We start from the raw sequence: 266,347 nt of genomic DNA, 5'->3' as shown, positions 1-266,347 counted from the left end.
GTCAATTGGCAAATTTCACTTTCTTCCTTTGATCATTTTAGTTCTTTCTTTTGTTGCTAGAGCACTCTTCATACTTCTAAAATGCTGCAGTGGGAAAAATATGTGGCGTTCCCATTTATTTCATTAGATAACGAGCCAAATATAGATGGAGTGGTTACATATGCTGCATGGGTTTTTTTATGTCCCAGTTCAGGTAGTCCCTGACTTACAATAGCTGATTTAGTGACCGTTCAAAGTTACAGAGGCAATGAAAAATGTGACTTATGGCTGTTTTCCACACTTATGGCTGTTGCAGCATCCCCATGGCCACATGATCAAAATTCAGACGCTTGGCCACTGACTCATATTTGTGACGGTTGCAGTGTCCTGGGGCAGTGGTGGGTTTCAAAATTTTTTGGAACCTACTCTGTGGGTGTGGCCTGCTTTGTGGGAGTGGCTTGAAGGCCTGTGACAGGGCAGGAGTGGCTTGCCGGCCATGTGACCAGGTGGGAGTGGCTTGGCAGCCATGTGACAGGGTGGGAGTGACTTGCTGGCCATGTGACCCAGTGGGAGTGGGATGTTAGAAGATCCCAAATGAATTTAGAAAGGCTGGGTCCCAAACCGAGCTGGCTTAACTGGGATAGGGGGAATAGGGGGTAGAGCTTCACCAAGGACCTCCTCTCCTTTCTCCTCCTGAGATCGCTGCCTTTCCCCCAAAAAGCAGAGGGCATCAGTATTTAGAGGGAGCGTCTCCCAACTTCCCCCCTTTGTGTGTGTGTCTCTCTCTCTCTCTCTCTCTCTCTCTCTCTCTTCCTCCACCCGTTTCTCTCCCCCCTTTCCTTCCTCCTCCTTTTCCTCTGCACGGTTCCCCCCCGTTTTTCACGCTGAGCCATTGGGGGAGAGAGAGACGGATTGAGGGGCGCAAAGAGATGGGGGCGTCCCATTTTGAGAAGCCTCCCTTCGCAAAAGATCGCTGAGAGGAGGAAAGGGAGAATTCCCCACCCCACTCAGCGCTGTTTTCGATGGGAGGCTTTTCCCCCCTCTCAGAGCTGTTTCCCTTCGCAAAAGATCTCTGAGAGGAGGAAAGGGAGGATTCCCCACCCCACTCAGCGCTGTTTTCGATGGATAGGCGTGTGGCTTGGTTTAGCAATGGAGCGGCTTCTGGACGGGCGGGGGGGCGAGCGAGTGAGTGACAGGGGCGGGGCAGGAACATACTTCTGGGTTCATTGACCAACCGGCTTGCCCGAACCGGTGCGGACCAGCAGAAACCCACCACTGGTCCTGGGGTCATGTGATCACCTTTTGCAACTTTCTGACAAGCTAAGTCAATGGGGAAGCTGAGATTCACTTAGCAACCATGTTACTAACATAATAGTGATCTGCTTAACAGCTGTGGCAAGAAAGTTCGTAAAATGGTACGAAATGTAACAACTGTCTCGCTTAGCAACATACATTTTGGTCATAAGTCAAGGTGCAAAGTCTTGCACCTAGATGGGGAAGCACGTCTTCTGAAGGAGCAGGTCTAGAATTTGGAGTCCTTGTTGATTCATGCTGATAAGTGGAAGTCATAACCGGGAAGGTGGTGTTGGTGAGTATTTTCCACAATACTGATCGATACACCCATTGCAGCTTTACAAGAACAGATAGTAAGTGGGAATGACCTTGGGGCACAACAGGAAGAGCCACAGACTGGACAATTTTCATGTAAAAGATTTCTCATCCCGCGAAGGGATGGAATGGGAAATGTTTCAAAAGGGACCCTCCCTACTTTTCTGGATAGTAAAAAAGAGAGAAGGAAGAAGGGTTTCAAGCTCTTAATGTAATCTTACCATAAAACCAGAGTAGTGCTCATGGTTGTGCTCCTCAAGGATAATCAGGAGGACTCGACCAAGTAATATGTTCTCCTTCCCACCCATACGGATTATTGCAATCCATTCCACAGGAGGTTTCTTTTGAAGACCATGGCAGAAACTACAATTAGTTTCCAAAGCAGTAATCCGCTAGCTGGTGGGCACATGTCACGAATGCACATTAATCCCTATGCTATAGGGCCCTGCATTGGCTTCTAGACGCAGTCAAAGTGCAAGTTTTGATTGATAAAGCCCTATGTGGCTTTGAGCCCAGAAGTCTCTAGGAGTCTATTTTGCAACTCGAATTGACCCACTGGATTTGTTTGTTCCAGGAGAAGCTGCTGTCATTAGTTCACTTCCATGAAGTGGGAAAAGCCAAGGTACAGAATACAGCTGCTTTTCTGTGATAGCACCTGCTTTTTGGAGCAGCATCTTAGCTGAGTTCAGTCTGGCCCCCCTCACAGTGTCATTTTGCAAGGTGTTGAAAATGAAGCTCTTCCAATGAACCTTGTGGTGTAAGCAGCAGTCATTTTGGGGTTGGGGCAGGGGTGAAATTCAGCAGGTTCTGACAGGTTCTGGAGAATCGGTAGCTGAAATTTTGAGTAATTTGGAGAACCAGCAAATACCACCTTGTCTGGCCCCTGAGTGGGTGGGAATGGAGATTTTGCAGTATCCTTCCCCCAGGAGTGGGTGGGAATGGGGATTTTGCAGTATCCTTCCCCCAGGAGTGGGGAAGGAATGGGGATTTTGCAGTATCCTTCCCCCAGGAGTGGGGAGGGAATGGGGATTTTGCAGTATCCTTCCCCCAGGAGTGGGGAAGGAATGGGGATTTTGCAGTATCCTTCCCCCAGGAGTGGGGAAGGAATGGGGATTTTGCAGTATCCTTCCCCCAGGAGTGGGGAAGGAATGGGGATTTTGCAGTATCCTTCCCCCAGGAGTGGGGAGGGAATGGGGATTTTGCAGTATTCTTCCCCTGTCACACCCACCAAGCCACACCCACAGAACCGGTAGTAAAAAAAATTGAATTTCACCTCTGGGTTGGGGTTAGGGATAGATTTGCTGGTTTTACCTTTGATTTGGTTATGTTAATGAAATTGTGTTGTGCTTTAATTTATGTGCCTTTATTAACAGTTGGTGTCAGGAGTGAAAGATCAGGTCCACAAGTGGAGGTACAATTAAATTGATTTACTGCTAATCATATGTATGCACAAGAATCTTCTCAACTAATGGTTAACCCCTGCTTGGGGTTAGATAAAAGATCAATAGAATTCAAGGTAGGTTGAACTTAGTTCCATTGTGACTTATAGGGATTCGAGGCTGATCCCTCTTTTAACTCCACCTCCAGAGTCTTCCGTTTCTTTTACAACTGCAAGTTGAATGGATAAATGAATGAAGAACATTATGCCACTGTTGCCTCTGGGAGCAATAGCAAATATAATGATGAAAGAGATAAATGTCAAATATTATTCTCTTATGCTATGATTTAATTTTAAGCAGCCCAACCAGAAAATTACCAAGATACTTTTCACTGTTCTAAAGTCAAGTTCCTTTTCCTTCTCAATATGCAAAACCACAAAATGCAAGCATCCACTGACAGAAATTCTGCAATTGACTTCCAGTTGAGTTAATTCATTACCCCTCATTTGTTTATTCTGGATCTTACTGAAAATCATTATTTGCCATTTGCTGTTGCATTTCAAATGAGGGTTTGAATGAAGCCATGCGGATTTATTCTGAAATAGTCCTCAGAACCCACAACCGATATTCAATGTATGGTGCTGATCTACTAATTTATCTTTACTCATATAAATTCAAGCATTTTGACCTTCATGGTAAAAACATGCTGCAGTCAGCATCGTAGAGGGAATAAAGATGCTGCAGTGAACTGAAATGCATTACCAGCTCCCTGGAGAAAAGGCCTTTACATCCATCTCAACCACAGGAAGCAGGTTAAATAAGTAGGAAGGTGTCATGAATAATTTACAGCTGGGGAATTCTGGGAGTTGAAGTTCACACATCTACAAACTGCCAAAGTTGAAAAGCACTGATTTAAGCCACACTGCCTTAATTTGAACGCCCTCCCTTCAAATCTATGCTTTTTCCTGGGGGGGCGGGGGGGGCGGGCATATACTGTATGTGGATGCAGAACAAAGAAACTGAGTTACTCCAGATAGCCATAAGGCCAAGAAACAACAGTCAGAACAACAAAGCTAGCTTGGTCCTGGGAAGTACTGGAAAAACTTCAGTAAAACTCCAGCATGGTTTATACAATACTAAAACCATAAAGTGGATTGCTACATGATTCTAGTGTTTGTGACTAGAAAATCATGGCCAATGGTTCAGCATGTGATTCCAGCTACCTGTAATTTGTTTAGTAAATCATGCTAAAACGATATTATAGTTTAGTATGAACCAGCTCATAATAGCTCTCTAGATCAGGGGTGTCAAACTCAAGGCCCAGGGCCCAGATCCAGCCTGTGGAGTGCTTAAATCTGGCCCTCAGGGTCACCCTGGAAGCAGAGAAGGACTGGCCTGTGGTGCCTCTGTCAGCAAAAACGGAGCTCACAAAGGCAACGGGCAGCCCTCCTGAGCTCAGTTTTTGCTGGCAGTAGGTTGCAGGAGGCCGTCACAGTGAAAACAGAGTTCGGGAGCCCGTTTTTGCTGGCAGACTGCTTGGGTGCCCGCGACACAAGTGACGTTGAGCTGGTTACACCCTCCCTGGCCACACATTCCTCCCCCCCTCCGAGGCCAAACACAACCCTGATGAGGCCTGCAATGAAACTGAGTTTGACACCCCTGTTCTAGATAGTTCTTTCCTAAGGATCAAGAAAGCAGAATCTCTTGGTACTACCAACGAAAACAAATTCAAAATGCCATCAGTTGACTTGAGTAATTCATCTTGGAGCTGGTACTAGTAGCTCACTAGTTTTGCATTGAATTTTTTCTGTGGGCATAGCTACTGTATGTTGTATCTACGTCCAGACATGGGATTCTGTTGCTCCAACTTTGGGGGTTTTATTGGTATGTCATTATTATTTATTAGCGTATGGTGTTTTTACGTTAGTTAGGAGACTACAATGCAATTGCACCGCAGTAGTTTGGCTGCCAAGGTATGTGCTCCACTGTAGGAAATGCTCAGGCGGTTCCCATGGTGCACTACAAGAGAGTGAACTGGCTTTGGACCAGAAAGAAAGACAAGTGGCTCTTCCCGCAGTGGCATCCAAGGCCCCCTACCTTCTCGGAGCTGCCTCGTAAATGGGCACTGCAACTGGGAAGGTTCAAAGGGCAAGAATCTGACTTTCTGCACAGAGCACCACTGAAGTGGTATCTATTTTATCTACTCACACAGAGCAAGCTTTCAATCTGTGGGGTGGACAGAGCTGAGATGAGTGACAGGAGCTCACCCTGACATGCAGTACCAGAACTTGAACTGCTGAAGGAGAAACCATCTCCAGTGGCATTAAGCCACTGAGCCATCAGTGCTAGTATGTGATGAAGTATTTTTTTTGTATTCTGTCTTGGAATCACAAAAGCTTCAACTGCTCTTTTCAGAGTTTAGGTTGGGCCAAACTATTAATAAGCTGCTATTTGCTCACTGCTTTGTTTGCGCCTTTTCCTAGTGTCATCGTATAAACTGGACCAAACTAAGAAACCAATGCCAAATTAGTTTAAAATTTTATTGGTATAGTTATAAGGACAGAATCTTGCAAGTCTGAATGTGGTCTCCCCCCCCATCCCTTTATTTATGTGAACTAAGAGGGTCCTGACTGAGACCTAAATTACTTCCTTCTTGCTCCTCTGATTATTGTCTTGGTAGAACACTTCCTCCTGCCTTTCAAGGCCACTCCCTATTTCCTCTACACCTGGAATTGAGTTTTTTGAATTACCATAGAGTACAAATGATCCTCCCCACCCCTAGTTTCAGCAGCTAGGTGTCATCCTCCAAGAGACTTCCCTGTAGGATTTAGGTTGTCATGGTGATGGGGGCATCACCACCTGCACTTCCCTGCCATGGAGACAGAGCTGGAATAGAACACTCTGTTTAGCTGGCATTGGACATTCTGCACCCAGCATGTGACCTAACTGGGCAGGGGGGCAGCATAACTGAGAAAAGGGAAACGTTTCTATTTTCCAAAGACGAGACAGCAATATAACATTGTACATTTGCAAGATTTTATTTCATATGATGATGTTCGATGATTAACTATAATGATGATTCACATTCTTCAATGGGAAAGAAAGACTTCGGAAGCCTTATTAGGTTTAACAACTTAAAAAATGACAGAATGTGAAAAGAGGCTGGGGAAGGAAAAGAAAAGTAAAGCAATGGGCATGCTTCGTGGTACTGTAATGGCCAGTGGTAGAGATGGACTGCCCAAGAAAATTCAGATAATATACCTCCCTCAAGAGAGGATTCTGTGCTGTTCTTCAAGGCCCTGTTATTTCTGAAAAGGAGAAAGTCTATGGGTAACTACAACTCTACTAGTTACAGCAGCAGCTGTGGAGTCAAGGGTTCTTGTGGTCTGTATCACAGTTGGTATTCAGCAGGTTCTGACCAGTTCTGGAGAACCGGTAGCAGAAAGATTGAGTAGTTTGGAGAACCGGTAAATACCACCTCTGACTGGCCCCGCCCCCATCTATTCTCTGCCTCCCGAGTCCCAGCTGATCAGGAGGAAAAGGGGATTTTGCAGTATCCTTCCCCTGGAGTGGGGAGGGAAGGGAGATTTTGCACTATCCTTCCCTTGGAGTGGGGAGGGAATTTTACAGTATCCTTTCCCTGTAAAGGGAAGGAATTTTACAGTATCCTTTCCCTGGAGTGGGGAAGGAATTTTACAGTATCCTTTCCCTGGAGTGGGGAGGGAAGGGAGATTTTGCACTATCCTTCCCTTGGAGTGGGGAGGGAATTTTACAGTATCCTTTCCCTGTAAAGGGAAGGAATTTTACAGTATCCTTTCCCTGGAGTGGGGAGGGAAGGGAGATTTTGCACTATCCTTCCCCTGGAGTGGGGAGGGAATTTTTACAATATCCTTTCCCTGGAGTGGGGAGGGAATGGAGATTTTACAGTATCCTTCCCCCGCCATGCCCACCAAGCCATGTCACGCCCACCAAGCCATGCCCACAGAACCTGTAGTAAAACATTTTGAATCACACCCCTGGTCTGATTCACAGTCCTGATGACCTTTGAGAAATTGGGACTGCGGTGAGGCTGAAGGCAGCCCAGAAGCCTTTTTCTGAAAGCAGTGAAAGATGGATGGATGCCATCATCAGCTAGGGTTAGAAGTCAGTGGACGATGTTGGCTCCCTACAATGCAGCAAGAACTGAATGCAAGCATTCTTCAGTATAAGTGCAGGAAGTTACAGGAAAGAACTATCAGAATAACTATATCTGTATTGAAATTTCAGAAGAAAACAGCGAATGTCCTTGATTTTGTAGGTTTTTATGTGTTAAATATGCATCTGTATCTGAGTACAATCTGGGTTAATCAACAGTCATGGAACCATAGGGTTTGTGGGTATGAGGTGAGTTGTGAACTCTTTCCTTCAGGCAGCACAGTGTCACAAAAAGTATGATGAAGGCAGTGGTGGGATCCTACCGGTTTAACAACCAATTCGGTGATCACACATTCTGCCACGCGACTCAGCTGAGAAGATATAGGTGAGTTAAGCACAGGGGCAGGCAGGCGGGCCCACTTCATCATCGGAGTGAACCGGTTCACTCCCAGCTGATAGTTGGAGCTACCGGTTCATCCCAACTGGTCCGAACTGGTAGAATCCCACTCCTGGATAATGGTCATATGCAACCTTCACATTGCGCTGCTTTACCAGCGCTGTCATTTGTGATAAAGGCATCTCAATAGGCTTGCCTTCCTCCGTGGCTACCTATTAATTTCATCAAAGAAATTAATCGAAAATAGAAAGACAAAAGTTTCATAATATTCTCTTTCACTCTATTGCTTTGAATTAGACCTTTGACCGTGGGTGATAAGGCTGCTTTGACTTTCACCACATTTGGTAAAATTGTTCATGTAAATTGCATTCACACAACTCAGTTGCACTCATGGAATTGACTCACATGTAAGATGACAGTTAGAACTGATCTAAATAATGAAAATGATTATGTTCTCTGTTTACAGATGCCCAGAAGAGTTGCATTTGTCAAAATTAGCCTTCATGGGTATATATGCAGCCGAATTCTGCCACCTTGTGGAAAGCTGCTGCCATAAAATTATTTAAATTTGATTTTATTACTGCTGGAATAATTGCAATATCCTCTCTTCCCTGCTTAGACATATGCATTTCCAGATATTACACTGCTTTTATATGCCATCCACATTACAACAAACATATTGTGTCAACTCTAACAACCAAAAATTCAAATCTCTATAATCACTATCTTTTTCATCATTACCTCTATCATCCATCCATCCAACCAACCAACCATCCAGCCGTCCATCCACCCATTCTAATGTGCTGCCAGTCATACATGTTAAAGCCATGTTGAATGGCTCTGACATGACAATGTCAGCCTTGTGACAAATATCAAATTACTTGTCTGGTGAATATAAAAAAATGAAACTGCTCGCAGAATTAATATACACTTATGATAATACTGTTCTTAAGCTCACTGAACACTTAGAGATAATACAAGTTATGAACCCTGCAACTAAATGGTTTAAAGGTCAAGAGGTTCTTCCTCCCCAAAGAAAGATCACATCAGCTGTGACTCTGTTTCCTCTTCCTAGCCTTTATTTATAAAATCTACTAAATGATGTGAGGAAAGTTGGGCTGCATTTAGCGGGACTAAGAACGCTTCCTCCGGAAGGCTCCCAAGGACCAATCAGAAGGCATTCTGCAGTGACTGCCTTTCCTCCATTCACAGATTTCCTGTGGAAAGAAACAGGATGGACCAAGGGGTGAGGCTTATAATTCTGTATGGAACAAATGGCTTTTGGTCTTCAAGCTTGCTCCCTCCTCGCAACAAAATATGAGGTAACTAAAAATCAAACTTTATAAGGGTTCTTTATGCAGGTGAGATTTTAAGGTTAGCATTTTGGTAAATACCTGAGTAGCATTGACAGGGGCATTGGTGGGATTCTTTTTTTTTTACTACCGGTTTATTACCCCTGTGGGCATGGCTTGGTGGGCGTGGCTTGGCTTGGTGGGCTTGGCTTGGCTTGGTGGGCGTGGCAGGCAAAGGATACTATAAAATCTCCATTCTCTCCCCACTCCAGGGGAAGGATACTGAAAAATCCCCATTCCCTCCCGATCAGCTGGGACTCGGGAGGCAGAGAATAGATGGGGGTGGGGCCAGTCAGAGGTGGTATTTACCAGTTCTCTGAACAACTCAAAATTTCCACTACCGGTTCTCCAGAACTGGTCAGATCCTGCTGAATACCACCTCTGGACAGGAGGCTCTGAGCAGTATATGAAAAAGTTACCAAAGATCCTGTCAGCCTTTCAAGGAAGCAGGTTAGGAAAAAGAGACCATAAGAAGAAATACAAGAGCTGTACATATTGATGTAAGCTACACAGGCAGGATTCATTTAATGACCACATTTGGGATTGCCAACATGATCATTATGTGAAGCAGTTGCTACGTGAAATGTCTTTTTTTCTCACACTTCGTTTCTCTGCTTATTTTTTATTACCTCTGCCTGGATTCTTTTCCAAGGCCATCTTGGTGCTCCTCTACAGATTCCCCCTTAATATTCTGTAAAAAAAATAAATGTCAAAATGTTTATACAAGTCTTGACTGGAAGTATTTCATGTCTTTTAAAAATACTTTAAAAAAAATATGATTATGTTCTATTTCAGAAGGTTAAGATAGCTACAGTGCAAAATAGAGAAACAACGTGGGAAAGAGAATAGCACAATGGATCCTATCTAACGAATATTGGATATACAGTATATATGCAGTAGTAGGGGTTCTTTTCATTGCCTTCTTGCTGAGATATTTCCACACAATTTAATATTTTACTGTCTCAGAGAAACACCGTCTTCAGAGTGTGCTAACAGGTTCCCTAAGCGCTCCCACTCCATTTGCTTTAAATCTTGCAAGATTATCCAACTTCAGTGATGATGGATGCTGTCATCTTTCCATTTGGTGACAAAATAAAAAAAAACATCTCTGTTCCCACACAAGATCTCCTCACTCTGGCTTAAGACTTCATTGTTCTGGGGTAAAAAAAAATGAGGTGGGACACAAGCTTGTTGAAATGACGTCCAAATTTGACAAAATTGCTCATGATTTCAGGTGAAGTTTTTTTTTAAAAAAAAATAGCAACTTAGTTGGGGATTTATTATGAATAACCTATCTTTTGCCAACCTGCAGGCTAGAATAAACCAGGCAGATTTTTGCTTGCTTCAAAAGAGAAATACGTATACAAATGAATATTGCAGTTATAAAAACCACACCAATATGAGCTGGTATTATGAATTAAATTTGACCCTTCATAATGAAATATTTTTAAAGCCACAATAATAACTTGGTTGTGTACATTGTTCAATGATATTTTGCAGGCAGCTTTCTGTTTAGAGTAGACTTAATACTCTTCTGCATATTTTAGTTGGAATCATTTGGGGTACATGCATACACATTTTCTTGCATGTACATATTGGGGCTTCACTAACATTATCTGTGCCTAGCAAATGAAAACAATGCAGCAGAAATGGTATTCTGGAAACTGTTAGGTACAAGGCAGTTGCTATGGCAAACAGATAAATGTATCTTGCGGGCAAAGTGCTTCAAATCTGAAATGTTTCATGCTTGAAACACACCTATGTCCAACTCATAACTGTTTTTCTAAGGCTGCATCAGTTTCTGATTCAGTCTTAATTTATTGGAGCCTGCAAGATGGCACTGCCTAATCAGCAAGATCCAGAATGTTCCAATTCTCCCAAACCATATCCTTGGATTCAAGGGAGTGTGAGTAAACCTTATTTGGGAAGAAGAAGGTAAAGCTATAGCCACTTAGGATAGGATTTGTGTAAGCATCCTCCTCTTGGTCCATCTTTAAATAGTAATGTGTATAGACTCAACATTGACATAACAATCTTGGGAGACAGAGCAAATGAGCTTTTTGGATGAGATAATCGACGGATCCTGTGTTCTCTATCCTGTCAAGTAAACCACGCTTAGTAGATAGCTTATAAAACAAAGTGGGATTTAAAGGATGGAGAAAAATTTCCAAGAACTAAAAGACATCTATTTTATCACAAAAGGGCAACGTTTTCCCTACAGTATTCACCTAAAGTGGTTAACTATTTATTATGAAAAATCATATCCCCTCTTTCAAATACTTTTTTCTCGTTATGTAATGTCAAATCAGCATTGGCTCTTACCAACCAAATAGACTTTCCCCGAGATGAATTATTGGCCCCAACCTGGCCCTAACAATAAAATAAGAAGTTGAGCCAAGAACAACCAAACTCTGAAACAATAGACACAGGTGATCAGAGATATTAAAGTAGACAGGGAAAGTTACAAGGAACAGAAAAATGGCTGAATAATTACTACTAGAGGGAGAATGCAAGAACTGTGTGTATGGTGGGTTTGGGATAGACTTAGGGAATTTTGGATTGGAGTTCAGTTTGATGATTTAAACAATATGGAATTGTGAGATCTTTCTTAGATCTTTCTAAGAGCTCGGGTGGGGCAGTGGTTAGAATCAAGGGTGGGTTGCTACTGGAATTACTGCTGGTTTGGCATGCAACTTTTTTTGCATGCGCCAAATGCACGCTCCATGCGCATGCACATTTACACCTAAAAAGGTCTGCACATGTGCAGAACGTTAGAAAAGGGGGGGGGGGAATTACACTTCTGCAATGGAGATTGTTTTGCGCATGCGCAGAACCAAAAATCAAGATGGCACCACCAACAATAGAACCAGTTTGGGTATGTGGGCAGCTGAGTTATTACCTACTCGGCGGAACTGGGCCAAACCAGTAGGAACCCACCTCTGGTTAGAATGCAGTATTGCAGGCTAATTCTGCTCACTGCCAGCAGTTCAAACCTGACCAGCTCAAAGTTGATTCAGCCTTCCATCCATCTGAGATTGGTAAAATGAGGATCAAGATTATTGGGGGTAATATGCTGGCACTGTAAACCGCTGTAAAGCACGATGAAGTGATATATAAATCTAAGTGCTATTTCTATTTCTAAAACAATACTCGATTTCACTGCCATCACCACCAAAACACACTGCTGTGATTTTGTCCGGAGTTTTATAAAAATCTAATATGGAAAAAGCCCTTGTTGTACACAGGAATTTCAGAGAAGGGGTCTGGTGATGATCTCAAAAAATGGTTAAACCAGATTAAAACAGTTACTGTATTTTTGGAGTCTAAGATGCATCTTTCCCCCCCCCCAAATGAGGGTGAAAATCTGGGTGCGTCTTATACACTGAATACAGCATTTTTGGCCTACTGCAACCCGCCCCCTTTGCAAAAATGGGTTTATGAGGCTTGCAAAGTGCTCCTGAGTGCTGGGGAGGGCGAAAATGAGAAAAAATGGCCTGTTTTTTCTACAAGCCTCCCAAAGCCTCTGCATGTCCTTTTTTTTTTTGCGAAAAATGGAATGTTTTTTGTTTGTTCCCCCCCCCCCCAGCATCTAGGACCACTCTACAATCCTCCTAAAGCTCTGCATGCCCCCCATTTTTTGTTTTTGCAAAAAATGAGGCATGCAGAGGGTTTAGAAGGCCTGCAGAATGCAAAAACCTTTTTTTAAAAAAATTACCTCTTCAAAATCATAGTGCGTCTTATACTCTGGTGCGTTTTATCGTCCGAAAAATACAGTAACCTTCCAAATGTAGAATGGCACTTCGACTTGCTTCAAGGAATGGACTGAGAACTAATAAAGAAACCAGATACTTTACTTCTTAGATACAAACAATCACTTAGCATGATTATCTCATTAATGTATGACCAATTATATCCACTTCAAAAACAAATGAAAATAAATTGTGTTACAAAGTCTCCATGAAATCAATCCTGGATCTTGGTCTATAAACATTTCTGCACCTGTTAATCCTTACAAACAAAAAAACCCCACTTCCTATTTCATGCAATATATTATCACACTGTGCATCAACAAGATGACCTAGATTTTAGCATGTGCATTTACTTAAAGCTTTTTTACTAAAAAAATAATTAAAAATTAAACAAGTACCGGAAAGTAATCCTTATCATATCCTTTAGGTTACTGCTGGAAACAGTATTCAGTAACATGAAATAGAAAGCTGTATGTCATCTGTAAACAGATTTCTGTGTATCACATAAGATATGTCAAATCATTCACGGAGAAATATAAATATTTAATAAAGACAGTCTATATCCAGAAGTTGAGCTTCTTACTATTTAATTGTAATTTTACTGATATAATGGAAAGTAAAGGACATATAAAGGTAAAGGTTCCCCTCGCACATATGTGCTAGTCGTTCCTGACTCTAGGGGGTGGAGCTCATCTCCGTTTCTAAACCGAAGAGCCAATGCTGCCAAAGAGATCTCCATGGTCATGTGGTCAGCATGACCAAACGCCGAAGGTGGTTCCTATTTTTCTACTTTCATTTTTTATGTGTTTTCAAACTGCTAGGTTGGCAGAAGCTGGGACAAGTAACAGGAGCTCACCCCGTTATGCGGCCCTAGGGATTCGAACCATCAAATTGCCGACCTTTCAATTGATAAGCTCAGCATCTTAGCCACTGAGCCACTGCGTCCCTCCAAAAGGACATATACCAATTAATAAAAATGGAACCTGAGGTGTATATTTGCCTTGTACAATTTTTTAATGTATTTCCCCAAGGAACATTTCATAAACCTGGCATCTGTCCAGAGCTTGCCAAGGCCGATCTAGCACAGATATTCTACCAATCTGAATTTTCAAGCTAATTGCATTACTTAAAATGAAAGGCCCACTGAGTGGAGCTGTGGTACAGTAATTAAAATATGACTTTTGCCTGTCACCTATCTGTCCTAACAGATACTTTGTGGACTCCTCCATTCGGGATTCCTTAGGTTTCTGAAAACGTTTCCACCATCCCTTTATATTATTCTTTATTGGGATATAGAATAGAATAGAATAGAATAGAATGGAATGGAATGGAATGGAATAGAATAGAATAGAATAGAATAGAATAGAATTCTTTATTGGCCGAGTGTGATTGGACACACAAGGAATTTGTCTTTGGTGCATATGCTCTCAGTGTAAATAAAAAGACAAGATACATTCATCAAGAATCATAAGGTACAACATTTAATGATCGTCATAGAGCACAAATAAGCAATCAAGAAACAATCAATATCAATATAAATCATAAGGATACAAGCAACAAATTGCTAAATGGTTGGATTATCCAGTCTTTTCTGCGATAAGAGAAGGCTGTTTGTTGCACAGCTGATCGTCGGAACGTTTTTTAGTATTTTTTTACTACCGGTTCAGGCGAAGCACACTGGTAGCAGGGGGGAGGAGTAGGAAGAAGAAATGTAGAGAGCAGATAAATGTAGAGGCACCTTATGACTTAAAGTTAAAGCCTGTTCAGTGGGGATGTACAATACTTCGAAGGCATGCTTCGGGTTAGTACAGCTTTGATCATCTCATCAATGCCCCAATCGAAATGGAGATGTTCTTAGAAGTAGAGAGACCTGACTCATATGATTCTGAAGCTCGTAGTCTTTTGACTTTCTGGAACCAAAGGTGCCCTTCCATTTTTGTGCATAAAGTAATCTTTTTTTTTTTAAACAAAGTTTTATTGGTTTTTTTTTAAAAAATAATAAGGAAAAGGGTATTGGAGTAGGTTACATAATTTTGACGGTTACAATGTGTGAAGGGTATCCCCGCCCCCCGTACTCATAGTATTCATTTAGACAAGTAATTCAACATTACATAGTGATAGTTTGTCAGTATATAAATTCATATAGAAATTTCAGTCAATTTATATAAAGCCGATTTCCTTATTCATTTTTGTGATCTGAGTTTTCTTGGTATTGCCCCCTCTCCCACCGGCGGCAGAGCGGAGTCCTCCCGTGTCCTGAATGTCGGGTGTAAGATCATCAGGTATATCTAGGAGTGCTTTATTTTTTTCCATAAAGGCCTGTGCCTCTATGGTTGTGGTGATTCTAACTCTAGTATCCTCCCAGAAAATTAACATACCTTCAGGCATCAACCATCTAAACCACACCCCTTTCTGGTAAAGTTTCTTCGCTAATTGCGAATAGTTCTTTCTTTTCTCTCTGACTTTCTTAGGGATCTGTTTCAGAATGGTTATTTCTCTATCTTGATATTTCAACACTTGCCCTCTTTGTGCACTCAGAATCTCATCTCTTGTGGTCTTTCTGAGAAATTTAACACGTACCTCCCTGGGAACATTGTGTGTTCTAGCATATGCTGAGTTTACTCTATAAACCAGTTCCAGTTCCCACCCCATCTGTTGTTTTTCTTTCTGTATATAATCAGCCAAAATGTTTGTCATGATGTCCCTTAAATCTTCATCATCTGCCTCCACTATATTTTGGAACCTGAGAAAAAAGGACATTCTTTCAAATTCTGTTTTCATTTGGTGGATTTCAATCTCCTGGTTCCCCTTCTGCACCCCTCGCACTTCCCCCCTCATCTCAGCCGTCCCTCCCTCCAAAAGATACAGTCTCTGTGTATTTTTGCTGGTCTGGTCTTGATTAGCTTTCAGCTGCTCTCTCATTTCCTTTAGTTCACTTTTTATGTCCTCCTGTCCCTTTAAAATTTGTTGGAACATCTGTTGAAAGTCCGTCTCAGCAGGTTTGGGCTGGATGAATGATGATAACGTTTGTTGACCGCTCGGACTTGAGACTGTAGATGTGGGGGCGGAGACAGCAAAGCCCGGCTTCCCTGGGGGTGGTCTTTTAGGTGGCATTGTATTGAGCAGTAAAAGTTCAAAGTCAATACAGAGAGGAAATTAAGGAGGGAAACCGCCGAGAGAGTTTAGAAGGCTAGGAGTCCAAGCAGAGAAGAAATATTCTAATTACTTCTGGCAGTAGGGTAAAAAAAAAGTCCTTTGTTCCAGGGAGATGCAATTCAACAGGAGATTTGTCTGAGTGTCACAGAGGACAAAGACAGGAAGCCTGAACTTCTATAGGTGGAGTCAATTTTCAATGTTTATAAAGACAACGGAAGTGTGCCATCTTGCCCTGCCAGCTTCGGGGTTTAGAGGCATAATAAAAAGTTTCCAAAGCTTCCAAAGTTTTCAGATTATCACCTCATTTATGAAGTTAAAATCCAAAATCCGCCTTTGTTATGGGCGTGAAATCATTAGTTGGCTCTTTCCCTTCCTCCTCCACTGGGGCCGAGAGCAAAAGGTTTTAAAGCCGCCTGTCCGAGGAGGGGGAATCCCCCTCCCTCCAGTCACGCCTCTCCAGCCAAGTTGAAAACGACTTTAAAAACAGCTGACAATTTTTTCTTTCCTTTTCTTAAGAACAAGCAAGGGAACGGGGGGGGGGGTTTCCGCCTCACCACACAGCAACCACGTCCTTCAAATCACGCATTCTTCCAGCTGCCTTCTCCCGAAGACGCCGCAGCGCCTCCCCATCATGCCTCCCGGTGCCTAGGGTGATGCGGGGGCCCCCCCGGCTGCCGCCGACTCAGGGGATCCCCCGCTACGCCACCCCTTCGGCAGGAGCCTCTACAGGGCGTCCTGTGCCCCCCAAGTGGTGGGGGGCCCACCAGAAGAGCGCGGGGTGAGCAGAGCCTGCCCGTCGGGTCCGCAGCCGGAACCGGAAGTGTGCATAAAGTAATCTTGTTGCCATCAACATATATAACATCAAAGTTCCAATTTTTCCCCCAAGTCTTTTTGAGCATTTTAAAAGTTCCTGGGCAGACTCTGTGGCTGCTTGATTAGAAAGTTTTAAGCATCATGTCTTCCCTTCCTTGCTTTGATGTTGAACCACAACAGCTTTTAGTTCACAACATGCTCCTTGACTGTCTGCTTCCATCTGACAATGGTAGGTGAGGTCTGACATGGAGAATACTGCAATTCCTTCTTGATTGTAGGTTATGGTTTTGAATTAGTGTAGGCCAAACTCAATTTCATTGGGGGTGACATGATAGTTGTGTTTGACCTTGAGGACAGAGTGAGTGTGGACATGGCCAGCTTGACGACACTCATGCCAGGGGTGCCTGTGGTGGCCCAAGCGATCTGCCAGCGAAAATAGTCTCCTGAGGTCTGTTTTCGGCTGTGATGGCTTCCTGCAGTCTTGCAACACTCTGCCAGAGAGAAATCAAGCTCTCTCGAGCTCCACTTTCTCTGGCAGAGGGTTGCAGGAAGCTGCTGCAGCCGAAAACGGACCTCAGGAGCCTATTTAAGCTGGCAGAGGCACCGCGGGCTGGTCCTTTGCTGTTTCCTGGGCAGCCCTGTGGGCCAGATCTAATCATCCCACGGGCCAGATCCAGCCCCCAGGTCTTGAGTTTGACATCCCTGGTGTAAGCCATGTGCTTGCTGTAATCTGAGATGAAAAAAACTGTGCGTGGGTTACCCGCAAGTCTCAGCAAGTGCTTTAGGAAGCGATCAAAAAAGCAATCTGCTGAAACGGCATCAGCCTTATGGAATCAATCAAGCTAAACTCTTGGCCTGGGGCAAAGGCCTCCATCTGAGCAACTAGACGACTGGCTGACACAGGATTTGAAATTTCTGGATGCTGCTAGTCAAGTTCGTGAGTTGTCTGTTGCTTGTGATGCCTTGGGAAGAAGACTCATTTGCAGAATTGAAGAATTCCCTGAAGGCACGGCAGGGAGGGGTCTGGCTGGGCAAGGTGATTCATTCACCCATCCATCATGGGCTGAAACCACTTTTCTGCATGATGTTTTGGTGTCATTTGATAGATATCCATATCAGCATTTAGCTGAGGACCTGCCACTGTTTCGTTTGGAGTATTAAAGGGTGGGTGGGTAGATGGGTGGGTGATAAAAACAAGATTATGGCACGTCTTTGCTGGTATTGATACATGCTTGATAACACTCAAACTTCCTGCTAAGCTGTCTCTTTATCTCTCAGTTTCCTGTTCATCAGACAGCAATTTAAAACTGTGTTCACAATAGAAGTAATAAAGAGAATATTTTTAGCAAAGCTGAGAGGTAGCATGATGAATTTCAGTTAGCAGTAATTAATCTCATTGTAATGTCAGGAACATGTGCAATCATAACCCATTTTCTAACATCACCTTAATTAGGAATGGTTGCCTGTACATTTTTGAACTCACAATTATCGCATGCTCAAAACATCAGTTTTAACATGAGTGATGGAATTCCTCGGCTGCCATATACAGCGATTGACCTGAGGGGAAGGGAGAGAGAAAAGCATAATGTATGAATATATCCAGACAGAATATTCACTCATAGGTTTGTCTGCAGGGCCGCCGAGAAGATTATTAAGGGCTGGAACAAGACTAATATGCCCCCCCCCAATGCAATATGCGTGCCCCCTGTGCATGCGCCCTGCCGCTCATGCATGTGTGCGTGACACTCCCACATGTGCCTCACCCCCTGCACATGCCACCCATGCATGCACGTGGGAGCCCCCCGAATGCATCCCCCACAGGGCACGAGCGGGGAGGTCACTGCTTTACCAAAAATCCATGAGATCACTGTTTCAACCTCTGTGTCAATATCTGCAGTTATTAAGTGAATCACATGGTCGTTAAGTAAATCCTCCTTTTCCCCTTCATGGCCCCCCTTTGAACTCCATGGGCCCCGGAACAATGTACCGGCTGCACCCCCCCTCTCCTCAGGCCTGTTTGTCTGTGAAGATGGTACAGGTAGTCCTGGACTTACAACAGTTCATTTAGTGACCGTTCAAAGTTACAATGGCACTGAAAAAAGTGGCTTATGACCATTTTCCACACTTATGACCATTGCAACATCCCTACTGCTGCGTGATTTACATTTGGATGTTTGACAGCTGGTTCAAATTGATGATCATGGGTCATGGGATCCCCTTTTGCGACCTTCTGGCAAGTGAAGTCAGTGGGGAAGCCAGATTCATTTAACAACCAAACAACAAACTTAACAACTGCAGTGATTCACTTAACCCTTCGGGGAGAGGGGGCGGTCTAGAAATCAAATCAAATAAAAATAAATAAATAACCAATGTGGCAAGAAAAGTCATACAATGGGGGCAAAACCCATGTAATCAATTTCTCACTTAGCAACATAATCTTTGGGCTCTTAAGTTGTGGTCATCAGTCGGGGACGACCTGCACTGGGCATTCTTGGGGAGAAGGCATTTGAAGGATGCTTGATGTCGTAGTCTTCTTTGTGAGTATCATCTCGGCATCAGTGCTTCTCTTAGAGTTGCCATCCTTATAGGTTACATGAAAATACCTTATAGTGCAGTATTCTCCTACAACATTTACTTTGCTCTGTGTTGGTTTCTAAGCACCAGTAGGAAGCATTTTAGAATTATAACTGGCCATTTAACAAGTCAGGGTTGTGGTGGGCTCAGGCAGAACCTAGAACAGTGATGGTTGAACCTTTTCAGCACCGAGTGCCCAAATCGGAATGTGCTCACTTGCTAGAGTGCCGGAAACCCAAAGACCAGCTGGCTGGTGCGCATGTGCATTTTGGGGGCGGTTTTTAGGCCATTTTTCCAGGCTATTTTCCAGGTCATTTTCAGGCTGGTTTTGGCCAGTTTTGAGCCAAAAACAGCCCAATAAAAGGCCTGAAAATGGTCCCCCTAAACAACCCCAAACAGTATGAAAATAGCCCAAAGATGACCCCAAAATGACCCCAAAACAGTGTGCTTTTTGGGCATTTTTGGGGCATTCTCAGGCCGTTTCCCAGTGCTCCGATGCCCACAAAAACCAGTTGGCCAACGCACATGTGAAACCAGAAGAGCAGCTAGCGAAGGTGTGCGTGCCCACAGAGAGGGCTCTGCGTGCCACCTCTGATACGTGTGCCATAGGTTAGCCACCACTGATCTAGAAGAACAGAGCAAGAGATTGAATCAAGTGCCCAGAAGACGCAGCACTTGTTCAAAATGGCAAGGACAGCCTTGCATTGTTGTGCTGCAGACTAGACCCCTTTTGTACAGCATGCAAAATCACAACACACATACAACAAAGGCAGAATGTGTGTCATGTGGTGTGACATTGCTTTCATCCATCAGTTCATTTTCCCCCCTTTGATAGATCCCCACCATTCCCAAATGCTTCTGATTTAGTTCAGAATAGATGCTAGAACAGTGGTTCTCAACCTGTGGGTCGGGACCCCTTTGGGGGGGTCGAAAGACCCTTTCACAGGGGTCGCCTAAGACCATCGGAAAAGACATATTTTCGGAAAAGACATATTTTCAAAAAAGTACGGAAAACATTAAATAATTTTATGGTTGGGGGTCACCACAACATGAGGAACTATATTAAAGGGTCGCGACATTAGGAAGGTTGAGACCCACTGTGCTAGAAGTATTATTTGCCCGGGAGAAGAAATCTGGCAAATCAAGAATTGGAATTGAATCAAGAGTCTAGTAGCGTTCAAAACTCAGCATGCTGTCTTTTATTGACTGATGTAACATTTTCCATGTGAAGGAGGATATCTTGAGGTTTTATAACAGAGATGATTTCAGCACAGTTATCCACGCAATGGTGGCTTCCAAATTAGGATACTGCTGGGTGTTGCCTCCAGAAATGTAACACCTAACTAGGTTGAATTATTAGGAACACGTACAATATTTCTAACCTATTGTTTTTTTTAAATGTATCCTACAGTTTTGCGGCAAAAGTTAATTTCCACTGTAAAGTGGAAGAGCGATACAGTTCCACAACACAGTCAAGAATTGTATTAAAAGCATGCTTTCCTCTGAGAGGCATTAACTTTGGCTGAGACAGAAAAGCACCCCAGTGGGGAAAAGAAATCAATAGATTTCTTGAAATGTTTTTATTAAGGGGCCCTTTTTGAGGTGTTTTCAACAAGAAGACGCTATTACCGTGTTTCCCCGAAAATAAGACAAGATCTTATTTTCTTTTGACCCCCAAAATAAGCGCTAGGCCTTATTTTCAGCGAGGCCTTATTATTTTTAAGGTGCAGGAAGTGGCAAGTGTGGTCACTTCATGACAGCTGCTATGTTGCAATATTTTCGGAGGGGGAGGATTATTTTAGTGCAGGCGCTCAAAACCCCGATTGGGCTTATTATCCAGGGAGGTCTTATTTTCAGGGAAAGCGGGTAGAGCCCTTCACAATACACATTTTTCCATCTTTTCCTCCTTAGGAGTAGCTAATACTTTTCTTAATAATAATTTTATTAAAGTTTACAAATACAAAAATAAAAAAACTACAAAAATGTAAAAAGTAATGGAAAAATGAAAGAACAGAAAGAGAAGAAATATAAAAGATGATTTCCCCTTCCCACCAGGCATGTATAAACAATCTGGATAATTTAATACCTTGTCTAGTACTTCAGTTCTCCGTGTCATCGTGGTGGCCACATGACCATGGAAATGTCTTTGGAGAACTCTGGCTTGATGGCCCTTGAAACAGAGATGAGCATCAGCTCCTAGAGTTGGCTACAACTAAGAGGAGCAAAATCCACAGGGAATCATTTCCTTTCCTAGTGTTTCATCTGAAAAAAAATACCCTCTTCTTCCCATATCAATAATCCTCATCCCTTATCACTAATTAAATTGCAAGAAACATAGCCTTTGATCCTAATTACCAAACGTTTTGTCAGGTGTGAAAGCCATCTTTTCTTTTTGGACTTCAGGCCTGCCACACTTTCTATTATTCATTTTCTACTGTGGAAAAATGGGAGGGGGGATTATATGGAGTTGGGTGATGTGTAGCCATAATAACATTCTTCTTAGAAACTCAAGGTCATCCTTTGTCTCTGCACCTGTCTGGAACTGGATGGGTGGACTCTGCCTCCGTAGCAGTGGAAGATAGGACCATGTGATGAACTTGTGGGTGTTGAGGCAGGATCTTGAACTTTCAACTGGGTGGGAAAACCTGGAAGCTTTCAGATTTGGGTTTTCCCATCTGTGCCAACATGGCTCTTTTAATAAATTGGAACTTTGAGGAATCCGTTGCCTCAGACTCTGATTTAATTTTGGATGCTATTTTGAACCCTGACAAGTTTGTTAACAGCTACCAGAGATATGGTATTAATAGATAAAAGTTAATCTTAATAAAAAATTCAATGTTGTAATCCAAACTTATCACTTTCTCTAAGAAATAAAGCAGAAGAAATATCTCCCCACTTATAAACAATCTTTATGGTCTCATCATACAATTCTGATCTAGAAGAAATCTCATTAACAGCTGCCGGAAACAGATTTTAATCTTTATCCAACAGATTCACTTTATAAATCTTATTTATTTTATTGTATTATTTATTTTATTTTAGATAATTTACATAGCTGCCTACTCACTCACAGAAACTCTAGGTGGCTTACAGATAACAAAAACACAATGTAGAAAAAAAATAAAAAAAATAAAAAGTAAAATAATAAAATAATAACTCCACAGCTTCCCTTGGCGACAACACTCAAATCAGCCATTTAATGGGATCCATCCCACTCTGGGTTCCCCAGGCCTGCTGATAAAATCATGCCTTCAGGGCCTTATGAAAGAGAGTGGGGGCCAGTCTAATTTCTGGGGGTTTAATGTTAATAACAGAATCTTGAAATCTGATAGTTTCCCTTTTATTTATTTTATTTATTACTTAGGTTTTTTAAAATCTCATCTTTACTACTTAAAGGTAAATCACAATGGACAACATACTGTATCCCTTCTTCCTCCCATTTTCCTGGCAACAACCCAGTGAGGTTGGTGCCACCACTCAGAGGTGGTATTCAGCCAGTTCTGACCGGTTCTACCGAACTGGTAGTGGAAAATTTGAGTGGTTTGGAGAACCAGCAAATACCACCTATGGCTGTCTCCATCCAGTGGTGGGTTTCTATTGTTTTTACTACCAGTTTGCTCATGTGGCATGCACGCTCACACATGATGCTTCTGCGCATACGCAGAAGCCTCTGGGAGGGTGGGCAGAGACTCCCGCCGTCACCACTACTAGTTAGCCCAATCCGGGCCGGACTGGGAGCAACCCACCTCTGGTGGGTTCAATGTTATTCTATTAATCAATTTATTCGCTGCCTCCCAAGTCCCAACTGATCGGCGTCCCAGCTGATAGGCTTGGTCTTCTTCTGTTGCCCTGCACAAGAGAACGGAGCTGGAAAGCAGGTTAGTGGGGTGGGGAGGGAATGGGGATTTTGCAGTATCCTCCCCTTGCCACGTTCACCAAGCCACACCCACCAAGCCATGCCACTCCCACAGAACTAACTGGTAGTAAAAAAAATTGAATCCCATCACTGGTTAGGCTGATATAGAGTGACTGGCCCAGAGTCACTCACAGCCTTTCACGCTTAAGAGAAGACTAGAATTCACTGTCTCCTGGTTTCTAAGCCAGCACCTTCCCCACTATACCAAAAGAATGGAGGTGGGCTAATGTTCACTTTCTTCCTCACTCCTGTCTACTTTTCAGAGCTGACGTTTTTGTAATGATGCCACATGCTTTTTTCCCAAAGGCTGTCTCTGTACTCCACTACCCAATCAGGCAGGTTCTGAGGTTAGGATTGCTTTATTAACACCTGTGTATCTCACTTGGCTGTAGAGTGATACACCTTCTGTTGTGTCCTCGGAGATACGACCGGGCGCTGCCTTCTGGACCAGGAAGAAGCCCTGATTGGTTCAGGCGTGCCCGCCGGCCGGCAGGAGAATGGCAGCCCTCCCATTGGTTCCCCGCCTGACAGCTTCAAGTATAAATAGCTGTCAGGCGGGTTTTGTTCTGTCCTGTTAGTATTACGCATGCAGTTGAGTGTTAATAAAGAGTTATTTGAACCCGCTGCCTCCTCAGTTACTAAGAGATCGTAAGAACATAAAACCTTCCACCCAGTTGCTGGTTTCTCCCTGCTGAGTTGCCAGTAGCATATCTGCCCTGCTGTGCATTAGCTGAGAGAGAGAGCCCTCAGATTCATCTCTATGAGTTGGTCAGTGAACAGTGGGAAAGCACTAAAGCTAGGTAGTCTGCAGAAATCCAAATTATCACTAGATGGCAGCAAAGAGGCACAGAAAGCTGTGGCCCTTTTGTCCCAAAGATGCTTTTTCAAGAGGCAACTTGACTTTCTGGTTTTTCTCTGAAGACATTTCGCTTCTCATCCAAGAAGCTTCTCCAGCTCTGAAGAAACTTCTTGGGTGAGAAGCAGAGGTGGTATTCTGCCCAAAAGGGCCGGTTTGTCTGAAAAGCATCTTTGGGACAACTATGATCTGGATGACTGAGAATCTCCGTGTGGCCCTTTTTGTTCCCATTTTGTTCCCGTTGATAATATCCTTAGCTAAAAATGTCAGCTAAAACTGAAGCCCAAAAGCTCTGAAGGACACCAGGTTAAGGAAGACTGCCTTTATCTATGTCTTATTAGCACTATGACTCAGTCGATTGGGTGATGAGATTTAATTCCCATTTTCAACAAGAATATTCTGTTCTATTTTCCTTTCGGCAGCTGAAAGCTTTGTGCTAAATTGACCTGAGGCTGAAACTTGTCATATAACAAGTTCTTCAAAGCATTTATTCTGCAGCTTAAAATAAAAAAGAGATCGTGTTTATAGAGGAAAATCGGAGACGGGAGAAATCTGTTTTCATGAAGACTTTTGCCAGAAAAGAAAAAGAAAAAGAAAAAAACGAAAGAGACAGGCTGAATATAAGAGACCATAGATGCCTTTTGATGTATTATAAAAAGTTTTGCAAATAAATTCAGTGTGTGGCTGAAACAGCTGCAACAATTTCCTACACTGAATGAATGGTAGAATAGTTCAAAGGGATTGTGAAATGTGCTTACTGATGCAGATGGTGAAACCATTATCTATTGCCAGTGGCTTTACCACTGGCTTCTGATCACAAGGCCAGAAAATGTCTGCCTATTGTTGCAGAAAAAAGTTGTATTATAATACTTGCCACTAGGCCAAAAAACAAAACAAAACAAAAGCAAAATAAAATCTCAATTTTAAAAGAATGCCGTAATGCATTTATTTGTTTGTTTGCTTGTCTAATGCCAGACATCAGAGGCAGCTTCTGTAATGTAAGAATCAGCGGTGATCCAAAAAGGAGGCTACTCGCTTGTACATAACATTAGCTCATCTATCTGCCTGTACAAAAAGGTTTATCAACTGAAGCTGATTAAAAGCATTTCTAAATAATGAGGCCACTGGTGTTCTTCCGTGCAATGATGGATCAACGAGTACCCAAAATTCTGGGAAAAGTGCACCCCTTCTAGAACAGAAGAGTACTGTCCAACACTCATATTGTCTGGATTTCCCCTCCCTCCATCCTTCTTCCATTCAATTGTGCACAATTCTTGGAAACTGCCTGGACAGGTCACTTCAGTTTTCTTGGGAAGGTTTTCAAAAGTGGTTTGCCATTACCTCCTTCCGAGGGCTGAATGAAAGTGACCAACCCAAGGTCACAGAGCTGGCTTCATGCCCAAGGCAGAACTAGAACTCATGGTCTCCCAATTTCTAGCCTGATGCCTTAACTAGTACACTGTATAGATCCTCTAGACCACACCTAGAATCCTGCATCCAGTTTTGTTCACCACACTATAAAAAAGATGTTGAGATTCTAGAAAAATTGCAGAGAAGAGCAACCGAGATTATTAGGAGACTGGAGGCTAAAACATACAATGAGTGGTTGCAGGAACTGGGCCTGGCTAGTCTGGTGAAGAGAAGGACCAGGGGAGACATGATAGCAATATTTGAGAGGAAGGGGTCAAGCTATTTTCCAAGGCACCTAAAGGCCGGACAAGAATAATGAATGGAAAAAGTTGTAAGAAGAAGTTGTAAGAGCTTCATCACTGGAAGCTTTCAAGAAGAGACTGGACTGCCATCTGTCAGAAATGGTGTAGGGTCTGCTTGGGCAGGGAGTTGGACTACATGACCTACAAGGTCCCTTCCATCTCTGTTAATCTGTCTATTCTCTGGATTAAAGTTCAGTTTACTGGCCCTTACTGAGAGCAGAATCACAGAGTTGGAAGGGATCTTGGGATCTGGAAACCACTCCTGTCTTTGACAGAAAGAGAGACAAAGCTGGTTGGCGTTAGTGACCCCATGCCAGTTTTTTAATGGTTGTCTATTTTTAGATAACACTTTTCTCCCTATCACTGCATTATATCAGCACCTGAAAGAAAGACAGAATAAAACATTTGGCTTCTTGTTCTGCATACACGTATTCGAAAACATTGCCTGAATTGCCTTGCCGTTTGTTTGCCTTTTAATGGCTATTGAGTGATATTGACTATTTAGCCAAAATTAAACACTACAGTGGGACTCGTTTTAATAAATGGAGATATACTGGCCAAGAAGATCTTCCCTGTGGGCACAACACATAGCTTTTATTGTGGCAATCCCCTTGGGAACAATTACTTTTCTTTGCCTTTTTTAAAAAAATGATTTTCATCATGAGATTGTGCCCTAATAGCAGCCTCCGTTCCATTTTAATCCATTTAGGTCCATTTGGTGAAAACCTCGTGTGTAATCATTTGAGTAGCTGTTAGAACTTGTTAATGTGGGGCTGGATGTTGCAAAGAAAGAAAGCTGCTACGTAGGAAGAGCCTGCAATTTTCAATACTATCTTTGGTCTTGGAAGAATCGCTAGGACCACGATGGTGGACCTATGGCACATGGGCATGCGCTCCCACCTCCCGCCAGCTAGCTGGTTTTTGAGTCTTTGCTGTGCATGTGCAGGGAACGGGTTGGATGTGGGAGATGCATGTGCATGCGCAGGGAGTGGGTCGCACACACGGGGGTTGTGCATGCATGCGTGGGGAGTGCCAAGGGGGGGGGGTTCCACCCTGAATTAATGAGGTGAAGATCTTGGCAGCTCTCCCCGCAGAGCCAGAGCACCTCCGCTACTGCCGCCGCCGCCATTCCAGCATGGCTTTTTTGGAGACTTCCAAACCGAGTCTTCTGCCAGTGGCCGCTCTGGGAATACGCTCTATGGCTGTGGGCCAGCTGCCGGCAGAGCGTACTCCCAGAGCGTACAACCATTGAGCATACGCCCAGAGTGGCCACTGCCAGAAGACTTGGTTTGGAAGTCGCCAAAAAAACCATGTTGGAATGGCGGCGGCAGCGGAGGTGCTCTGGCTCTGCGGGGAGAGCTGGGCCAGGGCATCATGAGGCTGGGAGGCATGCGAGCAGGAGCAGAACAGCCGCTTGCGCAACCCCGCTCTCCAGTCATGCAGAGTGCCATTCACTGGCATTTCGAAGGCACCAAGCCGCGAGAGCCGAACGGAGAACAGGTGCTCACATGGCTTGGCAATACCCCTAGGTCAGTGAATGGCACTGTGCTCAACTGGAAAGGGCGTTTGCCAGATGGCTGCTTGTGAGCGTGGTCGCTTCATGGCTGCTGTGCTGCACTGCTGCGATAGCGCAACACAGCTGTTCGCCCCTAAGACTAACAGCTCGCAAGAGAGCAGCTGCCTGGCAACCCCACTCTTTAGCTGAGCACAGAGCCGCTCACCAACCTAGGGTATCCCGAAGGCACCAAGCAACGCGATCACCTTCGCCCTTCCTGGTTCCCACGGCTTGGCACCTTCGCGATACCACTAGGTTGGTGAGCGGCGCTCTTCCTAGCTGGAGGTGAGGGGTTGTCCAGGGAGCTTATTTGCGGGGGAGGGCTTATATTTTTGCCCACCAGAAAAATGTGGCAAGGGCTTAGTTTCAAGACAGGTTGTATTTTCGGGGAAACATGGTAGTTATGACTGGAATATGTTGAAGGCTTGGTAGATTAGATAGGGCATTTGATTAGATAGGGCATTTGTGTTGGGATCACTCGTCACCAATATTCCACAGCAATGTCTTTGCTCTCTGCTTTTAGTAAATATTTATTCTTTTCCTAAGTGAAATAACTGAACCTTAACATAACACAACAACAACAACAACAACAGAAACAATGCATCATCTGTGAAGAAGCTTCTTGGATGAGAAGAGAAACATTTTAGAAGAAAAAAAAATCAAAAAAGTCCAGTTGCCTTTTGGAAAAAGCATCTTTGGGATAATTTTATTTGTTGCAATATTTCTCTGTTTCCCTAATCCACAAGACTCAATGGCTTTATGGTGCTGAGACAGGGATTCTAAAGCAACTCCCAACAATTCCTTAAATATGATGTTTTGCTTCAAATGCTCTGTATACTTTAAGTCTGTCAAGCTGTTAATGGATGGGGAGGAAAAAGCCAATATTGCCCTCTACTGGATGTAAAAAATGAAAAGAAAGAAAAGAAAAGGTTCAGCTCTCCTTCAAAATGCTTCTCGGCTGACATTCAATTACTGTGCCATAAACTCTAAGACAGGGGTGTCCAAACTTGGGAACTTTAAGACTTGTGGACTTCAACTCCCAGAATTCCCCAGCCAGCTGGCTGGGGAATTCTGGGAGTTGAAGTCCACAAGTCTTAAAGTTCCCAAGTTTGGACACCCCTGCTCTAAGATATAAGTTGCTAGTGATGAATTGGCCAAAGGTTCAAGTTTGCAAAGTTCAATCAATGAGATGATTGCTGGTCATTTTTCAGTGGTTGACTTCCATGCATTGTTATTTTAATCTGCCTGATCTCAAGTTCTTTGTGTAAGTCCTTGGTCCTTCTCATCTTCTCTAACCATTTAATTCCCTCCCATCTGGGCTGTGTCTTCCCCAGCGTCTTCCTTTGTTTCTTTATTTTACTTTATTTTAATTTTGAAAGTACCCAAATGGGCATCGAAAAAGAAAAGGAGATCAGGAAGGTAAATAAAATCCTCAGCTGAGATTTACCCCATTCCTTCTGCCGAACTCTGAGTGATGGAAGTTTCTCCCATTGGTGGATGATGCGTGGAAAGAAGGTAGAAGTAAAACGGAAGAAAACCCATCACTTCCTGTTACGCCACTTCTTAACTTCATTTGACAATGTCTCAGAATATATGCAATAAAGGCTGAATAGGGATTGGCAGTGAAGACAACAAACGCCCTAGAGCAGGGGTGGCAAACTCAAGGCCCGACCTGTGGGTTGTTTAGTTCAGGTCTACAGGTCTGCCCCGTAAACAGTAGAGGACTGGCCCGTGGTGCCTCTGGCAGAGGAAATGGAGCTTGGGAGGGCAGAGTGTGGCACTCCTGACCTCCGTTTTCGCTGGCAGAAGGTTGCCGGAGGCCATTGCAGTCAGAAATGAAGCTCGGGAGTCCATTTTCGCTGGCAGAGTGCTCGGGCCACCACAGACGCCCCCGACACGAGTTACATTGCGCTGGCCATGCCCACCTTGGACACGCTCACCTCCACCCCCGAGGTCAAACACAGCACTGATGCGGCCCTCAATGAAATTGATTTTGCCATCCCTGCGCTAGAGGGAATGTTTTGGGGACAGCTCAGGGATGACTGGATGGAGAAAGACTTGTGTTCTCATTAAGCTAAATACATTAGTCCCTAAATACATTAGAGACTGGGTGATGTGCCAGAAAAGCTCAACCAAAGTTCTTTTGCTCAATGATCTGTCCAGCTGGAACTGGAAATGTTTTCCATCTCTAGGAAGATAGCACCCACCCCTCTCCTAGAAAAATGAAATATTTTAGGAAATATTAAAAAATAAAAATATTTCCCCTAAAAGGGAGGCAGAAACTCAGGGCCTCCCCTTTGTCAATGGCCTGAGCCAGTCTATTCTACATAACAAAGATCTACCTCCTTCAGGCAGAGACCTAATAAGAATCCCAAAGCCCTTTCATTACATCATCACCCAGCAAAGCTCAACCAAGTCTGGGACACAGGGCAGCCTGGAGTTGCCCCTGCATGGCCCCATGGAAGTCTGACAACCAATCAGAATACAAGTTCAAATTCAAAAACCTAGAGAGGGCATAACACCAGGGCACTCTCAGCATCTCTTCTCTTCCCTCCCCTCCCCACAGGACCTCAAGCCATGTGGTCCTCCTGTCCACCATTAAAAACCATCTTTCCAAGCAGTCTCCGTGTTTCCAGTGTGTTTCTCCCCTCTTGGAACTGAACCCAGAAGGACATTTCTTCCAACACATCATACAAGAACAGCGCTTTTGGGAAAATGGGTTTAATTACTGTGTCATTTCCTGATGAACAGTCATTTTAAAAAGGGAAGCGGTTTAAACACAGCAACAACCTTCACAGAGAGGCAGGCCTTCACTGATAATTCTTCCATTTAAATAGGTGAGACTTTAACGTAATCATTCTAACATCAAAAAAGCACATTGGTCTCTTCTTCAGACTTCCTGTCCTGGGACGACTGGTGCCTTTTCTTAGAAAATCCCAATTCAGTTTAAGACAATAATATGCAGCTAACTTGGACTGACTCTTCTGATTCTTCTTTTGGTTTTTCTTTTTCTTTTGCATTTATGACTGTTATTTTCTGTTTATCTCTGCGTGGCATTTGAAATGGAATTTGTCATTATGATTTTCTCGTGAAAGTGGACTGCGTAAGTGCACTGTTTTCCCGGAATTCTTCTGGGTTTTACATGATTAGGTTTGCGTTTCTAGGCATGGGTAAAGAAAATACAGAAGGCCTTTCTCCTTCTCCTTTCACAGAAGTAATTGAAAGGAAGAGTCTTTGGGAGAATTTTTTTTTTTTAATCTGCTTGATTTCTCCATGCTCAAATAAGATAGAATAGTAATTGAGTAGCAATACAGCAGAGCTTCAGATTTTGACAATAGGCCTGTTTTCGGGCTGTGTATTTTGGCAATGGCATTGCCCTTGAATGTTGTTTTTTTCAAACATAGCAACAGAAATAACTTTGGGGCATTTCAACTTAGGTTTGGTACACTTAGAGTTTACCATATTAGTACAATTCTACTATGAGATGGAAAGGGACACTGTGGCTCAGTGGCTAAGACACTGAGCTTGTCGATGAGAAAGGTCGGCAGTTCAGTGTTTTGAATCCCTAGTGCCGCGTAACGGAATGAGCTCCCGTTACTTGTCCCAGCTTCTGCCAACCTAGCAGTTTGAAACCAGTAAAAAATGCAAGTAGAAAAATAGGAACCACCTTTGGTGGGAAGGAAAAAGCGTTCCATGCACCTTCGGCGTTTAGACACGCTGGCCACATGACCACAGAGAGGTCTTCAGACAGCGCTGGCTCTTTGGCTTTGAAATGGAGTTGAGCACCGCCCCCTAGAGTCAGGAACGACTAGCACATATACAATATATGTGAGGGGAAACCTTTACCTTTACTTTACTATGGAGATGGGCATTTGTTTGAAATATCAATAAGTAGGGTGAAATCAGGAATGCAAAATCAGGAATGCAAAAAACAAGTTAAAACAAGCAAATCATTTCAGTAAATTCACTTTGAAGATCTGAAAGTCTAAAATCATGTAGATCAGATACAAGAGCTAAAAAGGAGAAGACAGCAATGACAAACTGAGCCGTGTGATGCTATAAAAATGAAAAGGAAAATAGATCTCCTATTCTCTTTGACCTGTTTTTTTTAAATGAATGAATAGCAGTAATTAGCCTCTTTACATAACACAGGCCACGATCGTGTAGCATTTGTTAAATTCAGGTTTTTTTTAAGTTACCTTGGATAAAACTTCCCTATGATTATTGAAATTGGTTTAGATGAATTCTTAAGTACAGAAAATTAATTTCTAAATGCTTACCAACATGTTTCTATTTTTTCCCTACTTTCCAATATTTTTATTAAATTTCAAATTAAAATACAAATTAACATATTTTCTAGCTCTTCAGGTCCCACCTGAAGTGATGTTTCACTATAATCTCTACATGTTAACTTGAGACAAAATGCTATTCTAGCATTAGTAAGATTTGTCAATGTTTGCTTTTCGCTCCTTAAATATTGGAGTCCTAATATTGGAGACAAGTATGAATTCTGTTTAGTAGTCACTCAGTTAGCTGGATTCAGAGGGGCCCACCCGCCTGCCTTTCATTAAGCCATTATTCTGTTTATTATGGTAATTAAATAAAAATTGGCCTAGCAAACCATAATGTAGGTCCTGAGCAGTGCACCACAAAATTCAAAGGAACTTGAACATAATGTAACAATTCATGAAAAGCTGAATGGCTACCCACAGTCCTATGAAGAGCCAAAGTCTGACTGAAACAAAATTACCTTAAGCCTTTTCAAAATGATAGCAAGGAATGGGTCTGATACATGGAATAAAATGGTTTCCCCCCAGTGGTGGGTTTCGGAACCTGTTCCAAATGGTACGGTTGGAATGGGCCTGGCGTCGTCCACATGGACGCGCGCAGCACGCTCATGCGTCTTACTGCCTCTGCGAGCCGCTGCGGAGCATCGCGCTGGCGCTGTATGCACCACGCACGTGCGCAGAAGCGCTGAAGATTTAAAGGCCGGTAAGGAGCTCAGGCAGGCGGGTGGGCCCTCTGAAGCACCATACCGGAACGGTATGCCCGTACCAGGGCGTACCGCCTGCAACCCACCACTGTTTCCCCCTCTCATTTAAAGAGTGAAATATACCCGCCTTTCTTTAATACGATGGAAAATTCATTTTTGAATACAAAGAACCAGTGGTGGGATTCAACCGGTGTAACAACTGGTTCTCTGAGTGTGCGCTTTGCATTTGAAAACAGCTCAGAAACTTACCTTCTACTGCAGCTCCGATGAGTAAAACAGCTGAGGAGCGGCAATCCCAGAAGTGGGTTCCTACTGGTTCGGACCAGTTCAGCCGAGTAGGTAGTAACTCAGCCTGCCATGCCCCCGAACTGGTTCTATTGGCGGTGGCGCCATCTTGATTTTTGGTTCTGTGCATGTACAGAACAATCTTCATTGCAAAAAATGTAATTTCCCCCCCTTTTCTAACATTGTGCGCATGCGCAGACTTTTTAAGGTGCAAATGCGCACATGTGCATTTTGCGCACTGAACCAGCAGTAATGCCGGTAGCAACCCACTCCTGGGCAATCCGCTCTGCCCCGCCTATCAGCTGGGCTTCAAACAAAGGAAATATAGGTCAGTATAGTGCAAGGGCAAGCAGGCAGGCCCACCTGATCGTTGGAGCGAACCGGTTTGCTCTCAGCTGATCGTCGGAGCTACTGGTTTCCCTGAACCGGTCCGAACCGGCTAAATCCCACCCCTGTGAAGAACCCTCTGTAAAAATTACACACTTGCATTCTAAAAAAGTAATCTTCTCAGTCAATAATATTGGCTATTTAATATATATGCAGCAACAAAGCAGGTAAATTGTGTTTTCAAGCAAGAACTTTAGAGGATAAAACAGACAGTGTGACAAATAATCCTCAATTTTGTGTGTGTGCGTGTGTGAAAGAGAGGGAGGGAGAGTGTGTGTGTCTGTTTTGACCCAAAAGTGAAGCAAAGAGCTTCTTAGGTCACTGTCCTCCTGCATCAGGTAAATTTGAAGTGAAGTGTAAGTGGGACAGCAAACCTTGAAGCATCATGGTCCATTCCCTCAGCTCCAATTTACCACAGAAAGAGAGGATGAACTGAATCACAGAGTTGGCCCCTCCGTGATAAATGGGAAGGAGATCAGCAGCTAAAACACAACATCTGCTACTGTTGTACAGGATGTGACATTTGCAGTAGCCAAATTATTGTATCAATTTCCCAGCATTAAAATAGAGCTAAAAAAAAAGCAATAGAGATTCGAGGAGGTGGAGTGAATACACACTAGATATAAAAATACCACTATAGTAGGCTGGAGGCAGAAATGACTAATACAGCAACTGGTAGCTTAGAAACCAAACAGAAATGGCTCTGGGAGCCTGCAGCATTTGACAGAGAGTGGCTGCCTGGATTTCATATCAACAGGTGGAATTTTCCTCTCTACAGATAGTCCTCAACTTACGACCATAATTGACCCCGACATTTATGTTGCTAAGTGAGACGGGTATTTAGTGAATTTTGCTCCATTTTACGACCTTTCTTGCATTACACTTGTTAAGGTAATCACTGTGGTGGTTAAGTTAGTAACATGGTTGTTAAGTGAAGCTGGCTTCCCCATTGACTTGTCAGGAAGTCGCAAAAGGCAATCACGTGATCCTGAGTACACTGTCATAAATATGAATCGTTTGCCAAGCATTTGGATTTTGTTCGTGTAACCATGAGGCTGCTCCAACAGTTGTAAGTATAAAAACGGTTATAGGTCACATTTTTCAGTTTTGAAAATCAAGTTTTTAAAGCAAATATGGAGTGAATATCATTCTCGGTGCAAGTACCTTTGAATTTCTTTTCATCCTTATTGTCAGCAATACATGGGCAAAAATTCTATTGGACAGGTAGTCCTCGAGTTACGCACCTTGGTCCTGGGGAAACGTTGTTTTGTCTCAGTATGTACTGTACTGTACTGTATATTGTTGAAATGACAATAAAACCTACTTGACTTGACTTGACTTGAATGTAATGGAGCATGCCGATTACATTCATAACCCGAGGATTTGTTGGAGTGAATCATGTCAAACGAATGTGATCACTCCCTATTTTGCCCACACATTCGCTAATCAAATGTGCAGGCCGTTAAGTGCACATGAGGTATCTCAGGGTGGGGAAGACCATGGGGGAAGGGCTAGTGATGAAACAGGGCACCTGCTACAGACCATCCAAGTCCTTTCCCAACCTACTGAGATACCTCATACAATTGCTTCCCTGCCCCCTTCCTACCATACTGGGTTACTAACCTTGCAAAGATCTAACAAGCTGTCTCCTCTCCAGCTTCTCTGCCATGCAAAATCACGCCCCCCCCCCCCCCGAAGCTTCCAGTCTCCGTGCAAAACATTTGCAAGCTGACGGGATGCTTTGAGGCACTGAAATTGCTCTGCCTCAAAGCATCCCGTCAGCTTGCAAATGTTTTTCACGGAGACTGGAAGTTTCTGGGGGGCCGTGATCTCGTGGCCTCAAGTCCTGCAAGATCACAATGCCCAGGACCTTCCAATCTCTGCTCAAAATGTTTGCAAGCCGATGAGATGCTTTGAGGCAGTGTGATTTTTCAAAGAAACCGCAGCAGAGAGGAGACAGCTCTTCGCATGGTAAGTGTCTCTGACGCGGCAGGATGGGAAGGGGAAAGCAATTGTGGGAAGCGGGGGAGGGGGGTAGACTAGGCAAGGGGAATGTTGCAATGCCTCTGCGGTCATTCATAAGGGTGGATAACTGCCTTGTTGCTGCAAATTCGTAATTTCGGGACTATGTCATATTTGTTGTAAATTCTTAGGGGGGCTAACTTTGCGTAACTTTGAACAGTCACTAAGTGAACTGTCATAACTCAAAGATTACCTATATAGTGCATGCTTATAACACTGCATTTAATTATCTGGAGGAGGGAAGTGGGGAGGTTTTATGATGTATTTAATTATTATATCGTTTTTATAGCCCACCCCTCTCAAAAGTTTCTGGGTGAGTTCCATATCAAAACTATAAAAGCAATTATAAAATGCATGTAAATCAAAATTATAAAAAGAAACCCAAGAGAAGCAATGAATTCATCTTTTCTCAGGACGAATGCCAATAAAACTCGGCTAAGGTTGAAGGCTTGGTAAAATAAATTGCCTTTAAAGATTTCTAAAAATCTTGAGGGAGGGAGCTTTACCTTTGGGGTTAAACGTTTCCATAGCAAGATGGGTGTTAGGCAAACTTTCTCGTTCATAATATAATCATCCTCCAAGCTGCCTGTAGATTCCCCGGCTTCCAAGGTGTTAATTAAAGATACCAGGAGGAAATCCCTTCCACTGACTCATTTCATTATTCTTTAGGTTTGTATCCCGTTTATTCTCTAGGAGCCCATGTACCCTTGCCATGGCTTTATTCCCACAACAAGAACTCTTGTAGATGGGCTAATGCAATCACTTGATGATTTATCATGCCCAAGCGAGATTTCCCAGTCTTTGATTAGCTGCTTAACCACCACATCAAAATGACTCAGTATGGCAACCAGGCAGGTTGTTAAATGATGGAGAGATAGAAAGATGTCTATCGACAATAAAAATAGCATCTTCGGCTTTCTTACAGTGATGAAGTAAACTGAATATGCCATTAAAATAAATTCTATTTTATTTGGAAATAGAAATCTGCCTGTTTTGGCTGAGTATCTGTCAGCGGCAGAGGGGGGTTGCTACCGGTTCGGCTAGCAGTAGTAACTCAGCCTGCCACACCCCTGAATCAGTTCTCTCGGCGGCGCCATAGGTGCTACCATCTTGTTTTTTTCTTCTGCGCATGTGTGGAAGCATTTTTAAGTACTGCACATGAGTGTGTTGTGTGCATGAAGCGTGCACGCATCAAACTGGCAGAAGCAGCAGCCAGAGCGCATCCCTGGTCAGCGGGCAATATTATCTTCAGCCCAAAGAAATTAGAACAGTTATGTGATGTGACTGAAATACCTACTGACATCTCTTGCAACCAGTTAGGACATGATCCATTCTTTGTCTCATGCAAGGGCTTCCCTGGGGACTAGATATAGGCCTCCCCCCATTACTTTCAGATGTTCTTTAAGTGTCAGAAAGAATTGTTCCCCCAAAGATTTCATATCCCTTCCTTCCTTGAAAAGAAATTAAGAAGAAGAAAAAAAAAAACACCAGGCATCTAATTTGCAAAATGCAAAGTTACTGTCCATTGATACCTGAAAATGGAAGCCTTCATTTGCTTGCGTGAGATTCATCACAGATTGCTGGGATAATTCATAAAAGCTTTGGGGATTTGATGCCTTTTATCGGTTTGCAGAGTATCCAAGCTACTTTGTTTGCGTGAACCGATTCCACCTTGGCCTCTGCAGTTTCTTCTAAGGCAGACAGTTGTATAATATTTGTAATGGTTCAAAGCGAGGGGGAAGAACTGATGTGGAATAGCATAAGTTGCCTTGGAAGGAAAAGGTTTTCCGCACATTTCAGAGCCTGTGAGCTGACTAGCCACACAAAATAGACTTTTTAAGTGTGGAGGTTTCATTGGAGCTGGTAGGGATTTTATTAAAAGCTGGCGGGTATATGGGACCAGAATACTAGAAGGGTGTGTGTGTGTGTGTGTGTGGAATGTGACATAAAGTTTGTCCCAGTAATCTTTATATAGGCACTGAGCCCTTCCAATGTGATCTTTAAAAAATACCCAAAAGGCCAAAGAATTCTCAGCCTTCTAAGTGACCCTCAACCTAATCCAGATACGGTAGCTCTGATTTAGAAGTCAAAATGACATTATTGAACAAAAATTTGCAGTCATTTAAGAAAAGATTAACAAGGGCTGCCTGGCGTTTGGAGCAAAGGTCTCCTAGGCAACAAAAAACATTGGAAATCTGGTGAAAAAATAGGCAACTATGTTTAATGGTGTTTTGATTGTTAGAATAGTGAGGTACAATGGGGGGGAAAGTCTACATTGGATAATAAGTGTTGAATAACACGAAAAGAAACTAATGCTAAACATCGAAAAAGTATAAATAAGAACATTATGGGAAAACTTTCCAGTAAAACATTCTTTCTTTCCTTTCTGTTTATTTCCTCAATGGCTGACCATAGCCTATGTATGTTTGCTTTATATTAAACACTAGCTGATAACCCGGTGTTGCCCGGATATTTATTTATCCTAATCCTGTATTAGACAGGAAAAGGAATGAATTATATCTATAGTGTCAAATCAAAGTAATTCACCATAAATATAAATGATTCGTTTTCATTTCAGCAGCCCAGGCATTCCAGAGTTATGCTGGAACACACACACACACACACACACACACACACACACACGAATCCAAAATGCACACTATCACTGTCAAAAGTACTGTGATTTGAAACTATTGATATAATTCATTCCTCTTCATTTCAACGGCCCAGGCGTTCCAGAGTTATGCTGGAGAACACACACACACACACACACACAGAGACAGATATCATTAGTAAAATTCTTTTTTTCCAATGTTGTGACAGTTTTGTTCTTACAGCTATCAGCATATATTTTAGTAAATTGTGACATTTTACATTTATGTTTTCTGGAATTATATCTATTATAAAAATATACTTGGGTTCAGTTCAGCTTTTATTTTTAGGTTGTTATGAATGTTTTCATGTATTTTGTTTCAGTAATTTGGAGGGTTGTTTTTTTACACAACCATCACATATGATAAAATACTCTTTCTAATGGACTTTTAATAATTATTGGCAAAGTTATATATCTTTGTAAAATATTAAAAACAGGTAAATCTCATTATTTAAAACAAGTGTTTTATAAAATATAAAATGTAAGTTCAGAAATATTAGCTAATAAAGAATTGGGACTTATAGATACCAAAACCACTAATTATAATTCTTTCAATTTTGCAAACATTTATATCTGTTTGATTCTATGATAGATGAACAGCTGACAGGCTGTTACAAGAGATATTGGGGACAATTCTATTGATGAAAAATAGCAAAGTCCTTGGTCCAGATGGTTTTCTAGCTGGATGGTACAATTGTTGAATAGATATATATACATATATATTAGTTCCAATATTATCAGAGGTTTATAATTAATCATTTACATTTGTTAAATAGCTTTTAACTTTTCATGAGGCTTTGGCAGCATTAATTTTAAATCCGGGAAAAATCCTAAATTTTGAGCATGATATAGATTCATTGTTAATTAATATAAATACTACGTTATTAACTATTCTGTTGGCTCTGCAATTACAGAGTTAGCACCATGTAAAATTCATCCAACTTAGCTTGGATTTAGCAAAAGCGAAGACAAGGGATAATTTACATTTACTAATAGACGTTTCAGATATAGATTAAGATAGATTGGATTCTGCTTTACTAATATCCCTGGATGCTTCAGGTTAATTTTAAAAAGTATGTTATAGTTTATCTAGGTGGTGGCCATGGTGGCTGACATGATAAGACTGAGCCTGCGCTCCGCTGAGGTTTGCAGCTCCACAGCTCGATTCCTGTGAGCGAACAAACCGCGTAGGGACAGGAAAGGAGCCTCTCCAGATTGCCTATTGCCATTCAGGCATCTTGCAGGTAAGATAACACCTTCTTCTTCTTGTGCCATATCTGTCATTGGATGCTGGCCATCATGTTGGCAATCCTATTTTTCTCAACAGCCGTATCAAAAAGTGCTTGTCCAAACCAGTCCCTTAGGTTTTGAAGCCATGATGTTCTTCGTCTGCCTGGACCTCGTTTGCCTTCAATCTTTCCCTGGAGGATTAAATGAAGGATGCAATTTTTTTCTGGATGTCGCATCACGTGTCCAAAATATTCTAACTTTTGCTTTTTAATGGCTTTGATGATTTCCCTTTGCTTTCCCAGGTGGCTTATCACCTCCTCATTTTTGATTTTGCCAACCCAACTTATACATAACCGCCACCTGTAAATCCACATTTCAAATGCTTCTAGTCTCTTCAAGTGGTTTTCTGTCAGAGACCAACTCTCTACTCCGTAGAGCAGGATAGAAAAGATGTAACATCTGACAACCTTGATTTTCAATCTTAGGCTTATGTCATGACTGCAGAAGACCTTTTTCATTTTGAAGAATGCTGTTCAAGCTTTCTCTATCCTTGTCTTTACTTCACTGATCATGTCCCAGCTTTCATGTAAATTAGAACCAAGGTAGGTGATCCTTTCAATTTTTTCTAGTGGTATTCTTTCTTAATTTATCAATGGTAAATTAATGGGTTGTTTGCTGACGACCATGATCTTATTTTTTGAGGTGTTAAGCTTCAAGCCACATTTTTCAGATACTTCTGAGACTCTGTTGATGAGGAGCTGAAGGTTTTTGTGCTAACTGGCAAGCAGAACTCTATCATCAGCATATCTTAAATTGTTGAACTGAACACCATCTACTTTGAGGCCAGCATAAATGTTTTCCAGTGCTTCATTGAAAATTGACTCAGAGTAGATATTAAACAAGAGTGGAGAGAGAATACAGCCCCGTCTGACCCCTCTTCGTATGTCTGCATCATCTGAGTATTTTTGGCCTAGTCTCACATTTACTACCTGATGCCAATTCTTTATGATTCAGATGTCTTTATCATCTAGTCCCACTTGTTTCATGATATGTAATAGTTTGCTGTGTTTTATTTTATCAAATGCTTTTTCAAAATCGATGAAGCACATGTAAACACTGTGATTGACATCTCTACGGTGCTGTACAAGAACTTGAATGCTGAATAGGGCATCTCGTGTACCAAGATTGTTTCTGAAACCAAATTGTGTGTTACTTAGACACTCCTCAATTCTGCTGTATATTCTTGTGTGAATTATTCTCAGGAATATTTTCAGTGCATGACTCATTAAGCTTATTGTTCTGTATTCGGTACACTAATCTGCCTTTATTTGGGGGGGGGGGGTTATTACAAAGGTTGACTTTAGCCAATCATTTGGTATCTTTCCTGTTTCATATATTTGATTGAAGAGCTGCAGTAAAAATTTCTTCCATTGTTTTCCAACAATTTTAAAATTTCTACTCGGATATCATCAGGTCCTGTGGCTTTACTTGTTTTTGCTATTTTTATTGCGTGTTCAACCTCCTCCATTTGGTCCAGTTGTTATACTTTCTATATCAATATCATCCCTAGTGTCCTCAAAAAGTTCTTCAATATATTCCTTCCAACTTTTTAGTTTTTCATCCTCATCCAAGATGATTTTTCCCTCCTTGTCAACTAAGTTGTTGGTTTTCTTTTTGTAGACACCTGCTGCTTCTTTCACTTTTTTGTGTAAGTTGAAATCATCATGAATACGTTCTGTCTCTTCTATTTCTTTGCATCTCTTTGCAAACCACTTTTCTTTTGTCGGTCAATTTTTTCTTCTAATTGCTTTCTGCAATTCATTGTATTTTTCTTTGTTTTTATTTTTATAAGAGTGTCTTTCATCCATGAGATGAAGAATTTCATCCATCATCCACTGTTGTTACTTGTGACACCCCTCTCTCTGTTTTGTGTTTGTTACCTCTACTATTGCATTTTTTAAATTTATTCCAATTCACTTCTACATCTTCATTATTGGGGTTGTTGGTTTCTCTTAAATGAATTTATAGTTCTTTTTTTATCTTATCTCCATGTTTAATGATGGAGTCACTGTCAATTCTTAGTTTAAGAGGATTCGGGTTTTTCATCTTTTTTAATTTCAGCTGGACTTCGGCAAGTAGTAGATTATGATCGGATGGTACATCTGCGCCTGAGTATGTCTTTGCTGATTTTACTGACTTTCTAAATCTTTTGTTTATTGTAAAATAGTCAATTTGGTTCCTTACTATATTATTTTGTGTATCTGCTGGTGATCTCCAAGTGTAGAGGCATTTTTTTGGTAATTTGAAAAAAGTATTCATCACATATTGCCTGTTTTCCTTGCAGAAGTCTACAAATCTGTCACTATTTCTGGTTCCTAAGCCAAAGTTTCCAACTACAGGAGCATCACTTCCTTCTCCCACTTTTGCATTGAAGTCCCCCATGAGTATTGTGATATCATTACTTTTTATGGTTTTCAATACACTGTTTACTGTTTATATCTTCATAAAACTTCTCTAAATCCTCCTCATCACTGTCAGCTGTGGGAGCATAAACTGCACAGGTACAGTATAGGTGGGTACCTTCCTCAATAGTAGTAACTGTGAGAGGGATCTTGGAGTCCTAGTGGACAACCATTTAAATATGAGCCAGCAGTGTGCAGCAGCTGCCAAAAAAGCCAACACAGTTCTAGGCTGCATCAACAGAGGGATAGAATCAAGATCACGTGAAGTGTTAATACCACTTTATAATGCCTTGGTAAGGCCACACTTGGAATACTGCATTCAGTTTTGGTCACCACGATGTAGAACAGATGTGGAGACTCTAGAAAGTGTGCAGAGAAGAGCAACAAAGTTGATTAGGGGACTAGAGACTAAAACATATGAGGAACGGTTGCAGGAACTGGGTAGGTCTAGTTTAATGAAAAGAAGGACTAGGGGAGACATGATAGCAGTGTTCCAACATCTCAGGGGTTGCCACAAAGAAGAGGGAATCAAACTATTCTCCAAAGAATAGGGGTAGAACAAGAAGCAATGGGTGGAAACTAATTAAGGAGAGAAGCAATTAGAACTGAGAAGTAATTTCCTGACAGTTAGAACAGCTTGCCTCCAGAAGTTGTGAATCCTCCAACACGGGAGGTCTTTAAGAAGATGTTGGGAGACGACTTCCGGTCCCCGAAGGTGACAGACCTGTGCGTCCGCCGCTCATCTCTTCGATGGGCTCCTTTTGGGAGCACAGGGAGCCTTGGAGGGGCTCCCTGCCGTAGGGCAGCTCGTTGGGACCCCCTGGATTGGCGGAAGCCGCAGGGGGTCTCCAACCTCGCCCCAGGAGCCGGGGAGCGTGGGGGGTGCATGGCGGCGTTTGATGTCGCTGTGCGCCTTCGCCGAATGGAGCCTGGAAGGAAACAATTAATCAGATGCTACAGCTGAAGTGCGGTGAGGTGGAAAGTTTCCCTCAATCTCTTTTAAATCTATCTAATTGATGAGCAGCAGCCTTTCTAAATGTGGATTCAATCCTTTGAAGTGTTAAGATTAGAGGGGGGGATTTTCCACCCCCCCCTCAGAAAAGCAGCACTCGGAGGAGAGAGAGAGAGAGTTAAAAGTTAACTTTCACTTCCACTAAGCAATGGGAGAATGACTTTTGCAACAATTGCAAGAGATGACTGCTGAGTTGATTCTTTTAAACTACTTTTTGGAAACTTTGGATATGTTGCTTTCTGATCCCCTGTGAAGGCGGAGCCAGGATGGCCAACTTCCTCCTTCTTCTTTGCTTTTACGAATGAAGTTTCCCCTTTGAAAGGATTTCTGGCTTTATATTACCCTACGCCCCAGAGATCTCCTGGAGCCTCTCTTCTTATGTGGTCCCCTTGGATTTGGAACATTTGATTCTTATTTTTTGGCTTGGAGCTGTGTAGGAAGACTAACTTTCACTTCTGGGCTTGTTTGCCTCACGATCTCTCCCAGCTGTGCATTCCACAGATGCCATTTCTTCTGTGTAAGACTTACAGCTATCTCTGAACTTAACATGGGTCCTAAAAAGCCACCGCCTGGCAAGGCATCCTCGGCCCCGACATCTTCTACGTCTAGCCCGATTACTCAACAGACACAAATGGCCTCATTTCTACAACCTAAAACAACTGAAGAGAGTTCAAAGGACTTATCTGTTGCCCAAATGTTTCAAACTATTATGAAGGGACAAGACGAACTGAAAAAACAACTGGCAGACTTAAATGATCAGCTCAGAGAAACGCAACAACAAGCAACACAAAATAAACAGAGAATAGGTGTACTGGAGGAAGACACGACTGGGCTGAGGGAGGATGTTAAGATTGTCCAGAAGGGGAATAGAGAATTTGAAAATCATATGATAAAAATGGAATTTGAAAGAATGTCTTTTTTTCTTAGATTTCAAAACCTACCAGAGACAGAAAATGAAGACCTTAAGGAGATCATGACCACAATTTTAGCAGAATATATTAAAAGAGATAAACAACAGCTATGGTGGGATATTGATTTGATCTATAGCATCAACTCAGCATACGCTAGAACACACAATGTTCCAAGGGAATTACATGTTAAATTTCTTAGAAAGACTACAAGAAATGAGGTCTTAGGAGCTCAAAGGGTGGGACCACTAAAATATAAAGACTAAGAAATAACCATCCTTAAACAAATTCCGAAGAAAGTAAAGATAAGAGGAAGAAATATTCCTCTTTATCAAAGACATTATATAATAAAGGAGTTTGGTTCAGATGGTTATTGCCAGAAGGAATGGTGTTTTTCTGGGAGGGCACTAGAATTAGAATTAATACAGTTGTGGAGGCAGAGGCTTTCATTGAAAAATACAGTGCCTTTCTAGATGGAACAGGGGACAGTACATAAGATATGGGGGGAGGGGCCATGGCTCTGCCAGAAGACAGGGAGGAGGAAGCAATAGTGAAAAGACTCAGGTCACAAAAATGAGTTTGAAACATTATTGCAATTGTTGTTATAATGTAATTGTTGGAAGTGACATAAAAGATGATAACATATTGTTGATATAATGCAAAACAAAAGCTGCCAATGTTTATTTCTTAATTTTCGATTTCTTTTTTTCTGTAAAAGTTGTGAGATTCGGGGGGATTTCTACCTTTCGCACAATGTAGCTGTCAAAAAAATTTTGTACCCATTTACCCTTTCCTATAAACATTTGTAAAAACCAATAAAATTCTTTTAATAAAAAAAAGAAGATGTTGGATAGCCATATGTCTGAAATGGTATAGGGTTTCCTGCCCAGGCAGGGGGTTGGACTAGAAGACCTCCAAGGTCCCTTCCAACTCTGCTATTGTATTGTATTGTATTGTATTATATGATATAAACTTGTATAACATTCATATTTACTGGAGTATTATTTATTTGGATCATCATCAATCTATTGGATACAGGAATAAAGGATGATGCATTTATTTACAAAATTGTTTACTACTATAGCTACTCCATTTCGATGATGTTTACTATTTTCACCAAAGTAGTAGATAGTATAATCTTCTATACATTCCATTTTCAGGCCAGCGCATTTCACTCACTCCCAATATAGAGATATTGTATTTGAACATTTCTTGGATAGTGTTGTGCGTTTCCCCAGATTCATATAGGCTTCTCAGGTTCCACGTTCCAATTCGTAGTTTTGGGTATATCATGCTTCTAACGGACCGGGAGATTCTTAGCATCCCTGCCCCATTTAAGGGGCTCCTGTACTCGAGGCCATCTAAAGATAACACCCCCTGAAAAAATTCCTTCCACAGAGGCAGCCACTTCAGTGATCCCTGGCTAACATGTGCCATACGCTTAATAAAAGGTATATCTAGGTTTAATTTCCCATCTTTTACTCAATGGATTGCAATTTATTACCTGTGAACACTGGCAATTGAAATAGCAAATCATTTTATTTCGGGACCAAGCGAATTACCGTGGGACTGTATACCCTCTCATTTATGTTTTACTTATTTACTATTAGGCAATCATGTGATAGCATTTGTATCACTATGCCACTACAACAGATTCAGGGTATAAATTATTTTTATATACTGATAATATCCTGGCATTTTATTGCCTAGCTTCATACATATAACCCAGTGGTGGGATTCAAATTTTTTACTACCGGTTCTATAGGCGTGGCTTGGTTGGCAAGGTGTGGCTTGGTGGGCGTGGCATGGTGGGCATGGCAGGGGAAGGATACTGTAAAATCCCCATTTCCTCCCTATCAGCTGGGACTCGGGAGGCAAAGAATAGATGGGTCGGGGCCAGTCAGAGGTGGTATTTACAGGTTCTACCAACTACTCAAAATTTCCACTACCGGTTCTCCAGAACTGGTCAGAACCTGCTGAATACCACCTCTGAGATAACCTAATGATTTGGAAAATATTCAGGTTATAAGACTAATTCAAATGAAAACTTTATTATGCTATATATAAGATTAATTAGGGGAAAAACTAATTTACTTTCTTGTTAATAGATCAATGCAATATGTTGGATTCTGCTTCATCTACAGTATAACAAATATATTAGATATTTTGGATTATATGTATAAAAGTAATTCCCAAGATATAAAAATTAATATCTCAAAAAGTATAATTAAGATTAAGATGGTAGGGTAAGATTAATGTTATTAAAATGAATATTACTCCTTGATTCATGCATGAAGGTTGTACTGTATGTTATCAGTTGCCAGCTGAAGTCAGTACTGACATGTTAGAACTCTGCTATGTTCTTTAGCATCTCTTGTTTCACTTCAGTTTGGTGGCAAGTTGCTTTGACAAAAGATTGCGTTGCACATTATTCATGTAATGGAAGCCTGCAGTGAATACTCATAAGTACCTTTAGCAGTGACTGTTCCCTTACTTGGCACACATTGGTGCTGCTCAGTGCGCGCAGCGAAGATAAGTTGAGTACTGTCCAAACAGAGGAATGGGGGGGAGGCACGCAATCTGGACACACAGCTAGATTACCGTAGGTCTTATTTCAGGCTAGTTCTTATTTTCAGGGAAACACGGGTATGAGGAGTAGTAACTGGTGCTGCTGGAAAGTCCACAACAACAATGGAGCTGAAACAGAAGAAGGAAAAAGAGTGACCACTAGGGGTCAGGAGAGCTAAATTTAATAAAGACCTTTATGCATTGCTGCTTAAGCCGCTTGCTTTCCAGACTGCTTTAGAAATGCCGATCCAGATTGCAGTGGGACGGTAGCAAGTCTGGGCTGGTAGTTATTCTGAATTATGGCTGAATTCTCTCCCCCCCCCCCAATTTTTATTGTTTTAATTAAACAAAAACACACACAAAAAAAGAATCATCCTTCATTACATCTTGTAGAAAGCGTGTCAATTGGTTACAAATAGATTTCGTGCGTTTCTACCACAATCATTATTTATACTTCCTTCATATTGAATTGTACATTTTAAATAAAAAATCTTTATGTATTTTACTATCAATGTACCACCATTCTCATTTAACTAGAATTATTTAAACATGCTTTTATCTGGAATCATTTGTATTTAAAGACACAACCACCTACTGGCATTCATTAACTATTTCAATAAAGCTCCAATAGTTACCCTTTTATAACATATTCTGAAAAAAAAATCAATTAATAAGATATCTAAACATTTTTTCCCCCTCACCCCTCCCAACTCACTATTTAAGGCTTATGTCTAATTGCTTTTACCAATGCCAACACATATAGAAATCGTTAAACATTATCCATTAGCATTTCCTTATTATTATTGTAATTAGCTAAAAAATTATTTACTATTTATATCACATCTCCTCTCATCAGACCCAAGAAAGATTACATCTTTATAACAAAATCTAAACAAAAATGTGTTAGTAAAATTAATAAATCTTTTTCCCAGGTCTCAGTTTGTAGTTTATATCCAAGTTGCTTTTACTAGTTAAAATTATTATTTCATTATTATTATCGTAATGAATTATTTAACGAATAAACATTTAAGCAATTATGGCTGAATTCTTGCTATTCCCATTTGGGCAGGGGAAGGCAAGTGGCTTGAGTGGCTTCTCCTGCCCAGACCTGTCAGTCAGTGTTTGCCTTGTTTGATTCTGTCTCACCAGTCATTGTGCCTTTCCTTTGCTTTTCCAGATGTCTCCATACACAGATGCTTTTCATATCCCAACATTATCTTCTTTGACACTAAGTCAGACCAAAAGGGGCTTTTTCAAAGGGCAATGGGACTTTGTTTTTCTTTGAAGATGTTTCGCTTCCCATCTAAGAAGCTTCTCAGCTCTGAACCGAAGAAGCTTCTTGGATGAGAAGCGAAACGTCTTCAAAAGTCCACTTGCCTTTTGAAAAAGCAACTCCGGGATAACTATGGCCTGGATGATTGAGAATCTCCGAAGACACTAAATCAGACCCTTTCTCTCTCACCCTTTTCCTTACTCGAGTATTGTGGGTGTGGCGCTACACTGGTCAACCTAAAGGAAACAGGTTGTTCCTTCAGTTTTATTATTCAGTAATGGGACAAAGAAAAACTGATAGATTAGCTTCATGAAAACAAGCTAGCAAGATTCCTTAAATACATTTTAAAAATAAAGGAAGGAGAAGGGAAGCATTTACAGTATCGTGGGAAAACAAAGGAAGCGTGCTTTGTCAGCTTGGACAGCTGGAAGAGATACAGGTGCCAACTCAGGAGATGTAAGGGTTGAGTCAAGCAGAAATCTCTGGGTTGAGGATGGTTCATTGATTTAACAGGCCATTGTTGGATGAGTTGCAAGATTAAAAAAACAACTGATGACCAACAGGGAACATGTAGCATCCTGGCAGCCCAACATGAAATGGCTGCACAGGACATTGGCTAGTCACTGAAGAGGAGAAAGTGTGCTAGGCGTTGCAAGCAATTGGAGCTGGGGGCCGGGGCTCTACTAGAATGGCACAAAGCATTGAAGACCACCTGCTCTGAAGATCTCAGACAGTGATGGGTTACGACCAGTACACCCCAGTACGGGCATACCGGTGCCTCCCGTGAGCACCAGGTACCGTTCTGGTACAGTGCTCCAGAGGGTCCACCCGCTCGCCCATGCTCCTTAGCGGTATTTGCGGTTTTCGGGGCTTATGTGCACGGGGCATACTGTGCCTGTGCAACGTTCCGCTGAGCAGCTGGAGCATCGCGGAGGCATCACAGAGCATTGCAGGCAGTAAGTATGCTGCACACATTCAAGTAGTGGACGCCCGGCCCCATTGCACCATACCGGTTGCACCGGGATCCGGAACCCACCACTGGTCTCAGGGCAACTGGAACACATCAGCTTTGAACTGAAGCTGGAAAACACAGGTGGTGTATTTCAAATGAGGTGGGTGTCGGGTCTGCAGCCATGTTTTCTTTTGGGTCTTTGGCCTGCCACACTTTCTATTATTCTGCTATGCATTTTCTATTGTGGGAAATGGGAGGGGAGATTTTAAGGAGTCACATACTATGTGGCCACAACAAAATTCCTTCTAGAAAGACAAGGTCATCCTTTGTCTCTGCACCTGACCGGAATTGGATGGGTGGAACTGCCAGAATGGCAGTGGGAGATTGGACCATGTGATGGACTTGTGGGTGTGGGGCAAGATCTTGAACTTTCAACTAGATGGAAAAAACTGGGAAGCTTTCAGATTCAGGTTTTCCCAGATGTGCCAACATGGCTCTCTTAATAAATTGGAACTTTGAGCAATACTTTGCCCTGGACTCTGATTTATTTTTGGATGCTATTTGGAACCCTGGGAGTGGGAGGAGGTGGATGACATTAAGGAATTATTGGATGACCAATACTGGTTGAAGATGTAGCATTATCTAGATTAGGAAAAGCAGGCAGCTGGCATTCCATCCTGTACATCCTTTAGACCTGGCCTATTCTGCTTCAAGGGAATAAAAGCCATGGGCTGAAGACATCCTTGGGAGGTGAGGCTAGAAGAGTAAAGCATACAGATATCCAGATTTTCTTCTAAGACCAGGAGTCACAAACCAGATCCCCTACTTGTTGTTGAACTACAAATGCTACAGCTCATTATTAGCCACAACCTACCCAGTTTTGTGAAATAATCTATTTCTGCTTTGGACTGCTGACTTCTCTGATGGTTGAGATCAGGGGTGGACTGCTGGGGGTTTGTACGGGTTCGAGCGATCCTCTAGCTAGGATTCTGCCCACCCCCAAATGCCAACCCCCAAATGCCATCCCTGGTTGGCCACGCCCACCCCATCCCCTCCCTTCCCTCCCAGGAGTCTCCACGCGGCCCATTTATCAGGCCAGGTAAGTGCAGGGCCCATACAGAGTCTCGGGGAGAGGGGAAAATAGACCTACCAGAGGTCCGGAAGTCCAGAGATGGGACTTTCTGGCCTCCAGAGGGGCTCCAGAGCCGGGGGGAAGCAGTTTTCACCCTCCTAGAGGCTCAAGGAAAGCCTCTGGAGCCTGGGGAGGATGAAAAATGCTCCCCTTGTGGTGCAGGAGGCGGACTAAGCTATTCCCACCATGGCCACACCCACCCAGCATTTGGGCAGCGAACCCGTTGCTGCAATTTTTGAAGCCCACCCCTGGTTGAGATGGATTTCTTTGCGTAGCCTATAGGAGAATCAACCACAGAGCTGTCTATATTGAGCTTCCCTAACTGGCTCTCTCCAGATGTGGGGCTACCACAGCTGCTTTATTGACTGAGAAAAGATTTAGATGGTTGCAGACCAAGGAAAGCTGATTCACGTGATGTCACTTGCCTGGGGATGGACAGCATTTGAAGGTAGTAAGTCATTTTGGAGAACAAAGTTCTAGTACCAGAGGTGCTGCTGTACTTGAGTTTATCCATGCTGTCCTATATTATTCAGCTATTTTATTCACAATGAAGTTGGAATATGATGTTAATACAGTTTTTTTCTCCACAAGCAAGTCCTTCTGCCTCAGTGGTAGGAATCAAAATAATTTACTACCGTTTCTGTGGACATGGTTTAGTGGGTGTGGTTTGGTGGGCATGGCAGGGGAAGGATACTGCAAAATCCCCATTTCCTCCCAATCAGCTGGGACTCGGGAGGCAGAGAATAGATGCGGGCGGGGCCAGTCAAAGGTGGTATTTACCGATTCTCCGAACTACTCAAAATTTCCGCTACCGGTTCTCCAGAACTGGTCAGAACCTGCTGAATACCACCTCTGTTCTGCCTCCAAATTGGGGCTTTCTTTCTGGCAAGTGTATTTGATTGAAACCTTATAATATTATATTGGTACCTGGTTATTATATTTTGCCAATTCTTATGTACATGTGGCTCTTATCTGAGTTTGGAGAGTGATGTGTAAATATTTGAAGTAAATAAAATAATTATATCTGAATTTCTATAGCACTTAAATCCATACTTGCAAATTCTAGTTATTACTGCCTTCAGCCATTAAGGCTTCACCGTGAAACTCAGACTATAAATCTAGGATTCATCATGGACTATAATGATTTTGAAAATACCTTAAACATTACTTTATGTTAATAGGAGGACAAAGATGAAAGAACAAGGCTGCGTGTTGAATGGAAGGAAGGAAGGAATTTGCACCTTTACATCATCAACCTTATCAGCATTTCCAGAGGATCAGGTGGGATAGGTAAATATAGTATCTGTCACTCTGACTCTCTTTTATGATTTTGTTGAATTGTTATTAGCATCTATGACAAACAGAAATTCTAATAGGCCATTTCTTATTATTTGAAATTCATATTAAACTGGATTGTGCGTCAATTAGCCACCACCTGAACATTACAACAGGGCAAACGTGTTTCCAGATGATTTGAACTACAGCTCCCAGAGTTTCTTGACTGTTGGTTGGGATTGATGAGATTGAAAATCAAACTTTGAAAAAGTACAGGGTTAGGCTTAGAAGCTGGCTAATCATTCACACCATTTCTATACAGCCAAACTTGATCTTTGGATAATGTCTGTTAAACATGTTCTCTGTCTAGTCAATAATTCTTCAGAAGACAGGTTGGCTACTCCATTACAAATGGGAAGTGTGTGTGTGTGTGTGTGTGTGTGTGTGTGTGTGTGTGTTTAGGAGGGGATTAAATATCCCAGAGTTGATAAAAATAAATGCTGGATAATGGGGCCCCAGTCTTAGCTGTCTTCTTTACATTCACAGACTGGATGACCTACATCTTAAATGGCCATTGCAATCCTTGCTTCTAAGAAGGGATTAAAGCTTAATCCAGTCAATTAAATATGCAGTATCCCCCAAATTCAATTAGCAAGATACGTATGTACTAGTTCTTTTCATAATGGAATGGACTGAATGTGCAGACAAATAGAGACTCCAAATAAATTATAATAAGATGAAGGTTATAGTTTCATTAAAATGATTATTATGTGAGTTCAGTAGAGCAAGTTAGATTATTAAATATTTAGAGGTTATTTTCTCTACCATAGATTTCTGCAATAAACTATTGGGGTACAAACCTGAGGTTGACAAGAGGAATACAATGGCTATTATTTCTTTTTTTTTAAAAATACATGCCTGGAAGCCATTGCTGTTGTATTTTGTTTAAATTTCTATGTCATCTACTCCTACATATTTATGATGACTTATAATACAAATATCCAATGACACTAAGAATATTTAGGCGAATGGTACAGTTCAGTTACTATATGACTCTTAATTATGTATATATAAAGACTGTAGATCAGGGGTCTCAAGCTGGCGGCTGACAGGTCAGATGCGTCACGCACAGGCCACACCCACCACAGCTCCACAAAGGCAAAAAAACCCTTGAGATACATTGCGATGCGTCATGTGACGTGATTGAGTTTGACACCCATGCTGTAGATGATTACAGAAGATTATAGATTATCCAAATAGTTAAGAATCAGTGATGTGCAGTCAGGGGAGGTAGGGGAGGCAGAGCCTCACCGCTCTCATCATGAAAAGAAAAAAAAAGAAACAAATTCTCCCTTTTTCTCTTTCATCTCTTTCTTGCGCGCGCAAACAAAATACCCCAGGATCACGGTGGCGGGGACAGCAACTCCTTCCGCTGCGCTGTGGAGAAGAGCCATGCTGTGCTCCTCAGCGCTAGCCTTAGATCAGCGCGAGCCGCGGTCCCCTTCATGTTGGCTCAGGAAGGAGGGGAATGGGACCATGTGTGCAGGAGGCTCCTCAGCGCCAGCCTCAGATCAGCGCGAGCCACAGTCCCCTTCCCCTGCACATGTGGTCCCATTCCTCTCCTTCCTGAGCCAACATGAAGGGGACCGCGGCTCGCGCTGATCTGAGGCTGGCGCTGAGGAGTCTCCTGCACATGTGGTCCCATTCCCCTCCTCCCTGAGCCAACATGAAGGGGACCGCGGCTCGCGTTGATCTGAGGCTGGCACTGAGGAGCCTTCTGCACATGTGGTCCCACTCCCCTCCTTCCTGACCAACAGGAAGGGGACCGCGGCTCACGCTGATCTGAGGCTGGCGCTGAGGAGCACAGCGTGGCTCTTCTCTGCAGCGCAGCGGAAGGAGTTGCTGTCCCCGCCACCGTGATCCTGGAATATTTTGCTTGCACGCTTGCAAAGATCAAAGTTGTCACAGTCCTCCCTTCATGATGATAATTTCATGATGACGTCACCAGCCTCACCAGCCATAAACCTCACCGCACGTTACTGTTAAGAATTATAATATCAGTGTTGTGTACCAAATGAAGAACTTTGCTGGATCCAACCCACAGCCCACACAGTTCATGCTGCCCTAGACACCAGTAATATGGACTCACAAGATCATTAAAAAAGTTTCTTATATATATATATATATATATATATATATATATATATATATATATATATATATATATATATATATATATATATATATATATATATATATATATATATATATATATATATATATATATATATATATATATATATATATATATATATATATATATATATATATATATATATACTATATATTTTATATACAGCCCAAGATAATTCTTCTTCATTCAAGCAAAGCCAAAACCAATTTCGTTGTATTTAAGTACAATGACAATAAAGATTATACTTACCTAAACCTTTAGGGCACCCAAGTCCTAAAGTCTTCTTCTTCTTTTTTATTGAGCCTGGTTTCTTTAAAGGTAAAGGTTTCCCTCACACATTTGTGCTAGTCGTTCCTAACTCTAGGGGGCGGTGCTCATCTCCATTTCAAAGCCAAAGAGCCAGCGCTGTCCAAAGACGTTCTCCGTGGTCATGTGGCCGGCATGACTCAATGCCAAAGGCGCACAGAACGCTGTTCCCTTCCCACCAAAAGTGGTTCCTATTTTTCTACTTGCATTTTTTACTGGTTTCAAACTGCTAGGTTGGCAGAAGCTGGGACAAGTAATGGGAGCTCACTCCGTCACGCGGTGCTAGGGATTCGAACTGCCGACCTACGGACCTTTCTGATTGACAAACTCAGTGTCTTAGCCACTGAGCCACTGTGTCCCTCTTCTGGTCTCTTTAATGGTCCAGAAAAAGTTTTGACCTATCTAAATATCACTGAAGGAAATACTTCCCATGTATGAGTCTCTTGCTAAAATATATGAAGCAGTAATTACATTAAGTATAAATTATGCAGATATGCAAGCTAAGCTGAATATGGTGCTTAATTGTTAGAAGTGTCCTTGAAAGCCAGTGTGGAAGACTCCTTACTCAGAGACATTTTGGAATTAATTATAAAAAATTATTCCCATGGGAAATAGTTTTGTTCGGACTTTTGCGGGAGAAAATAAAGGTAAGTAATTTTAAAAACTGGATACTAAAGGAAACTAAAGATTTATTGAAAGAAAAAAAATACATAAGCCTAATTAACCACCAACTGAATGTATAACACTGAAAATATTAAAGGACACTTTTGAAATAGTATCAATAATTTCAATAGCAATGTTTGCTTCTATGGATTAGACTGTGTCAAAAAATATTATGGGAAAAAAGGCAGATGAGAAATAAGTTCTAGTTGACAAGACAGAGATGTCATTGAAAGTGGATCTACAAATGACAGGTTATAAAAATAATATGGAAAAGAGTGTTGCACTAGAAATGAAAAAGGGACAAGAGAATGTTTTAAAAATCAAAAGGGGAGTAAGGGAAATAAACCAAGAGATTGCCCTGGATAATTCTTTTTGATTTATAAAAAGAGGCTTGTTAAAGCTTTGATGAGCTTTGTGAAAAGGGGTAAAGAAGAAATGAAAAAAAATAATATTGTATATCATTATTTGAATGAACTATATTGAATGAACTATTGATTGATTTATATCTGGCCTTTATTATTTGTATAAATAATTAAAGGCAACAAACATACCTAATACTCACACTTCCTCCTATTTTCACCACCACCACAACACTGTTGTCCACTTAATGCAGGGGTGTCCAAACTTGGCAACTTTAAGACTTGTGGACTTCAACTCCCAGAATTCTGGGAGTTGAAGTCCACAAGTCTTAAAGTTGCCAAGTTTGGACACCCCTGACTTAATGGACTTTCTGATGATATTAGGACAGAAAAAAAGATTCTTTATGGATATATCTATGAATCAGACAGAGTAACTGACCGAAAGTCACCCATCTGTCTTTCACGTGGGACTAAAACTCCCAATCGCCTTGCTTCTAGGTTAGCACCTTAACCATTAAGAGTGTTAGAAATAAAAGGAAGGAATATAAGGTTAGTTTACTTGATTGAGGTTAAAATAAGATGTTGTTATTTCTGGTATCACTTAGTGGACCTTCTGCTGATATGAGGACAGGAAAAAATGATGCTTTATTCATATATCTATAAATAAGAGATGGGATGTGGACTAAAGATGTAATTTACATTGCTTGTAAATTGAGAGAGGGTGAAAAGTTACAAAAATGTTATATTTGTTATGGTGAAGGTTGGAATAACTTCTTTATATATTTCTTTTTCCTTTTTCTATCTATTTTCTGAATTATTTTTCTTCTGTTTTAAATCTTTTATACTTTTCATTCTTTTTCTCCTACACATGCACAACACACACACACACACACACACACACACACACACACACAATGTCCAGGTCCAGCTTGCCTTAATTCATAGATCTTACATTCTAGGTTCCTAAGGAGTATAGATCTTTACATCATCAGACTTTCCTTTCACCACCAGATACGTCCACAGCTGAGCGTCCTTTCGGCTTTGACCCAGTCGCTTCATTCTTTCTGGTGCTACTAGTATTAGCCCTCTGCTCTTCCCCAGTAGCATATTGGATACCTTCTGACCTGAGGGGCTCATCTTCCAGTGTCATATCATTTTGCCTTTTGGTACTGTCCATGGGGTTTTCATGGCAAAGATATTGGAGTCGGTTGCCATTTCCTTCTCCAGTGCATCACATTTTGTCCAGGTTCTCTGCTATGACCTATCTGTCTTGGGTGGCCCTGCACAGCATAGCTCATAGCTTCAGTGAGCTATGCAAGTCCCTTCGCCACAACAAGGCAGTAATCCATGAAGGGGATTACATAAACATCTTAGGAATCAGAGAACTAAAATGGACAGGAATGGGTGAATTTAATTCAGATGACCATCAGGTATACTACTTGGAGCACCAAAGAATTGAGGCCTTTGAACTATGGTGCTGGAGAAGATTTGTGTGAGTCCCTTGGACTGCAAGGTGATCAAACCGGCCAGTCCTAGAGATCAACCCTGACTGCTCTTTAGAAGGACAGATCCTGAAGATGAAACTTAAATACTTAGGCCCTCTAATGAGAAGTAGGTGACAGTAGGGAATTGTAGAGGACAGGAAGACCTGGAGGAACGTTGTCCATGGGGTTGCGATGGGTCGGACACAACTTAGCGACTAACAACAAACATAGATAGATAGATAGATAGATAGATGATAGATAGATAGATAGATAGATAGATAGATAGATAGATGATAGATAGATAGATGATAGATAGATCAATCAATCAATCGATAGATCAATAGATCGATCAATCAATCAATCAATAGATAGATCGATAGATCGATAGATCGATAGATCGATAGATCGATAGATCGATAGATCGATAGATAGATCAGCTTTGCACAGATATCGCCTCAAAAGTATCTAGCGACCAATATAAACAAGTGCAGATATATAATTTCAAGATCTTCAAACTTCATTTGTACTAAAATGTTGAGATGACTATTTTAAAAAAAAGACATGGGGGTTTAAACAAAGAATTTTTTGGGGTGGATCAGTGACACAATTAGCAAACACTAAAATTAAATATCATGCCCACATTCCATGCTAAATTGGGAGGTTGCCATTGTCTTTTTAGTTACTGTGAAAAAATGTAAAATTAATTACTGTGAAAATATGCAAAACCATATGGAATGTTACAGATTTGTATTTCCCACGTAAGAACTGGTGTGTTAGACTAAGACATGTTCCAATCTCTAGTTGGCTGTGCAATTTATTTAGTATCCCTGGACTGACTGAGTTTCACCTATTTCATGAAATTCTTGTGAAGATAAAAGAGGTAGAAGACAAACCAATGATCTAAATATTGTTCAAAAAGGGAAATTACTTTACAGCTTTAGGCTGCAAATGGAGAAACATAATCTAGTGCAAATATTTGTGATAAAATGACTGCATGTGAAAAATGTTTAACAGAACATCAATTTGTTCTGTTCTATTTGTTCTCTAAAATTTGTTGGGTGTTGGTTCTCATCACTCCCAACCAGAGAGTTGGATAGAAAGATTGGATAGAATCAGAGGTGGTATTCAGCAGGTTCTAACCAGTTCTGGAGAACGGATAGCGGAAATTTTGAGTAGTTCGGAGAGCCGGTAAATACCACCTCTGACTGGCCCCGCCCCCATATATTCTCTGCCTCCTGAGTCCCAGCTGATCGGGAGGGAATAGGGATTTTGCAATAACCTTCCCCTGGAGTGGGAAGGAAATGGAGATTTTACAGTATCCTTCCCCAGAAGCCACGGCCACCAAGCCAAGCCCACTTAGCCATGCCATGCCCACCAAGCCATACCCACGGAACCGGTAGTAAAAAAATTTTTGAATCCCACCGCTGGATAGAATATATTAAATTTAGCTAATAATTGTGTAAATTCGTACTGGAAAGAGTGCTAGAAATAAAAGGCAGGGGCACTTCATTGCATAAGAACCAGGGGGAATGCAGTGATTTGTCAGTAATAATGCTAGAGGATCAGTAGATTCCAACATAAGAATGTTGAGCACAGAAAAGTATACTGACAGCCCTTCATTCTTGAAGATCCAAATACAGCCGGTTGTAAATAGTCAGCTCTGGCCGTGTTCCAGTTCAGTCAGCTGCATTGTATATCCTCATGTAATGAGATTGGTTATGCTAGTAGCCACCCATCATTATTTAAAGCATCTGCTAGTCATCAGTATGGTGTGATTTGGCAAAGGAACAAAACCCTCCAGATTATTTTCTTTCCATTTGGCACCATGAACCATTCTTTTATTTTTAGGGCTGGGCTTGCAAGTACAGTAAAGCGTATTACGTGTCAAACTCTTTTGCTTATTTTCATGAAATTGCAAAATCTCCTGCTCCAGGAGCTGAGCGTTAGATAGACTTTCCTGTACAGCTGTTAAGATAGATCGATTTTAATTACCTGTTTTAATTGCTGAGAAACATATATAGGGTTTGCACCACAAGAACCAATATGTCATCCTGTTGAAAAACAAGTGAAGAAAGAGTGCAGAGAAAAGCAACAAAGATGATTGGGTGACTGGAGGCTAAAATATATGAAGAATGGTTGCAGGAACTGGGTATGTCTTATTCTATGAAAAGAAGGACTAGGGGAGACATGATAGCAGTGTTCCAATATCTCAGGGGTTGCCACAAAGAAGAGAGTGTCAAACTATTCTACAAAGCACCTGAGGGCAGGACAAGAAGCAATGGGTGGAAACTAATCAAGGAGAGAAGCAACTTAGAAATAAGGAGAAATTTCCTGACAGAACAATTAATCAATGGAATTGCTTGCCTCAAGAGGTTGTGAATGCCCCAACACTGGAAGTCTTTAAGAAAATATTGGATAACCATTTGTCTGAAGTGGTGTAGGGTTTCCTGCCTAAGCAGGAGGTTGGACTAGAAGACCTCCAAGGTCCCTTCCAACTGTATTATTATTCTATTCTATGAGAAAGTGGGATGGTCTTTTATTTGCTTGTAGGCTAGTGGTGCATTGTTCTAGAACAACATTCCCCTAGGGCAGTGGTGGGCAACCTTTTTTTTCAACTGAGCCAAATCTCGCCAAAACCACGATTGAAATTTATTTTGAGAGCCACATTTTTAAAACCGAAAATACATAGGATGGTACACTGTTTTTAGTTTCAATAAACTCTGGCATTTGAAGCACGCAAGTCTTAAAGCTGTCAAGTTACAAGATCCTTGCATCCCTAACCCTTTAGGAAAAAAACCCCAAGGGGTCTTCAAACCTGACAGCTTTAAGACTTGTGGACTTCAACTCCCAGAATTCCTCCTCCAGTCATGTTGGCTCAGAAACTCTGGCATTGAAGCATGCAAGTATTAAAGCTGTCAAGTTGCAAGACCCTTGCACCCCTAACCCTTTAGAAAAAAACCCAGGGTCTTCAAACCTGACAGCTTGAAGACTTGTGGACTTCAACTCCCAGAATTCTGAGAATTGAAGTCCACCAAGGGCATCAATCATATTAGCCCAGGGATCTGCAAAATTGGCTCTTAAGACTGGTGGACTTCAACTCCCAGAATTCTGAGAATTGAAGTCCACCAGTCTTAAAACAGCCAACTTTGCAGACCTCTTTGTTAGCCCAAAGCCTGGCACTGGGCGGGCCTTGCTCCCCCATTGGTGGAGCCCCAGGAAGCGAGGAGGGAGAAAAAGAGACGGAGGCCAAGGAGCTTCTCCCCCCCCCGCAAAAATCTTATCAGGGAGCCGGCGGGCAGTAGCAAATTAGCTGATCACGCGGCATGATCGGCTAATTTGCTACTGCCCGCCCGGCTCCCCGGTTAGATTTTTGCTGGGAGGAGGCGGGGGGGAAGCTCCTTAGCCTCCGTTTCTTTTTCTGCCTCCTCGCTTCTCGTCCCCGCCCGACTTCAGGATCCTCCCTAATCATTGTGGGTCAAAAAGAAAAAAGGGAAAGGGGCGCTTGTTTTGAAGTGCCTGAGAGGAGGGAGGGGAGCGGGCGCCCGGCACACAGAAGAGCCACATTAAAGTGTGTAAAGAGCCGCATGTGGCTCGCGAGCCGCAGCTTGCCGACCACTGCCCTAGGGCACAAGTGGGGGTAGTCCAGAAGCTACGTTCTGCCTTTTGCCACATTGTTCAGCAAGACAGAACTCCATTTTTCTCCTACAGCACATATCAGGAACCAATCTCCTGCTTGCTAGGATGCAACAAATCTTTATGTGACAATAAGAGCCTTCTTTTTTAAAGGAGAAACGTACAGGGTAAATGAAGCGTCGGGTTATTGGTGCTTCAAAGTGCTCTGGATGTGGGGAGCCTCAACCCAGAGAGTTGTTTCTGGCAGAGATTAATTGATTGCCTTCAAGTTGGGTTGGCCTGATCCCCCGTTTTTCTTAAAAGACAAGAATTGCAGCATCCAGGCTGAGAAGATGCAGATGGGGGCAATTCTCCAGAGGGAGGCAGAGATTTTGACAGGGTGGATACACAAATGTTTAGTGATGGATTAGACCCTTGAGGTAGAGCTTTTGCAGATTGGATGTAGTTCTGCACAAGACAATAATGAAATTAATGCAAAAATTCAAATTAAAAATTAAAAAAAATATTTGGGAAAAGCGGAGGAGGGAAAGCAAACCATCGCACAGAATTCCAAATAAAATTGATAGTCAAACCGCTATAATTCAGTACATTTTACCAGCTTGAGTATAGTCTTTGGATTTTGTCAGAAGTGAAACTAGAGCTTTCTGGCCTGAAAGGACTTGCCTTCTAACTAAGTGTTATAAGGACATCAGTTTGTGAAAACTAAATCGATATTTATAGGAAACTGAGATAACTAAAGGAAGCACAGTAGCACACTGCCAATTTTACCCATTTTTAAAGCTATGTCAAAGTGTAAGGATTTCGTGCTGTTGGTTAAGTATTGTGTTGAAATATCATATATTAAAAGTTGATGGCAGCTAATGCATCTAATCTTCTCTATCTCTATCTCTATCTCTATCTCTATCTATCTATCATCTATCTATCATCTATCTATCATCTATCTATCTATCTATCTATCTATCTATCTATCTATCTATTATCTATCTATCATCTATCTATCTATCTATCTATCTATCTATCTATCTATCTATCTATCTATCTATCTATCTATCTATCTATCTGTATCTATTGTACAGGCCAAAAAAAGATCAAAAAGAAGCAAAGTGGAAAAAAAGAAAAAGAAAAGTTGAAAAGGAAAAAAAAGATACAAAGAAGTGTCTTCTGATACTTTTCACACCAGTTATAAGTATAAATATATTTTAATTTTTCTTGCTAAAATTATATCATATTATTTTAATATTCTCATTGTTATTTTGTTGGAATCAAGTAAAAAAACAAAACCAGAATTTAGAATTCCCAGTGGTTGGAAGTGGATATTAGAATTACAGTCCAAAACATCTACAGGCTAATTGGAGGAAGACTGCTCTATATCTGTTACTACCTTACTTAAGTGTGCGACCCAAGTTTTCTGCGAGATAAATAAAGGTTTTTTATAAATAACAAAGACTCCTTCCATGTATTATCCTTATATTTCATCTCTTTTTTCCTAATGAATGTTTTAAATTTAAAAATAAGTCATATAATTATATTGATACCTACAAAACTCTCAGCTGTGGGCAATATGTTAATGTGATTTTTCTTTTTTTTAAAAAGGAATGAGTTTATTATTTAATTCTGAAAGTTTGATTGCCAGCAGGTGAAAAACAGATGTTAAATGTTTTGATTGTTATCCACAGGTATCATTTCTCTCTCTGGTTTTAACAGTCATCATTCTGATTGTTGGGATTATAAGGACAATTACGTTTAGAACACATTTGTAAGTCATCTTGTTATTTCTGGATGATACTTTGGGGCGGAGGTAGACAGTAGCTGTGTCTGAATGTGGTTTGAAGACAGAATGTGACTTGGCAGGAATCTCACTCGGCACATTCCTGTTCTTGCAGTTCAACATGTGGTCAGATAGAACTTGCCTATTTTAACAATGTAAAAACCTGCCAATCTATTTACCAAATATGAAAGCATGGATCGGGTGCACTTTCCCTTAGAAATTATATTAAATTCTCTGGAAAAAACGATTGGCTTCCCTTAGACTTTCAGAAAATTCTGGGTCTTTGATCTTGATGCATTTTACCTTAAAGTGGCTTCTAACTATTAGAAATAGTTATTAGTCGGAGCAGTGAGTACTACAGCTGCCTTATCTAACCCAGAAATATTTATTTATTCTTTGACATTTGTTTTTGAAATGCATTTTATTTCTTTATACAGAGATCTATTTCTAAAAGGCTGAGAACTTTCTAACTGCATTTAAGTAAGAGTCCTTTTAGATGTGTTGAGCAATTGATCTCTGAGTATCCTGCTTTAGGTACTGCTGTCAGGGTTCTGATGGATGCCTAATTAATCCATGAGCCTCGAGCCAAGTTTCAAAGGAAATCCAGTGGGTGACTAGGAGCAACATGTCAGCAGCTCTGTCCCACTTGATTTACGGCCCAACCACGACCCTGTTTTCCCCCCTCCTCCCAGGATGTGTCATAAATAGCATTCTCCAAAGGAGTGCTTTTGCAAGCTGTAGAAACCCCACCTTTCCAGCTGGCTCTGATAACCTGGGATACAATCTGGAGAGAGATATGCATGGAATGTGCTTCTGGTCGTGGCAGCTTCCCCCCTCCTGCCTATGGCAACTTGAGAGCAAACCAGGAGTGCTTTGCAAATTGACAACTGCTATGATGTAATCCAATTTATACCTTCTGGGTTAATACAAGGATCAGATTTCACACTCTTCTGAATATTGTAATACAGATCTTGATTTTTAAAAGTGCAACTGTTCCAAAGATATGCAAGATTTTTTTAAAAAAGTCAATCAAATAGTCTTTTCTACAACCAGAATCCAAATAACCAATTAAAAATGACTTTTATTTTTCTACCTCTGTAACCATTCCCTAAATCTTCCAGACTCACATTTAATGCAGGTGTGGGCAAGTTGTGACCTTGGATTGGTTCCTGTCATCTTTGAAACCATGATCACCATTCAACATCTCATCACACAATCACCAGTGCTGGTGGCAACTTTTTGATATGATGACTTCATGCTGAAACTATTGTGCCATTCAGGGTGGCATGTCGTAATCATTTGCACATCTTTAGTGTAAGAACCATAGAGCTGAATTGATACATCTTTTCTGATTTCTCCCAACAAATATCAACAGGGATACCAAAGTTACAAGATGAAGACGATTTAATCTTTAGAGATCGTTTTATAAATATAAATATTGCACAGAATATTTCCAAGGCATAATAATGAAACAATGGTTAAGTATCCTATGATTAGAGAGCCCTGGTGGCACAGTGGTTAGAAAGCAGTATTGCAGGCTAATTCTGCCGACTGCCGACTGCCAGTTTGGCATTTCGAGTCTCACCGGTTCAAGAGTGACTCAGCTGTCCATCCTTCCGAGGTCAGTAAACTGAGGACCCAGATTGTTGGGGGCAATAATGCTGAATCTGTAAACCACTTGGAGGGATCTGTAAAGCAGTGTGAAGTGGTATATAAGTCTAACTGCTATTGCTATTAAAATGATAGCATGGAGGGGGTGGAAATGATTGTTGTATATCTTGTCGGTTGCCATATAGGAAGAATTATGTAATGGTTTGCTTTCAACCACATCTTTCATAATGCCTTGTTTTAAACCAGCACCTTCCTTTCTAGCTTCCTGCACAGATAATTCCTATCAGGTTTTTCTACATGTGAAGGGAATGGTTGTTATACTCATACCACGTTTCCCCGAAAATAAGACAAGGTCTTATTTTCTTTTGACCCCCAAAATAAGTGCTTGGCCTTCTTTTTGGGGAGGTCTTATTATTTTTGAGGTGCAGGAGGGGGTGATCATGGCCACCTCATGGTTGCTGCTGTGTTGCACATCACTGGGCTTGCCACTTTTTTTGTGGTGGCCATTAGCGTGACAGAGGGGTGTGATGGCTAGGGTTGTGGGAGAGGCCAGTAGGTAAGGGCATGTGGGGTGCATGGGGCATGTTCCCCCTCCCTTTCCCCCCTCTGGCCTTGCCACCTCAAATCGTGTTGTTTGCACTGCAAGCAAACAGAAGAAATGGCAGGGACCGGCTGTGCATGCATTTAAATATTTTGGGGGAGGGCTTATTTTAGTAATTGGGCTTATTATCTGGGGAGATCTTATTTTCAGGGAAACAGGATAGTATCTTCTCTGTATAATTACAATGACATTAGAAGCCTACATTTGGGAAAGAGGAGACATATTTGAATAGGTAGACATTCTCCTTTTTTCTTTTTTTCTTTCTTTCTTTCTCTTTCTCACTCACTCACTCACTCACTCACTTTCTTTCACTTACACCTAGGCACACTGTGATACAGCAGTTACTTTCCAAAATACTAAATCAGATCCCAAAGGAGGTTGAAAGTGAGATATGAAGAAATGAAAGAGGACTTTAGAAACAAAGAGAGTTGGGTCTTTCACAAAATCTGGGAAAAAGCAAATCACACAAATTTGTGGTCTTTTTGAGCACCTGACCCAAAATTATACAACCTCGGGTCTTAAAGTTTCAAATGTCCTCAAGAAACCCTGGCTGTGGCCTCCAAAGGTATCACAAAACTATTATTTAACATAAAAAAGACATAACATTAACATAATAAAATGTGGCTATTAACATAAATGTAATAATATAATTAATATGTCTATATAATGTTAACGTGTTTATCTTGAGCCTATCTATAATTTTTTTTTTAGTGTTACTAAGTACAGAACCAGCCCTGAAATAGTTGAATTTTAGTTTGGATTTTCCCCAACCTAGTTGAGTTCAAAAGCTGAAGAGGAAATGGAACCGTTCATGAAAACTTTCCTTCCTCTTGGCATTTCTCACAAAAGAACAACTGTGTTCAACTGGAAACATTACCCAGTAAGTGCCAAAAAGATGGGCCACTGACTCTTCCAACTGAACAATGCCTTTCCTGTGTGACAGTGGATTTCCTATGGTGGAAAGACCAGCAAACTGATAGAATAAACAGTGCTATCCTGGGCCATTGGTGAGAGATACATTTCTCTCCCATTCATTTAAGTTGATGGCAATCTCCAAAGTTCTCACATGTGTTTGTGAGATTCACGTAAGCCAATACTATGTGTTTACAATGACACATCAATTTCTAGGTATTCTCTACATAAATTGCTGTTAGCAAATGAGGCCTCCTGGTCTCAGACAACTTGAATTGCTACTGGACTTCAGATTTTACACTTGAAATGAATGTTCTCATTGTGATCCAGTTTCATTGCTGGCAGTAACGTAAAGGAACTTGCCCTGTGTTTCTGTCTTCAAAACTCCAATTGTTTTTGGCATGTGCATTACATGAGACAAATAGGTACTACATTACAGCCAAGTGGATTGTAAAACCCACAGTAAAATAACAGACCACAAATCACTTTGGCTAAAACAAGGCCAGTTACTTCAGCTTTCTAGAAAGCTATTCTGTTGTAAAATAAAGGTCTAATCCAGATGTGTGCAGGAACTGGGTATGTCTAGTTTAATGAAAAGAAAGGTGACATGATAGCAGTGTTCCAATATTTAAGGGGCTGACACAAAGAAGAGGGGATTAACATATTTTTCCAAAGCACCAGAAGGCAAGATAAGACACAATGCATGGAAACTAATCAAGGAGAGAAGCAACCTAGAACTGAGGAGAAATTTCTTGACAGAACAATTACTCAGGGGAACGGCTTGTCTCCAGAAGTTGTGAATGCTCCAACACTGGAGGGTTTTAAGAAGAGGTTTGTTGTGTCTGAACCAAGCAAACACAAGGTGTCAATCAACACTAACCAGATGCCTGGATTGGCTGATTCATGTAGGCGTCACCAGGGGGAGCTAACGTTGTTCTGATTGGTTGCCGGTTTGACAGCTACCATATAAATAGCTGTCAAACCGGAGTTCTTGTTCTGTTCTTGTTACTGCATTGATAGTGTTCAAATAAAGCTGTTACTGCCACTGGATCGCCTCAGTATATTAATTTAATATAAATACATAATAAGGTTGGACAATCATTTGTATGAAATGGTATAGCGTTTCCAATTTGAGAAGGGTGTTGGACTAGAAAACCTCCAAAGTCTTTTCCAAATCTGTTATTCTTTATCCTTTGGAGTTGAAGGAATGTGTTGATGGTATAGAATAAGTCAGCAAGAGCAATATGATCAACCAATGAATGTGTTTTCCCTTGTTTCCAGAGAAAGTTGCTGGAACTGCGGAATAAATTTCACATCATTCGCCCGAAGGGTGACTCATGGGCTTCAGGAAAAGGGACTGTGCCCAATCTCCTGGAGGCAGGAAGGAGAGAAGCTTGAACTTGCATAGGGATGAGGAATCCGATGAATGTCCCAAAGAAGAAAAGACATGTGATGGGGAAGGATGACACACTGCTGAGAGAAGCAGTCAGTAGTTAGCAGTCTAGACATGATATCAAGGGATGTTGCCTTCCAGGTGTAATCTAGAATGTGGCAGAGAGGGTGACCTGACTGATCAAGCCTATTGATCATTATCCCTCTTTTCAGGGATGTTGGAACATAATGATATTGTCAGAAAGAGCCTGGAAAGTGTATCAAGAGATGAGGTAGGCAGGAAGCAGAGGAGTTAGGAGCATAAGTGGTGTTTTCTTCACCACCAAGAGCCACGGTGGCACAGTGGTTAGAATGCAGTATTTGGGGGCTAATTCTGCTGATTGCCACGCAGTTCGATCCTGATCATCTCAAGGTTGACTCAACCTTTCATCCTTCCAAGGTTGGTAAAACTAGGATCCAGATAATTGGGGGCAATATGCTAACTCTGTAAACCCCTTAGAGAGGGCTGTAAAAGCACTATGAAGTGGTATATAAGTCTAAGCGCTATTGCTATTTCTTCCGTACTTGCAGCTAAAATTTAAGGTCTGAGGAAGGAAAGGGGGATTCTGGAGGCGAACCTCTGATTTGAGGTAAGATATCATGAAAAAAACATAACCTTTCAGATTACTGGACCATGATCTACATCATTTAAAGGACAGGTGTCTGGTGAGAGATGAGCTGCACTAAAGTATTTGGGAAAGCATCTTGTTCAGGACACCCGGCAAGCTTTAAACTAAATATGGAGGGGCAGAGACACCAATGTTCAGAACCATACTCACATCATATGTCTAAAGGCAGTAAAACTTGCAACAAAGAAAGAAGTAGGAAGAAGGAAGAAGAAGAGCTCAGGAATATACAGGAGATGAATCAGCAAGACCTAAAAACAGACAATGCTAAAGAGCGCAGATCCCTGTACACTACCGCACAGAATATGGGGAATAAACAGGGAGAACCAATACTGAAACTTGATGAGATGAATGCATCTACAGTAGATTTCAATAATGCATTTGGAAGACTTAGGAGGTCTCCAAAGCAGAGGTGGTATTCAGCAGGTTCTGACCACTTCTGGAGAACCGATAGCAGAAATGTTGAGTAGTTTGGAGAACCGGTAAATACCACCACTGACTGGCCCCGCCCCCATCTATTCTCTGCCTCCCGAGTCCCAGCTGATCGGGAGGGAATGGAGATTTTGCAGTATCCTTCCCCTGCCACGCCCACAGAACCGGTAGTAAAAAAATTTGAATCCCACCACTGCTCCAAAGTCTCTTCTGATTATATGACTTTATGATTCATTCCTTTCTACCCTCCTGTGAAGGATGATCTGAATACTTGTTTGTGAAAGTCTTCTTCACATTGTCGCAGGAACCAATAAATGATGACTTAAGCAGCTCCTATATTCTAGAGTTAAACCAACTGAAGGTATCAAGGAAACACTGATTTAGCAAACTGAAACTGATGTAGGAGAAGAAAGGAGGAACTCCAGCTTATTGGTGTGTTGGTGAGTCAGCGTTATGGTAGGATCAATGGATTTACATCCAAATAAGCATGAATCATCGGCAGCTTGTGCATGAACAGCTGAACAAATAACTGGTTAGAAAGGCTGCACTGTACGTTTGGGTTTTTTTTTTTGTTATTAAATCACCTTTGATTAAAAGTCACAAACAGGTAGAATAAAACTTTAGTTAATATAGAGTAGTGATGGCAAACCTTTTTGGCAACAAGTGCACAAACTGGAATACCCTTGTGCATGTGCACACCAGAGTGCCAGAAAACCCAGGCCCAGTTGGTTGGTGCACATGCCCACATGTCTTTGGATTTCTGGTGCCCACATGCGTGCTGACCAGATGGTCTTTGCACGTGATGGAGCGCCGGCTGGTTTTGGGGTTTCCAGCACTCCAGCACGAGAAGACCAGCTGAACCATGCGCGCACCAGAAACCATTAGAGCAGCTGGCAATGGCGCATGTACCCACAGAGAGGGCTCTGTGTGCCACTCTGGTATGTGTGCCATAGGTTTGCCATCACGGATATAGACCTTTGAATGAGAGGTGCATAAAAGTACATAAAATAAACAGCATGGAGAAAATTGATGGTACTAGAACCTGGTATCATTTTATGAAGCTGAAAGCAGGACAGTTCCAGTTTAATAAAAGGAAGTATTCCCTGGTGGTTGGAGTAGGTTCAAGGGGACAGTCCACCATGAAAACTGATTTGGATCAGTGGTGAAATTCAAAAGTTTACTATTGGTTCTATGGACTTGGTGGGCGTGGCAGGGGAAGGATACTGCAAAATCTCCATTCCCTCCCCACTCTGGGGTCAGCCAGAGATGGTATTTGCTGGTTCTCCAAACTACTCAAAATGTCCACTACTGGTTCTCCAGAACCAGTCAGAACCTGCTGAATTTCACCCCTGATTTGGATGCTTTGGGCCACTCTTTTTCAACCCAACCTATCTCAACGTTATTGTGGGGAAGGATGTAAACATGACAAATAAACGATGAAATTTACACCAACTCTTGTATGGAACATTACCAATATAGCTTTAAAAAGATTAAACACATCCCTGAGATTCAGTGGCTAGGTTGAAAGTGGTAAGTTGAGGTTGTCCTCCATTTACAACCGTTCATTTAAAGATCATTTTGAAGTCATAATAGCACTGAGAAAAGGGGCATGACTATTTTTCACACTTACCACTTTTGCAGCATCTGGATGGTCACGTGAGCAAAATTTGGACACTTGGCAACTGGCATGTATTTATGATGGTTGCATGTCCCGGGGTCATGCAATCACCTTTGTAATCTTTTGACAAGCAAAGACAACAGGGGAGCCAGATTCACTTAACACCTGTGTGTTACCAACTTTAACAGCTGCAGAGATTCACTTAACAACTGTGGCATAAACATTTGTAAAATGGGGCAAAACTCATTGAACAAATACCTTGCTTTCCGACAGAAATTTTGGGCTTGTAGGTTGAGGACTAGCTGTATAATAGGGGTGAAATTCAGCAGGTTCTGACAGGTTCTAGAGAACCGGTAGTGGAAATTTTGAGTAGTTCAGAGAACCGGCAAAAGCCACCTCTGGCTGGTCCCAGAGTGGGGTGAGAATAGGGATTTTGTGATATCCTTCCCCTGCCACGCCCACCACACCCACCATGCCACACCCACAGAACCGGTAGTAAAAAAAAAATTAATTTCACCACTGCTGTATAACCAGCAAAATTAATTGCTTGGGAAGATAAGAAAGAGCTGGCAATTCAGCTAATATTCAGCTTCTGAGTTTTATAGAAGTACTCGATGCAAAGAATCAAATATTGAAGTGAATGAGGCTGATCCAGGAGGAATATTTAATATTTAATTTAATATTTCCTACTTCGGGAAGAGCACTTAAGCAGAGACTTAATAGCAGCTGTATTCAAAGACTTAAGGGAATTCTTTCTATTTAGGATTCATTCAGAAGGAAATGAACACACGTATAAGAATGTGAGCTTAGATTATTGTCCCAAACAGTGCGGGGTACATCCTGTTTGAGCTGGAAATTCCATCTCTTCACCCAGCTCCACATATTTTATAAATGAGTAAAGAAACAGATTTTATATTTCAGTTCTATGCTCTGACCTAAGAGCGAGTCCCCTTAGAATCTCTGGAATTTAGATTCAAATAGACCAGTGTAAGACTGCATTATAAATAACTCGTTATCAGATACTTAAAACAATAAAGGGAACTATAAATTTCACCATCATTTATTTACAAGGGGGCCGGAATTAATTTCAGCGGTCGTTATTATTCCAAAGGATTTTTTTTTTAAAGCCGCTGCTGAATTATAATAATGCCTCACCCACTTAAACAAATGGGCAAACAAAATATGATTTCTGGAGCAGGAATTCTTTTCTAGAATCGGCAAGACTAAAGCTCAAATTATGCTGACGGCAGAGAATGGTGCTTGGTTGGTTGGTGGCAGAAATGAAGGAAGACAGCTGTTGGTCTCCTCTATGGTCCGAAGCTGTGTCCAGCTGTTTTGAAGATCAGCAAGTGTCAGCAGCTCATGTCACTATTGCATTTTACATTATGAGCAGAGGTGGGTTGCTGCCGGTTTGAATCGGTTTGCGCGACCCATTAGTTCCGACCACCCGCCCCAACGCTATCCCGTCCTAATATATCTCACTCTCTGGCTCACTCTCCCCCACCTATGCAGCCCAGCTGATTTCCATGCCTCACTGGCTCTACTCACTGCAGCTGCCTGAAAAGGTGTGCTGGAAGCTGCGCGTAAGAAATCGCACAAGCGAGGGAGGCACGCTCACATTTTCGGTTCTGCACTGGGTGAAGCGGTTGTTAAATTATGTAAAGCCCATCTCTGATTATAAGCTGCCCGCGTTCTATGTTTTTTTTCTCCTATTGCACTATTGCATTTTATACTACAGGCTACCTGCATACTCCCTATTTCATCTCCTATTGATTCCAATAAGAAACCTTCCTCATTTACTTACTATCGAACTGGATTCCTCATTTGGAAATAGGAAATTGTATCTCTTCCCTTGTTTTTCCATACTCAAAATCAAAATCTTTGAATCTTGGATACTTGGGTCTGATATTTGGCAATCTCACTTCATGGGGTTTCCCTCCTCCTATTGTAACATATGTGGTTCTTCAGTCATTCTAATTGCTGCTTGCTTATTTTAAAAAGTTTGAGAAAAAGATAAATGCTTGCAAATTTTGATGGGGAGTGCCAGGGAAGTATCGAATGAAGTATCTAAGGAATTAATTCAGATCTCTTGCAAACTTGGTCTTCCCTAATTTAACTTATAGTGCAACTCTGGGAATCATGCAGTAGCTAACAATACTTTAGCTTGTGTTTTATGCAGACTTGAGAAAAATGTGTTGTGCAGTCTATTGGTCCTGTAAGCACATCCAAGCCATAAGTGAGGTTAGTGTGTTCGAAAGATTGTGCCTTATATGAAATAATTTGATAATTACAGTCCAACTGCATTTCCTTAAAACTCAGTGCCAAACTGCCACAATCTTCACTTTTATAAAAATAAACTCTTGAGCCAAGATCGACTCCTTATCAGAGGTAGTATTCAGCTGGTCTGAAACGGTTCGAGTGAACCAGCAGTGGAGATGGGCCTGCCTACCTACCCCAGCTCTATGCCCTTCTATTTAGCCATGTTTTTGAGGCCGGGCATGTCAGGGGAAAAACACCCTGTTAGAGATCGATGAACCGTGGCTGATTCCCTTCAGCATATCTTTTGAGATATTGAGAAAAGAAATAAGTCTTTTAAAAATATTCTAATTAATAAACAAACTTTAATAATAAAATAATAAAAGTAGATGAAACAGAAATAACTAATTGGTTACATTTTGATAATGAAAGCTACGTTTGCCAAAGTTGGCTGCCGAACAAAGAAAGAGAGGAATTTTTTGGAATGTGTAACGCGTGCGCAATAAATCACTTTCAGATAAGAACTTTTTTTTTGTTTTATGACCTGCGCAATAAAGCTTTCTTAGTTTAACTCTTGAGTGTCAATTCAGGCAGTTCAGGCCTAGCAAACTTTTTAACATCGTGACACCCCTTCTTTTGCTAGTCTGGGCTGACGTCATCAAATCATCAATTAAGGCACATCTTCTTTCGCAGATACTCGTGTTGATTTGCAGCAAGTGGTTTGTTAAGCATGTCTGCGATCTGATCATGTGTAGAAACATATTGCAATTTAACAAAACCTTGCTTAACTAATTGCTTTGTGTTTTGATAACGAATGTCAATGTGTCTGGACCTAGAACCTGTAAAATGTGACTCAGAAATATAAACAACAGATACATTATCTTCCATCACAGTGATTGGTCGAATCGGACGTGTCCAGATATCTGTGATCAAAGCATCAAACCACGTTAGAGAATTACAAGCATCTGAAACACAAGCATATTCAGCTTCAGTAGATGAACATGAAACAAAACTCTGTTTTCTCACTTGCCAGTAAACAGGACAACCATTTAGGAACATCATGTAACCAGAAGTGCTTTTGCGTGACTTCTTGTCGCTCGCCCAGTCGGCGTCGGCAAAACAAATCAGCTTTGGTTGATCAGTGTGTGTTGGTTCTAGCAATAACTTCATATGTTTAGTGTGTTTCAGGTATTTCAACAACTTCTTAATGCATGACCAATGAAATTGTGTTGCCTTACCTACGTGTCGTGATAAAAGATTAACACTAAGTGCGATGTCAGGTCTGGTCCAACTACTAATGTATAATAGTGAACCAATGACTGAACGATAGAGTGTTTGATCCTCGAACTCAGGACTTGGTTCATGTGTTAAGTTGTGAAAATCTGTTTGCATGGGTGTCTTTGTTGTGCTAGCATCTTTCATGTTGCAATGATGTAGAATGTGGTCAATTTTCTCCTCTTGTGAAAGACTAAACCCCTTCTGTGTCTTTTCAATTTGAACACCTAAATAAGTGCTAATGTGTCCTAAAGATTTTAGTGTGAAGTATCTCTGCAAACTTTTAGCAAAAATCTCACTCATTTTCTTATTTGGACCAATATAAACAATATCATCAACATAAACAAGAATTATCTCATATGCATTGTTAGATCTTTTTGTGAACACGCATTCATCAGTTTCGGACTTAATAAAGCCCATTGAATTTAGTTTGTCAGTAAGACATAAATACCACATTAAACCTGACTGTTTCAGACCATAAAGACTTTTGTTCAGGAACCAGGTATCCCCTTCTTGCTTTCGGAATCCTGGAGGGCTTCTCACGTAGATCTCTTCATCTAGGTCTGCATGTAGATAAGCTGTGTCCACATCAAATTGGAAAACTTCTAAACCAAGAATAGTTGCAGTGGTTAAAGCAATTTTTACACTTTCAGTTCTGACTGTTGGTGAGTAAGTGTTTGTGTAGTCCTCAGGATAACGTTGAGCGAAACCCTGAGCTACAAGTCTGGCTTTGTATAAAGACTCACCATTTGGTTTCTTCTTGATTCTGTAGACCCATCGGGTGCCAATGACTTTCTTGTTTGCTGGAGGTTTTGCAGGTGTGAATACATTAAGTTTCTTTAAACTGTCCATTTCATCCTGCATTGCATCATACCATTTGTCTTGTTCTGAATCAGGAAGCTGTTTGATTTGTGTGAATGTCTCTGGAGGAAGAGTAACGTTGCAAATCAAAGGTAATGGTGATTTTGTCAGTTGCCATGAATAACGTTGTGGAGGGATTCCTTTTGTGGCCCTCTTGGAGCGTCTAGGAACAACAGACCAGTCTTCTTCTTCATCATCATCATCATCCTCGTCCTCACGTTCGTCGCTAGCATCAGCATCCGCGGCTTGAGAAGACGGAACATCAGGTTGTGAAGAACTGGTAGAAGGAATATCTGCCTGCGAATTATCATCAGGCTGCGTGGCATCTGGAACACCATCTCTAGGAAAATAAACTTCAGGATCATTGGAATGAATCCTGGACCAGTCAATGTCTTCCTCAAAATTAGCAGATTGTGAAATGACAATCACATGTTTAGTATCAATGAATTTGTACCATTTTGAATTATCATCAATACCCATAAATCTTAGTCTCTTTGGTCCTTGAGTTATAGGAGTGTTCACCATAGCATATGAACCAAAAATATGGAGGTTCTTGAGATTAGGCTTGTAGCCATACAGCATGTAGAAAGGAGTTTGATTGATTACACTGCTCCAAGTACGGTTGACAATGTAATTTGCATATTTGATTGCTTCACCCCAGTATGCGTTACTGAGATTGGCATCTTCTAGAAGACAACGCATCATGGTTTGTAGAACCCCTTGTCTTCTTTCTACGACTCCGTTATGAGCCGGTGTATATGGAGCAGATGTCTGATGAAGAATTCCATTCTTACGCATCCAGTCCTGGAAACGCTGAGACATGAATTCTGCACCACGGTCACTCTGGATTCTGGCGATGCGAACTTGGTATTGTGTAGAAACAAACGCTGCAAAGTCTTTAAAGATCTGAAAGGTCTCAGATTTCTCTCTCATAGGATATACAAATCCATATCTAGAATGATTATCTACAATTGTTAAAAAATACTTTCTGCCACCAAGTGTTGGTGGGAAAGGACCCACTATGTCAGTGTGTACCAAATCAAAAATGCGTGTTGACCGGCGTGTAGCGTGTTTGGGAATTGCAGCCGCCTTGGATTTAGCCTTTTTGCAAACCGCACAATCCAAAAACACCTTACACCCCTTTAGATCCAAACCTTTTGCGAACTCCGGCATCTTTCTAAGAACACGGAAACTGGCATGCCCCAATCTTCTGTGCCACTTGTGAATACACCTGGAATGCAAAGGTTTACCAGTTAGTGAATTCTCAACATTAACAGTTTCATGAGGACCCTCAGGCTTGCTTTGAGCAATCTGTTTCTGTTTTCTTTGTTTGTTGGCTTTAGGAGCCTTTGGCACAGTAACGCTTTCTCTCTCTGGGACAACTCTCTCTGGGTTTGCGTTGTGCCTTTTTGGAGTTTGCATACTTGCCTGTGCTTGCCCTTTAGGCTTTGGCTTTAAGTAATAAACACCACCAATCAGCATGGTTTCAGCAACAATATCACCATCTTTAACTAAGTAACTTGCTTTTTCGAGGTGGTGAACCTGGAACTTTAACTCTCTAGACAAGTGACTTTGACTAAGCAAATTACTGGTTGCTGAAGGTATGTAATAAACATCAGGGATGTGTGTATCGAGCTCTTCAATGTAAACAGTTCCTTTTCCCATAACCTTGCAAGTGTGGTTGGTGAAGGAATACAGTTCTCGATACTCGGGCTCTGGTTCGCCCATCTCTGTGAAAAGTTCCCTTCTGTGGGTAACGTGCACAGCTGCTCCACTGTCTAAAGTCCACAAAAGACGTCTGTCGAACTTTGGATCAGGTTGTGGAACGTTGGTTATGGCCAGTGTTGCAAGCGGAGCTTGTGAATCACGCCTTGGACCACGACGACCTTGTCTTCCGCCTCTACCTCTGCCTCTGGAATCTGTTCCTCTGGGCTGGTACGTGGCGGGAGCTGGAACTCGTTGGGGACAATCCCGGGTGTCATGTCCCACACGGTTGCAGGTGTAGCATTTTGGCATCCTTGGAGCGTAGCCTCTTCCTCGGAAGGGACGTCTGGCTGGAGCCTTTGGTGCTGGAGGCCGTTGCAGATGTGGGGTAGCTAACCTGATAGCTTCGTCTTCCACTAAAAGTCTGCAAACGTGGTTAACTGTGCGTTGAGCAATAGGCACGTAGTTAATCTTTGCAACAGCATCTTTCCATTCATAATTCAATGAGTTAATGATGATGCTAATCATTTGGATATCATCGATTACATGGCCATTTTGTCTCAATTCACTTCTCATTCTTTTCAGTTTGGTCAAATGTCCACCAATTCGTTCACCAGGTTTCAACTTCGAACCATGGAACTCAGACATGAGCAAACATGAGGATTCAATTGAAACGGGCCTGTAGCAATCTTCCAAAATAGCCCATATTTCTTGGGCAGTTGCATCAGGTGGAAAGATACCTTGGATCTCAATTTCCATTGACATGAGTAAAGTCGTGATTGCTCTGTTTTCAAGGTTTCTTATTGCAGGCGTCCACGGTGGAGGAGGAGGATTAAAAATCATGGAATGTGTGCCTTCTCTTCGAAGCAAGAGCGCAATTTCACTGACCCAGGCTTTATAATTCTCTCCTGACTCCTTTAATTTGGACTCACCAGTCAAGGGGGTGACTGTGAATACCTGCTGAGGAACAATTTGTTGCTCTGGTTGCAAATCTGGTTGTTGAACCAGGGGATGCTGGGGTTGCATCATTGGCCTTTGCGTGGCAACATCAAATTGGCTTCCTCGAATTCGCCTTTGGCTTTGCCTTATTCCATCTAGGGAGGATTCAACACCGCCAGGAGGTGTTGAAGACTTAACCTCTGGAGACAAAGTTTTGGCTTCTAAAGGACTCATAGACATATCTCTGAAAATCTGGTCCAATTGCTTAATCTTTTGCTGTAATAATTTTTCTCCGCCAGCAGATGGCAGTGCAGCTTCACTTTTTGGCTGCCTCTCCTTTCTATACGTATGCTGAAGTTCAATGGGCTCAAAGGGACCACGTGACCTCGGTGACGTGTACATGTCTCTTTGTTCTAATTGACCAATGAACTCTGTGGGGTGTGTCTTAGGCTGTTGTTTTGAAGAAGACAAGATGGCGTCCTCAGACATTTTGGGAGTGGGGGAGCTTCTTCTACTTCGCCTTATCTCTTCAAAACACACTCTCGCCTCCCTAGCATATTTTTCAAACAGTTCTATTTGATATAGATAGCTTTGCATTTCTTGCTCATCTGGGGAGATGTCATAAACTTTGCTTTCTGCGTGGGAGGATTTTAACTCTGCCGGCAGTTGCCATTCATCAATCGTTTGATAATCTGCGAGGGTCTGGGAATGGAGTGGCTCTGGCAGAGTGGGAAGTTTTGGCTTGGCCCCCAAAAATTCATAATCTCCTGGAGATATTTTAGAAGGAGGAACCACTGACCTCGTTTCGTGGATGTCGCGTCCTGTAGCTCCTTCTCCCATATTTGGCTCGGCACTTGAAGGAATTTGTTGTTCCTGAAGCACGTTTTGATCTTGCTTCTCTGTGTCCGAGGGAGCCTCCTTGTCAGAGGAAGCTGATCCTTCTGTGCTCGCCCCATCTTTCTTTTTCTTTTTTTTCTTTTTCTCCGACATTGCTAATTAGGCTTAGTCGGTTATCTTTAGATAGCATGAAGGGAAAATACAGCCATAAATTGTAGCCATCTCAGCTGGTATCATCAAAAGCCAAAACTCTGCTACCAAGTTGTCAGCCAAACCTCTGCTACCAAGTTGTCAGGGGAAAAACACCCTGTTAGAGATCGATGAACCGTGGCTGATTCCCTTCAGCATATCTTTTGAGATATTGAGAAAAGAAATAAGTCTTTTAAAAATATTCTAATTAATAAACAAACTTTAATAATAAAATAATAAAAGTAGATGAAACAGAAATAACTAATTGGTTACATTTTGATAATGAAAGCTACGTTTGCCAAAGTTGGCTGCCGAACAAAGAAAGAGAGGAATTTTTTGGAATGTGTAACGCGTGCGCAATAAATCACTTTCAGATAAGAACTTTTTTTTTGTTTTATGACCTGCGCAATAAAGCTTTCTTAGTTTAACTCTTGAGTGTCAATTCAGGCAGTTCAGGCCTAGCAAACTTTTTAACATCGTGACAGGGCACATGCACGGAAGTCATGTGCATGAGTAAAGCAGTGGTGGGTTACGACCGGTACACCCCAGTACGGGCATACCGATGCCTGCCGGGAGCACTGGGTACCGTTCTGGTACGGTGCTCCGGAGGGCCTGCCCGCTATCCTTACCTGTATTTGAGCTCTTCGGGACTTCCGCACATGCGCACGGAGCGTATGGCACCTGTGCAATGCTCCGCCGAGCAGCTGGAGCGTCATGGAGGCGTCACGGAGCATCACAGGCGGTAAGTATGCATGCGCATGCTGCGGACATTCATGTGGTGGACGCTGGGCCCTGTTGCACTGTACCAGTTGCAACGGGATCCGGAACCCACCACCAGAGCAAAGCGTATGCGCGAAAGGCCGGGCACATGTGCAGACCGTGAACATGGAACGAACTTGTGGTAAAAGTAAGTGAAACCCACCCCTGCTCCTTATTCTGGCATCTTCTATTCAGCAGTAAAAACATGGTTTGCCATTGTCTTCTTTCGACTTCCTAGTGTAGTTTGCGACCTCAGGATTTTCTGGTAGTCTCCAGTGTCAGTACAAACCTGGCTTAACCTGCTTATCTTTTTCAAAACAAGAAAAGTAAGCTAGTAGCTGCAAAATTATCCTTTCAAACATCAGGTAGCCTGCTAATGAATACAGGTAATCCTTGACTTCCAACAGTTCATTTAGTGATGATTCAAAGTTGCAATGGCACTGGAAAAAAGTGACTTATGGTTGTTTTTCACACTTACGACCCTTGCAGCCTCCCCATGGTCCCATGATCAACATTCGGAATCTTGGCAATGGTTTTCATATTGATGACCGTTGCTGTGTCCCAGGGTCATGTGATCAGTTTTTGTGACCTTCCGACAAGCAAAGTCAAGGGGAAGGCAGATTCACTTAACAGCCATGTTATTAATTTTACAACTGCAGCGATTCATTTAACAATTGTGGCCAAAAAAAAAGATCGTAAAATGGGGCCAAACTCACTTAGCAAATGTTTCACTTAACAAAATAAATTTTGGCTCAATTGTGGTCGAGAACTACGTGTATAGAACTCTCAAAGGACATGGTTTAAGAGACAAAGTAAAGGATAAATATATTAGTAACAAAACAGATTACTGATAGAAATAAAATCATTATACAATACCATACAATAGCAGAGTTGGAAGGGACCTTGGAGGTCTTCTAGTCCAACCCCCTGCCTAGGCAGGAAACCCTATACCGTTTCAGACAAATGGCTATCCAGCATCTTCTTAAAGACTTCCAGTGTTGGGGCATTCACAACTTCTGGGGACAAGCTGTTCCACTGATTAATTGTTCTAACTGTCAGGAAGTTTCTCCTCAGTTCTAAGTTGCTTCTCTCCTTGATTAGTTTCCACCCATTGCTTCTTGTTCTACCCTCAGGTGCCATGGAAAATAGTTTGACTCCCTCTTCTTTGTGGCAACCCCTGAGATATTGGAACACTGCTATCATGTCTCCCCTAGTCCTTATTTCTATTAAACTAGACACACCCAGTTCCTGCAACCTTTCTTCATATGTTTTAGTCTCCAGTCCCCTAATCATCTTTGTTGCTCTTCTCTGCACTCTTTCTAGAGTCTCCACATCTTTTCTACATTGTGGTGACCAAAGTGTGTTCTTACCAAGGCATTATAAAGTGGTATTAACACTTCACGTGCTCTTGATTCTATCCCTCTGTTGATGCAGCCTAGGACTGTGTTGGCTTTTTTGGCAGCTGCTGCACACTGCTGGCTCATATTTAAATGGTTGTCCACTAGGACTCCAAGATCCCTCTCACAGTTACTACTATTGAGCAAGGTACCACCTATACTGTACCTGTGCATTCCGTTTTCATATACTTGCCCAATAATGATTAAGCAACTATTTATGGTGAGAAAGATTAGATACCCATTTCGTGGAAAAACATGATGTAACTTATTTGTATTGACTTGAGATATCCTATAAACCCAACTGTTAAGATTTATAAACAGTGATTTATGTCTCAGCATGTTGCACGAAGCCGAAGAGTGGTGCGGTGGCCTAGAGGTGGCGCTCTTGCCTCACAATCAAGAGGCTGTGAGTTCGATCCTAGGTAGAGGCAGATATATCTGTCTCTGGGCACACTGGGAATATATCTGCTGAAAGAAACTTCACATTGGTGAAAGGAAGGGCAGACTCCATCCCACAAGGGATTATGGGGTCATTAAAAGAGGATGGGCTCTTTTTAAAGGTGGCTCAGTGGCTAAGACGCTGAGTTTGTTGATCATAAAGCCAGCACAGGAAATCTTCTCTGCAGGGTTTTTCCTTGCTGCATCTGAGGGCTATGTTTTGGAATAACCACAGTTAGTCGGATTTGTGCAACATCCTCCTCCTTTTATAAAGGTAATGGTAAAAGTTCCCCTTACACATATGTGCTAGTCGTTCCCGACTCTGGGGGGGGGGGGTGCTCATCTCTGTTTCAAAGCCCAAGAGCCAGTACTGTCCAAAGACGTTCTCCGTGGTCATGTGGCCGGCATGACTAAATGCTGTAGGCGCATGGAGCACTGTTACCTTCCCACCAAAGGGGGTTCCTATTTTTCTACTTGCATTTTTACATGCTTTCGAACTGCTAGGTTGGCAGAAGCTGGGACAAGTAACGGGAGCTCACTCCATTGTATGGTGCTAGGGATTCGAACTGCCAAACTGCTGACCTTTCTGATCGACAAGCTCAGCGTCTTAGCCACTGAGCCACCACGTCCCTTTTTCAGTGCGGCTTGCTCCCTACTAAATGGGTTTACATTCACAAGTTTAGAGATTAAATGTTAATTTGAACTTCCACGCACTCGGTGTGTGCTTCCCCCCCCCCAAAAAAAAGCTGGATCATTGTATGCCAGCAATACAGCTAACCATCCCAAGGGTGAGGCAATAGTTTTGCCACTGTTCTCTCTTAAAAGGCCCTCAGATGCAGCCACGAAAAACCCTGCACAGAAGGTTGCCTGTGTTGGCTAAAGAGACAGTTGGGGCATTCATTAGCCTGAAGCACCACAGTGGTTTTTGAGGGGGGGGGAGCAAAAAAACACACACCAAAAAAACCCTTTCACTCTCTTTTTTTTAACAACTCTCGATTTTGTAACGTGAGTTTTCCACTTCGCTGCTCACTTTGGTCAGCTCTGTGCACTGGCCAAGTGAAAAAGCCTGAAGTTCTCAGTGCTGGATGGTTCTTCTTTTTCGGATCCCAAACAGAAAATCCTTTGGCGTTGTCAAGCGGAGTGATGTCATTGGGTAAGTGCCTTGTTTTGATCTTTTTTTTTTCTTAATTTGCATAGCACAAGAGTCAATTTTCAATTATTATTATTTGGCCCCAAAGTGATTCTCACATATCTGGATTTGCTCATGTTTTTCATTTACCTCTTGCTTTAACGATTGCCTGAGTAATCTGTGGAAATTGTAAAATTTCCTTATCTGATCATCATCTGTCACCCGAAACTGCTTTTAACGTTTTGGAGAAATCTAAGCATTTAACTTCTGGTCAGGGCAAAAGGGGAACAAATTCCCACATACAAACCCTACTCTGAAAGCTTCTTTTGGCTTCTTTCAGTCTGCCCTTCTGTTTACTTTTAACTCCTAACAGGGCACTTGGGAATACTGCTGCTGTCTTTTGCTTAGGAAAATTTTCTATATAGCAAAAGGATACAGAGGGGGAAAATGCCACAGTATGTAGGTTTTTGCATCAATTTGAACATATAGGGAATTCATTAGGGAATATATGTATATGTAACCTTGTGTTGTTGTGTGTGTGTGTGTACTGTAGACACATAGGCACACAGATACATAAACATGTCCATGTGTTCTTGCTGCCACTTCTTCTATCCTGTTTGGTTTCAAACATAAATAGGAAGCACTGATGCATGAAAACGAAAGTTACAATTGGTCATAAAAAAAAAAGAAAGAAAGTAAGGAAAATTATAGCCCATTGTGGAAGCTGTTAGAGAAATATCATTGCAAAGATTCTTATTTAGATCTTTCATTGAACTTGTTATGGCTGAGTCTTCCTCAGGCAGGTAGGATTATAATTCTTATCATCCCCGTCAAGCAAGCAAACAATCACCTATTTAGAGTGGGAAGTAGAATGAATTTAATATTCTCTCATTCATTCATTCATTCACTCACTCACTCACTCTATTTCTATTATTTCTATTTTTATTTCTATTACCACCCAACTCAACCAAGTGAGCAGCTTACAATTCTAAAATTATAAAACAATTAAAAGAGTTAAACACAATACAATAGTAAAAACATCAAAAAATAAATATTTTTCCTGTGCATCTTTAGACTGAATCCATCCAGGTTTATTCCTGCAAATATCATCCTAGATCTTAGGATAAACTTATGGTCTACCTCATACTTAATTTCCATCTGCAGTGAAATTTAACACTTAATATCTGTTGATACAAAAGGGAATCTGAATGCAATACCTGGAGACAGCAGAATAGAAGAGAAAGAACTGGAGATATTTAATAAAATATAAATAGCTGCAATAGAAATAAAGCAATTGTGATAAAAGGAAGCAAAAATAGTACCAATAGCAATAAGGCATCTTGGATGCAATCCCAAAATATCTGGAACGCCATCGGAATAACAATTGCAAAAGGCAGCTTTACTTGGAAGAGCTTACATCCGTTGGCGATGCCTTTAATATCATTAAATACCAACATCTGCATATCTCAGGTCCTTGGGAAAGTCTCGATAGGGAGACAAAAATGCCAAATCCAGTCTAAACGTCTGGCTGGCTATCTAACCAACCGTAACAATGGTAAACAGTATGATCCTCAACTATAATGATCTTCAGAAAGGCTTACTGTAATTGGTTTGTTTTAAAAGGCATCATTGCAGATCATATGGAACAAAGTAAAAAGACAGGCGGACTTCCTTGCTCATTACACACCGGTTCACCCAAAACCATAATTCTTCCTGACAGACTGGGATATAACTTCAGCCACAATGAGCTGAAGCTTACAAGCTCACTACAATTAGAAAAATTAAAATATAGCAGAGAAAATGCAAATGGTCAGCAAACTACACATCAAATCTTTTAAAAATCTTATTGATATGTAACGTTTAATCTTGTGATGTCTAAAGTTGATTTAATTAGCTTTGACCAGAGCTTTAAAATAAAGCTGCCATGGGGATGCGACTTTGTAAGACATATAGCTATGAGACTGTCCTAGCTGGTTTCTCCTATAATTGAGACATAGTTGGACTCAATAGAAGAGATAGCAATAGCACTTAGACTTATATACCGCTTCACAATGCTTTACAGTTCTCTCTAAGCAGTTTACAGAGTCAGCATATTGCCCCCAACAATCTGGGTCCTCATTTTACCCACCTTGGAAGGATGAAAGGCTGAGTCAACTTTGAGCTGGTTGGGATCGAACTGCTGGCAGCCGGCAGTCAGCAGAATTAGCCTGCAATATTGCATTCTAACCATGGCATCACTATGACTCTTATTGAAATAAGCTCAATAAAAGCAACATGGAGTTGTTTTATATTCCCACTGACCTATTTTGAATAAGATCCTTACTCTGTTGCATCTTTTTCATATCTAATATATATCTTACTGTAGTGAGTCCTGACTCTCCTGCTGTCAAAAGGTGAATAGCCCTGAGAACCAACAGGTAGAGACTTGAGCAAGTAGATCCCACCGTAGATTAGAGGAGGAAAAGAACAGGCTAGGTCTTCACTCTTATCTTTATATCTATGTGATATTCTTTAGGTGGATTGGAGATGCTGGGGAAAACACCATATTAAAATGTATAGCATTATGGTTGTGATGCTACACCAGTCATAGAAGGAATTACATTGTTCTTTCATTCCTGCTTTCCGTTATACATCCATAGAAACAATTCTTTTGTAGGAAACTGCTGGTTGAGACAAAAAAAGTAGCATCCGTTGAGACTTTGCATCCTATGTTGCAACTAAAGGATTGAAAACAACAAAACAGGAAAGTTGCAGTTTTGCAGTCCTATGTATTGTAGAAAGCAAGAGGGGGACATACATCCTGGGCAGAAATAAAAGGGGGACCTAAGGGGAGGTATACCTTTTGTAAAATGTTTTTTCTTTTTCCTTTCAAATTCATTCTTAGATATACATTCTTATAATTGTTATTTAACATATGTCAATTCATATCATTTTTCCTATATTAACATTTTAATATTTTCTTATTTCCTCCCCCCTGTATTTATCATGTGTCGTCTGAGATATTTATTTCATGTTTTGTTCCTTTTTCTTTCTATTTATACCTTTTTTCAAACCACTCGTAAAATCGCCCCCATGTCCTGTAGTACACTGATTCCTCTTTGTCCTTTATTCTCAATGTCAACCTGTTCATTTCTGCACAATCTAATATCTTCTTTATTACCAAGGGAATTTTGACTTCTAGAGGGAAAGATAGGAAAGACGTGATTTAATGACTCATTGTTATATGATTATCAGATTATGAATGGAGCCATGATGGCGAAGAGGTTAGAATGCAGTATTGCAGGCTGACTCTGCCCACAACCAAGAGTTCGATCCTGACAGTACTCAAAGTTGACTGAATCTTTCATCTGTCCAAGGTCGGTTAAATGAGGATCTAGATTGTTTGGGGAAATTTGCTGAAATTTGTAAACTGCTCAGAGTGCCATAAAGCACTAGGGGATGGTATATAAAAAGTGATAGCACTTAAACTTATATACCGCTTCACAGCCCTTTACAGCCCACTCTAAGTGGTTTACAGAGTCAGCACATTGCTCCCAACAATCTGTATCTTCATTTTACCAACCTTGGAAGGATGGAAAGCTGAGTCAACCTTGAACCTGGTGAGATTTGAATTGCCAAATTGCAGGCAGCGTGCAGTCAGCAGAATCACTGCACCATTAAAAACATATGGAAAACAAAGCCCAAAAGCTCAAGACAAATTGGCTTCATCTGGAAGCAACCAGCCATTGGAGCTAAGGAAATGCACCAGGCACTGCAGCCTATCAGTGCTGGGCAATTAGAATGAGACAAAAGGTTGAAGACCATCTGTTCTGAAGGGCTTTGGTTGGAAAAGAACCATTTTGAATCAAAACTGGAAAATGCAGGCAGGGCAGGCATTCAAGAAGCCATGGATGGCCTCTACTGGTAATGGGCCAAGTAGAAAGTACCTTGAATGAGTGACTATATGATAATGATGGTGAACCTTTTTGGCACCGAACACCCAAACTGGAATGTGCGTGCATACACGTGCATGTGCGCACGCCACAAACCTAAAGTCCATCTGGCCAGCATGCACATGCCTGTCTTTTGGCCAGTTTTGGCCATTTTCTGGGCCATTTTCAGAATGCTTTCGGGACCAAAAATAGCCTCAAAAATGAAAATAGCCCTAAAACAGCCTGAAAAACAGCCTGAAAAAGACCCTAAAACAGCTTGAAAAACAGCCTGAAAATGGCCCTAAAACAGCCTGAAAAACAGCCTGAAAATGGCATTAAAACAGCCGGAAAAACAGCCGGAAAATGGCATTAAAACGGCCTGAAAACAGCCTGAAAACGGCCCTAAAACGGCCTGAAAAACAGCCTGAAAAACAGCCTGAAAAACAGCCTGAAAAAGACCCTAAAACAGCTTGAAAAACAGCCTGAAAATGGCCCTAAAACAGCCTGAAAAACAGCCTGAAAATGGCATTAAAACGGCCTGAAAAACAGCCTGAAAACGCCCCCAAAATGGCCTGAAAAACAGCCTGAAAAAGGCCCTAAAACAGCCTGAAAAAGGCCCTAAAACAGCCTGAAAATGGCATTAAAACAGCTTGAAAAACAGCCAGAAAATGGCATTAAAACAGCCTGAAAAACAGCCTGAAAAAGGCCCTAAAACAGCTTGAAAAATGGCCCTAAAACAGCTTGAAAAACAGCCTGAAAATGGCCCTAAAATGGCCTGAAAACCAGCCTGAAAACGGCCCTAAAACGGCTTGAAAACAGTCTGAAAATGGCCCTAAAACAGCCTGATAAATGGCCTGAAAAATGGCCTGGTGTTGGGCCATTTTCCGGCCGTTTTCCCAAGACCAGCTGGGCTGGTGCACATGTGTGCACCGGAAACCAGAAAAGCAGCTGGCGACGGCGTGTGTGCCAGTGGTGGGTTTCAAATTTTTTTAGAGCCTCTTCTATAGGTATGGCCTGTTTTGTGGGAGTGGCTTGCCGGCCATGTGACCGGTGGGAGTGACTTGCCAGCCATGTGACCGGGTGGGAGTGGCTTGCCAGCCATGTAACTGGGGGGAATGGCCAAGATGATGTCACTGAATTCTTTGCCCCAATGAATAATCTACAAAAAGAAGATATAAAAAAGGAAATTTATTATTTTGTGCACTTACTATTTAAATAAGATTAAAATAAGTACACAAAACAATAAAAGAGCTACTTACAAAAGGAAGATGACTGTCCTTGCCGGTCTTCTACATCACTGACCACACTTGCTCCAATAACGGCCTGCACAAAGAAGAGACACACAAATGAACTCTTCAATTGCATGCATTACATTAGCATGAAACAAGCACACAAAATAATAGAAAAGGAAGATGACTGTCCTTTTGTGTGTCTTCAACATCACTGACTGACCACCTTGCTCCAATGAATGGCCTGAACAAAGAGACACAGAAAGGAAGACTTTAATTGCATGCACAACCACATTAAGGATGAAACCAGCACACAAAGCAATAAAATAGCTGCTTACATAGGAAAGATGACTGTCCTAGCGGTCATACTCTGTTGCCTCTTCATCCTGTTAAATAATACTAACTGCAAAATAAATACAACAATATTGGACTCGATTGTGGTTGTAAGCTGAGGACTACACTACAGGTAACAGAAGGGACCTCTGTTTTCACCCAACAATGTACAGTCTTTTCAGGAGGGATGTCCCCCAACAAACAGGAAAGATACAGTTTTTCATCTAAGAAGTTAGATCAAGAATGAATGTCATAGGTAGATTCACAGAGCAATACAGATTTCTTTTTCTGAAATTTATTCCTCAGTTCAAAAAACAGGAATATATGAATTAGGTTCAATACTTAGGACAGACCAAGTAGCTATTCAAGAGTTAGTGGTGTCATGGTTAGAAGCAATGGTAAAGCAAGATATGGATTTAAAACCAGTAATATTTGGTTGGGCATTTCAAAGGGAATACAATACATACTTAATTTTACACTTGTTAACAGCTGCTGGAATTGTATTTGCACAACAGTGGAAAAACAAAGATATGAACATGAATAAATATTAAAATGTGCAGGAATGAATAAATTGACAATTAAAATCAATAAGGCTTCGAATACTTTTTCACATGGGATTTGTTTTATCAATTGCTAACTAACAGAAACAGAAATTAGAAATCTAAAAGTATGAAAGAAAACACCAATTATGTAAGGAAAGATCACTAAAATGTATAAGGAGATATTATGAGTACTTGATCATTATTAATGTGTAGATAACTGCAGGACATTTTACACACACACACAAAAAAAAAAAAAAACTATGACAGCGCCAGGAAAACACCAAAAAATAACAATTTTCCCTCAAAAGACTGCAGATGAAACCAGTTTTTCCCCTAAACATAAGGACAGGAAAGACAAAGCCATTGGAATAAAAACCATCAAGGCATTGTGGGAAATTATAAAGGACAGTGCCAGGAAGCTTACAGAACCAGCGACCACCTCACAATTACCTAAACAACCAGGTATCACACAGAAACACACAAAATCTGGCAAAGCTGCCTTGCACCAACCTGGCCTGCCCATATAAAAGCAGCCACTTTGAGACACATAAACCATGCACCAACCTGCACACTTAAAAGCAACATATTGCATCACAAATAAAATATTTTCAAAAAGCAATAACATTTCTTGTAATAAACATATTCTATAAACAATAAATAGATAAAATTCCCTAAAATATTTTTTTTAAAAAGACATTCTATAAATAATTTAAAAATCCTTAAAAACCGTTTAAAAAACATACTCTATAAACAATAATTAAAAATACCATTCCCTCCCTAAAAGCCATTAAAAAAATTCTATAAATAAAATATCCTTTAAAAAACATTAAAAGAATAAAGGAAAAAAAACGGGTTACTTACCAGCAGGCAGAATCAGCAGCTCTCCGATGTGATGGATGCAGGGAGCAGGCAGGAGACCAGGCAACAGGTAAGCTGGCCTGGCAGGCTTAGCCAGCCAGGCGAGGCTGGGGACTGAGTAGGGGGTGGTGGCAAGAAAGGCCTCAGCTGAACGCCAAGTAGTCCTACCATCTATGCGAGCTTGGGGATCTGCTGGAATGAAGGATGCAAGGAATCCCCGGACTTGCCCAGAGCGCAGGCTGCTTTAGCTGGCTTCCCGCCGCCCCCACTCTTAGGTGCAGCCAGGCCTCCTAGGCAAGTCTGGAGAGGTCCTAGGAGGCTGGCCACGCCGCACAAGCTACCACCCTCTGCCCTCGTGCTTTGCTGGCGGCCAGGCCTCCTAGGCAAGTCCGGGAAGGTCCTAGGAGGCCGGCTGCGCAAGCTACCGCCCACCGCCCCTGTGCTTTGCTGGTGGCCAGGCCTCCTAGGCAAGTTCAGGGACCTTGCAAAGGCCTTGCGAGGTCCCCAAACTTGCCAAAGGTACCAGCCATGCCGCGTAAACCCCTGCTGCTTCACGCTTACTGGCGGCCCGGCGCTATAAGTGAGCCCAGGATCCTTGCAAGGCTGCAAAAGATCACTGGACTCGCTTATAGTGCAGGGCCGCGGCAGGCCACTCCAGCTGGCCTGCCGCTCCCCCCCACCCCGTGCTTAGTTGCAGCTTACTTAGCTGAGGGAGGCAGGCAGCAATAGCAGCAGGGAAGGCAAGCAACAACACGAGAGCCAAACAGGAAAGAAGTTAAGTGGGTTTAAATAGGGCTCTTAGAGGTGGGTGGGGTGATTGGTGAGCCTGGCAATCAGTGAGCGGCCGGCGGGGCAAGCATGGTGTGGACGGGCAGGGGAGCGAGTGAGCGAGTGGTGATCTGACGAGCAGGGGGAGCGAGCGAGGGAGCCGGGGCAGGCATTCCAGTACTGTCCCTCCGGATGAACGAGTTCTAAAAGACACAGTAAATTTCAGGAACTCCTTCTGCCGAACCAGTTAGAACCAGGAGCAACCCACCCTTGGTCCGTGCCCACAGAGAGGGCTCTGCGTGCCACCTCTGGCACCCATGCCATAGGTTCATCATCATGCTATATGACTTCAGGCCAAATGGAGACTGGGTTCCAAGCGTTGTGCATGAAGGAAAGGTCAAAGAAGTGAATGGATCCAGAATAAAAGCTAAATTTCACTTGAGTTTAATTAAAGACAAGCAAAATTAATTAAACCCTCTTATATAATTTACTACCCTTATATTTAATAATCTGCCCCATTAAACATTACAATTTGACAAGAACTGGGACCAGATCTGGTCTGCAAATATGCGTATGACCAAGGGATGGCAAAAGGAGTTCAAATCTTCTTTATTTCTTTCCTGTCATCTAGTTGTCATTCCATATTTTAACCGGAATCTGATAACTCTAGTTTTCAACTGTTGGAGAAACACTGTGCAATAAATACACTGTTTTGGTGGTGGTGGTGGTTATGTGTAATTTAAAGACCTCTGGTTGTGCATCTTTGTCATATAATATGTCAGGCAGAGGAATGTAAGAAAGACAAAAAAGCAGGACAGGACTTCTTAAACAAAAATTTAAGTATTTAATATAGCTTTTTAAAAAAAGGCATGCAGAATGGTTACGATCATCCTTGCAAAACCTAAATTGCACTTGTTATGTTTTTAGCATTTCTTGAAAATATATATTGAGCCAGAGGCATTTCTGTAACAAGGTTACACGTGATCCTTCAGCTGTTGTTAACAGTAAGGCCCATTGGCCTTTGGTTGACTGAGAAGTTCATTAACATCTTAAGAGTCACATGTAGCTAAATGCCTTTTTAACTTTCTTCAGCCCTTCATAGTACTCTCTGTACTGGAAAACACTGGCAGCTCATTGAAATCATGTAGCTCTGGAAACATTTTTAGTATCTCTGGATTGTATCATAATGTCTTTGCTGGCTGTCTGTCCAACATATCACTATAAGAAAGATAGTGATGCATTTTCTTTTCTTTCCCTTTTAAAAAAAGAAAAGAGTGCAAAGTGATATAATTACCTTGTAAATAGATGCATGTTTTCATTAGAGCAAACATTTCACAGTTAATTGCAGATATTATTTAATGATGCTTTCAACGACTAGTGAGTGCATTTTCTCTTGGGCAAGACAGTCAAACTAGTTTATGGGGTGGATTTGATCAACTAGGTCTGCAACATCAGTGTACAGATTCATAATGATGCAGTTTTAATTTAAGACAGATGGTGGAGGGGGAAAAACTTGTTGCATTAAATACATAATTAGCCACATGTTCCATCAACATGCCAGATTATGCACCTATTTCTCAATGAACCTCAGCTAACAGGATTTGGGAGCCCTTTGTTTTTTAAGGATGAGTAAGAGACAACAACCCAAGCAGGAAGGTAGGTTGCTTTCTCTGCTCTAATGCCTCAATTCCCATTTCAATTGTACCTGATAAACCGGTAAAGATGAAAACTGTTGAGGTCCCAAGCAAACACACAGTTATATCTACATGTAACATGCTGATTGATAAGGTGACCAACCGTCCTCCTTTAGGGAGGACAGTCCTTCTTTTGTAAGTTCTGTCCTCCTACATGTCCTCCTTTTCGATATTTGAAGACTAATCTGTTGCGCGTTATGTGACGTATTTGTATTTGACATGACAATTCATCAAGACTCGGTATAGTGCGGTATAAGACGCGATTATGAGACGCATGCGCTCCGCACAGGAGACCTTAAGAGAGAGAGCGCCGCATGCAAGTGGCTTTGTTTACTTCTTACCGAAACACAACATGGCACATACGCACGCAGTAAACTCACGGCACGTCGGCAATTGAATGACTCATGGTAATTATTTCTTTCTCAGTGAATATTCAATTATACAGAGGTAAGTACAATTCACGTTTTATTAAACAGTTTTTAATGGTGTTTTTTTTACTTCATCGCAAGTATATTGAACAGATATTGAATCTTGTGTTGAATTTTTATCTAAAGAAATGCTAGACATTAAAATAGACAACAATTGTCTCTTTGAAGAAATTAGAAGACTGAATGTATATTTAAATTCTGAAAAATTAATACAATGGGAAAATCAATATGTTGAAATTGATAAAAGATGGGTGGATATTTTCAGCCATTTCAAAAATGAACATATTCCATGTGAACATTTATTTATACTTGTTCAATTTACGTTGTGCTGCCCTGGAACTAATGCAGCAGTTGAAAGAGTTTTTTTCAATTGCCAATGATTTTTCGACAAGTGAGAAATCGAGATTGAATGTTGATACTCTAGCTGCAGCACTTGCCGTAAAATTCAATATGAAGGATATTTCTTGTTCAGATATTTCCAATATATTGTTAGAAGATGATACATTGACAAAAAATATTAATTCAATGGAAAAGTACTCATTTAAATAATAATTAACAGGCATGTAAGCATAATTACAATATAAAATGTTGCAAATGTTTTTATTATGCATATATCATATTTTAGTGTATTATTGTTGCAATGAATAAAATATTTCTTTTATTTACGATATATTTTTTCCAATTTATTTGTCCTCCTTTTCATTGTAAAAAAGTTGGTCACCTTAGCATTTTGGACAATAGAACGTGTTTTGTCCTCCTTTTCATTGTAAAAAAGTTGGTCACCTTATGATTGAATGAACCATCAACTCCACGGGTGTCAAAGTCGCTGTATCACATTGCCATCACGTGACGTCTCGTGACATTTTTCCCATTCGCAGAGCTGGGGTGGCCATGGCCTGTGCGTGATGCATTTGGCCTGCGGGCTGCGAGTTTGACACCCCTGACCTATTCCCAAACTGACAGTATTTCCAAGATTATAGTGTAGATCAGGGTGTTCAATCTTGGTCACGTTAAGAGTTGTGGACTTCAGGTCCCAGAATTCATGGCTGGCTGGGGAATTCGGGGACTTGAAGTCCACATGCCTTAAAATTGCCAACATTGGACACCCGTGCTGTAGGTGATTATTTGAGGTGACCTACCATCTCTAGCAAGCTCCTAATACAAAATTGGAGTCTTTTATTAAAGATTCTGGTCGCAGGCTATGTGTGAACTTTGCAAGGAGATATTGCTTAGATCAGAGGTTCCCAATCTTTTTCGGTTTGCGGCTCCCATAACACTTCGGATTTTTTCCGCGGCTCCCTTAATAGGTACATCCGATTTTTTTAAATTTTTGACTTTTTAAGGATTTGGAAATCTACTTTTTAGTTCGTTAAGGTTAGGTTAATTGAAAAATAAATTAAACACGAGCTTTAAATTCACAATTTATTGAACATCGTTTAATGATTTAAAATTATTAATGGGATGGATGGGCTTGTTGTTCGCTGCACAACTTCTCAAATCTTGGATCAGAAAAATAGCTTTTGAAAAGTAACTTAACCACCACACTAGCCCAGTGGTGGGCAACCTTTTTTTTCAACTGAGCCAAATCTCGCCAAAACTTGAAATTTATTTGGAGAGCCGCTCTTGCTTAGCAACCAAAATTTTGGGCTCAATTGTGGTCATATGTTGTTTTTCTTTCTTTCTTTCATCTCTCTCTCCCACTTTCTTTCTTTTTTTCTTTTTCTTTCTCTCTCTCTCTCTGGCTCTTTGTCTCTCTCTCCCTCCCTCCCTCTCTGTCTCCCTCTGTCATTTTCTCTGGGTGTCTATCTGTCTCTCTCTCTCTCTGTATCTCTGTCTCTCTCTCCTCCTTACCCCATCTCTGTCACTCTGTGTGTGTGTGTGTCTGTCTGTCTGTCTCTCACTCACTCTGTGTGTGTGTGTGTGTGTGTGTGTGTCTGTCTCTCCCTCTGTCTCTCTCCCCTCCCTTCCTCTCTCTCTGTCACTCTGTGTATGTGGGTGTGTCTGTCTCTCACTCATTCACTTAATCACTCACTCTGTGTGTGTCTCTCTGTCTGTCTGTCAATCTTTCTCTCCCTCCCTCCCCCTCTGTGTGTGTGTGTGTGTGTCTGTCAGTCTCTCTCTGATTCCCTCCCTCACTCCCTCTCTCTGTTCCTCTCTCTGTCTGTCTGTCTCACTCACACACACACACACTGTGGTCACCACAGTGTGTGTGTGTGTGAGTGAGACATACAGACAGAGAGAGGAACAGAGAGAGGGAGTGAGAGAGGGAATCAGAGAGAGACTGACAGAGACGAATCAGAGACGTACTTTTAGCTACCTGGCAGCGGCGTTTTGCCTTGGGGGGCTCCTCAGAACTTCCCAAGACTTCGGAGGGAAGTTTACAGCCCTCCCTCGGAACGCTTCGGAGGGAAGCTTCTGCAAAGGCGAGTGGCAACAAGTCTCCCAGGCTTTAATTTGCCGAGCTGTGCGCACGCGCCTGTTTTCCACGGCGTGGAGCAGCGGCGAGATTCTGCGCGGCGAGCGATGATTCCAGGGGCCATCCGGGAAGATGAGGAACGCGAGGGGGACCCTGCCCCCCCCACTGATGCCCCCCGGAATCATCGCTCGCCGCCCAGAATCTCGCCGCTGCTCCACACCGTGGAAAACAGGCGCGCGCGTACAGCTCGGCAAATTTCAGCCTGGGAGACTTGTCATGCCCGGGCTTTTGCAGAAGCTTCTCTCCAAAGCCCGAGAGGGACGTCAGCGTTAGACCCAGCGGGCGCAGGTATTAATTGAATATTTCGTGGCGCCCTTATGAGGATAGCGCGGCTCCCCAGGGAGCCGCGGCGCACACTTTGGGAATCACTGGCTTAGATTATAACTTAGAAACGTGCCCAAATATTATGATCTGAGTCCACACACTATGTTAACTGTACCTTGTTCAGTTAAACTAAGTAGGCCCTATGAATGCAACATGTGTGGATTAAACTGGCTTGGTTTAGTATGAAACCAACCCAAGGAAGTTTTAAAACCATAATTATGATATTGCATATTATATCAGTGCAGCCTAATCAACAAACTACGGCTAAACAATCATCATGTTTGTGCAACAAGGATCTAAGAACATGAGACATAGGATATGGCTTATAAATCACACTTCTAGGATATACACCCTGTATGATACCCACATTAAATAAACCACATGATGGTTTAGTGTGTCATGAAAGCTTAATCATTCCTAGTGTTGATTATCCAGTTTTGATTTTGTGTGTTTCTAGATTCAATCCATTATAATTTATTTAAATTATAGTTTAGGACAATGTGAACCTGCAGAAGAAACTCAGCAGAAGATCAAGGGAGATAAGGCCTCTCTTGCCAAAATTATATCTGTGGCCCTGCCTGGGTGTAGTCTGATGCAAAAAAAAAAAGTTTTCTTGATTTCAATGTTTTTTACAGAAATTTTGTTTCATAAATTTATTAGATTCCTATCCCAGGCAACCTCTCATGAAGGAGATATCTGCCAAAATTTCCTCTGCTGTGGGAGCTTTGAAGGGTTTGCAACCTGAGTTAGTTCCTTTGCTGGCAGATGTCTCATTGTTATTGTCTCTGCGAAATACAATTGGGAGGCATAACAAGAGAGAGAGGTAAGTCAAGAGTCACCTGCAAGACAAACATACTAATTATGGATGAATCATATTGGCTGAAATGTGCTGAGATGAGATTTCTGTCTGTTTGACAGGCCCCATGATCTGTAAGGCATATATTAGTGGGGAATATATTTTAGAGATTCAGCATCTTAGCAATTTTGATGTATTATAAGTAGGCCTTGAGGGTCTGTGTATTTAATTGCTTTAATAGCTTGTTATTGAATTTATAAAGCGTTGGGATAGGTTCATAAATAGGCCAGTGTGGAATGTATGTGAGGGGCTGGATAACTCTTGACCTTTTAACTTTGAAGCACCTTGAAATTGGTCAATTTAAGACTGTGGCTAGGCAGAAAATTGCCGGCAGATGGTGCTCTCTGCTTAATCAAAGGCAGGCAGAACCCAGGAGCAGAATTTTCAAGTTAGACAAAAAGCATCTGTTAAGTCTTATTCATCCATAAAGAAAAACCATATTCAAAAATTATGTTGACAATAAAATAGCATGAGAACAATAACCATAATGTCAAGCAATACAGTAAGCTAACCAAGGCATCATAAAATGAAGAAACTATTATCGGATTCCTACATTGCAGTAAGACACAATTTATTTAAACATGATCTTTTGAATAAACAACTATTGACTCTTATGAATAAACCGGGCTAAACTAAACAAACCATATTAGGGCACGGTCTGTTGGATGAATCCAATCTATGCATTTTATTCTCCTCATGTACACTGAGAGCATATACTTTACACCGAAGACAAATTCCTTGTGTGTCCAATCATACTTGGCCAATAAAGAATTCTATTCTATTCTATTCTCTCCTGTTTTCTATTCCATTCTATTCTATTCTCTCCTGTTTTCTATTCTATTCTATTCTGTTTTCTATTCTATTCTATTCTGTTTTCTATTCTATTCTGTTTTCTATTCTATTCTGTTTTCTATTCTATTCTATTCTCTCCTGTTTTCTATTCTATTCTATTCTCTCCTGTTTTCTATTCTATTCTGTTTTCTATTCTATTCTGTTTTCTATTCTATTCTGTTTTCTATTCTATTCTATTCTCTCCTGTTTTCTATTCTAATCTATTCTATTCTATTCCTGTCTCACTTTCTGTTGTCAGCTGGCCCTGCTGCTTGAACAATATAATGGCTTAATATATGGTAATATAAGTGTTAGATACTTGCTCAAACTACAGTGGTTTCCACCAAGCTCCTCTGTTCCGGCGGGAACAGAGGTTTAATCCTATTGGTCGGAGGGTCTGACAGCTCCCTATAAAAGGGCTGCTGTCAGACTCAACCTTCGCTGGATTGTTCTCACTTGTTGTACTTAATAAAGAGCTGTTGTTACCATTATGCCTGTGTGTGCCTATCCATTACCCAATCTAACAATAAATATGTAATATGTTAACAGGAGATTGAAGACTCTTAGGGAACACAGCTTTTAAAACAGTCAGGGTTGCTAGGGTTAATTTGAGCTAGACATTCCCCTCTCCCCCCATTGAATCAGAACTGAGGAAGCTTCTTGGATGAGAAGCAAAATGTCTTCAAGGAAAAAACAAAAAGTCCAAGTGCCTCTTGAAAAAGTAGCTTTGGGACAACCATGAACGGGATGACTGAGAATCTCCAAAGATGTTGGGCTAGAAACTGACTATAGTAGCTGTTCTACATGCAGGGTTTAGCTCAGCAACAGAGCACCTGTTTTGCTTTTGACAGAAGAGCCCATTATTCTAGTCTTTCCTTTGAAGAAAAATGGGAAAATCCTGCACGAAACTCCGGGACCTGATAGTATTAGGCTAAATAAACCAACGATTGGAAGCACTGAGTGAATTTAAACATTGTGCTTCTCCCGGGTTCATTTCATTAAGGTTTGAAGAAATCACAATGGCATAACGTATCAGTGCAGCTATTGTGGCTTAATCAACAAACCATGATTAAACAAATCATAGCACGGAATAGCGTGTGAACCAAGCTAAAGTTAAGTCTGGTTGGTGCAAAAAGGATATAGGAACACAGGAGACATCAACATGATTTAGCTCCGCATGAACATAAATTAAACCGTGTTATGCATCAGTGTAATGTACTAACCTAATTATATAGAGGAACAGGTCTCACCTCTCAGGCAGCAACATTACATTCGATGTTTATCAAGCTGGCATTTATGGCTTTGATCTAGGATTAACCTGCTGCTGTTTTGTCGACATGATTTTTGAAAATACTATTCCTTAGTAATAATCAAAGGTGCTTTTTCAGGAGGCAACTGGACTTTTGTTGTTTTTTCTTTGAAGACGTTTCGCTACTCATCCTTCTTCAGCTCTTGACAGGATAGTGGGGAATAGAAGGATTTATATTCCCTTCAGACAGCTGGTCATTTGCATCCTTTTAGAGGGTCATTGAGGTAACTTGGAGGTTGCTCCTGGTTCCTGTAGTCTGCATTTTTGTCTCTGGAAATCCATTCCTACACCCACACCATTCAAAGGGTGTTCATTCCAAATTCTATAGCTAAAAGCCCGTAGACATTCTCAGTCATTCAGGTCATGGTTGTCCCAAAGGTGCTTTTTTTCAGGACGCAACTGGATTTTTTTTCTTTTTTTTCTTTGGGAAGACGTTTTGCTTCTCATCTAAGAAGCTTCTTCAGCTCTGACACGATAGTGTCCTTCCTTCCTTCCATTCTCCACCATCCTGTCAGAGCTGAAGAAGCTTCTTGGATGAGAAGCAAAACATCTTCAAAAAGAAAAAAAAAGAAAAAAGTCGAGTTGCCTCATGAAAAAGCACCTCTGGGACAACCATGACCTGCGTGACTGAGAATCTCTACAGACTATTCCTTAGTAAACTTACGTTTTTATGTTCCACATCATCCCCACAGCTTTTTTTGTATAGTAATCAGCCACTGTGCCTGAAAGGGGGAAAAAAGTTAAGTTATACTTCACTCATAAAAACATAATGGGTTCCTTTGTCCCTTTGACAATAGGAATGTGATTCAACATAAAATCCTTCCATCATTAGATTTGTTCTTAGGTGATTCTTATACTTCCAATGCTTTAACCAGGATGGCCCACAGAGGTTCGACATCACGGTTCTAAGTGAAGGACTACCTGTATGTTTGTTGGATTTATATCTCCAATTTTTTCACAACCACCCTGTGAAATGGATTAAATTGAGGGAGCGATGGGTAAGGTCATCCAATGTGCAGGAATGTAGACCTGATCTTGGGAATGGGAATGCAAATGAGGGAACCATTGTGGGGCAGGGTGACTTTCATAAAATTATCATTCAGCTTAAGAAAAGAAAAAGTGTGAAAAATAAAGTCACCCCAAGTTGATATGGGAGGGATATAAAATGGGACAGAAAGAAACCCTGCTAGGTTTTCACAGAATCTGCTTGCCACAAAAGAACATTGTTGGCTCCCCACATGTCTATTTCTTGACTGAGCCCACCTAGAAGCCAGTAAGTTTTCAATAGGATTATCCCATCTGGGTTTCAAAGATCTGATGATAGATGGCATCAAAGGTTCTCTAGTGGTCTTTTTGGATTTTTTGCAGCCCGATCTGGTGCTTCTGCTTTCCATAAATGAGAGTGTCCCTGGTCATGATCTACCACTTTCTACAGTGTGTATGGAAGCTCATGGTACAGAGGCTGTGTTGAGTTGGGTGCTGCAATTGCTTTTATTGGCTTGTTGTTCTCTGACTGTAAACTTCCTTGAGTGGAACCAGGCAGTCTATAAATAATTGTATAAATAAATAAATAAAACTACAACACTGGATTTCTTTTAGAGCCTGGGTTTCTGTTGGAAGCTGTTTATTGCCTTAAGCAACTTCTGTCAAAATGGCCTCTGTTAAACGAGATCTTTCTTCGACATGAATGTCTTCCTCAAGACTGTGTCAGAAAAGTTTCTTTTATTGTAGATTGTGTGCCTGGATCAACTTTAGATACTTCTGATAATTCTGTATTCCAAAACAATCTTAGTGTAAAAAAATCCAATATGTTGGGACAGTGGGTACCTATTGTTTGAATTCACGTACCATTCTATGTGATAATGCAGTGACGGTATTCAGCCAGTTCTGACAGGTTCTGAAGAACCGGTAGCAAAAATTTTGAGTAGTTTGGAGAACCGGCAAATAGGCTGGCCACGCCCCCACTGTCTCCCAGTCTCCTAGCCCAGGGGTGGGGAACTGTGGCTCTTTTGCGACTTGTGGACTTCAACTCCCAGAATTCCTGAGGCAGCTATGTTGGTTCTGGAATTCTGGGAGTTGAAGTCCACAAGTCGCAAAAGAGCCACAGTTCCCCACCCCTGTCCTAGCCGATCTTCTTTTGTTGCCCTGAACAGGAGAACGGAGCTGGAAAGCAGGTTAGTAGGGTGGGGAGGGAATGGGGATTTTGCAGTATCCTCCTCCTACCACACCCACAAAACCACGCCCACAGAACCGGTAGTAAAAAAATATTGAATCCCATCACTGCTATAATGTATATAGGTATTGTGTGAGATGTCTGCTGCTGTGGTTTATAAACCATGGTTTATTCATGTTATGCATAAACCAGGGTATTGTGGCTTATTTAAAAAAACATTGGCTGGTGCAATTTGCGACTCTTATTTTATGCTGCGTGTACAAGATTGCAAAACTTCATAAGGAAGCAGGATTTGTGACTCGCAGTGTGGATAATATATACAGCAAGCACTAAGCCTTTGAATTTGGCTCTACACCCACTTTAGTATTCAATTCACCATCCTTAAGGCAGGCTGTGTTTATAAAAGGAAACTTCAATATGGAATATTTTAGCTACAGAGGCTAGACAGTGGAATTTCAGACTCTTGCATGATCACCTTCTGGTTTCCTCTTGATCAGTGAGGACACCTTTCATGGAGGCATGCAGGAAATGCTGCAAATAATTCTACTTCACTATAAACATAAAAATAGAGATTTTTATAGGGGGATGAAGACACTTTTGGAATTTTGAAAGAATGTGGTATGTGCACACTCCCAAAATGAGCATGTTACACTTGTTATCAAACGCTCCTTCAGCAACAGGTGAATTAACACTCTGCCACACCTGGTGAAACTTAGCGAGCCACAGGTATGATTTCAGCTGTATCAGAGACATTGCTTTTCAGCACAACAACTTGCTCCTTCCTTCTTTTTTTTTAAACTAAAAATAACTTTTTAAAAAAGAAAAATCAGAGATCCTGGTGGGCTCCACGGGGGATATTAGGATACATTGATTCCTGGGGATTCCATAGTGTTTGATTCAGTGGTAGGTTCTGGACCCCATTGCAACCTATATGCTGCAGTGGGGCTGGGAGTCCATCATATGCATGTGTGCAGCACGCGCATGCGTACCCATTGCCCGCGACGCTCCAGCTGCTTGGTGGAGCGTTGCGCAGGCAGTGTATGCTCCATGCATATGGGCAAATGGCCCATATGGGTCAAATACAGGTAAGGAGAGAGGGCAGGTGGGTGGGCCCTCCGGAGCACCCTACCAGAATGGTACCTGGTGCTCCCAGCAGACACTGGTACCCCCGTACTGGGACGTACCAGCGGTAACCCACCACTGGTTCGATTCCTGGGATAGCGATGTTGGTTTTTGAGATCAAAGTTGCTGGAATGAAGGTTTTGCTGCCACCTTAGTCCTTCTGGAATGCTCACTTGACCATCTATATGGCTCATCCAAGAAAGCAGGAGAATGTTCAATGGTGTCTTCTGACTTCATACCTTTCAAAGTGCCTACACTACTCTGTCAAATTACTTGTGGTTCTGTTTTGATCCTCTGGCAGAGATCCAAGACTACCTTGGGTCTTAATTTGGGAGACATTAATCTTTTCCCAGCGAAGTATTACAGTTGAAGTTGAATGTATCATTTCTAGAGGTCTCGTGCTACCAAAAAATAGAAGAGTTTGATGAGTCACCATTACTGTCTTCCTATGGAGATCTATCTAGCCTCCTCTCTCCAAATCTTCTAATAAGCTTCTCAGTTTGGAATTTCTGACCCTCCAGATGTTGCTTAATTGCAGAATCCACCATGCTTCATCATTAGCCATGCTTGTGGGGACTGTTAAATGCGAACGAAAGGCGAGCCGAGTCGTGAGGAGAATCAACCAACTTTTATTAACAGGACAGTTCACAGTCAAATACAGGAGAGAAACAATGCAGGGTTCATCTGACAGCTATTTATACGAAGCTGTCAGATGAACCAGCCAATCCCCAAGCCAGAGTTTCCCCGCTCTCAGCCAGGTCGCGTCTTAGCCAATCAGACGCGACCTGGCTGTTGCTAGCGCAGATGCCGGCAGACGGAGGGAACTCCCTGACGTCATCTGCCCGGACACAACACTCCTTCCCCCCCAGTGACTGCGCATGTGCAAGCGACGCACAAACGTAGTCACGTAAATATTCTGGGCGGCGCCGAACCCGCCCAGAACGCCTCAGTTCGGCAGGAGGCGTCGGAGAGGAAGGTGGTGTCCGTGGAAGCTCCTCCCGCAAGGGAGTGGAGCTCCGGGCGCCATCTTGGAGGCCCACCCCTGACGGAGGAAAACCAGGCCCAGGTAGGCAGGGCCGAGGGGGCGCGGCCGAAGGCGGGCTTGAGCTGGGCACTTGTTGGTAGGCCTGGCCTGACTCGGGGAAGGCCATTTGGAACCCGGGAGGCTGACGCCTAACGGGCGACACCCCCACAAAGGTGGACGGCCGGGAGGCGGCGTCCAAGGAAGGGGAAGCCCCGGGCAGCTGGACCGGCCGGACGATATCTGGTGGAAGGGCACCAGGGAGCAGAACGTTGGAGGGCTCAGGCGCAGCGACGTTGATGGTCGACCTTGCGGGTGTGTTGTCGCTGGTGCTGGGCAGGCGGCGCCTTAGTTGATCCAGGTGCCGCCGCCATTCGGTCCCATCATGTAGCTGGACCCTGAAAGAACAGGGGCCGGTTATGGCGGTGACGGTGGCAGGCACCCACCTAACTGCCCCTGAGAATGCCTGAGCCCAAACAGCATCACCCAGGAGGAACGTGCGGGAAGGGGGCCCCAGGTTGCCAGGCTGTTCGCTTGAATAGAGTGGGTGCAACCTATCCAAGGTGGTCCGCAGGCGCCGGCCCATCAGCAGCTCAGCTGGAGACTTCCCGGTCAGGGGGCAAGGAGTGGCATGCTGTACCAAGAGGTAAGCAGCCACCCTTGAAGGCCAGTCAGCCCCATCCATCCTGCCCAACGCCTCCTTGGCCGAGCGGACCGCCCTTTCCGCCCGGCCATTGCTAGCCGGATGGTATGGGGCGACTGGGGCATGGCGGATGCCCTGAGAGGCCAGGAACAGCTGGAACGCGGTGGATGCAAATTGAGGCCCGTTATCAGAGACAACGACGTCCGGCACGCCATGGGTGGCGAAAAGCCTAGTCAGTTCTCTGATCGTGGCCTCGGCTGTGGTGGACCTCATGAGAATGAGCTCCACCCAGCGCGAATATGCATCCACCACCACCATGAAGACCTGGCCTCTGAAGGGGCCCGCGAAATCCACGTGAAGACGGGACCAAGGACCACGAGGCAATTCCCATTCCCTAGGACAGGCAGCCGGTGGCGCCGGTCGGGAATGTTGGCAGGAGGAGCAGCCGGCCACCCAGGCGGCTATCTCGTCATCAATGCGAGGCCACCAGACATAGCTGCGCGCCAGGCATTTCATGCGCACTATGCCCGGGTGGCCCTCATGAAGGCGAGATAGCACCTGATGGCGCAGGCTGGGTGGAATGACCACCCTGTCACCCCACAGGAGGCACCCACTGTGAAGTGACAGCTCCAACTGCCTGGCCCTGAAGGGACGAAGGTGCTCTGGCACCGGACCCTCAGGCCAGCCCCTTTGGACCCAAAGGATGACCTGAGAGAGGTCAGGGTCAGCCCCAGACTTTGAAGCCACCTCTCCGGAAGAGAGTGGCAGAGCCAAATCTGCTATGGCCAAAACCGACAGGCAAGGCACTGTCGGGGGGTCAGCAACGGGCAAGGGGCAGCGGCTAAGGGCATCAGCGTGCCCTAAATGCTTGCCCGGCCGGTAGAGCAGAGTATAGCTGTATGCAGCTAGGAACTCTGTCCACCTGGTCATGCGCGGTGACAGTATGGGAGGGGTCGGCTTGTTACCAGCCAAAAGCCCAAGGAGTGGCTTATGGTCGGTAAACAAAGTAAAGTGCCGACCATAGAGGTAGTCGTGGAACCTTTTAATCCCTGACACTGCAGCCAGAGCCTCCTTGTCGATCTGGCTGTAATTGCGTTCCGCAGAAGTCAGTGTCCGGGAATAAAAGGCTATGGGGGCCTCCGAGCCATTGGGCAGCACATGGCTCAGGACCGCCCCCAAACCCACGGGGGAGGCGTCACAAGCAAGAGTCAAAGGCAGCTTGTCCGAATACTGAACGAGGACTGCCTCTGACGTCAGCAAGTCTTTGACAGCCGCGAACGCATGCGCTTCGCGGCTGCCCCAGCGCCAGGCAGCCGATCGGTCGAGCAACCGATGCAGCGGCTCGGCTAGTGACGCCTTATGCGGCAGAAATGGCGCGTAGAAGTTGAGCAAGCCAAGGAACGCCTGCAGCTCCGTCTTGGAGGCAGGCGTGGGGGCGTTCCTAATGGCTGCTACTTTTGAAGGAGTGGGGTGAATTCCCTGGGCGTCAATTGTGAATCCCAGGAAGTCAACCCGAGGCACAGCAAATGAGCATTTGCTGCGCTTTAATTTTAAACCCGAGCCCCTGAAACGCTCGAGGACCTTCACCAGTACTTCGATGAGGCCCGATCGGCTGCTAGCGGCGATCAGGACGTCATCGAAGTACGGAACCACGCCAGGGAGCCCATGGAGCAGCCGCTCCATGAGGCTCTGGAAGATCCCCGGGGCTACGGAAACGCCGAATTGCAAACGGCGGCAACGGAAAGCTCCACGGTGGGTGACGATGGTCTGCGCAGCCGCCGCCTCGTCATCCACCGGGAGCTGCTGGTAGGCCTGCGCCATATCCAGCTTCGCAAAGATGCAGCCCTGCCCCAAAGAGTGGAGCAAGTGCTGCACCACCGGAACTGGATAGGGGTTCGCTTGGAGGGCAAGGTTGATGGTGGATTTAAAGTCGGCGCAGAGGCGAATGGACCCATCCGCCTTAACTGGGATGACCAAAGGGGTCTCCCACTTGGAGTAATCCACCGGCTCCAAGACTCCCTGCGCGACAAGCTTGTCCAGCTCCGCATCAACCTTTGCCCTTAAAGCGAAAGGCACCCTACGGGCCTTCAGCCTAATGGGGGCAACCTGGGGGTCTAGGTTCAAGGAGATGGGCGTGCCCTTATACGCCCCCAGCTGCCCATCAAACACATCAGAAAATCTGGCAAGGACGTCGGCCACGTCGGGAGGCGTGGCCACTACTTGTCTAATCCCGTGCACTGATAGGCCCAGTGCCGGGAACCAGTCAAGGCCCAGTAGGGCCGGCAAAGGCTTTTCCACTACAAGTAGAGGAAGGCATCCCGAATAGTCCCCATATTCCACCCGCACCAGGTGACAACCCAGGGTAGGAATTAGAGTCCCCTGGTAGTCCCGTAGGGTTGCGTCTGGAGGGGCCAGCTGGGTCTTTGCGACGCCTGGACAGAGGCGGGAGAACTCTGTCCACGACAAAAGGGATCGGGACGACCCCGAGTCCACCTCCATGGTGCAGGGGGAGCCCTCAATGAGGAGCGACGCCTTGATGCGCTCCGCACCTGCACCCGTGTGGAAGGCCAACTCTGCGGGGTTGGCGTTGAAGTCCGCGTCCACGGCGTAGCAGCCTCCGCGCGAAGGCTGCTGCTGCTGCTGCTGCTGCTGTCGTCCAGCACGGCCTCCAGGTCGCTGTTTAACGGCGGCTGTGGTCGGGACGTCCTCTGCTCGCTGAGGCAAGGGGAACTGCGCTCGGCAGACCTGAGCCAAATGTCCCTTCTTCAGGCAGCGGCGGCAAACAGCGTTTTTAAAGGGGCACCCCGAGCGGTCGTGGTTGCCTCCACAGCCAAGGCAAGCGGGCACAGCTTCCCGGGCTCGCTGAGGAGCGCGTCTTCTGGCGGACTGGCCAATGCGCGCCACCGCTCCCTCCTCCGGATAGTCGCTTGGCAAGGGAACTAGTTCGTCTACCAAGCAAGTGCGGCCTGGCGGGGGCGGCAGATTGAACATCTCCGCCATTGACTCGTCGGAGAGTTCAGCCGCCCTTGCTTGCTCGATGGCCCCAGTCAGCGTGATGTCCGCCTGTGACAAGAGCCGCCGGCGGAGGCGCAGGTCTTTTACGCCGCTGACGAACTGTTCCGTCAGATTGCGATCGAGGTCGGCAAACTCGCACCTCATCGCCGCGGTGCGAAGCGACTGGAGGAATTGGCTCACCGACTCCTCCGGCTTCTGAACACAGCGCCGGAAAGCGTAGTGCCTCGCCACCCAGGACGGAGTGGGGGCGTAGTGGCGCTGCAGGCGTTCGGTTAGTGTCGCCCAGTCCAGAGAATGAACGGGCTGTGGGGCGGCTATTGAGCGAGCGGCACTAAACATTGGAGTGCCGCAACAGCTCAAGAAGAAACTGCACTTCTCGTCGTCTGGAGCGTCGCGACGACCGTTGGCTATGAGGTAACATTCGAAGCGCTCCATGAACGCTTCCCACGTCTCGCCGTCGCAGCCAAAAGGCACAAAGGTTGGCATTGCCGACATGATTCCTTCAGGAACGGAGAAAGGCCGGCCAGGAAGCAGGTCACCGGTGCGATGGTGACAAGAAGACACGCTCGGTGGCTTTCGGTGGGTTAGTGGCTGTATCCCACCTTCGTCGCCAGTGTTAAATGCGAACGAAAGGCGAGCCGAGTCGTGAGGAGAATCAACCAACTTTTATTAACAGGACAGTTCACAGTCAAATACAGGAGAGAAACAATGCAGGGTTCATCTGACAGCTATTTATACGAAGCTGTCAGATGAACCAGCCAATCCCCAAGCCAGAGTTTCCCCGCTCTCAGCCAGGTCGCGTCTTAGCCAATCAGACGCGACCTGGCTGTTGCTAGCGCAGATGCCGGCAGACGGAGGGAACTCCCTGACGTCATCTGCCCGGACACAACAGGGACTGTTGGGAATTGTAATGCTCCAGCATCCGAAAGACACAAGCTTCTCTCTCAAAGTTGGAGGACTAAAATAAAATTGATCTCTTTGGTGGAATTTACTTTTCCATCTTGATGATTTGAATTTGTTCTGTTTGCTTTTATTCTTACTCTGTATAATTTTCTAAGTTTATTTACTTATTTATTTAAATTATTCCAGACAGCTTATAACCGTGATGGCGAACCTATTGCACACGTGCCACGGGTGGCACGCGGAGCCATATTTGGTGGCACGCCAGACGTCAGCTCGAGCTCACGCCCTTCTGGAGATGCAGGGGAGGCCATTTTCACCCTCCCCAGCCTTCAGGAAAGCCTCCAGAGGCTGGGGAGGGTGAAAAACGGCCCCAATGGGCCAACCAAAAGTTCAGAAATGAACCGGAAGTTTGGGAACGAACTTCCGGTTGACCCATTGGGGCCAGTTTTTTACCCTCCCTAGCCTCTGGAAGCTTTCCTGAAGCCTGGAGAGGGCGAAAATGGCCTCCCCCTCTCTCCCTGGAGGCCCTCTGGAAACCAAAAATGGATCATTTCCAAACTTCTAGTTGGCTCGTTGGGGCCGTTTTTCGCCCTCCCCAGGCTCCGGAGGCTTTCCCAAAGCCCGGGGAGGGTGAAAAACGGCTGCAACTGCCCAACCAGAAATGATCGGAAATGATCCGTTTCTGGCTTCCGGAGGGCTGGGGGATGTCATTTTCACCCTTCCCAGGGGTCAGGAAAGACTCCGGAGCTCGGGGAGAGGTTCATATGTGCATGCCCGGGGGGGGGGGGAAGACACACATGCAAGGGGGGTGTCGGAAGTGCATGCGCAGGTGAGCAGGGAGGCTTGAGTGGGCATAGGCACATGCACAATTTTGGCACGCCGTAAGAAAAAGGTATTAAAAGAATATACTAGAGACCAAGTTCTTGTATTTGGGACTTAGGACTTTTAATACATATGTATATGTGTATATGTGTGTGTGTGTTTGTGTGTGTGTGTAAAAGTGTGTTTGAATTCACATATTGTATACAAATGAACATAGAACAAATGACCCAATGTGATTTATGTCATTTTGGCTTTGCTTTTTGCATGAATCCATACTTTATGGTTGAGTCCAGCTAACTGTGGCTTATTCGTCAAACCATGGTTTAAAAACCTGTTCTAACTAGTCCCATATATGATAGCTAAGAGTATCAACATGAAATATTGTAGAAAAGGGTCTTTATACCGTAACACTTCCAATGTTACTTGTTTTTATTTATCTGGAAACTCAGGACAACGAGAGGCAAATGTAGATTTGCACGTGTTATTGCTCAGTTTTTGAACTCAGGACTTCACTAGCATACACACATGCCCACATCCAATCGCTTATTAGTTGGCTAGGTGTTTAAATTCTAGAAGATTTATAGCAGGAAACTCACTCAAGCTGCAGGACACTTTCTCCTATGGAATGACTCCAAAACGCTTTTATAACTTCTGACAAGATTTGGCTAGTCCCACCTTGTTACTTTTCTCATCTTTCTCTTGGTATTTTTCCATCCGAGTAGACTATCTCTTGTTTTTGCGAATCATGTCATATTTTGAGAATAGTTCCTTGTCAAATCTTCTTAGAAGCATTCATGCAGGAATTTTTCATACGTTGCATAAACTGAAATCTCTAAAACAAACCGTCCTGCCTCTACCTATTCCATCTTGCATCAATGTCCATTCATAGCTTTGTAGAACTGCATGGCATACAGAATATATGATATCACCACCAGACAATTACATATTACTAAATACAGGGCATTGGGAAAAATACAATACAATACAATACAATACAATACAATACAATACAATACAATACAATACATTACAATACAATACAATAGTAGAGTTGGAAGGGACCTTGGAGGTCTTCTAGTCCAACCCCCTGCCTAGGCAGGAAACCCTATACCGTTCCAGACAAATAGCTATCCAACATCTTGGACAACATCCAATATACTGTCACTGCTTGATGTGATGAGATAGATGAGAAAGATGAGATACAGTTTAGGTAAAATTAGCTAATGTCTTGTAATGGTTTTCCATAAACGTCAACTTTGGTTGAATTCTACTAGTTTCACGTACAGGTAGTCCTCGACTTACAACAGTTCATTTAGTGACCGTTCAAAGTTACAATGGCACTGAAAAAGGTGACTTATAACCGTTTTTCACAGTTACAACCTTTGCAGAATCCCCATGATCCTGCGATCAAAATTCAGGTGCTTGGCAAATGGTTCATACTTATGACCATTGCAGCGTCCTCTGGGTCACATGATCACCTTTTGCCACCTTCTGGCAAGCAACGTCAATGGGGAAGCCAAATTCACTTAACAACCAAATTACTAATTTATCAACTGCAGTGATTCACTTAACAACGGTGGCAAGAAATGACGTAAAACTCACTTAACAAATTCTCACTTAACAATATAAATTTTGGGCTTAATTGTGGTTGTAAGTCGAGGGCTATCTTACTGTCTTTTAAACTATTCACTAGCAATCTCCAATGTTTCATAAATGCATGTGGTAAGAAGGGAGGAGAAGCAAAAAGAATGAATCAGCTATTTGTTAATTCTTGCATGTATAATAATACATAGTAGGAGTGTCATAGTGCTACATTCCACCTACAAGAAGGGGGAGGGGGGAGGGAGAGAGAGAGAGAGAGAGATGTCTTTATTCTCTTGAGGTTAACGTTAATTGCTGGAGTCTTGGCAACTGCTCAACAACAAATAAATAAACAAACCACTGATGACTCACTTATTAAAACCAAGCACTAATAAACGTCAGAGTATAGTTCCTAAAGATTTTCTTTTACAAATCTCATCAATATTACTTGAGGAACCTACTAAGCTTTTGTCTTTCTAGGTGTATTTCATACTCCTGGGCATTTAAAGGGCAATGTTTAATTATTATTGCATATCTCTTCGATTACTTCTGTCTCTGAGCATGTAATCATTTTATGATTACACTTTACCATCAGTTGAGAAAACACATACAAATGGTTCCATTTTGCAAAGAATGGCTTACAGATATTTTGATGGCAGTTTATGAGAGAGTGTATCAATATTTCCAGTTAAATTGCTGTATATTCCTGATAACATTTTAAATAATAACAGGGCAATGGCCACATAATCACTAATTAACAATACACAGAATGTTTTCCATAGCCAGCTTCAATTTGTTGCACCACATACATTGCTTGTGATGGAACAGAAGACAAATCCCCGAGTTTCCATGATACTAAACCTAGTTCATTTGACTGTGCTTAACACACTGAATGTATTCACTTACTATGGCTTTATAAGCTATTGTTTATGCAGGGATGGACAGCTAGTGAAATCTAGTCTCATCATCAAAGTCTATTTGTAGGTCCCCCCGCCCTCCCATCAATAGAGACATTTCTGCCATTAGTTTGACTGAGACAGATTTTGGGTAGCATGGAAAGAATAGCTTGACTAGTCAATTTATTATCCTATTAGCACATTCCCCCCCCCCACCTCCAAGCTAGACAGTCTGACCTTGATGTGTTTAAATTTAAGCCTGCTTATCCCTTTCCAGACCATAATAACTTCCAGACAAGGCCTTCAGAGCATCTCTGTTCTGCCTGCATTGGAGATGTCAGAGTGAGTATCAACAGAATGTTAAGGATAATTGTCTGTATTGGCAGATGATCTCATCCCTTGACTTTATGTAAAGGTTACATGAGAAAACATTGAACCATGTGACATCCCGCAATGGAGGGCCATATGGCTTGATCTTCCCCCAACATAGTGCCTTTGACCCAATCCTTGTGGGTAATCCAGAAGGATTCCATGATCAATAATACTGAAGGCCAGGAAAAGATTAAGTAGAACCATGAAGGCTGTGCTTCTCTGCTATAGATCATGCCTAACAAAGATCAATGTGAACTCAAGTTCTGCAGTTTGGTATTATTCCCATGGGCAGTTGAAGCTTAGACCAGTGTGTTATATGAGATTATTTATAAATCCACACAACCGTCTGCCAACATTCTGATCTGGTATGGAAAGACCACGTTGATCAATCAGGTACAATGAAGATGATTTCTAACCTACAGCTCTCACCCAGATCTGCATGAAATATGTAACTATGCCAAGCAAATCCTAGTCAGAAATCTTGTTCATATGGTAAATATTAACTCAGCAATGCTGTACCTGTGAGATACACAACATTTTTTGAGCCACAGGCTTTTCAACTGTATATCAAGGGCCGTATTCCCAAAGGAATGCAGGAATAAAAGTGGTTAATGTTAGTAATGGTTATTGCCAGAGAGTGAAAAATGGGTCACAGTAATTCCTTAAATAACATTTTACTACAGATATTATTCTGGCCCCATATAACTTGAGAGTAAAGCATGGAGTGGAAACAGTGGGAAGAAACACTGGATCCTGGAAAGCACCAGTAAAGAAAGGATTACAAGAACTAAATAGCGCACAAGCGAACTGGTAATAAAATCGGTACAAACCCACCACTGGAGTATGGGTAGTTTAGGCTTTTATACAGAAGTTTTCCTCCACTACAAGAGTTGACTGCTTAGCGGCCTCCAAATGCCTTGTACGTAAAATGATACCGTATCATGAGGAGAATGTGGGGGAGAAAGAGGCAGGAAAATTTCTTGAGAAAGAAACATAGAAGCAGCTCTACTGTATCATTACTTCCTCTACCTGCCTGAAAATTAATCCTACCTCTGAAAGTTATTAGATTGTTTAAAAAATTGTCATTGACCCCCCCCCCATCCCTAATGCTCCAATTTTCATTTAACCCCCCCCCCCCCATATATTTGCTTTAACTGATATCAGCTGCTCTCCCATGGTTTATTGTGGATGGAAAAGAGAGATCACAGTGTCAGATATTTCCTCAACTTTGGTCTAGATTCCAAGATTTTCCTCTACTGAAGAAGATCATTTTAGTATTCTGTTGTTAGGCAATATCAAGCAACATGCTGCACTGATGCACAAGTATCATCAAGTCACGAAAGGAAAACATTGAATCTCTTAAGTAGATCCATAAAATAGCTTTTGACCAGAGCAGCTGATCAGCTTAGATTCCCATCAAAGTAACACGAGGAGAAAATGCCTGTGTTCCCAGGGAGGAAAACACTGCCAATGCATTCATTAAATAAGTCAACGGCAGGGTTGGCCTGGATTATGACTTCACAGCTGTTACATATTGTACTAAGATTATTTGCCTTATTCCTCATTTCCTCATCATCAATTATGCAAAGTTCACCAGTCATTTCAGCAGCCAATTTTCTAAAATGGCTGTCTCTGCCCCCCCCCCAAAAAGACCAATTCACTTTGGAGGGGAGAAAGGCTTTTGACCCAAATGTTGAGCATTACTTTGTTATGTAACCAATTCTTGTGAAATCAGTTGGTGGTTAAACTAATCCACTTGTTTGTTTGTCTAATGGATATTCTGTGTCTCCTCAAAAAAGTTCAAGTGAAAACACACAAACTGTCAGCTGTGCCTTACTGACCCTACATCACCTGTGAGAGCTTCCTAAGATGAGAGATTTTAAGGCTGGACTCTGACAGACCTAATACAACAATTTAAACTATTTTACTTGTGGTAATGATTGGAATGAGAAAACCAAAGTCACTTGGCATCTTCCCCTAGAATTGTGATTGCAGCTTTATATTCTCTGCTGGCCAAAAGCTATTCTGAAAAAATGTTTTCCTATATTTTTAACAATTTGCCAGGCAAAGCTGGAAATGAAATAAATGCTTTGATTGGAAAATTGCCAGTCAACCTGGTGGCATCCAGAAGAGTTGGGGTTCAAATTCCTAAAATCCTAACATAGCATGCTTTGATTGGAGGATTGATGAAATCAGTAACAATGGGTGTAAAACAGGGATGAAATCCAGCAGGTTCTGACAGGTTCTGGAGAACTGGTAGCAGAAATTTTGAGTAGTTTGGAGAACCTGCAAATGCCACCTTTGGCTGGCCCCAGAGTGGGGTGGGAATGGGGATTTTGCAGTATCCTTCCCCTGCCACGCCCACCAAGCTACGCCCACAGAACCAGTAGTAAACAAAATTTAATTTCACCACTGTAAAACCTTAAAAATATTGATAGGTAAAAGATGATCTGATGATTTCAGGAACAATGGGACTTACAGCAATTCCCTTTGCTGTATCAGGTGGGATGGGGAGATGTAATGAGGGATAGGTCATCCCTCAGATAATGCAATCCTATAACCAGAGCTTTAAAAATTGAAACTAGCATTTTGAATTGGACCCAGAAACAGACTGGTAACCAAAGCAGCTCGCAAAGCAGAGATGTAACATGGGTTCTTCTAGAAACATATTTATATAGCCTTCAGATATTCTTAAACCAGCTCCATGTAGAACATAATTTAAATAAATGGAAATTATTCCTGAGTAAATGTGTAGAATTGCTTAGTTCAAACCAGCAATGTGTGGGGGCAAAAGTTGCAGGTGGCAATACCGATTTTTAAAAGATTTCTTCCTATGTCTCAGGAGGTATGTGGTCGGTCTGTCTGTTCGTCCATCCGTCTATCCATCTATTTTAAGGCTCATGTTACTTTTGTGTTTTTTATCTATCTCAAAATGCCAAGAAATCATGTCACCAATTTTTTTAATAATTACGGTAGATTGGGCCATATAAATGCTTTCCATAAGTAAATAAATACCAAGGACTGCAAAGCAGGATTTTGAAGTTCTGAAATAGCCTGGGGGGATTTATTGGTCAGCGAAACAAGGGACCTTATGGTTAAGCTCAAGTAAGTAAGTCATCATATATTCTTGGTGCACTAATTTTGATCCAGAGGATCACAAGTCAGGCAGGCAGTGATGCCATGAGAGTAGAAGTTTGGAGCAGAAGCTGAAAGCTCTTTGATTAGTTGGAGGAAGACTGACTTCTCAGATTTTGCATCCATAACCTTCTCTAACCTGGTGTTCCCCAAGACTTTCAGAATTATATATACAGTCCATTTTTCTTAGGTTCTTGGAGTAGGGAGATAACAGATGTTTATGTCATGCCCCCCCCCCCCAGTACAGGGCTTTACATGACTTCTATTTCTCCATTTTTACACAGGATATATCCTGTGTTGTTGGAGATGACTATTTAGAATACTGTGAACAGCCAAGCAAACAAACCAATGGAACATTAACAAATCAATCCGAAGTTCTTACTTGAGGCACAAAAGACCAAGTTTAAATTATCCTATCTTGCCAAAATATGCCAAGACTTAGCTCTTTGGAGAAGGTTCTAATGCTGAAAAGAAAGAGAAGAAAATGATCAGCGACAAGGTGGATGGACTCAATTATAGAAATGAAGAGTGTATATTTGGAAGATGCAAAAGATCAAGTTATATTTGCTCCATGATGATCTGTCCCTATCTATGTGATCACTAAGGGTCCACAACAATTTGACAACACATCATCAATCAATCATCAATCAATCTCGAATGTGATATTTTTCAGACACATTGACAACCAAGATGCACTGCATGACTGTTTCATCCTTATTGGAAAGTGTCAGATGCAAGTAGTCAGATTTTATTTTATGGGGTACAAACTCTGTACTGGGAATTGAACTCTCAAGTGGTTGAGAATTCTCAATAGATCTGAACAGCAGTAAGAAACGCATATTGCTGCCAATAGCATCTTGCATGTTTACTAGTTAATAATTCAATAATAATTCTCTGTATTACTGCATATTATCTAACAACGGAAACATAATTAAATGTAATAGCAGGAAGAATAATGTCCACATTAGCAAGAATATTTGTTGCCTCAAGTTTCAGCAGGTGGCAGGACCATTTCTTGGCTTGGATATGGGTAGAATCTTAATGGGATATCTTCAGGACTCCCAGGACTAAACTGGAAAATTGGAAACACCTCAGAAGAAGGCAGTAACAAACCACCTCTGTACTGTGGCCAAGAAATGTCCATGGGTTGACTTTGACATAAGGAAAATATTCCAATAGAGTAGCATATCTATAGCTCTGAGCTATGCTGTGAAACCCTTGGTGTTCCCTGAGCTTAGTATTTGCTTGGAGATGTTTCATTATCAACTAAGTAACCTGATGTTACCTAGTCGATAATGAAACCTGCAAGCAAACAACCAAGCTCGGAGAACACCAAGGACTCTCAGGAATTTTTATTTTTTCCCCTGTTACTTCATTAAAGATTGCCTTTGTTGTGTCATAGTAAAATAGAGAAAGATGTAGTGGGTTATGGTATATAATATATATTTCCCTTGGATTATTTGCAGTATTGATAAATCACCTGCATGACAGAATATTTTTATCTTATTAATGTAAGAATGGGAGTAGCAATTAAAAAGTGAAAATTCAGATGTCAGAGGGGGTGAATAAATTATTATTCACTGTTTATTAGTAAATACAAAGAGACTGGTCAGATTAGAAAAGAGAACAGCAACAAACTTTGTTCCTTGCCATTTATAGATTTGATGACCACTAAAAACATTTAAATTAAATTTGCAAACGTGAATAAGCTGCTCTGGACTAAAGATGATTTGGGTGCAGCACTTTCTTATCCAGCACATTAGGAGAAACACAAGTCACACTTTAAAAAAAAAATTAAAACGTCTGCAGAGTTTTGGAGAGAAAAATAATGTTGGCATTTATTTATTTATTTTATGGAAAACCATTTTGTATGCTCGCAATTAAGAATTTCAACAAATACAGTTCTACGTTGGATTTACTTTCAAAGTTTTGGGTAGTTCCCAAACTTTAATTTTTCTGGAGAATTGCCACATTCTGTTTATTTATTTAAATGGCTGTCATCTATATTTCCGCTTAGGTGCTGTAAGGTGTTTTTCCTGAGCTCATGCATGATTTTATTTTATGAAGTGAGATCTGGAGTAAAACACATTTGTAGCACCACACAAATTCTGATAGTTTTCTGGGTTATTACATCTTTAAGTAGGAATAAGAGTGAATTGCTCACTCTTATTTGAGGTTTAAGGAATTAGTGATAAATGGTCTTTTAATTGCCCTTTTTCTGCTAAATTCTATTGTGATACACTGTCTGGTATAATCCTATTCGAAAGTATAATTCTTATTTCACTAGTTCAGTAAAACTCTTCTCAGATTAATGTCTATAAGACTACATCCTTTTTACAGATTCTCCTGTGATATATACTGTGTGGGTGAGTGCGCAAGAGCACATAAAGCACTGGTTGGGAAAAGGAAAGGATCTAATGCAAATTATGGCATTTTTCAAAGGAAAATTAGATGCAATCTTTAGGTAATGAAGCAATTTGCAATCTGTCATGCATCTTACTTCTGAGTAAGAAAATATAATCCTCTAATATGACTTGCAAACGGGAAGATTTTAATGAACATAATAAGAAATCTTTGCTGAAAAAGAAGTGGAAATAAAAAATTGACTGGGCTCATACAACACTGTAGTTCAAAACTGAAGAAACTACACAAGACCATTGAGCAATATGTGAAACAGCCACTGGGAGTCAGCCAAATGCTCGTATGCATCAAATGTGATGCATAAATGCTTGTGACAGTCTAGAGCAGTGTTTCTCAAACTTGGCGACTTTAAGTCCGGTGGACTTCAACTCCCAGAATTCCCCAGCCAGCTATGCTGGCTGGGGGATTCTGGGAGTTGAAGTCCACAGGACTTAAAGTCGCCAAGTTTGAGAAACACTGGTCTAGAGGATTTGGAAGATGACAGCCAGCATTGCCAATAGATGATGTGAAGTAAAGCACAAACATCATTCTAGAGCAGGGGGTTGGGGAACCATGGCTCTTTTATGACTTATGGACTTCAACTCCCAGAATTCCTCAGCCAGCAATGCTGGGAGTTGAAGTCCACAAGTTGTAAAAGGGCCATGGTTCCTCACCCCGATCTAGAGCACAAGCCCTTCCCCACAGAGATAGGCTTCAAAAATTTCAGCAACGGGTTCTCTGCCCAGTTGCTGGGTGTGCGTGGCCATGGTGGGCATGGCCTAGTCAGCCTCCTGCACCATGGCGGGGGGACGGGATGTTTTTGCCCTCCTCAGGCTCCGGATGTTTTCCTCGAGCCTCTGGGAGGGCAAAAACTGCCCCCCGGGCTATGGAGGCCTCCCTGGAGGCCCGTTTCCCCCTCCCCGAGCCTCCGTCCAGGCCCTGCACTTACCTCGCATCCAAAAGAGGTTGCGTGGAGACCCCTGGGAGGGGAGAGAGGGGCAGGGTGGGGCCACCCAGGGGTAGGATTTGGAGATTCTCCAAACCGGCCATAACATTAACTACAAGTTCTCCCGAACCCGTAACAGCCAACCCCTGCTTCCCCACCACCCTCGCTGATATGAACATAGGAGAAAGTTACTCCTCTGAACAACACTGAGGAAGTTGATTAATTACCAGAGCAATCATGTTTTGAGAAATAATTTCCATATGGTAGAAACTCTTCCTACAAGGCTTGTTATATGACTAGGACTACTTATCTGATTATAATCACATACATAAGAAGTACAAAACTGTGCATAATTTTAGCCTTTGCCTAATAGTCTTGGGCATTGTGTAACCTTTTTGCCAGTTTTTTTTTTCTTCCTTCAAGCATTTTAAGGAATACAGGAGAGGCGATGCAAATATTTCTACTTGGGTTTTGATTTGTGGCTGGGTGTAACTTGGTTTCTAGAACCTTTATTTTCATAAAGGTTTATGTTTAAAAATACTGGCAAGACAGCAGCAGTTTGTCAATTTTTCTTCAGTAGATTTGGAACACAAAAATAAGCAATTACGGACTTGTTTTATTAGCTGACTTATAAATGCTCTTCAAAAGAGCTGCCTATCCTGATCACAGTGTCATACTAATTTGCTTTGCACAGAGTTCCACAAGGATATATGAGTTTGGTGATAAGTCCCACAGGCTAGATGATTTGCGCAGCACTTCAAAGGTTCCAATAGTATCAACAAAATTTGATTCTATGAGATGACTATTTCACTTTCTAAAGACTAAAATGCACAATAGGCAGCATTCCTTGAGGACTTTCGGTTCATTTGCTCTTTAGAATACCAGCCACCTACCCACTGAGCCTTGCCAATCCTGGGTAAACAGGATTAACTACATGATAGCAATTTGAAATGGACTCTTGGTGTGGCTTGCTAATTTCCACCACCCATTCCTTTGCAAATCATTTTGAGTAAGAGACATGAAGTAATAAGTAGAGGTGCATAATCATCGTGAAATATTTTTGACGCCAAGTTAAATAGCTACATTACAATTGGTGAATGATTAAAATATTAAAAAAAGTGTGACTTTAAAGCTATTGGCTCATGACAATACTTTCTCGGGCATGTTCTTGCACCTACATATTCATTAAAATCATACTGGGAGGCAAATGCAACTCTTGGGAAAAATTAATCTCTTTGGGATAGGAGTATCCTAGAAGACTGCATTATTTTTATTTCTTTTATCACTGTATGGGATATTAAACTAATAATACTATCTCTATATACTTTATTACTAGATAAAGGCTTTCTTTTAATTAACTGTATGGCGTCTAGTACAAATTTAATAAGGAAAACATCCTTTTCTTTCAAATCCACACTCACTTTGAACAATAGCAATAGCACTTAGACTTATATGCTGCTTCACAGTGCTTTACATCCCTCTCTAAGCAGTTTACATTGTCAGCATATTTCCCCCAACAATCTGGGCCCTCATTTTACCAACCTTGGAAGGATGTAAGGATGAGTCAATCTTCAGCCAGTCAGGATAGAACCTCTGGCAGTCAGCAGAATTTGCCTGCAATACCCACTCTAACCACCACCACAGCACCACATGCTACTCAAATATCTATAATATTGTTTTAAAGACATATGAAATATTGCTAAAGAAACCATAAGATAGTAATAAGATATAATATTGTCTGTAACACAAAAATCCAACTTGTTTGCCTGAAGAATATATACATATCAGCTACTCACAAAAGTAAAATAGTTAGCTTTCCAAAGAACTTTGAAAACCTGAATGGAAGCTCTGCATTTTATCCTTTTTTATACCTGAACCACACATAGTTGAAATTAATAAATGATTCAGCAGATGGCATCAAATCCAGTTCTGAGCCAGCCTGAAACACCACGGCTGTCAGATGCAAATCTGACAGATGCACTTCTATGCACAGATAAGCAAGACAAAGAGTTTCTGTTTTCCTAAAATTCTGCTGATTTACTACTGTAATAGAGATCATGGGATAAAGGTGTTATAACAGATTGATTAGCATTGTCCTTCAGACACTTCTTTAAAATTAAAATTGGGACAAAGAAAAGATATATGATACAGTGCAAAAGCATTTTAAATCAGTACCTCCTTAATTTCCCTAAAAGGAAATCTGGTCCTTTTAATCTTGCATTAACGGGCATTTTCAAATTTGCCAACTTTAAGGTGTGTGGACTTCAACTCCCAGAATTCCTCAGCAGCACGTTGGTTTCTCAAATTTGAAAAATTCTGCATTACATCCTATCTTACTTCATCTAAATATACCACAATGCATGGATTCCTATATGGTTCTGGGGAAAAAATCCTGTTTTTGCTCCTTTTGGATTTGCTGAATTATTGTGCATTTTTGCCACAAAGTCAATAGACTTCTAGGGGACAAATAACTTCAGGGATCAGTGTTTGTTTCATTTATTTAATCAACAAAGTCCTCCAATATTTGATGTTTCAGTATTATATTCAATAACTGGCTGCATCACCTTTAATAGCAATAACTGCAACCATATACTTCTTGTAAATAGGCAAATCTCTTACTTCCCTGGGTAGGTATTGTGCACCATTTCTTCAGCTCAATAACATTCAATCAAGGGGAGAAGCAACTTAGACCTGAGGAGAAATTTCCTGACAGTTAGAACAATTAATCAGTGGAACAACTTGCCTCCAGAAGTTGTGAATTCTCCAACACTGGAAGTTTTTAAGAAGAGATTGGATAATCATTTGTCTGAAGTGGTGTAGGGGTTCCTGCCTAGGCAAGGGGTTGGACTAGAAGACCTCCAAGGTCCCTTCCAACTCTGTTATTCTGTTAATCTTGTGATCAGAATGTAACTTCCCAGCACCTGTAAGCAAGAAAAGTAAAAACAGAGAATACCTATATTGAATAATGTATGCATTTATTGATTGATTTGTACTCATTTTACCTAGCTGTCTCCGAGGGGTTTTTAACAGTTAAAACTAATCAATAAAAAGGATAAAAGCCAATGCAGAAGCATATAAAACAACAGAAATAAGGAACAATAATAACCCTGGCCAGTAGCCAAAGTCCATCCTTGCATCAAGCTCCTTTACAGGTGTAAAAGCTCCCCAACATTGGCAGACCACTAAGTATGGTCACAAAGCCATGTCTTTAGGGCCACTAGGAGCTGTGGTGTTGCCATGATTAGAATCCAGTATTGCATGCTCACTCTGCCCACTTCCAGGAGTTCGATCCTGACGGATACAAGGTTGACTCAGTCTTCCATCCTACCAAGGTTGGTAAAATGAGGACCCAAATTGTTCAGAGCAATCTGCTGACATTTGTAAACTGCTCAGAATGCTGTAAACGCTATGAAGTGGTATAAAAGTCAAAGCACTATTTTTATTGCTACTTTCCTAAAACCAGCAGGGTTGTGCCATTCTAAGGGGGGAGGCAAGTGATGTCTTAGCTGGGAACTCCAGAAAGCCCCCGGCCCCCCAATTTAAAGAAGGAACACTTAACAATGCAGGGATTTTCCTTATGTTGATTTATTCTGCATAGTGGAAAATTCCACTGTGTGCCGATATGTTACCAAAGAACAAGCTGAAATACCAACAAGCTTAATAAAAGTAATTATTTGCCAATTTCCTTTCATTATGTAATTCATACTGTAAATATAATTTGAACAAAGACTTATTTATTCTAAAAGTAATGCGCTGAACTTTTAAAATGAGATTAGGTTAAGTTTCAATATTTTTAAAGGAGTTATGCAACATCTGGACAATTAACCATTTTGTCTTATACGGTACCCATCCCGTTTAATCATACTTCAGCTGACTAAATGCAAAGCTGATCCAACATCATTTTTAGCCATGTTCATTTGTTTAATAAAATGCATCCCTATGGTAAAATATTGTATGTGTATAATTAAGTTAAACTTGATAAATTATAATTTAAAAAATGAGTTGTAAGATGCACCAAATGCTTTTGAAAAATTTACTAACTGTAAGTCTGATTCAGTGACCTTCAGAAATTCTTGGGAATGGCCTGTGCTATTTTGCACAAGCAAGGCTTCTGTGCATTTTAATATTTTCAGTTTTTTTAAAAAAATTGCATATATGGGTAGTCCTCAACTTATAATTTTATATTGTTAAGTGAGTTTTACCCCATTTTACAACTTTTCTTGACGCATTTGTTAAGTGAATCACCGCAGCTGTTAAATTAGTAACATGGTTGTTAAGTGAATTTGGTTTCCCCATTGATTTTGCTTGACAGGAGGTCGCAAAAGATGACCACATGATTCTAGGACACTGCAGCTGTCATAAATGTGTCAGTTGTCAAGTATGTGAATGTCAATCATGCGACCATGGGAATGCTACAATGGTCATAAGTGTGAAAAATGGTAACAAGTCTCATTTTTCACTGCCATTTTAACTTTCGAATGGTCACTAACGAACTGTCGTAAATCAAGGACTACCTGTGCATAAGACACTATTTTATGATATTTTGCCATTGCAAATGTTGGTTTAACAGATCCTGTTGTGCTTCCATTTCCATTCAGTTCCATGTGGGAAGAAAGACACTGGAAACATGGAGACTGCTTGGAAAGAGGTTTAATGGAGGACAGGATCACATGGTTTGAGGTCCTGGGCAATAAAAAGAAAGAGATGCTGAGAGTGCCTGGGTTTTATGCCCTCTCTGGGTTTTTGAATTTGAGCCTGTATTCTGATTGGTTGTCAGACTCCCATAGGGCCATGCAGGGGTAACTTTGTAGGTTGTCTGTGTCCCAGGCTTGGTTGAGCCTTGCTGGGTGATGATGTAATGAAGGGGCTTTGGACAATTCCTATTATGGCTCTGCTTGAAGGAGGGAGATCTTTGTTATGTAGAATAGACTGGCCCATGGACCATTAAAAAGATGGTGGGGGCTGACTTTCTGTCTCCCTTTTAGGGGAAATATTCTGCCCTTTTAATATTTCTTAAAATATTTCATTTTTCTAGGAGAGGGGTGGGTGTTAACTTCCTAAAGTAGTGCAGTGAAGTCAACAGGACTATTTCTTGACAGCTTTTCCCCTATTACTGGAATGAAATGCTCTTTATCCATCTTTCACTTGGCAGAAAACAGGAAATCTGTGATCCCTATTCTGCCTCTCTCTTAGGTTGGTTCCTGTCAGGGCAGTGTGGAAAACGGGAGCCAATACTTCATAGACTTTGTACTCTCTGAGGGTCAGAATAAGTTCCCAAACACTTCTTTAGCCTAAGTACAGATAATGACGGACTTAAGCTTGTCTCAAGGGCTGGGGATGAGCTGACAGCAATGTCAAGAGGCCATGAAAGAAGGGAAAAAACATGTTGCCAGAGTATGTTTGTACCATGATTAGGAGTAACAAGGGAAAGGCCCTAAATCTTTAAGAGGCTTAAGAGATTCCCCCTCCCCCCATGGTATTTAGTGTGCCCATTGAAACACAATCACCAGTTTTCCTCCCTCCATTGGGGAGTGGGGGAAATGCCTTCAAGTCAATGTTGACTCCTGGTGACTGTCTGGACAGTCTGGTCAATTTTCTTGGCAAGGTTTTCTAAAAAACAAAAGCAAAATTGGCGATGTTGCCATCCTAGACCAGACAGACAGTCAGAGAAACGTCTGCTTTTCTAGAGACAGCCTGTTCAGATGTACTTAACGATTTTTCTAATTCTGAAAAACTAATATTGCGCGGGACAAGAAAGGCAAAGTTTACAGGGATCCCAAAGTCGCTTTGGGCGTTGGAAGAGAGAAGCGGAAAAACCAGTGGTGAAATGCAATGTTTATTAACTACCGGTTCTGTGGGCGTTAGCTTGGTGGGTGCGGCAGGGGAAGGATACTGCAAAATCTCCATTCCCTCGCCATCTGGAGCTCAAAATTTCCTAAATCAGTTCTGCGAACCTGCTGAATTTCACCCCTGGGAAATACTCTTTCCTTTCTCTCAAGCAAAACCACCCAGTCAATTGCTAAGGATTTGTAGCAAAAAACAACAACCTCAAAACATCCCATTTGCGGAGGGGATGTTGCAGCCCAAAGAGCGGAGAGCACGGGCCGCGGCACCTTCATGCAGGTGTGTCTTGACAAGCCGCTGCTTCCCAAGAGCCAAGCGAGTTTGCAAACCCGGATTCCTGCGCGCTGAGGCGGATTTGGAGAGGCCCGGGCGAAACGTTAACAGGATTAACCCTCTTCCGACGCCCGAAGCGAGCCGCGTTTCTCCTCCCCACCTGTTGGAAAGCTCGCCCTTTCTCTCTCTCTCCTCCGTACTGGTTAGCGCACACGCCTCCCTCCAACCCCCGGCGGCGGGAATGAGCAGCTGCAGTTCCCAGCCTGTCCGGAAACAGCTGCTTCAAGCGCTTGGCTAGGCTAAGGGCAGCGCGAGGAAAGCCCGCAGAGAGGGAAACGGGGGGTGGGGGGAAACCAGGGAGCCTTTTACACCCCCTCCCGTCCCCAACACACCCACAAATACACATAAACACACAAACACCCCCCCCAAGTCTCGGAAGAAAAGGCAGGCAGAGCCCTCCAAAGGGAGCCAGTCTGCTCTGGCTCTGCAGGAAAGCGCGGCTTCCCTCTGGCGTTTGCAGCCGGGAAAGCTCGGCGTTGCCGGGATTATTATTTTTCTCACCCCACCCCACCCCACTCAATGGTTCCCCGCCTCCCTTCCCAGCGAAGTTTTCCAAGGTGTGGTTTCAAAAGTAGCCTCCCATCCCTTATGCCGGGCTCCCGCTGAGCTCCGGGAAGGAGGAGAAGAGCCTTTAAGGGCGAGGAGGAGGAGGAAGCGCGCGGGGCCGTGCCAGCTGGGCAACCGTACGAAAGCGCCTCACGGCTTTTGAAGGGAGGAGGGGAGAAGGAAAGGGAGAATGCGGAGTCGCCTTTCAGGGACGCCGAAGCGGCGGGAAACCAGCACCGCCGCCAGAGTCTAAAGCTTTCGGCGGCTCCAGACAGGTGAGGCGGGGAGCAGAGACACTTGCAAGGGAGTAAGCGTAGTTTTTGCATTCCTGCCTCCGCTGGACTTCGACCTGGAGCTTACCAGCCGTCTTAAAGAGAAATGGACGGTCAGACCTGCACGGCCCCGAGCGACGTGGCTCTCTCCAGGTAAGCACCCGCTCTCCTTCCTGCTGTTTTTTTTTGTCCCCAGAGGCAAAAGGCGAGTAGGGCGCCCCGTTTAGCAAAGTTAGAGGGGGGGGGACGAGGTAAGTGGCTCTCCTGCTCCTTCACCTCGTAGTGCCCCCCTTCCTTTAAAAAACCCCAAACTTACCTGGCTAAGAAGTCAGTGCTTCACTTAGGGGAGGTCTGGGGATGATGGGTCTTATGGAGACAGTGACCAGCTGCCCTCAGGAGGGTGGGGAACAGTCTCTTTGCCTTTGCGGTGGTTTGACTGGGAATGGCAACTTTTAGGGGACAAGAGCCTCTGAATAAAGTTACACAGGATGCATAGAGTTGTGTGCACCTTACTTGAAAAATGCAAGATGCAAAGACCCGGAACTTGGTTGTTAAGTCAGCTGGGTTTATTCCTAAGTAAGGTTCGGTTTTCTGTGAGTTGTGGAAACTGGGAAGATTTATTCTGAATGCCCCCACATTTTAAGGCTTGAGTGAGGAAGTAATAATTATTTCTTTAAAGGTTGGGGAGAAGAGGAAAAACTTCACTTGATGAAAGCAAAGATAAGTTAGTAACCCTTGGCAGAGAGGAATGTGAGTATGGTATGCTGTGTTGGTGGAATAATAATTCACCTTACAAAGCATTCCTGTTTGCTTGGGTAAAACAATACACCTTAGCTCTGGAAAGGGCATGTCAGCTCAACTTGATTTAAGAAAAAAAGCTTATTGTTGGACTTCTAAGTGTTGAAAGATAGTGCCTGCTCCTTCCTTGCGCATACTGAAAACAAACTTGAGTAGTTATGTGGATTTAATGTGATATTTTGCAAAGACTGGGAAATCTCTCATGCAGTCTCTGAACAAGAAAAATGTATTTGCATGTTAATGGGGGAAACAGGTGGGCTAATTATAATCTTAAACTATTTTTGGCTTACTATACAGATAATTTAGTGCAAAGCTGTGCACAAGAGTATTAGATTTCTGTGGTTTTATCTTCCTTGGTTTTCGGGAAAGCTATGGAAAGATAAAAGAAATGCTGTTGTAACAAGGAAGCGTGAAACATTCCTTTTCATTCTTTGGAGAATTAAAACTAAACATTATTTCAAAGATAAGTTTCATATCATGCAACTTTCATCAAAACTATTTCACATGCCCTTAAATCTTGGGGTGGGGAAGACAATAGTGAACATCTAGGAAGTAGGGTAGTAGTGGCAAATATCTTAGAATAATATTGTGAGGCAACTATTACAAATTGTTCAATAATTTAATTAAAAGAATTGTGCATACTATATATAAATTGTTACTTCTTAGCATAAAGTCCAACATTTTTTTCTTTGCATTTTCCCATTTGGTTGAGTTTTTCAGTACTCCGACATACTATTCTTTTTTATTGGGGATATATTTATTGGGTTTCAGTCTCCCATCAGTTAAGAAGACGAGAACTGCAAAGCAGGTGGTTGTGCAAATACCATAAGTATTTTTGGAATGTATGTGTGATGCTACCATTGTAAATTTCTTGTTAAGAACACTTATCAAGTTTTAATATGACTGTCTAACTTATTTAGAGGGCGAGTGCTTGCTTGTTGCAGTAAAGTACAAATGCCATAAGCAAAATACCTGTTTACTCAGAGGTATATTCCTCCTTAAATTGCTTGATAGCAGTGTGCAGAAACTTTAAATTGTATAGCTCACAGCAGTACAGAAACCTTATCGTAGGACTCTTGAGGGTCCACATTGGCTATTTCTGCTTCCAAGTGATGCTTTTGAAATCTACTGGAACATATTAGGGATTTCTGCACTGAGAAGCAGAAGGATGGACTCTCGCCTGTATGGTGGGCTTTTGAGACACTGGAAAGCAGTGGGAATTTTTGCTACTTCTAAGTACTTCTAAATCCAATAAGAAATTGATTATCTTTCCTTGAGCCTCTTTACCCAGGGACAGGTGCTGAAAAATCCTTCAAAGAAATGGAAACAGTTAGTGTGTGTTTATGTGTGTTTGGGGGGCGGTTGTTTCTGTTGTGTAGGATTGGAATATAATTTATTGGCCCTGGATTTTGAGGGTGGAGGGAAGTTGCAGAAGCTGAAATGCGGTTGGGACAGACTGGAGAAGTCCTATGTTTTCTCTCTTACATTCTCTGAGATTACAGTATAAAGTGTTAACAGTTGCACCAATTGTACTTCATGTTTGTGTACACAAAACAAAGAACAGGTAGTTCAGCACATGACAGCCTATCAATCTGAAAATACTCTGAAACAAATAGGTATTGTTTCTGGTGCACATAATTCCAAGCCCAAGATTTTAAGAGGGTGGCCAATCCAAGTAGTTTCCCCTCTACATACACAGTATATTGTATATTATAATCTACAAAGTGGTTTAAACAACAAAGGCATGTGTGAGAGAGCACACTGTTCTGCAAATAATCCTACTAGCCTTTTGTATGGTGCTTATATGTAGTGGTGTTAGTAGTAGCACAAAAGAAATTATACTTTCAGACTGCATTTTCCTGTAGATTGTGGTATGAATTTATTTTTTAAGCAACAAGCCAGAACCTGTTCATATTAATAAGTAGGAAATCTGTTGGACATCAAACTTATTTTAAAAGTCTCATTATGTAGAACTCTTTTTAGTACTCTGGATTATGGAAGAATTGCAGGAAAATATTAGTAATGCATATAAGACAGAAACAGACTAAAATAGGGGTGGTGATGGTGAATCAACTTCTTGTTTATTGCCCATGTTTTATTACAAACTACTCTGTTGCCTGTTTTTTAACAATAATGGTTACATTGAATATGATATTAATATATAAAGCATTTGATATGGTTCCAGGATCAGAGCCAGTGACTATATTTGAATGGCCTGAAGGTGTGTTAACATTCAAGGAAGCTAAAGCTGCAATCTAGGAAAGGCAGTCTTGGCCCTCTGAGTACTTGGAAAATAGACCACCTGTAAACCATATGTAAAACCACCCTGATCGCCATATAGAAGAAAGTATGAAATAGGCCTGTATAAATCATTTGGTGGGATTTCAAAGCATTGGAAAGTTGTGGGAGGACTTTGGAACATCTGCTTCAATAACCAGATCTGGAGGAGTGCTCAGATCCCTGTAAAATAACTTGCCTAGCTTTAGTACAAATGCTAGGACTGCATGGTACTTTGGATCCTGTTCCAAACAAAGTACTGAAGAGAATACAAGACTGTAAATATAGTACCCCACCCACAACTCTTTAAAGTAGATATTTCATGAATCCAGGAAAAAGGTGCCGCTGCTTTAAAAAGTAGCAAGTAGATGCTGTGGGCTATATATTCAAAAACAATGCATAGCCCTAACAAACATTATTATTTAATGAATTTAAGTTGTTGCCACTGCTTTGAAGTTAAATTCAGATGTATGGATGCCTCTTTCTTTTCTGAGTAATTTATACCTCTATCTTGACTGGGAATGCTGAAGGAGCAAATCCTTAATAAGAGATTGGATTATGCAAGAAAAGCCAATTGCAAGACAGGTGACCTTTCTTTGTTGTTTATTAGATTATTTGTTCATTTAAAACAAGTATATCCTATTTTACCACATCCTAGATAGCAGTGGTGGGTTCCGGATCCCGGTGCAACTGGTACGGTGCAACGGGGCTGGGGGTTCACCACAAGAATGCAGCATGCAATGCTCCGCGATGCCTCCATGATGCTCCAGCTGCTCAGCGGAGCATTGCGCAGCCACCGTACACTCCATGTGCGGAAGCCCCGAATAGCTCATACTGGTGAGCATGGGCGGGCGGGTGGGCCCTCTGGAGCACCATACTGGAACGGTACCTGGTGCTCCCGGCAGGCACTGTGTACAGGTGTACCGGTCATAACCCACCACTGCTAGATAGTCACAGGTGTATTTTGGATGAGACGAAAGTATATGTGGACCAATTGTTTAGCTGTATAAAATATTTCATATGTAGCAAACACATTGAGAAATTAAGAAAAGGATGATTATTAGAATAATGACTGTATAAGTAGCCTGCAAAATTAATACTTGTGCCATGCCAGTTATTCCCAACTCTGTGTATGGGAGTAGGAAAAAGTATGAATAGTTTTGTTTGCATGTAAGCTAGTATTTTACTTCCTTGATTCAAATATGTATTTTCTTAGAATCCTGCAGCTGTCCTGGAAGCTGTGAAAATATATACCTCCTTAAGGAATCATGAACTGGTACAATGAGTATACTCACTTCTGTCAGGGTAGTGATTTAAGAACTGATCAGCTGCTACAATGATGCACTGATGTAATGATGGGAATGAGTCAGCAAGGTTTTTAGCTGTTATCCCTTTAAGAGCCTGTATCATAAGAAGAGGCCCTGTCTGTCTGTCTGTCTGTCTCCTTGTGAGTTCTTCCTTGGTGTAATCTACTGATTGTTTGACTCCTGCCTATAGTACGTTTCTCAGAGGTGGGTTGCTCCCTGATCGGATCGGGCGAACCGGTAGTAGCGGTGGTGGGAGGCTCCACCCACCTTCCTGGACGCTCCTGCACATGAATTGGTAGTAATAAAATTGGCAACTCACCACTTACGTGTATGTATGGTATATATTCTTTTGTAGATAAAGCCACTATTTATTACAAACCTCTTTTTGCTGTTATTGCTCCTGGGTTGTCTCACGTAGTAAAGCTGTGCGCACTCTGATATCTATTGTAAGTTTGAATTTGTGCTCATCTGTTTCCTTAATACGTTTTTAGAGCTGCTTCTTTAAGAGGCCTGGACTGACAGAAGCTAGAAAACCCTGTTGAATGTACTGAATAGTTTTTAGGAAAGATGCTGATTCCATTCATTCTTTTCAGATAAAATGTTGAAAAAGAAATATTCCAGTTTAGTATTGCTCCATTTTTACTGCTGTTTGTTTGTAGCTGTCATAGCTACTATAACAACATTGTGCATATAGAAAAGCAGGACCCATTGACCTGTCAACATTATCTTTTAAAGTCGTAATTCAGCAATATGTGTCTTTTTCAAGAATTGTGTCTGTCTACTCATATTAACCCTAGGTTATTCTAAGTTGCTGTCCACTTTGTTTTTCAAAAAAAAAAACATTTTGGTTATAGTTATTTAACTAGTAAATTTTTTCTCGTGAAATCCTTTACTGTAGCACAAGATTCCCACGCCTCTGTCGCTGAAGGAGGTTATTGGAAAAATTGTGTAATCACAAAAAGAGGCAGTGTTTGGAGTAGCAATTTCCTCTGAATGAATGTCTAAAACCATAGTAAGGCCCCATCTATATTTTGATGCAGAGATTGGTTTTAAACTGAAGGCAGTTTAAATGATAAACAAATCCATTGTTCTCCAAATACCTTTTGTAGTTTTGCAAAGGATACTGTTGTGAGGCATTCTAAGCAGAAACTTTGCTCTTAATTGTATCCTTAAATTATTTTAAAAATAAATTACAATCATATTTAAATACAGTGGCGGTGATTGTAAGCCCTGAGTGGAGCTATAATTAGCAATTATAGAGACCACAGGATTTCAATAAAAGGAGCAATTCTTGAGCTGCTCTTTTTCTGACCGCCCTATTGTTTTGTGGAGTGAATCCTAATGTTTAACAGTGATATGAATCTTTAGTTTTGGTTACAGAGAGCTTGTCTGGTGAAAGAAAGTTGGTGTACGGTAGAGTTACATTACTTACAGTTAAATGAGCATCAGCTATTGGATAGTTTAAAAAGTTTAAAAGAGAAATTATTAGATATTGTTGAAAAAAGAGGAAATATAGTATTTGGTACTATAATAGCAACAGTGCTATTTCTGCCTAGTTTACGTAGTCCTTGACATATGATCACAATTGAGCCCCAAATTTCCATTGCTAAGCAAGACTGTTGTTAAGTGAATTTTGCCCCATTTTACAACCTTTCTTGCCTCAGTTAAATTAATCACTGCAGTTGTTAAGTTAGTTGCACGTTTGTTAAATGAATCTGGCTTCTCCATTGATTTTTGTGCCTCCCCAAAATGCAATGCGAGTGCCTTCCGTGCATGGGGCCCCCTGCGCATGCACCTGTGCATCCCCTGCATGCCCCCCACGCATGGGGGGCAGAGACCCGCAGACCAGCTGGCTGGCGGGAGGTGTGCAGGCATGTGCAGTGGAGTTGGGCTGGGGCGATGGCTAGCCGACCCACAGAGAAGGCTCTGCCTGCCACCCGTGGCATGTGTGCCATAGGTTCGCCGTCACGGGTTTAGACTATTCCCAGAATGCACAAATTTCATGGAAATAAACCATGGTGGCTAGGAATTACGGTTGCATTTGTTCTAAGGATGTTAGCGTTCCCCAAATAGAAGGCAGTACTGAATAAATTACAAAACATCACACCTGGAAGACATGAGTCTGATGCAAACTGCTTTACAGTATCTTACATACCTTACCAAATAAAATGAAATTCCCACATGTACAGTATCTTAAGTTTTTTTAAACAACATTTTACTTAAATAATTGCTATCTTTAACCATATTGTATTGTACAGGTGAATCCAGCTAAATGGAACAGTTTTCAAATTTCCTTGAGTTGGGGCTTGTCTAGAAGCCTGTTCCTATACCATATAGATGCATCTTATAAAAATGTTTTCAAGTACCTTTTCATTCAACATTCAAATGTGGTTCAGAGGCTTTCTCTGCCTGACGAGAGGCATTTTAATTGTGAAGATGTCGGAACTCTTGAATCAAAATCCTTAATAAGTTATTAAGCTTATGGGTTGACTTTATTGTTCCTTATCCCAACCAGCTTAGAAGCTTATCATGTGAGGGAAAAGAACAATGTTCTTAGAAATGTTGTGAAGGGGAGCAAGATAAAGTTGTAGTAGTTGAAGTATTTATAGAAAGGAATGCAGAAACACATAGAATATAATGGCTTAAGCAGACTTAATTTGGCTGGTAAGTAAATCCCTTTTTCTGTAATTAACCATGTACAGTACCAGGAGTTTTGTCTTCAAGCAACCATAAAACTATTCACAAGGAAAAGCTAAAAGGGTCCGAGGAATAAAGGAATGCAAACTCAAAACATGTGCCTTAACTGAAAACACTGTAAAATCATGGGATAATCTGAACTGACAAAACTAGTTTTCAAGGTTTGCATATACTGTATATTTGAAAATTAACTTACGGCACGTTTGGTGTCTTAAACAACTGTTTCCTGGCTCCTTTAAAAATTATTATTAATTTTTGATTGCTAAAATTGAGAACAAAATATACACTGCGTATTTCTTAGAACAATATGTTTTTCTGAGAGATCTAATTATTCTAAAAGTGCCATTTTAGAATCAAGTAGTGCTGCATTTATTGCTCAGTTTGGTAAGTTCATGACTGCGCAGTAACTGTGGAAGAAATGGTTATGGTAGTACCTAGGCTAACCCCAGCATTTGGGAGCAATGTGTTTCAATAGTTTTACTGCTTGCTTCGTGTTAGTTTCAGTCATAGAATCGTAGGACTGGAAGAGACCTTGGTGGTCTTCTAGTCCAATCCCTTGCTCAAGGCAGGAGCCTTATACATCCCAGTCAAATAGTTGTCCAGTCTATTTTTGAAACACTCCAGTGATGGAGCACCCACAATCTCAGGAGTCAAACTTTTCCATTGTTTATCGCTCTTACTGTCAGAAAAGGTATCCTTACTTCTAGATTGTATCTCTCTTTGACAAGCTTCCATCTGGGAGTCTACAAGTCTTAAAGTTGGAGAGCTCCGCATTCGGACATCTAGATCCCTTTCATAGTTAATACTGTTGAGCCAGTACATTGACTCAATGAATCCATTAAGTCAATATTTTTTTGTCAAGATTGAATTTAAGGTCCTTGCTTTGGTCTAGAATGCATAGTCACACCATGAGTAGTAACACCATTGCTTCATGACCATCACTGGTTGCCACTGGCCTCTAGGTACAATTCAGCTGGTTGTCATCTATAAAATTGTATGTAGCTTATTGTCTTGAAATCAATGTCCACAGCTGGTGACTGACTGGACTAGTTCCTGCAGTTTTCTTGGCAAGCTTTTGGCAAGTGGTTTGCTTTTGCCTTCTTTCTAGAGTTGAAAGATTGAGTGGTCCAAAGTTACCCATCTGCTTGCATGCATAAGGTGGGACTAAAGTTTATAGTATATAACCTCCAGCAGTGGGTTTCACATTTTGTTAACACAGGTTTGCCGTGTTCACGTGTACTTGCTTCACAGGTGCACACGCCCCTTCTGCACATGTGCCCAGCCTTCCGCACATGTGCTTTGATCGCACGGATGCTTTCCGCACATACACCCAGCCTCAAAAACGTGCCTCACTAAGACAGCATAGAGCCGGGGCGGGCCCACCTGCGATTTCCACTACTGGCTCAAGTGAACTGGTGCGAACCGGCTAAATACTACCTCTGATAATCTCCTATTTTTTAGCCTGGTACCTTAACCACTGCAACAAAATGTGTCTCCTGCATGGTTTAAGGTCCAGATATTTATTAGATTGCAAAAAGATCTGCTGATCTTTTCGCAACTCTTTTTTGCAGGGTTGGTTTATTCTGTGCCCTATTGGTTAAAGCAATGTCATCTTGCAAGCTCTTAGAGATGGCTTTCTGTATGGCTGCACTTGGAAATCCACGTCATTCTGATACTGTATTGTTTCTGCAAAGCTTTGAAGGCCTTGTTATTTCAGTAGGCTTTGGACTCTCATCCTGCTCTGTGATCTATGTCTTGTGTGGTGTTATGATTGATCTTGTTGTTTTCTTACCATGTTGATAAGAAAATAAGGCTTGGGCCTTATTATCAGGGGAGGGCTTCTTGTTTTGGGGTTCCCAGTTGGCTTCTCTCTTGCAAGCGGGCTCCCAAAGAGCCTCAGGGGCAAACACAGCAGCCATGAGGTGACCACGTTCACGAGCAGCCGCCCAGCAACCTCCCTTTCCAGCCAGGCAGAGTGCCACTCACTGACCTAGTGGTATTCCGAAGCGCCAAGCAACATGAGTGCCTTTGGGGGCCTCCCGGCTCCCACGGCTTGGCGCCTTCGGGATACCACTAGGTTGGTGAGTGGCACTCTGCCTGGCTGGAGGACGGGGTTGTCAAAGGGGCTTATTTTCCAGGGCGCTGCTCTGGAGAGTCCAAAGAAGGGTTAAACACAGCCAATCTGCCCAGAACTGAATTGAAAACTTTAAGCCACGCCTCTGGTGCCGACTCTCCTCAGATTTTTTCAATTCAGCTAGCCCAGTAGACGCTTTAAGATTTTCTCCAGTTCTAAGATTGATTCCTTGGACTCTCCAGAGGAAGAATAATTTTTTAAAACAGCATATTTAAGGATTTTTAGAGCAGGCTGGTGAGTTTAAATTTAAGTTTGTTTTTTTCCCTTTTTAATTGGGTTTTTCTCACCCTTTCGGCTCTCCTGGAGTCCGGGGCTTTGCTCTGGCTCCTAGAAGCCACAGGCAGCTGTTGGGGGAAGCGTGTGGGTCGGAGTGCCGACGCCAGCGCTGTTGGGGCACCCCTACTGGGGGCCGATTCCCACTGGAAGCCCTCCGTTGCAATTTGTGCTTCTAGCAAGTCAAATTGCTGCGTGGGCTTCCAGGGCAGCCATTTTGGCTTCTTCCCTCTTTAAATTTGGCGCACAGAGCTCCGGTGAGTTCCGGCCGCCATTTTGGATTGCGCAATCTTCCGGCTTTACTTTTAAAAGTTTTTTGCCGCAGCTGCCTGGTGCCTGGCTCTTTGCAGGAGCCGCGTGGAGTCAGACTTGGCCGGTGTGACCGGCGACCTGGGCCCCAATCCAAGCAAGTGATAGCGGCGTGGGATCGTGGCCTGCTGGGTCGCCTCCCTTACTCTCCTGCAGGCGCTGGGAGCGAATTCTGCTCGCGCCTAAAAGATTCCAAGCTACTTCAGGCCTTGCAGTTTCTCTGTCTCCTCAGGAGCATCGTGCTGCGGTGGGCTTTCTGGAGGTGGTGAGTGGTGGTTTTCCCATCCCCCTACTGCCCCAACCAGTGATTGTTACCATGGCAGATCAGGCCCCTGAGACTTCTGAGGGTGTCTCTTCCAGAGCCCCTGTAAGACAGGCCGGGAAAGCAGCCAGGGAGGCCATTAGAGGGAGTAAGCCTTACTCCAGGCATGGCCCCAAGCAGGGCTCAGGCCTAGACAAAGATGCATTAAGGCGACAGAAGGCCTTAGAAAAACAGGTTTCCAAAGCCCAACAGCAGGCCCAATCTTCCCTTTCGGTGTCTCCTGGGGAGCCCTCCAGGGAAATTCCTCCAGCCCAGGGAGGCCCCATTTCTGATAGTGAAGAGGAAGGGGATTCCTTGGCCATGGCAACTTCTCCAGGCCATTCCATGGCTGATCAGGCTGATCTCTTTGCCTGTCCCTCTGATATGGAGGAGGGACCAGCTCCAATGGGGCCCTTAGCCCCTCAACAGCCGATCCCCGGGCCCACTCAAGGGGTTCGCCCCATTGAGGACCAAGGGCCTAACCTATCCACTGAAATGCAGGAAATAATTAACAGGGCCATTTCCCAGGGCATTGAGGCAGGCATGCGAAAAGGTGGCAAGCGCACTCGCAAGATCCACCATTTGCAACCCCAGGAGGATTCCAGAGAGATGACTCCTAGCCTTCCACCTCCGTCCCTGCATTCTTCAGTGGCCTCCGATGAGTCAGACTGGGAGGAAGAAGAGGAATTTCTTCCTAGGCAGGAAGCTGAATTCTCTGGGGATGAGGCAAGCCCCGCCAAAAAGCCGGCCTTTTCAGGCTTATTTAATTTGGATAATTTCAAAACCATTTTAGATAAGGCTAAGATCTCAACTCACATGGGGTCCACCCCCCCAGCTCAGGTGGTTGTAGACCCTGATGATCTATCTGGGGATCTCTTTGAGGAACCCATTTCGGTCCAGGAAATAGTTCCTGTACCCAAGATGTTCCTCAATTTAGTTCAAAGACAGTGGGCGCAGCCAGCTACCATGGCTACCCCCAGCAGCCATGACAAGAAGCTATATACGGTGGATGCCAGCCTGGAGGAGCTGCTCAAGCTCCCTCCTATCGATCCCCCTGTAGCGGCTCTTACCTCCTCTTCTGTGCTCCCTCCTGACCTGTTGGAGGGGCTCAAGGCTGAGGACAAGAGAACCGAAACTGCTTGTCACAAGACCCATCAGGCAGCTGCATGGGCCATTAAGTCCTCCGCTTCAGCCTCCTTTTTCTCCAGGGCGGCTCTCCTGTGGCTGAGGCAGTTGTTGAGGAAGATACCTGCCAAGGACGTTAAAGTCAGGCAGGATATCAATAAAATCATGGCAGCCACAGAGTACACTGCTGATGCCACTCTGAATGCTGCTAAGTTTGCCTCGCGTGCCCTAGCGTCTAATGTTACTTCCAGACGCCTCCTGTGGCTTAGGCACTGGAATGTGGATATGCGCTCCAAATGGAAGCTTGTTACTGCCCCCTTTAAAGGGGACAAGCTGTTTGGTGAGGTCCTTGATCCAGTCCTTGTGGAAAACAAGGACAAAAAGAAAGTGATGCCATCAGTCACCAAAAAGCCTGATCGTAAAGGTCCTGGCTCTTACAGGAGGCAGGCCTTTCGGAACAATGAGCCCTCCACCAGCTCCGCCCCCTATCATCGGGCGTATCCCCAGCAGGGTGAGCGGTCTCAGGACCGTCAGTCCTTTCGAGACAGAGGTCGCCAGCAGCCCTTCTCCAAGCGGCCATTTCGGGGGGGCTCCGGCTCCCGACCCTTTAGGAGGTATAAATGACCATCACAGGTCAGCTCCCATAGGAGGGCGGTTGCAGTTGTTCCACGCCAAATGGGAGCAGACCACGTCGGACCAGTGGGTTCTTCAAACGGTCCGCATGGGTCTCACTTTAGAATTCTGGTCCCCCCCTCCCCGCCACTTCATCCGGTGTCCAGTTCCCTCAGGGTTAGTCAAAAGATCCCTCATGGAACAGGAGATAAGGCACCTCAAGGAGATCAGGGCCATAGAACCTGTCCCAGCAGGCCAGGAAGGAAGAGGGTTTTACTCCATCCTGTTTCTGGTCCCCAAAAACTCAGGAGGGTGGAGGGGGATATTAGATCTAAAGAGGTTCAATCACCACGTGACATATCGCAGGTTCAAGATGCAGTCCCTCCAGTCCATCTTGGGGTGCATCAGGCCAGGCGATATACTAACGTCCATAGACCTCAAAGAGGCCTACCTCCACATCCCTATCCGCAAAGCCCACCGCAAGTTCCTGAGGTTCTCTTACGCGGGCCTCCATTACCAGTACCGGGCAATGCCATTCGGCCTGTCATCGGCGCCCAGGACATTCACAAAGGTTCTCGCAGCCGTGGCGGCTTTTCTACGGTCACGTCCGGTCAGACTCCATTGTTACCTAGACGATGTTCTCATTCTGTCATCATCGCATCAACAAGCTGTCAGCGACCTAGAACACACCATGCAGGCGCTCCGGGACCACGGGTTCACCATCAACCTGGAAAAAAGTCATCTCGTCCCCACGACCAGACTGAAGCATCTAGGGGCTGTCATCGACACCACCTCGTGCACGGTATCCCTGTCTCCGGAAAGGGTGGCCAGCCTTCGGGAGATGGTCGTTCAGGTGCAGCAGTCATGTCTAGTCAAGGTGGTTCAGCTCTCACAGCTCCTCGGCAAGATGATCTCGTGCCTGTCAATCGTGCCTTGGGCGAGACTTCACTCCCGTCCCCTTCAGTGGCTCCTGCTTCCATATCAAAGAACAAACGAAAGCAGCTCAACAAGACTGATTCCAGTTCCAGCAGAGGTACGTCGCTCTCTAAAGTGGTGGTTGTCTCCGGCCCTGTTAAAGGGGTCGCCATTCAAGGAGCCAGTCAGGCTCACCATCACAACGGATGCCAGCCTGTTCGGTTGGGGGGCCCACTGCTACAACCAGCTAGCACAGGGCAGGTGGTCCCCTTCCGAAGCCGCTCACAGCATCAACTGGCTGGAGCTGAGGGCAGTCAGGCTTGCGCTGAAGCGCTTCCAGAGCACCGTTCAGGGCCACCACGTGCGCATCATGACAGACAATGTCGCCACCAAGGCGCACATCAATCGACGGGGAACGCGCTCCAGATCCCTGATGAAGGAGGCGGAGCTCTTGGGTCGATGGGCGGAGAGGTATCTCCTTTCTCTTCAGGCGGAGCACATCTCGGGCACGAGCAACACCCAGGCGGACTGGCTGAGCAGATCCACAGTCGACCACTCGGAGTGGCGTCTACATCCGCTGCTGTTCCAGCAACTGTCCCAGAGGTTCGGCCTCCCGCTGGTGGACCTGTTCGCCACCGCGGCCACCGCGCATCTTCCGCGGTTCTTCACAAGGTTCCACGACCCGAGGGCGGAAGGAGTCAACGCGCTGCACGGCCCGTGGCCGAAAGGTCTGCTTTACGCTTTTCCCCCGCTACCTCTTCTTCCCAGAGTCATCAGGAAGATCCTAGCAGAGGAGGCGGAGGTGCTGCTGGTAGCACCGTACTGGCCCAGGAGAACCTGGTTTGCAGACTTGGTGAGTCTTTCGATCACACCACCGTGGCGGATTCCTCCACAGGACATCTCTCTCAGCCAGGGGGCCCTTCAACATCCAGAACCCCAGTGGCTGCAGCTGGCCGTCTGGCACTTGAGAGGGATCTCCTAAGCAGAGGCAAGTTGTCAGACAAGGTGATTGGCACCATCCAAGCGTCACGACGGCAGTCCACGACGCGCATCTACGACGCCACTTGGAAATCCTTCGCCAGCTGGTGCACGGCTCATGGTACGTCTGCGCCCCTTGCTTCGGTTCCTGTCATCCTGGACTTCCTGCAGGAAGGTTTGGACAAGGGCCTGGCACCTAACACCCTGAGGCGCCAGGCAGCAGCCCTGTCAACCATCCTCTCAGTTGAGGGCTACGCATCTCTTGGCCGGAATCCGACCATCCGCAGTTTCCTCAGGGGAGCGACCAACCTGAGACCCCCAGTGGTCCACAGATACCCATCTTGGGATCTCAATGTAGTGTTGCGGTCCCTCATCGGGCCCCCGTTTGAGCCCATTAAGACGGCCAGTCTCAGACACCTCACATTCAAGACGGTTTTTCTGGTCGCTATCACGTCTGCTCGTCGCATATCGGAACTGGCTGCCTTGTCAGTCAGAGAGGACTTGTGTCTCATTCGTAACGACAGAGTAATCCTGAGGCTGGACCCTTCCTTCATTCCGAAGGTCAATTCCTGGTTTCATCGGGCGCAGGAGGTGGTCCTTCCGGATTTTTGTCCGCATCCTCGGCACCCGAGGGAAAAGCACTGGCACATGCTGGATGTGCGCAGGACTATTCGCAGATACATCAAGCGCACGGCCAGTTTTCGGAAATCCGAATCTCTATTCGTCTCCTTTCAACCAGCTTCTCAAGGCAAGAAGGTCTCTTCATCTACCATCGGCGGATGGCTGCGAGCCTGCATTGCGCTTGCCCACGTTTTACAGTCCGTTCCTGTGCCTCGCAATATCACAGCACATTCGACTAGAAGCGCCGCCACCACAGCTGCCTGGTCTACACAGGCACCGATTGAAGAGATCTGCAAGGCGGCCACCTGGACTTCTCTGTCTCCATTTGTCCGAAATTACAAACTGGACAGTTTTGCATCGGCGGAAGGGGCCTTTGGGAGGCGTGTTCTTCAGGGCATCCATACCAGCGGAGCGACCCTGATGGCTGAGCCTTCCCGCCCTAGTGACAGTTAGCTTGGGCATGTCCCTTCTTTGGACTCTCCAGAGCAGCGCCCTGGAAAATGACCATTGTCTTACCTGAAGGGTCCTTTTCAGGGCGCTGCAACGGAGAGTCCACCCCGCCCTGGGGTCTATTCTCCGCTGGTGTTTGTGAAGTCACAGTGTTGTTTGTTGTTTCTGTTATTGTTGTTGGACTATTTTTGACTTGTTCCATATTAGACTTCCAGTTGAAGTTTCAGCGCGCAACTGTTCCACGTCTTCATTGAATAAATCTGAGGAGAGTCGGCACCAGAGGCGTGGCTTAAAGTTTTCAATTCAGTTCTGGGCAGATTGGCTGTGTTTAACCCTTCTTTGGACTCTCCGTTGCAGCGCCCTGAAAAGGACCCTTCAGGTAAGACAATGGTCATTTTCAGGGGAGGGCTTACATTTCCCCCCCACCTGGCCTTATTTTCAGGACATGTCATATTTTCGGGGAAACATGGTACTAGAAGTGGTTCTAGTAATTCTCCTTTATTATTATTTCAATAATTTAGATGTTGTAAGGTGCTTAGAGTGGTGACTCTAACTGAGGTAGATTATAGATTTGATTAAATAAATAAACTAGCACCAAATAATCCTGTAGAGCAACAGTGTATTGTAGGGCATCTAATTCTGTTTACAAATTGGTCTAATCCTTAGAAATACTTGTCATAAGCCATCATTCCATGCCTGAAATATTATTGAGACTGTTGATGTAGATTTTCATACCAGGAGAATGTTGCTACAGGAGGTAGATTGACAGTTGGTCCTACCTGAACTGTTGTTTTAGGAGGTTTTGCAGGATTAGCCAGGATTGGGTATTGTGATGTCTAATTGGCCTCGAGACAGAGTTAATTTGAAGCCATGCCTCTGTGCTCCGTGCTTCTGGTTTCCAGTTTCAACGAGTCAAGACCACTGCAAAACACCTGAAAACAAGTCAGCCGATGCAAACGCGTCTAACCTGTAGTGCCTGAAAAAGAGAGACGGGGACGCCCATGTAGCCGCCCTGCAAATCTCCACGATAGGCGCCTGTGTGGCCCAGGCCGCCGAGGTAGCCGCACTCCTGGTGAAGTGTGCTGTGATGCCCTGGGGCACCAGAAGGTGCTGAACCTCATAGGCCAATGCGATGGCCAGTTTGATCCACCTCCCTATAGCCAAGGAGGACACCCTCTTTCCCAAGGAAGACGGATAAAAGGAAACGAAGAGCGCCTCAGACTTCCTGAGGCCCTCTGCGTGCCTCAGGTAAATGCACAAGGCACACTTGACATCCAGCCGGTGCCAAAGGTGCTCCCTATCATGAGACGGGTTTGGACAAAAATCCGGTAATACCAGCTCCTGCGACCTGTGGAAAAGGGAGTTAACCTTGGGAACAAAAGTCAGATCAAGTCACAGGATGACCCGATTATTGTGGAATGTACAAAGATCCAACCTGGAGGACAGTGCCCCCGTTCGGAGATGCGACGGGATGAGGTGACCACCACAAGGAACATTACCTTAAGAGTTAACAACTTCAGGTCAATCGTCCTCAGAGGTTCGAATGGTGCTCCTGTCATTGCTTGGAGAACCGTAGTGAGGCTCCATGTCGGAAACCTGTGGACTACCGGGGGATGGAGATTCCCTGCACCCTTCAAAAACCTCTTAATTAATGGGACCTGGGAAAGTGGAAGGAGCCCCTCTCCCCGAATAATCATGGAGAGGGCTGCCACCTGTCTCCTGAGGGTGCCATGTGAGAGCCCCCTATCCAATCCATTTTGGAGGAACTCCAAGACATGCGGTACCGAAGCCTCACGAGGATTCGCTCCCGAGACCCGACACAACTCTGCAAAGACCCGTCAGGTGGAATCATAAATCCTAGTGGTGGAATCCTTGCGTGAAGCCTCAATTGTGGAGATCACCCTCTGTGAAAGCTGGGTGGCCCTTAGGCGCTTCCGCTCAATCTCCACACACCTAGCTGCAGCCACTGTGGCACGGGATGCACCAGGTTCCCCTGTCTGAGGTCCACATCCCTCCCCGGGATCCTCCACGCGTGTGACACTGACAGGCACATTAGGTCCGCAAACGACACCTGCCGCGGCCAGTAGGACGCCACTAAGATGAGCTCCGCCTTCTCTGATATCACTTTCTGAACTACCCCAAGACGTACTTGCTTGTACTTTTGAGCAAGATCAGGTCATAGATAATATTTTCATGTGAAGCCATCTGAGAGAAACCAAGGATATACATTAATCTGGAAATCAAAAACCATCTTAGAATAAGGAAATGGCAAACTACTTCTGCATAGTTATCAGGAAAGTACAGGGATGTGTCATGAAGTCATAAAAATTGAGCTTGGCTCAGAGGAATCTTTAATACAGATAGCCCCTATTACTGACTGCAATTGACAACTTTATCGCTAAACAACACAATCATAAAGTGAAACCACATAACCAGTCTTGACCTAAGACATCAATTCTGGCTGCTATCAAGGGAATCAATGTGGCCAGCTTTCCCATTGAGTTTGTTCATCAGAAGTTGGTTCCGAAAGTCACAAAAAGCAGTCATGTGACTGTAGGATGCTGGTTGTAAATGCACCAATTGCAAAGGACTGAATTATGATCATATGACTGCAAAGACACTGTGATGGTTGAAAATTGCAAATCTCCCTTTTCAGGACTTGGATCAATTGCTGAATTGACAATAGCTGAATGGTCCTTGAAGTTCAAATAGCCTTCCCTACTTGCCTAATGTAATCTCTGAAGCAGGCGACATTTAGCAGTAGCCACAATTAATGGTGTCCTCTCCCAAATTGGCACCTACTTCTAGGACGGAGCCATGAGGCCTCTACTGTGTAGGAAGGCTTTGTGATGCAGTGGGTACTTCTGGAAGGAGATCTACAGTAAAAAGAAAGTGATCGATCAGTGATGGGTGGGGAGGAGGGGAGGACCCAGCTGGATAGGAAGCAGGCCCCAGCGGTTGGATTCAAAATTCTTTACTACCAATTCTGTGAGAATGGCATGGCTTGCTGGGCATGGCTTGCTGGGCATGGTAGGGGAAGTATACTGTAAAATCTCCATTTCCACCCCACTCCAGGGGAAGGTTACTGCAAAATTCCCATTTCCTCCCGATCAGCTAGGACTTCAGAGGCAGAGAATAGATGCGGGCGGGGCCAGTCAGAGGTGGTATTTACTAGTTCTCCGAACTACTAAAAATTTCTGCTACCGGTTGTCCAGAACTGGTCAGAGCCTGCTGAATACCACCTCTGATGGAGGGGAATGGAAGGATTTATACTGCTCCTTCCTTCGTTCATTTGACCATAGGGTGCTGCAGCTGCCATTATTTAGAAATCAGGTTGCGAGTAACTTTTCCATCATAATTGCAACTAGTCATAAGTTGGGGACCATTTGTATGGCTTTTCTGAGCAGAATTGGGAAGAGGGTGAAATCAGAAAAAATACTTTTTACAAGGAGAGCCCAGTATTACAAGCAGTGTGGCCTTTGTACGTTGTTGCACTGCTCTTCCCTCCTGAGGACAGCACACTTGAGCTCAGTGTGTTAGTTTAGATCAGAAATTCTGTGACTTTGAAACCCCAAGGCTCACTTGAAAAGACTGAAAGTCAAATCCCAGCATTCATAAAATTATGTATGTGTGTGTATAGGAATATCTATATTACAATTACTATTATGGGAAGCATGTTAATATTCTCCTATTTCTCTCGATGTTACCTTCCAGCCACAAATTCTCTCTTGATATTCACCTGGAAGCTAGCAATGGGGAGTAATGCGTTTCTGAGATTCACCTGGAACAGTGCAAAGCAGGAGTGATGAGTCCAGGCTGATAACAATAACAATCCCAAAATAAGACTTCAGCCTATTATTATTTTTTCTGGCTTTGAACCAGGGTTGACTACTGGTGACTGCCTGAACATGTCCCGTCAGTTTTCTTGGCAATACTTTGGAAGTAGGATGCCATGGTGTCTTTCCTAGTTCTTAGACCAATTTCGTTGTATTTAAGTACAATGACAATAAAGATTATACTTATACTTACAGAGGAAGTCACTGCCCCAAGGCCACCTAGTTGGCTTTGTACCTATGGCAGGTCTAGAACTCACAGTCTCCTGGTTTCTAGCCTGGTGCCTTAACCACTAGACTCAGTTGGCTCTCTTATTCAGTACAGAGATTTATTAGTCCTCAGTAGTTATTCCAAACTATTTCGGACAACATATGAATGTCAAATTACTGGATAATCTAGTCAAGCATAATTAAAAGATCAATAAGACTAACCACAGAGAAAGTTACACCCTAATTACTTCAGCATTTTCAAAGTGGTTTTTATAGAGTGTTTTCCAACAGGCACTGGGGGGGGGGGGCATTTAATATGCATTGCAGTATAATAACTATTAGCGCATATGCAATGACTTATAGTTGATAAGATAAGGTGATACTTGGAAAATGATTTGATAGATAAAAGAGAGCATATAATGTTTTCATTATAATGCCAGAATATAGTCACATCATGTTAGTATGGGAAATGTGTCTCAGTTGTTGTTTAAAGGTTTCTTTGAACAACTCCAGAACAGCATGAACAATGCTTGCTCTGTGTTAGTGTAAGAGTAATCATGCTTTGACATTTCTTAAAATTCCAGTCATTAAAGAACTTCTGCTGTAGACAAATGATTTAACATTTTGTTTAATTAAATTAGGATCCTGAGCAGTATTATTTTTAAGATCCAGTCGATTGTGCTATTATATGTGAACAAATTCAATAATTTTTTTTGGCAAACACTGCAACTTAAACTGCAGAAAATACTTAAATTTTATTCAGGTGTTGGGCTGCTGAGTTTGAAAAAGAATCCACTTCTAGCTTTCAGGAAATTAAGTAATTGATGGGGGCCAAAAGAAGCAACCTATTCAGATGACAGAAAGGCCAAAATTTCCCAATATTTAAAACAGAGCTATAAATTTTGCATAACAGTGAACTATAATGTTAACTGTAGTGATATTAAACATAAGTAACAATGTTATTGCCCAACCAGGCTTTGAAAAATGCAACTTGTACTTTATACAAAACAATAGTATGTAGTCTGCTTCTTACAATAGCATCTGTCTGACATGGATGTTCTCCATAGTGAGGGGAAGAGTATCCAGGATGGGTTGACCTTGTCCTCTCGTTGATTGGGCTGAGTCAGATAAGCTCTTTGGGCCCTGGTCACCAGGTACTACCCAGTTATCGACTCAGCCCTCAACTGGGCGGTTGTGCCATCCTGGAACTTCTGAGAATCCTAAGGAAAAAACTAGAGACTTTTTTAAAAAGCGCAAATACTACCACCAACTGCCTGAGTGAGTATCTGGAGACTCACAGAAAGCCTGGGGGGGCTAGGGGCGGTCGCCATTAGCCCCAGGGGTGGCACACAGCCTAGGTCACTGAGCAAGGACCGCCAGCCACTCTGCAACGATGAGCCTCCGCAAGCCTCACCAGATCACAGCGGGAGTGGGGAGAAGAGCTCATTTATGAACCGTCGCTTCCAGAAGGCTAATCCCACCAGCAGCAAGGGGCGTGGCAGCTCTTTGCAGCACAAGTCGCTTTTCAAGCCCCTTTGAATTTCGGCACGAATCGCCTTTTTGGATAGCAGGGATCCATGTGCTCCAAGATGGCGGCCCCCTGCTCCTCCGAGGACACAAGAATCTGGTCCCTGCAGCTATGACCAGCAGCCCTGCCAGAGGTACAGAGGAACCTCCAAACAGGTTTGAAACCTCTCTGGGAGCCTCTTCCGGGGGAGGGGGAAGCAAGGCTAAAAGCAAAGCCAAGCACATTCCCCCCAGGACCCACAAGGGTACAGAACGCCAGCAAGTGGCGTGCGACAGAGTTCTGAGCAGCCCAAACCGCTTGCGTTCTTTTGGATCTCAGCCGGCTAGGCGGTGTGCAGCAGGCTCCAAGAAGCCCAAGCCACGTACATTTGTTTGAAGTTAAGCGTGCACTCAGCTCCTTTCTGGCGCGAATCGCCCTCTTGAGGAGATTTCAAGCCGCGCTTCAAACGGGCGGCCGCTAGCAGCAGCGCAGACATGGGAAGGAGCCAGTTCCTCTCACCTTTGAGAGGGCGGAACATCACTAGTCCAAAGGAGGCTAAAGATGCCCCCACATGGTGACCAGTGTGTGGCGCAAAGAACTTTTCTGACTCAACCCAATCAATGAGAGGACAAGGTCAACCCATCCTGGATACTCCTCCCCCACTATGAGAAGAGGTGTATCAGGTAAGTAGCAATGCCCTTTCTGGTCACTATTTGGATGGGAGGTCATTAAACTTTCAGGGCTGGTAAGTTGAATGAACTATCCCACCAAAGATAGTTCCAAGATTATTCTGTGTTATTGCTTGGAGAAAAAACATAAATATCATGGGGGGAAAATCATTAAATCTCTAGGATCCTGACCTGACTAGAAAGAGAGCCAGTTTGATCTACAGTTTTAGATACCAGGCTAAAAAGGCTAAGTGGTTAAGGCTAAAAAGGGTGAGACTGTGAGTTCGAGTCTGGCCTTAGCCATGAAAGGCAGCTGGGTGACCTTGGGCTAGTCACTCTCTCTCAGCCCAACTCATGTTACAGGATGGTGGTTGTGAGGAAAATAGGAGGAGGAAGCAGTATTATCTATGTTCATTACCTTGAGTTACCTATGAAGTAATAAAAGGCAAAATTAAAAAAAAAAGTCAGCCAGTAAATATCCCAAGGGAGATCTTGCTACAAATCTGGCTGACAACTCTTTTCCGCATAAGTCATGATTTATATGAACCACATTATACATAAAATTCTTAAAACAGAGCAATAGATATGATATACTGGCAAATGATACTTGCTAGGCAGGGTTGTATCCGGGCTGAAATTCAGCAGATTCTGACAGGTTCTGGAGAACCGGTAGCGGAAATTTTGAGTAGTTCAGAGAACCAGCAAATACCACCTCTGGCTGGCCCCAGAGTGGGGAGAGAATGAAGATTTTGCAGTATCCTTCCCCTGCCACGCCCACCAAGCGACGCCACAGAACCGGTGGTAAAAAAAATTGAATTTCACCACTGGTTGTACCCATTATGTCGATGTCAAACTGTTGGCTCGCAGGCTGGATGTGTCACCCGCAGGGCATGCCCACCCCAGCACCCCAAAGGGAAAAAAACATTGCAATACATCACATGACAGCAGCGTGACACCATGAGTTTTACACCCCTGCGTTATGTTGTTGATCACATAAAGCTGTTATGGGAAACGAGCCTAACTTACTACGTTTTGTGAAAAATACAGGGTTTCTTAAATTCATTGTTAGAAACATTTATGAAAAGCAACAATTCTTAATGCTAGCTTCTAATAAAATATGTACAGAATAGTAAAATAAAATAAAACTAATGTGACACTGCCTGGTGGTTTAACAAAGCACTGTGCACTTTGGGATGTGGCTTATATTACATAAATCACTGGATATTATTCACTATAAAAGAACTGTGTATCTTGCCTTGCTTTAACAGTAAGGCTCCCATCAGTATTTATAATATGTACTGCTGTTTCTTGCATTCTGCTGTCATTGTACCAGTTAACCATGACAACAGCCTTCGTTCAGAGCAGCAGCTTCGAAATTCTCTCTTGTTTACTCCTGGGTATAACCCAAAACACATAGCGAAGTAGACCTGGGAGAAGACTTTTATACAAATAGGTTAGAAAAAGTGTTTTTGGCAGCGTGATGGATTGGATTTATACTTTCCCCTTTAGAATGCAATTTGGAAAAGGATGTTGACTTCATGTAGGACAAAGCACCACAGTTTATTTTTGTCAGTACAGATGGTATCTAACATCTATCACATAAAAGGACTATCTTATGAAGCAGATACCGCTTTCTTTTCTGCCTTTAAGAGGGGAGAGAACAAATGTCAATCTTCCTGGATCTAGCATATGGCACAAACCTCTATAATCCACCAGAATTCACCCAGTTTTGGATTCTGATCCTTACCATCTATAATTCAATAATTCTGAAATCTATAGTTCAGACTTCAGCATGATTTTTAATTACCAATAGAAGAGAATATATGTACCGCATATATAGAGAGTTCCTTGGTTGTTTGCTTGCAGATATTTTATTACCAGAGTAGGTAACAAATTCAGAGAGCACCTAGGACTCCACAAGTTGTGAATTCTTGCAACTGAAATGCAGTTTAGACATCTTCTTTACCAACACATTTTTTTTCATTCTAGAATAGCTTAAATAGAGATAATCTTATTATGGTTATTAAATAATTTTGAAACCAAGAATCTTCTTAAACAACTGCAGACATAGCCAGAACATCAGCATTATTATTTGCACTTAACTAGTAAACTTTAATTATCCTGAAGATAATTCAGGAGCTATGAGCCCCAGATCAAAGGTGTGAAGGAAAGACAGAAAGAAAAAGTTAAGGAAAAAAGTTTCCCTCTCCCCCTTATCTTAATTCCCCCTTAGTTAATCAGCAGATGAAAGAATTTGGGAGAATCCACAGGTCCGCTGATCCTTGTACTATTGTGAACTCTTCTCAGTTAATCAATTTCATTTGCATAATAGTGTGTTCATATAGATTTTTTTTTGTAAACTGCTGTGTTTAGCTATTCTTTGAAAGAAGTTTAATTAAAATAAATCAGATATGCTAACAGGAAATTACATTTTCCTGTAAGCAATCTCATATGTCTTAAGACATTCAACTGATGATTTGCTTGAAAATACCACTGCACTTCATCATGCCAAATTTGTCATCCGAGTTGCGGGCTTAATTACATAAAGCAGAATTTTAAAAAGACTCTAGAAAGAGGGAAGAGAAGAACAACAAAGATGATTAGGGGACTGGAGACTAAAACATATGAAGAACAGTTGCAGGAACTGGGTATGTCTAGTTTAATTAAAAGAAGGACTAGGGGAGACATGATAGCAGTGTTCCAATATCTTCACAAAGAAGTGGGATTCAAACTATTCTCCAAGGCACCTGAGTGTAGAACAAGAAGCAATGGGTGGAAACCAATGAGACAAGCAATTTAGAACTGAGAAGAAATTTCCTGACAGTTAGAACAATTAATCAGTGGAACAGCTTGCTTCCAGAAGTGGTGAATGCCCCAACACTGGAAGTCTTTAAGAAGATGTTGGATAGCCATTTGTCTGAAACGGTATAGGGTTTCCTGCCTAGGCAGGGGGTTGGACTAGAAGACCTCCAAGGTCCCTTCCAACTCTGCAATTGTATTGTATATAAAGAATGTGATATATGAGGGATGAGTGAAAAGTAATGTCTCCCCCTCCATATCTTTACTTAATAGGCACACTCTAAAAAATGATATAAAAAAATAATGCTTGAAATGAACTCTTCATTAACTGTAATTATTTCTTCATTGTATATCATTAACTATATACTCCTACCAACCATGGACACAATTCGTAAAGCCATCATGAAAGGACTCCACACTTTATCATTTCAATCAGGTTCCGACAGCCCATTCCATCTCTTCATTTGGGTCAAGCACATGCCGACAATGTTATGCCTACATTTTGGGAAAAGGTAGAAATTGCATAACAAGTCTGGAGTATATAAAGGGGTAAGCTGGTGAGAACCAACTCTGCAATTGCCTCTTGGGTAGCTCATGAGATGTGAGGTCTAGCATTGTCATGTTGCAGCAAAATGTCTTCTTGTGCTTCTGAACTTAATCATTGTTTCAGTATTTTGAATATTGCAGTATCGGGGTCTGAATTGCTGGTGGTGCTGGATTCAAGGAAATGTGTGTAAACAGAACCTTTTGGATCTCAAAAAACTGTAGTCATGAGTTTTCCTGCTGAATTCTGGGCTTTGATTAGTTTTTTACCTGCAGGTAAAGGTTTGCAATGATACTACGCTGTTTGCACAATTATTAAGCAAGTTGTATTTTGGAGGATTAATTTTTATTATTGAACAACTGCAGTGTTCTTGGTCCATCCGAAATGTTAATAAACCTCAAACCTGAATATTTAAGAAAGTAAAAGTGAGGTTTTGGCTTTCTTAGGAGAATATCTATGTGTGCACAATTATTGGGCAACTATTAGTGTGCAGAATTATTATGCAACTAAATGAAAAACTATAATTCTCCCATCTCATTCATTTGATCTGTTAAAGTGAGAATAATAAACAAACAATTGAAAATGTACAAATAAACATTTCTGACATATAAAACAAAATGAAGTGGTCAATATAGCCACCCTTCTTTTCCATAACAGTCATAAGCCTTCTATACATGGAGTCTGTAAATTTCTTGATCTGTTGACGATCAACTTTTTGTGCAGTAGCAACGACAACCTCCCAGACACGGTTCAGAGAAATGTACTTTTTTCCTTCACTGCAAATCTCCTGTTTAAGAAGGGCCCACAAGTGCTCAATAGGGTTTAGGTTAGGTGAGGAAGAGGGCCATGCCATTATTCTTTCATCTTTAAGGTCTTTACACAGTGGAGTACTTCAATGCATGCGATGAAGCATTCTCCTGCATAAAAATCATGGCTGTCTTAAAAGTTGCAGACTTTTCCCTATACCACTGCTTGAAGAAAGTATTTTCTAAAAACTGGCAGTAGGTTTAGAAGTTGATTTTGAGTCCATCTTCAACCCGAAAAGGTCCAACTAGCTCATCTTTAATAATACCAGCCCATACCAGTGCCTCACTTCAACCTTGCTGGCATCTGAGTCAAAGTGTGTCTTCTTTTCTCAACAGGTTTCTTGAGACCCTGTTGACTATTTGCAATAAAATGTTTGATGGTTCTGTGATCATGCCCCAACATCTTAGCAATTTCAAGACTGTGACATCTCTCTGAAAGACTTTTTACAATTTTTGACTTTTCAGAGTCAGTCACGTCTCTTTTTTGGCCCATTTTGCCTGAGGAAAAGCAGCAGTCTAATAATTATGCATACCTTGATGTTGATCTCCTTAGGCCACACCCTCCCTCATTACACAAATACATATTGCCTGATATGCTTATATCCACTAAGCATTTAAATGTATACAGCTTGTAAGTGGAAAATAAGCATAAAAATAATGATATGGTCAAAATAATCAGTTGCCTAATAATTGTGCATACAGTGTATATGGACTGATGCTTCATTTCTGAGTCAGAATGATGAGTCCATATTTCATTAATTGGAACAATACTGTGAAGAAATTCCCTACCTTCATTCTCTTAGCTTGACAGCAATCGTTGGCAAATTTCAGTGCTTGAGATTCTAATCCCTGTGGTCAGCATGCAATGAATTCATCTTGCACAAACTTTCTGATATTACACAACATCAACATGTCCCACAAATTCTTGTCAAGTGCTAAACTTGGCATTAAATTATCTTTGAGTAATCCACAAGTCACTCATCAATCTTTTTCTTGTGAAACTTCTCAGTTGCTATCTTAGGCTTTGCTCTTGATCACACAAATCAGCTCTTTTCACTCACTGTCATTACATTTTTTTTAGCTCAGCAACCTTCCTTCAGGAATCATTTTCAATTGGAAGGTCTCTTCAGCAACCAGAAATTCAATTATGGCAAGTTGCTTAAAATGCAGTGACTTGCTGCAGGCATTTCATGAATAATAGCTATTTCCCACCCACTGAAATGAAGAGATGCTAAAGAACATGTCAGAGTTTTTAGTATGTCAGTACTGCCATCTATTGGTGATTTGTAACATTGAAGCATAACTTTTCATGCAACCCTTGTAACACAGTCACATATTTATGTACGTCAGTTACAGTAAGGTCCGAAGGAATTCATAAATAAGGCTCTGCAAAGGCCAATGATTTTGAAAAGCACCCAAATGTTTTTGGTGTGGCAAAGTAAGGGAGGACATATTAATTTTATTATTTAAGTAAAACAGCAAAGAAAGCAAAAACAAAGAAAGGGTAAATATACATATACATAAATGAAACTATACTAAAATGAAGGTTAAAATAAGATTATGATTATAAAAAATATTTAAAGGGGAAAAGAAAGAAAGAAACATAGGAAAGGCATCTCTGCCATTTTTTTGTTCAACCATTAATTGTTACTTAAATATTTTTATATGGTGCTGTGCTTTGGATATCTGCAATTAATGCTCATTTAAATTTGAAATTGTTTTAATTATTTAAAATAGTTCCTCTTTTTCTTTAAAAGTCATATTCTAAATATTTAAGCTTGATTTGCAGTACAATATGCTATGTCTAAGGTAATCATTCCTGCTTGAGTTTGGATAGAGCTCTGTTGTGAAAGTACAGTATAGAGAATAATTTTTACAGTTAATTCAGCAAGAAGGGCTGGGTTATCTAAGGGATATGGAGTACCCTTTTCTCCCCTTCCTTTATAACATCGTTCATTATGTGCATAACATTCCTCATGTAAAAATTGCTCCTATGCATAGGAAAAGGTATGCATCCTGCCTCTTTTGGAAAATATAATAAAACTGTGAAAAGCACAGTTCCTACTTATTAAGCTGTTATGCAAGTTAATATGAAATAAAGATAGGTAGCAAAGCAAGGCTAGTACGTAATAAATTTTCCGTTTCAAGTTCAATTATGTACATTTGATTAGAAACATTATAGGAAACTTGCAACAATATTTTTCCTGTAAAGTCAGTAGAGCATAAATATTTCCCCCTGCATTGGGGTGCATTGGTTTTGTGTATTCTCATTCCATTTATCTATGATGTTTTTCAAAAGCCAGGTTAAATCAGATAAATGAGGAAGAATATTGGATGCACCTTTCCCATATGCTTAACTTAGTAGTTTTATCTTCATCCCTCCCCCCCTCCCCGCTCTCTCTCTCTCTCACACACACACCCCTGAATAAAAAATAGATAGTTTAATCTTTCTGATCTTGTGAGCAGCTGAAAGTGTTCAAGGTTTCTGCTAAGAAAGTTTTGGGAAAATAACTTTATGAAACACTCATTTTTCTAAGGTCCCTAATCCTGTAAAGAAGAAGCATGCAACAACAGAGCTACATACAGCAGTTCCTTATAGTTCCACTGGTTGGTCCTTGTTCATTTTCTACCCTAGACAAGCTAAACTAAAAGCCACTGCTGAATTTCTGCTATTATCTTTTCTCTCTAAGGTAGTTCAGAGAACCTGATAAAAGCTCCCAGTGTAAATAATCTCAACTGGACAATTTGAGAAGAGCTGGAAAGGAATCTTTTGCATGCTCTTTTCTGTGATTTGTGTTGCAACTCACCATTATAGACGTTGGCCATATACTATAGTGTTGGAGTACGGATAGTGGAGAAAGGGGATAACATTGCAATTCATCTTCATCTGTCCTGTTAGCAGAAAGTCTTTTTCATTGTTGCACTGGTGGTGATGAATCAAGAACTAGAGTTAGTTCTCAGCACAGCACTGATTTTTTAGTTCCTGGACTGAGACACTTAACACAAATATGGAGGTGATATTCTGTGACAAGTAAATATAAAAACAAAGAAACGTACAATTCAAAATTCTTGCTAAATTTTTGTTTTTCCAAAGATGGAAGATACACAGAACAACATGCATAGAAACCACACTTAAGAATCTTTAGGTTTATATGAAATGTCAGATGAAGTGATATTGTTTTATACCAAGCCTACATGGCTTGGGACCAGGTTATCTGAATGACCATCTTTTCCTTGATCACATCTACCTGTCCCACCAGAGTAGGGAAGCAGGGAATGCTATGGATCCTCTCTCTAAAAAGGTTCAGCTAGTGGAATCAAGAAGAAGGGCCTTTTCTGTGGTGGCTTCCTCCCTGTGTAACGTCATCCCCACAGAGATAAGATTGACCCCCGCTTTGACACTCTTTCGCTAGGCCCTGAAGATCTGATTTTGTCTGGGGAACCAGAGTGGGATGGGCCCATCAAATGGCTTATTTGATTATTGCCACTGGGGGTGGTTGGTTGGAAGGTTATTGCTTGCTTTTAAATTGAGTTTTTATCTTTGTGAACTGCCCAGAGCAGGGGTCAGCAACCCGCAGTTCTGGAGTCGCATGTGGCTCTTTCATCCCTCTGCTGTGGCTCCCTGTCTGCAGAGGAAGAAGGATGCCCCACTAGGAGGAGACTCTATGGCAGTGATGGCGAACCTTTTTTGGCTCGCGTGCCACAAGTGGGGGGAGCGCAGGGGGGTCGAGTGTGGGCGTGCCGCACCCATAATGCAACACGCGACCCCCCCCAGTGCGCATGCGCGCACAACGCGTGACACCCCCCCCATTTTTACATGCTTTTTTTCGTCCTCCCCAGGCTCCAGGGGTTTTATAGGAGCCTGGGGAGGGTGAAAAGAGCCTCCCCCAACCCCCCAGAGGCCCTCCGGAGGCTTCAGGGACCATCCGGAGGCTTCCCTGAAGCCTTCGGAGCACTTAAAACCACCCTCCGAGCAAACCGGAAGTGACTTCCGGGTTGCTCGTAGGGTCGTTTTAAGCGCTCCAAAGGCATCAGGGAAGCCTCGGATGGTCCCTGAAGCCTTTGGAATGCTTAAAACCACCCTCCGAGCAACCCGGAAGTCACTTCCGGTTTGCTCGGAGGGTGGTTTTAAACGTTCGGAAGGCTTCAGGGACGGTCCCTGAAGCCTCCGGGTGGGGGGGGGAGGCTGTTTTCGCCCTCCCCAGGCTCCTATAAAGCCTTTGGAGCCTGGGGAAGGCGAAAAATAGCTTTTAAAAAGGTGAACTCAGCTGGCCAGCGTGCGCATGCGCGCTAGCCAGCTGACAGGGCAGCGCCTCGCGTACCCTGACAAATGGCTCCGCGTGCCACTTGTGGCACGCGTGCCATAGGTTCGCCATCACGGCTCTATGGTGAGGGAACTGGACTTCTGGTTGGCTCCAGAATTGAATTGGGTGGGGGGGCTTCCAGTTAGGACCTTTGAAGCTCTTTGAGTGTTTAAGGTTGCCGACCCCTGGCCCAGAGTTACCAAGAGGGACTTGGGTGGCCATATAAATTTTCCTAAATTTAATAAAATAAAACTCATTAACTTTTATTATGTGCGTGATTCTCTTTCTAGTCTTCTTAAGAGAATCGTATTGAATCACCGATCTTCACTTTTAAGCATTTCCTCCTATTCATTATTGTTCTAAGAAAATTACTTCGTAGGATCATTTTTCCAAGTCCATTTTTCTCTCTTTGAATTCTACTCTTTGCTTATCTGAATGGCTAAACATTATATGAAGCTGTGATGCTTATCAGCATGTTAAGAAATCCTTTTGTTCCTCCATAATTATGCAAGCATTGCCTTGATCCTGCTCTTCCAGCCCTTTCCAGTTCAGGTATTGTAGCTATGAATACATCTAGTGAATCATAAGAGCATTGTAGGCTTGACAAACAAGACTTTTTTTTTTGCTTGGGATAAAAAGGAACACACCTAAAAATTACTTGGCTTAAAAAAACACCTGGCCCTCTTCTCTCTGCATTTGTAGCAGTGTGGTCCTTGTTTTTTTAATCCGCTTCCATCCTCCGAACAGATAGTTCTTCTTTCTCTAGTTTCTTACCCTGAAAATCAGCCAACAAAATCAGAGGAGATGGTGGTGGAAGATTCTCAGCTTGCCAAAACTCAGCCCAGAGCAAATTTATTTATGGCATAGTTCTGCATATTTGGAAATCACGTTGCCTCAAGAAACAGCTGAAACTTCAGCCTTTGCAATATTGCAGGTTAGCAATAGGCAGGCTTTGTGTGGTAAATGGGTACAGCTTGAAAAGTTTACTCAACATTTCACCCTCTGGGGTTACTGACGAAAGTCTGTTTTTTGTTGGGATAGTTCTTAAGCTTCTTTTTCCCCTCCCCCCTTTCATTATCCAAGTAGATGTTGCTTGCTGCATGTGAAAACTCATGCTTGTTTTCGGGAGGTAAGTAGCTGGGGGTTTTCATCATAATGCTGTCATTTCAAGCGTGATCGCTACAATGCTTTTAGTCATTCATTTGCATTCATGCTCTCCGTCTATCCAACAACGATGCCACTTATGCCACTGTATTTCTGTAGAAATACAGAAACTGTATAATTATACAGTTTGTTAATGCTTTTTGTAAAATGTGTCTGCAATAATAAATTTTGCAAATATCTATTGTAATTATGGGGTTTTAAAAAGAGGCTTTCATGACAACATGATGTGATATTTGCATTGGTGAGCAGGAAATGGGACTGATTTCTTTCATAATTTTTTTCCCCAGTGGAATGTTCAGGTTTTTTTTAATCCTTCATCTACATTTATGAGGGGGGTCAAAAATCAGAAGAAAAATGAAAAAAAATGTTTTCAGATATCATGTTTCAAGCTGCTTATGTTTAAGATAAATATAGTTGATAGGGTTATAACACTAACTTTTGGCTCTACAAATAAGCAAGGGAAATGTTTATTACTTTATGGAGATTGAAAATTGTCTCATCCCTATGCAGAAAGGGTTTTTACCTATTTATTCTTTTTGAATAGAGAAGGGTGGTGATGGATGATGGAGTATCACAGTGGGGAAAAATCAACTGGCTGAATCTTTAATGTTTTGTCTAACATCTTTAGGCCTTGTAATGGAGTGGCAGCATAAAATGTTCTTTGCTCAGATACTGTATGTCTGTCATACAACAAATTGTTCCTGGGTTCCAGTCTGGTTTTGCAGAACTGTCTCCCTCTCTTCCTCTTTCTTTGACATAGCCTTTTATCCAATAAGCAAATATATACTGGTAATATATTCATACACAAAACTCTGCTATCATAATGTATTTTAGTGAAATGAAATGAGTAAATGGCATTTTACTCTTCCATTTTATTTGACGTGATCTTCTTAAGAGACATTTTGGCATGAAACTGACATTTAAATTATTTCATCTGTGACTTAAAATATAACACAAGATTTTAAGACTTTACCAGTAATAATAAACCTATCTGTACCATGATTTAGTATCTGGAGATTAGTTAGCAGTGCATAACTAATTTTATTCGGACTTGGAAATTAAGCAGAATTTGACCTTAGTATTTAAGTGGGAGACCATGGAGGGCTTTAGCCAATGAACAGAAAAGGATTTTGAGAGCTTTGGCCAATGAGGAGAGTAGGATTTTCCCACTATTGCTGGTATCCCTGTATCATGCATATTTAAAGATGTGTTTACATAACTAGTGCTTTTTCACCTTTTAAAATGGATGCATCTAAATTTCTGATGTATAATAAGATGGCTTTATTTTGACATTTTACTGTCACACTGGCTTTATGAAAAGTTTGTGCTCTGTTGTACAAGAATGAAGATAAGATCCAGATGTTTCCAAGATAATGCCATTGCCTCATCATGAAACTTGAAAACTTTGCTGAAGCTTTAGCACAACCCATATTTAAAGGTATTTTTTTAATTGATCAAGTGCCATCAAGCTGCCTTTGTCTGTTAGCGATCACATAAATAGATTTTCTCTGTGACAATCTATCCCTGACTGGTTCTTTCAGATCTCACAACAGTGTGGTATACTTTTCACTAGTAAACTAGTATAACTTAGGAGTTGCAGAAAAGCTTTAACAATGAATTATTTAAAGTAAATGCATCTGGATAGCTTTTCAGATGATTCACGTGAATGTGAAAATACCTTTTTGAAAGGTTTCAACAAAGCAGGTTCAGAAATAGCCTTATGATGTGGATTTAAATTGTAAACCTTAATATTGAAGATGAACTATCAAATGCTTGCATATTGATCGAGCAGGTGAGATTGAGGTTGACCTTATGCTACTTCATGCACATAAACTATTAGGAACAAATGGATGCAAAACCTATTGATTATTATATCTGTATTGTGAAATATTGGGATTTGAATTGATTTTATATGCAGTTTCTAGAGAGAAGGCCTTCTGGAATATACAGGTAGTCCTCGACTTGTAACAGTTCATTTAATGACCATTCAAAGTTATAACAGTACTGAAAAAAGTGACTTATGAATGATCCAGATTGTTGGGGGCAATATGCTGACGCTGCAAACCGCATAGAGAGGGCTGTAAAGCACTATGAAGTCTAAGTGCTATTGTGATTTTCATGTTTAAAAACATTGCAGCATCTCCATGGTCACATGATCAAAATTAAAATGCTTGGCAATGCTTTGACTCATATTTATGACAGTTGCAGTGTCCAGGGTGACATGATCACCTTTTGTGACCTACTGACAAGCAAAATCAATAGAGAAACCAAATTCACTTAATAACCACACTACTAACGTAACAACTGCCGTAAGAAACATAAAATGGAGGAAAACTCATTTAACAATGTCTAAGCAATGTCCTGCTTAGCAACATAAATTTTGGGCTCAGTTGTGGTCGTAAGTCCAGGATTATCTGTACTTGCCATTAATACTAGCGCTGCATTGGGTTTACTTATCAGTGATCCTTCATGATTCTGTTCTTTGGTGCGATCAACAAAACAATGTTGATAAACCGGTTTATGAAAAGATCTGTCATAGAGAAGCTATGATTCAGTGCCAACTATAAAGCATCGGTAGAGTTTCGGAGAAGCCTCTCTTGATTGATTTCTAATTCCTACTGGGTTGGCTAAACTGATTGCCAAGTCACTCCTGGAACCAGAGTTTGCTAAACAAAAAAGAAACAAAAATCAAAACTTGTGCTATGTCTCCATAAATTCAAAGATGTAATCAGTCAGTATAATGTATATTTGAGCTGAGTTTAGGACATATATATAGGTCCAAAATGTATGTATGTATGTATGTATGTATGTATGTATGTATGTATGTATGTACAAGCTCAGCATCTTAGCCGCGATGGCTCAGTGGCTAAGACGCTGAGCTTGTCGATCAGAAAGGTCAGTAGTTTGGTGGTTCGAATCCCTAGCATCATGTAACAGAGTGAGCTCCCGGGTTCTGCCAACCTAGCAGTTCGAAAGCAGGTAAAAAATGCAAGTAGAAAAATAGGAACCACCTTTGGTGGGAAGATAGCAGTGTTGCATGCCCCTTCGGCGTATAGTCAAGCCAGCCACATGACCACAGGAACGTCTTCAGACAGCGCTGACTCTTCAGCTTTGAAACAGAGATGATCACCGCCCCCTAGAGTCGGGAACGATTAGCACATATGTGCGAGGGGAACTTTACCTTTCCTTACATATATATGTCTGTGTCTATAAAATCCAGCATATTTATATAATAGGGGCTGATGGGGAGGAGGAATATGTTTTCTGTATACATTTGGAATGGAATTCTCAAGAAAATGTTTATTTTTGTTACTAAACTGTCCTTTAATTGTTTTAAAAAATGGAACAGTGTTGAAAGCCTTAGGTATATTGAAATTAACATTTTGTATCAGTGGCAAATACATTTCAGCTATATTATATAATTATTTACTAATGCTTGTTGGCAGCTTTACAAGACTGTATTATGTGGATTGCCAAGAGCTGCTTGGATTTGTGGTGGCGTAAAAAAGCAGCAAATAAACAAAGTCTAGTGTGAAATTCACCAATATATTAATATAAATACATTATGGAGTTTTATTTGTCTTTATGGCATATTATTACAGTAACGGAGAGAAAATGGCTTGCTCCAAGTTATATAGTCTAGTCTTCCCTAATTTGGTGCCTCCCAGGAACATTGGACTGATGACCATGCTGTGGAAACTGAAGTTCAATATTTAGAGCATTCTTTGGAAAGCATGAATTTCTTACATGTGGCACAAACTGTAAGAACTTTGACTGATAGAGAGCTTAACATTTACCATTAAATATTTCTATTTTCCCCCATTTTTTACTTTAGTGCTTACATTTGGGTTTTTATGTGTTTGTATATATGTGTACACAAGTACATGCATTTTCTGTACAAATATTTTTCTGTTTTTCTTTTTATTATAGGCATAGCTTATTTTCTGCCCTATTTAAAGTAACTTTCTGGGTCTGAAACGTTGTATGAAATTAGATAATCACCGCAGAGGTGGTTTTCACAGGTTCTGACCAGTTCTGGAGAACCGGTAGCGGAGATTTTGAGTAGTTTGAAGAACCGGTAAATACCACCTCTGACTCTGCCCCCATCTATTTTCTGCCTCCTGAGTCCCAGCTGATCAGAAGGGAATGGGTATCTTTCCTCTGTTACGTCCATCAACCCAACCTAAGCCACGCCCACCACGCCACACCGACAGAACCGGTAGTAAAAAAATTTGAATCCCACCACTGAATGACAGGGTAGATAAAGTTAAAAATGATACTTTCTATCCTTCCATATAAAATTATAAGAATAATTTAAGAGATGATCTTAATGGAAGTATACAAAGTTATATACAGTTTATTTAACAATTGTGTGTGTGCTGGAAAGAAAAGAGAAATACGGTGAATTATTTGTCTGAATTTTTCAAAGGAACAATTGCATTATTTCAAAGCAGTGTTTTTCAACCTTGGCAACTTGAAATAAATTGGCTTCAACTGCCAGAATTCCCCAGCCATCATTGAAGTCTACTCTTCTTAAAATTCCTAAGGTTGAGAAGGAGCTGAACATACTTGGGCAAATTTTAAACAGGAGCATATTGCAGAACATGGTGTGAAGCACGGCCTTTTCTCTTGGTCTTGTGATAATTTAATGATGAGAATTTTCTTCTAAGGCAAGCTGTTCATCCCACATCCATAAAACAGGAATTAGCAGTCCAACAACAAATTCTCCCCAAAATAAAATAACTTGGAAAATTGGAAGGTATAAATTGTAAGGAATATGTGGAAGTTGTTACACAAAGCTTGCATACTAATTATATAGCTGCATTTACTTAGAGAAAACAGGATGTTAGTTTTGCAAAAAATTACGGTATAAATGAAAGGATATGCTTCTATTTATAGAAGGAAGAGTTAGTTCTCTTTTAGTTTACTGAATTCAACTAAGTAATAGTAGCTTCTATGCTTTGCAAATATAAGATGTTCTTTTTCAAGGATGTTTTGCTAAAAAATGTCTAAAATTGAGATTTAATTTAAAAAAGGTTCTCGTATCCATACTGAATGGAAATTCTTGTAAAATACAAATGACAAGATCTTCCATCAGCACAGGTTTTTACAGAATGCTGTCTTTTAAACTCTGGGAGCCTTTTTTGGTTATAAAAAGGTTGTCAATATGTTTTTATTTCAAAGTCTTAATCGTGAATTATAAACTGCCCAGAATCATTGGTTGAGGTGGGCAACCAGAGAAATTGAATAAATAACTTAAATAAATACATACATATGTTGTGTATTACTGTGTGTGTATGTGTTTGTGTATATATACAGTATATATATGTCAAAGCACCTGGTATGCCCAAATATGGGAGGGAGCATACTGCTTCCCTTTTGCCTTTCGCCTTTCAGCTCCACCCTATTTAGCTCTCATTATTTCTCGTATGTACTGTATATATGTATGTATGTGTACGTGTGTGTGTATACATACATACATACATACATACATAGATACATACCAGTGGTGAGTTGCAGACGGTATGCCCTGGTACGGGCGTACTGGACCCTGCCCAGAGCACCGAGTACCATTCTGGTACGGTGCTCCAGAGGGCCCGCCCGCCCAAGCTCCTTACCTGTCCGTTAAAGCCTTCAGCGTTTCCGTGCATGTGCATGGCGCATACAGCACCTGCGGATGCTCCGCCGAGCAACTGGAGCATCGTGGAGGCTTGCAGAGACATCACTGGCAGATACGATGCATGTGTGTACTGCGCACATGTGCACTGCGCACATGTGCACTGCGCACATGTGCACTGCGCACATCCATGTGGACGCCGCCGGGCCTGTTCCAACCGTACTGGTTGGAACAGGATCTGGAACCCACCACTGATACATACATACATACATACATACATACATACAAGAAAGAGGAGGAGTCTTTCTGTGTGTATGTGTATGTACTTAAACTATAAGACATTAGTTTTAGATTTGGCTATCATTGTTTTCATAGGCTTACTAATAGCAATAGCACTTAGACTTATATACTGCTTCACAGTGTTTTACAGCCCTCTCTAAACGGTTTACAGAGTCAACATATTGCCCCCAACAATCTGGGTCCTCATTATATTGACCTTGGAAGGATGAGTCAATCTTGTGCTGCTCAGAATTGAACTCCTGGCTGTGAGCAGAGTCAGCCTGCAATACTGCCTTTAACCATTGTGCCACCACAGCTCTTAATAAATAATAAAGGGTTAATCCAAATTTCCAACCAAATATCTCCAATTCAGATATTTCCACTCATTTTCTCTCCCCCCCCCCACCCCTTCCATTTAGAAATGTTTGTGGACAATCATTTATTAGCCACATTATTTATTCAGACCTTACATTGAGACTGCCTATATAGATGCTCTTTTTAATACATTTTCCCTCTCCCAGTCCAAAGTGTGTTAGAATTTTGCCAGCTGGACAAATGCCAACTGTTGTGTCATTACCATTTAGTTTAGTTTAGTTTAGTTTATTAAATTTATAAACCGCCCCCTCTCCCCGAAAGGACTCGGGGCGGTGTACAGACAATAAATATACAATAGACAACAAAGCAAAACACAAAACCAGACAAACCAACTTAAACACACAGTCTGTACAATAACCAAACTAACAATAGTTAAAATAGTTCCAATTAAAACCAATTAAAAACCCCAGAATTTAAAATTTTAAAATGCCATCCAGGAAGGTCAGGATTAGATTATACTATATTTCTGAAAACAATTACAATTGGTCCAGGCCAGCCTATTTGAACAAGTGGGTCTTGAGTTTCTTACGGAAGGAGTGGAGATCAACAGTAGTTCTAATATCGGGGGGGGGGGGGGGGAGGTCGTTCCAGAGGGTTGGGCCCATCACAGAGAAGGCCCTACTCCTGGGCACCGCCCACCCGCATTGCTTAGCGGATGGTACCCGGAGGAGTCCCTCTCTGTGAGAGCGGATTGGTCGCAGGGATGTGTGGGGTAGGATGCGATCCCGCAGATAACTAGGTCCTGAGCCATGGAGCGCTTTAAAGATGACAATCAACACCTTGAAACGCACCCGAAAAGCCACAGGCAGCCAGTGCAGCTCGCGCAGGAGCGGTGTTACATGGGAGTACCTAGTACTCCCCATTATTGTCCGCGCGGCTGCATTCTGGACCAGCTGTAGTCTTCGGGTGCATCTCAAGGGGAGCCCCATGTAGAGAGCATTCATTACTCTGAATAATCCCTGCAAGACATTGAGTTAAATCCCTGCTTATTATTTCACATCGGGCCTTAGGAGGTCTCAAAATATGCAACTGTGTTGTTGGTGTTTTTTGTCTTTATAGCCATTCCTCGTGCATTACATTGATTGCGGATTCAGTTCCTGGAATCGTTAATTCGAAGTAGCAGGAAGCAGGTGATGAGAAAGATGGGAACCTGCTGAGCTTCTGCTGCTTAGAATAGTCTTCTCTGTTTGCCTTGATCCACTTCCTTTGTTATTGGTCCTTTTGTCCTGCTAAGAAAACCACTATTGTTTTGGATTTTAAGGTCTGCTATTCTGCAGCTGTATAAGAGTATTGTTTTCTGTTACGGTGTTAATGTGAGGTTTTCATTTTACTGCCCAGTTAAATATAAAGTGTTCATATGAGCAGTTGTAATCTACCCTTATCAGATAGAGACAGTCAAATCATTTTGCTCCTTGGTCCAAACAAAACCATACGGTTCCATCAGCGTGGTGGGTATTTGACAATGAATGTTGATTGAGTATTTGTTAAAGACACAGAAACTAGCATTCAGTTAAAATAACCATGTACAAGTGAACCAGGTTGTTAAAAAGGAATTTTGATTAAAGAGTCTTGAAATCAAAAGTACTAGTTGAAATTGTAATACTGTTCTTTGCTTCTCCTGGTTTTTGAAATTGAAATGCTACAGGCAGATAAACTGTGGTAAACTTCCTGTTGGCATGAGCATGCAATGCACAGAATTTTCCATCTGAAGCATCTGCCGAAGATGGTTTTATATTTACATCTGCCTAAGTTGGTAGGCATTAAGAGGCATTCTTACTCATCCTATGATCACATTACAGTTAGATAATTGGAAGCAGCTACTCGTCAGATTTTTGGATTTATTTACTGTTCCTCTTCAAAAAACCATCTGCCACAGAATGGAGATTGAGCAGAACAGTAGCATATCATATATTGAGCTTCTGGATAAATGCAGCTTGAATAATGTTTCATCATGACGTTTTATGTTTAATGAAACCATACGCCTGTTTAAAATAACATTGAGAATCAAACCATTGAAAATTTTGTTCAGTGATGTTACATTGATACATTTCTTCTAACGGCAAAACTGGTTCCCAATGAAGGATAGGAAGGAAGCAATTCCTTCTTATTGTCTGCAACATTAAGGGAACTCACCAAAAGTTGGTGGACCTGTAAGAACAGGCCCTTTGAGGAAGGCAACATGATACAGAGGAAGTGGAGGTACATTGATATAAATAATTTTGTTGTAATACAATATTGGATTCCTCCTGAATATATACGTACGTGTGTGTGTGTCTTGAGTCAGATTTAGTTTCTGAACAACTTTAATTGATGGATTATGTGCTCTTAAATCGATATTGACTCCTAGCAACTCAAATAGGCAGACCTTCCCCAGATTGATATTTTCCCACCTGGTCCTTTAGATACCCAGCAATGTATCCATCATGCTTCCATTGAATCCATCCAACTTGCTGGTGATCATCCTCTTATTGCCTTTTCTTCTACCTTTCCCACATTATGTTTTTTTTAAATGGAAGTTGGTCTTCAAAAAATATGATATTTGAACCATGTCATTTGTGTTTTGAGTGAAAACTCAGGATTTATTTATTTTATGATCCATGTGTTCATTTACTTGGCTGTTCATGGTATCCTCAAGAACTTATCCAACACTAAAATTGAAAACCACAAAACCTTCTGAAATGGAAATATTTACACCTGCTATTTTATATCACATGCATAGCACAGGGAAGGTACAGAATAGATTTTGTTTTCCAGGGCGCTGCTCTGGAGAGTCCAAAGAAGGGTTAAACACAGCCAATCTGCCCAGAACTGAATTGAAACTTTAAGCCACGCCTCTGGTGCCGACTCTCCTCAGATTTTTTCAATTCAGCTAGCCCAGTGGACGCTTTAAGATTTTCTCCAGTTCTAAGATTGATTCCTTGGACTCTCCAGAGGAAGAATAATTTTAAAACAGCATATTTAAGGATTTTTAGAGCAGGCTGGTGAGTTTAAATTTAAGTTTGTTTTTTTCCCTTTTTAATTGGGTTTTTCTCACCCTTTCGGCTCTCCTGGAGTCTGGGGCTTTGCTCTGGCTCCTAGAAGCCACAGGCAGCTGTTGGGGGAAGCGCGTGGGTCGGAGTGCCGACGCCAGCGCTGTTGGGGCACCCCTACTGGGGGCCGATTCCCACTGGAAGCCCTCCGTTGCAATTTGTGCTTCTAGCAAGTCAAATTGCTGCGTGGGCTTCCAGGGCAGCCATTTTGGCTTCTTCCCTCTTTAAATTTGGCGCACAGAGCTCCGGTGAGTTCCGGCCGCCATTTTGGATTGCGCAATCTTCCGGCTTTACTTTTAAAAGTTTTTTGCCGCAGCTGCCTGGTGCCTGGCTCTTTGCAGGAGCCGCGTGGAGTCAGACTTGCCCGGTGTGACCGGCGACCTGGGCCCCAATCCAAGCAAATGATAGCGGCGTGGGATCATGGCCTGCTGGGTCGCCTCCTTTACTCTCCTGCAGGCGCTGGGAGCGAATTCTGCTCGCGCCTAAGAAATTCCAAGCTACTTCAGGCCTTGCAGTTTCTCTGTCTCCTCAGGAGCATCGTGCTGCGGTGGGCTTTCTGGAGGTGGTGAGTGGTGGTTTTCCCATCCCCCTACTGCCCCAACCAGTGATTGTTACCATGGCAGATCAGGCCCCTGAGACTTCTGAGGGTGTCTCTTCCAGAGCCCCTGTAAGACAGGCCGGGAAAGCTGCCAGGGAGGCCATTAGAGGGAATAAGCCTTACTCCAGGCATGGCCCCAAGCAGGGCTCAGGCCTAGACAAAGATGCATTAAGGCGACAGAAGGCCTTAGAAAAACAGGTTTCCAAAGCCCAACAGCAGGCCCAATCTTCCCTTTCGGTGTCTCTTGGGGAGCCCTCCAGGGAAATTCCTCCAGCCCAGGGAGGCCCCATTTCTGATAGTGAAGAGGAAGGGGATTCCTTGGCCATGGCAACTTCTCCAGGCCATTCCATGGCTGATCAGGCTGATCTCTTTGCCTGTCCCTCTGATATGGAGGAGGGACCAGCTCCAATGGGGCCCTTAGCCCCTCAACAGCCGATCCCCGGGCCCACTCAAGGGGTTCGCCCCATTGAGGACCAAGGGCCTAACCTATCCACTGAAATGCAGGAAATAATTAACAGGGCCATTTCCCAGGGCATTGAGGCAGGCATGCGGAAAGGTGGCAAGCGCACTCGCAAGACCCACCATTTGCAACCCCAGGAGGATTCCAGAGAGATGACTCCTAGCCTTCCACCTCCGTCCCTGCATTCTTCAGTGGCCTCCGATGAGTCAGACTGGGAGGAAGAAGAGGATTTTCTTCCTAGGCAGGAAGCTGAATTCTCTGGGGATGAGGCAAGCCCCGCCAAAAAAGCCAGCCTTTCCAGGCTTATTTAATTTGGATAATTTCAAAACCATTTTAGATAAGGCTAAGATCTCAACTCACATGGGGTCCACCCCCCCAGCTCAGGTGGTTGTAGACCCTGATGATCTATCTGGGGATCTCTTTGAGGAACCCATTTCGGTCCAGGAAATAGTTCCTGTACCCAAGATGTTCCTCAATTTAGTTCAAAGACAGTGGGCGCAGCCAGCTACCATGGCTACCCCCAGCAGCCATGACAAGAAGCTATATACGGTGGATGCCAGCCTGGAGGAGCTGCTCAAGCTCCCTCCTATCGATCCCCCTGTAGCGGCTCTTACCTCCTCTTCTGTGCTCCCTCCTGACCTGTTGGAGGGGCTCAAGGCGGAGGACAAGAGAACCGAAACTGCTTGTCACAAGACCCATCAGGCAGCTGCATGGGCCATTAAGTCCTCCGCTTCAGCCTCCTTTTTCTCCAGGGCGGCTCTCCTGTGGCTGAGACAGTTGTTGAAGATACCTGCCAAGGACGTTAAAGTCAGGCAGGATATCAATAAAATCATGGCAGCCACAGAGTACACTGCTGATGCCACTCTGAATGCTGCTAAGTTTGCCTCGCGTGCCCTAGCATCTAATGTTACTTCCAGACGCCTCCTGTGGCTTAGGCACTGGAATGTGGATATGCGCTCCAAATGGAAGCTTGTTACTGCCCCCTTTAAAGGGGACAAGCTGTTTGGTGAGGTCCTTGATCCAGTCGTTGTGGAAAACAAGGACAAAAAGAAAGTGATGCCATCAGTCACCAAAAAGCCTGATCGTAAAGGTCCTGGCTCTTACAGGAGGCAGGCCTTTCGGAACAATGAGCCCTCCACCAGCTCCGCCCCCTATCATCGGGCGTATCCCCAGCAGGGTGAGCGGTCTCAGGACCGTCAGTCCTTTCGAGACAGAGGTCGCCAGCAGCCCTTCTCCAAGCGGCCATTTCGGGGGGGCTCTGGCTCCCGACCCTTTAGGAGGTATAAATGACCATCACAGGTCAGCTCCCATAGGAGGGCGGTTGCAGTTGTTCCACGCCAAATGGGAGCAGACCACGTCGGACCAGTGGGTTCTTCAAACGGTCCGCATGGGTCTCACTTTAGAATTCTGGTCCCCCCTCCCCGCCACTTCATCGGGTGTCCAGTTCCCTCAAGGTTAGTCAAAAGATCCCTCATGGAACAGGAGATAAGGCACCTCAAGGAGATCAGGGCCATAGAACCTGTCCCAGCAGGCCAGGAAGGAAGAGGGTTTTACTCCATCCTGTTTCTGGTCCCCAAAAACTCAGGAGGGTGGAGGGGGATATTAGATCTAAAGAGGTTCAATCACCACGTGACATATCGCAGGTTCAAAATGCAGTCCCTCCAGTCCATCTTGGGGTGCATCAGGCCAGGCGATATACTAACGTCCATAGACCTCAAAGAGGCCTACCACCACAGTTACCTAGACGATGTTCTCATTCTGTCATCATCGCATCAACAAGCTGTCAGCGACCTAGAACACACCATGCAGGCGCTCCGGGACCACGGGTTCACCATCAACCTGGAAAAAAGTCATCTCGTTCCCATGACCAGACTGAAGCATCTAGGGGCCGTCATCGACACCATCTCGTGCACGGTATCCCTGTCCCCGGAAAGGGTGGCCAGCCTTCGGGAGATGGTCGTTCAGGTGCAGCAGTCACGTCTAGTCAAGGTGATTCAGCTCTCACAGCTCCTCGGCAAGATGATCTCGTGCCTGTCAATCGTGCCTTGGGCGAGACTTCACTCCCGTCCCCTTCAGTGGCTCCTGCTTCCATATCAAAGAACAAACGAAAGCAACTCAACAAGACTGATTCCAGTTCCAGCAGAGGCGGAGCACATCTCGGGCACGAGCAACACCCAGGCGGACTGGCTGAGCAGATCCACAGTCGACCACTCGGAGTGGCGTCTACATCCGCTGCTGTTCCAGCAACTGTCCCAGAGGTTCGGCCTCCCGCTGGTGGACCTGTTCGCCACCGCGGCCAACGCGCATCTTCCGCGGTTCTTCACAAGGTTCCACGACCCGAGGGCGGAAGGAGTCAACGCGCTGCACGGCCCGTGGCCGAAAGGTCTGCTTTACGCTTTTCCCCCGCTACCTCTTCTTCCCAGAGTCATCAGGAAGATCCTAGCAGAGGAGGCGGAGGTGCTGCTGGTAGCACCGTACTGGCCCAGGAGAACCTGGTTTGCAGACTTGGTGAGTCTTTCGATCACACCACCGTGGCGGATTCCCCCACAGGACATCTCTCTCAGCCAGGGGGCCCTTCAACATCCAGAACCCCAGTGGCTGCAGCTGGCCGTCTGGCACTTGAGAGGGATCTCCTAAGCAGAGGCAAGTTGTCAGACAAGGTGATTGGCACCATCCAAGCGTCACGACGGCAGTCCACGACGCGCATCTACGATGCCACTTGGAAATCCTTCGCCAGCTGGTGCACGGCTCATGGTACGTCTGCGCCCCTTGCTTCGGTTCCTCTCATCCTGGACTTCCTGCAGGAAGGTTTGGACAAGGGCCTGGCACCTAACACCCTGAGGCGCCAGGCGGCAGCCCTGTCAACCATCCTCTCAGTTGAGGGCTACGCATCTCTTGGCCGGAATCCGACCATCCGCAGTTTCCTCAGGGGAGCGACCAACCTGAGACCCCCAGTGGTCCACAGATACCCATCTTGGGATCTCAATGTAGTGTTGCGGTCCCTCATCGGGCCCCCGTTTGAGCCCATTAAGACGGCCAGTCTCAGACACCTCACATTCAAGACGGTTTTTCTGGTCGCTATCACGTCTGCTCGTCGCATATCGGAACTGGCTGCCTTGTCAGTCAGAGAGGACTTGTGTCTCATTCGTAACGACAGAGTAATCCTGAGGCTGGACCCTTCCTTCATTCCGAAGGTCAATTCCTGGTTTCATCGGGCGCAGGAGGTGGTCCTTCCGGATTTTTGTCCGCATCCTCGGCACCCGAGGGAAAAGCACTGGCACATGCTGGATGTGCGCAGGACTATTCGCAAATACATCAAGCGCACGGCCAGTTTTCGGAAATCCGAATCTCTATTCGTCTCCTTTCAACCAGCTTCTCAAGGCAAGAAGGTCTCTTCATCTACCATCGGCGGATGGCTGCGAGCCTGCATTGCGCTTGCCCACGTTTTACAGTCCGTTCCTGTGCCTCGCAATATCACAGCACATTCGACTAGAAGCGCCGCCACCACAGCTGCCTGGTCTACACAGGCACCGATTGAAGAGATCTGCAAGGCGGCCACCTGGACTTCTCTGTCTCCATTTGTCCGAAATTACAAACTGGACAGTTTTGCATCGGCGGAAGGGGCCTTTGGGAGGCGTGTTCTTCAGGGCATCCATACCAGCGGAGCGACCCTGATGGCTGAGCCTTCCCGCCCTAGTGACAGTTAGCTTGGGCATGTCCCTTCTTTGGACTCTCCAGAGCAGCGCCCTGGAAAATGACCATTGTCTTACCTGAAGGGTCCTTTTCAGGGCGCTGCAACGGAGAGTCCACCCCGCCCTGGGGTCTATTCTCCGCTGGTGTTTGTGAAGTCACAGTGTTGTTTGTTGTTTCTGTTATTGTTGTTGGACTATTTTTGACTTGTTCCATATTAGACTTCCAGTTGAAGTTTCAGCGCGCAACTGTTCTACGTCTTCATTGAATAAATCTGAGGAGAGTCGGCACCAGAGGCGTGGCTTAAAGTTTCAATTCAGTTCTGGGTAGATTGGCTGTGTTTAACCCTTCTTTGGACTCTCCGTTGCAGCGCCCTGAAAAGGACCCTTCAGGTAAGACAATGGTCATTCTCTTATCTTTCTGCCTTTTAATACCTTTTCTGTGTCATTGGGTTTTTATATTATTTTATTATATTTTCCCTCACAATTTAGATTACATCTGATTTTATTATTTTCAGGCCTCTTCCTTCTTTAGGAAATCTGCAGATGCATGTAAACAATTGTATTTCAGAGATACCAAGTAATAATAACATTCCAAATATTCTTTGTTTTTAAGTAGATCTTATACTCAGTATTAATTTAAAAGAAGATTTATCTGTTCAGGAAATAATAAACAGAGAACAGATGAACAACTAAGTAATGATGTAATACCCACAATTTTTCTGTATTTGCATGTGATGAATATAAAATAAATAAATAAAAGAAAAATTTATATGCTAACCGACGTTTCAATTCAGCAATAAAACTATGTGGCTAAATATTTAGTTTTAAAGTCACTGGGACATAAGGGAATGACTGTGGCAAATTTTATTGCAATTATACTATTATATGATTTTAAATTTTAGAGGAACAAAAATTAATAAATTTAATTATGCAATTATTTTAAAAATTCTATTTACTGTACTGAAATGCAATATCTTTCAACTAATTTTATAATTCTGACATTCATTTATTTATTTTCTGTCTCAGTTATTAAATTGTAGATGTGAGGGAACATGAAAAGTGTGACTTGGGAGAGAATATCATAAGGAAAAGCATAAGGGAAGATAAGCACAAACTGTCGTTATGGCCCTCATCTGCTTTTTTTAATAGGGATAACATATATAAACAATTGTGTGTAAGACCAGATAATACAGCTCTGCGAATGTTTCGGATTCAGATACTTTTGAATTTGATATTTTTCAAGTCTAAAATGTCTGTCTTGTATTTGAAAGAGACTCCTTTGATTATTATGGAACTGATGCTTCAAGTCCAAATATCCAAAATGACCAAAACAGCATATATTGAATGAGAAATAATAGAATAAAATAAATAGAATAAATTTAATTTGTTAGCCGCTCCCTCTCCAAAAGGACTCGGGGCGGCGTACAATAAAAACCCATACATACCTATATACATATACATACAATACATATACACATACATACAAACACATACATGTATCCGGAGGAGGTAACACTCATTAAAAGCATACAATAGTAATAATAGAATTAAAATTAACAATTAAAATACCCTCAGTTAAAATTACAAATTTAAAAAGATTGTCAGGAGCAATGGGATAAAACTATGGTTGAGCCAGGCCAGCTAATTGGAAAAGGTGGGTCTTGAGCTTTACACGGAAGGAGCGGAGATCGGAGGTAATCCTGATGTCAGGGGGGAGGTCATTCCACAGGGCTGGGCCCATCACAGAGAAGGCTCTGCTCCTAGGCGTCGCCCCCCGACACTGTTTAGTGGACGGCACCTGGAGAAGTCCCTCTGTGTGCGAACGGATTGGTTGCAGGGATGTATGGGGCAGGATGCGATCCCGCAGGTAACTAGGTCCTGTGCCATGGAGCGCTTTAAAGATCGTAATCAAAACCTTGAAACGCACCCGATAGGCCACAGGAAGCCAGTGCAGCTCACGCAGGAGAGGTGTTACATGGGAGTATCTGGTACTCCCCATAATCACCCGCGTGGCCGCATTCTGGACCAACTGCAGTCTCCGAGTGCATCTCAAGGGAAGCCCCATGTAGAGAGCATTGCAGTAGTCTAGGCGAGACATCACCAGCGCATGAGTGACTGTGCGTAAGGCATCCTGGTCCAATAGGGGGCGCAATTGGCGCACCAGGCGGACCTAGTGGAACGCCCCCCTTGCCACGGCTGTTACATGGTCGTCCATGGACAGCCGGGCATCCAGGAGGACGCCCAAATTGCGCGCCCGCTCCATGGGGGCCAGTTGCACACCCCCGATGGCCAGAGATGGAAGCAACTGGTTGAACCGGGGGGCCGGAAGCCACAGCCACTCCGTCTTGGAGGGGTTGAGTTTGAGTCGGTTGTCATCCATCCAGACCCGTACAGCTTCCAAGCACCGGGACATCATTTCGACGGCCTCATTGGGGTGGTTCGGGGTGGAAATGTACAGCTGAGTATCATCAGCGTACAGATGATATCCCACCCCGAAGCCACGAATGATGTCGCCCAGTGGCTTCATATATGTGTTGAACAGGAGTGGCGAGAGGACCGACCCCTGTGGCACCCCACAAGTGAGGGGGGTCGATCTCTGCTCCCCTGCCAACACACGTTGCGTCCGGCCGGAGAGGTAGGAGCCGAACCACCGTAAAACGGTGCCCCGAACCCCCAACCCCTCCAGCTGGTGCAACAGGATACCATGGTCGATGGTATCAAAAGCCGCCGAGAGGTCTAATAGGACCAGGACAGAGGAACAACCCCTATCTCTGGCCCTCCAGAAATCATCAACCAACGCGACCAAGGCCGTCTCCGTGCTGTGCCCGGGTCGGAAGCCGGACTGGCGCGGGTCTAGATAACCATTTTCCTCCAGGTGTCGTGGAAACTGATAGGCCACCACACTCTCTACAACCTTCGCTAAAAAGCGAAGGTTGGAGACAGGACAATAATTGGCTAGCTCCGTTGGGTCCAGGGAAGGCTTCTTGAGTAAGGGTCTCACCACCGCCTCTTTCAAGGCGGCTGGCAGAGACCCCTCGCCCAACGAAGCATTCACTAGGCCCAGGAGCCAGTCGCGTGTAACCTCCCAGGATGCCAGTACAAGCCAGGAGGGGCATGGGTGCAATAAACATGTGGTAGGTCGCAGACGTCCACGTAACCTGTCCAAATCCTCGATGGCAACCGAGTCAAACTCCTCCCAGTGTGGTCTCTCAAGACTCGCCTCGGACGTCTCCACTAGACCACTGAAAGGGACCCATTCCCTCCGGATTTGAGCGATTTTATCCTGCAGATATTTCCCAAATTCCTCTACCCTGCCCTGTAAAGGGGCTTCCCGCGGCCTCTGAAACAGAAGGGAGCGGGTCACCCGGAACAGGGCGGCAGGGCGGTTATCTGCGGATGCAATAAGAGCGGCACAATGTCGATGTTTGGCCGCTCCCAATGCCACAAGGTACGTCCTTAAGTGGGTTCGTACCTGTGCTCGGTCAAATTCGGAGCGGGAGGATCTCCAACGACTCTCTAGGCGTCTCTTGTGGCGTTTCATCACCCTTAGCTCCTCGGTAAACCAAGGGGCCAGGGTGGTTCGTTGCCGCAGGAGAGGCCGCAAAGGCGCCACTCTGTCTAGGGCCCCAGCAGTCGCATTATTCCATGCGGCTACCAGGTCCTCTACCCGGGGGCAGGTCAGGTCTACAGGAGGTGGCCCAAGCTCCATCTGGAACCTATCTGGTTCCATCAGGCGCTTGGGGCGGAACCATCTAATATCTTCCGGCTCCGTCTCCCCGCAGCGGGGGGTAGCACCAGGGAAGTCAAGGCGGAGAAGTGAGTGATCTGACCATGACAGGGGAGTGATAGTTAAATCCCCTATTCCCAGATCACTCATCCACTGGCCAGAGACAAAAACAAGGTCCAGTGTGTGGCCTCCCTCGTGTGTAGGGCCCTGAATCAATTGAGTCAGGTCCATGGCTGTCATGGAAGCCATGAACTCCCGAACTCCCTCGGACGCTTCTCCCACCGACGGCAGGTTGAAATCCCCCATCACTAGAAGTTTGGGGGTCTCAACCGCCACCGATGCGATCAGCTCGAGGAGTTCAGGCAGGGCCGCTGATGTATAGCGAGGAGCCAGGTATACTATCAGCAGGCCCAGCTGTCTCCCTGGGCCCCACCTCACGACAAGGGACTCACACCCGGATGTCTGCGGCACAGTGGACTCCCTCGGCTCTAAGTCTTCCCGGATAATCACTGCTACCCCACCGCCCCTTCCCTGGGCCCGAGGCTGGTGGAATGCTCGATAACCTGGTGGGCACATTTCCACGAGGGGTAGACCTCCCTCATGGCCCAACCAGATCTCAGTTATTCCTGCGAGGTCCGGCTCCCCCTCCAGAATTAGATCATTGATGAGGGGGGCCTTATTGACAACGGACCTCGCATTGCATAACAACAGCCTCAGGCCCAGGGTCTGTAGATCCTGACCACCTAGTGTGCGGGGGTTGGTACAAGCGACTGGGTGTGACCAACAACCACGGTCTCCCAACCGACTACGGGTTCTTAAACTGTCCTCGCACCTGCCCCTCCCTACGACCGTTGGTATCAAAAAGCCCTGTATAGGAATGATAAATAGCTATTCCTCACCCAAAATGTGTTTTGAATTAAAAAATGCTTTGTACACTATATCACAGGTGGTCCTCATTACTATTTGCCTTGATTAGCTACCAAAGTTACGGCAGGATAAAAGCTTTGCAAGCAGTCTTCACATTTATGTGAAGTCCCTTTTGGGAGAGGGGGCGGTCTAGAAGTGTGAAGAAATAAATAAATAATAATAATAATGACCATTGCAGTATCCCATGGTCATGGGGTGACTGTTTGGATACTTCTCAAGCGGCACACATTTACGACTGTGGCAGCATCCTGCAATCACTTTATCGCTGTTTGTGTGCTTCGCAATGGGCTTGCAACAAGCTGAGTTAGTAGAAAAGGCAGAAGTAAAATTGTAAATTGCCTTTATTTGATGTTTCACTTAATGACTATGGCACTTTACTTAACGACTGATGGGTAAGGGATTCATCCATCACAGTCTGATGATTTTCCACTTGGCAACTGTGAGGCTTAGTGACTGAGTTGCCGAGCCTAATTGTAGTCATTAAGTGGGGGGACTATCTGTATTGAATATCATCTTAGAAGCTGTGGCAAAGGACAGTCACCAATACTTTTGGACCTATTCAGCATGTAGTTCAGAGACTGATAGGACATATGAATGTCACATAATAGCCAAAAGTGCCCAAAACTTCAGTTAATATTTCCAGCCAATATGAAAAAACAAAAAACAAAGATAACCCAGTAAACGCACATGCTGTATATATTAATTTATCTGTTCAGTACAAGCAAATGAAAATAAACAATAGCAGTTAAAAGGTGGATTGGGGTTTTGTTACTTATTTGTTAAGTAGAGCAACCTGCAAGCTGAAGGAGCTTATATTGGAATATAGTGTTTACCACTTTATTATGGAAGATTCTCAAATATTAAACTTTACTTTTGGTCTGGGATAGTGGAGAGTTGAATTCCAGTATTTATTTTACTTGAGAGGGGGTTGTGTAGATTTCCCAACTGCTTGTGGGCTTTGTGCGTGTAGTGTCACATGGAAAGAGGAAACAACACTGTAGAATCATTTTCGCTTTCGAACAACGAATAGGGCCTTGATTTCTAATCCGTTCCCATATGTGGTACATAAAAGTAATAAAGCAGGCCTAGCTAAAACTCTCGTCCCATGCCCTGGATATTTTGTTCATTAAAGTAAATGATTACCAGAGTTACAGAGATAAGTTTAAGATCTGATGGGGGCAGAGCAAGACCATGTGGCTCCCAGATTCTTCTGTTATTTGACTCAGAAATAAAAAGAGAAATAAGCAGTTAGGATGGAAGCCAAGGGTCATCAGAACATGCAAACAGTTTCACATTTCACTGACTTCGGTTATTGGTTTGCATTCTTGAGTAGGCATTTTCCCACCTCCAGACTGATACTATGGTGTTACTGTTTACCTCTCTAGATCTAGGTCAGCAGTTCTCAATCTTCCTAATGCCGAGACCCTTTAATACAGTTCCTCATGTTGTGGTGACCCCCAACCATAAAATTATTTTCATTTCTACTCTATGAATGTAAAAATCTTGAAGATACACACACAAAAACACACTAAAAAAATGAAAAGGCCCACCTCGCCAAGCGAAACTGGTAATAATAATTTAAAAAATATCTTCATCCAACGAACTCGTAATTAGAGGGATCAAGAGTTTTTTCTATGATTGTTCAGCGGCCCGCCAGGGAATTAGCTGGGGGTAAAAGGCCCCGCTCGTGCAACTGAGTAGCATTAATAACCAGGTGTCTTCCCAATAGGAAAAACAGTGACTGGTGCAGTAAATGTATACCCGTCTTGCTCACTTGTGGATGCACAGGCCCCCCAAAAGGAAAGAGACATGTACAAACTGGGATTACAGACTTGCCTCTTCCCCCGCCCCACTACACACACTTTCTCTTGCTGCAGATTAGAACAGCGCTCAATTCCGCCTCGTGCGGCTTTATCCTTCCTCAGCTCTTTTCTAAGCTAATCACAGGCTGTATCCAACGCTCCGTCATGCCAAAACCCCACCCCTCGGCTCCAATTGGCTTGGAACACAATAACGGTGTGCAATGAGAAGCTCAAAATCTGACCTCATTCCAATTTACACAAACTTTTTCAAAGGGCCAGAAGTGCAACTGAGATTTCTCCCCCCCTCCCCACACACACATATAGACTCCCTATTTTTTTTTACATTTGCGTTTCTCCTCCTACTTCCCTGTGTGTGCGCCTCTTTGTGTATTTGTGGGTGTGGGTGTGTGCGTGCGCGAGAGAGCAACACAGCACGCTTAGAGTCTAAAGAGTTAAAGAATTCCGATGGTCTTAGGCGACCATCTGTGAAAAGGTCGTTCGACCCCCAAAGGGTTCGCGACCCACAGGTTGAGAACCGCTGATCTAGGTAAAGGTAAAGGTTCCCCTTGCACATATGTGCTAGTGATTCCCGACTCGAGGGGGTGATGCTCATCTCCGTTTCAAAGCCAAAAAGCCAGCACTGTCCGAAGATGTCTCCGTGGTCATGTGACTGGCATGATTAAATACCGAAGGTGCATGGAACTCTGTTACCTTCCCACCAAAGGTGGTCCCTATTTTTCTACTTGCATTTTTACATGCTTTCGAATTGCTAAGGTGGCAGAAGCTGGGACAAGTAACGGCAGCTCACTTCGTTACGCGGCACTAGGGATTTGAACCACTGAACTGCTGACCTTTCTGATCAGCAAGCTCGGCATCTTAGCCACTGAGCCACCGTGTCCCTCTAGAGCTAGGGACATGGCTTATTTAATGGTTGGTGTTCTTAAGCTGAAGAAATCAGGCAACTGAACTAGGCAGGCAAACTTTAATCTTGTTTTTTCTTACCTTATGACATGTTCAACCCTAATTGAACCTAGCTGCATGGTCTCTTCTTCCCTTCAGCATTCTTCTGTCTAGGGCTATATGCTTTAACACTTCTAGTCTCACCCAAATCTCATAAATCCTAATTGGAATTAGTTGCTCAGCCCATCTTAGATTTACCAGCCATCTTTACTCTGGATAGAAACTGAAAGACACCCTTTTATCTTCAACAGCCAGTAAAGCTGTCTAATCTGGTTTAGCTATTATGGGGGTCTCGAGCTGCCAGCCAGATGCTCCATGGCTCAAATTCTTCTCCCTGGAATCCTTTCTGATCTTGATAAGTCATCTTGGAGGTTTTGGGCCTTTCCTTCCTTCATGAGAAGCAAAACTATTTCCCTTGCCTGACTCCTTATCAGCAAAGCAAAGTACAGAATTAGAAAAGGGAGTTTGTTTGGATTTCTTTCTCAGCCCACCCCCCATCTCTACAGCTAATACAGGTACATGGATTCATGTCTAGAAAGCACCAAGCATTGCTGACCACAAGCTTCAATTCAGTTCAGTTCAATTCAATTTATTACATTTGCAAATGACCATTAGCTTGTCATGTAAACAATAACAATAATAAAATATTAATAAAAGATATATAAATAATAAATGCATAATAAACAAATAAGTATGGCAATGTGATTGAATAGTTGGATTTCATTCATTCTAACTCATGTAGAGGAGGTTTAATCATTCCCTTTATTTTAAAAAAGTCAACATGACCTATATTAAGTAGTTTGGAAAGATGGAAGTATTCATTTTTATGCAGCATTGCAGTAATACAGAGGGGTAATTTGCTGAAGAAAACAGTGGATGGAAAATATTTCATAGCAAAAAAACAGCATTTAAAGTCAGAATAAGTATGATATTAGTATAGAATTGACATGCCCCTCTGATCTGCCTCTAGCTGAATTTGATGGAATATTTCTAAGTTTCATTTTGAGAGAGCCAGTTCAATGCTAATTTCTTCAAATGATTTGAAGAATCCTTATATATCTATTTTAAATAAGATCCACTGCCAAGGAGAAAGTGGCAGCTGTAGCTGGAGGGACTTTGCATAGATTTATCTTTTGTGCCAGTTGCATCCATCCCTGGACTTCATCACAACCGCTCACACACCCATCATTTTCAATTTGTGTTGTTGTAATGTTTTATGGCTGGGGGGTGGGTAGGTGGGGGCTGCCCTTGAACACCATCCAGAATGCAGAGGCTCATGTGGTTTTGCTATGGTTTGTCTATGTTTTTACTGCTGCTATGGGAGCAACAGTGTCTTCCACTTCTTTACTGATGCTCTTCAAAGAGCTGGTTATCACATTTAAAGCCTCAATGGCCTGGGACAATTGTGGGACCTTTTTCTCCAAGTATATCTACCCATTCTGTCAGGACTGATAGGGTGGACATGCTCCACACCCCTTTCTTTAAATGTTGCCATCTATTGGGACCTGGTAAGTATGCCTTTTTCATAGCATCCCCTCCCTTTGACTATCCCCCTCCAAAGATCTGACAGGCCCATACCCTCCTGGCCTTCTGAGGAATCCTGAAGTCTTAGCTCTTTCCACAAGTTTGGGATGTTATGTGGCTAGAGACAAGGAACTACACTTGTTATTGTTTTATTATTGTTGTAGCTACCCAGGATTATGATACATAAGATGGGGGACTAGGTAAACCCTTTAAATAAAATAAATAATATAAAGCATACATGCATGCATGCATTGTAATAATTTTGCACACTGAATGTAATATTTTCTTTGACATTTGTGGATGTTACCTTTGATCTGATAAAATAAAATGCTAGAAGTTAGATGGACTTCTTGACTTCATTGGAGGAATCAGGCCTTTGAACTGCTGGTCAGGAACTCCTGTTATTAATCTACCACAGGGCTGTCAAACTCCCGGATTGTGGGCCAGGTGCGTCACATGCTGGCCACGCCCACGCCCGGTTTAGCGAAGGGGGGAAAAGTCCTGATATGTCACGTGACGCCACTGTAACGACGTGAGGTTGATACGTCATCTACCAGATGAACCATACCTTTTTTGAGATTTCTTTCAAATAACTCCAGTTAGTACTTTGCTGAGCATTCCGGTTGCAAAGCAGTCTACAAAGGGTGTGGGTTTCTGAGTTGTCCAGCTTAGGATCTAATTTTTCACAACTTTTTTGGCAGACTTTTTCCTTTAAAAAAAAAAAAAAGAACAGCCATGAGTTGGCAGTCAGTACCATCAGCACTGAGCTTTGGAATTTTTTTGTTTGAGCAAAGACATTCTGCTTCTCAGAATGGCTGCCCTTTGGGATGGGAAGAATTAGAAGAAGTTTTCTGTTTAGCTAATGTTCTAGCACATTTTAACTCAATTACCTCATTGCATGAAACTTGGAAAGTTTTGTAATATGTTAAAGCAAGAGCATGCTTTGTGTGTGTGTATTTTGGAAGCAGATCTGTTTCTCTGTGTTTTTTAATAATTTTGGGAAGACAAAGTAAAAAAGCAGTTAAAAAAATAAATCTTGCAAACACACAGAGCTTATTGTGAAAGAATGGTGTTACATATTTAGGTATTTCCTTAACAGGAAAGAGTTAGACCAATTTTTTGAGTTGATTTTAATTTTAGTTCTTTTCTGTTTTACTGACTAAACTCTCCTTTAGGTGATAATATTTATTATATCTTTTATATTTGGAGTTAAAGCATTCAATTCAGACTCATATTTAAGGCTTAATATATTTGCAACTCATCTGTGAACAGACAGATTGATTGGAATAAGGAAATGAGACGAGGCTAAGGTCAGGTATCTTTATTTTACCAAGATCTGCAGCTTGCAGAACTGTGCTGCTACTGGGGAAGGGAAGTAAAAGGACTTGGCCTGCTTGGCCCAAGATTTATTCTGTATGTCAGAGGTGGGGAATGATGGTCCCTTTATGACTTGTGGGCTTCATTTCCCAGTGGAAGGGATCTCTGTTATTTTCAAAACTTTTTTTTAGGAAGCCTGAGCATCCCCTAGTAATAGGGAGCCTTAATTCTGGTTGTATTATACTGCATGTAATATTGATCCTCCTCCTTATAATTTACTATTTTATTTATTTTTATTAACAACTCAAAGCAGTAGACATGCCTAATATTCCTATCTCCTCCGATTTTCCCCATAACAATAATCTTGTAAAGTGAGTTGGGCTGAGATGGAGCGATGGGCCAGAGTCAGCTGGCTGGCTTTCATGCCTAAAGCAGGATTAGAACTCAATGATCTCCTAGTTTCTAGCCTGATTCCTTAACCACCAGCTCAAACTTCTGTTTATTATTTTTAGTTGATTTTATTAAAAAAAATTTTTTTAAAGATTTTTTATTTTTGGTTAAACAGACAAACACAACAAAATAAAATAATCTTTCGTTACATATTGTAGAAGTGTGTCGATTGGTTGCAAATAACTTTCGTGCATCTCTTCTACAGTCATTACTTATAATTCATATCACATTGTATATTTTAAATCAAAAATCTTTATATATCTTACTATCAACATCCCACAATTCTCATTTGACTATACTTGTTTTAATGTCCTTTTGCATAAAATAATCCAAAATTGTAAAACACAAGCACATAATGACATTTCATTAATTATTTCTAATATCATCCAATAACATTACACCTTTATAGCATGTTCTACGTAAGAATTAATTATGATTGATAACAAAATTTCTAATCCTCTTTACCAAGTCGCTGTTTACTATTTGTATCCCAATACCTTTTATTGAGCCAGTATATATATATGTATGTATGTGTGTGTATGTATGTATGTATGTATGTATGTATGTGTATGTATGTATGTATATATGTGTATGTATGTATATATAATAATAATAATAATAATAATAATAATAATAATAATAAATTTATTAAATTTCTAGACCGCCCCCTCTCCCCGGATAGATATATTGTTAAGTATATCCCTTGTCATTTCATTGTTATTATTATAATTGTTATTTATTAATAGAAATTCATTCGCTAATTATATCAGGTTTCGTCTCTTCAAACAAATACATGTGTGTACCTTGTTATCATCAATTATTTATTTAACATATCACTCTAAAGATTACTAAATTACTAATCACTAATCATATTGTAGAAGTGTGTCGATTAGTTATAAATAACTTTCATGCATCTCTTCCACAGTCATTGCTTATAATAAAAATCACATTATGTATTTTAAATCAAAACTCTTTATATATCTTACTATCAACATACCACGCTTCTCATTTGACTGTGGTTGTTTTAACATCCTTTTAAATGAAATAGTCCAAAATTAAAAAACACAAGCACATAGTAGCATTTCATTAATTATTTCTAATATCATCTAATAACATTACCCCTTTATAGTATGTTCTAAGTAAAAATTAATTATGTTTGATAACAAGGTTTCTGATCCTCCTTTCCAAATTGCTGTTTACAATTTATCCCTTGTCATTTCATTGTTATTGTTATAGATATTATTTATTAACAAAAAATCATTTGTTAATTATATCAAACTTCCTCTTATCAAACCAACACATGTATGTACCTTATTATCCTTATCAATTATTTATTTAACATAGCACTCTAGAAATTACTAAATTATTAATCACTAATTACTAAAATTAACTAATTTTTTATTATCAATTTTCATATATCAGCCTGTATCATTCCAGTAATAATACAGTCTTATTTCTTTTGTCATTTGTGGAATTGATCTTCTATTTATTTCCTTAATAAAATTTTTGTGGTCTTCTCTCCGCACCTTGTTGCTTGTAGCATCACTTAAGTAATCTTGATGCCCTCCATCTGCTATTTTAATCAGGTTATCTTTGGTTGTCAATCTTGCTTCTGAGAAGTTCTCTCTCCTTAAATCCATCATTTTTCCTCTTTTTTCTTCTTCCATGCCTTGAAATCCGGGGTATAGTTCCTGTTGATCTAATTCCCTTTTCCATACTCCCCTTTTCCCACTTTCAATCACGTTCATTCCACTGGTAAAGTAATCAGTTGTCTTGTCTTTATAATCATTTTCCTCTTCAATTTTTGGGACTCTGACCGCTTCATTTTTTTGCTGTTATAAACTCTATTTTTTCCATCTTCTTCTCAATTATCTCTGTTATTTCTAATAAATTTTGAATTCCAGCCAAGATGTTTTGCAAAGTTATTGTTTCCTTTGAATGTTGTGCCATTTTGACAAGCTAGTAGATACTGCCACTCTGGCTTTCAAGTCTTCTTATATTAAATTAGCTTAAACACAAGTTCATTTACAATCTTCAAAAAAGAAGGTTTTGTTTCTTTTCCTCTCCCACTGCCAGTAAGACTCTCAAAGTGCACCTGTAAAAACAATTCATGTCCTTGCTTATCACTTTCTATAAACAAGTTGCCAAGCCTTGAGATATAAAGTCAGTGAGATCAAAAGGAAAAGGGAAAGTGCATTTTTTCAAAAACTCAAGCCTCCAGCCTCCAAGTGGCAGTATTGCTTCCCACTCTCTAATGTTATTTCAAACTTAAAAGAAACAGAGTTCTCAAATAGAATTAATAGCAAGTATTAAAAGTCCTTGTTGAAATAAGAAGATGACTTTAATCTATAGGTTAAAAAATTAAAATTAAAAAATAGGAAGAAAAACTGATCCATTCTCTTAAAAAAAAAGTTGCAAGCACTTCAATCCACAAAGTAAAATTAAACACACTATTCAAAGCAATCCAATATAGGTTAATTTCGCTGCTTATTTTCTTCTGCTTTCAGATTTAATTTAACTTAAAATTTTTTTGGGGTGAGGCAGTCTTTTCCAAAACAATAAAGTTTCCTCACACTTTCTCTTTCCTTTTCCCTTCCGTTCCAAACTTCATCAGCCTGGGGCTGGACTTTTTGTCGCTGGCTTGAAGAACTTCTCTTGGATCAATCAGGGACTTTGCGATGTCCCTGAGATCAGCAAGACGCATTCTTCCTGTTCACCGTCTCTACGGGATGGCTTAGGTCCGATTGGACCACCCAGTGGGAAAAGTATCAACAGCGGTCTCTGAGCATCGAGACCGCACATCCGTATCATTGCGATGTTGGCTCCTCCTTCGATTTTATAAAATGTTTTAATTGCCAATTTTATTATTATATTCTGTCCAGAGTCATTTCTTGTGGAATGGGTAGCCATATAAATTTGATAAATACATGAATCCTTGAATCTTGGTTATGTTGCAAAGTGAGATCATCTTATTCTCTAAACCAGGGGTGTCAAACTTGTGTTGTAACGTTGTTGTCACATAACATATCGTGACTTCCCCCCCTTCACTAAAATGGGAGTGGGCATGGCCAATGCGTGATGCATCTGGCCCACGGGCTGCTCTAAACCATCTAATGGGCCCAAGTTTATCTACCCATGATATAACTATCGCAGACTCTCCCCCCCCCCCCGCTATGTCCATGGAAGGGTAGGAAAAATAATAATATATTTATCTGTCCACCTATTAGATTACTATATATTTTGAATGAATACAGAGACAAAATGATCTAAATCTCCTTTGCTACCATTTATGGAAAATACACGGCAGACTTGAAAATGAAACAATCATTATACTTCCCTGCATTTTGAAGGAAAATTCTTAAGATGTGTGATCTTTTCTCTTTCATGGTGAATACAGGCAGTGAGGCCCCATGAAAAATGAGATTAGGAAAATGATGTTAATCACAGCTTTATTTAATTTGCCCTTTTAGGTTGTCAAGAATGTGCCAAATAAGATGTCTTCCCATACCTAAGGCAGTTTAATAAGACAGAGAAAAACACATGCTTCAATGCCATATATCATCCACTCACAATAAATGCAGTAGATTATTCTTTAAATTTCCAAAACTGCAGGCATTTGTCTCTATGAAACTGCTGTGCTATCATTTCCATGAACTCCTTCTATGATGAGTAATAAGGTAATTCCTGGAGAAACAATGATCTTCTCAAGAGTTCAAGTAAAGTCTGTTATTGGCATGAGTGAGTTGCAGTTTGAAATTAAGGTTTGTATCTTGAAACATAGATACTCTTGAGGTGTTTTTTTTTAATGTTCGTACCCCCATGGGATCTTTGTTAAAGATATTGTTGAAGGTTCTGGTGAATTAGTTTTTCAATAGCCTTTTTACATTATCCCTAATTTCTAGCAAACTGGTGAATTAAATCATGTATTTGTGGTGTAGCTGGTAGGAGCATTAAATAGTGTCAAATGCTCCTTTGGCTGAGACATAAAATGGCCAGTTAGATGCTCAAGATGCATCACGCGCTGCCTACGCTGGATTTAGGGAAGAGGGAAAAGTCCTGATAGCTCACATGGCACCACCGTGATGACGTGAGTTTGACACCCCTGCTCAAGAGGGAAATATGTCACATTTAATTCTAGGAACCTGCTGTTCTGACCTAGGCTTTCCAAAAACACGAAGCCGACTCCTTGTCCCGATAAAACCCCTTTTATTTAGTTTAAAGTGAATTCCTCTCCAGCAAAGACCCAGCCAACACTCTTTCAAGAGATTTCACAACTACAGACCTTTATCAGGCTTGGAGAGAGGCCAGGCCAGTATCTTCCAAATGCTACTCTGTAGCAGACAATGCTTGGCAAGAAGTAGATCTTCACCCTAATGAATTGAACTAATTCATCTCCTGCAAACTCCCCTCCCCTTTCGCTCCTCTTTATTCCCTATGGGAGGGGCCATTCACCATCCACCTGTGGATTTACTCCTGAGTAGACACTTGTTCCTTAGCTGTTCCCTTCTCCTGGCAGCTCTGCACATGCACACACTGGGAACAGGCTCCAGTTGTTCTTCTGCCCCACTGATGTCCGACTCCAAAGGCAGCTGATAACTGTCAGGCGGTCCTTACACAGAGCACTCGTCAGAACCTTCTCCAGACTCCAGGACTGGCCCATGTTCCTCCACAACCTCCTCACTGTCCAAATCTGCTGCCAGATCTGCTGGCCGCTGATGGGCCACAACACCTGCTCCTGAAAAACTGTTCCTCGGTCAGACAAAGTTGTGACTACACCTTTCCCTAAGGGCATGATCCAGACTATGGGTTTTCTCGGATGTCGCTTCCATTCATATACCTGACTCTCCCCACCCCCTTCCCAAAGTGGAGAGTTTACTTAAACATTTTTTGAGCTGCCTTTCTCCCCAACATCGTAATTGCAAGCAGAGGCTACCCGAGACAGAGGCTAAATGAAGACTACCTTTTGTGCTCTGTTTTTATAATTTTTGAACTTATACTTGTTCTCTGCCCAGAGGTGGGCTATTAATATTTTTTAAATAAATAAACAATGGGTAGATTTAAGTATCATAACATCAGAATCAGTATAAAGGAAATGAGACAATTATTATAGCAAAATTCAGTTAATTCAGGTTACTAACCTCATAGTAAAAATGTCTGAATCAGTTGGCAAATGATTCTATATAAATCTGGTAGAGTTGCAAGGTCTATTTAGGGCAGGAAAATTGTTCACAGGTGGTACCATTAATCTCTGAATCAGAACGCTTTTAGTTGAAGTTCTGGGTTTTTTGAAGTAGCAGGTTAAAGGCTGAATTTCCAATAAGAAAGTGTTTAAGTGTTATAATTGGCATTCTGAATTCCACAGGATATGCCCCTCTCCTACGTTTGTTGCTTTGAATTATCTTCTTAGTTTTAATTTGCTGTAACGCTAATGTGTTTTGTGTTCAGATTCCCTTTGTTTCCTTTTCTGAGATAACTGGGGTGAACTATTATATAGTACCAACGTTAAGAATTTCTGAGCATTAGGCCTAATTATTATTATCAAATCAGTTTCTGGCTCTAATTACAAACCCTGGGTTAGTATTTGCAGCAACATGTTTAGCTTCAAAAAGAAGAGAATAAAGTCCAGAATCCTTTCTCCTAGTCATGAATCGCATCAAATGGGTCATTCTGCTGGCAGAAGGGCATCTGCTAGTTGTACAGGTTCTTTCTCCCTTTTCTATCACTGCAAAGTCTTCAGGTTTCCTTTTAAACTAATTTGGCTTGTACACTTGGAGTTGGAGAGGAGATCAAAGGAAGGCTCCGCAGAATTGAAAGGTCACTTGCATAATGCCCATTGTTCCTAGTATCTAGAATTTTGTATTGGTGCCATGTTACATCACACTGCTACACACTCCTGTGCTTTCAGATAATGACAACTGTGTAAGTCTTTGCAAAGTTCTTTAACTATTTTTGTTTTTCCACTATTTATTCCGGGGAGTGGAAACAGACTTATCCAAAGCCTTCTAGGTGTAATTTACTAGCATCAGGTTTGCAATCAGGTGCCATTTTGTGTCTTATTAAACTGTTTTTATGTGAGAAGTTGATTTTTGTAGACAGGGACAATTGTGACAATCAGAATGGAAGAGGAAAATTCATTGTCATGCAAACAACCAGTGCCTGACCCTTCTCCTTTCTTGTTCTGACATATTGAAGTATTATGTTCAAAGAATGTTCTGCCATTACTGCAATTTAACAAATAGTTAATGAGAAATAAAGGTCAAGTACTCATATTTCAGAAGAACATAACCGGGTTTCCTTGCGTGAATTATCAATTTTTAAGTTTTTTGATTATTCTGCTTGATTGGATGGGTTCTTCTGACCACCAGGTGCTTCAAAAAGATCCTTTAGCTAATCATCTCCAGGAGGATTTCTCCATGCTCTGTTTTATCAATATATATAAAAGTGAAATACCGCTCACCCAGCATCATGAAATCTCCAGAACCGTAAAGCCTACAAACTTGAAATTTGGCATGTATGTTCCTCTTGGCTTCTAGGTACTTGCTAAGAAAGGATTTTTCAAAACGACCATCAAATCATTAGTATTTCTTATATTATTATTAACATGCTCTGATGGTAAGCTATTAGTCGTTCTACTCCTCCTCTCCTCCTGAAAAGAACTCTGTTCCAACTGCCACTTGGGTGTGGCCAGTGCATGACTCATCCGGCCTGTGGGCTGGGAGTTTGGAGAGGATCAATGGGGCCAGCCTAAGGGGGAGAGGAGAGGAGAGGTTTCTGTGGGACAAGCCTGAGAGAGAGAAGGGAAGAGGAGGGGCCGATCATAACTACTCATTAATTTTCAAGCTATGTCAATTTATCAAGCCTGATCACATAGTTTCATAGTGGAACACAGGTATTCAGCTAGTCCAGGATAAAAGTTTTCTTCAATGGAATGTTAAGAATGTGTTGGTAGCTAGGAGTGTAAGTGAATGTATGAGATGGGAGTGAAGGATTACTGCTGTTTTAAACTATTAATTTTATATAATAAAAACTTGAAACAAACAATTGTATGGATTACAAAAAATGGCAGTTTTCCTAAACTGGGAAATTCGAGAGTTGGATCCTTTTCATGAACTTCACAGAACATGTTTTCTTCCACAATGTTCTGGTGTAACATTCTTTGTGGCCAAGGAAAGTGGCAGTGTTTTGGGTAAAGGTATCACTTTTTATTCCCAAGATTTTTGGTATTTTCAGTCAAACTTGTGCAAATTACATCAGCGCTTCCTTGGCCATTAAAATAAAGGAGGATTCAATCACCTATATTCAACCTAAACCTATCAACGTAAAGCTGCACAGATTCTGCTTTCTTAAAGGGCTGGTTTGGTTAGTGGTTAAGCCAGCAGGCAGGACTGTGAGTTCTAGTCTCACCATAGGCATAAAGCCAGATAGGTGACCCTGGGCCAATCATTCAACCCATGATGTGAGGCTTGACAACATGCTGGTTGGTCAATTCCTGGTTATAACCAATGGATCAAATTTGTCCAATAATTTGCATTTTAGTAAACCTTCTAAAGGAGTAGTAGGAAGTGCATGAACTTCTTGACTGTTCCTGATAAATTTTTGGTTAAGATTTGCACCTTGTCTTGAATGTTGTGATGTTTTGATTATGACCCAGTAATTTCTATGGCTAGAGTTTTTTTTTTTAAAAAAAAAAACCACAGCTCAAGTAAAATTGTGAATAAGGCAATTCACTTTCTAACAATAATGTCCTTTAGTCCAAGTGATAGCCAACTCTGTACCTTATTTAACATTAAGCCATATTATGGTTAATATAAAGCCATATTAAGACATGTTTTTGACATACTGTACAATGAAATGCAGACCTATCTTGCTACCCACAATGGAATTGATCATGTATAGCATTTCTAAAAGAAGCAGATGCACTATGGCATTATCCATGTATACAACAAACCCCAACAGATTAGAAAATTGTCTTATTTTCTAAGAGTATGCGCACTAGACTAGAATATTTTTAAAAGCAGTTTTGTTGATTGTCATTCTTCAGAACTTTGTTTCTGATATCCATGGGCATTAAGTACTTGTGGTTATCTTTCTTGAGGTCCATCAATTTGCACTTTTTAAAAGGATTCTTCTAGATCAAAGACAGATAAAAAGTAAAGGTTCCCCTTGCGTATATGTTCTAGACGTTCCTGACTCTAGGGGGCTCATCTCTGTTTCAAAGCCGAAGAGGCAGCACTGTCCGACGATGCCTCCATGGTCATGTGGCCAGCATGACTATGCCGAAGGCGCATGGAACGCTGTTACCTTCCCACCAAAGGTGGTCCCTATTTTTCTACTTGCATTTTTATGTGCTTTCGAACTGCTAGGTTGGCCGAAGCTGGGACAAGTAATGGGAGCTCATTCCGTTATGCGACTTTAGGGATTCAAACTGCTGAATTGCCAACCTTTCTGATTGACAAGCTCAGCGTCTTAGCCACTGAGCCACCGATCAAAAATAAAAAGGGGAAATACTTCTGGCATACATCAGAGCAGTGTGCCAATTCCTGTGCTGAAAGCTTGCCGTTTGCTTTGAAACATGTTTGCTTCCCAATGCTATCATTAATTCTTGGAAAATAAAAATGGTGCTTCATTCTGACATGTACCCCTAACATGTCTGGGGGACTAGAGTCGGGCAAAACCCTTTTTCACAGATTTATGTCTGACCAAATTAATTATGGCAGCTTTTTGCGAATTGGCTCTCACAATCTGGAGTCACTGTTGGCACGACACTTTATTTAATTCATCATTTTGTTTTTCTGCCTCTGTGTTCCTTTCAAGCTCTGAGGGTAAAAATGAAAAAAATTAGAGACTTTGCAGACTATTTTCAGACGCCAAATAAACTTATTTATGTTATTGAAGAATAAAACAGCGCTGGATTAGATATTTGTGTAGGCTGTTAATTTAGATACTAATTAACTACTGGTAATGGTAAAGTCCTCTTGGGTTCAGCTCAGCCTCTCAGGAATTCATGGACATAGCCAAATAGTTTTCTTAGCATCAATAGGTTGCTATTGCCTTTTTCCTAGAATGCTTTTCGATTTTCTAGTCTAGTCTAAAGCCCTGGAGTTCCCAAGGAGTTTCCCATAAAAATATCATCAGCCTAACTGCTTATCCAAGGTCTGCTAGGTGCTGATTTATAGATGGACCCTGGAAATTGGGATGTACAAATTCGCTCTTATATACAGTCAGACCTTTAGTATAATTTAACTCAGTCTTTTCCTTCCGTAGCTTCTGTACAGTTGAAAGGGGCATTTGACCAGTGAAATGCTGACCTGAAATGTACAAATAGTATGATTTGATACAGGTAGTCTTTGACTTATAACTGTAAATCAAGCCAAGAATTGTGGTTGCAGGTTGTGCTGATTGTTAAATGGGTCACTATGTGACTGCACCCAATTTTTCAATATTTATTGTGGCGGTCATTAAGCAAATGCATTGTTGACAATGCAAGTAAACTCCAGTTTCCACCAAAAAGAAAATAAAACATGGTCTGAAACTCCTGAGAGCTTCACTCAGTTTCTGCGGTTGTAAGGCAGCCTTATAAAGCTAGTTCTTGATTTACAACCAGGTGCCTAGCAGTCATTTGAAGTTATGACAGGCCTCCTGTTACTTATGGATTCAAAGTTTACTCCACTTGCAATTACATGATTGCACTTTGGATGCTTGGTAACTTTACAGCTGTTTGCAAAATTTTGTGGTCACAGGACCGTGATGATTCTCTCTTTTAATCTTTTATCACCAAAATGAATAGCAAAAGTAGATCCTTTCCTAATTTATAAAAAATAGGGTTTTTAAAAAAGTTCTTGACTTCCTCCTAAAATACTAATACGACTAGGGGAGGACAAAAAGAAACCTTGGGGTATATATTCATGCTGGCAAGACCCAAGTGGAATTGGTGTTAGAGTGCAATACTTCATTATTATTGTGATTATTATTATTCATGGTGTCTGAATACCAACTCACCTCCATTGCAAAAATGATAGATTTGCCTTGAAGTGGACGGTGGCCTTTTGTGTATAAATGGATGAAATCATCTGTTCTGTGCTAGGATTTAAACTAATCTTTGCAAAGTCACTCCCGACATGTTAATCTGGTAGATGGCCCTATCGTCTTTGTTTCTTTCCGCAACTTTATTCATTCTGCTACTTATTCATTCTATTTATTGTATTCTGGTACCTTTTCATTTTAAGAAAAATCAGTTGTAGCAATGCATTGCCACCCCACATTTCTCCGATTTGGAAGGAGGTGTTTATACATTAATAGTACAGCTGAAACAGTTTTGAAATCATGTATAATAGCAGTTAAAATGTAGAGTACTCAGCCCAAGATATTAGTTAAAAGCACCTAAAACGCTTTTCAAAACCCATTTAAAAGCCAATGAAGTGGAATTAGAATTGTAGAAACCGGGGGACACCATTGAAACAACAATATCTCTAGTTGGTGCTTTTTGCTATTATTGAGATGAATAACGCTGCAATTAAGCTGATATGAACGCAGACTTCCATTGTGTACAGCAGATTACTCCCATTACTGAATTAGGTTATTTTAAAAATGGTAAAGCTGCTTAATGTAGATTCTTGAATTAGCTGAAGTGGATATGTCAGGATTACCAGCAGTTGATTTATTTATTGAGATGCTTTTTGTCAAGTGGGGCCCTTCAAAGGGATCTACAATGAGAGGAGAGAAAAACCTACACAGCGATATAATACAATTACAGAATAAAGACCAGAAAGCTCTTATTGGAAACAAGCTAAAACGATGATAAAGATCTGTACTCATGCTTCCAAGGTTATTTTGGCCTGACAGTGAAATTATAAATAGAAAGGCTTAAATGATAGTATTATCTGAAGAGAAAGAGAGCAGCTGCAGTGTTGTACTTTTCTATATGTGTGCTATAGAGCAGGGGGTCCCTAACCCTGGTCCGTGGACAAGAACTGGTCCATGGCAATCCAGAAACCGAGTGGGCAAACAAGCAAAGCCCCATTCACAAGATGCAGGGAGCACATGAAACTATGTCCCCTCTGGTTCCTGGAAAAACCTATCTCCACAGAGCCAGTCCCTAGTGCCCAAAAGGTTGGGGGGGGGGCGCTGCTATAGAAGGAAGACCCCATCAAGTTTAAGTTGTTGCAGTATAGAGAAAGCATTTTGTGTTTTAATCTTTGGGTAAGCAGAAGACATGCTATGATTAGGAATACTAGTATTTTAAGCAGAGCATTCATATTGATAGTGATAATAGCTACAGAGGGCTGACACTTTTAATTGTATCATACACAGTTATGACTGTGAGTACATGCACTTGAATTTTTGCTTTTCAATAGTTTAATGCTCTGTTTAGTCCTTTGAAGTTTATGCTTATATGATAAAAATATTCTGAATTACAGTTTATATATGCATAACTACAATATTTTGAAACTCCTTTAAAAATACAAAATCTTACGTATTCATTATTGGGAAAGGAGCATTAAAGTTCTTATAGCCCATGATTTATCAGTAGATTTAAATAGTCACAAGGAATCATTGTGGTATAGTACTGGATTGTTATCAGGGAAATCCAGATTGCAACTATGCTTGGCTATGGAAGCTACCTGGGTATCTTTAGGCAAGTCATTCTCTAAGTCTGATCTACCTTGCAATTTTGGTGTATGGGGAAAATAGAAGGAAGAGGTGTCATAGGTTCCTGGAGGAATGGCAGGATATACACCCAACCGAGAAATAAATAACTGTAGACAGCACAAACATATTTTTGCAATGAACCATTGCAAGATGGCTTTTAATTTATCAATCTTTCCCAACCTATAGATAATACAAGCCCAAGATTCCATAATAATGGAGCGAGCTTATGGAAACAATGTGCTTTTTTAAAAAAATATGCAAAGAATATGTATGAATGATGGCTGGGCTGCACCATCTAAATATACATGCTCAGCATTGTAACATTTCAAATAATGTAACTTTTCAAAGCCTTGCAAACAAATGACATATTTTATCAAGAATCTCACCATAATAACAAAAAATGACTGCCAAAGAAACACCCAGTTTAAACAAAAACTTGTTCTTAAAATAACACTGGATGCACAATAGTATACAATCAGAGTACTTCAATGTAATGCAACTGTCTTTTGTTTCAGAGTCAATGTATTTCCCCAGGGATAGTAATATTTGGTGCAACAACAGTGTATATTTCAAACCACTCCCTTCTACTGATAAAAAGAGAGAAAGGGGTGGGGAAGGCCCGAACAATATAAATTGAACCTCTAATTTTGAATAGTATGTAAGCAGTATTACTTCAGATTAATTCACTTTTTCATTTACTTTGAATTTACATAGGTTACTGACACATTAATTGAAAATTAACTGTTTTGGGGGCCTGTAACTTAGATGGTAACAGAATGTCATGTTAAATACTAGGTTGAGCAGTTTTCTGTCAGTTTTATTGTACATTTAAACAGACCAAGCTGCAGGCATACTAATGTAAGGGTGGCTCTCCTTTGCCTTAATGTTAACAGGAATGAAATAGGTTCATATACACTATTGATTTAAAAAATAAATATGTGCATTATGTATTATTTTTCTTTCCCAGACTATCTTTAGGTAGTCTAGCACCTATTTGTTCCATAGTGAAAAAAACCATCCTTTCTACAAACATGAGAAAGTCTACATTTATAGCAATATATTTATTTGCATCTTCTTTCAAAGTAAACCTAATAATAACATACAGAACTCCTGTGAAGATTAGTGCCTGCTGGGATATGTAGATATGGAGGGCAACTGAGTCATAGCATGATAGTAAAAGGGGAAAATAGGTGAAATGGAAAAAGAGAGTCATAAGTTCACATTCATTCAATTAAGACAGGCTATAAATATGGTTGTGATTTAAAAAATTCCTCTTCCTAGGCCAGGGGTGTCAAACTGTATTTCTTTGAAGGCTGGATCAGCATTGTAGTTATCCTCTGTGGGTCGGCAGGGGGGAGCAGGGGGAGGGAATGGGATGGACGCCTCCTGCAGCACTTTGCCTGCCAAAACGGGGTGCAGGAGGCCTGCACCCCCCCCCATGCCTCATTTTCGCCCTCCCCAGCATGCAGCATCACTCTGCCGCCCAAAAACGGGTCATGCAGAGGCCCTGAGAGGCTCCTGCAATGCCCATTTTTGGTGTCCCAGGCGCCCAGCAGCACTCTGCCAGCTAAAAACGGGGCCCGCAGAGGCCCTGCAAGGCCCCTGTGTGGCCCGTTTTCAGCCTCCCCGCCTCCTGATGCTTTAGATAAATTAAAACTTTAAAAGTGAGAAAAACGTTTATATCAGTGTGGGACATGATTTCTAAAATGTTACAGCATTGATAAACAGTTGCAAAAGAGATTGAATGATTTTATGAGTCTTACTTTTTGATCAAATGCTTCTTTCCCCAAAATATCTAACATCATTTGGGATATGTTTATCCTATTCATATATTGCATATCTCTGTTAAATTAACATTGGACTTTTGGTTGGAAAATTAGCCAACTATATATCAAGCCAGATTTTAATCATGGTGCTTGTCTGATCCTCAAAATATTATGGGCTGTTATTTCTCACCCCTCCTCAAATTTTAGTTTGGCAACTTTTGCGGATCGCCGGGAGGGTGTCCTGCAAGAGTAGGATAGGCTTTTGACACTTTCATAATTTCCAAGGGCTGCTAAGGGTGTTGGTTTGTGCGACTGAAGAATCATGTGGAGGGGGTTTGTGGGGGGGTGTCACCCTTTTTCAACAGGAATTCAGCAAGGAGTGGGAGGAATGTGGAAGTGTTTAATGATCAGAAGCAGGGAATAAATATTTGGGTGTTCCTATGTTTGCATTTCCTCTTGTCAAGCAAGACAGACAATAAATAAAAAAGCACTGTGCCCCTTTTATAAATGTTTTCTAATTATTTTGCAAGGGTTACAGCAAAGAGGCGGAGAACAACTGGCATAAAGGCAAAAACATCAATTCAGAAAAACAGGCTGTAGAGTTTTATTTAAGTAGGACTTTGAACTGTGCTCTGAAGCACATGCAGTAAAGTGACAGTGAAATGCATTTCTAGAGCCCTATGCAAGGGTTAGTGCTGGTACAGCACCTATTTTTGGAAGATACCTGTAGTCAGACTAGATATGCAGATGTTAAAACCATAAAGGGTAGGTATTTATGTCTTTCTCTGGTGTGTGTGTGTGTGTGTGTGTGTGTGTGTAAAGTGCTTTACTTTTTTATTGCCAAAGATGAAAAGTCATAAGTAAAATGGTAGGTTTTATAGGCATTTTAAAGAGTACACAACTCGTATCTATTTGAGATCAGTAACAAAGAAACCTTATTTGAATTTTGTGTTGGCTTGTGGCATTCAAGCTCACATGGAAATAAGCACACTGGGATAGAGGAAACTGATTTCCAAGTACAAAATTGGGCTGTACATTGAAGCATTTGTGCTTCCTTTGAGTGTCATAAGTTTAATCTTATCTTTTCCTTGCTTGCATATGGCCACTTTATTTCCTTTTCCTCTTCGTCTTCATTTTGTGCTCTTTCTTGCTACTCTGACTCTCTCTTTGTAGGTAGGAAAAGGAGTGTGTCAAAGTAATATCAGGACTTGCTGTCACTAACATCATCAGGTATGGGAAATGATTGCCTTGGCAGCTGCTATCTATAGAATCCTTAAGTTTGAAGTGTTCAATGGAGGTTATAGGGATGATGCCAGTTTTCAGTAGTATTCATTTGCTTTTTAGATATACAGGTATCTAGTTTGGGCATATTAACATGGCTTTGATTTATAAGCACATTTTTAGGAAGTCCATATTGGTATGCTTAATCAATGCCATTTTAAAATATTTATTTTAAATTTATTTATAATATCGTTTTAAACAGTATTTTATATTCTTTTGGTGTCCTATGAAATTGTGGACCTACCATAGAATAAAAATATTCAACCAACCAATATATAGAACATCTGCCAACAAGTGATGAATATATGGAATATATCCCATTACTAATAATTATAGGATTCATAAGAATGAATGCTACAGTTGAACAATGTAAGTTATTTGACAAGTAATATTAAGTAAGATCAGTTAGGAGAAAGATTTTATGTTGCTCACTGTGGTGTTTAACAGTAGCAGTCTAAAAAAAACATAATAGGGATATCTTTGGGATTGTAGTATCACTGACATGCTGTCACTAACATCATCAGGTATGGGAAATGATAGCCTTGGCAGCCGCTAACTATAGAATCCTTAAGTTTGCAGTGTTTAATTAAGGTTATAGGGATGATGCCAGTTTTCAGGCGTATTCATTTTAATAGTATTTCTATCTTTTCTTTCTTCTTGAGTGCACGTGGGAGTGTACATTGTATTCCTACAATAATAAGCCTATAAAGTACATGGACTGAGATAAAGCACCGGTGAGCTCCATGGTTGAGTGAGGACCTGAACTTTGATTTCTCTGGTCTAAGTACAATAGTTTAACTACTGTCCTACCCCGAACTGGCTGTTTCAGATTTCAGATGTATTTCTTCCTTGTATTCAGAAAGCCTGAAAAATCGGAGGGGGGGAGGGGGACAGCCATCCCAAGTGTATAATCTTTGTGGAGAAGTATTTTTCCTAAATTACCTTAATTATAGAACTGTGTGCATTACATTTTTAAAATAACACTGGTCCTATTTATTGAAGAAGCAAGTTAACTTGAGATATAAAACAACTCACATAGACATGAATATTGTGAAAACTTATTCTTCAAATGTTATCTATATGATACTTAAGTGAAACCCCAGAACTTTGATATATAAACAGGTAATTCACCAAGTGTTGTAAGAAAGCTCTGTTGAAATATGTTCATTAACAGGTGTGCATTAAGAAACGCGAAAAGTAGATGACAATACATCAAAACTTGGATGATCTACTTTCTATAGTATCTTTCTAAGTGTTAGTGTTCTAAGTGTTAAGAAGAGATTACTATATGTAGCTAAACATTTACACTGATCTGGAGAAAAAAGTAAGAAGCTAGGAGCCCAGAATTGAACCAAATATTAAACCAGAAAATACACACTGCACTCCAGATGTTAAATTACAGGAGCCCTAGTCTGTGTGGCCAGTTGTGAAAGATTTTGGGAGGTATAGTTCAGCAGTGTTTGGAATGTTACACACTATATACTTTTGTGGTAAACAAACAACTCCAGTGCTTTAGTTTGTTATACCACCAAGGGGAATAAGCTAAATGCAAGCAGGAGTGAATAAACATTTTTTTCAAGTCCTAGCAAATGCCTGGAGAAGTCTCTGCAGTTTTCTTGGCAAGCTTTTTCAGAAGTGGCCTGTCTTTCTATGGCCTTTTTCAGACGTGGTTTGCCAGTGCCTCCTTCCTAGGGCCAAGAGAGAATGACTGGCCATAATCATCCAACTGGCTTTGTGCCTAAGGCTGGACTCGAACTCTTAGTCTCCCAGTTTCTAGTTTGGTTCCTTAACCAGTACACTAAATGAACTAAATAATGGGAGCCTTTAAATCTTGCTGATATTTCAAAACATTTATTTAACCAGTTGCTTTTTTCTGAGCTCATCGTTTTTGCCAAAGATGAATGGGATTCCATTCATCTGGGATTCCAGCTTCTACAATCACACAAACCTTTAGGAATTTGTCTCCTGTTGGAGAGTTATCTTTCTGTGATTGATACTTCTGCAATGATAATTAAATTAAAAAAAGATTGGTAAACAGTATCATCCTATCTTACTATAATTGACACATCCTGGATAATGCAGTTCCTGATTGCAAGTTGCCAATTCATTAGTAATGTCTCTTAGAGAGTGCTGAAGCAGAGCTGCTTGCATTCTTTTCCAAAACTTGGAGCAAGAATTTAACAAAATAAATGACTATTATCTTTTGCAGTGGTGTCTGCAGATGTATATAATCTGCATAAAATAATACATTTTCTTATCTGTCATGTTGTAGAAATTCCTGATTAATTTCAGCCAAGTGTAGATCGGCTTCCCACTTTCCAGCTAATTGTGTATTGAGAGATGACACATGGTTTCTTCTGCAGTTTTCAGTTTAGGAGCTGGCAGAGTTCTCTTAGCTGAAATTTGCACGAGCCAAATAGTAACAAGAATAACTAAGGGTCAGAATCTGCATCATCACTTTTCCTTGGGTTTTTGAGTAGAAATTTAATAGTAAAGTTTTAAAAATCTGTACAATTCTCTCTGTGTTACTTACTCTATACGTGAACACTTCCACAGGTTTATCTGTCTTGGGAAAGCAATTATGGTGATTGGGTTATGGTATTGGACACTCGATAAAAAATAGTTTTCAGGTGCTGAAGATAAAAATAATACAATCATTTTTATTAATCTGGAACATAGTTGGTCAGGCCTAAGCATATGCTTTTGGTAAGGTAAAATGCTTTCAAAATTTCTGATTCTTTATCTCCTTGTTTTGAGTAGTTGCCTCATTCTGCAGACTTTGAATTGTATACGCCACGGTTCAAACCCTACTGAAATTGTTTGTTTTGGCATGTATCTCTTCAGATTATATTAATGTGAACAAGTCTGATGGCTTTTTTTTTTAGTAAACAGTAGGGAGCTATTCAAGACAGGGATTTGTTATTCTTGTGTTTAAAATTAATTCCCACATGATGAATGTTTTAATATATCTGTCTAGAGTTTTACAAGTGATCACTGTGTATTTCAGTAATGATTAAATTAGAATGTATTTTTGTTCTCCTGTCCTAGACCCTATGACCGTGATGGCGAACCTATGGCACGCGTGCCACATGTGGCACATGGAGCCATTTGTCAGGGCACGCGAGGCGCTGCCCTGTCAGCTGGCCAGCGCACACGCGAGGCGCTGCCCTGTCAGCTGGCCAGCGCGCACGCGAGGCGCTGCCCTGTCAGCTGGCCAGCGCGCACGCGAGGCGCTGCCCTGTCAGCTGGCCAGCGCGCACGCGCACGCGCACGCTGGCCAGCTGAATTCACCTTTTTAAAAGCTATGTTTCGCCTTCCCCAGGCTCCAGAGGCTTTATAGGAGCCTGGGGAGGGCGAAAAGAGCCTCCCCCGCCCCCCCCCCGGAGGCTTCAGGGACCGTCCGGAGGTTTCCCTGAAGCTTTCGGAACGCTTAAAACCACCCTCCGAGCAAACCGGAAGTGACTTCCAGGTTGCTCGGAGGGTCGTTTTAAGCGTTCCGAAGGCTTTCAGGGACCGTCCGGAGGCTTCCCTGACACCTTCAGAGCGCTTAAAACCACCCTCCGAGCTCCGAAGGCTTCAGGGAAGCCTCCGGACGGTCCCTGAAGCCTTCGGAACGCTTAAAATGACCCTCCGAGCAACTAGGAAGTCACTTCCGGTTTGCTCGGAGGGTGGTTTTAAGCGTTCCGAAGGCTTCAGGGAAGCCTCCGGACGTTCCCTGAAGCCTCCGGAGGGCCTCTGGGGGGGGCGGGGGAGGCTCTTTTCGCCCTCCCCAGGCTCCTATAAAGCTTCTGGAGCCTGGGGAGGGTGAAAAAAGCATGTAAAAATGGGGGGGGCGTTGTGCGCGCATGCGCACTGGGGGATCGCACGTTGCATTATGGGTGCGGCACACCCGCACACGACCCCCCACGCACTCCCCCCACTTGTGGCACGCGAGCCAAAAAAGGTTCGCCATCGCTGCCCTATGATAATTTCCTGACCAAGATTTTGGGGACAGTTGACCTGAAGTAAAGCTCTGGACTTCTTGGTTTTTCTTTGACAAAACGTTTCACTTTTCATCCAAGAAGGGAACTAAAGAAGTTTCTTGGATGAGAAGTGAAACATTTCCAAGGGGAAAAAAACCCAAGAAAGCCTATCTTTTGAAAAGCACCTTTGGGACAACCATGACCTGGATTGAGAATCTCCATTAGACATTTAGCCATGCACTTTGGGATAAACATACTTCAGAACTGAAGAAGTTTCTTGGATGAGAGGCGAAAAGTTTTCAAGGAAAAAAATTAAGTTGCTTTTTGAAAAGCACCTTTGGGACTTCTCATAGATAGTTCTGGGACTTTTAATGTTATAGCAGCATCATGGAATGAAGCAGGATTCCTACGTCATTGTTAAGTTGTGTAAAACACACCAAAGGCAACACAGTTGCCCTTGAAAGCTTGTTCTCTGCCTGTGTACACAAGGCTAGCAGATACATAGACTGAAAGCTATCAGTATGCAAACAACTGATAATTCTTGAACATTTTCAGCGTCAGTTTGTACCATTTGATAAAAGATACGCTTCCACTATAAGTTATGCATTTCCTAGCTACTGTGAACTTAAAGCATGGGAATCGTTCTAATTTGGGCACAACTTGGAATGTACCTCAGCAAACTTTGGAGGCAGCCCCAGAACCAGTTGTTGCTAAGTCATAAGCTTTAAAGTGATAGAAAGAGGACATGGTTAAGTGTTTGACTGGAGTGCAATAACATCCACTCCATTTTCATTAAATGTATGTGAATTGGACGCAATTTCATTTTTTATCTCACCTCTTCCCATCCTTATGTTTGTACATACCTGCCTGCTGCACACCACTCAAGAGTTTAGATGTGGCCTTCAGCCCAGAAATAGCTGTATTATTACTAGAAGATTACACCCATTGCACTCATTTGGAGGGAACTCCACAATTGGATTGTGAAGAAACATGCTTCGCTCAGCCAGTAAACGCCTTTAAATAGGTTTATACTGACAGTGCCTGTCCTGTTGCATTGCCAGCTAATTTGGAAACTATATTTTGGATGCACGCGGTATTGTACAACTTTGTGTGCTTCCTTTGTCTTGTGCCGTTTCTCATGTACAAGGAGCATGGGAGAAAAAATGAAACGAAGTGGCAGTCATACTTTTTTCCCCATTGAAATTTATAGGCAGTGTATTGTAATAAGGACTTAGTTATACTCGCTTTACCACCCTGTATCCTTTCCATAGGGTGGCATGCAAGAAAATCCTTAATCCTAGCTCCGAATAAGACAGAAATATGTTTCATCTTTTGCAGCGAAGGTGGGAAAAATATACCGTGTATATTATGGCCTTCCCCGGCTGTAACACGTATTTCCTGGGTAGATGTTTAATCAATGATTCATTGTTTGTTTTTTGCATAGATGGGCCCACACTGTGTTTATGCCAGTTCTGTGTACTGACAATGAATTCATTGTTTCAGGGTAGATCAACATTGAAAAATCCCTGTGTTCTTTCTATCATTCTAGCACTTGTGGGTTTCTTTTGCCTGTAGGGCTGTGCAGAGCTCCAGATATAGTTTATAGGAGGTGCTCTGGAATGTGCTAAGAGTGTGAAAGCAGTAGCTGTTGCCTCCTTATTAAAGCAGGTGTGTCTCCTTTCAAGATTGTGTGACTGCCTTGGAAGGCTCCCTGCAACACAGCCCTAGTAATAGGATTATAATGCTGCATCTATTAATGCTTCCATTAATATTCCACCTTTCGTTCAGGAACTCAAAGGTTGTGTGGCCATAACAATAACCCTGTAAGGTAGAATGGAGTGAAAAAGATTAATTGACCCTGAAGTTTCTCAATTAGCTTCTATGCCTGAGAATAATCATAATTCTGAATTTCCAACTCCTAGTCTAAGTCACTGACCACTATATAGGTAGGTAGGTGATAGATAGATAGATAGACAGACAGACAGACAGACAGACAGACAGACAGACAGACAGACAGACAGACAGATAGATGAAATTCAGCAGGTTCTGACAGGTTCTGGAGAACCGGTAGCGGAAATTTTGTGTAGTTCAGAGAACTGGTAAATACCACCTTTGACTGGCCCCAGAGTGGGGTGGGAATGGAGTTTTTGCAATATCCTTCCCCCAGGAGTGGAGAAGGAATGTGGATTTTGCAGTTTCCTTCCCCTGCCACCCCCACCAAGCCACACCCACAGAACTGGTAGTAAACATTTTTGAATTTCACCACTGGATAGAATATTTCTGCACTTCTACACACGAGGAATGTTAACTAGTAAGATTTGTTTGCTGTCTGGGATGAAGGTTTTAAGCTCAAAATATTTCACTTCTTTAATAGTTATTACGCCTCACAAATTATCATTTCTCAGCCTTTGGGCTAAGATCATATGGGTGTGTGTGGCATATTTTACGCTTTACTTGTTGGCAAACTCAGGAATGTAACTATCAAGCTCAGTTTGATTGTATTGCATTAACAAACATATCATTTAATAGGCTTTTAAAAAAACTATACATACTGCTTTGTGCAGTGCTACTTCTCAGTATCACAGACTTTATTTACTGTATGGGCGGTGGAGTACAATTTATACAAATGTTGTAGCTACAGTAAAACTGCTGTCCTGGCAAAATCAGTTTCTTATCAGGATGCTAAAAGAATGTGTAAAATGGTGACTTTTCAAATTGTGTAAAATTATTTTTGCTAGTTTGTATAAGCTTGCTTTAAAAAAAAAACCTTTTTGATGTAGCGCAAAACCTTTCTACCCTTACTCTGTGTCTGCTGTGAGTTATAATCCTTGCTGTGTTTATTAATAATCTATATGCCATATAGTACTCACATTTTAATTTCTGAAAGAGTGAAGAATTAGATTTTCCTACACAATCCAACAGTACTCCTGATATTCTCGGCAAGTCAACAGTGCAGGCCCTCATCCCACATAGCTCAGTTGGTGTAAGTCTTTCAGATTTAGTGGAAGATGCTTTGACAGATGAACATGTCCTTAATCTAGGTCTGGTGTGGAGAACAATCTGAATAACCTAGGGCAGTAATGACAAACCTTTTTTGGCTCATGTGCCAAAGCACTCCCCCCATTTTTTGCATACTTTTTCCGCCGTCCCCAGGCTCCAGAGGCTTTATAGGAGCCTGGGGAGGGCGAAAACAGCCTCCCCCCCCCGGAGGCCCTCTGGAAGCTTCAGGAGCTGCCCTGAAGCCTACGGAGCGCAAAAAAACCTGCCCTACGGGCAAACTGGAAATTCAGGAATGGACTTCCGGTTTGCTCATAGGGCCGTTTTTAGTACTCCGGAGCCTTTAGGAGGCTGCATGTGCTGTGAATATTGAAGAATTGTGCAATTAAAAACAGATAGTAGAAGTTCAGCTCTTAGGTTGGGGAACAAGGTTGTGGAAGACTTGTTTGTGTGGGTGTAAACCTAACTGAAATCAGTAAGCTTTACTTCTCATAAATTGTGCTTTTAGTTTTTCATTTTTTATCAATTTTCCAAGATAGTTTTTTTCAAGCTTTTCCAATTGACGTTTTCTCCTCTAAGCTTAAAGATGGTAGACCTTTTGAATCCAACCAGTGGCAATTCTTCAGAATAAGACATCTTTATATTACATATAACTGCTTATTCATTCGGTGTTTCTTAGAAGAGGCCTCTGTATCTCTCATAGGAACTGCTGATTTTACATTTTGAAAAGTGGAAGACCCAACATTAATTGCTTATTCCAGTGATGGCAAACCTATGGCACACGTGCTGGAAGCAGCACACAAAGCCATCTCTCAGGGCACGCCAGCCGTCACCCGTTGCTCTTCTGGGTTCCGGCATGCACATGTGTGCTGGCCAGCTGGTCTTGGTGCATGCAGAAGTGCTGGAAACTGGAAGAGCAGCTCCCTGGTGCACATGCATGCGCTGGGAAGCTGAGCTTCTGGTTTCCCGTGCACACATGTTGACTGGCTATCTGCTCTTTGTGTGTTCATGCATGACAGAAACCAGAAGACCAGGTGACTGGTGTATATGCTCATGCTGGAAACTGGAAGCTCAGCTTCCCGGCGTGCACATGTGTGCCGGGAGCTGCTCTTCTGCTTTCTAGCACTCCCACACACACATGCTCGTGCTCCCATTTTGGCATTCGGTGCCGAACACTGGCTTATTCCCTCTCCTCAGAAAGCTTTAAGAGACTCCCTGATGATATTGATAAACAACCCCTCTTCCAAAATAATTCCTGATTATGTATAATTTGAAAAAATGATCGAACAGTTTATTATGAATATAAGCTATTCTCATATTTATAAGCCTGACAAACTCAAGTCTCTGTGACCATTTTAATGGCAAAGTTTATCTACAGCTTTCCAGGTTTTTACTGTTAATTTACCATTCTGCAACTGTCAATTCTGTTGCAACTTTCATATCACATTTTAATTGTCTATCCATTTTTATGTTTCTGAGAGACAGCTGTAATCATATGGACATCAATAAAAAAATAACATTAATTTTGTCCAGTTGATTTCACTTGGATCTTCAAATATTAATAATTCATCATGGCCTGTTGTCACCCAGTAGCCTGGCGGTGACTAAAATTTTATCCCTGGGTATTAATATATGGATGAATGCATTCTTTCATGAGATGTTGTAACCTCAAATACAGGGGACTCCTTGAAATGGGCCTTTTTATGGGTAATAAATGATGGGATGCACATGAGATTCTGCAGGATATTGCAGGATTCCGGTATGAGCCAAACTTACATTTTCCTATAATATTCCAGTTCGTGGAATATTTCCCCCTTTCCTTTTCCATGTCACTCCCAGCTTATTTTGCTGTTTTTCAGGGAGGTTTCCCTTCAGATCTGCCTCCATATCCTCTCTTGTTTGTGGATGATGCCGTTATGACTATATAAGGATTGGCATTTTGCAAAACTGTTCTACTATGATTGCAAAGTGATGCTTTTCAAAAAGTGATTTTAAAAGGTGCTTGGGGTTATAGAGCAGCCTAGCACTTTCTTCAGCAGTGAGATAACATAAGAAAGACTTCTTACATTAATTGCTGATTGACATGCTTTCCTGAAATGCCCTAACAACCTGGCTCAAAGCATAAATATCTGTAGCAGATTTGGCTATAACCTACAGCTCAAAGGATGGTTTTTGGCCTTTTAAAGTAAGAAAATGTCATTTGGACTTGGAGCCGGCTGAAAGGATTTTCGGTTTCCAAGGCCGCTGCTGTCCAAAGGTCAGTTTATTAGATCTACAGAAGATTCAGAAACGGTTGTTTCAAGAGAAAGTTTTCAAGTTCCAGAGGGATACAAAAAAAAAAAAAATGTTTCCCAGGATTTTGGTAAACTCTGTTGTTTAAATCCAGTAGTAAATAGTTATGGGACTGACTTCTATGTTGATGGAATTAATAACTCTTCCTTTCATATGTATTAAATTCCTTAAAAGGGAATATATGATTCAAATCTTTTGGATTAAATAGAAATAATCTAGTGCAGTGATGGCTAACCTTTTTAGTGCTGAGTGCCCAAAGCATGCACGAATGCATACGTGCGTACCCCAATCCCCAAAATGCAATGCAAGTACTCCCCACACATGCGCCCTGCCACCGTGCATGTGCCCCACCTCCTCCTGATTTGTCTTACGGGTTGGTGCAGGAGGCTTTTCGGGCCCAAAATGGGATGTGGGGTGGCCTCACAATCTACACAGCTTCTCCCCCCAGCGTGCCCTAGTTTTTTCCTCCATTCCTTCCATGTAGAGGCACCTGTGGAGGGTGAAACCTACCGAGACCAGGGAAGGCACAGGCAGCAGGAATGGAGGAGAAAGCTAGGGTGCATTGGGGGTGAGAAATGTAGGGCGTGCTAGGGGGAAAACTGCTGAGATCGGGGAAGGCCATGCCCCCATGCATGCGTGGCAGAGACCCAAAGACCAGCTGGCCAGCAAGAGACGTACACGCATGCACGGTGGAGCTGGACTGGGGCGAAGGCTGGCATGTCCACACAGAGGGCTCTGTGTGCCACCTGTGGCATGCGTGCCATAGGTTTGCCACCACAGGTCTAGTGGTTAACCATTTAAATATCAATGATTATTCTTAGTAGATGGAACTCCTTGGACATTTTCAAGAGAGAATTAGCACAGTTCTTTACTTGTCACTATGCAAGGCTACTGCATAATTTATGAAACATTTATCTTTGTGCTTGCAAGATCAGGAAGTGTCACTCATAAAGTACAGAGTGCTATGAATATAAGGACTTTATTTTCAGTGATTTTGCACTCCCTTGCACTTAAGGCAAGATAACTTCTTTTCACAGTTTCCTCCCTCATTCTCTCTTCTTTTCTCTCTCTACTACCCAGCTTTTCATGTCTTTTAAAAAATTTCATGAGTTTTACAATCCTAAAAGATAATTCAAACTGAAATCAGAAGAAAAATATAAGACTAAAAATGCAAAATGCAAAAAGAAAGGAAAAGAAGAAAGAAAGAAAAAGAACATTTAAAGAAGCAATTCCTGAACTTCCTTGCAGACACATACAGGCAAATTAATAGTTCCCTACTTACTATGACGTTATATACATACCTCACCTCTTCCCATACCTACCCTGTCAATTCACAAATCGAAAAAGTATTGCCATTTTGGTTCAAATATCCTCAAAAACTAATAAAAGGTTTCCAGAACGTTATAAAGATGTTACATATTTTAGCCCTGACCAAGCAAGCCTACTTTATATTCCATTATTTATTTCTAATGATCTTAACCTCTAGTTTATCAAGTTGTTGTTTTAAGATTGAAGCTCCATGTAGACCATTTTTCTTCCATTTCAAATATTTTTTTTTCAAGGTTTTAGAAACCCTCTTGAAAATCCAAAAATAAGTCCTTTTTTATCTCTTCATTTGTTATTTATGTTTCCACCTTATTATCTCTTTTTATAACCGTCAATTTCTTTCTTTTCCAATATTTTTTATGAACTCGGATTTGTATCTTCACTTCATCCTGTTTCTACATAAATTCTTCTGTATTTTTGTTTGGCACAGCTTTCAGTACTTTGTAATTGTAATTCTTCAAATACCGGTAATTCATTTATTGGTATAGAAGTAATTGCTCAGACTGGTTATACGTTTTTCTCCCAATCTTTTGAAATCTCTCAAGTATCATACTGTATTTTATTTGTCATTTTACTTGATTTTACTTACACTTTCACTTTTTTTCTTCCTGCTTAGAATTTTAGTCCCTCTAGTGGCCCATTTCTATATTTATGAAGTCTCAGGTTTCACTGATGCTTTGTTTTCCCTTTCAGACAATAATCTGTTTCTTGGTTGACAAAACAATTTGTCTTCCCACATATTGTTTTGTTTACTCATTTTTTCAGAAGTCCTAATTTGCCAATTTTTTCTGATCCCTTAATCTGTTTAAAACTTTCTTAGATTAGCTTGTTGTCATTTGTTTGATATTAAGGTTTTCAAAATTGCTATATAACTTTTCTATTTTGGGATGAAACATTACTCACTAGGTAGTTTTTCATATCTGTTGTATGGAAGACCTCATTTAACTGTAAAACAATTGTAAATGTAAAGGAGATGATGGAACACCAGTATCCTTATAGCTCTGCCTGGGTTGAGAATGGCTTTCCTTGTCTCCTGGTGCTCAGACCAACAGAATGACTGCTGTTCCAGTCTCCTCGCAAGGAGTAGCTGTTCAGAGCACAATTGGATGATCTCTCATCTTCTTCTTATTCAAAAATGTTACATAAATATACTGCCTTGCACAAATGTAAAATTTCAAGTAGTGATAAAATTATCCTTGGCATTCCTAATAATATTGACCAAGCCTCATATCATCTTTGCCAAAATTCAAGTTTATTGATTGCGGTCACTGTGTTATCAGTGTGTTATCTGTGTTATCATAAGCCTAAGATGAGGTTGCAAAAGTATCCCACCAGTACTCCTTAGTTATGACTCCAAATGGTATCCAGTCTCTTGACATTCAGGAAGGAGATGGAAACTGAGCTGTTTTGTAGAGCTTTTACTACATAGATAGTTGCTAGAAGGGGAATGAACAATATTTCTTTCATATTGCAGATTTTTTTTACTAAATGTATTACCTATTTGGTTATTTTAATATGTGCTGAGAGTCTTGCCAGAGTGTGATAATATAAAAATGTAAGTAAGTGAACTATATTACTGTAAATTATTTAATGAAGGTTAGAATTATTTAATGAACATGGTTTGGAGAATGTAGACATTCTATTCTAAAGCATCGTAATACCCTTTTTAAAACTTTGTAGGTGTAATTATTCTTTAGTAGATTTAATATAATTGAGGTTATTTAAGTGATTTAACTGGCAATACATTCATATTACTCTTGCTACTAGAAGTGAATTCAACTCAATTGTGATAGTTTTAATATGCATGACATGTTAACATTTGCAAAGAAATCTTTTGAAGCCCACCCATGACCAGGAGCAATCCATTCTTGTCATGGTTGTCTCAGCAAAAAATACTTTTGTGAAAGCAGTTTTCTCACAATTTGTAATAGGCCATGTCCTGTAATAAAGCTCATTAATTCCAGGAACCACTTAATCCCCCCCCCCCCCAAGAAATTATACTGTTAAGTGCTGTTGCATTCCAGACTTAAATCCCCTTGAGGCATTGCAAAGTCTTTGATTGTGCAGTTTTAACTTGATGTGTATGTTTTCTTGTTGCACTTCCTTTACTATTGTAGGAATGTTTGTACAAGTATTTACATATTTAGCATTTTTTAGAAATGAAAGAACAAAGAAATTGCATTTCCCCCCAAATATTCAGCCAAAGCCTAAAAAAAAACAATTTTGCAGTTTTTTGTGGTATAGTTGCTAATTAAATGCACTAATTTTATAAGAGAGGGAGGGAACACTATAGCAGGCCTTTATTTAAATAGCTGCCACTGCCCTTCTGTCTAAAACCCTACCCAAGCATTCTTGAAAAGGATTTCTACAATGTTTAGGCTGATGGATTATACATGGGAAACAGAATGTAGAAAAAAACCCACTAAAATTAGCAGTGCAGCTTATAAAAAAATATTCCTGAATCTGGAGCTTTTGTTCTCTTCAGGGATTAACATGGGAAGCCTGAATTATTTAAATCTACCTATAACTAAGATCTGCAGTGAGGGAAAATGAGGGAATTGGGTGAGAGCCTGAACTGCACAGCTCAGAGTCAGAGGAGAAAGCTGAAGTGAAAGAGAAAGGAAGAAGTGATAAGAGTCCGATAATAGCCATCTGACTAATAAGGGGGCAGGTTTCCTAAAGACAACCAAAGAACCCTTTTAGACAAGGAAAGGAGATAAAAGTGAAGAATCGTGTCTAACTGTGTCTTTTGCTCCTCATGAGAACCAGGTTTATGGGTACAGAAAGCCACAGCTTGCAACGGAGAATTGCAATATAAGCATTGTTACACTAAGTAGCTCCAGTTCTTCATGTCGCTGCTTTGCACAGCATCCAGGCATCCACCTACTGCAGGAAGGAATACCTCAAAGACTCTGCTGAACATGATCACAGCAACTGGTTGGACTTCATATACAAATTTTCCACTTAATGGTTTAGGGCAGGGGTGGCGAACACGCGGCTCGCGAGCCGCATGCGGCTCCCGGCCAAAATAAATGAGGCTCTTTGCCTTTTATCATTATTTAGTATACTGTGGCTCGGATCGCGCGCTCCCTTTCGGAAGCTGGGGAGGTCCTTTGCAGGCAGCTAGAACGGGCCGCCTGCAAAGGACTTCCCCAGACTTGCTTTGAGGAGCACGGGGCGACTGAGGCTAGTTGTGAAGCCCCAAAGCCCCCACCGCCACCGGAAGAACTGCTGCCACCTCCTCCTCCTCCTCTAACAGGCAGCACTGCCGGATTTGCCGCCCGGCGCTGCGGCTGAGATGAAGCCGCCAAAGCTCCAGCTGGCATCTCCGCGCGTGGCAGCGGCGCCTCCCCTCCGCTCGGAGCAGCTGAGCTCAGTCAGCGCTGGGTTACCCCTGCCCCCTCCTCCTCCTCCTCCGTGCTTTTGAGGAGCCATGAGGCTGCAGGAGCCAGTAGGAAGGCGGGGGGGGGAGCAGGGGGAAAAAAGCCTCATGGCTTCTCAAAAGCACGGAGGCGCTGAGCTCAGGAGCAAATCTGGTGATTCTGGAGGAGGAGGAGGAGGTAGCAGCAGTTATTCTGGTGGCAACTCGTACTCGTCGGCATCTTCAGCAGAAGCCCTGCCCACAATGAAGAAAGCAAAGATGGAGCAGATCCACGCAGATGACGTCGCTGCAACATGACTGGAGGAGGAATTCTGGGAGTTGAAGTCCACAAGTGTTAAAGCTGTCAGGTTTGAAGACCCCTGGGGGTTTTTTTCCCTAAAGGGTTAGGGGTGCAAGGGTCTTGTAACTTGACAGCTTTAAGAGTTGCGTGCTTCAAATGCCAGAGTTTCTGAGCCAACATTTTGGTTGCTAAGCAGGAGCGTTGTTAAGTGATACTGATATTATATAACACTTTGAATTAAGCGGGTACCTTGAAGAAACATAACTTTGAGTTTCAAATAATACTGATTTCGTTGTTGTCTTAGGTGACATCTGTGAAAAAAATTCGGGTGCTCAGGCATGAAAATGTGCCGCTCAAACACTATACTTTTCTGCTCACATCGAAAAAAAATTAGAGGGAACATTGCTTCCGGGTCTGTTTTGGCAGGTCACTGCGTGGTGTGGCTCTCTGACTCTCACAGTTTAAAATTTTGGCTCTTTTTGTCGAACTTGTTCACCACCCCTGGTTTAGGGCCTGCTCCCTATTCCTATGCAAACTAAGCTGGAGAAATAGATCTGAAATGCAGGACCTTCTCCCTAATATTCTGACAAGAGAAATCTACCTTGGCCTTTACTGCTCATGCACACCCTCCCAGCCCCGCCATAGCTGGCCAGGGGATTGCGAGAGGAGAAGGAGTGGGAGGAGGAGGAGAAAAGGGGAAGCCTCCACCGGGCCTTGCGCTCGTTCCTCAGCCAGCCCAAATTTCCAAAAAGTTGCCAAGAAGAAAGAAAAGGAGTAGCAAAGAGCCCCAAGGAGAGCTTGCTGGAAATGAGAGAGTGAAAAGAGAGGGAGGGAGACTGGCTGGCGGGTGAGCATCTTTGCTGAGGGCGCTCCGGCTTTCTCTGAGCTTGACATCCGGGATGGGTGTGTGAGGTTCGGCATGGCCAGCCCCTTTTTCCCCGCTGACCTGAGCTTTTTTAAGTCGCAGCTGGCCACTGTGGGCCCGTCCCCCTTTCCATCATTGTCCCGTTCTCCGTGATCCCATTCCCACCCTGCCAGCCCTTTTTTTAGTGAGGCCGGCATCAGTCACAACCATGTCGGGCCAGTGTCTTGGGGAAGAGAGCAGGTTGTGCATCTCCCCAAGCGACTGAGGCACGTCCAGCTCCAACATGGGCTGGAAGAAGCTCCAGGAAGAGTGAGGCTCCGGAGAGTCGCTCCCGGCCACTTCTCCATCCTCCACCGTCACCCTTACTTTCTCAGGTGAGGATGGACTGGGAGGGGAGGGTGAGGGGCAGAGCCAGCCAGTGATAGACAGGGAGCCACAGCAGACGCCCAAAGAGCCGCATGCAGCTCAGGGTTGCTGACCCGCGATAGAATTTTGACTGTAAAGCAATGTCAGAAATCCAAATTACATTTGTAACTTTAGTAGGAAAGAGTAAAATTACATTCTAGTGTCAATGCTATAAAATATATGGCGTAAATAGACTTGAAAATTTCTATTGAATTTTGACCGATATACATCAAGAACAGTATTGTAGAGCTGGAAATTCCACAGAAAAGAGCATTTGGCAGAAATGATTGAGAGATTGCAGTAACTATCCTGTGAGGAAAGACAGTATTTGAGGATTTTAGCTTTAAACAAGAAGACGGAGAGAGGTGGAGCAAACATGATAGATAGGTGTAAAATACGGTGATATAGTTGGATACTACCATGTTTCCCAGAAAATAAGACCCTGTCTTATATTTTTCACCACCAAAAAAGGCACCAAGTCTTATTTTGGGGGAGGGGAATGTTGTTCACTGACTCACATCACTTCCATGTGTCTCCCAGGGCCTCCTTCTCCCTGTCAGAAGCCTTCAGAAACTACTTCTGTGACTGGCAAGGCTTTCCTGAAGGCCTCTGCAGCCAATAATAGAGCTCTAGATTGATCAAGAGACCTCTGTTATCGGTTGCAGAGGCCTTCAGGAAAACCTTGCTGGCTGCAGAATAAATGCGCCCGTAAGGCAGGTCTGTGAGTCCTGGCTGCAACTATCCGAAGATAACTAGTAGGGCAGCTCCACCCCCCATCCCCTCCATAGCTTAATTTTTACCCATGCACCCTGGAGTGGGCAGGGTCTTAATAAGGGCTTATTTTGGAGGTAGGACTTATATTGGGCGCACATATAAAAATGAAGCTAGGACTTACTTTCGGGGTAGGTCGTATTTTCGGGGAAACACAGCAGAAACCAGGGTCAAGCAATAACGTTCACTGATGGGAGAGGGAGGACACAACTAAGTTATTTCATTATCACATAGTTATATCTTAGTGTGGAATTTGCTTCTCTAAAATATAGCAATGGCTGTTTATTTGACCATTTTATATGGGGATTAAACCAATTCACGGAACATAAGTCTGTCAATGGCAATTACAGTAGTCACCACAGGTATTTATCATTTATCCCAGTGATACTATGTTCCTGATAATCCATTACTAGGAAACATTTGTGAATGTGTGGCATTGTACTAGTCCCTCACTTGTAAGTTTATAGGTGTCATATCTGCCATTGTGGGAATAAAACGCTGGAGTAGACAGGCTTTGGATCAGATCCAACTGCTCTTTTTCTGTCTTTCTTACAGACAGAGTGGCAACAATTGCCTCCTTCTTTCTTATTAAGAAGTATCATGTAAAATACATGGGTTGGAATTATCAGGAGAAGAGGCGGAGGAGATGTGGCCTGCTTATATATAAACGTATCAGTCATGAGGCATCAGAAGATGCTTTGTGATCCATGGCTTAGGTGGTGATTGTAGAAGAGTGAAGGGGCTTTTTGCAAAACGCCAGCCAAGAGGAAAATATAAAGCAGGATATTTTATATTTCCAACCTCCTATTCAGCCTGTGGCATTCTACTTCTCTCTATCTACAAGGCTTACACCAGAATTGCTGTGTATTTAGATCTAATAGTGGGAAATCAAGCTATGCATTAATTTTGGCAATGACAGGCAGAGAGAATTCTAGGATTTGCCAAAAAAAAAAAAACCCCACCGTATTTGTGGTACCTCAAAAAGTGATGCAGCAATGTTTGAATAAATATATTCAAATTAAAATTAAACGTAGGTGGCAAAATGTTAATAAAGCAAGAATGCTGTATTAAGTAAACTACAACAGCAGCAAATTACTTAAACCATTAATTATTTTCATGACATAATTTAAAATGTATGATTGAGAGATTCAGAAATTAAAGCATTTAGTTAAACATAATACCAGATATGGGGGTGATGAGCCCATGCCTGCACTGCATAATCAAGTAAAAGTCTTTTTAGGATGTTTATTTATAGTATTTGGACACCATCTTAATTTGGCCACTTTGTCTTTTTTGTTTGACAATGCATTTTGATAGAAAGTTTACTCTATGTTTTGGTAAAGTTTACTGATTATGTACTTGCTTTCCTTTCCATGTTTAAGGATTATATAGTTTCTTTTAATTTTAAAAAATCCATTGGGGATAGAGGGTCTTCTAGTATCAAACTAATGTCTTGTTTCCCAGCGTTGGGAAATTCAATATTTTCCATTTTTTTTGTTTTTTTATTATAGGCGGAAAGCCAAGTCAAAAGCTCCCCTTCCTCCACCTGAAGCTAAAGTTACTGATTGCTCATCATTTGATGATCTGCAACTGGCTAACTGCACAATGGACCAAAAAGAAAATGCAATTGACAGAGACATTCAGCTGTCTGTGATTCTTCCTGGAGAGGTGATCAAGACTACTAATATTAACGGCAGGTATGTTGAACAAAATGTTGAGGCTGTTTTGTGGATGAAAACTCTTTTTTCAGAGGGGCATGGATTTGCCTATAATTCATTAAGTTAAATGATTTACATGACTGCCAATCTCACACACAGATTCTGAGACTTTCAGTACTAATGCCAAGGTGGAAATCTTTCACATTAAGCTTCACTCCTGACACGCCCATGTTTTTTGTCAGTGATGTGGAAGATATTTGTGATTGTCACCTTCACAGATTCTAAAATTTTCCAGGTTAGTTGGCAACTGAGGGATTTCCTAATATTCTTCCATCCAGATACTAACCAACTCTAACTCTACAGTAATATCAACTTATTTGGCTAAAAATTGCCATCTTCTGTATTCAGGATGGTTATAATAGTTTAAACAGAATTTCATTACATCAAACATCTTCAGTAGGAAATGAGCAAAATAGATTAAGAACAAACTTTATTTCCAGTTAGGCAAAATGTCTATTTACTTAATTTTAGGCAGCAATGAAGGTGTTGACATTTCATGTTGAAATTGTTCCGTTTTTGTCTCCCTTCAAAGTTTATCTTGTGAGATATGCCAGCTTTGAACATCATTGAGGAATGGGACTAATGTTGGTTTCAGCCAGGCTTTCTATAGAAATCATCTAATTGGCAACTAATTTTCCAACCTTGTAAGATTCTTATTATCATCCAGGATTCAGGTCTTGGGATTATTCTAGGACTCTTGGGGTTTAACATCATAAGATTGGCTATACCAGCGCAGAGCTTAGTGTCTGCTATAGTTACATCACTTTCGGGTCTCCTTTTCTCTTCAGAATTAGATACTTTTAATCTTTTCATTGCCATTTCTTACCAATTCTTGATTATTGTAATCCACTCAGATTTCATAGCTGTGTATATCTTTAGTCTGCATAGAAGGACTGGTTCATTTCTTAAGATCTAGATAGACTGTATCTATATTCAGAATCTGACTCAATTTTTGTCTTCATCTGATTGACTGGTAGTAGACCAGTCTTCTTTTTCTCATTATGAAGATATCACTAGAAACAATCAGTATCCTTTATGAGAACAATTACTGCACAAGTTCAATATTTTTGAATGATATAAGTCAGCCTTCAGTTTTTTGAAATGACTCTCTTAACATTAATACAAAGTGATATTTAGTAGTGGTGGCCACTTGTCAAAGTTAAAGTTTGCACTGGGATACTGATTGCTTCTAGTGATAAGGAGGATCAGAAACTAGAATGGCTTTGGATAATATATGAGATAAGATGCTTAGCATATACACCATTTTTTAGTGTTGGAAACGACCAACTCCAAGGAGCAGATCATGGTTTTCAAACTATTGATTGCTGTTAAGTTATTGGCATTGAAAAGTCATGCTTCTGGTCTATTGGTGAACCTTGAAACCATACTAGAGAGAGAATACAGTAGAGAGCAACACTACTCTGTGTCATCCATTAACCAGCATTCCTCCTTTTCTAGGCATTGTAGGAACCATAGATCCATTTCTAAGCAATGTTTTCAGCCTTAGTGTTCATCCTAAACTGTTAGATCTGTCTGATCTTTTCATTCTTTCAAGAACTGTCCTTTCCCCCCTAGAGATGTTGAGATCAAGTCTAAACTGGTTTTGGCTATTCTTATCACCCCCTCCCTTTTCATGTTCACAGCCTTGTGTTTGGAGGCACACTGACTCACTTGTAAAACTGTGATATCAGATTGCTGGATATATGCTGAGGGGAATGCCATTGAGTTTGGTGCTCTCCCTTCTAAATTTGACACCCAAAAGAAAGAAAAAACCACAAGCATTATTTGTACACACCAACACTTCTTTCCAACCTTTGGTTCTGACATAAACTGAAATAAGTTCAGCTTCTGTCCATGCAAAATATCTTCTTTCACAGGAGAAATAATGGATTCAGATTCCTGCTGTGTATCTTTAATCAAGGATTGAGTAGATATTTGCCACATTCTTTTCATGTTGCAGCTGAATTTGAGCAAATTAGGTGGAATATTTTCACAGCCTCAGAGCCTCTGCTTGTTGCTGTAGATGCCTTCTTGATGTGTTGAGATGTGAGTCCTTCCATACTAGTTCTTTGGGTTTGTTGATCTTTGTTTTGACTCTGTCAGATATCATCTTTCATTGCTATTAAATAGTTTCTATAGTTAAAGGATCAAAAGAACCATTATAACTTACCATTCACATTTTTTTCTGTGGATTCTTGATTACTCACACATCAAAAATGGTGAGTTCACAGAAGAAACCAAATTATCTGACATTCAATACACAGAAAACCATGTACAGAATTAGTTCTTTAAATGATTATTTACCCTTTTCACCATGCTTATACTGTCTCTTCACCTTTTCTTACTGGTGGCTCAATTCTTGTTTGGAGCTGGGAGAAGTAGGGAATTGATTTCACATCATCTCTTCTATTTGTTATCAGGACCAAGCCAAGCACTACTTTAAAGGTACAGATTATGGTGAAAAACCTCTGTACAGAATGTCAGTATTGTATATGGAAAATTAAACTCAACTTTTTAACTCAAACTTTTTCTTCTTTTTTTCAAAAAATAGTCACTGACATTTCTACAAAGTTCTTTTCTTGCCCAGGTGTTCAGATATTTCTGTGCAACTGCATTTCGTGATATCAATGTAGGCAGCTGGCTTGTGTCAGCAACACAACAGCTGTTGGAAATAAATAATCACTTTGATAAAACAAACACCTGGATAGATTAAGAGGAAAAGAATGACTAATCTCTTATAAAGGTTTTGATAGAAGAGTTTAAACCACAGATGACACCAATCCCAATCCAAAATAATGCTAGTTACCTTTCTGAGAAAGGAAAAATATGGTAATTCTAAGCATTGTTAATGTGGGTAGGGATTGCATTGCAGGAATTCCTTTATGAATGATACAATCGATTTATTTCAAATGCTTCAAAGGTTTAGGAATGTAAGAAGCTTCATGCATGAAAAAATAATTCTTTATAGTCAAGGCAGCCACTATTATGCAGTGGCTTCCACAGCAAGTAGCAGTGCTGCTAGAATGATGCATGCACTTATATCTTCACACTAATGCTGTCACGGTGTAGTGAAGTCAATCAATCATTATTATGGTCACAGACCAGCGAAGAAAAGGATTTAAACAATAATAGTAAAAAATAAAAATAAAAGATAGAATAATATATTGTGATTGGTGCTGGATTAACAGTGGGCATTAAAGTTTGCTTAGTTTTACATACAGCATAGCAGAATTTGGCCACATTCAGAGAAGCAATTTCATATTCATCTGATAACAGTAGTTGCACATAAAAAAGATCAGTATTTCCTGGATGTTTTATTAGATAAGTGGTTATCAATTGAGTCCATACGTCCTTATAGAAGACACAGTACAGCAGGATGTGAGCTATAGTTTCAATGGTCTCTTATCCACAGAGGCATAATCTCAGCTCATATGGTATTTTTTTGTATTGGCTCTCCAAAAAGTGCTGTCGGAAGTTCATTGCAGTGCCCTTAAGGGTTAATGCCCTTTGGATTTTTGAATGGTTATTTGATGTACATATCTTACTGCTTTAAAGGGGAGAGTTTGACTACTGAAATAAACATTCTTCGGAAGAGCAGCCCAATCTTGTTGGATTTCCAGATTTTTAATACATTGTTTAAGTGCACACCCTTACCCCCTCATTAGAAGCACTTCCCTGGAGAAATCAAGATACAGGAGTTTTTTGAGATGGTCCTGAACCATACTGATTTGAAATTGTGTTTTATAAAGAAAGAACTCAAACCTGTAAGGAAAAAGAGTAGTTTTAACCAATGTGCAAAAATGTAAATCCATGTTGCTGTCTCGATTTTGGCTAGTCCAGACTCCCTACTACATTTGGGATGCAGTGTGCTACCTGAAATATGCTCTTAGGGATTTAGATTGCCCTACCCAGAGGAGTAAAAGAGGAGTAAAATCAGGGGTGGGTGCCTACTGGCGTTAGTATCTGTTCACTTCGCTAGCATGCACGCTAGACACACATTGCACGCACATGCGCAGTTCACTGTAAATTGTTCTGCGCATGCGCGAAGACCATGAAAAGCTAATAAAAAACATGCTGGCAGCAGAGACCAGGGAACCAGTTCAGGGGCGTGGCCAGCCTGGGTTGTTGCCGGTTCTGCGACCCAGGCCAAATTACTGCTACTGGTTCACCCGAACCAGTATGAAACGGTAGAAACCCACCTCTGAGTAAGATCCTAGCTGAGCCCCAAACAACAATTCTGAGGGGTTCTTAGCTGAATATAATTTCAGTGCTCCAGGAATACACTGTGCTCCTGGAAAAATAAAAATGTTGAATTTCTATATTCTGATCTATAAACTTGCCTGAGATAAAAGACATAGTCTATTGAATATTCACATTTAATATTGTATCATTTTTTATTTTAGCAAACCAATGATGGACTTACTGGTATACCTTTGTGCACAATACCATTTAAATCCTGCAAGCCACACTATTGATCTGATGTCACCTGAGAAGAAACCAATCAAATTCAAACCTAATACACCTATTGGGGTGCTTGAAGTTGACCAAGTGATTTTAAAGCCAAAACAAACAGATAAGAAAAAGCCTATTCCTATCATCCCAGAGGTGAGAGAGTCTTACTATCTTCATTCCTCTACACATTTCCTATATTTAACTCTTAAGTGAATTTTATTCTGAAGACTGTGGAGGTAGCAACAAAATTGTTCATTAAATTTTCTCTGAATTATAATTATCATGGGTTTTGCTTTGACACACACAGACACAAACACACACACACACACATGGAAGCAGTAATACCCTGCTATAGGCCATATGTCAATTAAAGAGTGCTCACAGATGCCAAGGTGCTTGTGATACTGCATAGTCAGCATTTGTGGTTGCACAAAATTATTATTTTTTAATTCAGATGATTTGAAATTTCATGTCATTTGAAATAAAAGTTCGTTAATCTTGTGGGACGTTGTATCCTTGTGCAAAATTTTGAGATACAGTTGTAAAATCTCACAAGAATACAGGGATATTTTAATATGCAATTAAAAAAAATACTTTGGCCACTAATGTATTATTAATTTGTAAGGTTTATACTTCTCAAGCAGATCTTCAAGACGCCTAATAAAATTAAAAGTCATGCCATTTGACTCATTTAAAAAAAATCCATTGCTGATCCATATTTTAGATTTACCTGTTCAGGCTGCAGTTATTTGATTTGGATCCTTCTTACCTAGAGAAGATGGATGCGTCTTCTGTTTGTTTGCAACTTCTCCCTAATATCCTAAAAATTGATCCTGGCAGGCCTTCCTTTTTAATAAGATTTCTTGATGTTATACTTACGATTGTTTTCCCCTTTTCCTGAGGGAAAAGAATATTAACCGCTAAAAATAACCCTGCCCGAATTCATTCCACAACGTATCAGTTTATGTGTGAATGAGGAAGGCCTAGCTTTGTATCTTTTAGGGAACTGTGAAGTGGAATTGAATTTTCTTAAATTCTGAGAAGAGTTGAAAGATGGGACTGAATTACTATTCTATGATATTTTCCATATGTTAAATATTGCAAACATGTTTTGTATTAATGGACTCTGTCGAGCTATAGTGCACATGGTGTGTTGAACTGTTTTTTAAAAATTGTATTGTTTTAGCAAACTGTGAGAGTTGTGGTGAATTACAAGAAGACACAGAAGACAGTTGTCCGAGTTAGTCCTCATGCACCACTTCAAGAAATTGTGCATCTTATCAGCAGCAAATGTGATTTTGATCCCTTACACACTGTTTTACTAAAGACCTATCAATCTCGAGAGACTCTTGACCTGACGAAAACTCTTAATGACCTTGGACTCAGAGAATTATATGCAATGGATGTCAGCAGAGGTAAGACTTATGGGTAGTCTGTCTTCAGAATGGTTTGCTGAAAGAAATGCTGCAAATTCATTACACTTTTTCGGGTTACACCATGTTTCCCTGAAAATACAACGTCCTCATAATACAGCCATGCCACACTTTTCTGGTGGGAAAAAATATAAGCCCCCCCCCCCCCTGCATATAAGCCAACTGGACAACCCCCCACCTCCGTCCAGGCAGAGCGCCGCTCACCAACCTAGCAGTATCCCGAAGGTGCCTGGGAGGCAAAGGTGATCGCGTTGCTTGGTGCCTTCGGGATATCACTAGGTTGGTGAGCAGCACTGTGCCCAGCTGAAGAGGGGTTGCCGGGCGGCTGCTCTCTTGCGAGTGGGCTCCGAAAGAGCCGGTCACAGCCTCATAGGCGAATGGCTGTGTTGTGCTGTCGCAGCAACGCAACATAACAGCCATGAAGCGACCACGCTCACGAGCAGCCACCCGGCAAACCCCCTTTGCAGCCGGGCACAGCGCCATTCACTGATCTAGGGGTATTACCAAGCCGCGTGAGTGCCTGTTCACTGCCGCCCAGCTCCCGCACCTTGGCCCTTCCAAATGCCAGTGAATGGCCCTCTGCATGGATGGACAAGCCGTTCTGGGTGCATGCTCTATGGTTGTGCGCTCTGCAGGCAGCTGGCCCACAACCATAGAGCATGCGCCCAGAGCGTCCACTGCCGAAAGACTCGGGTTGGAAGCTGCGGAAAAAGCCAGGCTTGGATGGCGGCGGAGGTGCCCTGGCTCCGTAATGAGAGCTGGGCCATGCATCGTGAGGCTGGGAGGTGGGTGAGCGAGAGCAGAACAGCCGCTAGTGCAAGCCCCCTCTCCAGCCGGGCAGAGCGCCATTCACTGGCATTTGGAAGGCGCCAAGCTATGGGACCCGGGCAGTAGCGGCTAGGTCAGTGAATGGCACTGTGCCCGGCTGGAAAGGGGGTTTGCCGGGTGGTTGCTTGTGAGCGTGGTCGCTTCATGGCTGTTGTGTTGCGCTGCTGCGACAGCGCAACACAGCCATTCGCCCATGAGGCTCATTGGGAGTCCGCTCACAAGAGAGCAGCCGCCCAGCAACCCCAAAACAATAAACCCTCCCCCCATAATAAAGCCCAAGCCATATTTTGTAGGTAAAAAGAAAATAAGACCTTGTCGTATTTTCGGGGAAACACGGTACTTCTATTTCTGCATTCTTTTATTGATTTAAAATAAAAGACACTACATGGTTGAGTTTTTTTGTTTTTTGAAAAGTATAAATTACATATACATTATATATAATATTAATGATATTAATATAATAATATACGTTCATTTTCCATTTATATTGCTAGATTATCTCATAATATGCTAGATAAAGTAACTTTCTAATATTTTATTTCCTAATTTTGGAATCCAAATCAGACAATTTTTCTATTTCCACTCACATGTTCAAAGTTCATTCTGTTTCCCCCTTTTCAGCTTTCCGGTATAATCCCTTCCCCAAGACAGCTGACCATAAAAGGCATGGGAAACCAGTGCAAATGGTGTCAGATAAGCCATAAAATAGGAATATCTCAACATAGTGTAATAGTTATAGTATTGGAGTAGGACTTAGGAGAAACAAGATTCAACTCCATCCTCAACCAAAGAAACTCAGTGAATGTCCAAAAGATGCTTTTTCAAGAGGGAAGCTTCTTCAGCTCTGACTGGATGGTGGGGAATGGAAGCATTTTTGGTGATATCTATTTGTGGATTTGTGGATGTATAAATCCTTCTAAGCTTCTTGGATGAGAAGCGAAATGTCTTCAAAAAAACCCCCAGAAAGTCCAGTTCCCTCTTGAAAAAACAACTTTGGGACAACCATGACCAGGATGACTGAGAATCTCCATAGACAAACTCAATGGATGATTTTAGGCCAGTCATACTGTATCAGCCCAATCTATTCCTCTTGATTTGTTTTTAAGGTATATATTGGAAGGAATTTGGTGTGTGAGACTCTTAAGAAAATACTCCTTTGTTTACAAAGGCCTCCACGAGTGTTTTAAGCAATACTTTATTCATTTTTTTCTATCCTGTTTTTATTTTTACAAATTTCTTAAGGTGGTGAACATTTCCAAGAGACCTCCTTCCTCCTGTTTTCCCACAACAGCCACCCTGTGAGGTGGGTTAGGCTGAAAGAGAATGACTGGCCCAAAGTCACCCAATCGACTTTCATATATATGCTTCTGGAACTTTTTATAGTGTAGAATGTATTGTCCACTAATTTACAATAGGGCCTTTCTTTCTAGATGGGATCAAATAGATGTTTTTTTTACATCTTGCCTGTATAGCCTTCAGATGTTCTGTTGAAACTTTGTAAAGAAACATTTTAAATACAATTACATTTGCATTTCTTTTTGTCTCTCTAGCCACGCCAACTACTGAATACACCTTGTCTTCATTACAAGGTGAGTCATCTTGAACTTAGGAATGCCAACAATAAAACATTGAGATTCACAACTATTCTTATTCAATGATGTTAGAAGTACAATACTAATTATCATTCATCTAAATGGGATAACACTGGATTTATATTTGATAACATTGATTATGTGTAGCACATCTAATATAGGATTACTCTTCAATGCTCAGATAACTGTTGAACAACAATAGAGTAATTGTGCCCAATTCTTTCTTTGGCCTTACCTGAGAAGTGGCATAAGGCCCGGAGAAGAAAGAAAATATACAAAACTTTCCACTCTTAAAAATTTCTACTATATCACTGGAAGTACATATTTTTTGTGGAGAAACTCAGAGATTAAATATTAACCACTCTCACCCAAATTAATAAATGTGACAAAATGTATTATATAGCATGTATTTGTATAAAATCAATGGTCATCATGATTAAAAATGAAAGAGAAAAAGGGGAAACAGGTATCTAGAAAACCTATTATTTACTGCTCTGAAGATTATGATTTGTTTTATCAAAAAACTCCTTTGTGGGAAAAACAAATCCTAATTCAAATGGTGACAGATGGCATGTATTGGTACTGTATTCCATTATTGCAAATGGAGCATGATGCTTGATGCTTTGATCTCGTTTAAGTTCTAGGAATATAGCCAAATAAAAATAAGCCTCAAATAATATTGATGAAAGCAATTGTATCTATAAACTTGGAATAAAATTGTTGGTTGGTAGATCTGAAATCTATATATATTTTCTAAAGAAATATAATATGTTGTTGAGTATAAATAACAATATCTCAGTAGACTTCTCTGCCTTTTCCCAATATGATTCCCTGAAAGTTATTTTTACTTCAATCTCCTTCTTCCCCACCTTCCCCACTTTTTCCCATTTTATGCATCAGTAGAACCTAAGTAGGAAATGGACGGATGTGACATAATATTTTTACTTTTTAAAATATTAATAATAGTGGACTCTTCTTTGTATCATGTAATATTAAAAGGTCAGGGTTCCAGCTAAGGATAATCAAGGTGGGAAGTTTTAAAAAGATGGGAACTGGAATTTCTTGCTTTTTTGAAGAGACTCCTATTTTTACCCCAAAGTCTAGTTTTTACAGAAAGATTGGGTAACTCTATGTAGGTAACAATTCTAAATATGAAGTATTGCCATTTTAATTAGTAGATTTTATAAAATGTTTGTTGAAGAAGAATGTTTTATGGAGAAGATTGTTCTTTAAGATTTGCAATATATATTTAAGACTAGAAATATACTGTATATAGCACATGGGAATTCAGATACATTTATTTGGGGCCAGGGAAATGAGATGTTTAGGATTGGTTTCACTTGCCATTGGTAATGCTACCATAACAAAATTGGGATGCTAGATACTATAGACTTTTATGTTTTCTTTCTTTGTTGGGCTAGCTTTCATTCACAGTCCACTTCCTTTCAAGTGAATGCAGAATGCCTGTTTGTCAACCTTGGACAGTGTTATCTATCTAGCGCCATTTGCAATGGGAAACAATGTTTACTGTGCTAGATCATTTATTCATTGCCAGTTGCCTCTTTGTTACAAAGAGCCTGAGCTGACTTATTCAATTTTTAAATATTGTTCCTATTATAATATATATATATATATCCCACTAATAAAAAAAATATCCAGCATTCAGTCTTTAGAAGCTGATTAGCCTTTAGAAGGCCAGACAAGGAATAATGGATGGAAACTGATCAAGGAAGAGATTCAACCTAGAAATAAGGAGACATTTTCTAACAGTGAGAGCAATCAACCAATGGAAAAGCTTGCCTTCATAAGTTGTGGGAGCTTCATCACTGAGAGCTTTCAAGAAGAGACTGGACTGCCATTTGTCAGAAATGGTGTAGGGTCTCCTACTTGGGTGGTGGGTTGGACTAGATGACCTACAAGGTCCCTTCAGACTCTGTTAATCTGTAGAAGGAATTATGATACAGTATAGGTATAATAGTTACTTCCTAGACAACTGGAAATTGAGGAGACTGTTAGGTAAACAGGTAATTGCACATTTTTCTGCTTTTCAGTGAAAATGCCCACCACTGTTCACAGGAAGACTATTAGAAGAAAAATAAAAAAGCCTCTGCTCTGATGCATTGATGTTAAATGCAAACTAATTCAATTGCTTGGATTCATAAAACCCCATTCATTTCTTTGCAATAAATCTTGCTTAGGAGAATTCTTTGAGAATTATGCATAGAAAGAATCAAATTTGAGTTTTCAGCAGCTTTTATTTTATATATTAATCAAAAAAGATATGCAGATTACATCTTGCTTTGATACAGATAAAATAGTTTCAATCTAAAATGGCAGAAAATGTGTCAGACTAAAGATTTATTATCTGTATTACAAAATAGTTTCCCATTGATACTACTGAACATCGTACTGATTTTCAACAATCTATTATAAAATAGAAAGAGAGACACAGTGAAGAAAATAAGAATAGAAGTTGGAAGTTGTGACACAAAGATACTTTTTTTTTAAGACTCTTTTCAGAACGCACAAAATTCAGAGAATTTGAAGGAGAAAGAAAAAGGATTCTTTGGCATTTTTCAACGGAGCAAAAAGAAACGGCAACAGGTAACAAACATATAAATGTTCATAATTATGGTAAGGTAGAAGGTAAGCTTGAGCCGGTCATTTTGAGCTGGCCTGGATGGTTTGTCCTGCTAAAGTTAACTGGAGTGGTTATTTTTTAGCCCCTTAACTTCTTTCAGTTTCTCCCACAGAGGAAATGGCCCATATTTCCTGATCAAAAGTCATGGAGCATCCCCATTTCTTTGCTTCTAAGAATTACTCTCTTACACACATAACATCCGTGCATGCATCCTCACTATATCAGTCCCAGCTCTTCCTTATTATCCAAAGATTGCAACCTAAGGAAACTATTCTACCCAAGCTCCGAAGACTCTATTTTTGAGCTGTTTTCTTAGATTTAACCATTGTGCAAATATTAATATTGTGACATCTCCTCCTTGCCTAAGGAATAAGACCGTCTGTGGTTCTGTCTCATTCTTCCTCCTCAGTGTAAGGATTCTCTGAGCTTGGGAATGAGAATATTTGCAAAACATTGCAGAACGAGAATAGAACAGAATTGTTGACAAATGGAAGCAGTGGAAATTGTTGATAGGTGAAAATTAAAATTATAAATAAATAAATAAGAATAGATGCACATTATATTTGTGTCTTGTAAATAGCTAGCTAGTTTTCCCATAGACCGGGGTGTCAAACTCGATTTCATTGAGTTCCGCATCAGGGTTGTGTTTGACCTCGGGGTGGGGGGGAACCTGGGGAGGGGTGGCCAGGGTAGGTGTGTCCAGCTCAACATCACTCTTGTCGGGGCACCTGTGGTGGCCCGAGCGCTCTACCAGTGACAATGGAGCTTGGGTGGACCGTGCACGGCCCTGTTTATGCTACATTTGAATGTGGCCTTGTAATAAATGTGAATAATTCTTGGTTTAAATAAGTTGGATGGTTGAAAATCTAATCTCTTTTTTTCCTATCTCCACCCCAACCCCAATAAGGCGGCCAGTGCTCCTGGAACACCACTCATGGACAAGCCAAGGCCGGCCTTCTCTGTGAGATCCAGTTCAATTTCAAAACAGTACGACTCAAACACTCTGCCCTCTGAAATGCCCAAGAAGCGCCGAGCGCCTTTACCTCCCATGCCTGCTTCTCAAAGTGTGCCCCAGGATCTGGCTCAAAGCCAGGACAAACCTAAGATCTGTATGCTGAAATCCAGTAGTGTGGATGAAACTGATAAGGTTGGTTATTAAACGCTTGCTCTTTATTTCTCTCTAGGAATAATTTTAAAATAGTGTCTGAATAGTTTAATGAGAATAGTCACCATCATACCTTCCAATTAAATTGTGAGAGTTGACTTAACCCAATTTTAAATGATGCTTCTGAAATCAACCATGGCCACAAAATTACTTCTTTATGTTCAGATTTCATACTGAGCATAATGGATCAATGACACCAGCAAGTGAAAATTCAGGACATATTGGTTGGAAACAAGCAGAAGAGGCCTTCATCCTGCAGTGGATAGACAATGGCTAAAAGGATGATGATGATGATAAATATATCGGATACGTAGACAGGGTAGATCAGTGATGGCGAACCTTTTTCTTATGGTGTGCCAAAATTGTGTGTGCACACGTGCCCACACTAATTCAATTCTCCCTGCCCACCTGCACATGTGTGTGCAGACACATCCACCCATGCACATGCGTGCATGGCCCCCCCAGGCTCCAGAGGCTTTCCTGAGGCCTGGGGAGGGCAAAAACGGCCTCCCCTGGCTCACCAGAGGCCCTCCAGAAACTGGAAAGCAGTCATTTCTGAACTTCCGATTGACCCGTTGGGGCCTTTTTTCGTCCTCCCCAGGCTTCAGGAAAGCCTCTGGAGGCTGGGGAGGGCGAAAAGTGGCTCCAGCATCCCAACCGGAAGTTTGTTCCTGAACTTCCGGTTGGCTCATTGGGGCCATTTTTTGCCCTCCCCAGCCTCCGGAGGCTTTCCTGAAGCGTGGGAAACTCCCTGGCTCTCCAGAAGGCCGAAAATCAGCTGGCCAGTGCGCCGGTGCTGACAACTAGCATGCCAGCAAATATGGCTCCGCGTGCCACCTGTGGCACATGTGGCATAGGTTCACCCTCATGGGGGTCGATCATAAGAAATATATTGTATGAGTTTGGGATGTAAGCCTGTGTTTCAGGGATTTTTTACATTTATGGTAATAAGACATGGAGGAACATGCTAAAACTTTGCTCCTATAGGAATCCTTGAAGAAAACTTCCAAATTAAATTGTATATTCTTATACTTTCAAAGGAAATATGTGGACATCTGATAACTGTGCTTACGGAGGAATTTATTATTCATAGAATCCTTCTTCACTCAAACTAGCATTTATTATCAAACTTCTAAAGCAGTGGCTTTAGATATTAACCTTTAATTTGTAGATGGAATTTAAATATTAATATTAAATGCTGAAAAAGCTTAATATGATCAAAACAGTTCAGTAATCATAAGTTTAGATAATTGCATTGGTTGTTAAAAGTTGTATTTTGAAGCGATATCAAATTGCAATTCGAATTCAACTTTCCCAATCAAACAGATGTTTCTGAATTTTTATTAAATGTGAAAAAGTATAGTTTAAGTATAAAATGAAAAAATATTTGAAAATTTGTCTTTTCCAAATTGTCTTCCTCATCTCTTTATGGAAAATATAGTTAAATACAGTACTAGGAAAAGGTTTCCCAAGCAGTTCAAATGATTGCATTATTAGAAACATGTCCGAGCCTAAGAAAATCAAATTTTACTTACTGGGAGAACATGGGATGTTTAAAACTAATGTTTTTATCTTAATAACCTTGCCTGTTTCTATATAAAGCATTTTAATGAAGTTATAAAGGAGGCTGCCAGGTCAAATCTATCTATATAAATCCCATACATGCTGAATTTATTCCAGCATAGTTTGAGGGGGAGGGAATTAATGCCCTTAGTAATATCTTAGTAAAGCATAAATTGTCAGTTGTGAATTCCAATTAAAAATCAAAGCTAAGTGTATCAGCGTAAATGGGAATATGTACACTGAGACAACACTTTGAATCTTGAATAAAAGGCATTTTTATAATATCCTAGAATATATGAGCATGCTATACAGATGAAGAGAAAGTGAAAGAAGAAAAAGAAAACCAGGCCCAGTAGATGAATGGAACATAAGTGCAATCAGTGAATAGTATTCACCTAAAGTATAAGTTATTTCTAATTTTTATAAAGCCTTAACCACAAGAGTGCGCTGTTTAACAGAGGTTTGGAAATCTGTATCTTTAACTTTAAAAAGTCTTCCTTTGGGGAAACTCAGTGGTCATCTCAGTGCATTCTTCAAATAATATCAAAGTAAACTGGTTATGGCAGTTAAGAATCTGTAAGCAGCTGTGTAATGCAGGCATAAATTTATGCCTGTCCAGATGTCTTAGTCTAGTTTGTACTTTGCCAAACTCCTGGTAAAGCTGTGTCCTGGGAAATGTACCAGCTTTAGAATAATAGATTAAGCATTCGTAGAACCAAATAATATCCTCTCAACAGGACATACTTTTTTCACTCATCATCTTTACATCTGTTTCTGCCATTCCAATTGGTTAATTTGTCCACATCTCCCCTTTCTTCTGTTTTGTGGTCATTCAAGTTTCCACTCTTTCATTTTCATGCATATATTTCTGCACTCTGACTTCCATTGCTCTCATTTCCATCATTTACAAAACCCTTTACACTTCTCTCCAACTTTGCAGTTGTTTCTCTATATATTTCACACAATAAATTGTTCATTTCCTCCCCTGATCTGCTTTCCATTGTAGTATGCAAACTTCTTAATCCTCTTTATGTCACTATTAGCTACTGGAAACTGCCGTCATCCACTGGCCCACACTATTAACAGCCTGTGAGGGACTTCAACATAAGTCTCTCCTACTTTAACCACTGCTTTCAGATAAGGGTTGCTGGTAGGCCAGATTCAGAATGATGATTTCCCACTGTAGTGGGAAATAAAATCATAATACTTTTGTTCTGAAAGCCACTTGAAATTGTTTTTCTGTGAAATGCTTACAGTGGTTTTTCTATTTTGGTTTTCACAGTGTCTCTTATCCAGTGGTGTGTTTCAAAATTTTTTAGAACCTCGTCTGTAGGTGTGGCCTGCTTTGTGGGAGTGGCTTGCCAGCCATGTGACCAGGTGGGAGTGGCTTGCCAGCCATGTGACTGGGTGGGTGTGGCCAACTTGTAAAATGTGGTGAAACTCACTTAACAACGCTCTTGCTTAGCAACCAAAATGTTGGCTCAAAAACTGGCATTTGAAGCAAGCAAGCTGTCAAGTTACAAGACCGTTGCACCCCTAACCCTTTAGAAAAAAAAACCCAGGGGTGTTCAAACTTGACAGCTTTAAAACTTGTGGACTTCAACTCCCAGGATTTCTCCTCCAGTCATGTTGGCTCAGGAACTCTGGCATTTAAGTGTGCAAGTCTTAAAGCTGCCAAGTTACAAGACCCTTGCACCTCTAACCCTTTAGAAAGCCCCCCCCCCCCGGGTTGTTCAAACTTGACAGCTTTAAGACTTGTGGACTTCAACTCCCAGAATTCCTCCTCTCGCTCTTCATCTTGATGATGTGCGGATGGGTGCGGGGAGGGAGCTGGAACCGGTTTTAAACGGCACTGTAGATTTGTGGAATCTCTTCTATAGAAGAGGTTAGAAGTGGCAGGAACCCACCCCTGCTCTTATCCCTTTCTTTAGCTCCTCAGCTGCTCTTTTGTGGTCATTGAGTCCTTTCCATGGATTGATCTCACTTTCCGACTCAATCTTTTACAGATCGAATCTTGCTACTTTAACTTACTTTCCTAAATATATGATAACAGCGATTCACAGTCTCTTCCACAATGTGCACCTGAAATTGGCCTGGCTTATTGAATTATACTTTTTCTGTTTTCTATTTCCTATTATATAGTTAATTTAATTCCATCCATTGATATCCAATATTTATATTTCTATTTATATTCCTTGTAGCAGATGTTGCAATAATGAAAAAAATCTCTTCCTAAAATATTACTAACCTATATCCTACATCAGTGATGGCGAACCTTTTTTCCCTTGGGTGTCAAAAGCCCACACCCATAATTCAATCCCCCCGTGCCCTGCCCCCCTGCACATGCACATGTGACCCCCCCAACCCCCATTTTGGGCTAGCAGGCCTCCCTGAAGCCTCCTGAGGCTGCAACCAGCCCATTTTCTGACTTCCAGTATGTTAGATTGGGTAGTGAGAAGGCAGACACAGGTTTATAGCAACAACAGTCTTTATTAACAGTAGAACAGTATGTACAATCCAGTAACTGCTTGGTCTGACAGCAGACCTTTTATAGGGAGCTGTCAGACCTCTCAACCAATAGGATTGAACCTCTGTTCCCGCCGAAACAGAGGACCTTGGTGGAAACCATGGTAGTTAGAGTGAATATCTAACACAGTAGGCCCGTTTTTCGCGCCCCCCCCCCCCCCCCCAGGTTCCAGAAGCCTTCTAGGAGCCCCCTGGAGGCACTCCAGAAGCTGAAAATGGCCCATTTCTCGACTTCCGCTGGGCCCGGTAGACCAGTTTTTCACCATTCCAGGCTCCAGAGGCTTTCTAGGAGGCTGAGGAGGGCGAAAATGGCTTCCTCCTGGAAGCTCTCTGGAGGCTGAAAACTCCTTCCCAGAGCCTCCACGCAAACCCTGTACTTACCTGGCATCACGTGGAGGCTCCTGGAAAGGGAAGGGCAGTGTGGGCAAGCCAGCCAAAATTCAACTGGCCAGTGCGTGCTTGCGTGCTGGAGTCGAGCTAGGGCAACGGCTCATATGCGCACAGATATGGCTCCATGTGCCACCTGTGGCACATGTGCCATACCTTCCCCATCACGATCCTACATTATTGGCCTTATCCTGTCTTAAGTAATTCCAGCTTTAGCTTTCTAATTACTGACTGGTACTATTACATTTTTGTTAGACGTTTCATTTAAAAACAATTTAAAATTTGACAAAACATTCTTCTATGCCTGCCTCCATTTCATATTGCACCATTGTACATTACATTGATACTAACAGGATATCCACTAATATTGTTAGATATGATTATTGTTAATTGAGCGATAGTGGAACACGTATACCTCCTTGAGTATTAGGCCATTCTGTACCCTCATAAAATTGCATGTCCTTTTAAAAAATACTTTTTGTTGAAGAGTTTAATAATAGTAAAAAGATACTACAAACTGAAATCAGAAAGGAAAAAAATCTGTTTAAATTCCATCAAGGTTTTATAGAATGTATAGAAATATTTCATATTTTAACCTTGATCAAACCAGCAACTTTATATTCCTTTCTTTTACTTCTAACAGTCTTATCTTTAATTACTCAAGTCACTGCGATAGGATTGAATCTTCTTTCGAACTTACTTTCTCTCATCTCAAGAGATTTCTTCTAGGCTTTAGAAACCCTCTTTTGTAAATCCAGTGGTAAATCTTGTCTAGGACATGGTTTCATATCGTGAAAAGTACATAGAAACATCTGGTTTAAAGTTGCCCATTGCTATTCATCCAAGTTCTCCTGTCCTAAAACTTGCAATCTGCAGTGCTTCACTTCTTGGTTCATGTGTCTCACATTACATTTTTTTAACTGTATACCTATTTGTAAAATGTAGAAGTTCTCTTTCAATGCTAGGGATTTCCTTGCAATATTTCTCTAGCTAAATCATCTCTTCTCTCATACCAGCATTCTTCCTTGTTAATTAGAATGGGGGGGGGGGGAGACTAATAAAATCCAGTGGATTGATTATCTGACCCCTGTGTCTTTGTCTCCTGTTTTTCAGACAGTTTTGAGAGTGTGCTCTGTCTCATATAGCTACTGCTGAGATGTAACTTAAAAGGAGAATTCAAAATGACTTGCTATATTATCTTAGTACTAGACTAAACTAAAGCGCCTTTGTCCCAGCTGAACAGTTTGCTCAGTTTTGACAAAGGAAAGCAGTTATCCATGCTAAAGTGGTAATATCAAACAATGGCAAAGAAAGCCAGCTAAAAAGAATAAGTTTCACTTATTATAATCTGCTTTTTGGGATTTAAATGGAAAATATAAGAATTTGATTAAAAGGTAAAGGTTCCCCTCGCACATATGTGCCAGTTGTTCCCAACTCTAAGCGGCAGTGCTCATCTCCATTTCAAAGCCGAAGAGCCAGGCTTCTCCCTGGTCATGTGGCCGGCATGACTAAGGCGCACGGAACGCTGTTACCTTCCCACCAAAGGTGGTTCCTATTTTTCTACTTTCATTTTTACACGCTTTTGAACTGCTAGGTTGGTAGAAGCTGAGACAAGTAACAGGAGCTTAATCCGTTACGTGGCACTAGGGATTCGAACCGCCGACAACCTTTCTGATTGACAAACTCAGCGCCTTAGCCACTGAGCCACCGCATCCCTTAAGAATTTGATTATCTTCTTTGAATTTTCTCATCTTACTTGAGAAGTAAGTGAGATGTGCAACCTAAAATTGCTCTGTGTCAGCTTTTTCCAGCCATAGCCCTTCAGATGTGATAGACTACACTCACCAGAATTCTCAGACACTTTGGTAGACATTTGGGGAGCTATATAATCCAGTACATTTGAAAGGCTACTTTTAAGATATTGAAAGTTTCAGGTTTCAGAACTACATAGTCCCTTCCCCGAGTATTACAAAGAACAACCAGAGGTAATTTTTAATTTGGAAGAGGGTACGTTTGCTGACATGCTACTTTTCTAAATGCATGAGATTATTTATGTTTTGTTTTTAACCGATGGAGAAGTTTGCTGGAGCACCATCTTCTTGGTCTCAAAGCAACATGAAATTGTTGTGTGACACCGAGGACAATAAATTGTGTGTGTGTGTGTTATATGGTTAACTAGTTATTCAGTGTTAACATTTAACATTGCTTCTTAGCTTAGGAAGTCACTAATTAGAAATTTGAAGATGAAGTTTCCCTTAAGTCAACATCTGGTGGTGATACAGAACCTGTCCGTATTGTTTCCTTGGTAACGGTATAGAAGTCATTTGCCCCCGTTGGCTTCTAAAATGCTTTTTGACTTGCTGGGCTAACCTACAAACCCTGGGATTTCCTGGTGCTTTCCCTTCTGAGTACTAAACAAGCTTTTTCAAGATCATCCAAGGTCTGCTAAGTGCTGCCACTTCACTGTTAAATAATGAGCGAGGTCTGCACGGGCAGATAGATTTTAAAGCTTTAGCTCACTTGTAACATTTAAAGGTTTACTTTTTTTCTGAACAACACGCAAGTAGATTTTTCCCTCAGCTAAATATAGCTTGGTAGAATAGAATCTAGGATGAATAAAATATAGGTTGCCATTCCCCCCCCCCTTTTCTTACAGCAAACGCTAGTAACATTGCCATTGTGTCTGGACTGTGAAGGTTTATGATCCCAGACAGATGTTGGGGTCTACAAATCACTTGGATTACGTTACAGTTACTTAAATGTATTATTAGTCTTTAATTATTTATTTATATATGTGGGAAAATATATCCATGTTTTCATAACTCCAAATTAATGCTTAGTTGGCTGAAATAATCAATTAATTCAGGAAGGACCAAATGCATACATCTTTTATGGAGATATTAGTGCTGCTGAATGTATATCTTGATTTATGTTGAAAGAGATTTTTGCATTTAGAATATAATAGAATAACAGAGTTGGAAGGGACCTTGGAGGTCTTCTAGTCCAACCCACTGCCTAGGCAGGAAACGCTACACCACTTCAGACAAATGGTTATCCAACATCTTCTTTAAAACTTCCAGTGTTGGAGAATTCACAACTTCTGGAGGCAAATTGTTCCACTGATTAATTGTTCTAACTGTCAGGAAATTTCTCCTTAGTTCTAGGTTGCTTCTCTCCTTGATTAGTTTCCATCCATTGCTTTTTGTCCTGCCCTCAGATGCTTTGGAGAATAGCTTGACTCACTCTTCTTTGTGGCATCCCTTGAGATATTGGAACACTGCTATCATGTCTTCCCTAGTCCTTCTTTTCATTAAACTAGACATACCCAATTCTAGCAACTGTTCATTTAACAGTGAATGATTACTGTCTGGCTATATTCTTGAATGTTTTTGTGTTAGTTTCATTTCTGTTCTGATCTTTTCTCCAGGGACTTTCAGGTGTGGGACTAGAGAGATCGGGTTCTCTTCACCTCAGTGGCACGTCTTCAGTTAATTCTTCTTTAAAACGGGCAAAGCGCAAAGCACCTTCTCCACCTTCCAGAAAACTGCAAGGCCAAAGTGCCTCTAGCATTGACACAGGTAAACATAGTATTTCATAATTCTGTACCCAAAATCTGAAAACAGTGTTGCTCCTCATAGAAGGTAATGACTTTAGAGCAGTTGCTTTCTTTAACTTATAGTTAGAGTTGACTCATTGAATCATTACTACTTCATACCCCCAAATGTGAAATCACTGTGGTCACATCTTTAGCTGGTTTTAAACTTCATCCAGTGGTGGATTCCTACCGGTTCAGACCGGTTCAGTCAAACCGGTAGTGGAACTGGGAGCGACCCAAGTCTGCCACGCCCCCAAACGAGTCTCCGGGGGCGCCATAGGCCGCACCATCTTGTTTTTAAATTCTGTGCATGTGCGAACCAGCAATAGAGGCTGCTGGAACCCACCCCTGACTTCATCAGGTTCTTCCCAAGAGCCTAGAATATTGTAAGGGATCAGTGTAGTATATATGCAGATCTAAGCAGTGGCCTGTTGTATTATTCTTACCATTGAAATTTGATGGGAAGTTATTACTTATTACTCAATTGACTCATGACCACAATTGAGCCCAAACTTTCTGTTGCTAAGTGAGACATTTGTTCAGCCAGTTTTGCCCCATTTTACAACCTTCCTTGCCACAGTTGCTAAGTGAATCGCTGCAGTTAGTAACAACGGTTGTTAAGTGAATCTGGCTTTCCTATTGACTTTGCTGATCAGAAAGTCACAAAAGGGGATCGCATGATGCTGAGACACTGCCGTTGTCATAAATATGAATCAGTTTCCAAATGTCTACATTTTAATCGCGTGACCATGGGAATGCTGCAACAGTTGTTAGTGGGGGAAAAAAGTCATAAGTCACTTTTTAATGCTGTTGTAACTTGCAATTATTATTGTTCTTGTGATACTATTTTTCTGGCATCAAAGCAGTGAGGCACAGGCTGCATGCAATCTACAGGTAGTCCAATTGTTGACCCAACAGTTCATTTAGTGACCATTCAGTCACTAAATGAACTGCTGTGCCAACAGTTTCACTGCTTTGTTGCCAGAAAAATAGTATCACAAGAACAATAATTGTATTGCAGTTTACCTTTGATAAAAGATATTTGGGTATTGTTGCAGTTTTGCCATGAAGAGGAAGTATTTCCAAAATGCCTATTGTTGCCTATCTATTTTTCAGGATCAGAATCTGCAGAATCAATTCATACAGACAGCATTGACAAAGGAAAATACTCAAAAGCGCAATCTCCAACAGGTATTTTTATTGCATCATTTAGCTAAACAAAAAACAACAAACCAGCTACATCTGCCTCTTTATTTTTTTCTACCATTGTTATTATATTACTCTAAATTAACCCAAAACACTGGCTTTCATTTTAATGTACTTGAATTGGGCTTTAAAATGTATAAAATCAAGCATTATTAAATTATGTTAATATCTTTCCCTCTCTTAAGCCTATCTTGGGGTCAGACTGATAACAGAAGGGAACTTTGAGGTCTTCTAGTCCAACCCACTGCTCAAGAAGGAAACCCTATACTAGTGCCCCCCCTCCTTTTGGGCACCAGGGACCGATTCTGTGGAGAGAGGGTTTACTGTGGAACAGAGGGGACGTAGTTTCGCATGCTGCTCGCATCCTATTGATGGGGCTTTGCTTGTTTATGCGGCCCAGTTTCTGGCATGCTACGACCCGGTTATGGTCCATGGTCCAGGGGTTGGGGACCTCTGCCCTATATCATTTCAAAAAATAGTTATCTACTCTCTTCTTAAAAAACCTCCAATATTGGAATATCCACAACTTCTGGAGGCAAGCCGCTCCACTGATTAATTGTTCTAACGGTCAGGAAATTTTTCCTTTGTTCTAGATTGCTTCTCTCCTTCCTTTATTAGTTTCCATCCATTGCTTATTGTTCTACCTTTAGGTGCTTTGGAGAATAATTTGATCCCCTCTTTGTGGTAGCCCTTTAGATATTGGAACACTGCTATCAGGTCACCCCCCAGTCCTTCTTTTCATTAAACTAGACAGACCCAATTCCTGCAACAGTTCTTCGTATGTTTTAGCCTCCATTCGCCTAATCATAATCTCTGCACTCTTTCTAGAGTCAACCAGAGGTGGGTTTCTGCCGGGTCGGGCCGGGTTGGGCAAACTAGTAGTGGTGGAGGTGGGAGGCTCTGCCCACCCGCCGCTTTGCATGCTCAGAAGCGTTGTGTGCAAGAGCAAACCAGTAATAATTGGAAACGCACAACTAAAGCTAATCTCTGCAACTCAATTTGTTGGCTTCCTCCTTTGAATTTTCAGCAGAGTTGTGTTGTCTTTCCCTCTTTCCATTTCTCTCTCCACAGTCAAATCAGAAGTGTCCTTTATTTTTTATTTTTTTTTGCATTTTAAAATATATTCACAATTCTACTTCCCCCGTTTAATAGCCTGGTCTTTCCAAAGGGACCAATATTCACCCCATCTCCAATCTGCTCCTCAGATGGCTGTATATCTTCAAGGTTTATTAGTAGCTCTGAGGTTCTTTTCCACTTAATCTGAGCACGAGGGTGCATGCATAGAGGACAGTTTGCTTCATTTTGAGAGCAGTCCCGCTGGAAAGAAAGAGGATTGCTGAGGTGGGAGAAAGCTGTGACCCTGAGCCTTGGAAAAAAGGGGACATTGGAAATGTAGGTTCAGAAAAGTGCTTCCCTGGCTTTGTGCAGAGCCCCACAATTTAATACACAATTAATTGTTCTAAAAAAGAAAAGAATTGGTAACTGCTTAATCGCATTGATTTCATTGATTAATTGATTACATTTGCATCTGGGTGGTTTATAAATCAGTTATAATTTCAAAGGAAAAAATAAGTGCCCTTGTTTTGTTTTTAAATAAAGCACCTGCAATTTCAGTAGACAATATTTGGGAAGAGGTCATAATTCGGTTTGTACAAGATGGGAAAAAGGTAAAGCTCTTTTGAACGGATACCTTGATGATCAGAGACATTTATAATTCTTTTCAGTGCTGAGTAGAGAAATGTGTTAATTAGATTGTGTCTGTTAACTGAGTGCTGCAGGCCTATTAATATGACCAAAAATGACTGAAAACATTTTGATTTAACTAACATTGTTCCCGCTGCTTTTTTCCCCTTCTCGTGTTTGTTTAATTGTCACGTTAATCAAGTTAATTCACACATCGTTTCCTAACCTGCTTCTTAGGCAATGTAATTGATCTAACCAGGACCCCAGTGGCAGCAGGTACCTCATGCAGCTTTGATCCAGCCAGTCATGATCAAAACAATGTCCAGCAAGTCGCAGATGAAAGTAGAGTTTTGGTTAACGCTGATACTCCAGATGAATCTGAAGTGTCGCTCAAATGTAGGTGGCTGTCATGTTTTCTCTTTGGGAACTAATTTACTAAATTATACATACTCATCTCATTTAACATGAGCTCTCTGAGAGTAATGAAGTCATTTATATATGTTTTGGGGAGGAAAAGAGGATCTTCCATTCTGTTCAGTTTCATGTGCTTGCTTTGAATGTTTTAGTTCTACTTTAGCTTATTCATTGCTTTCTCTTCTTGATGATTTTAAGAGTGCCATTGTATTTGTCTTGAGAGTGGTGCTGTGGCCTAGAGGTGGAGCTCTCACCTCACAATCAAGAGGATGTGAGTTCGATCCTAGGTAGAGGCAGATATTTCTCTCTCTGGGCACAATGAGAATACATCTGCTGAACAAAACTTCGCATTGGTGACAGAAAGGGCATCTGGCCAGTAAACACTCTGCTAGCTCCATTCGGTTGCCCAGACTCCACCCCCAAGGGTTATGGAGTTGTTAAAAGAAGATGATTGTTGTATTTGTCTTAACATAACTCTGTGATACAGCACATTTATGCTGAAGTCATGTGATAATATTAATTTATTAATGAAGCCAGAAAATGAAAGCTGAGATATGCAGAGACTTTTCCTCTGATTATGGTAATACTATTAGATAATTTTCTATTTTCTTCCACAAAACATCTAAATATATTAAATTCTATATAAAGCAGCTCCCTATGTTCCTGTTGGTTTATTCTCTTATGTGTTTAATTAAAGAAGGCAACATTGCTTTAATGGTATTTTCAAATATATTTGCCAAACAGTCATCATCTATTAATATATACGTGTTTCATATAGTACATTCTCCCTACCTTATTTATAGAGGTTTTAAATAATAGGACAAAGCTCCTCTACCAGCATAACAAATGCATCAGCATATATATGTGTGTGTGTATGTATGTCTGTATGTGTATGTGTATGTATATGTATACATGCATGCATGCATGCTGGTCTTGTTGTATTCGGGTCTTTTCCCGTGTAAGATTGAGATTGTCTTGGCAATGTTTCGGCTCCGATCACGCTTTAAGTCCAAAACACCAGCCTGAAGATGGTGAGTGAGACCTCGCTGAAACATTGCCAAGACAATCTCAATCTTACATGGGGAAACACCCGAATACAACAAGACCAGCATATATACACATACATATATATCAGGGGTGGCGAACAAGTTCGACAAAAAGAGCCAAAATTTTAAACTGTGAGAGTCAGAAAGCCACACCACGCGCTCCCTTTCGGCGCTAAACCCGGAGGTACGGTCTTGCCCCACCCCTGGCGACGCGACGACGTTTGCCTGCGCTCCACCAGCTTGGCTGGGAACGGAGACGCAGGCTCAGCCTGCCAGGCTGCCACCACTCCACTGAAGACATTGCTGAGCAGAGAAACATTTCCATTCCCAGCCGAGCTGGTGGAGCGCAGGCAAGCGTCATCACGTTGCCAGGGGCGGGGCAAGACCGTACTTCCAGGTTTAGCGCCGAAAGGGAGCGCGTGATCCGGGTTTAGCGCCAAAAGGGACAAAATCCAAACTTGGCAAAGAGCCACAGTATACAAAATAATGATAAGAGGCAAAGAGCCGCATTCATTTTGGCCGGGAGCCGCATGCGGCTCGGGAGCCGCGTGTTCGCCACCCCTGATATATATGTTGTATTTGTGCTGATAAATAAATAAAGGGAGACTAGTATATACATACATACATACATATACATACATACATACATACATACATACACATACATACATACATATACATACACACACACATACACACATACATACACACACATGTATGCACACATACACACACACACACACACACATGCACACATACATACATACCATTGACGTGCGGTGAGGTTTATGACTGGTGAGGCACTGACACAGTGCTGGGTTTCAAATATTTTTAGACTTGTGGACTTCAACTCCCAGAATTCCACAGCCAGGCATGCTCAGTTCCAATTTAAAGCGACAGCATTTGTTTTTCTCCTTTGCTCCTTCTTTCTTTTTCTTTTTCTTCTCCTTCCCCTCCTTCCTCCCTCTCTCCCTTCCTCCCCCTCTCTCAAACACACACACACACATACACACACACACACACACACACACACACACAGAAGTTGGATTGGACTATCTCTCCTACCCCTTCCCTCTCTCACTCACTCTCAAACAAACCCCCCCACGCACAAAAGTTGGATTGGATATCTTTTCCAGTGGCTTGAAAGCAGCTCCTCTGCCATCCCCCCCCCCATTCCCCTGCTGCCTTTCCCAAACACCTCCACCATTGCAAATGCAGCCTGCTGTCTGGGTGGGAAATGCCTGGAACACAATAAAGCCCACCCACCACCTCCTGCTGGCAGGCTGGGGTGAGAGGAGAGGCAGAGAAGCCAGAGGGGAGCCGAGCCTTCCAAAAGAAAGAGGCTGGGGGAAGTGTGTGTACTACAGCATGGCTCTTTGCCTGGCTTCCTGCCTCCTCCTGTGGTCTCCTCAGTGCTCGCTTGTGCTCTCCCTCCCCAAGTGTAGTTTGATTGCAGGTGGAGCCACGTTGCCTTTTCAAACTTGTAATCAGTGAAGCTGGGCTAGATTTTTATATAGTTTTATCCAGCTGTGTGTGAGAGAGAGAGAAATGAATGGGGGCCTGGGGAGGAAGTCACTGCACTTGGGGAGGGAGAGCACCAGTGAGGTTAAGCAGAGTCATCCACGGTGAGGCAGCAACTAGCTCAGCTTTTTCCTTTTCCTTTTTTTTTTCATGATGAGAGTGGTGAGGCTGTGCCTCACTTGCCTCACCTGACTGCATGTCACTGATACATACATACTTTTGTATACTGAAACTCTCCAAAGATTATTCTTTGTGTGTGTGTGTGTTGTTATTTTTTGCACAGCTGACATGGGTTCTGAATATAGCCTAAAGGAAATAGATGAGAAGGACGAAATATACGATGATTCTGTCAGTGCTTCTGAGGTTCCACTAGATGTTCAGAAACATGAAATTGCTTCAAGTTTTTGTTTCGGAGACAATGCACAGGAGTCTAATGAAGGAAAAACAGAAAACACGACTGCAGGAGATAAGTAAGTAAAGCTAAGTTTAGTATGATTTTATCTATGTATGAGAATATGGAACGCAGTAATTCATCCAAACTGGGTGCCATCATCTGACACTACTGTAGGTAGTCGTGGTGGTGCAGTGGTTAGAATGCAGTATTGCAGGCTAACTGCTCACACTGCCAAGAGTTCGATTCCTTCCATCCTGACCGTGTTAGGGTTCTAAATACCATGCAGAAATAAATCATTGTCCAAGGCAAAACATCCTTAAAGGTCCAATTTATTCGACAGGCAAGTTAGCACCTTTATGGAAAATTCCAACTCTGATGTACATCCTGGAATTCCATCCAGTTGAAAGTTCATGATCTATCCCCACACCCACAAATCCATCACATGTTCCAATCATCATCTTCCACGCTGACATCTACACCCCTCTGGTTCCGGTCAGGTGTCGAGGTGCGGAGACAAAAGATGACCTTGGCTTCTATAAAAGAATGTCAACAATACATTCTACAATCCTACTCCTTTCTATTCCCCCCTCCCAACTACTACACTATTGAAGCAGCATAGAAAATTATAAGAAAGTGTGGCAGGCCAAAGATCCTAAAAAGAACATAACTACAGGCCTGACAGGCGGCCTCTCCTCAAAAGAAAAACGTTTCCTGCAAAGAGAATAACATAAAAGTTACCATAACAAAATTAACCACCTCTTCTCCACCCAGGGGAACCCTTTGAACTGTTCACCCAATTATCTTCAGACCAAGGGTAACCCTTCCAATGCACTAAGTACTGTAAGCGACCCCTATTCAGCCTGAAATCTACAATTTTTTCCACCTCAGATTGTGTTTCCCCTTCTATCACTCCAGGAGGAGATTGAGCTTGGGTGGATGCTCTTCTGTTAGACCCAATTACTGGTTTCAACAAGCTACAATGAAATTCTGGGTCAAATTTCCCTAGACTTCTGGGTAGACTGAGTTGAACTGTAACTGGGTTAACTATCTTCACTAATAGGAATGGACCTAGATATTTTGGACCCAATTCCTTGCTAGGCATTTCTAATCTCATGTATTTGGTAGATACAAAAACATTGTCCCCCACATGGTAAGGGTTTTGGAGCGAGTGATGTTGATCATCTTGCTTCTGGTAGGCTTCTGCCGCAACTGCTAGAGCCTTCTTCGTATTCTCCCATCCTTTCTTTTATCCTCCTCTTATTTATGTATTTATCCATTTAATAATTTTTAATTGTTATTATGTATGATGTTTTTGATATGGACTGTACACCGCCCCGAGTCCCTTTTGGGAGAGGGGGCGGTCTAGAAGTGCTAATTAAATTAAATTAAATTAATTAAATTAAATTAAATTAAATTAAATTAAATAATTAAATTAAATTTCTTTAGCATGTCCCTCCATTCACTCAAAGACATGAAGGAAGGAGGTTCTCTAGGCAGCTCAGGCATGGCAACAACTTCCATGCCACTGGTAATCTGGAAACCCGCTAATCCTCTGCTGCTGTGGACCGCATCGTTGTACGCCACTTCGGCGAAGGGTAGCAAGTCCGACCAGTTGTCGTGCTGATAGTCCACAAAACACCTGATGTATTGTTCCACCACCGCATTGGCTCCCTCTGCTGCGCCGTTCATGCTGGGATGAACCTCTGAGCTCAGTTCTTCTGTGGACCCAATGGATCTCAGGACCTCTCTCCAGAACTTGGCTGTGAACTGGACTCCGCGGTCTGAAATGATCCTCTTGGGTACTCCGTGCAGGCGATAAATGTTTTTCACAAACATTTTCGCTAATTCGTTTGCGGATGGCAATCCTGAGCAAGCAATGAAGTGTGCCTGCTTAGAAACCAAATCAATAACTGTCCAAATTACTTTATGCCCACTGCTGTCTGGGAGTTCCACGATGAAGTCCATTGTGACCTCTTCCCATGGCCGTTTACGGCTCTCTGCTGCAGGTGCTGTAGGTTCTGGGCTCTTGGATTCAATCATCCACGGCTGGCCTTTTTCCTCCTCCGAGGCCTCCCCCTTGGTAGGACTCTTTGTCACCTGAAGTTGGGGATCCTCTTCCAGAGGTCGGTTGGGCATTTCCCCCTCCGAGGCCTCCCCCTTAGTTGGACTCTTTGTCACCTTCAGTTGGGGATCCTCCTCCGGAGATTGTTTGCCCTTTTCCTCTTCCGAGGCCTCCCCCTTGGTAGGACACTTCGTCACCTTAAGTTGGGGATCCTCTTCCAGAGGCTGTTGGCCCTGATGACTTTTCTGTGGTGGCATCTGGGGCCCTCTCTTTACCACCGTGGCAATTGGTACACACGTTTGTTCTTCTGCAATTCCCTCCTCCGAGGCCTCCTCCTTGGTAGGACTCTTTGTCACCTTAAGTTGGGGATCCTCTTCCAGAGGTCGTTTGGGCTTTTCCCCCTCCGAGGCCTCCCCCTTAGTTGGACTCTTTGTCACCTTAAGTTGGGGATCCTCCTCCGGAGATTGTTTGCCCTTTTCCTCTTCCGAGGCCTCCCCCTTGGTAGGACACTTCCTCACCTTAAGTTGGGGATCCTCTTCCAGAGGTTGTTGGCCCAGATGACTCTTCTGTGGTGGCATCTGGGACCCTCTCTTTACTGCCGTGGTGGTTGGTGCGCACGTTTGTGGCATTGGGGCTGGAGCCAAGCACTCTGACGCTCTGTGCCCAAGTTGACAACAATGGTGGCATTTAATTGGCCCCCACGAGGAATGGAACCTAGTTACATCTCTAAACTTAGGAACCGTTTCATCACATTGCCTTGCTCTCCAACTTGCAGCTTCCCCCTTGGTAAACCCTTCTTCCATGGTGGAGATTGCTTCTCTGTAGGAAGGTGGGGTAAGAACCTTTTTGGGCCTTGGAGATGCACCTTGTCCCGCTTCCCATCTTGCAGGCCTCTCTTTGGTAATCCCTTCTTCCATGTTGGAGATGGCTACTCTGTAGGAATGTGGGGTAAGAACCTTTTGGGGCATTGCAGATGCACCTTGTCCCGCTTCCCATCTTGCAGGCCTGGCTGTGGTAATCCCTTCTTCCATGTTGGAGATTGCTACTCTGTAGGAAGGTGGGGTAAGAACCACTTGGGGCCTTGCAGGTGCACATTTCCCCGCCATCCACACTGCAGGCCTGTGTTTGGTAATCCCTTCTTCCATGGAGATTTCTTCTCTGTAGGAAGGTCTGGTAAGAACCTTTTTGGGCCTTGCAGTGGAGACTGGAACCGGTGGGGAGATCAATCCCTCGGTTGGCCACTGCCCAGCTTTCTGCCATGGTGCCATCTGCTGAGGGAGGGCAGGTGCCCACTGGCATCCCTCCCATCCATGACTTGGGGCTAAGACCCATCCCGGGGTTGCCTGCTTCACAGGTTGCAGCTCAACCAATGATGGCTGGCTAGGGGGGTGATTGTGCCAAGGACCCTCCTGCTGGCTTGGAGGAGTTATGGGCCAAGTAGGTGCCCTTTGCTGGCTTGGAGCATTTCCCCATGCTGATGGCAAAGGAGGTGGCCAGTAGCATCTCTTCCATCCAAAATCTGGGAAGAAAGTCCAATCTGGTTTTGCTTCATTTACTGGTTGCAGCCTCATTTGTGGTGGCTTGCAAGTGAAAGATGCTGGCAAAATTCCTTCTTCCTGCCTCGGTTGAAATTCCCATTTTGAAAGGGAATCTTTCTTCCAGTTAGTTGCAGGGTAATAAGCCATTTCATTTATTGCCGTCTGGAAGGAGCCCAAACCTCCGTTCTAGGGTTTTTTTTTTCTCCAAGCCTTGCTTCCAAGCTGGGGGGAAGGAGGGGAAGCATGCACTCACGGTTAGTTGTTCGAAAGGTCCAGGCGTGGGGATGGCTTGAATCTCCATTCCTTTCATCTTCTAACTGTGTGTAGAAAAGTCTTTTTACAGCCCCCTCCGTCCTCTAGCCAGATGCAATAAAACTGGAAGCAGCATTCCATTGCCTTTGAAGTTCCGGCACTCAGCTTCTTATCACCAAAAGCTTCTCATTATTTCTTCGCTGATATTTTACGCTGTCCCGGTCAGGGTTGGGAATGCCGCGACCCCCATCACCAGCTCTTCCATCACCAGCCCTTCCCCCTTGAGAGGGGGAGGGTGCTAGTGAATTATTTTAAAGAGCAGAGTTGGAATAATGTTAGGGTTCTAAATACCATGCAGAAATAAATCATTGTCCAAGGCAAAACATCCTTAAAGGTCCAATTTATTCGACAGGCAAGTTAGCACCTCTATGGAAAATTCCAACTCTGATGTACATCCTGGAATTCCACCTAGTTGAAAGTTCATGATCTATCCCCACACCCACAAATCCATCACATGTTCCAATCATCATCTTCCATGCTGGCATCTACACCCCTCTGGTTCCGGTCAGATGTCGAGATGCGGAGACAAAAGATGACCTTGGCTTCTATAAAAGAATGTCAACAATACATTCTACAATCCTACTCCTTTCTATTCCCCCCTCCCAACTACTACACTATTGAAACAGCATAGAAAATTATAAGAAAGTGTGGCAGGCCAAAGATCCTAAAAAGAACATAACTACAGGCCTGACAGACCGGCTCAAGGTTGACTCAGCCTTCCATCCTTCCAAGGTAGGTAAAATGAGGACCCAGATTGTTGGAGCCAATAGGCTGACTCTGCAAACTGCTTAGAGAAGGTTGTAAAGCACTGTGAAGCTGTATATAAGTCTAAGTGCTATTGCTATCACTGTAATGGGAGTTTAAAAGTTGTGCTATCTAGTATAGTACTATTAATGCCCCATATAGCAAAATAAAGGTTAATCAGTGTTTCTTTTTTAAAAAAATGTCATCGCTGGTGAATTTATCAAAGATTGGCAGCTGATGTTCCCTAGTTCATTTGGGGAGACAGGGAGCCCCAGCCTCACCTTACTGAGGCTTGGTAGCAAACAGTTCTGAGTTTTGATGGCATTATAATGTTTTGGGGTTTTTTACTTCCCCCCCCCAACATGTAAACACTAGTCTATATGCTTAAGCCTCAATTGGATTCCATTTGCCTATTTTGCCCTGATTTGTGATAGCAATTGTGACCAGAATTTCCATTGCCTAACAGTACAATTGTAAAGTATGACTGCATTGCTAAGCATATATCTACAGTTCCAGTTATTAACCAAATCCTATAGTAGTTAGGTGAGGCACCTTCTTGTTGGCTTTCCACAACCAAAATTAGTGGGAAGCTGGTAGGAAATTGCAAGTCCCTGACCAACTGCTTTCAGATGGGGGGCATGGAAGGGTTGGGAAGGGTGCACAAAGATGCAAGGGAGTATGTAAGGATTGGTATGGTTTTGGGAAGTTGTGATGAGTCAATGAGGGCATGGCGCTGAGGAGTACAAGAAGATGTGCAAAGGTGTAAGGGAGATGTGGCAAGGTTGTAACAGGAGAACAGAACTTCTTGCTCAGCATCCAGATTGTGATCATGTCCTGGTCCCAAGCCAAGCCAGCAAAAGAAGAGGCCACACTGTGAGCAGAACGGATCTCTTTACTGGAGTCTCAGCTTGGCACGTGGTGAACAATGCATGTAAAAGGGTTTCTAGCCAGCATTACTGACTTCTGCTAGCCAGCTGGCTATATGGAATCAGCACACCCCACCCTCCTGTTCCTCGTTGTTCCCGTCTGGCTCCAGGAAGTACTCTTGCTGGGGCTCCAGGAAGTACTCTTGCTGGGGCTCCAGGAAGTACTCTTGCTGGGGCTCCAGGAAGTACTCTTGCTGGGGCTCCAGGAAGTACTCTTGCTGGGGCTCCAGGAAGTACTCTTGCTGGGGCTCCAGGAAGTACTCTTGCTGGGGCTCCAGGAGGTACTCTTGCTGGGGCTCCAGGAAGTACTCTTGCTGGGGCTCCAGGAAGTACTCTTGCTGGGGCTCCAGGAAGTACTCTTGCTGGAGCCCGGTTGCTCCCTGACCAGCAAGTACTTTTCAGGCCCAGTTCCAGCAAGTACTCTTCGAGTCTGGTTGCTCCCTGGCTGGTTTCAGCAAGTACTCTTCGGGCCTGGAGGCTTCTGAACTGACCACAGCTGGCTTGCCTTCCTGGCTCCACTCCCCGTGAGTCCCATCACCCACCACCCACCTGTGCACCCCATGCACCTCCTCCCCGCGTGTGTGGCAACTCTGAAACAGCGTGTTGTGGCAACTGCGAATGGTGCATTGTCTCAGATATTGACACATCATTTGACAGCAGAAGTGTTGAGATGACTGGAGTTCTAAGGACCAGTCACAGCCATCATTCTTACAGTACAGTGGTACTTAGAATGGTCATTGAATGAATGGTCATAGGGCTAAATCTGTCTCTAAACAAAACAGAGCCCCTCCTTCTAAAACATGCCAAAAATCTCAAGTGTATCTCCTTTATTATAATCATACTTCCTGAGATCCAAACCCATAAAAAGTTCAAAAAATAAAACTTATCTGCAGCTCCTGGCAAATAATAAAATGGCTATGGTCTCAGAATGGCGTCCCTTTCCATCCGTTCTGACTTGTGTGTCTTTCATTCAGACCATGTGGTCCTTCGCCTTGATCCCACCTTTGTTCCAAAGGTAAATTCGGCCTTTCATCGACCTCTAGACCTCATCCTTCCAAATTTCTGCCCTAATCCTTCTCACAGTCTTGAACGCAACTGGCACAAGTTAGATATAAGACGTGCTCTTCAGATCTGTATTGCCAAGACGGCTGTATTCGGGCACACCGAAGCGCTCTTCGTGTCCTTTCATCCCACAAATAAGGGAGTAAAGGCTCCTCCATCCATGATTGGGCGCTGGATCCGGTCAGCCATATCTAGAGCTTACCTGGCACATCACCTCACGCCTCCTTCCAACATCACGGCGCATTCCACGTCAGCAGCGTGGACAAGGCAGGCCTTGGTAGAAGAGATCTGCAAGGCGGCCACTTGGGCTACTCCTACCTCCTTTATCCGCCATTATAAGGTGGATAGATACATGTCGGCAGATGCAGCATTCGGGCTGTGGGTCCTTCAACAGGTTCTTCCCTCTTCAAGCTCCTAGCCCAGTCTTATTCCCACCCGGGGACAAGCCCAGCTTTGGTACGTCCCATGCATGACCGTTGGAGAATGGGGCGTTGGTTCTTACCTGATACGCCCCTTCTCGAGGCAGATGGAGACAGCAGTCATCCCCACCCTTTAAGTCCTGGCCTAGTTTGCAGAGGGAGACCTGGGACCAATCGCAGTGGGAGATCTGGGAGAAACACTGGAACATCAGAGGATGGAGAGCAATCAAATAATGCACAGCAGTCTACTTACCTCCTTCGTCATCAAAGGATGACTCGCTGCCCCGAGTCCCTTTGTGGAGGGGGTGCGGCCTATAAATTGAATTAATAAATTGAATTAATAAATAAAAGCGGGAGGACACTCCTTAGAGGCGATGACATCACTTTGGTAGACTCAGTTCTATTGGTTACTGACTGAGTTAACCCATGCATGACCGCTGTCTCCACCTTCCTCGAGAAGAGGCATATCAGGTAAGAACCAACGCCCCATTTTCTTTAAATTTAAAGATTAATGTAACTATAATGTCCAAACTTTTTTCATTTCTTGATTTTCTCTGGCTATATTTGTCTTTTCAATACACTTATATACCTGCCAGCTAGAATACTCAAACCCACAAAAACCTAAGCTATAAAAATGTATTAGTCTTTAAAGTCCTTTCATTTTCATTGTTTTCTTCAGTTCTTGAGTCATAAGCTGAATTTATGTGTACATTTTAGCATAGGGACCATATTTTTATTTTATGGTTCATTATTGTCATTACAGGTATTCCTAGGGTTGGTTGATTACTTAACTTACTTAGCCATCCAATTTATTGGCTACCCATCTTACCACAGGTAATTCTGGGGCTATTGGGACTGGGAACCACATTGTTAAGTAATCACAATCATGTGATTGTATTGCTTAGTGACAGTAATTCCAGAAGAATTACAGTCCTGCTGCTGTCATTAAACGAGGACCTTATGGGTCACTAAGCAAGGCCTCCTATGACAGTGAGTTTTGATTTCCTACTGGCTTCCCCATTGACTTTACTTGTGGGAAGCCAGCAGGAAACATTGGAAATCACAATCACATGATCATGGCTCATTGCTTCATCATAATTGCAAGCTGGTTGCCAAGCACCAGGATCATGATCACATGACTGCAGGGATGTTGCAGTGGCTAGAATTCCAAGGATCCATTGTAAGTTCTCCTCATTCAGTATTGTTGTAACTTGAGTACTACCTATATTCTGCTCTGCCTTTGGCTTCTTTTCTGTCAAAACAAATTATCTTTTGTTTGTGGGGCTTTTTTCATCTGTTTGTCAATAGTCCTCTCCCTAGTATTTTTGTCTTGTTTTGCAGAGCCCAAGATAGTGAAATACTGAGAGAAAAAGTTAGCATTCCCAATGGTACTGCACTTGGAACATTGCAGCCAAACACAAATAATGGTGAGTTTCTCTTTATCAGAATTATGAATGTATCCTTCAGGTAATGTCTTGAAAATCAGGAGACAATCCCTGCAGTTTTTTTCTGTGAATTGCTCATGCAAGGGAATTTTCTCTCTGGGGATGCTAATTAAGCTTAGTGGCACTGAGGAATTCTTATTCTCCTTTTGTGGTCATTCTCAAGTCATATAAATTAGCAATCATAAAGTCCTGCCTGCCGTTACTAGTATTAGTACTATACTAATACACAGGGGTGTGATTCAAAAATTTTAGCAACTGGTTCTCTGCCCGGTTGCTGGGTGGGTGTGGCCATGGTGGGCGTGGCCTACTCAGCCTCCTGCACCACAGGGGGGGGGTTGTGCCCTCCCCAGGCTCTGAAAGCTTCCTTTGAGCCTCTGGGAGGGCAAAAACGGCCTCCCCAAGGCTCCAGAGGCCCTCGGAAGGCCAGAAACGGGCCCATTTCTGGACTTCCAGAACTTCTGGGAGGCTTGTTTTTCCCCCTCCCAGAGCCTCCGTATGGGCCCTGCACTTATCTGGCATCCAAAATGCATCACTTGGAGACTCTGAGGAAGGGAGGGGAGGAGTGGGTGGGGCTAGCCAGTCCTTGCAACTACCAGTTTGGCGAACCACATGTAAAATTAGCATCCAGTTCGCCCGAACTGGCTGAATCCCATCCCTGCTAATACAGTACTAATATAGTTGTCAGTATTAGTACTATACTAATATAATATTAATACTAGTATTAGTTATAGTACTAATAAGCTATTTTGGGTCTGCTAGGCATAGATTGTGAAATCAGCCCAACAAATGGCAGTTGGTATAATCAATGAAATTTATTTTAAGGGAATTATTATGCTTAGTACCGTTTTAATGAAAAAGAGTGATGTGTGATTCAAAGAGTTTTTCTTCTCTGTGCTAATGTCAAAATTATGTTTCCCTTTTTTTAAAAGGTCATAAAGAACCAGCATATCCTCTGCCTTCTAACAAACTCAGTAAGGAAGAAACAGGGAAAAATAACAAGCCTGAGACACTGGATGACGCCTCTCTAAATGGGGTGAATGATCAAAAATGTGATCAGATCAATGTAGATCTAATAAAGACTCAGGATGTCGCAATTCAGACCATATCTGAAGATAATTTTGGTCTGACTGCATTAAATGAAAACAGCAATCATCGGGGCCGCGCACTGAGCCCTCACAAAAATCCAACTCATGGACACAAGCCAGTACAGAAAAAACATTCCTCAGGAGCCCTGAATATGATGAATAAGTCCATAGCACAAGCAGACCAAAACAGTGTGAATCCTAATGGCACCCATGACAATGCGTTTGTAAATGATAACCAAGTTCTCCCAGAGACAATGGCTAGAAGCCCAGTTAGTTCTCCTACAAAAACGTACCCAGTTTACAGACACGGTTCAAAGCCTAAACCTAAGCCTTCCAATGAAATTACTAGAGACTACATACCCAAAGTTGGAATGACTACTTACAAAATAGTACCTCCCAAGAGTTTGGAAACAGCGAAGAATTGGGAATTAGATCCTGTGGAGTACCAAGAAGCAGCGGTATCTCCCAAGAATGAAAATTCCCAAGAATTTGGCACACAAACAGAGACTGCTCATATCCCAAAAACACCATGTCAAACAGAACCTGATTTTAAGAATGAAGTTACATTACACGAGGTAGGGAGAGATCCGCCACCTAAAACATACCCGGCTGCTGATCATAGCCCAATTTCCTTCTCCAATGCCAAAGGCCAGAAAATGGAGGTAGGACACCCCAAGCCTAATCAAGACCACCCGATTCCTCCGTTAATTCTAAATTCAGGGAATAAAAGTTCTCCACCCGCAGTGCAAGAAAAACCAAAAATTTTGAGTCCCCCGATAAGGCCAAGCAGTTTTTATTTGCAAATACAGAGGAGGACCACAGATCATTATGTAACTTCTGCCATTGCAAGAAGTGGCTCTCTAAGCGCCCCTATTCAGAATGAAGCCAAGACTGTAGAGGCTGAGAAAAAGGTGGCATCTCCAGATCAACCTTGCCCTCCACTACCTAAACCAATTCCTGTTCCTTCTCAGTTATCTGAGGAAACTACTGAAAACGGATGCCATGAAGAAGAAAGAAAAGTCTCCACTTCTCCTGTAAAAGTGTCTCAGCCACTGAATTCTCCTTCATCCCAGCTTTCTCCATTGCATTTGAAAACTTTGAGGACTTTTGTTTTGCCACAGCCATATTCTTCTCCTAAACCTTCTCCTTTTGCTCTTGCTGTATCATCAGCAGTTAAAAGATCACAGTCCTTCAGTAAAACATGCGCCAATACAACCAGACCATTAAAAGAACAATCTTCTCTTGATCTTAGCACATTACCATCCAGCACTGAAGTAAAGGATGATTCACCTATACCGAGTCCAACAACTCAGACAGAGCAGATCCTGACCGACAAGGTAAAACTTGTATTTAACATACATTCATGGTGGCATTGCCTCTCCCCTACCCCCAGTTCTATCTCTTCTTACTGGAATGTTTGAGTAAGTTATTTATCCAACATTAGGCAGTCGTGTATGTTACCTGAATTTTATGCCCCATCCCCCAAATAATAATAAACGAATGATTTATTATTCTGGATCCATGAAAGCTTAATAAATGTGTTGGGCGTTACAGTGCTTTGTAGATAGAAACCTATAGCTCTTTGAACGTGTGCTCAGAATGATGGTAACGCACTCCGCTAACCTTACTTGGGCCATGTTTTAACCCAGCAGAAGACTAACGATGCAAGCTATGAGCAAAACAGGCAGGCTCCCCCTTTACGCAACCATCCAGCCACCGCTATCTGTGAGAGAAGCATTGCTGCAGCAGTCCAACACCCTGACCCAGAACAGATCCACCAGAGCTTGCTGGCTGCAATCCGCTCTGGAGAGGCTGCTGCCAAATTGAGGCGGGTGAGTCGCTGTCCTCCCTTCTCCCGCTCAGCATTAAATCAACAGCAGGAGATTTATAGTGCTGCTTTCAAAATCGGTGTAATAATCAGAATATGATGATTGATGAGCGAATCTTGTGAACATGTGATTATTATTTTTTAAATTATGCCAATAGGAAATAGATCAGTGTTCAAAATTGCTGTTTCTGACAATGATCTGACAATTATATACTTGACCTAGTATATAATTAACTATACACTATATCATTACTCCTTTGTTATAGAAACAATAACCAACTAACCCATTTTAGAGGATAACAGGTTGTTCTGTACCCTTAACTTCCCTCTCTTCCTACTTGCCTGGTCACTTTCTCCTTTCTTCCATCCCCACTTTCAGTTCTCTTCCTCATTTGTATTTTCCAAGTTAAAGTCTTTCATAAATGGGCTTCATACCTGCGCTTCCATCTTCCCTAAACCTCTTCAGCCTTTGAAGCAGATAGTTAACTCGGTATCTTCTTAAAATTCAAGGCAGTACAGCAGAAAGGTGGTGGCATCAGTTTCAAGTTTGTAGGTTTCAAGTTTCAAAATCGGTACTTTAAAAAAACATACTGGATATTTTTCATGTATATTCAGAACAATATTTTGCATATTATTTTACAGAATTTGGGTGGGGGTCTAGTTCTTAATAGGACAAAATCTATATACAGAGAATTTAGTTCAAGTGAGTCGATGAAGTCAACATTCTCAAGCAAGCTTGGTGATTGCACAGCTTGCCATTCTAAGATATTTTTTTCAGTATTCTTTGTGTTGTTAAAAAAAAGTCTTCCTTTGTGGTTTTAATTGTTGTTGCTGCCTGCTTCTGTTGGCTGTAACTATAGTGAACCCTGTAGGAAATACATTATCTGAACTTTTACCAGACAGGGATTGGATATAGTATCGAGACATCACTGACTGTGCTTGTGGATGACTTCTGGTGGGACCAGAAGAGAGAGATGGTGTAACTCTCCTGTTACTGCTTAATCTCTCAGCAGCTGTAGACAGAACTATACAAGATCTATTACCTAGACAAAGAGGGGCTGAAACACTCTTTCAAGTCCTAGGAAACAAGATGGTATTTGGAAGTGGCACAGGTGAAAGCTCCCTGGTTCACTGGGATATAAGATGGAAATGAAGGATAGCAGAATCAAATTTGCAATTCTGTTATTATAGCTTAATAAATCTTAATCTTAATAAAACATAGTTCTAGTGCCAGGCCTGCAGCCATATTCCTTTTGGATCTTTGGCCTGCCACATTTTTTATTATTCTATTTATTATGCCTTTTCTGTTGTATGAAAATGGGAGGGGGGATTGTACAGAGTTAGATGCTATGTAGCCAAAACAAAATTCCTTCTAGAAAGTCAAGGTCATCTTTTATTTCTGCACCTCTGCATCTGACCGGAACTGGATAGGTGCAATTGCCAGCACGGCAGTGGAAGATTGGACCATGTGATTGGATTGTGGGTGTGGGGCAAGATCTTGAACTTGGGTGGGGAAAACTGGGTGGGGAAAATCGGGAAGCTTCAGACTCGAGTTTTCCCAGATGTGCCAACATGGCTCTCTTAATAAATTGGAACTTTGAGCAATACTTTGTCTTGGATTTTGATTTAATTTTGGATCCTATTTGGTTCCAAATAGTCTTTTGGTGGAGTTGATTTTCTGGACTGAGTTGCCCTATATTGCTGATAGCAGCTTTCAGGATGATTGATCACAGTAGCCTTATGAGCCCTTCACTTCCAGAGGTTAGAGATGAGAAGTTCTGAATTATAGGGACCCTTCTTTCTCCAGGGTCAGAGAGTGGGACAAGACAGAAACATTGGCCTTGCAGGGTTCCTTGGGGCTCACCATCTTCCCATTTGAATCTAACACCCACATTAATACAGATTCAGGTATTATCACTGTGCAGATGATACCAGATTTACATCTTAATCTCAAGACAAAGAGGCACTGCAAGTAAGGACTAGTTCCAGTCCCTGGCAGCTGTCAAGGTCTGGATGGAGAGGAGCAGGTTTAGGTTTAATTGTAGCAAGACCAAATGGCTTTGGTTTCAAGCATTTTTCAATTTCCATTCTCAGTGGGATTGCGCTTCTTCGGGCAGAACATGTGTGCAATTCATGGGTTCCATAGACTGTAAGTTCTTATTCAACATATAATTGGTAGCCATGGCCAGAGATTCATTTGGTACTCCAATTACAACTTGTATTCTGAGCCATGATGGCACAGCGGTTAGAATGCAATACAGTATTGCAGGCTACTTCTGCTCACTGCTAGCAGTTCAGCAGTTCGATTCTCACCTGCTCAAGGTTGATGCAGCCTTCCATGCTTCCAAGGTCGGTAAAATAAGGACCCAGATTGTTGGGGACTCTTAAGAGAGGGCTATAAAGCACTGCAAAGTGGTATACAAGTATAAATGCTATTGCTATTCTGGACTGGGAGGCCTTAATCACCACCTGTTTGGATTATTGCAGTGCCCTCCACATTTAGCTACCTTAAAGTCTACTCAGAAACTGCATTGGTCCAAAACACAGGGATGGAAAAGTAATTATAGTCATATCTCATTTTGTCTGTGTAACGTCATTGTTTCATACTCCCTACTGTATCGCACCGTTATTTAGACCAATTAGATTCCAGCTGCAATTCAAGGTTGATTGTCACTTCATGTGGTTTGGATACCTCTGGGGGAGGTGTGTGGGCTCTTTTAATTGTTTCTGCCCATGTGATAAGATCTGGAAAGCTTGCTTACTCCAAGTCCTCGTGGTAAATAAAGCAGGGCCATCTTGCAGGGCCTTCTCCATAGCTATTTGCACTCTCTGGAATAGCATTCCTTCTGATGTCTGTATGACTCCAAATCTGTTGTGTTTTTGTAAAGCTTTGAAGATCAAGGTTTTCCAACAGTTCCTTGGGAAGGGTGGAATGTGAGCTGGCTCCCTGCATGTTTTCCATTGTTCTTATAATGAGCTGTGATGTTCTGCTACTTGGTAATTCTATTGTCACTTGGGTTTTTTTTTTCTTTGACTGCTATGAGGCCCTCTACGGGTTTGATTTGATAAGTAAATAAATAGTGAATAATGAAGAGTAACTAAGGCCATGCGTCCATTCATTTTGAAAACTGTGCATTGTAAAGAGAATGGGCTCTAAGGTTAACTAATATGGTCAGAACCAGCCTATTTAGATCCATTCATTTTTAGAAGTTGTTTCAGATTTTCCTCAGTTGTTCTTCATTGAAGAACCCTCCCCTCCCCAAAATAAAAAGTGTAGCCTGTTGATTAGACTTTTGCACTATCTAACAATATGAGGAACTTGGATGAGAAAGCTGTGGTATCAAATTTATTTTTATGCCTCTTGTGAAGATGATGTCAGGCTGTGGCTGCAAAATGTCACTTTAGCTTTTTAAAACAAGGCCTGTTGCATGTGAGAGAATTAAACCCTTAATGTCAGCAGGCTGGCAGGCTCCTTGATTCCCTTGGGTATGGAGAGCAAGGAGAAAAAGGATGTTGGGCCAATAGTTTACTCTAGTAAATCAGGTAAAAGGTCTGTCAGGTGCTCTAGTTAACTGCCAAGTATTTAAGAAATGAGGCAAAAAAAACAGTTTCTTCTGTCAGTCAAACATTTTCCTCCTTTTAATAACTTGTTTGGGTGCAGGCTCAAGGTTGACTCAGCCTTCTATCCTTCCGAGGTGGGTAAAATGAGGACCAGATTGTTAGAGAGGAATGTAAAGCGGTATATAAGTCTAAATGCTCTTGCTCTTGCTAATGTTAATAAGATGAACCACTTGATGGGCTCTGTGGTCCCCAGACCAGTTGATCACGTCCTTCTAACTCCAGTAGCCTTCTTTTCTCAGCAATATCCATTCTTTCATCCAAACTGACCAACAAGCCAGAGAAATATAATTGCAACAGTGAGGTGTGTGACATATGAATTTAATAAATAAATAAATAAATGTAATTTCAAGTCAGGTAAACCCAATCCTCCTCTTTCTTTTGTACTCTTGTAATAGCTTACATTTAATTTGTGTTTTCCCCCCTGCCATACAAATTTAGATAGATAATTCTGCCATTATTTAACTAATACATCAGTTGTCAAGACAAATATTGTCTAAAATAAAAATAACATTCCAGATAAAACATTCATCCTAATCACAGAAATTATCCTCAAAAATGACGATTGTATTTTGTTCCATCTTTAGCGTATCTTTTTAATTTCACTCTGTTTTAACATAACTATTTTGAAACAGCATGCAATTCATAATTGTCATGGCGATACCGAGTCCCTTCGGGGAGAGGGGGCGGTCTATAAATCAAATAAATAAATAAATAAATAAATAAGATACCCAAATATGTTACTATCTTCTCAACCTTAAAACCTGTTTTATTCCTCAATTCTGTTAGATTTTGTACTTTCATATCTTAACATCTTTTGTCTCCTATTTTTTAATCTTGGAGATATGCTTCTTCCATCTCATTTTGTCCCACCAATTTGCACTGTTTGGTAAAACAGAATGTCTGTCCAGAGACACCCACTGAATGTCAAGACTGATTAATATTTGAACCCAAATCTTCTCAGCTTCGCTGACCACATCACATTACTCCTTTTATCAAACCTGTATACACTTCTTTATTGAATGGGGTCCGAGTAGACATCTCATCCTGATCATTAGATGTTGCTCAGGGATAGCTTTTAAGACAGATGCATGTTAAACTGGCCGATGGATGGTATCCAGGCCTAGTTTTTTTTCCCTATGATTCTGACAATATCTTCTTTTTCAGGTTGCACCTCCATCAAACACTATTGCCATCAATAGAAGTTCCAGTCTCAGTTCTCCAGTGTCCATCGAAACAAGATACAGTAGTCATTAAGACTTTGTACCAAATATTTTGCACTTTAATCACAATTGCATAGATCTACTGCATACAACCTACTTCACGGTTACCTGCATAATTATTGAAGACTATGTATAAATTGCAGGATTGTGTGGGTATATATTGTCGAGAGTGAAGCACAGAAATTTAATGGATGCCTCAAAAGAATTCTTAAACTATAATAATTTATGGCTTTTTGCCTTTTCTCTTTAAAACTAAAAATGCTGCTTCAGAACTTATTCCATGGCGCAGAACAGTTGTAGATTTTTGCTGCTGTAATAATCAGATATGTTAATTTCCACTTCATCCATAATAAATGGTGTGTAGCAATGTGCTGTATAATGCTAAGATTCATCTTAATGTTTGTAACTGCTTAATAATTATGTTTCAGAAACATTTGAATTTAAATGTAGTTATTCTCACCTGTTGCCTTGAATGTTAAATTTGAAATTAATTACTGCACCTAGCTAAATATTATCTAGAAACTCTGATGGGCAGGTTTTCTAGTAAAAAAAAAGCAATGTAGATGATATACATCTAAAGTTACATACTTCTAAATCAGTTTAAGTGCTTATTGTTCTCCCTTAAATCAGTAGAACCTAAAGGTGCTTAATTTCGGCTCGATCATGCCTATTTAGATTGATTGTTACCATGTTTGTTTCTAGTATCAAAATGAAAAATAATAAAACAGAAATCCCCTGGCACCTTCTTTATAACACTATATGTGGATTTCTTTATTTAAAACATGTTTAGTCTCAATGCTAGAGTGCTTATGTATGTGATATTTTGCAACAATACCATCAGTGAGATCAGATAACTTTTTTTCCAAAAGCAGCTGTAAATCCACATTCCAAACTTTGCAAAATAGAAACGAATGCTTCTGGAGTGCACTCCTGTTGCTCCTGTTGGGCGTATCCCCAAAACCTTAGCTAATATGGCCAACGAGGATAGATAGTAACAATTGGGCAGTGTGGAAACATCTGGAAAGTCACAGGTATCCCATCCTGTCCTAAGGTGGTACCAAAGAGCGGGACCATTCATATCTGAACTGCATATCTCAAAAATAGGTGTATACTTCAGCGTTCCTATCTCCATTTCAGAGTCCTGCATTGATTTCACTCGCCAGTACTAAGATTTAGTAACTTCTACCCACATCTTTTTCTAAATTAGTAGCTAATGCGATGTTGGGAAAGGATCTTTGGCAAAGACAGACTCATAGGACATATATTTGGAAATATACTTGGAATCTATATAAGCTGACATGAAGCATTCACAATCCAGCTCTGGGCTGGGCTGAAGATTCTGGATATTTGTTTGGCAGTGGTTATAAATTTTCAAGTCATTGAACTGTGGATCAGTTATAGCTTGAAGAGATCTCAAGCAAAAGTCACAGTGGCCTGGAGCAGTCATAATGGATTTGAAAATAGATAAGCCGTAGTTGAATGCAGACTTTCGTGCAGTTTTTCTTCAATATTCATAAAAGCGAGCTAAATTTATGTCTGTTAATTTTTAAAATGTTTTTTTGACATTCAGGAAATTCAGCTCACGGTTATGGGGGAAATGAGCTTCACTTTCTCTTGAGGTATTGGTGACAATTTCTTCAGTGCGAATTTATTTTAGAAACATTGTCAGTGAGCTAGTTCTGTGAGTGTGTATTTCTAACATTGTAGAATTTAAGAATCACCCATGGAAAAGATATATTATCTTGAGCAGAAAACCAAATCCTCAGTAATAAGATGTTTTGCTTTGTCACAGTCTATCCATCTTTTCCTTCCTGTCTTGACTCACTAATGTTGCAATTTTATGTTTAAAATCTGTTTTGTGACCCTAGTTCTGATCAAGCAATAAATTGTAGATATGCATTGCAAATAATGGAATATTTTTAGTTTACTTTTAAATAACTCATGGTGTTTTCAGATAAAAATAATGGTATTTAGTCTTATTCTTGAATCATTATGTTGAATTATAATTGTGAAAACCTATCAACTTTTGATCATTTAAAAAAAGCTTTGACCAGATTAGTTTTTAAGGAAGACTTCCAAATGTTTTCCAAATGTTCTATGTAGTGAGTTGCATTGTATTGCTCTGCATGGCGCAATGAATTGCTGTCAAGAAAATTACATAACACAGAATTGGAAAAGTGCCATAATTTACCTCATCACTAATATAGCAGCTTTTTTGCTAACCTGACTATACATCATTATTTCTGCCTACATACAGCTAGATTTGTAAACAGCAATCATGCCACCATACCAGGAAAAAAATATTATATAACCAGTGCTCTTTATATATACATCTAAAATGAGTCTCAGAATTAAGTGAAGAATGCTGGAAGATATATACTAATACTTTTACAAACTATAACTACAAAACTCCCTATCCAATGATGCAATGGTATCACATCAGGTTTTTTTTTTCACCATCTTCTGTCATGGTGTCTGAGCAACTTCAGAAGGAAAGCAATTTGGGATTACTTTTATCAAATCTGCTGAGAATACAGATCTAAAAGAACAGGAGAACCAATCCAATTCTATAGTTAAAGCATGTAAATATATCACCAAATGGATGCAGATTCTATCTATCCATTTCCACTATATAATGCATACTAACCCCTGCCTTCATCCTGCTTTATCTACTTGTTTTTCCACGAACAGAAGAAGTAACAAAGGAATAAAATTAGAAAGCTTTAGAATATGAATATAGAGTTTAAATATTTAAATTGAGTGGCATAAAAACACAGGCAAACAGTTCAGAATAAGAAACATATAAAACAATGACAACCAATTGCCTACAGAATTTTAAAATGTCACAGTATTATAAGGGCTTTCATTGTCATGGAAATGCCAAGTAATTTGGTGGTAGGACCACCTCTTTGGAAAGCAAAGTTTACAATTAGATGGAAGTTATTAGAAAACACAGGCTTTGAAATTTCATAATTGTGGAAGTTAGAGATAATGAAAAATAATCAATAGATCCTATTTGTCTTGCTCCTCAGAGAGAATTGGCAAAGGACACTGGCAAAGCCCTGACTATAAATATCTGGTAAAACCTGATTTTAAACGTAACACATCAGATGATTTTCTTACACAGAAAGCTTGAAAGAAATGTTATCCATTTTTGCGATTACATGGACTGGAATCTGGAATTGGTTTTGTTAGTTTCTGCAGTTCCAAACAAGATTCAATGGTTTTACAAATCAATTTTCTTCAGCTTGGGTATTTCTTGACTTTATCTGACTCCTCCCGATTCAGATCCTGATTTGTTCAAAGCCAGAGTGTGACGTCAAGATTGCCTCCCAAGGAACACAGAGAGAAGCCATCCAGAGAAGGGGACAAATTATATCTCATCTTACTCGGAAATCTCAAAGTGTTGGGGGAGACAACACACAAGCAGTGTCTACTAGCAGAACAGATTGCCCCACCTTCTGCCATCACCCTCTTGATCCCTGGTCAAGAGATGGGCAACACTCTGCATTGGATTTTAGATGTGCCTAGAAAGATGGGGTGATGGAGGGAAGTCACAGGATCCAAGAAGGCCACTTACTAGCTTAGTGAAAAGGGGTGGTCACAGTTTTATAGTATTTAAATATACTAACTGCAATGCAGTGGAAAAAAGTATATGCTGAAGAAACCGCAACTGGATAGGCATTTGTTACCAAATATATTATCTTCCAAGATCAGTGGTTCTCAACCTGTGGGTCGGGACCCCTTTGGGGGTCGAAAAACCCTTTCACAGGGGTCGCCTAAGACCATCGGAAAACACATATTTTCGATGGTCTTAGGAACCGAGACACCAATTTTATGGTTGGGGGTCACCACAACATGAGGAACTGTATTAAAGGGTCACGGCATTGGGAAGGTTGAGAACCACTGTCCTAGATCATCTTCGAAAATCAAAATACTGTTTTAATTAAGAATGAAAGAAAATATAGAATATGACACCCAGAATTGTTTCCAACCCTTTACCAGCAGTGGTTCTACAAGGCGCTTGATCTTTCTTTGTAGAAAGTGATGAATGTGTACATTTATTTATTAAATTCACATTTGTGACCTCCAGGGACTTTGTAATTCTGTTTTCACTTCCTCTGATCCATCTGCACATCCTTGAAGTCCAAGGAGTGGTCTGCTGACTTCTCCATTATATGTCCAGCTCTGGGTCACCAGGAGAAAAGAGGCTTATAATGGAGAAGTCAACACCATTTTCAGATGCCTGTCCCACAGGAAGGTGCTGGAGAACATTTCTCTGTTGTTGTTTTTCCTCCATAGCTCACAGCTTGATCCAACCTATTTCCAAAACCTTTTCCCAGCTCCTCACCCCACACCAGATTTGGTCCCATTCCATTCCATTTGGACAGAGCCCCGAATTCCTTTCTATGATTTCTCTCCAACAACCCATTGCTGTGATGGCAAACCTATGGCAGGCATGCCACAGGTGGCATGCAGAGCCCTCTTTGCGGGCACGCGAGCCATCACCCCAGCTCAGCTCTGCCATGCATGCACACCGGCCAGCTGGTTTTGAGGTCTCTGCCGTGCATGTGTGGGGGCGGGGCACATGTGGGAGATGCGTGTGCATGTGTGGGGAAACAGCTCACGGGGGGTCATGTACGCATGCATGGGGGGCGCACGCAGGGCTGATCACGCCACATTGCATTATGGGTGTGCACATGTGTGCTTTTGGCACTATGTGCTGAAAAGTTTAGCCATCACTGGCCAATTGGTTTGGAAACTCTACAAGTGAATCAAGATTCTCCATTTATTATACAGTATATCTAGTACCTTCTGTAAAAAATTCTCCTAAGGTGATGGATGGAGAAAAAAAAACCCTGCTGTGTCAAAGAACCTGAGAAATAATGCTGGTCAGAGTACACAAAAGTGTTGTAATTGTCCAATTGGATGAAAGGCGTGTTCTATATGAACCACCCATTGCTATGGCACTTTGTTGCTTTGGAATGAGCTTTCTCTTACTGAAAATGCCAGGAAGAAGGCAGGGGGTGGGAGGTAACTAGGAGCTTTTTACTCAAGTTGTTGTAACTCAACGAATTTAAAAAGCCAACCTCTAATTACAATCTGTAATTTAAAGCCTGGCCCCCAGCCTCTTCAATCAGAAATCAGTTGCATGAGTTTGGGCAGGATGTACCGTAAGTGTAAGTGGTCATGCTCACTCTGGCAAACACGGGACTGGCTGCAGAAAACAGAAAAGATGTTAAATTTCAACCTTCGGTGAAGAAATGCCACTTTGCCAAATGGTTCCGAAGTTCTCACGGCTATAATTTAATTGCCACCGACAGAGATACTGGATTGCTTGACCTCCTTGTGGCAGGATTCCCGTGGGGTTTCATTTCATTTCTGAATGGAGAAATAATAGACATCTCCAGTTGCCTACCTTGGTGGGAAAAGAAGGGAGGGCTTGAGTTGTTTTGCAGTGAATTTACACACACTAATAAAACAAATGGAAAACTGCGCTCTAAAGAAGAAAGATAATTGATTTCAAAAAGTGGTGGTGCTGTAATGGAAAACCTGTTGTAACTTGTTTTGAGCTACAGGCTGTTTGGCAAGAACAATTGGCTACCTTAGATCTGATGAAATTTGATGTTTTTCCCTTGCAGAGACTGTGAAGTTTTCTGGAACCATAAATCCGAGAGCAATGAAACCATAACTAATCTGCTCGTCCAAATATGGCTAATTTATATTAGTCTATGAATAATACACTAGTTGAATGAATTTCCTTCAGCACAAATCATAAATCAATTGTTTTGTTCTAAGTTATTAGCTGATTAACTTACTCAATGATACCATTTAAAAAAAAACTCTGTTCTTTCAAAGCTGGCCTATTTTCGTTTTATAGTATTCAACATAAATGCTCAAGGAGCCAGAATACTTCTATATTTTAAAAACTGGTGAAATGTTTTGGTAATTAATTACATGATATGCTTTAGTTGTTAGGAATGGGACCACTTGCCATGGCCAATTTGCTGCAGCCAATTCGCCGTGGGACAAATTAACAATTCTATTTAATTATTTAAAATAAATATTTTAATTTTTGCCATTCACATTTTGTTCTGTCCTTTTGCATCCTTTAATGGTTCCATTCCACCATTTCTTCAATATTGATGTAGCTTTTGTCCCACAGCCGTGGCGAGTTGGCTGTGGTGAGTTAATCATGGCAAATTGGCCACAGCAAATTGTCATAGACCCAGGTTGTTTCTAGTAGTAATATTTGTATTTTACAATAGGGATGACCCTAACTGACAGCTGTTACGGTAGGTAGAGAGAAGCAACCATATTGGATGAGGCTTTGGAGCAGAGATCTGTGGAGGAAGATTAGCCTGTATTTTTTGAGTACAGTGAAACAAGTTGGCTCCTCATCAATATATCTGTATATATAAAAGGCAAATACCACTCACTCGTCATGAAATCTCCAGAACCGTTAAGCCTACAAACTTTAGCTTAAGAGAAAGAAGGACTAGGGGAGACATGATAGCATTGTTCCAATATCTCAGGGGTTGCCACAAAGAAGAGGGAGTCAAACTGTTCTCCAAGGCACTTGAGGGTAGAACAAGAAGCAATGGGTGGAAACTAATCAAGGAGAGAAGCAACTTAGAACTGAGGAGAAATTTCCTGACAGTTAGAACAATTAATCAGTGGAACAGCTTGCCTCCAGAAGTTGTGAATGCCCCAACACTGGGAGTCTTTAAGAAAATGTTGGATCGCTATTTGTCTGAAACGGTATAGGGTTTCCTGCCTAGGCAGGGGGTTGGACTAGAAGACCTCCAAAGTCCCTTCAAACTCTACTATTGTATTGTATTGTATTGTATTGAAATTTGGCATGTATGTTCCTCTTGACTTCTAAGTGCTAAGGAGTTCTACTCCCCTTCCGCACCTGAAAAGAACTTTGTCCCAACTGCCAGTTGCCTTATAGTAACACGTTCTGATGCTAAGGAGTTAGATATTCTACTCCCCCTCCCCATCTGAAAAGAACTCTGTTGCAACTGCCAGTTGCCTCACATACCATTACCTCAGTTCAAACTGGCAGATATTCCACTCCTTCACTCAGGAACGGTCTGGGGCTCCTTACAGTACTAAACGTTGGTATCTCACCAAAATGTCTATGCCTTCCACTATGGAACTGCTTCCAGACTCAAGGCGATGGGAGCGATATTCCCTTACGTATTTCAATCACCAACCACCATTGAGCCAACAGATTGAACGGGAGTGAATTGGATTTCTCCTGCAATGCCCCGATCACATAGTTTTGTCGTGAAGCATGGGTATACAGCTAGTGTGTGTGCGTGTGCGTGCATGCGTACATATAGGAACCAGTGGAGTCTTGAGTGTGGACCCAAAGTGGGAGAACATCTTGCCCTTGGCCTGAGAATGCAAGGCATGAGACAGCTGTGTGTGGACCTCATTTCAAACAAGTGTTACAGTGTTCTTAAGGTGTGTATGGGAACAAAGCAAATTGGGAAGAGCACAAAGACCACAAAATAGGACAAGGATTTGCTTTTTTCATTGTTGACACATTTCTGAAAGAAATGAGAACTGCTCAATTCACTATACCTAAATTTGGATTGTCTGTTCATAGTTGTATCTCACACTACATTAAATGCTTTTTACAATGAGGCCACATTCAAGGATGTGAATCACACGAGAGTGCGAAGTTTCCCCAAATAGTTTACCGTCTCTGATCACAGAACATCTCATCAAATTGCATTTATTCATTAACAAAATGTTGTATTATGAGGAAGTGACAAAAATAGCATTTGTATATATATAAACTTACATCCGGCTATTCCCTCTTAAGGTAAGCAACATTATGAAGAGCACAGAAAAGGTGCAAGAAGTAGTAAGCTGCAGAAATTAAAGACATGATCAGGAAATATAGCTGGAAATCAATTAACAGCAATATCATTCATTGCACTTTTACTTTTCTATCCATACTAAGTATGAAACATCCTTGCTTCTACCATAAGTCACTAACTATATTGTATTTTGTTCCTTAAACTTTTCACCTTGCTCTTTTTAAAGATTTCGGCAATTATCCATGAGTTTCTCAACTTTTCACTTCCTCTCCATTGGTTTCATTTATTTGCTTTGCAATTGGTTCATTTTCTCCATATGACCAAATCATTCCAAGCTATATCTAATCACTCGGTTTCTTATTTGGTCCACATTCATTCAACCCCCATTCATTATTAACCCTTAAGATGCTACAACACATGCTACTTTAAGCAAACAATTTCCACTTAATTTTACATATTGACAGAGCCAATTCTCACTTCCATATAACAAGAGCCAAGGGTGGGCTCTCATACACGAAGAACTTTTTTCTCTTTACAAACTCTCATTCCTCGCAACCAAACCACAAATTATCCCTTACTTTACTATCCGTGTTTGCATAAAATCTAACATATGTTGCAAATAATTAACTTACTGCTAACATTATCACAAACATGCCTTATACCTTTGTCTACTCAAAGAGATATTGCATATTTTACTCCATGATCAATGTTGAAGCATTTAATGTATTTGGGGAGTGCTGCAGTTCCATCAATCTTGCTTTTAGTGCCTTATCCTTCAACTCATAGTCATGCAAAAAATCCATAATTCAAGGGTACTCATTTTAGGTTGTGCTTCCTCTAACCAGTGTTCCTTAAAGTGTGGTCTTAGGACCCCCAAAACATCTCAGGGTGCCACAAAATTAAAACTATTTTCCGGATATTAAAAATGTATTTAAAATTTAAAAACTGCCAGTCTTCTCATTACATTTTATTTGTTAAAATATAGTTTTTTTCATGAGTTTGTTAATATTATTTGAATATGATTCAATATTCCATAAAAGCATCAATTTAAAATTTAAAAAAAGTTAGATACTGGTAAACATAACTCATACAAATAACAATTCTTTTGGAGTTCTACATATAGTAATTTTTTGAAGTGGTAAGGGGGTCCTAAGAACAAAATGTTTTTCAACCTTAGTAACTTTTAGATGTGTGGACTTCAATTCCCACAATTCCCCTGTCAGCACAGCTGGCTAGAAATTCTGGGAGTTGAAGTCCACATATCTTAAAGTTGGCATAGTTGACAAACACTGAGTTACGGTGTCAGTTTGGCTCCAGAAAGACCCAATTTCAAAACCATACTCAGCCTTTCTATGTGCATTTTTCTGTGCCAGAGAAGGGGCACATAATGCAAAAAAAATATCCAAGCCTTTCTTCTTGTACCTTAAAGTTATTGCTTCTTTAAAACCCACATCAATTCTTTGCTGCTGGGTGAAGGATGGAGCAAGGGATTGCAAGACTGGCTGGGAAACTGTTACTGAAATGAACATCATTTGAGGACAGCAATAGCCCAGCAATATAGCATCGCTCAGTAGCACTGAAGTAAGTACAACTTCCCCAAATTTCATTCCCATGGGAATCATGGGTCTCGGTTTTGGCCTATTTGAGGTATCTTGTGCCCAATGATGGACCATTTCACCCAGTCAAAGGTCATGATAACAATCTTATGTAGACAGATATAGAATTGTAAGGATATATCCAAAGCAGATGTACATTCTGCAAGAACAAGAAAAACAAAATGCTTTAAATATTGGTGTTTACCAACAGACATCGAGGAAAAAGAAACATTTCAAGTTAATCTCATTAGGCATGAGTACACATCTGTCTTTGCAAGACACTACCTTTCACTACTATACTGAGTCAGTTAATCAATCTAAGAGGGTGCACGCTTTTCTTGATCGGTACCTGCTTGTCTCACAGCTGTCCCAGGATGGCATAGACAGAAAGAGGATTGTGATTGCCCCACGCAAGGTTGTTTTATTGTTGAACCCTTTCACAGGTAAAGCTACTCATTACAAAAACATTTTTTCTTCTACCTCTGCTCTGCTCTTATGCCTATGGCATGTGCACTCCCCGATCCTCGTGCCTTTTGTATGACTGCAATAGTGTGATTTGTACCACTAATCAGTACAAGTCATAATAAATAAAATTCTATTATCGAGAGTGCTTATTCACAGTCTTCAGTCTTGCATACAGATACTTGTATTCCTTTCCCTTTCCAACTTTTCATTGGGAAACCCAATCAGCTGCAACTGATTTCAGAGCCCCTGCCAAATTGGTGACTTTTAAAAAGCTGCTGAGTTCACTTCAGCCTCTCTATCCACTTTTATTCCAGACCTGCCTCCCCCCCCCGCCGCCTTTTCTTCTACCAGTGGGTTGCCATCGATCAGCTTCTCTACCTGCAGGTTTCTTTTGTGGCTGCATCTGCTGGATGAGTCACTCTGCCCAACTCTGGTTTTTCGATTCTTGGCTTTACTGTTGCAACTTCTCCTCCCCCACCTCTTTTTTTCCATCTGGCCGCTCATATCTGCCTCTTCTTTTCTTCCTTCTAGCCTTCTTTCTCCAGCTGCTCCAACTTTTTCCCATGGATGCAATCCTTTCTTACTTCTGCCCAAAACCCAAAGAGGACTCTTCAAACCCATACATGTGGGCCAACGCCAACACCATAGATAGATAGATAGATAGATAGATAGATAGATAGATAGATAGATAGATAGATAGATAGATAGATAGATGATAGATAGATAGATAGATAGATAGATAGATAGATGATAGATGATAGATAGATGATAGATAGATAGATATATAGATAGATATACAGATAGATAGACAGATAGATGATAGATAGATAGATAGATAGATAGATAGATAGATAGATAGATATACAGATAGATAGATAGATAGATAGATAGGTAGGTAGGTAGGTAGGTAGGTAGGTAGGTAGGTAGATAGATAGATATAGAGATAGATATACAGATTGATAGATAGATAGATAGATAGATAGATAGATAGATAGATAGATAGATAGATAGATAGAGATATAGATAGATAGATACGTAGATAGGTAGATAGATAGGTAGATAGATAGGTAGGTAGGTAGGTAGGTAGGTAGATAGATAGATAGATAGATAGATAGATAGATAGATAGATAGATAGATAGATAGATAGATAGATATCACAAAGTCAAAGGATAAACAAAAAAATATAGACCTACGAAAGAAAGAAAAAGTATTGAAAGTTAAAAAAGGGGGGGAAAGACACTTAAAGAAGCAACTTCCAATCTTTTTACAGGAGCTATGGACATAACAGATACCATTTCACTCCCCTTCTGAATTATATAACAGTCACCTTCTCATCATATACATCCTTTTAACTGGTAAATACAGAAATCACTAGTTCATTTTTATCCATTTTCAGCAAAAAAAAAGGTCCATAAAGGGCTTCGAGTCTGTTATAAAAGTAGTTGTTCCTTCTCTAATAAAAACAAATCACGTTAGTCTTTTCAGCAAGTTCTACCATCTTCATGGTCCACTCCTTGATTGTAGCACTACCCCTTGCTTCCATCAATGCTCCTTTCATTCTTCAGCTGGATGGATGGCTGAGAAATGGAGAAACGATGGAGACTCATAGCTCTGGAAAGTCCGGCTGAGAGGGAATGAAGAACTTGAAATCTGAGCTTAGCTTCCAAAACAACGCTACCAACTCAGAACCAGAGAGAAAAGAGGTTGTGGACTTCTTGTTCTTTCACAACCACACACTCCTATAAAAATAAATGTGAATGATGCACGTCTCCCATACTTTTCTATGTCAACATTTTCCATGCAACCCCATTATGGAAGGGTGGCTGCTGCATGATCTTTGGTGGAACCTAGGTGAAGTCTCAGTAAACAAGAAAAACCAGGAGTTCTGGACATCACCCCTCCCCATGTTTTTTTTTATTTCAGAGATTGGGTGGTGGTGGTTGTGTTGCTTTTTACAAAGGTATTTAATTTATGCAAGGTTTACACTACAGATGTCATCAGGAATATGTGTGTCAGAAATATCAAGATTGGGGCCACCACTGCACATAAAAAAGCAATCCTGAATTAACGTTCGTAGCTGCCATCTTGACTCTTTTGACATGACCATCACAGGTGCCCAATTTCATGGGGAAATGGGCTGCCAGTTTTAGCAACTCTTCTGCTAAAAGATTACTGAAGCTTCCAGACCCATGAAAAAGAATGAGAGGTGCAAGTTACCTTAATGATGTTCCTCTTTTCAAAATCTCTTCCAGAATTTTTCCTCATTATTTTGATTCTCTTCTTCGCAGATGAGATCTTGTATATACGAAGCTACTAAAATTCCTAACCAATCATAAAACCTTTGGTGTCTCAGGTCCATACTTGTCCAGATGTGTGTTCCTTCACTTTTTAATTATTCTCTCTAATGCAAATCTTCTTCCCATAAGAGATTCAGCACCAAAAATATCTAAATTCTGCTATATAAGCAAAAGCACATCAGGAAGCAACAATTAAAACACATCTCATGGTTCCTGTTTTTGTAGAGTTACCTGCTTATCTCATGGACCTTGTGGATAGCTTTTATCTTTTTCAAGATCTAAATTATGTAACAGGTTGGACTCAGTTTACAGAATATATTTATTTTGATGCTGTTAGATGGCCAAGTTTACACAGGAATACATTGCATTTCTCACTGTCAATCAGAACTGTTAACATTTGATATGGAAAATAATAATGCACTATTGTGGTGATGTACAAAAAAGACACATCTACAGTAACTTAAATCACTCTGTACATAAAGTCTTATAACATAATCCACCCCAAAGCCTTTGGCAGGGAGCCCAAAGTTCCCTTCTCAGAAAATCACTTTCAGACTATAAAGGGTAAAGGTTTCCTCGCACATACGTGCTAATCATTCCTGACTCTAGGGGCCGGTGCTCATCTCTGTTTCTAAGCCGAAGAGCCAGCGCTGTCCAAAGCCGTGGTCATGTGGCCAACATGACTAAACGCCAAAGGCACAAGGGACACTGTTATCTTCCCACCAAAGGTGATTCCTATTTTTCTACTTGCATTTTTACGTGCTTTCAAACTCCTAGGTTGGCAGAAGCTGGAACAAGTAAAAAGAGCTCACTCCGTTATGTGGTGCTAGGGATTCGAACTGCCGACCTTTTTGATGAACAAGCTCAGTGTCTTAGCCACTGAGCCACCGCGTTCCACCTATAAAGGGTAGAAGATGTTAAATATTGTAATTGTGAAGTAGTCTGAATTAAGCTCCATTCCAATCCTGTTGTTTAGACGGTAAATTTAAATCTACCTTTAAAAAAAAATCCTGAATGTGGGAGGGTGGCTCCTGACATGCCTCTGATTGCCCAACACACAAGCTTCAGTTTGAAATCTTTAGCAGCTCTTGTGGCAACTTTGCCATCTGGCCACTCTTCCCTTTTCAGTCTGAGGGGCTTGAACAAGCCCCATCTTTGACTCAACAACTTCTATTGTCTATAAGGCAATCAGCCCAGCTATAGAAGAAGTCCTAAAAGCCATGGGAATGCCCTTTGGCCTTTTCAACTAATCACATAAAAGCAAATGGTTGACTGAATTCTTTCTTGAAATAAGAGGAGATAGACTAGAGAATCAGTAGGGTTTTTTCCCCCTTGTCTGACCTTGGTTTATTTGATTTCCTGATTTGTTGCTCTTGAACATTTTTAATGCCAAACAATATTTGCTTTAGGCATAAATTAGTGTGATGGTAATCAGTGTTTTACTTTTGATCCTGAAAATGTACAGGCAGAGGGCCCTGCTAGGGTTCTCTCAGTGCCTCTCCTCAGTCCTCTTAGCTTGGTTTTTTTGAACAAGCAACCAAGGACCAAATCCCTCATTTCAGTCAGAAACCAGGGGTGAAATTCAGCAGGTTCTCAGAGATTCTGGAAAACCCGTAGTGGAAATTTTGAGTACAGAGAACTGGCAAATACTAGCTCTGGCTGGCCCCAGAGTGGGGAGGGAATGGAGAATTTGCAGTATCCTTCCCCCAGGAGAGGGGAGAGAATGGGGATTTTTGCAGTATCCTTCCCCTGCCATGCCCACCAAGCCACGTCCACAGAACCGGTAGTAAAAAAAATGAATTTTACCACAGGTCAGAACCCTGAAAACCTGGCCCTGCTTTCTTATAGAAGATGCATCTTGATGTGTAGGGAAAGCTGGCAATTGTAAAATCTCATTTAGGAGATAGAGACATTGCTTATTTTTCATATTCCCGGGAACCGGAATGTGGAATGACGCAGTTCAGAGAAAAGGGGAATTTCAAGCCATGGAACATTTCCCAATATTAAAAGCTTCAGAATTACTTGCT

The 266,347-nt window shown here is 41.9% G+C and overlaps 1 protein-coding gene across 6 annotated transcripts; it reads left to right on the top strand.

Annotated features, from left to right (window-relative positions):
- The first annotated feature begins 121,202 nt into the window (after positions 1–121,202).
- COBLL1 (cordon-bleu WH2 repeat protein like 1) lies at positions 121,203–254,037 on the top strand. Of its 6 annotated transcripts, none has more exons than XM_081939682.1 (15): positions 121,205–121,490; positions 209,214–209,399; positions 213,824–214,025; positions 215,059–215,287; positions 217,684–217,722; positions 220,235–220,329; positions 221,274–221,513; positions 229,435–229,585; positions 230,719–230,793; positions 232,729–232,887; positions 235,756–235,942; positions 244,271–244,356; positions 245,304–246,796; positions 247,109–247,291; positions 252,073–254,037. In XM_081939682.1, the coding sequence occupies exons 1-15, from the start codon at positions 121,444–121,446 to the stop codon at positions 252,160–252,162; spliced, it is 3,462 nt and encodes a 1,153-aa protein (XP_081795808.1). In that variant the 5' UTR covers positions 121,205–121,443; the 3' UTR covers positions 252,163–254,037. The 6 variants fall into 6 exon arrangements, with proteins under 6 accessions (XP_081795812.1, XP_081795813.1, XP_081795808.1 ...); XM_081939683.1 differs by having other exon boundaries at positions 121,206–121,490; positions 247,112–247,291; XM_081939684.1 differs by lacking the exon at positions 121,205–121,490 and adding an exon at positions 190,767–190,906.
- The last annotated feature ends 12,310 nt before the right edge of the window (positions 254,038–266,347 follow it).

Source organism: Natrix helvetica, assembly GCF_964273705.1.
Source record: "Natrix helvetica genome assembly, chromosome: 1".
In the NCBI taxonomy this organism is placed as follows: domain Eukaryota; kingdom Metazoa; phylum Chordata; class Lepidosauria; order Squamata; family Natricidae; genus Natrix; species Natrix helvetica.
Note: the sequence above shows the minus strand (reverse complement) of the source record. Positions and strands in the feature narration are given on the sequence as shown.

Bases quoted from the DNA above. Each gene is read 5' to 3' on its own strand.
- COBLL1 (XM_081939682.1), top strand. From the start codon at position 121,444: ATGGACGGTCAGACCTGCACGGCCCCGAGCGACGTGGCTCTCTCCAG. The intron at 230,794-232,728 runs GTATTTTTATTG...CCTGCTTCTTAG, and splicing joins AAAAGCGCAATCTCCAACAG to GCAATGTAATTGATCTAACC. The intron at 232,888-235,755 runs GTAGGTGGCTGT...TTTTTTGCACAG, and splicing joins ATCTGAAGTGTCGCTCAAAT to CTGACATGGGTTCTGAATAT.